The sequence below is a fragment of the Hevea brasiliensis genome, chromosome 4, assembly GCF_030052815.1.
Source record: "Hevea brasiliensis isolate MT/VB/25A 57/8 chromosome 4, ASM3005281v1, whole genome shotgun sequence".
NCBI classification, from domain to species: Eukaryota; Viridiplantae; Streptophyta; class Magnoliopsida; order Malpighiales; family Euphorbiaceae; genus Hevea; species Hevea brasiliensis.
This window is the reverse complement of record NC_079496.1, coordinates 112,762,441-113,050,798: the sequence shown is the minus strand read 5'-3', so window position 1 is coordinate 113,050,798 and position 288,358 is coordinate 112,762,441. Positions and strand designations below refer to the sequence as shown.

At 33.2% G+C, this 288,358-nt stretch overlaps 22 protein-coding genes, 2 long non-coding RNA genes and 1 pseudogene across 34 annotated transcripts; 14 read left to right on the top strand and 11 right to left on the bottom strand.

Annotated features, from left to right (window-relative positions):
* Positions 1-5,323: 5,323 nt before the first annotated feature.
* On the top strand, positions 5,324-6,474 carry LOC110633995 (protein OXIDATIVE STRESS 3). Its single transcript, XM_021782858.2, has 2 exons — positions 5,324-5,844; positions 5,943-6,474. Exons 1-2 carry the CDS (start codon positions 5,549-5,551, stop codon positions 6,205-6,207), a joined length of 561 nt encoding a protein of 186 aa, XP_021638550.2. The 5' UTR covers positions 5,324-5,548; the 3' UTR covers positions 6,208-6,474.
* A 1,264-nt stretch (positions 6,475-7,738) lies between these two features.
* Positions 7,739-16,046, bottom strand: LOC110656010 (arginine--tRNA ligase, chloroplastic/mitochondrial). 2 transcript variants are annotated; one of them, XM_021812519.2, is made up of 18 exons: positions 15,824-16,046; positions 15,560-15,630; positions 15,310-15,449; positions 15,077-15,152; positions 14,805-14,906; positions 14,426-14,641; positions 14,106-14,186; positions 13,268-13,351; positions 13,039-13,143; positions 12,325-12,503; positions 11,701-11,785; positions 11,273-11,459; positions 11,024-11,093; positions 9,367-9,436; positions 9,012-9,101; positions 8,357-8,425; positions 8,138-8,236; positions 7,739-7,967 (listed from the first exon to the last, which is right to left on the bottom strand). In XM_021812519.2, exons 1-18 carry the CDS (start codon positions 15,924-15,926, stop codon positions 7,857-7,859), a joined length of 1,938 nt encoding a protein of 645 aa, XP_021668211.2. In that variant the 5' UTR covers positions 15,927-16,046; the 3' UTR covers positions 7,739-7,856. The 2 variants fall into 2 exon arrangements, with proteins under 2 accessions (XP_021668211.2, XP_021668212.2); XM_021812520.2 differs by having other exon boundaries at positions 15,560-15,688; positions 15,824-15,960.
* Positions 16,047-17,103: 1,057 nt separating this feature from the next.
* Positions 17,104-17,583, top strand: LOC110656009 (uncharacterized). The gene has a single exon (XM_021812517.2). The coding sequence runs from the start codon at positions 17,227-17,229 to the stop codon at positions 17,455-17,457; it is 231 nt and encodes a 76-aa protein (XP_021668209.2). The 5' UTR covers positions 17,104-17,226; the 3' UTR covers positions 17,458-17,583.
* Positions 17,584-19,763: 2,180 nt separating this feature from the next.
* LOC110656008 (glucan endo-1,3-beta-glucosidase 13) lies at positions 19,764-23,576 on the top strand. The gene is made up of 4 exons (XM_058146003.1): positions 19,764-20,084; positions 21,515-22,789; positions 23,010-23,040; positions 23,135-23,576. Exons 1-4 carry the CDS (start codon positions 20,030-20,032, stop codon positions 23,268-23,270), a joined length of 1,497 nt encoding a protein of 498 aa, XP_058001986.1. The 5' UTR covers positions 19,764-20,029; the 3' UTR covers positions 23,271-23,576.
* A 1,937-nt stretch (positions 23,577-25,513) lies between these two features.
* On the bottom strand, positions 25,514-27,854 carry LOC110646543 (profilin-1-like). The gene is made up of 3 exons (XM_021800016.2): positions 27,579-27,854; positions 26,232-26,369; positions 25,514-25,950 (listed from the first exon to the last, which is right to left on the bottom strand). The coding sequence occupies exons 1-3, from the start codon at positions 27,699-27,701 to the stop codon at positions 25,816-25,818; spliced, it is 396 nt and encodes a 131-aa protein (XP_021655708.1). The 5' UTR covers positions 27,702-27,854; the 3' UTR covers positions 25,514-25,815.
* A 2,231-nt stretch (positions 27,855-30,085) lies between these two features.
* On the bottom strand, positions 30,086-31,422 carry LOC110646546 (profilin-2). Its single transcript, XM_021800021.2, has 3 exons — positions 31,201-31,422; positions 30,743-30,880; positions 30,086-30,463 (listed from the first exon to the last, which is right to left on the bottom strand). Exons 1-3 carry the CDS (start codon positions 31,327-31,329, stop codon positions 30,329-30,331), a joined length of 402 nt encoding a protein of 133 aa, XP_021655713.1. The 5' UTR covers positions 31,330-31,422; the 3' UTR covers positions 30,086-30,328.
* A 728-nt stretch (positions 31,423-32,150) lies between these two features.
* Positions 32,151-35,854, bottom strand: LOC110646538 (derlin-1). The gene is made up of 7 exons (XM_021800011.2): positions 35,621-35,854; positions 34,728-34,863; positions 33,925-33,998; positions 33,719-33,812; positions 33,251-33,379; positions 32,953-33,113; positions 32,151-32,545 (listed from the first exon to the last, which is right to left on the bottom strand). Exons 1-7 carry the CDS (start codon positions 35,635-35,637, stop codon positions 32,428-32,430), a joined length of 729 nt encoding a protein of 242 aa, XP_021655703.2. The 5' UTR covers positions 35,638-35,854; the 3' UTR covers positions 32,151-32,427.
* A 19,921-nt stretch (positions 35,855-55,775) lies between these two features.
* LOC110646545 (uncharacterized) lies at positions 55,776-58,486 on the top strand. The gene is made up of 2 exons (XM_021800020.2): positions 55,776-56,543; positions 57,384-58,486. Exons 1-2 carry the CDS (start codon positions 55,951-55,953, stop codon positions 58,051-58,053), a joined length of 1,263 nt encoding a protein of 420 aa, XP_021655712.2. The 5' UTR covers positions 55,776-55,950; the 3' UTR covers positions 58,054-58,486.
* A 31,500-nt stretch (positions 58,487-89,986) lies between these two features.
* LOC110646540 (acid phosphatase 1-like) lies at positions 89,987-92,693 on the top strand (annotated as a pseudogene).
* A 306-nt stretch (positions 92,694-92,999) lies between these two features.
* On the bottom strand, positions 93,000-94,485 carry LOC110646539 (leucine-rich repeat extensin-like protein 4). Its single transcript, XM_021800012.2, has one exon. It carries the CDS (start codon positions 94,330-94,332, stop codon positions 93,109-93,111), a length of 1,224 nt encoding a protein of 407 aa, XP_021655704.2. The 5' UTR covers positions 94,333-94,485; the 3' UTR covers positions 93,000-93,108.
* Positions 94,486-102,095: 7,610 nt separating this feature from the next.
* Positions 102,096-108,277, bottom strand: LOC110646542 (NAC domain-containing protein 75). 3 transcript variants are annotated; one of them, XM_021800015.2, is made up of 7 exons: positions 108,123-108,277; positions 106,680-106,903; positions 106,196-106,373; positions 105,326-105,888; positions 104,410-104,697; positions 103,744-103,854; positions 102,096-102,773 (listed from the first exon to the last, which is right to left on the bottom strand). In XM_021800015.2, exons 2-7 carry the CDS (start codon positions 106,800-106,802, stop codon positions 102,684-102,686), a joined length of 1,353 nt encoding a protein of 450 aa, XP_021655707.2. In that variant the 5' UTR covers positions 106,803-106,903; positions 108,123-108,277; the 3' UTR covers positions 102,096-102,683. The 3 variants fall into 3 exon arrangements, with proteins under 3 accessions (XP_021655707.2, XP_058001985.1, XP_021655706.2); XM_058146002.1 differs by lacking the exon at positions 108,123-108,277 and adding an exon at positions 107,361-108,099; XM_021800014.2 differs by lacking the exon at positions 108,123-108,277 and having other exon boundaries at positions 106,680-108,099.
* Positions 108,278-113,440: 5,163 nt separating this feature from the next.
* LOC110646544 (mitochondrial-processing peptidase subunit alpha) lies at positions 113,441-119,158 on the bottom strand. 4 transcript variants are annotated; one of them, XM_021800017.2, is made up of 13 exons: positions 118,905-119,152; positions 117,951-118,193; positions 117,519-117,815; positions 117,257-117,424; positions 116,953-117,120; positions 116,773-116,859; positions 116,557-116,623; positions 115,777-115,874; positions 114,902-114,974; positions 114,721-114,791; positions 114,544-114,593; positions 113,717-113,829; positions 113,441-113,629 (listed from the first exon to the last, which is right to left on the bottom strand). In XM_021800017.2, exons 1-13 carry the CDS (start codon positions 118,941-118,943, stop codon positions 113,577-113,579), a joined length of 1,527 nt encoding a protein of 508 aa, XP_021655709.2. In that variant the 5' UTR covers positions 118,944-119,152; the 3' UTR covers positions 113,441-113,576. The 4 variants fall into 4 exon arrangements, 3 of the variants coding, with proteins under 3 accessions (XP_021655709.2, XP_058001983.1, XP_021655711.2); XR_002493165.2 differs by lacking the exons at positions 113,441-113,629; positions 113,717-113,829 and having other exon boundaries at positions 114,545-114,593; positions 114,721-114,817; positions 118,905-119,157; XM_058146000.1 differs by lacking the exons at positions 113,441-113,629; positions 113,717-113,829 and having other exon boundaries at positions 114,545-114,593; positions 114,752-114,817; positions 118,905-119,158.
* Positions 119,159-120,416: 1,258 nt separating this feature from the next.
* Positions 120,417-123,049, top strand: LOC110646548 (nudix hydrolase 8). Its single transcript, XM_021800024.2, has 8 exons — positions 120,417-121,014; positions 121,417-121,482; positions 121,638-121,775; positions 121,869-121,943; positions 122,053-122,103; positions 122,183-122,217; positions 122,313-122,421; positions 122,501-123,049. Exons 1-8 carry the CDS (start codon positions 120,661-120,663, stop codon positions 122,684-122,686), a joined length of 1,014 nt encoding a protein of 337 aa, XP_021655716.2. The 5' UTR covers positions 120,417-120,660; the 3' UTR covers positions 122,687-123,049.
* Positions 123,050-124,979: 1,930 nt separating this feature from the next.
* Positions 124,980-130,488, top strand: LOC110646547 (ATP-dependent 6-phosphofructokinase 3). The gene is made up of 13 exons (XM_021800022.2): positions 124,980-125,626; positions 126,325-126,371; positions 126,501-126,540; positions 126,931-126,993; positions 127,079-127,216; positions 127,487-127,645; positions 127,740-127,793; positions 128,105-128,173; positions 128,303-128,432; positions 129,176-129,438; positions 129,560-129,608; positions 129,701-129,855; positions 130,008-130,488. The coding sequence occupies exons 1-13, from the start codon at positions 125,363-125,365 to the stop codon at positions 130,230-130,232; spliced, it is 1,656 nt and encodes a 551-aa protein (XP_021655714.2). The 5' UTR covers positions 124,980-125,362; the 3' UTR covers positions 130,233-130,488.
* A 1,153-nt stretch (positions 130,489-131,641) lies between these two features.
* Positions 131,642-133,353, top strand: LOC110646550 (AP-4 complex subunit sigma). Its single transcript, XM_058145999.1, has 4 exons — positions 131,642-131,913; positions 132,301-132,387; positions 132,911-132,980; positions 133,068-133,353. Exons 1-4 carry the CDS (start codon positions 131,773-131,775, stop codon positions 133,199-133,201), a joined length of 432 nt encoding a protein of 143 aa, XP_058001982.1. The 5' UTR covers positions 131,642-131,772; the 3' UTR covers positions 133,202-133,353.
* Positions 133,354-133,746: 393 nt separating this feature from the next.
* On the bottom strand, positions 133,747-137,884 carry LOC110646549 (glutathione hydrolase 3). 2 transcript variants are annotated; one of them, XM_021800026.2, is made up of 7 exons: positions 137,710-137,884; positions 136,016-136,353; positions 135,341-135,859; positions 134,985-135,220; positions 134,607-134,871; positions 134,354-134,491; positions 133,747-134,249 (listed from the first exon to the last, which is right to left on the bottom strand). In XM_021800026.2, the coding sequence occupies exons 1-7, from the start codon at positions 137,825-137,827 to the stop codon at positions 133,983-133,985; spliced, it is 1,881 nt and encodes a 626-aa protein (XP_021655718.2). In that variant the 5' UTR covers positions 137,828-137,884; the 3' UTR covers positions 133,747-133,982. The 2 variants fall into 2 exon arrangements, with proteins under 2 accessions (XP_021655718.2, XP_058001981.1); XM_058145998.1 differs by lacking the exon at positions 137,710-137,884 and adding an exon at positions 136,920-137,687.
* Positions 137,885-152,165: 14,281 nt separating this feature from the next.
* On the top strand, positions 152,166-153,015 carry LOC131179330 (uncharacterized). The gene is made up of 2 exons (XR_009148355.1): positions 152,166-152,216; positions 152,795-153,015. It is a non-coding gene; the product is annotated as an uncharacterized LOC131179330 (long non-coding RNA).
* Positions 153,016-158,238: 5,223 nt separating this feature from the next.
* On the top strand, positions 158,239-248,649 carry LOC131179329 (uncharacterized). Its single transcript, XR_009148354.1, has 4 exons — positions 158,239-158,535; positions 158,638-158,795; positions 247,801-247,858; positions 248,429-248,649. It is a non-coding gene; the product is annotated as an uncharacterized LOC131179329 (long non-coding RNA).
* LOC110646541 (uncharacterized) lies at positions 162,379-175,664 on the bottom strand. The gene is made up of 22 exons (XM_021800013.2): positions 174,587-175,664; positions 173,755-173,870; positions 171,845-172,053; positions 170,321-170,440; positions 170,029-170,157; positions 169,814-169,939; positions 169,368-169,423; positions 169,183-169,282; positions 168,942-169,059; positions 168,531-168,740; positions 167,828-168,158; positions 167,525-167,618; positions 167,085-167,193; positions 166,488-166,759; positions 166,264-166,391; positions 165,902-166,136; positions 164,680-164,868; positions 164,247-164,536; positions 163,984-164,167; positions 163,628-163,870; positions 162,899-162,984; positions 162,379-162,772 (listed from the first exon to the last, which is right to left on the bottom strand). Exons 1-22 carry the CDS (start codon positions 175,414-175,416, stop codon positions 162,625-162,627), a joined length of 4,323 nt encoding a protein of 1,440 aa, XP_021655705.2. The 5' UTR covers positions 175,417-175,664; the 3' UTR covers positions 162,379-162,624.
* On the top strand, positions 202,668-204,351 carry LOC110633136 (zinc finger CCCH domain-containing protein 20). The gene has a single exon (XM_021781631.2). It carries the CDS (start codon positions 202,719-202,721, stop codon positions 203,880-203,882), a length of 1,164 nt encoding a protein of 387 aa, XP_021637323.2. The 5' UTR covers positions 202,668-202,718; the 3' UTR covers positions 203,883-204,351.
* Positions 231,427-232,954, top strand: LOC110633131 (transcription factor MYB36). The gene is made up of 3 exons (XM_021781609.2): positions 231,427-231,686; positions 231,907-232,036; positions 232,170-232,954. The coding sequence occupies exons 1-3, from the start codon at positions 231,551-231,553 to the stop codon at positions 232,807-232,809; spliced, it is 906 nt and encodes a 301-aa protein (XP_021637301.2). The 5' UTR covers positions 231,427-231,550; the 3' UTR covers positions 232,810-232,954.
* Positions 236,094-241,089, top strand: LOC110633132 (meiotic nuclear division protein 1 homolog). 2 transcript variants are annotated; one of them, XM_021781611.2, is made up of 10 exons: positions 236,094-236,944; positions 237,931-238,011; positions 239,089-239,205; positions 239,381-239,419; positions 239,497-239,604; positions 239,683-239,745; positions 239,822-239,873; positions 240,016-240,060; positions 240,181-240,260; positions 240,806-241,089. In XM_021781611.2, the coding sequence occupies exons 1-10, from the start codon at positions 236,942-236,944 to the stop codon at positions 240,893-240,895; spliced, it is 678 nt and encodes a 225-aa protein (XP_021637303.1). In that variant the 5' UTR covers positions 236,094-236,941; the 3' UTR covers positions 240,896-241,089. The 2 variants fall into 2 exon arrangements, with proteins under 2 accessions (XP_021637303.1, XP_021637302.1); XM_021781610.2 differs by lacking the exon at positions 236,094-236,944 and having other exon boundaries at positions 237,925-238,011.
* Positions 242,026-245,862, bottom strand: LOC110633137 (vacuolar protein sorting-associated protein 32 homolog 2). 3 transcript variants are annotated; one of them, XM_021781632.2, is made up of 8 exons: positions 245,706-245,862; positions 245,405-245,513; positions 244,867-244,966; positions 243,825-243,910; positions 243,620-243,711; positions 243,149-243,263; positions 242,831-243,026; positions 242,026-242,416 (listed from the first exon to the last, which is right to left on the bottom strand). In XM_021781632.2, exons 2-7 carry the CDS (start codon positions 245,474-245,476, stop codon positions 242,835-242,837), a joined length of 657 nt encoding a protein of 218 aa, XP_021637324.1. In that variant the 5' UTR covers positions 245,477-245,513; positions 245,706-245,862; the 3' UTR covers positions 242,026-242,416; positions 242,831-242,834. The 3 variants fall into 3 exon arrangements, with proteins under 3 accessions (XP_021637324.1, XP_021637325.1, XP_021637326.1); XM_021781633.2 differs by having other exon boundaries at positions 245,405-245,554; positions 245,706-245,856; XM_021781634.2 differs by having other exon boundaries at positions 245,405-245,518; positions 245,706-245,844.
* Positions 248,650-260,529: 11,880 nt separating the features above from the next.
* On the top strand, positions 260,530-265,059 carry LOC110633144 (IAA-amino acid hydrolase ILR1-like 4). Its single transcript, XM_021781643.2, has 5 exons — positions 260,530-261,240; positions 261,407-261,532; positions 263,388-263,702; positions 264,170-264,298; positions 264,440-265,059. Exons 1-5 carry the CDS (start codon positions 260,713-260,715, stop codon positions 264,845-264,847), a joined length of 1,506 nt encoding a protein of 501 aa, XP_021637335.2. The 5' UTR covers positions 260,530-260,712; the 3' UTR covers positions 264,848-265,059.
* Positions 265,060-268,699: 3,640 nt separating this feature from the next.
* On the bottom strand, positions 268,700-269,835 carry LOC110633127 (40S ribosomal protein S30). The gene is made up of 3 exons (XM_021781604.2): positions 269,677-269,835; positions 269,444-269,581; positions 268,700-268,955 (listed from the first exon to the last, which is right to left on the bottom strand). Exons 1-3 carry the CDS (start codon positions 269,678-269,680, stop codon positions 268,909-268,911), a joined length of 189 nt encoding a protein of 62 aa, XP_021637296.1. The 5' UTR covers positions 269,681-269,835; the 3' UTR covers positions 268,700-268,908.
* Positions 269,836-288,358: the final 18,523 nt, after the last annotated feature.

The window sequence follows — 288,358 nt, the reverse complement described above, 5'->3', positions numbered from 1 at the left end:
AATATGTTCACAACTTCAAAGAAATAAATTATTATAGTCCTAACCAAGATTAGAACACTACTAACATATGCGAAGTTCTAGATTATAAATCAAGGAAATAAAATATAGCTAAGTTGCTACTGGTAAACCTGCAAAAAAGGAAGTATGTTATTCACAAAAAAGATTCACCTGTCACATGAGGAAAAATAATTGAATAGGATGAGCGTTCGACTCATAGAAGATATTGATTTTAAATACAATTTCTATAACTATCTAAGCCTGATACATTCCTATGTATGAAATATAACATACACACATATTTTCAAACATTTCAAACAACATTCACACAAAAGATAATTTTGAGCATTCACACACCCATGTGTCACATCAATGTGTGTGTATATATATATATATATATATATATATATATATATATATATATAAACTGATTCCCTATACAGCTCTCTTAATTCTAACTTCTGCCAACGAGATCAACTCGAGGCGTACGTTCTCTAATAATCCAAATGCAGGGGTCAGCGAGATCAACTCAAAACCATACTCACCCCGATTTATCCATATATAAGGATCGGGTCCCAGCGAATCAAACTCCAACCGTGACTACTCGTCCTACCCATATCCATAATCACACTACACGCATGCCGATACACGCATACAACTTCAAATTACCTTAAGACAACATCCACAATAATTTCATCAAATAAAATGTAATACAAGATATACCTAGTATTTAACTACATAAATATATTTATAAATGAATGCATGAGCATACCTTGAATATATAAAAATATTGAAATTATAAATAAAATTAATATCTACTCACAAATCCATCAGATATCACTGCAGCGGTTAGGAGAAAGAAGAAGGTTGATTCTGATTTCTTAAATAATTATATTAATGAATTCATCAATATCAACACAAAATAAGAGTTTAAAGAGTCAAAGACGTCATAATTTATGCCGAAAATCCGATAGAGTTTTTCCTATACCTAGGACCTACCCAACCTATAAAGCAACTCAAACACACTTTTAAAACTAAAGGACTCAAGCCTACATCTCAACAACATCATAGGGCTCCTCCTAGGCCCGCCAAATCAAACAATTCTCAAGTAACTATATAATTTAGCTACAAGGCTTAAAACTAGCATTTTTCAAAAATCATACAAACCAACTTCAAAAATTCTATAAACAAACTCCACAGTCCTTAATGATGCTATTAAACTATTGCAAAAAGAATTATAATTTTCTACCTACCCACGAATATTTTATAAATTTTTATCTTAAACTCGGCACTAGGTAAAAAAAGCAATTTGGAGTTCGAGTTTACCTATACCAATTCTGATACGTGGAATGCGCCCAAGGCGTCAGAAAATGATGAAAAACACTATAATATTGATCCACTTTGGAAGTGAGTCAGATAGCTCGCCTATCTGGCCCGAATTTACAGTTTCGATCGCTGATGAAATTTTCGCGAATCAAGAATACCCATGTAAAGCTTACAATACCTGAAGTTAGAATATAATTTTTATTTAATTAAACATACTCGTTAAATACTCAAAAAAACAATGCAAAGCTCGTGGGACCCACTGAAATTTCAGTATCGAAAAAATTTGAAATTTATATCGCAAAGCTCTCGCTGAGTAGAGCGTGCTGGTGGTCTCGGAATCTCCGTGGGGTTCACGGTTTGAGAGAAATCTAGGCTAAAAGTTGAAATAAACTAAAACTTCCAAGGCTTAATTTGCACAAATCGCCCAATAAAAATTGATTTTCTAGGTGTCTATAAAATGCTCTCAAAGAGTAGGACCCAAAGGAGACTAGACTCAGTCCAATTAGTGGCCGGATTTAGTCTGGAAAGGTGAAAAGTCGCTCGGCAAAAGGGAGGGGAGTTTGGGTGTTTTTCCGGTCACTGGAGGGGGCGCACCGCTTGGGGAAGGTCACTGAAGGTGCGCTGGCGTGGGAGGAGCTAGGGGAGGTGGCTAGTCGACCATGGGGAAAGGAGGAGAGAGAGGAAAAGAAGAGAGAAGGGAAGGGGAAAGGTGATGCACGGGAGAAGAGCAGAGGAAAAAAAAGAGACTGTTCTGATTCAATCGGTCCGATTCGATTCGACTAGTTCGATTCAAAGAATTCAAAAATTGAATTTTATTCATCCTTATGACTCAAAATGAAATCCAAAAATTTCAAAAAAATTACAGAAAACTCAAAAAATTTTATAGAGTCCAAATATATTTTTAAATTTGTCACATAAATTTTAAATTAATTTTTAAAAATCAATAAAATTAATTATCTCAAAAAATAAAAACTCAATTTTAAAATCTCAAAAAATTCTAATTAATTACCATAATATTTAATAAATTAAAATATTATAATTTTACACATAAAATAATTATTTAAGAATTCAGGTGTTACACTTACCCACATTGTTATCTCCACCCAATGTCAACGATCCCCTCTCAGCACCTGTTATAGATTCAAACTCATGACCTTAACCCTAATACCAATTATTAGATCAAGCACTTATCATCGTACCAAAGTTTAAACTTTTATTAAAGACGCAATTTTAATTTTTTATAATATTTTTTAAATATCTCATAATCATAAAGAGTAGAATATTATAATATTTACATCGATCTATATTGAGCCTATGGGCTCATATCTTCCACTAGCACTATAGGCGTTACTTTTTATTTCAATTGAATTATAAAATAAAATTTTTAAATTGAATCATAATTAAAGTTTATAAAAAAAATATTTAAAATTTAAGGCATATAAAAATAATAAAAACTAAAAGAGTTAAATAGACAATTTTGGTGGGAAGTCGTTGACACGCGTCAAATAGTGAATGAGTACAAAATAGAATCAGTAATTGGAATTAACTAGAATTAGGATATTTACAAAGTTAGAAAAGGAAGATAATTTGAAAACAAAAAATTGCATGGCTCAAATTTCGTGTGGCAGTTGTCCAATTAGAATTGGACTTTTGACTTCGGCGTTGCTTTTCAAGTTGGAATTGTTGACCAACTTTTAGTTGAAGTTGGTTTCCTTTTAAGCCGTGATTGGTTCTCTATCAAAGGAAAATTGTTGCTGCTTGTGGAGTAGTGTCGCAATATTCCATTGTGGGAGTGTGTTGGGGGAGAAAATTTAAAATACAATCATTTTATGGATACTAATTTTATTATAGCTACTGATTATGTGAATTTTATTATAATTAATAATTAAAATTTATTTATTTTTAAATTTATTTTTTTTATTTTATTTTTTTATTTTTTCTCAATAATTAAAAAAATTAAAAATCGAACTATGGATATTTTTAGATCAAATCAAATTAAAAATGTTAAATAAATTAAATCGAATTAAATTAAATTATTTTAATTCAATTTTATTTAATTAATTGATTTTAAAATTTCCAAGATTCTTTTATTTTATTGTGGTTTCTCTCAAGCCAAATAAGAAGAAATTTACTCATTTATCTTCAAAATTAATTCATTTCATTTTCTTTTATTTCATTCTCCCTCACATCTATAAGATTACATGAAGGAAACATAAAAATTGGAAGGAAAAATCAGCAAAAACCCCAAATCAAATAACTGCCACAATACATTCCCAACAAAGCAACAAAGATGATGCGGCAATGAAACGAAGCCATAACATAAACTCAAATCCTAGCATAAACCCACGCCCAACTGATGAAACGTAGACACAACACAACACCGCAAGAGGATTGCATACACTGCTAGACAAATGGAGAAAAGAAAGGAAGAAGAAGAAGAAGAAGAAGAAATAGTTGAGGCTGAGGCAAGTCACACACACATATGTATATAAAGAGAGGGATACAACGCAAATAAAAAAAGAAAAGAAAGAGAGGAGAAGAGAGCACAATCACAATCACAACTTGAAATGGGTTTTAGATTTGGGGACAAAAATGAGAGGATGATAGTATTGAAATTTAAAATAAAAAGGAATTAGGGATTAAGGAAATGGGTTTTAGATAATTAAATTATTTAAGCCTTTAGGAGGTAGACTTGGGTTCTAAATAATATAAAAGATAAAGAAGCAATCGGTTTCTATCAGTTTAGTTTTTTTTTAATTTTATTTTGAATTTTTAATTTAAAAACTTGAATCAATCGAAAGTTGAAATTCACTAAAATTTCAAGTTAAACTAAACCGATTAATTGAAAAAATAAAACTAAATCAGTTCATTCAATCTTACTCTTACAATTGCACGCCATTATTTCTGTCAAAAACAATTATTGATGGCAGAGATGAACTCTATTTCTTTCGAGTTTCACATTATATGAGAGTGAGTATAGACTCCCGTGTCCTCAATTATTCCTCGGAATGATGGGGTAGGAGATAAAAGTTGGTTACAGGCAGGTGTAATGGGTCCCAGTGTCAGGATTCTATGGGTAGCAAGGTATTAATGATAAAAAGGATAAGAAATTATGTAATGACCTAAAAGCATAGGTAAGGTAAGGGTAAGAGTAAGGGCAAGGGCCAACCTGCAAAAGCATGTGGTGCACCTCTATTGCCCTAATTCTATCATGGCAAGTTTCCAAGTCAACCTCCTTATCCTCATATCCTATCTTACCAACCAAAATATTTTATTTTATTTTGTAATCAATGAAGAAATCTATATCGGATCTTCACATTTTTCACAATGATTAAGACATAAGAAATACTTTCCCATGCACCCACAATCCTGTAAACTTGGGAATGCCACATAAATATTCTCATATATTGAGACAGAATTTTTAAACTATGATTTATCATAAATTTAAATCATAAAATGTATAATAAAATTAATTTATTAAATATATAAATTTTTTATATTTATATTTTAAATATATAATAAATTAAATTTAGATAAAAATTTTATTATTAAAATAAATGAAACTTTTCATTATATTTTTATTTGTAATATTTAAATATTTTTTTAATTTTATTCTTTATTTTTATTAAATATAATAAATATTTATATAAAAAATAATTAAATAAGATCAAGAATGATTTAATTGATTATTGATTTAATCCATTATTAAATGAGATAGTTGTAAGCTTATCATGAAGATTATGGTAAATATAGATTCTTTCTTAACATAGATATCTTTCACTATTTGGATGCCTAGAAACCAGAAAACATTAAAATTTGCCACTGCTTTAAGAGGCAAAGGAGGCAAAGACAGTGACCTAATAATTAAGTTTCTCCCATACAAAAAAAGGGTGGTGACTCAGATTTGGATTTCTTCAAATTTTAGAACTTATCCACTTCCTTGTGCTATGGGCAAGCTATTAAATATACACCATTAGAAGATGATGATGACAAATCACAAGATAAAGAAATATATTTTTTAAAAAAATTAAAAATTCAAGGAAAATAATCAATACCCTTTTCTTCTACAAGATAATATTTGCCATTATATTATTCATAGCATGTATATATATGCCTCCTAAGAAAAAACCACATAGCTAGATAAGAAGTCTTCAGCAACATCATCTTCTATATATTCTCTTCTTCTTCTTCTTCTTCTCTCTTTCCTGTGCTCGTGATCATCAGAATGGCTGAAGCAGCTGCAAAGCAAAATTTTTTGGATGTGACTTTGCAGAAGATAAACCCTAATGGAGAACTGCAGCAAGATCCTAGCTGGGTAGCCATGAAAGGTGGTTTTGGTGCTTGTGAGTATGATGAATCATCCATGGAAGATTCAACAAACTCAGCGGCTTCTTCTTCTTCTTCAATAGATTTATTAGAAGATGCATCTTCTGCAGCATCATCATCATCATCATCATCGACATCACATGCGAATGGACCTCTATATGAATTATCAGAGCTCATGGCCCAACTTCCCATCAAGTAAGCATAAAATAATAAAGAAAGGTTATTGTTCTTTTAATGAAAATAGTAATAATAATTTAGCAAAAGCCTCTAATAATGAATTTAAATTTTTGCAGGAGAGGCCTTTCAAAGTTTTATGAAGGGAAATCTCAGTCTTATACATCTCTAGCAAGTGTGAGGAGCATAGAAGATCTTGCAAAGAAAGTGACTGCAACTCCATACAGATCTAAAATGAAGTCTTGCAAGAGCTATGCTGGGGTTTTAGATAGCCACAAGTGCTACAGTCCCAAGGCTACCATATCAAAAAGGGCTTCACCATATCAAAAACGATCTTTTTCATCTTCTTTAGGTAAGAGAGGTTCTTTACTGGGCAATTGTTAGGGCCTCACCCATTCTAGAGATGTGCAAAAGCCATATATATATGACAACTTGCGGGGTTTACATTGCAAGCTTGTCTTTTTGGTATTTACATATGTAAGGAAGAGGAAATATTTAATTACAATTAATACACAGCAAAATTAAAGCTAAGCATTTTGTAGTTCTAAGCAGTCGATTTGTACATATAAAGCATGAAGGTTGATGCAGGAGGATTTATCAACTTTAATGTATTAATTCATTAATTAATTGTCAATCTACCATCTTCCAGTATCCAGAGGACTTTATCACCGAATGATTAGCCGATTATCTATGTATATGAATTTGAGTTATTATAAAAATAATAATAATAATTATTATTATTATTATTATTATTATTATTATTATTATTATTATATGTTATTATGTTAAACATTTTTTTTAATCCTTGAAATTACCAATTATTGTGGCTGATGCGATTCTTTTTGTTGGGTATTTGCTTGGTGCTTATGCTAGCTTGTGCATTTCGAATCTGTGTTCTGTGTGTGATATACAATGCATCTCGATCGATTGTGTTTTAATCAGAATATGCTCAATACGATATCTATGTGAGAAGAACAATTCTAGATTTGTCATAAGATCACAACACACAACTTTTGTATTAATTTGGTTCAATACATAAACCAAATTTAGTGTATTTATAAATTTTTTTTTTATATATATATTTTAACTTGTTATTATCTTTTCAGTTCTTAAAGTAAGATTCAGTGATTGCAATTCTCATGGTAATCCTCCAATTTATAGTGATGATTTGGTATAACTGCACTTTGGATGATATAATAAAAATCACGAACCACAAACAAGTTAAATTCAAAATTTTTTTTTTTAAAAAAAAAGAAGGGGGCTTCTAATCACAAACCAAATTTCCCAAATCAGAATTTAAACTCGAAATCAAAAAACCCAAAATCAATAGATTAAACTAAATCAACCTGAGATGATAACATTGGTTTCAATTTCAAAGCGTGCAACACTGCTAAGGGCCTCCTATCAGACTCGGTCGATTCATATGCTTCAATCTACACGGTAAGAGCAGAAGCTTTGAGATTTGAAAATAAGAATCACGAGAGAAGCTGCGGCATCAAAACAAATAAATGGGGACCAGAAGGAATCATAATATGGGGGGCCTATTGTGATTTTTCTTTTTCTTTTAATTGTCTTAACGCTCTTTTGTGGAGGAAATTGAATTTTATAACAAAATAATTAAAATATATAACTATATAAAATACATATAATTTATTGCATTATAATTATTGATTTAATTATTACAATTATTGGGCCTATCAATTATTGTGTCTTATTTCTAAAAAAAATATTATCTTAAATAATAATTACAAAAAAATAATAAAAATAATAATAATTTAACTCATGAATGAGCTCAAGAGTTTAATTATCGAGTTAACTAGCTAAATACGAGTCAAGCTTAAGCCAAGCTCAAATCTAATAAAATCTAAAAGAGCAGAACTTAAGTTTGACTGACGAAATTGATAAACGAGTTAAATAATGTTGATGAAACCCAGCTATGATAAAATCTTTCCAACGAGTTATATGTTCTGTATGCAATTTTCAAGGTGTCTGAGAAAAATACAGAGAGAACCCTTTATCTTGAGTTTGTATTGTCATATCTTGTAAACAGGTACAATTCCAAGAAGGAAAAAGCACTTCCTCATGACCACGGCTGTTGCTTCACACAGCAAGAGTCTACTCGTTTCCTCGGCTGACCCAACAACCTACTCAATTTTCAAATATCAGAAAGTTAGATATTTAGGTTCGTAAGCATCTTAGTCCGTTAAATCCACAAATTGGTGTAACATATTCTTTAGTATTGTTGTCAGTTCACTGAGAGAAAAACAAATAGAAAGGAGAACTCCTGATTCATGACATATTGTCTGGATCATACCTGACAATTGGAATAAAATTTGGTGAAGTATTCAGATAAATTATAGAGATATTCACACAACACGTTTGGCAGGAGATTGGTGCAGGCCTCCTCAACAGTCTGAAAAAGTGAGAGACAAACATATCTATCATAAGTCAACTTGCAAAGTATTACTTTAAATTGCAAGCAAGCCAAGGTCTAGAAGCAAGATAAAGTGCATTTCTTTAAACATTTTTGTACCTCAGCAAACTGTAGTAAATGAAGCCCCAGTGCACGCTCATCAGGATGAGCCAAAACCAAAACTCCAGTCTGCATCAGAAGAATAGACATGAGAAGCAAAAAAAAAAAAATAAAATAAAAAATATCAAACTTTGCTACTTGAGATGTTAACTGCCATTACTTTAGACAATAATTCAAATTCTTAAAATCCACAAGCATTAAAAAACTGGGTAAGTATTCCCAGACACCTCAATACTAGGTTTAGATGGGACAAAAAAAGGATGCAACTGATATTCAAAGCTATAACATCCATCTTAAAAGAAAAGCCATATAAACATAATATTTGCCACAGGTTTTCCATGAAATTTTGCTTAAACTTTTAGATTAAAGATACAGAGTTGGGGGAGTATATTATATCACCAGCAGAACAAACTAGAAAAGCAGCATGCCTATGAAAATTCACACGATCATGGTCAAACCAATATCATCATAGTAAAAATGGATTATCAGCACAGTTTAAATTCTAATTTAAATCAAGTCTCACGATGTAAAAAACCGACTCCAAGTGGTATTAATGCAGTCAAGTTAGAAAAAGAAGCCTTTTTTGGGGTAACATGAACTTTGAAACATGAAAATTTCAATGATATCTGCAGCTTCAAGTAGGAAGAGAACTCACTTTCTTCAATTCCTCTATGTCTTTACCAGATTTCCTGATGATTGAACAGATCCGAGCATGTGCATATAGCAAATAAACAGCAGTATTTCCCTGTTCAAAAGTTGCCGAAGATAAGAAAATAATAGCAGCACTGGTAAGACTGGTGGTACTCACTATCAATGATTACTCTAAGAGAGGAAAGTAGACAAGAGAACCTTTTAACAACCAGTCAATAGCACATATTATGCAAGTACAAACATAATGTATGATAGTGGTAAAACATAAGCTCAGTAAATTAGAAAATTCTCTTGAACAAGTTTAGCTTCTAGAAATTCAGGTGATCTACACTCTGCTAAACAGCAAATCAGATATCTACCTTATCATTAAGCATCTGATCATAGTTGAATGTATAATTGGTCAATCTATTGTTCTTCAAGTCAGCATACCTGAGAAAACAGAAAAATGTAAGTGTATCAAAAGTAGAGTTCACATATAAATAAAGAAACAAGTTTATATCCATAAGCATTGTTGCAAGAAGAAATAAGTATGTAGTAACCCAATGCAAACAAGCAGCAAAGTATCCCACCATTCACATAAGTGAAAAAATAAATCTTACTCACAGAATGGGAGGACAGATAATGCAGCAATGAAACAAACATATCACCTTATTCTCAGATTTGGCTACTTAAGGTCTTTCTTCTGTAGGAATCTCATCCAATTTGATAACATTTGATAGGTCAAGTTACAAAAGATTTAGGATTAAGAAAAATTTGAGTGCTAAAGAACTTTTAAGTACAAGTAATGCAGAATGGGAAGATGAAGATCCTAATACAATTTAGGAATTATATTCCAAGTAAAATTAGGAGTTTAGTATTTCTAGTAATTAGGAATTCTATTATTATTATTATTATTATTATTATTATTATTATTATTATTATTATTATTATTATTATTATTTAGGAAAGTATTTTAATTATTTAGGAATTTTGCGGATTTGGGTTTCCTAGTTAGGATTTGATTTGTATCTTCCTAATTAGGTTCAATCCTACAGCTAGTAGGATTACTAGTACTATATATAGGACCTAGGGTTTCTATTGTTATTAGCTTAGATTTTGTTATGACAATTTTATCTATAAATTATGGTTGTTCTAGAAAACAGAGATATGACTGTCATTTCATCTTATTGCAATTAAATGAGATAATTTAAGTAGCCTTCTATGAAGTTTTAAGAATTTAAGGTTTTCTTCCTAAATCTAAGTAGCCTGCCACTAGTTAGAATTTTCCCAAATTTTACTACCATGTCGTGATACAGCAAAGAAGAGACCACAAGTACATACTCACCCTAGTTATTTTTTAGTCTATATGTGCTCCTCCAGGTCCTAATTATCCAGGATGTAAAAGTAAAACTCATACAATTAACCATCCAAAATAGCCCTTAAAAATGTCTCCCTATCACGATCTTCATTAATCTAAGTAGCCTGCCACTAGTTAGAATTTTCCCAAATTTTACTACCATGACTTGATGCTTAGAATTTTCCCAAATTTTACTACCATGACTTGATGCAGCAAAGAAGAGATTGCAAGTACGAAAAATGTCTCCCTATCATGGTCTTAACAGGGTAGCAAGATCTGAGAACAACTTGGGAAGTTCCCTTAAGTTTTTGGCATGCAATGGTTGTTCCAAGTTCCAAAATTCATACCTACAACTTTGGGGCTACAACCTCAAGGCTTCTATAATTGCACCAAATGACGCCCCTATGCAAAACAACCTTAAGGTTTATATGCTAAATTGCCAAAAATTTCCTACAACTTAATTCAAACTCCAAACTTCAGTATTTCTCAACAAACTTTATGCCACAAACTGTAAAATTCCAAATTTCTTCACTCCCTAGGCCACCACAAGCAAATGTTGACAGAGTACTCAATCCTAGAACAAAAGACACCATCAAATGAATTGGTGATGATTATGAGTACAACAATTTAAATGGCTAAAAGGAAAAGTTCATACTAATATAGAACTATAGATATCTTACTTGATAGCACCATAACCAATTGCCTCAGCAGTTTGCTCAAGCTCCTCTTCAGTCCACTCTTCAGCCTTGCCTGTCCAGGATATAGAGTAATAATTACTTGCACCAGAACTATGTTAAAACAATCTAAGCGTGAAACAAGGTAACCCAGATTCTACATATTTGTACAAATACAAGGATGATAAAGATGTAAGGATTACTAAGTAATGTATCTATTAACACATAAATCATAGATCATTCCGGTTGTCATACCACGCTCAACAAGTGCTGCTTTGCTACGAGTCTTTGCTTCATCTAGCAAATCAACTAACCGAACCACTTCAGTAGCTCGAGTTCTAAAACGCTTGCCATCATCTCCAAGAACAAGGCCAAATCCAACATGGCTAGCTTTAGGAAACATACAATCACCAGCTGGAAGCCAACCCGCACGTTTGGCAGCCTGAATTAGAAAACCATATTGTCAGACCTTCAACAGTTCAACCTTCAATTACAAATTAAGAATAGCACTATCCCATGAATTTAAAGCATAGAATGCATGGAAATAAATAACAACTTGGGCATTTTTGCATAAAAAATGACTTGCATATCGTATAAAGAAAGTAAACTTAGAAATTAACAAGTGCATATTCATTTATAAGGCTCCAATCAAGACCACACAATATAAAGTAACAGCTACTTACTTTGAATACCATATCAAAGTGCTGCTGCTGACCAACATCAGTAACATATATAATCCACTCAGCTTTATCTTCATTAAGGCGATACCTATAGATGGCAAGCAACATGAAACATTTTCAATTTTCACCTCCAAACCCAACCTTTTTCTTCCTTAACAACACACCACCACATGCATACAAGCATATGCCATCAAATGAGCATTAACAAACTCTATAGGTGTTGACAGCCTTATGCCAAAAAAAAAAAAAATTTAAAAAGCCTCCAAATATATTGCACTAACAGTGGACCAGCAAAAACAAACAGAGACTAAGATTGGTAAATAGATCTGGAGGTTCTTTGAACTATCAAGTATCAACACAATTAATAAAAAAAAATTAGGGGAAAAAAAAAGAAATTCATAATAATCTTGCATTTTGGACCAGATAGAATCTAAAAAACTATTTAATTAACTATCTCCAACTATCAATTCAAGACAGAATAAACTTTAAAATTTTTTCACTTAAAAACAAAAATAATATGGTACAAGTATATGAGCCAGGTTGAACCCAAAAAAAAAAAAACTTAAGATAATAAGATCAAGCCATCTAAAACTCCAGATTTTATTCAAAGTGGGAAAATAAACTCACCAAAGGGCAGCTAGATCAGTAGAAGCATAGTTGTAACCACCATCACTCTTCACAACAATAAGAGGTATATTAATTCCTTCAATAAAGATCACGCGAGCACCTTCACTTTCTTGAACTAATCCTTTATTGCTTAATCCCTCTATAAGCCCAGGAATGAATGGATTGTAAAAGCTTTCTCCCTGTGAACAAGGAATAACATAAAGATATTCATGTGAATTTGCTTTTCATTTTTCAGTTATTAATTGTGTAATTGAAACAAATAAAAGATTGTTGTTGCCTTGTTGGTTGATGGATTTAATAAGATAAGGAACCCATTTAGCCTATCATGCGATGTAAGGTTACTTGAAATGCCCCACCAAAAGAGACGAAGAAGAACAAGCAATTTAAAACCATTCTCATCAGTTAACCATTATCAAATATTCAGATATAACTTCACTTAAGACATTCTCAATCTACTCCAGCAAAACATCCATGCAAAATATCATCTTATTATGACCATGCCCAAAAAATTAAAGGAATAAACCATAACAAATGGCATAATAGCATCAAAGTTCATAAAAAAAAATGTAGTATGCAAAAGGGACAGCACATTACCAATTCTCCAATCAGCCCAAGCCATATCTCATTCACAGAATTTCACATGCAGCTTTCTTAAACAGTTTTTATTATGGCATTCACAGTATCAATATTGTATAGAAAAAGATGAATATCTACCTTTTCCTCAAGATGAACTCCAAGGCGTTGATAGACCTTATCGAACTCCTTCCTGCTGATGTCACAGATCTGCGCCCATGCTTGGCGGTACTTGGGTTCTCCACCCTGCATAAAAAAAAAATTTCATAGTCAATCCCATCCCTAAAAAGTTTAATAAGTCCTAAATTACCAAGATATTGTGTGACAAATCAACCTATGTGTCTTTCAAGTTAGAAGGCAAGTAATTTACCTGGAGGCAAACAACTGCTTTCTGTGCCCTCTCCTTAAATGCAGAATCAGTGTCAAACCTCTGTTTTGATGCCTTATAGAATGCCTGAATAATGCATCACTCACGTCATATTAGAATCACATAACCAATGTATAAGAAAATTTATCATGGCATCTGTCCTTTTTCTGAAAACCACATCATCCAATATTCAAGCGTCAAACATTCATATACCAGAAGAGAAAAAAAAAAAAAAAGGAGAGAGAGAGATAGAGAGACCATATTGACTTCATAATGTCCCTTATACCATCCAGTTTATCATAGATTAGACATGTTATCTCAATAATGATATTGCACGAGAGGCTGTACTTGATACAAAGGACAAGATGGCACAATTTATTAGTTTCTAGAATTAGTGTACATTTGGAACAAAACAAGCAGTGCTCTTGTCCTGTCCTTACTTAAATCTTTGAATACTCATGAAGCAGTAGACAAGTTGCATTCTTGCGACAAAATCACACTAAAATTATTCCAATAACATGCTTAACCACATAAGGTTTTGTCATTTTATATTTATCTTTTTTGGATTTGAAAATAAAATATTAAAAAATAAAAGTTAAATAATAGATTTTTAAAAAATTGTAAAAAATAAAATATTACTTGAAATTAAAATAAAAAAATGTGAAATAAAAATTTTATTTTTTTACTTGTAAATAAAGTTTGAAAAAAAATCTAATTAGTAATATTAAAGCATAGTGGTACTTGGTGATAGCTTTTTAAAAATTAAAACACAAAAATATGAGAAATTTCCATTTCAACAATTTCATTTTCATAATTTAAAAAATTAAACAGCTTTACACACCTGTAGATCTCCAATGGCTCTTTCATTAACATCTTCAAAGTTTGGGAACTTTTCGAAGAGGAATTCAATCAACATACCAAACTGAAAAGCAAATTACAGCGTACTTAATAACAGAGGCCTCATCATGCCAAATTTTTATAAAACATATATCCAATATTCTATAGAGCCCATGGACACTGTATGATAGAAGATAAATGTCAATCATACCAGAAGTCTATAAAAAAGCAAGAGAAATGGAACAAAGAGGAAGCAAATATTAAGCTCTCATAAAAAATGGTAGTGATTAAGAGGGTTATAAACATTCTCAGAAAGTACAGCACCTGTGTCCCCCAATCACCAACATGATTTCGTCGAAGCACATCAACCTTTGAGAATTCAAGCATTCGGGCTAGTGTGTCACCAATAATAGTGGACCTTAAATGGCCAACATGCATTTCTTTTGCAATATTGGGTGAGGAAAAGTCAACCACAGCCCTTTTGATCGAAAACTTGGGCGCCCAAGTATCAATACCATCAACTAGCATATTTTGAATTTTCTGCAGCCACAACAATCTAACATAAGGAATCTTACACAAATCTCCTAAGTGCAATACAAAAATCATGGTATGGTAAGACAAAAATCAGTGCTAAAAGATTTTAAAGAAAAATAATCACACAAGAAATTCATAAGATAAATAGAAACAGTGAATAGGCAAACACCTCAGCCAACCAGGTCTTTGACAAAACAACATTAACAAAACCAGGTCCTGCCACAGAGCAAGATTCTATCATTTCAGAAGGAGGAAGATTTTTCATTATTGCCTGCCAAAGACATATTAAAGATAAGAGAAATGCTTTCCACCAATTATTCAATGCCATCAATGGAGGAAAAAGGGAAGGGAAAAAAAAGGGAGAGATAAAAGGTAAAAAGAAAAGGAAGAAACCTAATTCATGCACAATGAAGTGAGTTCTGACATGAAAATTATCAATACCTGTCCAACTGCTGGAGGGCCCTTAAAATCAGTATTTTTTCCTTTTATTTTCGACCAAAGGCTCATGGCATTATTACTGCACCAAATAAACAATTATACATTCATCACAACATTAGCAATAAACAGGAAATTGAAATCGAATACAGTCCTTCCACCAGCAGAGATAATACCACACACACACACACACACACACACACACACACACACATATATAATTTCAGCTTGCCTATTACCATTGATAATCGCCGAATTTGGCAGTGCAGGCAGCAACCAAAGGCTCAACATCGTGCTTACTAGGGACAGTCTCTCTAAGAGATGCTTCAAACAATTTCGCCAACTGTTTCTTTAAATTGCCACTGTTCTCCTCACTCGTCTTCAACACAAACATTCAAATTAGCTCTTATAAAAACAAAAACTTGTTTCTTATAAGCATGTGTATAAAATCACAAAAATACACATTAAAAACTACTTAAATAAACTCACATTCGCCATGGTCGATATCGACAGCGTCTTTGTAGCTAAAACAAGTCTTCTTGATGTCGCTCTTAACAAGTCTGTCTTGTTTCAGAGCAAAATGATAGCATAAAAACCAAAAAAACCAAATCCAAATTCCTAAAATAAACGAAACTCTAGTCAAATTTCCACTATTACAAACAAAATTAAGTTTCTTTTAACCCAAAATCTAATTCAGAACCAGAGGTAGAAGGAGAAGAAACTGAAAGAGAGAGAGAAAAGAAAGAGGCTTACCAGAGGCGAAGAGAGGAGAGGAGTGGAAATGAGAGAGGCGGTTGAAGGAGAGGACTGGAGGAGACACCGGCGCAAGCAGAAGGGTTAAGGAGGACCCTATCATGCCTTTTTCTTTTATATATTTGCCCTCGCTGACACTGTTTCTGCTCTACGTGCTCCCGCTACTGGCTTTAGCAAATTAGGGATTTTCTTATGGTTATTTGCTTTGGCCAATGAGAAGCCGACGAGTCAGCTTACTGAGAGCTCTGTAAACCCTTAAAAATGCTTGTGTTCAATGTAAACTTTATTCTTCATTTTCCCCGTTCATATCAGCTTGGTTTTCAAGCAAAACTTTTTTTTCGTGCTCCAATTCTTAGGGGTTAATTTGAAATAATAAAATAAAATTTTTTTTAAATTAAAAAATTAAATTTTTTATTATTAAAAAATTAATTAAATTAAATTCTTGTAAAATTTTACACCTTAAATAAAATTAAAAAATAAATAAATACCTTACACGATAATAAAAGAAATAGAATCAAACAATAAGTATTAGATCATTAGAATTATTTTTAAAATTATAAAATAAAAGTAACATAATTTAAATATTATAAAAATTATTTTTAAAATTATAAATTTAAATTTAATTAAAATTAATTATAGTAAAAAATAAATATAAGATTAAATAAATAGATAATAAATGAATGCTTTATTTATTTTTGAAACATAATTGTTTGTAAAAACTATTTTTTTAAAAATAATTTATTTTTATTTTTTTAATTATAATAATTAAAAATAAAAAACTTGAAGTATATTTAGAATGTTGATTTTCTTTTTGATTTATAATATTATAAAAATGTTTAGATTATAAATTTTTACTTTTTACTATTTTATTATTAAATATAATAAAATGATATATTATTACCATTAATCACCAGTGCCCAGCACCAATCATCGATAATTAATGGTGGTTTATATCATAAATTTTTAAATTATCTCAAAAAATTTTACATTTTCTAAAAAATCTTCATCCCCAATAAATATAATACTTTAAAAATTCATCACTTACCTATGAAAGCTTCAACTCAGACCGGCTGTTAAAGTTATTAAAAAAAAAATTATTTGTCGCCGAATCAAACTAGCTGGGAAGAAAACGGGATGGGCTTGGCAGTGAGATCAGAACCACGTGTAGGGTGGAAGACACGAGAACCAAATATCATAGCGTCACTGAACTCACAGTCACAAGCGCCGAACTGGACGGTAACCCCTATATTAAAGTAAACATTTTCCCTTGCTTGTTCTTATCCAATTCCTATGGGCCACCCAATCACAAAACGCCACGCCCGCAGTTTCCCTCTCCCCTCTGCTACATAAACCCTCAAACCACCTACAATTTGAGAGCATTCAGAAGCCGAGAATCAGGGAAAATGAAGAATACAGTGAAGAGCTCCAAAACGAATGCTAATTCCAAGTCCGATGTCAGGAAAGATAGGAAATCTGCCACTGGCATGAGTGGATCGCCTAAGAAAGGAGGTCACGGCGGCAAGTTTACTTGGGCCGGCGATGGGTATTCCCAGGCTGAGATCGGGCTCCATGGGGAAGCTGTCGATGTGAAGGACCCTAACTTTGAAGATTCAGAAGAGACTGAGACTGTCTGATTGCGATGATGGTGATTGTCATTATTATCATGATCTTTAATCTTTTTGGTTTTCATGATATGTAAATATTGCTGATGTAAGGTGATCCTCTTTCAAAATAAATTTGTTTTGGAATTTCTTTTTAAATTTGCAGATGCTTTGATTGTGTTGGCTGTGATTTCCTGGTTTGATCCTGATCTCTGGGGCTGGGATAGCGGTAAGCTTATCGTGCAAAATACTGAATCTTAGAGATGAAAATGAGTGGGCTAAGAGAAGCGTATGAGCAATACTTGCCTTATAAATTGAGTACTTCGTTTCAGGGTGCATATCAAGATTGAGAGATCGAACTTTGCATTGTTACTGTGCATTTCTCTCTATAAATTTGTTCAATTTTGATTCTCAAGTTCTTTATGTTAAACTCAAGATAGCTTCAAATTTTTAATATCCTTCCCATTGCGTAGCCGCTGGTCCCGCGTAAATTTGATAGTAAACAGACTCCTTTTCTCAAATTGCTATCAATTCTACTCCAAGAAAAGAGATGCTAAATTGAGCAATGTATGATGAACTATGCAATCTGGAAAATCGACAATACTTTCAGGAGATCAAGAAATTGAAGCAAAATGAACATTCTCAATAGAATTTTACATTTGATCTCAGTCGAAAAGATCAAGAAAGAGGATAAAAAGAAAGCAAGGTCTCCTTGAAAAAGTTTTTTGAGATTAAGAACTTCAAAGCAAAGATCAAGAACGTGAATAAAAACAAAAGAACAATTTTTCCTCTTCAAAGAACTTGAACCCACTGGAGCTTCAGATTTCCCATGGAGCTCCTCGTGGTTGCACAACAGAGAGGCTTTTTCTTTTGGGATGTCAGATCCAAAAGAAATGGCCTTTGCCTATTGAGTCCAGAAGATTGGCACAAGCCCAGTCTCGTATTGGCCTATTTTCGGCTTTTGCCACAGTAGGAGTGTGATAGTGATGTTAAATCAAATGTACTAGTTTTGATGAAAATTTCATTTTGTGAACTTATGGATCGGCCAGGAGAGTGTTGTGATGTATATTTGTCCGTGTTCACTGTCATCTCTAGATGAGTCTTTTTAAAAAATTAGTTTTTAGTTCATAAGGTTAAAAGGGCTAAAATGAGAGTAAGTAGGTTCAGAAGTAGTAAGGAAAGGATTATGAGCCATTTGAATGGAAAATGGGCTATAAGATTCTAATTTTCTGTTCCTTCTTGTTGAACTCCGCGTCAAATTTTCATTGCTGAATTAAGGATCTTAAATCTGCAGATAACTAGTATTACCATATGATAACTTCTGATATCATTTGGAGGAAATACATATATTTAATTAGATTTTAAAAATTAATTTAAAAAAAGAAATTTATCAAATTTTATTTATAGTTTTATCCTAAATTAATATGTGAGGTTTCTATTTTTGTTGTGTGTTTATTTGTATTTTGTCATAATTTGGTTATACTTATTTTTATTAATTGTTTTGAATTTAATCTATCACACCTTTAAAATATTATTAAAACCTATTACACACATAAATTTTATATTTTATAATAATTAAATATAATTTTAATTTATAAGTTCATTATAATGTGTTAATAAATTAATGGGTAAGTTCAACAGAGGATAACTAATTGTAAAAATAAATTATTAAACATTGAATGTAGTGATAAGATTTATTATACTAGAGAGAGTTCGAATTTAATTCTTAATAAGGGATTGTTGAAAAGAGCAATTATAAATTTAAAAGGGATTTGGTAAACCGTAAAATCAACATAAGTATATCATGTAACAAAAATGTGTAAGGATGAGTCAATTTCTCAAGGTTGCCTAAACAATCAAAGGGGAGCTTCTTCACTCCTTCTCCACCAAAAGAAATGACCACCAACACCATCGATTATCTTCTACTTTGGCCATCTCCACCTTCAATCATCATCTCTCTTTTAACCTTTTCAATCATTGATGCCACCCATTTTTTTTTTTTTTTGTCTCCATATATGGCCAAAGCCAAAGCTCGAAGCCCTAGAATATCAACTTTCCTCTTCATTGACAACAGAACTTATAAATCACCTTCAATTTTTGTGAAATTCTCTTGAAATGGACATCTTCCTTATGAGTCTACAAACATGACATAGCTACATAGCTACTACTCTATTTTCTCATCCTTGTCGATGACAAGCTCAGTCTAAATTGTATTTTAATTATTAAAAAATAAAATATTAAGAATGTAATGAATTCCAACAATGGAGCATGGAGTGGACCGTTTATTAATAGTAGTGTGCGGTAAAAATTGGTGCGGAACAGACCGTGCCAAATCAAGACACCTATGTTTCATAAAAATATTATGTCTCGAGTCCAGTCCGATCACAGTCTCTCTCTGACACATTACAGTGAGCGTACACTAAAGCCCAGACCAATAAGCTAAGACCTCTCTTTGTCTCTCTCGAATTCCGAGAGAAGCTTTTGGCGAGAGAGGAGATACGTCACACTGTAGATTCCAATAACGTTATACTCGCAGGTAAAAGAGTAAAGTAGAAACAGAACCTTTTGCATTGTCGTTGGATTGGAAGCTCCGTTTTGGACAACAATGGCGACAGTATTCAAGCTTATCTTTGCTGTGTCAATGTTGTTTACACTTTTGGGTATGTTTTATTCTAAATCATCCCTCCATAAGCTTCTTCTTTTTGCTCTATTTGTACTCTTTTTTTGCATTCAATGTCTGGGTTGTTCTTCTTTTTCTCTGTTTTGGCTGGGATTCAGCCTCTTGTTTCGAAGATATATGTATTATTTGCTGCTTTTTTTTCGAGATTCTTTGTTTTCTTTTTCCCATATGATTTTGAAGATTCAATATTTGGTTGAAGATTCAATATTTGGCCTTTGGCATTGTGTTTATAACAAATCTATGTGTGCTTTCTTTGGACTAATTTATCTATCTTTGCAGCCTAAAATCATCACTCATGGTTCTCTCATCTTCTTTCACCTTTTGCTTTGCTTGTTCTTATTCTATTTCTCTGCCTATAGTTTATGCTACTTGAAATTTACAGCTAACAGCTTCAGAAATGCTTCTGTTTAACTTAGAACTGGCCCCATTGTCATCAATAATTATTCATCTCGACCTATTATAATTGTGATGCTCTAATTCTAATCTACAGAAAAGTTGTCCATTTCTTCTCTCTCCAGGCTGGAATAGGACGTTATACTTTTCTTCATTCAAATTGTAGCAAAGATCGGTATTTTAAGAAACTAATGCTAATAAAAAACAAGCCCATAATCCCTTGACAAGATTTCAGTGATAGTAGTTGCTTTCTCTATAATTTCTGTAACGTAGGTTTTCAGCATTTAAGTTCGTGGACAGCTAGATTGCAGTATTTATGATTGTGGTGAATAATGTAATGATATGATTAGCTGCCATGACTAACATTCAAGAAATTATGTATGCCATTAGTTAGAATTATATGCTTCATAAATATTTAGAAATTGTCTTTGCTTTGAAATTAAAACTCATATATATGGTATAGGAGTTTCTAAGCCTTTTTAAATTGGTTTTGATTCAGTTTTGTGTTTGAGAATAGCAATATAGTGATGATCTTCAGAACATCTTTTGCACTTGAATGATAAAGCTTGCTGAAAGCATTAATTGGTTAACTTCATCTTGCCCTATTTTTCACATAGCTAGTAAGTTAATCTCATTAGAGAATAGAGATTGATCAATGTGAACAACATCCGAGCTTTGTATTGAGAACAAATTGATTTTGTTTGCTTGTTCTTACATTCAAATCATGAAACCATTTGTTGATGGCTGTATGGATCAATGGAAAGGGAAAGCAATTGGTCTGAATTGGTCCTATTTGTAGCTAGAAATGTTAGTTTGAGTTTAAGTGGGTGCTTGGATAACTAATTTTAGTAGCTGTGGTCATTTTGTGGGAATTGATCCCTTCTGTCGTTGTAGACTTGCAGTGTGGTTAAATGTTTATTTTTAGCCAGACTCTTTGTTTTGTACTTCATAGTTGTTTTGTTTTGAATGCTTCTACTACTTAATACGGATCCAGAATTCATCAGTTTTCTATTGCAGTATTTTGCAGAGGAAGCATAGTAGGAGTTTGCTATGGAAGAAATGCTGATGACCTTCCTACACCTGATAAAGTAGCAGAGCTTGTTCAACAACATAATATCAAATATTTGAGGATTTATGATTCAAATATTCAGGTTCTAAAGGCCTTTGCAAACACTGGAGTAGAACTCATGGTTGGAATTCCAAATTCAGACTTATTGGCATTGTCCCAATTTCAGTCCAATGCTGATTCGTGGTTGAAGAACAGCATTCTTCCTTACTATCCTGCCACAAAGATCACATACATAACTGTCGGAGCTGAAGTCACAGAAAGCCCCAATAATGCCTCTGCCCAAGTTGTACCTGCCATGCATAATGTCCTAACAGCCTTGAAGAAGGTTGGTTTGCATAGAAGGATTAAAGTTTCAAGCACCCATTCACTTGGAGTTTTGTCTCGTTCATACCCACCGTCTGCTGGGGCTTTTAATAGCAGCCATGCCTTTTTTCTGAAGCCCATGTTGGAATTCCTTGCTGAAAACCAGTCTCCTTTTATGATTAATATTTATCCTTACTATGCTTATAGAGATTCTCCAAACAATGTATCTTTGGATTATGCTCTATTTGAGTCATCCTCAGAAGTGATAGATCCAAACACCGGTTTGCTGTATACAAACATGTTTGATGCTCAGATTGATGCCCTCTATTTCGCCCTGATGGCTCTGAATTTCAGAACAATTAATGTTATGGTCACTGAGACAGGTTGGCCATCCAAAGGGTCTCCAAAGGAGAAAGCTGCTACTCCTGATAATGCCCAGACTTATAACACCAATTTGATTCGTCATGTCATCAATAACTCTGGTACTCCTGCAAAGCCCGGAGAAGAGTTGGATGTTTATATCTTCTCATTGTTCAATGAGAACAGGAAGCCAGGTTTGGAATCTGAGCGGAACTGGGGTTTATTTTATCCAGACCAGACAAGTGTTTACAATTTGGATTTTAAAGGAAGAGGCGTTGTTGATGTTCCCAAAAATTCCACTTTTACTGGTTTCAATGGAACAACATGGTGCATTGCTTCAAGTAATGTTTCTCAACTTGACTTGCAGAGTGCCTTAGATTGGGCATGTGGTCCTGGAAATGTGGATTGTTCTGCCATTCAGCCTAGCCAGCCTTGTTTTGAGCCAGATACTCTAATTTCACATGCATCCTATGCATTCAACAGTTATTACCAGCAAAATGGGGCTAGTGATGTTGCTTGCAGTTTTGGTGGGGCGGGAGTTAAAGTTGACAAAGATCCAAGTATGTATGCATTTGTGCAACTTTTTCTATTTGGTTAGAATCCCATATCTTAGTGCGGGTTTTCTCTTCACATGTGTGCATGAGTTATTGCCCAAACTGGTAAAATACTTCTGAAAAATTGTGGGAATAAGGCAAACGCAAAATAATTCATAAGTGAAAGGAGACTTTAGGGTGTTGTTTTTCTCTCAGTTTTCAAACTAACTTGTATTTGTTTGTGCAGGCTATGATAACTGCTTGTATATGACCACTGGGTAAGTTGAATGATTGGGACATCCAGCATTTCAATTTGCAGGTTACTGCCATTAATATTCACTATGCTAAACATGTTTTGCATGTATCATACAGGACCAACAAAACTGCAGCAAGTAACACAACAGCAATGGCTTCAACTTCTTCGTCCTCTCCCTCGCAGATTGAAGTTTTTGTATGGGCTTCCCGTTTCCTTCTTATGACTTTCCTTGGACTGCTGAACATTGCATGATATGGAAGCATGGTAAAGTCTGCCAAAATGGGACCATATCCATGCTTTTTTGGTTACATATAAATGAAAATTTTCCCTTGGATTGAGCAAGTAAGCATGCGCAACTAGCATGGAAACATATACTTGCTATTAGTTCTGTATAATATTTTAGTGGGTATTAGGAGATGGCATGGTGTCAGTTTTCAGCTTTTTAATTTCGTGTGCTATTGCAATTGCTAGCATAAATGTACATTTGTTTTAAGATATCACGTAAGACTATGCATATTTTATCCTGCTGAATATGTACAAATATTTAACTTTTCTTTATTTATCGTTGGTGAGACTCATGTTTTTTCACTGAAGAAGCATACTCCAGAATCACCTAATAATAGACAATTGGCAAATTGCCTTTATCATCACCGCACTGGCATCCATAACATTCTCTATCTCAGACCAAAACAATCACCATTTCATCTCCAGAAAACAGTGCTTTCAAAAGCTGATTCCAGTCCAGTGCAGGTTAACTTTCTAAGCACACGAGATCTAGCTATTAGATATTTTCATATCTTCTCTTTATGAATGCACCAAGTGAACTTAATAATTAATCTTTTCAAACCATTGTATTGAAAATCAAAAACTCATTTTGTTCAATGAAACTCTTCACGAGAAATCTTAAAATAAGTAACGAATTTGAAAAACAAAATGATAATCGATTGTTTTTTAAGTTGATCCCAACGAATGTGTTGAAGCACTCAGTTCTCTGGGCAAGGGAATTTTCATTTCTGCTTTCTCATTTCAAGGTAGTTTAAGGTGATCTCTAATCTAATAGTGAGGCTATGTGGAGATTATTCTCTGAAATAGTCCCGAATGTAGATATGATTTACTCCTAATCTAGTTAGAAGAGAACAGTTTTTGGACGGTCTAGCCTCCATGATTGCTAACAGTTACTAAAGTGTGCATGTTATATTCCCTGGAGATTATATTCAGATGTGCTGGTTTCTCTTCTCTGCAAGGATAAATTATCTCTTGCACCCTTGACTGACTATGTTGTGTCTGTTTCTGCAGCCTATGATGTTTGTCCTTGACTATTGTCCACTGGCAAGCAAAGCATTTCGATTCCTGGATCAATACACTGATATTTGGCATGATTAATTGGCTACCACTATATCTATAATTATTTTTATCATGATAATTAACATTTATAAAATAAATGCAATTAAAATAAAAAAAATAAATAAAATAACTTTTTCATTTTAAATGCATAATTAATTATACATAACTCCTATATCATTATTTTTATTCTAAATTATAAGTAATAAAGAAGAAATTTATAAAAAATTTTATAATAATAATGATAATAATAATAATAGTTCTAGAAATAGTGACATAATTTTGGCATAAGTTATCATCTTCCAAGATTCCACTCTTTAATATTATAAAAAAAAAAGACCACAAGAAATATAAATAAATTTTGAAATTGAAACCAATAAATTTTTAATAAAAATAATAATAAATATAATAAATCAAAGAAAAATTTATAAGTAAAATATGAAAAAAGAATGATCGATATGTAAAATGTCCAACTATATATATGCAAAGAAATAAAAAAAAATTTTAAATTAAAAATTAATTTTATCATTAAAGAAAAAAAAAAGTTTCCATTTTAAATGGCCAAAGTTCGCCGTTTGAAGTTAATTTATAATCTACATTTGGTCATTCAATACTATAACATATTAATTATTATTTTAAATAATTCTGACAATAATTACATATAATTATTGCTCATAATTAAAAAAATATTAAATAATAAAAATACTTAAAATATAAATGAAAAGAAAATTAAATACCTGACATAAAAAATAATAATTATTACTTATAAAAAATATAATCTATATATGGTAGCACCAAAAACATAAGTACTACAACTAACTCTCTCTCTCTCTCTCTCTCTCTCTATATATATATATATATATATATATATACATTACAATCTATCAGCATAAATAATTAAACATCACAACAGTAATTTCTATTCTTTACGCAGACAGTTCTATCAATAAGAAACATTTTCATGCAGTGTGATGTAATAGTTGGTGCTAATGATGACATGCAAGATTAATCCAAATGAACCAATTAGGGTAATTTAGTTGACCACCACATTATTCTCAAGAACAAATGGAGAAAAATATGACGTTCGAATCCCATCCTCCTAAAAGAACAATGTTGTGAGTGATTTATTTATTAAATTAGGCACAGAGTCAGAATTACTTCCAAATTTACGCCAATCAAATTACCATCCATCAGATGAAATCCACTGTAATTCATACAAAGTACTTCACTCGAAAATCATCCAATACCATGATCAAACTAGTACAATAACAATGCGATGAGCATATCCATTTACTTTAACAAGCACCAAACCTTTTCCTCTGAAACAGTGTTCCCCTTGACTTTCAATATTTCATAATATTATTTCTCTGCATTCAACCATTCCAACAGCAGGTAGGCAAATGCAAGCTTGTATGGAAGCCAAGAAAATTGCAATAAATAGCAGGACAAATAGAAATTAAAGACCCTGATCCATGAGATAATCACCGAGCCTTTCAACAATCATGTTGCACTGCCCTGGAGTCATTGGCTCATCATAGATACCAATTATTAGGGCCTGATTTGTCTTCTTAACAGTAACACCACCAGGTCCCTGAAATTGAAATGATAAAGGCTCAGAAGACAACAAGAACAAGAAAAACTTGACATAAGCAATAGAATTTCAAAATGTAACAAACGGCAAACAATGTAAATGCATCATGCACATACTGAATGTTCAAACTTCAAATTAAAATTTAACATAGAATATGAAGCGTTATTGGTGTTATCACATAAGGTGATCTTTGTACACTTACATCAAAGATTGTATTTTAAGCAAGTTTAGATGAAAATGTAGGTCAAAGTGAAACCAAATATTAAAAATGAGTACATCACCTTCTTCCCCCGAATGACAGCTCCTGCCTCTCCTTGGATCACCATGTATTTTGTGCCACCCAGGTGCAAACCAGTTGGAGCTAGTGTTCCAGGTTCGTCAAAGTCACTCATAATGGCAGTGATTTCTTCAGACTTGAACTGAATCAAACATCAAAATAAAAGAAATGATCATGAGTTAATCAATAAAAGGTCCTACATACATAACATTCAAAGATGTTATTAGGTGTTGCATCCGCACCCAAACAAAAGCTTTTGTGTTGGGAGGGATGGAAGGGCAGAGGCCTTAGGTATCCCCTCCAATCAAGAACTGGGGCCACCCAATCACTAGCCAGTATGCTTTTCTCTCGTGCCTTTCTTCGTTCATGGTTTGATATTTCATCGTTAGCATTAGACCTTGCATTCAGTCCCACCCGAATAAGATAAGTAAAATAGCACGCCTTCTCTCTCATGGATTTCCTTTCCTTCCACTTCCCAGGAACCAAATGAAGCACAAAATCAAAAAAAGTTGTGAGCCGAATTCCTCATTCTTTTTAGCATATACCTTTAAACTTTGAAAAGGTTCTCTCATTTATTTATCTACTCTTTTTCTTTTCACTAACTCTATTATTCTATATATAGTGAAAAAAAAAAGACAGGAAGATCCTCACTAGCTGGTCACTCCGATCATTTCGTTTGGTTTTATTATCATTTGAAGATGGGACACTGGGATGATCAGAGGGCACCCTGATCTATTGAGGGATAGGCCATAGCAGTTTGTACAACCGCCATAGGCCTTCTGTAACAATGAACTACATTGCTTAAGATATAAAGCGAAGGTTCTCAGCTCAATTGATAGAAGATAAAGAGCAGAACACCATATTCCTATCAACCTAACCCAAGTATCAAACATACCCATCAATCAATTCAACTAGACACGCTTACAATCATAAAACGAACCATATCAGACCGCCCAATTCCTAATTAGCCCACATGGGTATGATAATCATTCAATAATCCCCAAATAAAGTAAATCAAGTCACCACAAAATCATCAAATCAGATCATAGAGGCACCAACTTCAAGCCCCCAAATAAATTAAAGAAAGAACCCAATTCAATTGGGAAAAAAGTTAAGAATAACCAATTTCCTTCCAGTATATCCCATCAGCTACTTAATAAAGACGGAGAAGAAGAATAATGATAAGAAAAACTAATAATTTTTTTTTAAAAAAAAAAGAAGGAAACAAGAAAAAAATAGGTCAGATCACATCTAAGCACCAACTCTAACCCAAGAATCAACTTCCATGGATCCAAAGAACACATGGATTATTTTTAGACAAGAACGAAGAACAAGTGAGGTATAGAAAGACCTGAGGGAAGTTGGAGCTCTGGGCCCAGACGCTGCCGTCTTGGCCGATGATGGCTGCAGCAGTGAGATGATTGCCCTCGATTTCGCACATAAGATGCTCATCTACATATGTTTGCCACGACATCTTCTTCTGCTTCTTCTTCAAATTCAGAGATTTGATGAAGCTTTTTTCTAGTTTCTGCGCTGTGCAATGTGAGTATGGGATGCGCTTAGCTGAGTGTGTTCTTATCTGCGAAGCCAGCAGACTGACATCGCGTTAAAACGACGAGACGCGGTCGACAAACGGTGTTGTCTTTAGGGTGCGTTTGGTACGGACGTAACGGAATGTGTGTGCAATTTTATAGTATTAATATTAAAGTAATATTTAAGCAATAATGAAGTTTAACCCAATGATATTAAAATTATTTTAGATAATTTTAAATTTTAAATTTTAGTTTTAATTAAAATTAATTATATAAAAAATAATATTTAAGTGAATAAAGAATTATGATTGAAATTTAAAAAAAATAATTTAAATATATTTAGTATAAAATTAAAGCAATAGAATTACAATTATATAATAATTAAATTAAATTATATAAAAATAAATATTTTATTAAAATTATTATTATTTTAATAATAATTTATTTCTATCGTTAATTTTTATATGTGTATAGTAATATAATATAATATAAGCTGATGTGTATAATTAAATAAAAAAAATTAAAAATATTAATAAGTAGATTTTTTTATCGAGAGATAGACACATATACAATTCAGTAATAAAAAAATAATTATTAAAATTATAATAATTTTAATAAAATCTTTATTCTTATATACACATTATTTAAAACAGATATGAGATCTCGAAAGACCAATATCTGAGCACGTCTGACTCACTACGAACCTCAATCAGAGCCATACCGAGACACTCAGTTGAATCAATTGTTTGAAACTATCCCAAGTCTATTTTATTTATAAGGTTAAGAGTTTAAATTATGAAATTATTATTATTAAAAATAAGAAAAAATTATTGAATATCACCCCATTTTGAATATGAAAATGCTGTGTAATTAAATAAAAATAAATAAATAAAAATAATTCCAGCATTTCATGGAGAATATTAGGCTAGAGATTTGATGGGCTTGTGGCCCCCAACTGAAAAGATTAAGAGATCTGTCGGCCCTCGATGATTAAAGAATGTTTGATTAGTGTGCCCTAGAAAATTCAAATTAAATTTGATAAAGATATTAATTCAATTTAATTAATAAATTTAAAAAATTTTTAATTTCAGTTACATTTTATGATTATTTTTAAATGGTAACTGAATTAATTAAAATAATTAATTTTTTAATTAATATTTTAATTTTAATTTAATTAATGATTATTTGCATTATTAATAATTTTAAAATTAATATCAATAATATATAAATATATTTTTCTATTAAATCAGTTAAACAAAATAATTGATTATATTATTTAATAAATTTAAATTCAATTTTATTAATATTTTGAAGTATAAAAAAATTTAATTAAATAAAATTTTAATTCTTTTGATTAGTTCTAATTTTGGTGGTGACCATTTTCAATTATGGAAAGCTGCTGAAATTAGTCTGCCTTTTTAATAATTCATATCTGAATTATTAATTTCTTTTTTCCTATGAAAACAATGGAACTTAGAAAGCAACAACCATATGCTCTGTCATCTTGTTTTAGAACCTTTTCCCATATTTATTGCTTTTATTTTGTTTTGAAAATAATAATAATAATAATAATAATAATAATAATAATTATTATTATTATTATTATTATTATTATTATTATTATTATTATTATTTATGGCAAAGAATTATGATTTTATTCTGATAAATAATGAGAGGAGCTTGCACTAGAAGTAAAATGGCGGCTTGGTTAAACTGGAGCCCATATTCATTTAAAGGGCAAACGCACTTTCAATTCTCTACCATCACTTCTGATCCTGAAACTGAAAGACCAACTCTTTCCCAACACATTGAATGAAACCTATGAATTGAAGGTTAGGTTAGGTTCATCAATCCAATCCACAACCAATAATTCAATATTTATATATACATATTCATTACATTTAATATTATTGAGGTCCTTGTGATTTTTTACATATTTTATTTTATATACATTTGCATTTAGAAGGGATATAAGAATATAGATATTCTGGGAATATTTGTATAAAACAGTAAGAATTATCATATTCATTTAGTTTGATGGTTAAAAATACAGGTGTTAAGTTCAAATTTCCATCCTTTTAATTCACACCGCTGCTATTGCTCTCTCAATAGTTTATTTTAAAATAATTTAATTCCTAAAATTTTGTTTTATTTGTGAAATAATTCATGCATTTAAGTTTCACATTTAAGTAATTATTTATTTTATAATTAAATAATTATATAAAATTATTTTGCATAATTATAACGCCAAATGATTAAGATATGTTCAAAACATTTCACACCCAATTGCAATAGGAGAAAGATAAGATGTGGATAAACCGCAGAATACACATTAAATCAAGATTTTTTTTTTCTTATCGAGGTAATGCAACTCAAAACAGGCGAACATCAAACAACCAACTTAGTTCTCACATGGTTATTGTCTGCAACACTTTCACAGCCAATTCAAGGCTTTCAACAGAAGAAGGTGCAAACTTGGAACCAGAGATCAAAAACAAATAGAAAAAAGAAACAAAAACAGTACTTGTAACCCCACAAAAGAAATGTGATAAATTGTGATAGACTAGGCCTACAGCCCCTGATCAACGAGGTAATCCCCCAACCTCTCCACGACCATGTTGCACTGTCCTGGAGTCACAGGTTCCTCATAGATGCCAAAAACAAGAGCTTGACCAGTCTTCTTTATGGTGATCCCTCCTGATCCCTGCCAAAACAAAAACAGACAAGTTTCTGATTAATTGCATGGCACAGATGTAATCACTTCAGCAACATAGAGCATGCCCAAAGTTTAAAAAAGCTTTGGTAAAAATAAATTTTGATCCATGATAAACCCAGGAAGCAGACAAAGGGCATGTAAGAAACCATATTATGAAATAAAATGAATCAAAGTCCAACAACGATAAGGTTGAGTGTGTGTGTGTGTGTGTGTGTGTGTGTGTGTATATATATATATATATATATATATATATATAATGCTCATCACCTTCTTTCCACGGATAACAGCTCCAGCCTCTCCCTGGATAACCATGTACTTTGTGCCCCCAAGGTGTAGACCTGTAGGGGCAAGGTGACCTGGCTCCTCAAAATCTTTCATGATGTCAGTGATCTCCTGGGGCTTGAACTGCAATTAAGCAACCAAAACAAACACAGATAAGCAGTCCCTCAAAGTCAGATACACATGGCGATAAAAATTTCCTTTCCCCTGTCACTGAAATCAACCAAGCTACCATCTAATAACAGAAAATTGAAGTTTTTGGGATCTAAGATCAGCTTCTTAACGAATTTCACACTAATTTTGAAGAAATCACACGCTCTACTCCTACAAGGAATCAACATGCAACCACCGTGATTCAACTCACAAAACATATCAAAAGCCATAAAAATCGACGCACATTCAAATACAATCAACGAGATCAAACACGTGAAAAAGAATGGAATAACCTGAGGGAAAGAGGAGCTCTGAGCCCATACGCTACCATCGTGGCCAACAATGGAAGCGGCGGTGAGATGCTGGCCTTGGCCGTCGATGTCGCACATCAAGTGTTCGTCTACGTAAGTTTGCCACGACATTTTATCCTCCGTTTTGTATTAGCTTGATCGTGAAGCAGTAGCAGTGGGTCGGTGGGTCGGTGAATACAGGTGTGGGTCTGTGGATTAGCTAAGCTTCCATATTGTCTAAGTGTTCATTAATAAACAAATTAAAAAAAAAAAAAAAAAGGTAATGGGCGATGAATGCGGAGAGAGCGCTTTGAAAAGTGAACGATCGGATCTTGTCCGTTGATGATTTCTGGACCGTCCGTTTTTCTTGCTCTTCCCTTTCTTCAATCTTCACCTTTCACATTCCCGTTACTTTCGGCTGCTTTTTTCCACGTTTTGGTATTACGTAGTCTTCTACCTTCTTTGCCCTTGAGCTTTTACCAAATCACGCTGCTTTCTCTTCCTTCAACACGACATCGTTCCTTTGTAATTGTCGTTTTTTTTTTTTTTAAGAAATCCATTTTACATCCCTATAACTAATACAATATAAATTTCATTTATTTTTAATTAATTTCTTTTTTTGAGGTGTTTTTAATTAATTTCAAGGCAAAAGATATTTTAATGAAAATTAAAAATTAGAGTTTTATCTTTTTTTAAATTGTAAATTGAAATTTTAATTTTTAGAATTTAATTAAAATTTTAAAAATAACTTTAAACTATTTTTTATTTTTTATAAATTTTTTTAATTATTTTTAAATAAAAATATTTTCTATTATTCACCGCTAAATGCACTTTTTATATTTTTATTTATGTTTGATAAAATAAAAATAAAAAAATAAAATTTATTTTCACCAGTAAAGTCTAACCTAATGGTGAAAATAACTAGGTACAAATAAAGTAAATTAAAAACAAAATAACCATAAAGAAGTAGAACTACTTTCATTGCCGTCAACTGTATTTTTCTCCTTTCCCTTCGGTTATACAGCAATTCAAAAATCCTTGAGAACATAAGATCTGTGAAGTTGTTGAAGAAAGAGAAAAAGCCAATTAAGCAGTCAGAAGCTCCTTATGAATCCCCATATGACTCACTTAAAACACTTTGCTCTGTGTTAGTTGCTTCATCTGAAGAATTGACGAGTTAGCTGCGGAAGATAATGTTATGATCCAGAAACAGGCAATAGAGGAGCATAACTAATCACTCAGTCGGTATGATCTCCCTCTAAAAGCTACACCAGTAGTTCTTTCAGGTTGCACTCGATTGTTTGTTGGGGCAGGAGCACCTATTCTCCACCTTGCGACCAGTTTATGCCTACAGCAGTTGAGGAAATTGGAGGAACAAGAAAATAAAATGAAATATATCATAGTCAAGTATCAATCAAAGAATTAAACTATTGGTTAATGATAATGCCCTGGGAAGATCTTATCATAGCCCTAGTTTTAACCTTTGAACGATTACTGCTGCAAATATGCCAATGCCATTATGTGCTCAGGAAGAGAACTGCACATTTTAGACAAGGTTATGTTTCTCTGTGGATGAATGAGAATGCTTAATCAGAACTCAACATATAAACTCACAACTGAGCAGGAAAGCTTATCAAGAGTGGGACATGATAGAAGATATCTGTAATGATGACTGCACATTGAACACATGCAAATTTCTATTGCAAACAGCTAATATACTTCTCCCAAGAGAGGAACCAAGTAATGAAAGGATACACCCATCTTGGAGTATTCAATAAGGTCTTTCCAGTTGCAAGTGGATGCAACACAGTCAAAAAGTAATACAGATGCCCTGCAATGATCCCCAGCAGATCTGGCATAAGCGGGGAACCAAAAATGACATCTAAAGCGAGCATTGCCCATGGTAGATAAAATGCCTGATAACACAAGCAGGAGAGCCAAGAAGGGGGTATATAAGCCACATGTTAGATATGAAATTCCTAACCCAAAATCTCTTGCAAAGCAAATGAAATCACCCCACAAAAATTTGTGACTGAATACATCTTGAGCATACCTTAAGAGTCATAAGGCCATATATGTTGATCTGGGCATTTGGGAATTCTCTACTCCAGACATAGACAAGCATGAACACAAGTGATATCCCCAAGAAAGGGGTCCAAAATATAGGGATGGCAGCTAGTACCTAAAATCCAGAAGGGAGAATACCACCAATCAGATGAAAAGATGGTTTTCACGCATTCAAACAACAAAAGTACATTTAAAAACTGCATCTTCATATGGGGAGGAATTATCTAGGCTACCGCTCACAGTGGTCCAAAAAGCTTCAAAATGTGAATTTGCACCATGAAAGAAAATCCAAAGCAGGGAAGGAGGGAAAAGGAACAGTAAGACAAGATCAATTCATTCTTCAGCTTACTTGAGGTTAGGCCCACCCCAATTTAAGTTTACAATGCAACAATTGAAAAAAACACTTTCATCCGCCAGAAAAGAATCTGAATGAATAAAGAACATAACTACATACTAGCATCGAAAAGGCTCCAAAGATCATCATCCACAAGAAATCTGCTGTATGCCTATCAAACGGTCCTTTCTCAAGTTGAACACCATATCTTGCTCTGCAAAATTGCAGAATACATATATATTATATATATCAGCTCAATTCTTACTCTAAAAACATGTAGGAGTTGCACAATGATATCAAACCATATCTATGCATCAACAACTTACATCATTAAAAGGCGAATTCCAAAGTTGATAGAAAATTTTCCAAGGAAAAAGAAGTTTGTAATAAGCCTCCACACCTACAAATGCATACAAAATTGCAAACGAGCTCCATGGACTAAGTTCGAACAGAAAATAAGTGTTCAACAACAACATTAGATGTCATTAGTGAAAGCAGCAAACAGAACTTTGGAAGCAAATTATTCTTCAACATGTGCTTCTGTGTGTGTGTGTGTGTGTGTGTGTGTGAGAGAGAGAGAGAGAGAGAGAGAGAGAGAGAGGTGAAAATGCTAGAGGGAAAGAGTTCCATTTAGCAGAATTTGCAAGACTTGATGCTCCCAATCTTTTTGGTATAGTTTTTTATTTTGATTCAATTCAATGACACTGTTAAAACTTGAAACCCTTGATTTATGATCTAGAAACAACAGTGTATATAAGCAGCAACTATCCAAGTGATTGACGTTAATTCTGGCTCAACCCATCTTGGGAGTTGCAGCTTTCAAACAGCATTTCCCGCTTACAATTACCACCACATGTAAGATAAATTAAATTACATCTCATTTTATTGACTCCCAACTTATCAACTGTATCTATGATCTACTGGAAAGTCTAGCAAGCAGGCACAAGGAAAGAAATCATTGGCACGCCTGTAGCAACTACGACAATTATTACATCTATACTTAAAATAGTGAGCATTGTAAATTGCAATTATCACCATAAATTTTCACAACAAATATGGCTCTCATGATAATAAGAACTGAAGTCCTTAATTATGAATCAGAATCATCAATAAATAATTGAATCTGTACCTGAAAGCGTGAGAATACAAGTTTATATATCAATGCTATATGCACCACATCAAATACTCCAAGCTGATAGGCTGCAGTGAAAAGCAGGCACAAAGTCCCATATGCCTTGCTTACAGGTGGAAGAGAGTGATAGTAACTGAACAAAATGGACAGCAAAAGTTGTAACGATCATGAATCAAAAAAATATATGGTTTTTACACATATAGAACACCTAAAAAATAGGAATAACCAGTTTAAAGATGCTTTAGCATTAGTACTGTTGCTACTATTATCCAGCAAACAAGAATTAAAGATTAAAAGAACAAAATAAGACACCATTTAGAAAACACCTCAATGTCGTTCACAATTTGAAGTCACATTACCATATGCATTCAGAATGTCATCGGAAGGTTTCACCATGAGTTGTTCTGCAACGACATTTCATTCCATCTTTTGCTTTTTCTTTCCTTTCCCATAAATTAAAGGTTATTAACGGATACCCATACAAAATTATCATTTTCCCAATCCATTGTTGTACTGCTTTGCATTTGATTCAATCTAAAGGAAGATCACGAAGAAGCAAGTAACCTCAAACATCTGAAGCCAATTTGCGTAATTGCTTGAATCACTTAAGCAACTAGTTCTGATACCGATAATCTTGCTTCTATGCCAGAAGTCCAAATTTGCCTTATATTGGTAAAACAAAACTGAAAAAACTTGGCTAGGATTAAGTTCACCAGAATCCCAAACAGTGCGAACACAAACACAAAGCAACAGAATAAATTGAATCACTTTAAAAAGGAAATAAGAAGAACGTTAAAATTAAGAAACGAAGGAAAATCAGCAAATCTACATTCAGTAGAAAAACGAAGGAAAAGTTTAAAAGAAAAATATATACGGAAAAGGTTACTTACTCAGCAGGTGAAGACATTGTAGACTCGGAAAGCTAAATTGAGATGGAGAAAATCTCAGTGGGTAAATGTCTCTTCAATTTGGACTTTAAATTTCGAAAACGATAGTTGTGATTTGTGAAAATTCAAAGCCGTTTTTACTCGAATATTGTGAAAACTATGAAGCGATTGCTAAGATCCAGAAGTTTCCTCTTCCTAAACCCATTCCTACCTTCCTTTCGCACTTGGTCTCTGACTCTTTGTGGCGCTTCGTTCAATTTGGGCCGCCACCAGCAACGGAAAAAACTGTCCATCGGACCCAATTTCTGGTGTTTTGGGGTCTTCTGTCGGTGTGAATGGACCGCAGCCCATTAGTGCGATCATTTCTAAAAATAATAATAATGATAAATCGATATTTATTATTTTTTTATTTATTTAACTCTTCCCGGGATGGTAATTGTTATGGAATCGATTCGATTAACCTCAAACCCAATCAATTTTTTCCAACTTCAATATTGTGTGAGTCGAAAATGAGAAGAACTTCTCTTCTCTCGAATCCTTGTAACCCGTCACGTAATAATATATTATTATTATTATTATAAAATTTTTTTTATTCCTATATATTTATATATTCAAATATTATAATTTTTAGAAAAAATATAGGTAAAAAGACTTTTGAACCGCTAGATAATTACTTTTAGAATTAAATAAGTATTTATCAATTTAGTCGATCCATTTAAGCACCTGACAATTACTATAAGAGTCAAATCAGCTTGAATTAAATTAGTTGATTTATTCAAACTCCATGACAATTACTATTAGAGTTAAATAAGCTTTGGTCAACTTAGTTGATCTATTTAAATCTCTGACAATTACTTAGAGTTAAAACGTTGAAAATTTGGGTCAATGAGATTTAGTATCTATCATGTAATTTACATGTGATGGACAGACATTTAATTGATGTCTACTTTTATTACATAACCTAAGAGCTAAACTCTCCACTAGCACTTTCATCTTTCTCTGCGATTTAATTCCATTAATAGAAAATAAATTATTGAAAATACGAGTGTTGTGCACTGTTAATGTCATTAGCATGTCTAGTGTTAAATTCAGTGTTTTTAAGTATGCCCCATGATAGATGCAGAATATAAGTTTCAGGCGCTGCAAGACCTAGTGGCACTATGCATATTGGAATCACGTTTAACAGAGCACACACAAGATCAAGTGAAGGCTTGTAAAAGTGAACTTTCGATTCATATGGACTTATATATATCAATTAAATTGATAAAAGCTTATTTGACTCTATAAGTAATTATCAGAGGTTTAAAAGGATAAACTATATTAACGAGAGTTTATTTGACTTTAAGAGTAATTATGGATTAACTAAACTGACAATGACTTATTTGACTTTAAGAGTAATTGTCAATAGCTAAAAAAAACTTTTTTGCCAAAAACATAAATATACTATTAAAATTATGTTTAAAACTTATATTTTTAACCCATAATTTATTTTTTAATAAATAAATTTATGTTATATAATAATAAATTAAAAATAAAAAAAAAAGTTTCCATGGGAAAACTCGCTTCATTCGATCTTCAATAGAGAAATTTTCACCCTAACTTTGAACTCTTGTAGGACAGAGACAAGGAAGTGATTCCCACCTTAACCTGCCCTATTACCATTTCTATACTAAAACTCAATTCAAAATGTTATAATTATAGAAACGAATGTAATATTCTTAAACTAAATCTCATTATGATATCTCTATATTTGTTATAGTATAAATTTATTTTTTAAAATTATATAATATAATTTTAAATAAAAAAATAAAATTTTATCAAATGAAAAATAATTTTGAAAATAGTTGAATCAAGCTTATTTTAAATTTTTTATTTAAATTGAACCTAATTAAATCAAATTAAACAAATCAAATTAGAGTTATGAGCTCATTATCAGATTTAGTATGGAATCCTTATTATAATATTTCACTTCGAATCCTTGTAGTTTCAAATTAAAAATTAAGCAACAAGTGACATACATAAAAACACATAAATTTTGGGGGGCAAAATTCCACTATAGATGTACAGTAGCCTTCAATTAGAGGTTGATTTTGTGGTTGTGACTTAAAAGAAAGGGTGATTTAGGGCTTGTTTGGTACTGATGTTCAAGCTGGTGTTAAGAAAAAAAAAAAATATATATATATATATATATATATATATATATATATATATATATATATATATATATTAAAATATACTAATTTGAGAGTATTAAAAAATAATTTCAAATTAAATTTAATAAATTTTAATAATGGGAATACTAAAATAATAAAAATAGTTTTTCAAATCATTTTTTTATAATAATTAAAATGATTTTTTTTTCTTAAAAATAGTTTTGACTCTCTAACTTTGATGCTAAATAGACATTTAGTCTTTTTAAATGAGTGTTTGGTTCAACTCTTTGATATAACTAATAGTTAATAGACAAAATAATTGAACCAAGCTGTTTAATATTTCTTTTTAAAAGGCAATGATAGTGATAGAACACTCATCAGCTATCTTTTCTATTAACTTTACAATATGAGTTATTTATGAACTGTAATACTTTTTCTTTTATCTCTAAAAAATAATAACATTATAAGAATATTAAAAAGTATGCTATTTGAATAACTCTTAAGTAATATATATATATATATATATATATATATATATATATATATAATAATAATAATAATAATAAAAGATGAAGTAATTTATTTAATATTATTAGAATTTATTCTTTCTATTTTTAATTTATCACTCTAATTTCACTTTTTCTGTAAAAATTATTTATTTATTTATTTATTAGTTATTAAATTACATTTTTAGATTATTTTTATTTATATATTTTAATAATAAAATAAATTAATAATTATATATTTATTTTAATAATAAAATAAATTATAAAATATATACTTACTAATCATTTCATATATCAATAATAATACCTATACATAATTTATTAAATACTTAATATAAATAAATTATAATTAAATATTAATTATTAATTAACAATAACAATTATTAACTATTAGTTATTAAATACACTAAACAGGCTCTCAGACTATTGAAATTTTGTTGGACTGCTTTTGAGGGCTGCCTATTTCCATGTAGAGCCTTCTCCATCATCCACATGCTATGGTGGTGAAACGGCGCAGTTGATCTCTACTACTTTTATTCTTCGCTTGCTTCTCTGCTATGCACATGCAATGAAAGAAAAACAGCGGCGTTTTATCCTTAGCTTGCTCCATGGAAAAATGTAGATAATTTCTTAAAATTCACATTTATTTCAAAAGAAAAGTGATTAAAAAAAATTAAATTTATACAATATGGATGATGAGAGGACAAGTAAATTTATACAATATGCTGTAATTGAGGACCAAAATAGTGATGATATGGCGTGGTTATGGTGATCCAAAATCACAATTATCATCCTTGAATCTTGTTTAACACAACCCATTTGGCTTAATTTGGTTGTGATAAGTGGCAGATGATTAGAGGCATAATTGGGTCCACATCCACTAGATCACCCAATACCATACCCAAATGGATCAGTGTCGGCCAACTCCACTGTGGTATCATTCTGGCATAGTGGCCTTTGCTAATCTCGGGATCCGATCCTTTCACTCACCCACATCAATGTCCTGTTGCTGCTGTCTATTGGGGTGGTCCATGCATGCAAATCTGGTCACGGGATAAAGCCACATTTAATGATTGTCGAAGTTTCCGCTATGAAGGCCTGTAAAGATTTCAAATTATTTTTTTTAATATAAATATTATTTTAAATATAATTAAAAAAATTATTTAAAAAATTATTTTATTTTTTTATATTTAAAATTTATTAAATTTAATTTTAAATTATTTTTTAATACTTTTCAAATAGTATATCTAAAAAAATATTTTTCTTAATAGTAATTTTAATATTAACATTAAATAGATTTTAAATATAATTTTTAAAAAAATTATTATATTATTTTAATATTTTTATAATTAAAATTTATTAAATTTAATTTAAAATTATTTTTTAATACTCTTTACATAGTACATTTAAAAAAATATTTTTTTAATAATAATTTTAACAATAATATTAAATAGGCCCTAAATAATAGGATCATCAGATACATCTATTTTACATATAATGCTAGTTAAATATTACATTATACTATTTAATTTTTTGAGTATTTTTTTAATTTTTTAATAAAATTTATTAAATTTTAATTTAATTTCATAAAAATTCTTGTGATTATAAATTAAAAATTTTTAAATTAACATGTTAATTTATTAATTATTTTATTAAATAAAAATATTTAATTAATAATTATTGATAGAGAAAAAATAAAGAGATATTTGATGGCAAATTACTTATATGGATTGCTGATATAGAAAAAACATAAAAAGAACAAGGATTTGATAGTGAGGTCATAGTTGAAAGCCTCTTATACATTCTCATTTATTTTTTGTTAAAAAATTTATAAAATAAGATAATTTTATTTATAAAATAGTTGACAGTTTAGTATATTAATTTAAATATTTTTAATTTTTAATTATAATAATTTTTATTAAGTTAAATTAAAGTATAGTAAATTTTATAAAAAAAATTAAAATTTAATAATTTTTATAAAAATATTTAAAAAAAAGTAATTATATACAATAATTACTCCATAATGATCATGTGAAGTAAATTCTCGATCTAAATGAAAAATATAATTTACCATAATAAGTTAATTGAAATAAAATAATTTACGGTAAGTAAAATAGCAAATCTGATAGGGTCCATTTCACTGGATATATTAAGAGAAATGACGGCTAGTAGACGTCATATTTATGTGAAATATTAAATATATCAAAATTTGTTAAAATTAATTTGGAAGAGTTAATTGTCAATTTAATTAACTTAATCTATTTGGTTAGTGTATGTTTAATTTTAAATCAATTGATCTGGTCCATCATTTCTGCATTCATCATGGCTTTTTTAATCCATTGATTTTTTTTAATTAACTCTACTTGAAATTGAAATTGGAATTTATAATCTAAAAATAATTTCAAAAATTAAATAATTTAATTTTCTAATTATATTTTTATTAAAATTAAAAATTATTCCATTTAATATTGCTATTCAATAAGAAAATTTTATTATTTAATCTCTGAGTTTGATCGATATTATGATTTAATCTTTATATTTTAAAAGTTAAATGATTTAATTTTTTATTTATATTTCTCTTTAATTAAAATTAATTATTATTAAATAAAAGAATTCTTTTTATTTTATAAAAATAATTCAAGTAAAATTTTAATAAAAATAAAGTTAATAAAAAATAAATTCTAATAATTTTCACAATTATTAAATATAAAGATTAGATTAAATTATTTAATTTTAAAAATATAAAAATTAAATTATAATATTAATTAAAATTTATAGATTGAATAATAAATTTTTTAATTAAATAATTTTTATTTTTTTATTTAAATTAATAATAATATTTTAAAAAAATAAATATGAAAACATATGTAAATAATTAAATTATTTAATTTTAAAAATATAACAGTTAAATCACAAAAAAATAAATAAATAAAGCGAAGTTGGTTGTCCAATTTTATCCTTCATTAAAATTTGATTGCCTTGTCCTTGAAGCCCATTAAATGCTGCACTTGGTATCCAAAATCCGTACGCTTGACGCTGCTTATTTTCAGGATACAGACGCATTCAATTGCATCAGAATCTGTCTCCTCAAGGATAGGTTGTCAGGTGTGTATTTAATTAGTCGAATTGAATTAAAATTTAATAATTTTAAAATAATAACGAAATTAAATTAAAATTAAAAAATATACTTAATTATAATTAAAAATATTCATCAATTATTGATTATAATAAATTAATTGAAAATTTATAAGATATTTTGTTAATTAATAAAAATATATTTATACTATTTTTTTTATAAAGTAATAAATATAATATATTTTTTTTTGTGATAGAATAATTATAAACGAAATATTAGTAATAAAATATTAAAATTAATATAAATTTGATTATTTTATTACCAAACTAAGTGTGGCGGATATTTTATTAAAATAATAAATAAATAAAAATAATTTTTTTATTAAAATAATTGAATTTTATTGATTTAATATGATTATTTAATTATAATTAAATATTGTACGTTCCCTACCAATGGAAGGAACATATTTTTTTTTTTTGGGAAAAGTTAATATTATTTGATTGATTTAATGTAATTTCTTATATAATTTCTTATCTACAGGTTTCTACAAATAAATCATTGAATGTTATTTTTCACTTTTAAATTAAGAGAAATTAAGTTTATATTTCTCTTTAATTTGACTTAATTCTATAATTAAAGAAATATCATTTTCTCGATATTATAAAAAAACTATAGTTTGTGATGATGCTTTGAAATATTTAATTTGATCAATTATTGTAATTATACAAGGATAATGATATTAATATATGATATTTATAATAAAATTTATTTTATTTTAATTTCAAATAAATTGAAGGAAAAAAGTGCACTGTAATGTTAAAAAAGAGAGAGAGAGCTATCTATTGCTATATAAATAATAACAGGTCGATTATTTATGTGTATTCAATTTGATCGAACCTTAATAGAATAGATTATTATAGAAATGATAATGGGTCGATTATTTATGTGTACTCGATTTGATAGAACCTTAATAAAATAGATTTAAGCAATATATAATTAAGTCTGAAATATATTCAAATTTAAAAAATAATGTATGTAACGGGTTTTGATTAGATTTTGCTAATTAAGTATTTATTACTCGAACTTATCTATAAATAATTAATTAATTGTAAACTAAATTTTTTTATAATAATATATATAATTTTTTATATATTATATTTTAAAATAAATATAATTTAAATATTTTATAAATTTATTAAAATTTTAAAATATAAATTATTAATGAAAAATATTTCTATGTAAATTATTAATTAAAATATATAAAAACAAATAAATTTAAATATTTTTTAAATAATTATAATTTAATTTGAAATAAATTTAAATAATTAAAAATAAATTTTAATTAAATTTAAAATACATTTAAATATTAAAAATATTAATTAAATTTAAATAAAATAAATTTTATAAATAACTTATCCATTATCACCTCAGCTATAATACCCATTAGGCCATTGTGAATAAAATTAACGGTGTGGGTGAATTTTTTATTTTTTATTTTATTATTATTGTAATTAAAGCAAGTTGTTACTTTATTCTTTAAAACAGTGAAAAACAAAATCCAAAAATATCGTGCATGGTACGAATGAGTCACTGCCATTCTGTAGCCAACGTTGATGTTAAGCTTTAACTAACATTTTTTTGTTTACATATAAAATAATTAATAAAATTAATGTATAATAAATGTCACGACCCAACCTATGGGCCGGACCGGCACTAGGACCTGGGCCAGCCTAAAGCCCCCGAGGCCCGTAGTAAGCCTTAACTATTCATTTACCCAACTCTAAGGCCCATTTGGGCCCAATATCAAGAAAACAAACGGACAGAGTCCGGCCATAAAATGGACTTACCAACGGGGAGTTTTCGACTCACCCGACCTGTAAACGCAATAAATAGTCAATTGGGGAGCTCAGCTCACCCTCCACATACTCATCAACATAATAATAAATGGGAGCTCAGCTCCCTCATCCAATCCATCAAACATGCATAGCATATTAAGTTTACAGGTCCCAAAATAGTAATTTAGTTTACAGACCCAAATCAAATAAACATTTCTAACACATGCTGAAATTCTAAGATTTAACAAGTTTATACAAACAGTAATAATTGACCTGCGAGGGAGAAAGCAGGTTAACCTCATAAAATATCCTCCTGTGGCTCAGAAAATTTTGAACAGGAGTGAGCGTTCGACTCAGAGAGTAAAATATCAATTTTAACCATAATCCCTATAACTATCTAAAACTAATGCACCCTGTAGAGTGAAATGCAACATCAACAACATTTTCACATCATAACATCAAAAAGGTAATTTGGAGCACTCACGCACTCGTAGCATCAATCATAACATATGGGAGCCGATCCTATCTGACTCTCTTAAATCCAACTCGTGCCGTGAAGAACTCAAGCCGGACTTTCACTTAATAAACCAAATCGAGGGTCCCAAATGAAGAACTCAAGCCGTGACTACCCCTCGAAGGATCGGGTCCCAATGAAGAACTCAAGCCGTGACTACCCGCCTATCCATAGTCCACACCACATCACACGCACGCCAACGCACGCACACTGCTCCAAATTACCACAACAACATCATGGCACTTTAACATTTATCAATGCATCATAAATCGTGCCTAGAGTTTAACTACATAAATATATGCATATAAGTGATGCATGGGCATGTTGAACATATAATAATATCGAAATTACAATTAAAATTAATATTTTACTCTCCGACTTGACGGCAATCACTGTGGCGGCTGGGCGGAGGAAGAAGGTCCGCTCACACGACAATTATATTACAATTATTTAATACAAATGACCCAATACAAATCAAGAAAAGACCCAATACGCCCTAAGTCGTACGAAAATCCGCAGACTCTCCCGTACCTAGGACCTACCCAACCTGCAAAAGGGCTCAAAACACACTTCTATATCCACAATCCATATATCCACAACTCAATCACATCACACAGCCCCTCCTGGGCCCATCAAATCAATCATTCATCACAATATGTAAAATTTTAATTTAGTCCTTATAATTGATCATTTTTGCAAAACCGCTCAAATAAGCTCTAAAAATTATAAAACTCGCTCATGGTCCTTAGAAATATTACTAAGCTATTGCAAAAAGAATCGTAATTTTCTAAGCTACCACGAATATTTTATGGATTTTTAATCCTATTTAAGCACTAGAAAATTACGGAAAAGCAAGGTTCGGGTTTACCTTTGCCGATTTTGACTTCGGGAACGCGCTCGGGATGCCTGACAATGGTGGGGTAGCCAAAACCTCGATCCAATTCGGAGACTTTTCGGTGGTAGTCTGTTCGCCGGAAATTCACGAATCTGACAACCGCCGAATTTCCGAATTGAGGATACCTACACGAAGCCCAATAATAATATATAAAAAATCAAGGGTGTTACATTCTTCCCCCCTTACAGAAAATTCGTCCTCGAATTTTACACAAGGCAGAATAAAATACATGATTACACATTGAACAGATAAGGGTACTTGCTACGCATGTCCCGTTCTGACTCCCAGGTGCACTCTTCCACTGATTGGCTCCTCCACAAAACCTTAACCATAGGGATCTGTTTTGATCTTAGCTGTCTCACTTGGTAGTCCACTATGGCTACAGGTTGCTCCTCAAATCTCAAGTTCTCCTTTAGTTCTATTACATCCGACTGTAGTACATGAGAAGGGTCGGGAATGTATTTCCTGAGCATGAGATGTGAAACACGGGATGAACGTGAGAAAGGTTGAGTGGTAGCTCCAACCGGCAGGCAACTGCTCCAACTCTATCCGTAACCTCAAAAGGTCCAATATACCGAGGTGCCAACTTGCCCTTCTTTCCAAATCTCATGACTCCCTTCATTGGAGAAACCTTCAGAAATACATAGTCGCCCACTGCAAACTCCACATCCCTTCGTGCGGGTGCATAACTCTTACGCCTCTTGAAAGTTTTGGTCGTTCCTCTCGATTAAAGGAACTACCTCGAAGTGTCTTGCACTAGGTCTACATCATGCACATTCGCTTCCCCATTTCTGTCCAACACAGGAGACCTACACTTTCTTCCATATAATGCCTCATAGGGTGCCATCCCTATCTTTGGAGTGATAATCGTTGTTGTAGGCAAACTCCACCAAAGCTAGTTGCTCATCCTGGTGACCTCCAAAATCCAAGACACTCATGCGAAGCATGTCTTCGATGTTTGGATTGTCCTTTCGAATTTGTCCGTGCATGCGAGGGTGGAAAGCCATCATCGAAGTTCAACTGTGTGCCAAGTGCCTCCTGCAACTTTCTCCAAAACCGAGAAGTGAATGGGGCCCTCTCGAGATATTATGGAAGCCGAAACTCCATGCAATCTGACTATTTCTCGAATGTAGAGCCGGGCATACTGTGCCACAGAGTAGGTAGTCTTTACAGGTAAGAAGTGAGCTGATTTGGTCAGACGGTCTATAATTACCCATATCGAGTCATATCCTCGCGTGGTACGAGGCAACCCAGTCACAAAATCCATAGTGATCATTTCCCACTTCCATTCTGGGATAGGGAGCTCTTGCAGCTTCCCTGTTGGTCTCTGGTGTTCAAACTTCACCTTCTGACAAGTCAAGCACTTGGACACAAAGTCTGCTATGTCTCTCTTCATACCATTCCACCAGTAGCTATCTTTCACATCATGGTACATCTTGGTGGAACCTGGGTGGACACTGTACAGTGTGTAGTGTGCCTCTCGCATGATTTCATTCCTGAGGTTATCCACATCGAGCACACATATCCTAGAACCTTGCACTAGGGCGCCATCATTGGCAAATCCAAACTCACCACCTTCACCTTGCTGTACTCTCTCTATAATCTTCATCAATTGTTGATCTCTGTGCTGAGAAACTCTAACTCTGTCCCTCAAGTCTGGCCTCACTGAAAAGTGAGCCAACAATACCCCCTCATCTGAAAGATCTAGGATTAAACCTTGATCCATCAACTCATGTACCTCCTGAATAAATGGTCTCTTCTCTACTGAAATGTGCGCTAAACTGCCAGAAGATTTTCTGCTCAAGGCATCTGCCACAACATTGGCCTTTCCAGGGTGATACTGGATGGTGCAATCATAGTCTTTCAGAAGCTCCTTCCATCTCCTCTGTCTCAAGTTCAAATCCCTCTGTTGGAAGATGTACTTCAAGCTCTTGTGGTCGGTGTATATCTCGCACACTTCACCATACAGATAGTGTCTCCAGATCTTTAGTGCAAAGATTACAGCCGCCATTTCCAAATCATGGGTGGAATAGTTCTGCTCATGCCTCTTCAGCTGCCTTGAAGCATAAGCCACTACTTTTCCATTCCGCATCAAAACACACCCTAGGCCAACTCTGAAGGCGTCCACAAGACACGGTGTATCCTTCACCGCTCATAGGTAGTGTTAACACAGGGGCAGTGGTTAGACACTCCTTATCCTCATCATTATAACTGACTCTATCGAGCTCTCTTCCTGTCATTTGCATCTTATCCACTTCCCTTTTCCTATTTTTGGTATTGTTGGTATCTTTTCAACCTGCTGTACTTATTCCTTAATTTTAGTCCTATCTCATCCTTACACCTTTTCCTTCAAAGATGTCTATCCCATCATCAACTTTAACTTTCTTTTTATTTCTTAGTCTTATCTTGATTACTAGTTCCATTACTTCGGGGATTCTAACCTTACGATTTTCTCCTACCAGCACATTCTTCACCTTTTGTAACACTTATAATTAACCATAGAAAATTCATTTTTGTAACCCCTTTCCCAACTTAACTATCGAACATTATCATTCCCTACCAGCCTTAGTAGGAAATTGCTCATCTGGATGGATAGGAGCTCCAGAAACTATAAGTTCCATCTGAACTAACACGGCTGTGGGAAATGTGTGTCATGCCTTAATTCTAAATAAGATACTTCACGTGTTTATTCTCCTTAATATAATCATATATACTGCCCATAGCTTTCTAAACTTCAACCTCAAATTACCCATCAGCAACAATTTCATCTATTGAAACTCATTCATAAATAGTACTTCATCTAGCTCATAGTTTAAAACAGTCGCAAGCCTTAGTAGCTAACTCAATTTAACTCCTGTCATTACTCTGATCGTCCTTTCATACTTAACACTAGGTATGCACTTACTGTCATTCTCATATCAGGAAATTGTATATAAATTGGTGCCTATCAAAATCTCAAATAACTAGGTCTCCTTGCCTCAGTCTCTGCTCCTTATATAACGCTCTGGAATCAAAAACACGAGCTAAACTTGAAAAGAAAGAAAAATATCCTCTATATTCAACTACGCCCGATTGTCCATATAATAATGTTTAACCTATGTTTCTTAGTTTTTCTCTTCAAATTTCATCATCTCCTAGCATAATTGTCCTTTACCTATAAGATATCATTTGTATGAACCCTTTATCGTACCATTGTCCTTCCTGACATAATATTTTATAATTTATTAATTTTACTTATACTCGACCTATGATTCATATCTATTATAGTTTATGGGGCTCATATTCATCGTTCTACCCCTACTATTGTCCTGTCGTTATTGCTTCACTACAAAGTGATTCTGTTGATCACACTAAAAAAGTTTGCCTGACATTCATAACGAACCTCTAACTACCTTCTCACTATCTCAAAAGTCTAACCTAAAACCTATGTGTCATTATCTATCATTCTTTTCCTCTCATCATACCTATTTGATCCCTTAGACTGACTTTTATTCAACTTACTGCTTACTAACTTCTCTTTCTCTACCTATTTAGGTAGTCCGTAATACCATCGCACACCTTCTAACATTTACTCATTATTATTGTATTCCATACCTCCATCACTTTTCTCACTAATGTGGTCCCATTTTGGATTTTCCATCCTTATCATTCTCCTTGCCAAGAATAACACTTAGTCTATCCTATATCTTAACTTTGTTCCTTTTATTATGCGCTCTTTAGGTTGTCCTTTCATTTATTTCCTTTGTCTTACCCAAAATAGAACTTGACTATTCTATCCCTGGTTCCATTCTTCTTCCTAACATAACAAATTGCATTTGCTAACTATATCTTACAGAGTCTATAACGCGTTATCATATGTCTGTGATACTCAGATTTGGTCCTTTGACCACTCTAGCTAGTACTCCCACTGGCACTTAGATTATATTGCATTGTAATCAATTATCCCAATTTTCATTCTACACTTTCTCTATCTACTGGCCTTCTGTGATTTATCTTCGCTAATTTATTACTCTTGACACTATTATAATTAGATTATACTACTGTTTGAACAATATGAAGTCAGAAAGGAACTCAGGAAATTGCAGTCATACATTTATCGTATGATTTCTATTCTTATCCTTTAGCTTACATAATACCCTTACTACCTCGAGAACTGATTCTGCAGTAATTTTATTTATTATTATTTTTATTATTATTATTATTATTTTCCATGTTTACTCAATTCCAAAACTTAAGATTTCGGGCACCCAAATCCGTCATCCAATTCAAAGGATTTACATCCATCGTGATCTGATTATATATGATTCCTATAATGGAACTTGTATCCTCTCCAGGATACCTGAGCCAACTACTCTCTACCACACTCTACAGTCCCATCTGGGGCACTATTTTGTGGGTCACCATTATTAGTAATAACTTTCGGTCCCTTCTGAAAAGATAGGACTAAATCCTAACTTGCTGCAACAAAGGTACTACATTTACCACCTTGCCCAAAACCATGTCAATCTAATGTCTCTCTTATCATATCATAGCTCTGTAAATCATATATTCATAGTTTCGACCTTCTCTAGGTAGTAGGGTTGTACTTTATTCCATACTGATATACACAAGGTATACTATTCTCACTAAGCTCTAAGCAAAATGTTTGTCATACTGCAAAAACCATCCAAAATTCCATACCGAAGACTAGATGGTCTCACTCTATAGGTGTCACCTTTACTTTGCAACTCTTCAGAACTCTAGCTCATGCTAGGGTAACTGGGTCACTGACTCTAGTTACCACCCAACTGTGACCTTCGATATTCTAGCTATAGATCCCTAACCAGGAGTTCCCAACTCCTTTGCAGATATAGAACTCTGTTCTGGCATTACTGTACCAAAACAGAGACTGCCTGCAACATCCTCATCATAAGCACTACAGGGAAGTACGCAGCTCTACACAATAATCTCATGTCGGCATCGTAACTGCAGCTACAGAGCGCATACATCGAGAACATTGTATAGTTACTACGATACGTCCCGATTGCATCAGGTCTCCTAATTTCTTATCTCTCCGAATCTTCTATTATCACAAACTTATTCTCGACAGTGGTCATCTACCGATGACCGCCAAGAGTGGTATCCTCATCCTTATCTAGGCAACTGCATTTCTTTAAAACTCACTTTTATGTACTCGTGCCTTACACGAAATGGGCACACCATTTAAACCCATACTGACAAAAATATAACATTTCTTGGAGTACGTATCCTCATGATAGACCTCACATGTCTACTAACTCTATTTCACATTTCTGTGTACTCTACGAAAATCAAGACACTAACTGAGGTAATCTTATATTTCCCGAGGTATAACGTAGAATCTAGAAACAAAGAATTACAGGAAAAGACGAAACAGAATCCTATACTCCGCATGTGACTCCTAGTAGACTCTTTCCAACACTTAGATAATTTTTCCCTATGAATCTGGAGCCTAAGCTCTGATACCACATTTGTCACGACCCAACCTATGGGCCGGACCAAGACTAGGACACAGGCCAGCCTAAAGCCCCCGAGGCCCGTAGTAAGCCTTAACTATTCATTTACCCAACTCTAAGGCCCATTTGGGCCCAATATCAAGAAAACAAACGGACAGAGTCCGGCCATAAAATGGACTTACCAACGGGGAGTTTTCGACTCACCCGACCTGTAAACGCAATATATAGTCAATTGGGGAGCTCAGCTCACCCTCCACATACTCATCAACATAATAATAAATGGGAGCTCAGCTCCCTCATCCAATCCATCAACATGCATAGCATATTAAGTTTACAGGTCCCAAAATAATAATTTAGTTTACAGACCCAAATCAAATAAACATTTCTAACACATGCGGAAATTCTAAGATTTAACAAGTTTATACAAACAGTAATAATTGACCTGCGAGGGAGAAAGCAGGTTAACCTCAAAAAATATCCTCCTGTGGCCTGTAAAAATTTTTGAACAGGAGTGAGCGTTCGACTCAGAGAGTAAAATATCAATTTTAACCATAATCCCTATAACTATCTAAAACTAATGCACCCTGTAGAGTGAAATGCAACATCAACAACATTTTCACATCATAACATCAAAAAGGTAATTTGGAGCACTCACGCACCCTGTAGCATCAATCATAACATATGGGAGCTGATCCTATCTGACTCTCTTAAATCCAACACAGTGCGGTGAAGAACTCAAGCCGGACTTTCGCTTAATAAACCAAATCGAGGGTCCCAGCGAAGAACTCAAGCCGTGACTACCCCTCGAAGGATCGGGTCCCAGCGAAGAACTCAAGCCGTGACTACCCGTCCTATCCATAGTCCACACCACATCACACGCACGCCAACGCACGCACACTGCTCCAAATTACCACAACAACATCATGGCACTTTAACATTTATCAATGCATCATAAATCGTGCCTAGAGTTTAACTACATAAATATATGCATATAAGTGATGCATGGGCATGTTGAACATATAATAATATCGAAATTACAATTAAAATTAATATTTTACTCACAGACTTGACGGCAATCACTGTGGCGGCTGGGCGGAGGAAGAAGGCTGTCCCGGCTCACCTGACAATTATATTACAATTATTTAATACAAATGACCCAATACAAATCAAGAAAAGACCCAATACGTCCTAAGTCGTGCCGAAAATCCCAGACTCTCCCCGCACTAGGACCTACCCAACCTGCAAAAGGGCTCAAAACACACTTCTATATCCACAATCCATATATCCACAACTCAATCACATCACACAGCCCCTCCTGGGCCCATCAAATCAATCATTCATCACAATATGTAAAATTTTAATTTAGTCCTTATAATTGATCATTTTTGCAAAAACTGCTCAAATAAGCTCTAAAAATTATAAAACTCTGCCCCGCGGTCCTTAGAAATATTACTAAGCTATTGCAAAAAGAATCGTAATTTTCTAAGCTACCACGAATATTTTATGGATTTTTAATCCTATTTAAGCACTAGAAAATTATGAAAAAGCAAGGTTCGGGTTTACCTTTGCCGATTCTGACTTCGGGAACGCGCTCGGGATGCCTGACAATGGTGGGATAGCCAAAACCTCGATCCAATTCGGAGACTTTTCCGGTAGCTGGTCTGTCTGGCCGGAAATTCACAGATCCGGACAACTGTCGAATTTCCGCGAATTGAAATACCTACACGAAGCCCAATAATAATATATAAAAAATCAAGGGTGTTACAATAAATAATATATATAATATTATATATAATAATATTATAAATTAATATAAAAATATTATTAAAAACTTTAAATTATATAGTTTATACTTACCACCGAATGTTTACTGATAATTTTATTAACAGTATTTTTTAATTTCTTTAACAGTACATTGTATTAGATAGGAGTATATAAAAAAATTCGATAAATTGATTAGCTCAATAAATTTAAATAAATTTATATTTAAATTAATAATTTTATATATTTAAATATTAATTATAATTTGAAAATAATTATAAATCTAATTTTCAATTTAAATTTTTAGTTGACATAATAAAAATTAAATTCAAATCGAATATATATATATATATATATATATATATATATATATATATATATATATATATATATATATATAAGAAAAATTTGTAAATAATTTTTTTTTATTAAACAATATATATTAAATTAATATTTTATTTTTTAATTAATATATAATGATATATATATGAGAAAGATTTAACAATAATTAAATTATAAAAATTAAAAAAATATTAAAATAAATAAAAATATCCAAACTACTTATTAATATATATAATTTTATACTTTAATTTATTAGTTTAAATTTAAATATTATTAAAATTAACTTTTCTTCAAATTAATTTAATAAAATATATTAAATTCACCCAAACCAAGCCATGTAATAATGTTAGACAAACTCTTGGCTAAAGCTGAAATCTTTAATTAGTCAATTTGAGCTCTTTGAAAGGATTACCCATGTCCTACCCCACCATTAAGCATGGACAAGACCCTTGCAAGTTAATTCACATGGCTTGCATATGCATAGAGAAACAAGCCAACACAAAAGGGATTAGTGTCAATAAGTACATGCATTGAAGTGATCTTCACTTTAATTGTGTTGGTTAAGCAATTAATTAACCAGGCTGTTAAGCTAATTAATCAACTCCCCGAGAAATTGGCATAATGAGTTTTCAACTGTGCATGAATGAATAGACAATTTGGTTTGGTTGCGTAGTAATGAAACAAGCATCATGCTTTGGATTGGAAATTAGTAATGCAGTGGAGAGAAGGGTACACTCACAGCCTTGTTCCCATGCTCCCGTCACAGATAAATGTACACGTTGGCCCACCCCTTTATTGTAATTCTCTTTTATATATATATATATAATTTTTTATTAATTTGGTGTTTATACACCTTGAAAGTGTTGGCATTGAAAGGATTTATAGCGATTGGATAAGATTTAAACAAGAAGCAAAAAGGACTTGTCCAAATGAAAGTGAATGGTGAAATTATGGATTTTGACACGTTAACAATCATTTTAGCATGAGCAATAAACTAGCAATTACTTGATGCATGGTTAAAATAAACGAGTATTTCGTAAATAATTTCAAAAGAAATATTGAGAGTTTAAATTTTATTTACGATAATTTTCATTGATTAATGATAATATTGAATATATTTTTTTTAAATTTACGATCAAGGGTATTCTTGAATTAGTTTTAAAGTATTGAAGTTTAGTCTTCTTTTTAAGCAATTTAAGGATACATTATTTTACATTAACTTAATGTATTCAGTATAAATAATTTTGAACCTTCTAATATAATCGAATACTGATTGATGAAGAAATAGAGTTTCCATTCTTATAAAATAGACTAATTCTATTGTGTAAGGGTGGATACCCTTAATGATAGCAAACTAGTTATGAAATTCCATCATAGAGCAACAATAAAAATGATTAAGAATTAATATATGAGACTCTCCTTCCTTAGAATTGTCTTCAATATTATTATTAGCTATCTAAGCATCAATTAAGGGGGACAAAAGTTGGCACTTTTACTATTGGCAAAAGCCTTTTTCTCTTATATTCCCTTTTCCCCAAAACCTAGGTAAAGTGTAATTACCAACTGAAAAAGAAAATTTACCAACCCATAATTGTCTTTAGTCTTTACCAAGTTATTGATGATTGAATTAGCTTTCAATGCCATCACCATTCACCCCACTCTCGTCAATATTTTCTATTGACCCATTATCATTACATTACCTAGCTATTTCAAAGGTTTTGACTTGATTTAAACAAGTTCAAACTCCATGGAGTTGGATTAGTGGCTTAATTATAAAGTTGCCTTCGTCACTCTAATGTCATATATATCTTTAAGTTTCTTTTTTCTATATTTAATTCATAATGAATTAAAATATAAATATATTGAGAAAAATTTATTATTTGATCATTGAATTTTATCATATATTACACTTTAATACTTAAATTTTGAAAAATTAATTATTTAGTTTTCGAATTTTATCTTATATTATGCTTTATTTCTTGAAATTTGAGAAATTAATTATTAATTTATAATATTTACACTATATTACACTTTAAATTGTGTAATTTTAAAATATAGAATAATTTAGCCATTCTATCAATAAATGAAATTGTTATAAATATTAAAATTTCAAGAACTAAATTATTCTGTATATTAAAATTAAAGGATTACATAATTTATTCTCAAAATTTAGAGACTACAGTGTGATATAGTATAAAATTTAGATATTAAATAATTAATTTCTTAAAATTTAAAGATTAAATTGTAATATAAAGCAAAAATCATAAATTAAATTATAAATTTTCTATATATAAAATTTTATATGTAAAATATATAGATTGAATTACATGCCCTATATTTTCATTCATTATCGACTTTCAACAATAAATTTTCTTTTTTAAAAAAAAAAACCAAAATTTACAATTTTTTAAGTTTCAAACTTTATATATATATATATATATATATATATATATATATATTAATTTGAAAATAAAAAAAATTATTTATAAATAGTAATACACTATTTATAATAAAATTTATTTTTAAATATAAAATATCATAATAAAATTATTTTCTCATATCACTAATAATTACAACTTGGCTAGGTCCGCTATTGCATATTTTTATTGATAGGAGATTTTCATCGCAATTACAAATTGAAAAATAATTTTAAACTATAAAATAATAACAAAGAATAGAAGCATAGTATAATTGAATTATATTAGAGATAATTAAATTTATATTATCATTGTGGAATTTGGAGGGTTTATACAATATAATTGACATTGATTTCAAATTGAAGTTTTAAATTATGATTTATTTCAAATTAATATTTAAAATATATTATTAAGAAAATATAATTATAGATACTTATATATTAATTTTATGATATTAAAAGGTATAAAAAATTTAAAAAAATTTCAAATTATTTTTTTTTAACTTTACAACACTAAATATTCTCTTAATTCCAATATAAACGGATTCTTTCCTATTTCTGCAGCACATATTTCTTTTTTTTTATAAATAAAGAAAAGTTAATATTTTATTTATAATTTTTCTTTAATATATATAATAAAACATATATATTTTGTGAAACGAAGATAATTATGTATTCACAATAAAATTAACACAAGGGGTGGCGCCGTCGAAAAGTGCCGTCCAGAACGGCGATTGGCGGTTTTGGGGGGGCTGTCAGCCAGCGAATGCCACGTCAACCAATCCTGGTTTTTGATATTTGGTATATTTTGTTGGAGAATTTTCACCCAAATCAAACTCCAGCTCGGCCGAAAGACAACGTGGTGACAGCCCAAACCCAGCTGGGTTGGCCCCACTGTGCCCACCTTACCCATGACTACGAGATAACGCCCGCTCCAATTTATCGTATCCATTCTTTTTCCTATTTCTCACTTTACTTCTTTGAAAAATCACTACACTACATCAACGGACATTGCATTATTGTTATTATTTTTTTTTAAATATCGATAAGTTATCCTATTATATCGAAAGACAATATCTTCTTTTTCTCATGGTGTCTTTTTGCCGCGAAAAAGAAGTGAGAAATTTTTCCAAAACGAGAAAACAGAGACTAGGAGCTTATAATAATAGACTAGAGAGAGAGGGAGAGAGAGAGAGAGAGAAACGTTAGAACAGGTGAGCCGACTTCCATTTCAGTCCGCCAACGTTGATGTTTCCGAAGCTCTCTTATGCAGTGACGTACATTTCGAGCTAAACCTCCCTTTCACCATTATAACTCCAAGCTCAAGAAACCTCTTTCCCAAGTAAAACCTAGTTCTCACAATGGATCCATGTCCATTTGTTCGTCTAATCGTCGAATCTCTCGCTCTAAAACTCCCTTTGGCCACCAAACCAGCCGGTTCTGGTGTCCACCCATCAACGACACCTTGTTTCTGTAAATTACGCATCAAGAATTTCCCTTCCCAAACCGCCCTCGTCCCTCTCTGTTCTACTGCTAATGACTATCCTCCTGAAACCTCCACCTCCGCCAACGGCTTCCACCTTGATGCTAACACTATTCGCCGTCTCTCTGGTAAGCCAATCACACTCCGTGTGGAAGTGTTCACTGGCCGGATGGGACGCACCTGCGGGGTCAACGGCGGGAAGTTACTGGGTCAGGTCCAGGTCAGTGTGGATTTGAGGAATGTTCAATCCAACCCAAGAGTGTTTCAAAATGGATGGTTAAAGCTGGGGAACCAGCCAGATAAACCAGCGGCGCGACTCCATCTAGTAGTCCGGGCTGAACCAGACCCACGATTTGTTTTTCAGTTTGATGGCGAACCTGAGTGTAGCCCTGTGGTTTTTCAGATACAAGGGAATATTCGTCAACCCGTTTTCAGTTGCAAGTTCAGTGCAGACAGGAACTCAAGAACCCGGTAATTTAATTTCTTATCTTTTTGTTGTCTGGTGCATTTTAATGGGTATAAAAAGCAGGAGTGCTAATATGCGCTAGGGTAATGATAATTTGATTAATTAATGAATAAAGTGAATAAAGGTTTGTCTCACTCTGGACCTATTGGGATTTGCGATAACTATATAAGGATTTGGGTTCTTGTTAAAGTTGGCATGTGGGTTGTCAATTTCTTTATCACCTGCTCACTCACCACATGCCTGGTCTGCTAAGTTGGGCACCACCACCTTATCTGTTTTGTAATTTAGCTAAAAAAAATAATAATCTTATAATAGATGGAAGCTGAGAGCCAGCTTAATATTCGTTAAATTAAATTTTTATGTTAAAATATATGTGAAATTACTATATATATATATTATATGAATTTATATATAAATATTTAATTTGATGATTGATAAATTTATTTTTATGTGAGCTTGGACTATTTATAGTTCAATTCAATAAAATTAATTGAATTATTGAATTTAAGTGCACTGATTCAATATTATTTTCACAGAATAAACTGGCGCAAAATATATACAAACCAACCATGACAGATCACAGAATTGCATTATTAGATTTCAGAAATGCCTTCTGATAAACAAATCTCTCAGACAATAACTCATGAATCTTAAAAAATTAAATTTAGATCCTTTTGCATGTACTAGTGGTCTGGTCAAAGAGACAATCGCAAATCTCCTCAAATGTCGAACACAACTACTTGGGACTCCCTCCCATGTGCAAATATTTGGTCTGAATTTCGCATCTTTAGTTTGATTATGATAGTTTAAGTCATTAATGTTCTGATTTTTATTTTATATCTCAGATCTCTTCCATCAGATTTCACTGTCGTCCACAATAACAGGGGATGGAGGAGAACCTTTTCTGGCGAGAAAGAGCATGGAGGAAGGGAGCGAAAGGGATGGATGATTATGATATATGATCTCTCTGGTTCCCCAGTTGCTGTTGCCTCTATGATCACACCGTTTGTCCCATCTCCAGGCACAGACCGTGTTTCTCGATCAAACCCTGGTGCATGGCTAATTCTCCGCCCTCATGGCTTCTCTGTCAGCAATTGGAAACCATGGGGTCGCCTAGAGGCATGGAGAGAGAGAGGTCCTGTTGATGGCCTTGGTTATAAGTTTGAACTCGTAACTGACAATGGTGGCCCTAGCAGAGGCATCCCTATTGCTGAAGCCACAATGAATATGAAAAAAGGTGGCCAATTTTGCATTGATAGTAGGATAATAAGGGATTCTGGATTGAGATCAAGATCACCCGTCAAAGGTTTTGTGATGGGTTCAACCGTGGAAGGAGAAGGAAAGATCAGCAAACCTGTGGTACAAGTAGGGGTACAGCATGTCACTTGCATGGCTGATGCTGCCCTATTTATAGCTCTTTCAGCTGCTATTGATCTGAGCATGGACGCTTGTCGCCTCTTCTCTCACAAGCTTAGAAAGGAGCTTTGCCATGACGAGCAAGATTCCTTCTCTTAGAGCTTTTATATCCTCTGCAGTGATAACCAAACTGTTGGTTTGAGCAAACAAAGACTAAAATTTGCCTATTCTTTCATTTCCTGAAGAAATTCTATAAAATTTTCTCATGGTAGGAGCGTGGATCTGATCTGATCTTATCTGGTTTTTGGAAGTAGGCAGTTGGAATTCACAATTTCTTGTCGGTTTTGATCGGTTTTTGTCGCATACATACATTGTATTTGTGGTAGAGGAGGGGTTCTATTTATTACATAACTACACCCAACAGATTGAAACTGTACAGAGACGAGAGAAAAAGGCAATTGTTTGTTCATATTTCTTCCTCTTCTCTCCTTTTTTCGGTGTACCATATATTTTCTTTGTATAATAACAGAGTTTTCGGATTGTTAAACACTATTATATCTGTCGTTATATATGCATACTTATCAGGCTTCAATGGGATTTAAATTAAATAATTTTATATTTTTGAAGATAATTTTAATTTTATACTTATCCTCCTCCGATCTCTATTACGATTTACGAATCGCCTCTTTCCCCATCTGGTGGGAGGCAAATGAAAAAGTGTCTTATCAACAATCCTGTTCTTACTAGCTTTTCCTCTAATGGCAGCCTTTCAATCATCTGAATGACTGTATCCCCACTGTTGACACTATATTTTGGCTGATTCCCGAAATCAATAGACTTTGAAATCGATCCCCAACACCAAGTTTCCATGTTGCTCACTTCAGTACCGATCCCTCTTCAAAGAGACCAAACCAATGCCAAGTCTCCATGCCGCTCACTTCAGTACCGATCTCTCAAACCAATTATCAAGTCTCCTGGCCAGTCAATCACATTTCCGATCTTCCTTTTAAAATTTTGTGGATAATCGTTTGATAAAATTAAGGTTTCAATCCGGTTTAATGATGCTTACGATCTTAATTGTTCAAGTTAGGGTTCCAATTTTAATAATCTTAAGTTCCGTTCGGTGTTTGTTCTCAGCCGATCTCATGTGTACAATGTTTTTCCGACCTCCTATACTTAGATTAATAGTCACTTTTAAGTTTGATGTTCTAATTGGTTCAAACAGTCATGTTGTCCCAAAATAGTCCAAGAGGGGGGTGAATTGGACTTTAACAATTTTTCGGCCCTTGCTTATAGCCTAATGAAAAATTGTGGCTTTGTTCAACTATGTGATTCTTCTATATAAAAAGAAAGTAATATGTGCTTCAACAATGTGTTTCTAATGTTGCAATTCAATTTTTAATCAATGTATATGGCATTCTCTAACAAAGCATTCATCAACTAATTTTCTCAAGTCACTCAATATGTCCACAAATTTATCAACTCAATCTATTTAACCAACATTCACTATCATGTATATGTGAAAAGAAATTTAAATTGCATAAAGGTAAAGAGGTAAGGTTAGAGAAATCAAACACAAGGATTTTATAGTGGTTCGGCTTAACTAGCCTACATCCACTCTCTCAAAGAACCCTCTTTGAGTCTTCTCTCCACTATTTGCTCTTTTGAAGGCAAGAGACCAAAAGCCCTTTACAATTTCTCAACACCAAGCTTTCACACCAAGGTAGCTTGAAACCTTCACAAGTGCTATCACAAGCACTAACTCTCTCAAGCTTCAATAGGTAAATGCAATTCAATATTTCAACACTCACTCTTACTCAATACAAATCAAACTATAAAGAAGAGATGAGTTGATTTGCCAATGGAAGCTCAAAATCTTTAAAGCTCTTGAATGAAAGCAATAAATGGAAAATCAATGTTGGAGATCAAATGTAAGCTTTCATTAAATGTAAATGGAGTGAAGAAGGTGTATTTATAGTCCCAAATCATTTTAGACCGTTTGAAACCCTTTTGGAACGTTATACACACTGCCCAAGACAAAATACCCGTTATTTTGTCCTTTTGTGCGAAGTTGAGCAGCTCGCAGTTAGCAAACTGGTTAGCAAACTAATGTTTTTAGTAAACATATTAGCAAACCGAAAATATTAGCAAACCAGTTAGGAAACTAAGTCAACAGCTGCATGTCTCAACTTGCAATGTAAAATGATTTAGACCTTTAAAAAATGTTTCAATAGTTGTGTTCAAGGTCATGATGAGAAAAAGTAATCAGAAAACAAATTTTCATTTTTGAGCTTCATATGACTAAATTCTCATCTTATTCTTTTTCACAAAAAGACCTAAGACTCTAACACTATGCTTTTCATACCTTTGCTATGAGTCTTGATTTCCATAGTCTTTTTCTTGGAATGCCTTTGAGTATCTTTTCTTCTTAGATGCAACTTCAAAGGTTCTTTATGCATAAGTCAAAGAATCTACACATCACTTTGAGGTTAGGTTAGATAGATTCTCTTTGAGTTTTGTTATCATCAAAATCAATGCTCATTTTGAGCTACACGGGGTCAACAATCTCCCCCTTTTTGATGATGACAAAACTCAACTGAATCAATCAGTCAAAAATAAAAGTGTGTGAGAATATATGTGAGTATGTAAATCCAAGTATAGTATACCGAAAATGCTCCCCCTAAATATATGCACATAATATCCAAGAAATCCATTTTCTGTTCATAAGCTCCCCCTGAAATTATGCTATAAAATATATTCACACTTCACAAGTATTAATTATAAATATAAACATATATCCAGCAACACAAGTATCATCACATATATATATCACCACATTTCCACACAAGTATATATATCAACATATATTCACTATCACCACATTTCCACACAAGTATATATATCAACACATGTTCACATATCCATCATAACCATTCTCCCCCTTTTTGTCATCAATCAAAAAGGAAACAGGAGAAAGTACCCAAAAAGAATCATGTGAGCCAAAATGTAAATGCAGTAAGATAGACAGTAGCAAACTAAAAACCAATATCAGTAAACATCCTAGTAAACTAAATATGCAATCAGTAAACTAAAAATCCAGATGAGATGCTATTTAAGTCTTTTACTCCTGCGAGTGGATTTTGTAGGCACCATTTTCTTCCTAGGCAGTTTAATAACAGGGGCCGGAGGTGGTTGGTCAGCCACTTGATCATCTGGCTCGGCCTCATCATCTTCAGAAGGTGGTGCAAGAGCAGCTGCCAAGGTCTGATAGGGATTGGACATGGTGGACTTGTACCTTTTCTTACCTCTCTTGGCTGCAGGGACAGCAGCTGCAGATAGCTGAGTTTGAGCACTAGCTTGGTGGTCTTTAAGGGAAGGTTCCTGGTACTGTGTAGGAACAGCAGCAGTCTCAACTAGTGGAGCAGGAGGAGGTTCAACAATGGGTTCAGATTCTAGAACCTTTTCACCTTCCTTGGGTAACTCACTTTCAGCTTCTACAACCTTGGGATCATCAAGTGCAGTGGGTACATCAGCTGTAGGATCAATCTCAGGTGCATCATGGTCAGGAGCATGCTCATCATGGGTATCTACCACAGGTTCAAGTTCAGCTTCAGCAACTTGACCACTTTCAGGAGGCTCTTCAACCTTGCTGCTTTCTCCCTTATCAGTAGAAACCTGAGTAGCAGCCTCAACTTTAGTTGGAGCTGCGATTTCCTTGGCCTGCTGAAGGTCCATTATCAACTTCTTTAACTCCTCATTTTGAGTGAGTAGGTGACTCACTTTATAGTCAACAACATCCACAAATTTTCTGAGAATATCAAGAGATTGAGTTGTTGAGCTAAAATGTTCATTAACAGTAGCTCTTAGCCCTTGAATTTCAGTCAAAACTTCATTAGCAGAACCAGAATCAACTTTAGCAGAGGAGGAACCACCCTTTTCAAATCTGGTCTTTCTCCCATCAGTGTCTGAATGTATTTCTCTAAGCACTATCAAGTCAGCCCTAGAGCTTTCCTTAGTGACATTCACCTCTAGCTCTTTAAACACAGCAGTCAACAAGTGTGCATAGGGCAGTTTGCCAATTCCATAGGCTTTGCACATGTTTTTGAAAATTAAGTAGGCTAAATTCAACCTAACTTTACTCACAATGTGCCACATAATACACATGTCCAAGTGACTCAGATAGCCATAACTGCCAGATTTCGGACAGAACACATAGTTTACCATACTGTGAATAATTTTGATATGCTGGAGGGCTTTGGTACTGGTGGATTTCTCATTTTTGGCAGTGCTAGCAGGAAATACCTCATTCTCAAACTCAACCAGATTAAAACCTGCTACTCTAGCAACATCCTTATGTGTGGAAATTCTATTTCCATCATTGGGCAAATTTAAAGCCGTGGCTATCAATTCAACAGAGACACTATATGTATTTGTATTCAAAATGACTTCAAATCGATCCTCATCATCAACAGTGCGCAAGGTTCTATAAAATTCTTGTACAAGCCTAGGGTAATATTCATTTGCGCATTCACAGACACCCAACAACCTTGAAATTCAAAAAGCTCTTTAAAGTGAAAGTTTACCTGATTAAAGTTCTCCCATTTGATGAATTTGCAATCCAACAGTGCTTTATCCACTGAACCCGAAAGCTTTGCGATACCCATTTTCTTTTGAGCATCCGTCCCTTGCTTCTGTACCGCCTTTTTCTTTTCTGTTGTGGATTTAGGTGTTTCGACACCTTTGGACGAGTGAGAAGACTCACTAACCGATTTAGATTTCGGCACATTTTGCTTACGTTTCATTTTCTTTCGTAATGCCGCGACAGGAGCATTGTCGGATGCGGACGAGGAAGATGAAGCAGCAGCAACAACAGGGGATTTTCATTTTGTACGAGCCATTGAGACAAAATGAAATCGGGTAATGGTATTTCGGTGAGAGAAGAGAGGAAGAGAAAAAAGAAATTGAGATTTTCGGTGAGTTAGGGTATGCTTCGCCTGAAAGAGGTATCGGGTATGGTTTTTGGGAGGTGACGGCAATCGATACAGAGGAGAGAGAGAACGCGTGAGGTTTCGTGTGGCAGAGGATTTAAGTCCTCTTGAGTCCCGCGCTTTTCAGTGTCACTGTACTTTCAACTGAACCAGGTTTCTTACTCTTTATTTTATTATATATTTCAAACAAGTTTATCTGTCCCTATATGCACATATAAACATTTTTATATGACTGACACAGCACTGAGAATGCAATATCAAAAAAAAGATAAATGCATTGCTGAACATGCAGAAAAATTTCAAGAACAATCACCTTTCTGTTTGAAATTTGAACAGTACAAGATATAGCAAACTAATTTTCGTCACACAATATTAGCATACAACCTAGTAAACTAATTTTGCGAGTACACAAACAAGTTAGCTAATATGCTTTAAGGATTTTTCAGCAAGCTAATATCACAGCAGATCAATTACACATTTAATAAAATGTAGATACATGAAGTTATTATGACTTAGATTTTAAGCAAGTGATTCACACATACCAATTTCCCTTCTAATTCTACAAAAGGTTTCTTCATTAAGAGGCTTTGTAAAAATGTCAGCAAGTTGATTTTCAGAGGCAACAAACTCTATTTTGATATTTCCATTTTGAACATGATCTCTAATAAAATGATGTCTAATCTCAATATGTTTAGTTCTTGAATGTTGGACTGGATTTTTGACCAAGTTTATGGCACTTGTGTTGTCACACTTAATTGGAACAAGATTATATTTTAAACCAAAATCTTCCAATTGTTGTTTCATCCATAGAATTTGAGCAACACAACTACCAGCAGCTATATATTCTGCCTCAGCTGTAGATAAAGCTATCAAGTTTGTTTCTTCGTACAAGAAACTAGTGCAAGACCAAGAAATTGACAAGTACCTGAAGTACTTTTTCTATCCAGTCTACTTCCAGCAAAATCAGAGTCACTATAGCCAACAAGATTAAATGATTCACATTTTGGATACCATAAACCAATTGATTGTGAGCCAATGAGATATCTAAAAATTCTTTTAACTGCACTTAGATGGGATTCTTTTGGACATGATTGAAATCTTGCACACAAGCAAACACTAAAGTGTATATCTGGCCTAGATGCAGTAAGATACAAAAGAGAGCCAATCATACCTCTATAAAGCTTGGTATCTACTTCTTTACCTTTTTCATCACTGTCCATTTTAATTGTTGAACTCATAGGAGTGCCCATGCTCTTCAAATTTTCCATCTTAAATTTCTTTAGCATATCCTTGATGTACTTTGATTGATTTATGAAGATGCCATCTTTCATTTGTTTAATTTGAAGTCCAAGGAAGAATGTGAGCTCACCCATCATGCTCATTTCAAATTCATTCTGCATAATCTTAGAAAATTTCTTGCAAAGAGATTCGTTAGTAGCACCAAAAATTATATCATCAACATAAATTTGCACAATGAGCATATCATTATGATGCTTCTTAACAAAAAGTGTTGTATCCACTTTGCCTCTTTGAAAATCATTCTGTAAGAGAAATTTACTAAGCCTTTCATACCATGCTCTAGGAGCTTGCTTTAAACCATATAAAGCTTTAGTAAGTTTATAAACATGATTTGGATGCTCATGATTTTCAAAGCCTGGAGGTTGTGCAACATACACTTCCTCATCAATATAACCATTTAAAAATGCACTCTTGACATCCATTTGATAAAGCATAAAATCCTTGTAACATGCAAAGGCACACAACATTCTAATAGCTTCAATCCTAGCAACCGGAGCAAAGGTTTCATCAAAATCAATCCCTTCCTCTTGGTTGTAGCCTTGAGCCACTAGTCTAGCTTTGTTTCTAACAACATTGCCTTTTTCATCCATTTTGTTTCTAAAAACCCATTTAGTACCAATAATTGAATGATCTTTTGGTCTAGGCACTAAATTCCAAACTTTATTTCTCTCAAATTGATTTAGTTCTTCTTGCATGGCAAGAATCCAACTTTCATCATTTTGAGCATCTTCAAAACATTTAGGTTCAATTTGTGAAACAAAAGCAACATTACCAAAATATCTTCTCAATTGTGCTCTAGTCATCATCCTCTGAGATGGATCATCAATAATATCTTCTTGAGGATGGTTTCTATGGAATCTCCATTCTTTAGGTAAATCTTCATGTTGGGGCTCATTTACTTGTAGTTCTTCCAAATTTGGCAATTCTTCATTAATTTGATCTTCATTGGCATCATGGACATCTATTGTAGTTTCTCCTTGAGTTTCCTCATCTTTGTCATCAACTTGTTCCATTTCTTGACTTGATATTATATTTTCTTTTTCAAAAATCTGCTCATCATTATCATCACAAGCATTTTTCTTTCTAATAGAAGGGTTAGTCTCATCAAACAATACATGAATAGTTTCCTCAATAACCAAAGTTTTTCTATTGAACACTCTATAGGCTTTACTCTTTGTTGAATACCCAAGAAAGATTCCTTCATCGGATTTAGCATCAAATTTCTTTAAATTATCCTTCTTGTTATTTAAAATATAGCACTTACAACCAAATGCTTTGAAATATGAGATATTTGGTTTTCTTCCTTTCCAAAGCTCATAAGGGGTCTTTTTCAAAATTGGTCTAATCAAAACTCTATTTAACACATAACAAGATGTATTAACAGCTTCAGCCCAAAAGTACTTTGGCAAGTTATTTTCACTCAACATAGTTCTAGTCATTTCTTGCAAAGTCCTATTTTTCCTTTCTACTACCCCATTTTGTTGTGGTGTCCTAGGAACTGAAAAATTATGATTAATTCCATGTTTATCACAATATTTCTCAAATAAATGATTTTCAAATTCAGTTCCATGATCGCTTCTAATAGATGATATGCAAAAGCCTTTTTCATTTTGAACCATTTTACTAAATGAAATGAATTTTTCAAAAGTTTCATCTTTATGAGCAAGGAAAAGTGTCCATGTATATCTTGAATAGTCATCAACAATAACTAAAGCATATGACTTTCCACCAAGAATAGTAGGAGTTACGGGTCCAAATAAATCAAGATGAAGCAATTCTAATGGCCTAGTGGTAGACACAATATTCTTAGACTTAAAAGATGCTCTAGTATGCTTTCCTAGTGCACATGCTCTACATTGAAATTCATTTTCATACTTAATCTTAGGAAGACCATTAACAAGTTCTTTCTTAGACAGTTTTGAGAGTGTATGCATGCTTGCATGACCCAGTCTTCTATGCCATAAATAACTAGAGTTATCAAGAGATACCAGACATGTACCATGATTAGTTTCAAAATTATTCATGTCAAGCAAGTAAACATTATTTGATCTATTGGCAATGAACAATGTGTCATTATCTAAACTATTGATTGTACATAGAGACGAAGTAAACTTTACCTCAAAGCCTTTATCACACAGTTGGCTTACACTTAGCAAGTTGTATTTCAAACCTTCAACAAGCGATACATCTTCAATACAAGGTTTGGTGCCAATTGTGCCATTTCCAATTATTTTTCCTTTCCCTTTGTCTCCAAATTTTACATATCCTCCATCTTTCATTGCAATTTTTGAAAACTTGTCTTTTTCACCAGTCATGTGCTTTGAACAACCACTATCTATGTACCATTTATCACTTTCCTTCATCCCTTTGCAACAAACCTGAAATTTAATCATTTAACTTTAGGTACCCAAGCAATTTTGGGTCCTTGGGGGTTAGTGACCTTAGGTAAGGTTCCCTTTGGTACCCATACCTTCTTTATCTTAAGATAACCTTTCCTAAATGCACAAGAGCTAATCATATGACCTCTTTTATTGCAATAATAACATGTAACATTAGGCAAGGAAGATGTAGATGCTTTAATGAAATGATTCTTATATTTGTCATAGTTCATGTAACCATCAAAACCAATTCCATATTTTTCACTCGAAATTCTTTGGTTTCCAAGAAGTACATCTAGAGTTTCTTTTCCTTTTGTAAATTTTGCCAAATCATTTGTCAAAGACTCTACTTTAGTTTCAAGAACTTTATTTTTCTCAATGAGCATTTCACAAGTATCTTTTGAGATTTTCAACTCTAGATCTAGTTCTTTAAACATGGCAATTTGTCCTTTGTAAAATTCATTTTCTTTATACACATTGGACATGGCAATATTTTGTGATCTCAATGATTCAATCTCTAAATTCATTTTAGTGCACTTTCTCTTGTAATTTCTATACTCATCATATACTCTAGCAAAAGCAAGTTTAAGTTCTTCTACATTAGGAGATTCATAAGAATTTACCTCATTGTCGCTTTCTTCTTCTTTTTGTGAGCTCTCAACTTTCTCCTCACATGCCATCAAACAAAGAAGAGCAGCCTCTTTGTCACTTGATTCATCATTTGAAGACTCTTCACTGTTGCTCCATACTACTTTCATAGCTTTCTTGCTCCTATCTTCTTTTCCTTTCTTCTTTTTGAGCAATGGACATTTGGGCTTGATATGTCCAGGTTTGTGACACTCATAACATACAATTTCTTCTTTTGAATCTCTGAAGTGCTTATCCTTGGGAGTGTACTTTTTCAAGAATTTCTTGTATTTGCTTCCTCCTTTCTTGAAAGCTCTTTTAAATTTTCTTGCAAGCATAGCCATTTCATCATCATCTTCACTTGAAGCACTTGAGTTGTCACTTGAGTCAACTTTGAATGCAACTCCTTTCTTCTTATCTTCATCCTTGTTTGATTTGAGAGCAATGCTTTTCTTCTTCTTTTGCTCATTTTCAACTTCATCTTTCTTGTATACCATCTCATGTGCAATGAGAGAACCAATGAGTTCATCATAGGTGAATGTTTTGAAATCTTTGGTATCTTGGATAACTGTTGTCTTTGCTTCCCAAGACTTTGGAAGTGATCTAAGAATTTTCTTCACAAGTTCAGCTTCCTCAAATTTTTTACCCAATGCTTTGAGAAGATTTACAAGATCAGTAAACCTTGTACTCATATCCGCAATTGATTCTCCTGGCCTCATTTCAAACAACTCATAATCTCGAATCAGAAGGTTTGCTTTGGACTCTTTAACAACATCAGTTCCTTCATAAGTCACTTCAAGCTTATCCCAAATTTGCTTAGCAGATTGACATCCTGAAACACGATTGTATTCATTAAGGTCAAGTGAGCAATGCAAAATATTAATAGCTTTAGCATTTATAGAGATTTTCTTCCAATCATTGTCATCATATTCATCTTCATGTTTTGGAACTTTTGTAGTTCCAGTACCATTCTTTTGAGGAACATGTGGACCATTTTTAATAATTCTCCATGCATCAATATCTACAGATTGTATGAAATTTCTCATTCTTACTTTCCAAAATGAATAATTAGTGCCATTGAAAAGTGGTGGTCTAGTGATTGAGTAGCCTTCAACTAAAGGTGCAGGTATACCGGCAGTATTACTAGATGAACTAGCCATTATGGATCACTCTAAGGTTGTAATACCCTAAGCAAGAGAGTCAGGCTCTGATACCAATTTGTTGTCCCAAAATAGTCCAAGAGGGGGGTGAATTGGACTTTAACAATTTTTCGGCCCTTGCTTATAGCCTAATGAAAAATTGTGGCTTTGTTCAACTATGTGATTCTTCTATATAAAAAGAAAGTAATATGTGCTTCAACAATGTGTTTCTAATGTTGCAATTCAATTTTTAATCAATGTATATGGCATTCTCTAACAAAGCATTCATCAACTAATTTTCTCAAGTCACTCAATATGTCCACAAATTTATCAACTCAATCTATTTAACCAACATTCACTATCATGTATATGTGAAAAGAAATTTAAATTGCATAAAGGTAAAGAGGTAAGGTTAGAGAAATCAAACACAAGGATTTTATAGTGGTTCGGCTTAACTAGCCTACATCCACTCTCTCAAAGAACCCTCTTTGAGTCTTCTCTCCACTATTTGCTCTTTTGAAGGCAAGAGACCAAAAGCCCTTTACAATTTCTCAACACCAAGCTTTCACACCAAGGTAGCTTGAAACCTTCACAAGTGCTATCACAAGCACTAACTCTCTCAAGCTTCAATAGGTGCTTGTACAACCTCTCTTAAATGCAATTCAATATTTCAACACTCACTCTTACTCAATACAAATCAAACTATAAAGAAGAGATGAGTTGATTTGCCAATGGAAGCTCAAAATCTTTAAAGCTCTTGAATGAAAGCAATAAATGGAAAATCAATGTTGGAGATCAAATGTAAGCTTTCATTAAATGTAAATGGAGTGAAGAAGGTGTATTTATAGTCCCAAATCATTTTAGACCGTTTGAAACCCTTTTGGAACGTTATACACACTGCCCAAGACAAAATACCCGTTATTTTGTCCTTTTGTGCGAAGTTGAGCAGCTCGCAGTTAGCAAACTGGTTAGCAAACTAATGTTTTTAGTAAACATATTAGCAAACCGAAAATATTAGCAAACCAGTTAGGAAACTAAGTCAACAGCTGCATGTCTCAACTTGCAATGTAAAATGATTTAGACCTTTAAAAAATGTTTCAATAGTTGTGTTCAAGGTCATGATGAGAAAAAGTAATCAGAAAACAAATTTTCATTTTTGAGCTTCATATGACTAAATTCTCATCTTATTCTTTTTCACAAAAAGACCTAAGACTCTAACACTATGCTTTTCATACCTTTGCTATGAGTCTTGATTTCCATAGTCTTTTTCTTGGAATGCCTTTGAGTATCTTTTCTTCTTAGATGCAACTTTAAAGGTTCTTTATGCATAAGTCAAAGAATCTACACATCACTTTGAGGTTAGGTTAGATAGATTCTCTTTGAGTTTTGTTATCATCAAAATCAATGCTCATTTTGAGCTACATGGGGTCAACAAGTCAGACGCTTATACAATTTAGATACTTTCTGATCTCATCCAGTCATTGAACAAAAGAGAGAATTTCATTTCATTTCAAAATAAAATACAAGTCATTCGGCTGGAGGATCACCCCCAGCCTGTTCTACATTTCGCTCACCCTCTCTATCTCCCTCAGCTTCCTCCTCACTCTCCTCTTCGTCTTGGGGAGCCAGGTCCACCATCCAAGAAAAGTCCTCTTCAGGATAACGCCTCTTAAGCTCGGCCAAGAGATCCCCGTGGGCGTTCACATAAGCACCGGCCTCACTCGTCACTGCCTCTTCTTCTTTTGCTCTAAGTTCTTCAGTGAGGCGAGTGACATCAGCAGCTCGGAGCGCCAGAGCTTGTTCAAGAGCATGAGCTTGCTCGGCCAGTTTATCCTTATAGAACTTCATCCTTCCCTCAATTTCAGCTATGTAGCCTTGGGCGGATGAAAGTTGGGCTCGGGCGGAAGCTGCCTCCTGGCCCGCCTTCTGGATCTCCTGCCTCAAATGATGAGCCTTTTCCTAGATGATATGCTAGTTCACCAAACTCTCCACACTCAGGCTCATAGTCTCGGCCAGGAGATCATCAATGTTGCCTTGGGTCAGCCTATGCCGATCCTCCTGGAGGCATATAGAAGCTCCCAGAACCTTTGCCAAGCCCGAGTTCTCTCGTATCGATCGGTTCTTCTCCAAAGAATGAATGAGGACCTGGGCGCTGCGGGAAAGGGTCCTCGTAGGAGGTTGGGAAGGACCCCTTTCCGCGCTCGAAGCAACTGGTGGAGGTGGCGGTTCTTCTTGTCGAGGAGGAGATCGGACTACCTCTATCTTAGGGACCGGCTGTCCCGAGGGTCGGGACGAGCCTCCCGGCGCTTCTCCCGGATCATGCCTTGGCGTCTGTGAGGCCTCGGCGCGCTTCATTTCTCGCACTTTCCTAGAGACCTCTCTCTTTCGCTTTCGCCTCTCTTTGAAAGCCTCGCCGCTCGCCATACCTGCACAAAGAAAAAGTCAGTGAGTTCGCTAAAGCCCAGAGATCAGAGATATAGAAAGTACCGAGGCCGAGGTCAGAGAGCTGAAGCCCGCGTTCTTCACCGGTAACCAACTGCATCATCCAATGATGCAGTTCGGCCATCACTGCATCTAAACAGGAGAACTTCTGATTGGCCGCCTGATCCTTCAACTCCAATACCATTGTGCCCTCTTCCCTACTCAGGGCGATGTGTTCGAAAGTGAGGGGCCCAGATGCAGCCAGCTACGTGGGAAACCCTCAAAACCGTTCGGAATCTTGCTCCTCAGAAAAAAGAAGTGATTCTTCCAATTCTTCAGTGAGGAGGGCAGATCGGTAAAGAGCCCGCAATGCGATTTCGCCTGAAAGAACCAGTACTCATCGTCCTTTCGACGAGTTAGCCTATGTTGCTCGGCGAACACCTTCGCTGTAGGACTGAGTCCCTTAGCTCGGCAGAGGCCTCTGAAGGCTACCAGGATCCGCCATGAGTTCGGGTGTACTTGGGCTATACATACTTGGTCGAATTTCAGAACGTCATTGAAGAAGTCATCAAGAGGAAATCGCAACCCGGCTTTTAATTGCTCTTCATATATCATGATCATATCATTTTCTTCGAAGAAATGATCGGCTCGGAGATCGCCATGGCATATGATAAGCTCGTATGAGTTGGTCCGAAGGTTGTATTCTTGGCTAATTATCTGCAGATCAGTTTCTTGAAGGATTGATGGCAGCTCGTCCACAGGAAGGCTTTCTCTCCCTGAGGAATGCGTTCGTCTTGAGGGTGCCGCTTGACCACGGGCTGAAACGGAGGTCGTAGGAGGTTCAGATCGCCCGCTTAGTCCGACCACTTCAACTTCATCTGACGACCATGAGACATGAACGGAAGGGGGGCTCGTCGCTCTCTGACCCTCGGCGCCGCTCATTTTCAAAGAAAAGAGAAAATTTAACTAAAAGAAAGATCAAAACCCTTACCGGAGTGTGATCGGTGTCGGAAGAACTTGAAAAATGAGAGAATTCTGGAATCACTCGCGAGATGCTGAAAATGACATAAGGGAGCAACTGGCTGACCCATCCCCTATTTATACCCGTCTGAGCATTTAATGCTCACAGTGTCCCAAGCGGAGCATCGGTTAGCGGGATTCGCCAGCTTTTCTGACACGTTGCAAGAATATTCCAGAAACTCCATAAGTAAATAAGGGGAGATCGGCTGGTTAAAGATCAGCAGATTAAGGTAGATGTATAGAATTACAGATCGGCTAAAGGCTATTTAGTTAGGAATCGGATTGGATAAACACATTAGAAATCGGAAAATAACCAATGCAATAATAATAAAATGATAATTGTCAAAATAAAATTTCATTTCCAAAAGGTCAGATTACATCATTTGGGCGATTTCAAGAGATCGGATTACATTAAAGGTTAGATTACATCATTTGGGCGATCTCAAGAGATCGGATTACATTTAAGGTCAGATTACATCATTTGGGCGATCTCTAGAGATCGGATTACATTAAAGGTCAGATTACATCATTTGGGCGATCTCTAGAGATTGGCGTTACATCCTACCTAGTAAAGACCTATGTCAAAGCCTAGTCTTGTGGCTGAATCAAAAGATGTGTTTGATCAGGAAACCAGCCATCGACATCGGATAGATGTACAGCTCAGATGGGGTGACTATGACTCTCATGGTGATAGGAGAGGTCATCGTCAATGTTATCGCTCGGAACCGAGCCGCGGTCGGGACAGCCGATGTGGTGAAGAGCTAAGTGAACTTCGAAGGGCAGTCACCAATGATAAGAGGGAAATTAGCAGTCTTCTCGCCTGAAATCGGTTCGCCGATTATATCGGTCGACCGACTCGAGATCGACATGATCGATACTCTCGATCTGGATCGGTAAATTAGTCCAGTTCTCTCACTGTCATCAGAGGTGGTCATCGTGACTTTCTGGTCACCGGGGTCATAAATTTTCAGTTGATAAACAAAGTGAACAGTCGAAAAAAGATCAAAAGCAGCTACCATGGCCGGATTGTTGCCGGAGCGGCTAGAACAGGAAAAGTGAGAAGCGAAAAGAGGAGAAAATGAAATGCGGAAGGATGTCTCGATGAAGGTATATATATAGAGAAGGTCTGAGCATTTATTGCTAGCGGAAAACGAAGCGGATGCCTCGGTAACCGAAGGAATAAATGCTTTGATTGAATCAGCCCGGATTGAGGAGAAGATTCTGGAATGGGAGAGATCGAGAGAGGGGCCCGGCATGAGAGATTGGAAAAGGATCGTATTAGAAAGATCGGAAGGGATGGGAGGTAGGAAAGCAAAGAGAGAATAAGACAACTTCCAATAACTGTCGTCATAATCAGAGTCGAAGTAGTTAAAGTAGTGCAAACGAGATCAAGTCCCCACCGCACGCCTCATTTGCAGAACCGCCCACATTGCTGACAGGTGCCAGGATATGTCATGACAGTCCTGTACATCTCGATCTCCACCGTTGATCTTACTTGTAAGGACAAGCCCAGAGCCCTTGGATCAAAGAGAAGACGACAAGACCGGTGCCTTTTATTTCTGGCCCTCAGATCTCCCTTGATAAGGAAATTTTGAGTCGTTGGATTCGAAAAAAGAAAGGACAAATATTCTGAATAGAATCTCAGCCATTCATTTTGATTCTCTTTGATTCTCAAGCATCAGATCATGTCCTTTAAAATCCAAACCTTCCATCTCCCTCAAAGAAAATCCTGACCCTTCATTGGGAGCACCCGTTCCCTATAAATATCTGTATGAAAACTGTTGAAGGGGACGGAGAACAAAAGAGGTGGTGATTATAGTGGAAAGGCTCTGAAACTTGATTCAGTCTTGCTACTCTGCTATTTTTAAGCTTTCAAAATAGAAAAACTTCAGAAACCAGTTTTCTAAAGTATTTCCATTGAAGGAGTGTTGAATACTGAGACTCTTCATTTTCAGTTTGTTCATTACTCTGTGATACCATCTCTCCATTTCAGTTTTGTCTTCATCATCCTTATATCAACTTTTTTTAAAGCTCCATCTCATTCCAACCCAGTTACTGTTACTTCGGTTCGATTGCATTTTGACCTGGTATCCTTTATTTCAAGGCAAGCATTAGTCTCCAGGCTATTAGCGAGCAGCTCTACCATATTTGTGACTTTGTAGTTAGCTCGATAGATTCAACTCCCCACAGGTGAGCGTCTGAACCGTTGTTTTATCAAGCTTTTTTATTTGTTTTCATGTTAAAGAGTTCCACGAGGGTGGTTATTCTCTTGAGTTTACCTTCATTTCATCAGTTCATGTTATTTATTTGTTCTTAGCCTTATTATCTTTCAACTATAGGTGTTTTGGTTACTGGTAACGTATAGGTAGTTTAATAAAGGTTGATAGCCGTATTTTAATATGAGAGTTTCTTTAAAATAATAAAAGTTTGGATAATAAATCGGAGGAAAAGTCATGGAGTCGAACCACTAAACTAGCTCAGAAGATAAGTTGGTATAGTGGGAAATCGAAGTAAGATCAGATCCCAAACTAGTAAATGAAAGAGATCGAATATTGCCTGTCAAAAGGTACTGGTAAGGCGATCACATAGGAGATCGATAAAATTTAGTCAGGTATCCCTTCCCTAGTTATAAAGTATCAATGGGTTAAGAGAAGCCTTGTTCGGGTTCTCAGCGCCCTCGGATGCCAAAGCCCATAGTCTAAGGTTCTTACGATATACGATCGTAATTAAATTTTAAGACGTCGGGGGAGAATTCTTACCCAACCCTCATTCAAACAAAAAAGGAAATCGGAGGAGAGTTCTTATCCGAGATCCTTCATTAAAATTCTAAAATTGCATATTTAAAGAGATCGGAGGAGAGTTCTTATCCAATTCTCAATCAAAAATTTTAATAAATACTTAAAGAGATCGGAGGAGAGTTCTTATCCGACTCTCAATCCAAATTTTTAATAAATACTTAAAGGAATCGGAAGAGAGTTCTTATCTGATTTTCAATCAAAATTTCAATAAGTATTAAAGACATCGGAGGAGAGTTCTTATTTGGTCCTCAATCAAAATTTTAATAATTATTTAAAGAGATCGGAGGAGAGTTCTTATCCGGTTCTCAATCAAAATTTTAATAATTATTTTTTTAATTATTTAAAGAGATCGGAGGAGAGTTCTTATCCGGTCCTCAATCAAAATTTTAATAATTATTTAAAGAGATCGGAGGAGAGTTCTTATCTGAGATTCCCCATCCAAATTTTAAACAGATTATCCCTTGAGATCGGGAGAAGCTTTTACCCGGATTCTCTCAAATCCAAACTAAAATGGCACAATATGCAAAGTAACCCTCTAAACAAAAACTGCTACGCAACACCACCCACTAAGGGTCGTCTCATTTACTTATGTATCTGGGTAACCCGAACTAGTGAAAAATCAAATATTCCCTTTTATCTAAGGGATTAACATCATCATTTTGACCCCCTAACTATTGATTTTAATTTGTAAAGAGCATAATGTTGAATCTGTTTGCCCTCATAGAGGGACAAGACGGGGTGCCTAACACCTTCCCCGCCCGTATATGGACCCCGAACCTAGAATCTTTATTTTCGAAGTGGTTTCATTTTAATTTATTTTCACAAATGATTTTCTTTAATTTCCCTCAAAATTAAAGTGGCGACTCCTCACTCTTTCCCACTTCGGTGAGTGTTCATCCAGGCGATCACAAAATACCTTGCGACACCCACCTTGCCTTCCAATCCCCCATTTCACTTTTTTTTAGCTTCCTTTCTACCACCATTTCACATTTCATCATCTGAAAGACTGTGTCACGACCCAATTTATGAGCCGGACTAACATTAGGACCTGAACCAGCCTAAAGCCCCCGAAACCCGTAGTAAGTATAACCATTCCTTAACCCAATCCAATCTTGAGGCCCATATTAAGCCCAATTTCAAAAAAACAATCGAACAGAATCCTGCCATAACATGAACCATACAACGGGGAGTTTTTGACTCGCCCGACCTATAAGCATAATATATAATAATTTGGGAGCTCAGCTCACCTTCAACATACTCATAATGTCATAAAATCAAATGGGAGCTCAGCTCCCTCATCCAATCTAATCATACATGCATCTAATAATTTTACAGATCCAACACGATATTATATTACAGACCCAATTCAAATAAAATACTTCTAACACATGCGGAGTCTAGAATTTAGTAAAATTATACAAGCCTAATAGATATTAATAGATTGCTTGCGAAGGAGAGACGCAGGTTAAAGATCAACAAAAAATCTTTTGTATTCTGGAAAAATAAGGTAAACAGAAGTGAGCGTTAGACTCAGGGAGTAAAATATTGATTTTAAGCACAATTTCTATAGCTATCTAAAGCTAATGCATCCTAAAGAGTGGAATGCAACACCTTCATAATTTTCATACAAATCACATCATAACAGCAAAAAGGTAATTTGGAGCACTCACACACCCAATAATATTCAAACAGTACATATATGGGAGCTGATCCTCTATACAGCTCTCTTAATCCAACCTCTGCTAGCGAGTACATCTCAAACCGGACTTTCACTTAATAAACCAAATGCGGGGACCAGCGAGATCATCTCGAGCTGTGCCTACCCTGACTTATTCATAAAAGGATCGGGTCCCAGTGAGTCAAGCTCCAGTCGTGTCTACCCGTCCTGTCTATATCCAACACCACACACCACATGCACGCCAACACACGCACACTGCTCCAAATTATCATAAAATAACATCCATGGTACTTCATCAATTAAGAATGCAATATAAAACATGAATAGTATTTAACTACATAAATATATATTTATAAGTTTATAAGTGATGCATGAGCATGCATGAACATATAATAATATTGAAATTATAATTAAAATCAATATTTTACTCACATACGTGAACCGAAGTCACTGACCTCGCGGCGGCTGGGCGGAGGAGGAAGGCTGTCCCGACTCACCTGACAATTTCATTATAATTATTTAATATAATTGACTCAACAAAAACTTAAAAAAAAAAAATAAAGACACCCTAAGTCCTGTCGAAAATCCGGCAGAGTCTCCCCTATACCTAGGACCTACCCAACCTACAAAAGGGTTCAAAATACATTTCTATATCCACAAGTCACATAACCACAACTCAATCACATCACATGGCCCCTCCTGGGCCCATCCAAACAGTCAACAACCATAATTTTAAAAATTACCATTTAGTCCCTACAACTAACCCTTTTGCAAAAACTACCCAAATGAGCTCTAAAAATTCTAAAATTTTGCCATGTGGTCCTTAGCAATATTATTAAACTAATGCAAAAGGAATTATAATATTCTAATCTACCACGAATATTTTATAGATTTTTAATCAAAATCAAGCCTGGATAATTAAGAAAAATGAGGGTTCGGGTTTACCTATGCCCATTCTGACCCTTGGGACATGCTCGGGACGTCTGAAAACGGTGGGGGTAGCCTATAATCTCGACTCGATTCTGAAGCTTTTCCAATAGCTTACCTGCCGGGCCCGAAATTGCAGACCTGAGCAACTGTCGAATTTCAGTAAAATGAGCATACCTACGTGAAGCCCACAATACGGGGGTTAGTACATAATTTTTACTGAATTTATTAAGCTCATTTAATGCCCAAAAAAATACTGCGAAGTTCCATGGGACCCACCGAAAAACGGTATCTAAAAATTTTGAAATGGGTATTGTCGCGAAGCTCTTGTCGAGGGGAGCACTCCGATACTCTCAAATTTTTCGTGGGATTCACAGTTTGTGAGAAATCTAGCCCAAAAATTGAAATTGGCTAAAATTTTCTGGACAAAAATTGGATAAACCGTTGAATATAATTTTGTGTTTTTATTGTTTATGGAAAGCTCTGGAGGTATAGATGGGTTTTAGGACAATACCCGGTCCAATCGGTGGTCGGATCAATCGGAATCGGCATAAGAAGCTGAAGTGTCACCCGCACACTAGGGAGTTTTTGGCGCAGTTTTTCGACGGCCTTGAGCGTCGGCTGGCAGCGGAGAGGCGTCCAGGCGGGGCGCCGGTGGCCGGGGAAGCGCTAGGCAGCTGTGGGGTGGCAATGGGATGAGAGAGGAGATAAAAAATGGAGAGAGAAGAGGGAACGTTGGGCGTGCGAGGAAGAAAAGAAAAGGAAGAGGGCCGGTCCGATTTGATCAATTCAACTCGATTCGATGGGTTCAACTTGATCGATCCGATTCAGGATACTTGAAATTGAATTTTTACTCTGCTTTGAAACAAAAAATGAGGCCAAAAAATTTTGAAAAAATTCCTGAAAACTCAGAAAAATTTGTAGAGTCTAAATATATTTTTAGTTTTGCCATGTGGTATTTAAATTAATTCATAAAAATTAACAAAGTTTATTGATTTTGAAAAATCAAACCCGATTTCTAAAATTCAAAAAATTTCAAATAATTTTCCAAAATTTTTAATAAAATAAAATACTAATATTTATCCATAAAATAATAAATTTAAAAATTAGGGGTGTTACATACTGAATCCCCACAAATCGCAAATCTCGCAGCAGTGACGAGAATCTCTATTGCGACAATTAGAGACTGAAAACCAACAATGCCGAATACTTAGGAGTGATTTTTTTTTTTGTTTTTGAGAGGGCTAACATTATATATAAAATTAGTTTCAAAAATGATTAACTATATTCATTATTTACATATTTCAAAGAAGGTCAGTATTGTATATTGTTACTAGCCTGTAACACCCCTAATTTTTAAATTAATTATTTTATGAGTAGATATTAATATTTTATTTTATTTGAATTTTGGAAAATTATTTGAAATTTTTTAGATTTTAGAAATGGGGTTCTATTTTTCGAAAATATAAAACTTTGATGATTTTTAAAAATTAATTTAAAGATCACGTGATAAAACTAAAAATATATTTGGACTCTACGAATTTTTCTGAGTTTTTTAGAATTTTTTTGAAATTTTTAGGCCTCGTTTTTTTATCCCAGGGCAGAGTAAAAATTCAATTTCGGGTATCTTGAATCAAATCGGCCTAATCGAACAAGATTGGATAGGATCGATCGAATCGGACCGGCCCATTTTTTTTTCTTCTTCTCTTTCACACGTCCCCAACACCCTCCCTCTCTCTCTCATTTTCTCTCTCCTCCCTCAGCCTCTCGCCGCCCCACCGCTGCCCCAGCCTTCCCAGCTCGCCGGCGCACTACCTCAGCCCTTCCCCCTCGCCGGCAGCCGCCTGTAGTATCGGAAAAACACGCCGAAAGGCACTTATGCGTGCAGCGCGCCGTTTCATCGTCCTGGCCAAAATCCAACTACTAATTGGATCGGATTTTGTACCAAAACCCATCTACATCTCGAGAGCTTTTCATAGACACCAAGAACACCAAAATCCATCGAGCGGTTTGTCCAATTTTTTCCTGAGAAGTTTTAGCCCATTTTGACTTTTGGGCTAGATTTCTCAAAAACCGTAAACCCCACAAAAAATTCGAGAGTACCGGAGTGCTCTACTCGTCGAGAGCTTCGTGGCAATACCCATTTCAAATTTTTTCGACACTGTTTTTCGGTTGGTCTCACGAGACTTCATAATATTTTTTTGAGTATTAAATGAGCTTAGAAATTATATAAAAATTATGTACTAACCCCCGTGTTGTGGGTTTCGTGTAGGTACTTTCAATTCGCGAAAATTCAATAGTTGCTTGGGTCTGTAATTTCGGGCCAGGCAGACAGGCAACCAAAAAAGTCTCTGAATTGAGTCGAGGTTATAGGCTACCCCACAATTTTCAGATGTCCCGGACGCGTCTCCAGGGTCAAAATTTCATTAGGTAAACCCGAACCCTCATTTTTTTAATTATCTAGTGCTTGATTTCAATTAAAAATCTATAAAATATTCGTGGTAGGTTATAAAAATATAATTCCTTTTGCATTGGCTCTATAATATTGTTAAGGACCACGGGGCAAAGTTTTAGAATTTTTAGAGCTCATTTGAGTAGTTTTTGCAAAAGAGGTAACTGTAGGGACTAAAGTGTAATTTTCTAAATTATGGTTGTTGACTGTTTGGATGGGCCCAGGAGGGGCCATGTGATGTGATTGAGTTGTGGATGTGTGGCTTGTGAATATAGAAGTGCATTTTGAACCCTTTTTCAGGTTGGGTAGATCCTAGGTATAGGGGAGACTCTGCCGGATTTTCGGCATGACCTAGGGTGTCTTTGATCTTTTCCAAGCTTGTACCGAGTCAATATATTAAATAATTGCTATGGAATTTATCAGGTGAGCTGGGACAGCCTTCCTCCTCCCCCCAACAGCCGTAGTGACCTCGGTTAAGTCTGTGAGTAAAATATTAATTTTAATTATAATTTCGATAGTATTATATGTTCAAGCATGCCCATGCATCACTTATAAATATGTATCTATGTAGTTAAATACTAGGCACATTTTATATTACATTCATAATTGATGAAGTGCCATGAATATTGTTTGTGGTAATTTAGAGCAGTGTGCGGGCGTTGGCGTGCGTGTGGTATGGTATTGGATATGGACAGGACGGGTAGACACGGCTTGAGAGATACTCGCTGGGACCTGGTCCTTTATGGGTAAGTCGGGGTAGACACGGCTTGAGAGATACTCACTGGGACCCCACATTTGGTTTATTAAGCGAAAGTCCAGTTTGAGAGACACTCGCTGATATAGGTTGGTTTAAGAGTGCTGTATAGGGGATCAGCTCCCATATATGTACTGTTTGAACAGTGTTGGGTGTGTGAGTGCTCCAAATTACCTTTTTGCTGCTATGATGTGGTTTGTATGAAAATTAATGATGATGTTGCATTTCCATTCCTTAGGATGCATTAGCTTTAGTTAGCTATAGAAATTGTAGTTAAAATTAGTATTTTACTCTCTGAGTCGAACGCTCACTCCTGTTCATCTATTTTTCCAGGTTACAGGAGGATTATTTGTTGTGGCTAACCTGCTCTTCTTCTTCGCTGGTCCACTAATAGTATTTAATGTATTTTATCCAATTGAGTTAAATTTTAGACTCCACATGTGTTAGAAGTACTTATTTTTATTTTGGGCCTGTGTTATAAAAGTTATGTTTGACCTGTAAAATTATTAACTGTATGTATGGCTGGATTGGATGAGGGAGCTGAGCTCCCATTGGATTTTAATATTATGAGCATGTGGAGGGTGAGCTGAGCTCCCTAATTTATTTTATATTGTGTTTACAGGTTAGGCGAGTTAAAAACTTCCCGTTGAATGGTCCATTTTATGGCCGGACTCTGTCTGGTTGAATTCTTGAAATTGGGCCCAAATGGGCCTTAGGATTAGGTTGAGGAATAGTTAGGCTTACTACGGGCCTCGGGGGCTTTAGGCTGGCCCAGGTCCTAGTGCCAGTCCGGCCCATAGGTTGGGTCGTGACAAATGTGGTATTAGAGCTTAGGCTCCAGATTCATAGGGAATATATATCTAAAGTGTTGGAAAGAGTCTAATAGGAGTCACATGCAGAAAATAGAGTCCTCATTCGTCCTTGCATTGTCATTTTTGCTTCTAGTTTCTGCTTTATATAATTGTGTATAAATATGAGTCTATAGATCTGTGTAACATACCGTTTTGAATTTTTGTGGGCTAATGCTGTTGAATTTCAGGAAAATGTGTAGAAGCAGAAGAGTTGCCACTGCACCAGAATGGGATATACCAGACGAGGTGTCAGCACAGGATGAGGCGCCTGCCCTAAGGAGGCGGGGCAGGAAACCTAGAGCTACTCAAGTAGAAGAGCAGCTGCCACCAGTTCAGGAACAGTCTTTTATGGCCCAGGGTCCCATGGACCCAATGGCAGCTACACTAGCCGGATTGCAAAGAACCATCGATATGATGGCATAATATATGGTCCACCCTCCCCAACAGTAGTAGCGCACCGCACCAAGAGGGGAACCTTATAAACAAATAATTAATTTTAAAAAGTTGGTGCCTGGTACTTATGATGTGTCAAATGATGCATATCAGTTTTTAGACTCGTGCAAACAGGCAGGGATGGAGTTGCAGTTGACTGACAGGAGATTGGTAGAGTGTGTATAGCATGTATTGGGGCCAGTGCCAAGACAGTGGATGACAGACTACGTACTACCTCGTATTGAGGGATTATCATGGACTCAGTTTGTGGAACTGTTCATCAACAGGTTTGTGCTAGAAAGCTTCAGAGATTAAAAGTAGTGGGCCTTTGAGGCCTTAAGGCAGAATGGCAAATCCGTAGATGAATATGCTACAGAATTTTTGGAACTGAGTAGATATGCCCCCACAGTAGTGGCTATAGAAAGTATGAAGGTAAAGAGGTTTCTAAAGGGGCTAGACAGAAGGTATGCAAACCTGGCCATGATGTCTAATCAGTCTTTTGATATAGTAGTTGATCGAGCCCGACAAATTGAGATTAGCTATACAGGAGATGACAATGAAAGGGCAAAGAAGAATAAAGCAGAAGGTTCTTCAGGTGTTCCCTACATGAGTACCACGGATAGCGGAGGCCAAAGTCACTACAGAGGTAGGGGTAGAAACAACAAGAATGGTGGTTTTAAACACAAATCTTGAGAATTCATACCAAGGTATGGATCCAGCAGTGGTCACAGTTCTGGTTACAGCAGTTCTGGGTCTGGTTCAGGATCCTCCTTGGCACCTTGCACGCAATGTGGAAGAGAACATTTAGGACCTTGTATGATGGGTTCAGGAGTATGTTTCTGGTGTGGCTAGCAGGGTCACTTTGCTAGAGAATGTCCAGTGTTCAGCAAGCTACAGATGGGGTCACAGGGTTCTGTTGCAACTGTTCCTCGTCAATTGTATCCTAGTGCTTCCAGTATGGCAGGCAGTCAGTTCAGTGGCCAACAGGGCCGAGGATAAGGAGGACATGGATTTGGAGGCAGGTCAGGGGGTAGAAGTCAATTTCAGGGTTCTGCAATGCAGGGTAGGGGTTAAGCTTGGGTTTTCACCTTGACCCACCAGGATGCTCAGGCTTCCAATGTAGTTGTTGCAGGTATTCTTCTAGTCTGTTCCTATGAGGTTCATGTTTTGATAGATCCGGGTGCTACACACTCATTTGTCTCCCCTGTTTTTGCCATGAGATTGGGTAGGAACCCTACAACTTTAGAATGCCCCTTGTCTGTAGCTACCCCACTTAGTGATAACATAGATGTGGATATGATTTTTTCGGGTAACCCAATGGTAGTGGATGGAAGAATCCTCCCAGCAGACTTGGTTCCTTTACCGGTAATAGATTTTGATGTAATTTTGGAAATAGATTGGCTGGCAACTCATTATTCCACTTTTTACACTGCAGGAACTGTAACATCCTCACTTTAGCTAGTCCGTACAGTCTACTGTTCCGGCGAACAATGTCGGCCTGGGCAGCTAGAATGTTTGAAATTATAATTAGACTAGAGTGGGGAGTTATAAAGAAACCAAATAATGCTCATAAAAATCAAGGAAAATTTTTAGGAATGAAATGCACTAAGGTTAAACGAGCCGAAACCCCAGTGATGAGTAACCTGAAGGGGAAGTGACGGTGAAGGCCGTTAACAACCCTAGACCCGTGGAAAACTTCCTGAAATAATTTTTGGGGCCTCAGGGAAGGATTATTGGGGTTCCAATGACAATAAAATGTTAAGAAAACACAAGGAAAATTTAATCAATCGGTACCCACAATTTTGGCTCGTTAAGCCAAACAGAGGGCATTTTGGTCATTTCGTCTTCAGAGATGATTTTTTACCAACTTTTCCATTTATGTAAATAAATTATATGACATAAAATATGAACAAATATTGATGAAAAATTATTTAAAAATGAATAGGAAAAGAAAGAAAAGAAAAATGGAAGTAAATTAGCTTTATTACATAAGCATTATGTAAGCATGAGGTAATAAAAATTTTTAGCCAATCAAAAATCAATAAATACATTCATAATACATAAAAAAGAGGAAAAAGAAAGTCAAAATTTGGAAACAACTATCTGCTCTCCTTCTTTCCTTCTTTGCCGCACCATAGCTCCACCATGGTCGAGCTTACCAAAGCTTGATTTCTTTGGTTTTTACCCAACTAAAGCCTAAGTTCCCAACACAAAAACTTACTCTTTCATCTTGGTGAATATTTTGTGAGCAAAAAGAAGTGTAAAAAAAGAACTCTTGCAAGGTTGAAATTCACTCCATTAGAGGTTAGTGACTAAACTTGATTTTTATCTTTCAATTCATGTTGAAGGAGTGGTATTTGATGCAAATTTACAAGAAAATTGAGTAAACATCATGTGTATGTCTTGCTTAAAATTCCAGCAGCCTCGAACTTAGTTGAGTTTTGAAGATTTCTTAGAATTAAAATGATATTGTGGCTGCCCTTAACACTAATATATTGATTAGGAAGGTGAAGCGCAAGTAATGCAACAATCTAGAATGGTGGAGCTAGGGTTTAGTACCCAAATTGAGACTTTGTTCATGTATTTGGTGAAAGAGAGTTTTAATAGTCAATTACTGACCATTGGGCTGTGTATGAATAAGAAACGAAGTGGTTTGTTTAGTGGGAATTGAAATTAGTGTGGCTGCCCTTGGTGACCTATAGGACATGGCATGAGTCTAGCAGGTTTGGGCAGCAATAACTGGAGTTGTAGAGGTTCAATTGGTGCAAGGCCAATTGGACATGAAACTAGACACATAATGGCACAACTTTGGTGAAGAAACCATGCCCATAAAACCAAACCAAGTTGACCTAAAGATTGCCCTAATCCGGGTGACCTGCATTCTGTATGGGCAAAATGAACAAATGAACAATATTTATTCATTTGGTCATAACTCAGTGTAGAAAGGTCCAATTGACCTGAAATTTTACCAGCAAATAGTTGAGACATATAACTACAACTTTCATGAAGAAACCTAACCCAAATTTTGACCATAACATGTTCAAAAGGTGACCTGCAGTCACTGCACAAAACACTGTAGATTTGGTCAGTCCAGAAAATCTGGGAAGTTGGCAATCCGGCCAGTCATGGTATTTAGGCCATAACTTGAGCTAAAAAACTCCAAATGGAGTGATTCAAAAAAAAAATATAACTATACACAATAAGGAACAACTTTCATGTTGACAACTTTTCCAAATTCCCACTGCAAAAATGACTAATGGAACAGTAAACACAAAGCTTGAAATCTGAAAATTTTGAACAATTAACATTAAGCTTGGAAATAGTATTGGCAACCAATACCAATAATTTTAGAATGTAAAATGTGGCATGTTGGGAATATTATAACCAAAGTACCTATTGTCCATGCAAAAGTCAACATTTTTGTTGACTAATAAAATGAATAGTAACACATACACTTGAATTTCAAGAATTATATAATTTAAGAGTGTAGCATGCCCTAGTACACCTAGCAAGATTAGTTTGGATAGGTTGGCATGCCAATAGAGTTCTGTTAGCAGTACTGCATATGGCTTCATGCCATTCTGTGTTTTATGGCCTCACGTGCCATTCTGTGATAAAATAGCCTTTGGCTATGTTTATGGAGTTATTATACTTGAATTTTATCCCTGATAATTATTATAGCTTATTAGCTGTTCTGTTGCACACCGGGAGACACAATGTGACCGATGGTATGATGGTCCGAGGTACTTAGCACCCAGTGCCAGTTTACCCATTTATCCAGTCCAGTTGACTAGTAGGGGTTACTCGGGCAATGATAATGAATCTTACAAAATTTTAATTGAATAATACTGCAATAAATGCCAGAAATTAAGTCTACCTAAAATGTAAACATACTGTAGACCCTTATTTCGTGATGAGTATGTGCATTGAGGCCGTGGGAAACCCGATGATGAAAAATTATATGACTGTAAGATGTAATTGGAGGCATGGAGCTGAATTATTAATTCTGTGACATGATCTTGAAAAAATAAAAATAATAATAAACTTTTGGAGAAATTAATTTAATTAAATTTAAATAAAATTTTATTTTGTATAAATTTAATATGGGTAGTTCTTAAATGGATCTAATTAAGTTTAATTGGGCTCCATGGGCCTAAGAAAGCCTAGTTAGGAATTTTAAATGGGACCTATTTAATTATTTTCTAAAAATTAAAATAACAAAATATCTCTCTCCTCCTTGGCCCCACTCTCTTCCTCACTCCCTATTGGTGTCACCCTCTTTCCCTCTCTTTCTATTGGTTGGAACACCTCACCCATATTCCAGTCTCATCCAAATTCATCAATCCTAGTCATTTAAGTTATCTGAACTTTATCACACTAGGACTCCAAACCCTACCACACCTCTTCCTCACTCCCTATTGGTGCCTTCCATTTTTTCCTGTCTTCTTATTGGTTGAAACACCTCATCCATATCCCAGTCTTATTCGAATTCTGCAATCGTAGTTGTTTAAGTCATCTAAACATTATCACACTAGGACTCCAAACCCTACCACACCTCTTCCTCACTCCTTATTGGTGCCTTCCATTTTTTCCTGTCTTCCTATTGGTTGAAATACCTCACCCATATCCCAGTCTTATTCGAATTCTACAATCGTAGTTGTTTAAGTCATCTAAACTTTATCACCCTAAGACTCCAAACTCTATCACACCTCTCTCCTAAAACGCTATAAATACCCTACTAGAGAAGGGAAGAAGGGGATGATGGGAGGAAAGAGGAAGAGAAAATTCAGAGCTATAAGAAATTTAGAGATATTTAAGACTCTTTGAGTTCTTCCATATTATTTTTTTTTCTTCAAAAAGATTTTCATACAAGATTTTTGGAAGGTCAGTTTTTATTATTTTCTTTTCAAGATCTATGCCACACAATATTTTAATTCTATGCTCTTTGTCTTCAATTTATTTTATATGTTCATATAGATCATGTAATCATGTTTAATTTGAGGGGATACACAACTCTGCACATGTTTAGTTTCTGTCTCTCGTACTTTTATTATTTTTCTTTATTTTCTTTATTTTTTATTACAAACAAAATTGGTAAGTAGCCCTAAGGTAAGTACCAAAGAGGGCATTTGCGCGGAGCTTATATGGAGCTAAACGGGAGTAAGCCAGGGATATCATTGCCATACTAGAAGAGAAGACCCTTTTTTAAGGGTAGCTTGCCCCAATGGCAACTGCATTTACCAACAGGTAAGTAACTCTAAACTTATCGAATAACCATTGGCATGAAATTGTAGTAATAATAGAACTTTTATTTGGTAAATTAAAATTAACCTTATTTTTAATTTAACTGACTTTTGCATGTAATTAATTTAAATAAATACTTTGTAAATTAAAATTAATCTTGTTTGTAAATTAAACTAACATTGGCATGTAAATAAATTTAATTTAATATTTGGTAATTGTAAAATAAATTTGCATGTTAAAAATCTTTATTAGGTTGTGATTGTATTACACATGTACATAATTAACTTAGTTCAATTATCTTTAGGGTAACTTGGTGAAAATTAATTAATTAGATTAAATAGAAACATAGGGTTATTTGAAATTGAATTTGTTTGTAAATTAAATTCTCAATAATAAATTAATTTTAGTCATCTGGTAAATATCATTTAAATAATTAGCAACCCCATAGATAGAAATTACTTGTGCATGAAAATTGTGTGTAAACAACAACCCTTGTGTGAATTACTTGCATGTGTAGGATTACAATTGCATTTTTTTAGGATAAAGTTTAATAAAGGAATAATAAACAAGACTTCTAGAAACATTAGTAGAGGACTGGCACTCGAATCAACGAGGTTAGACCAGGCGTAAGGGGTGCCTAACACCTTCCCCTTACGTACCCACTATCCCGAACCTAGACATTGGGCTATGGTAATGACGGTTGTGGAAACTCTGCAAGGAGTAAGTTGCCATCCATGACCCTCGAAAGAAACATCAATATGTCCGGTTATTACCCGTGGCGACTCCTGTCTATCTATGCCTTCGTGGCATAAATCCTTAGTACCGTGGTAGTGTTATGGGAAGACGGTACTTACCAGTGGTTTGATTCTATTAGGATTGTATGAAGTGCATGTCTAGGAAATGCTGTCTAAGGAGGTGGTATTTAAGTGAGACCATTGTGACTCCACCATCTTTCCTGGGCATTACCTAGTGCATTTTATATAATTCCAATGGATGATATTTCGCCTCACGCCCCCACCCCCACACATACATTCTGCATATTTATGTTATTTTAGTTATTTTATTTTATATTGTCACCACTAAGCAGAATTGCTTAGCGCGTCGCTTTTGCTACGCGTAGGTACTGGAGACATAGCTGGGGAGTCCAGCAGACCTCATACTGGGTGAGCTTTCAGATCTGCACACAGAGTCCAGAGTCACTTCACATTTGCAGTGCATTGGTAGGACATTAGGCTATTTTTGGTCTTTTGTATTTGTAAACTTTTGTTATGTATATTTTAAACTCATGTAATTATGCTTTTGATGTAATTATTTATAAACCATGTTCAGTAATAATTTGAGTTTTTCTTATGAAATTGAGTATGATATGAATGACTTGAATTTTTGAAATATTGATGTCATTTGAGAAAATGTGGAAAGATGTTAGTGGTTGACTGAGACTGAAATTTTGATTATATTGGAAGTGTTTTTAACAGATTCAGAAGAACTGTTTTTCCAATTTACAGCCGGCACTCTGCCAAATTTTCTATAAAAGTTGCAAAAAACTCAGATTAATAAAAAATTGTGAATAAATGAATTAAAAAGGGTAAATTGTAATAGAAATATGAATTGTGCTCCGGCGCACTGTGTGGCATAACTTGCTCGGCTACACTGTAGACGGGTAAGGGGTGTCACAGGAACAAAAAGTTATATTTCCACATACCTGGTGTGGAAGAGTTTAGCTTTGATGGTGGCAGGAGCATGGCTCCATATAATTTGGCGTCAGCAATTAGTGCTAGAAAAATGTTGAGGCATAGATGTCAAGGGTATTTGGCATTGGTGAGAGATACATCTGTAGAAGGTGTTAAGATGAAAAATGTTCTTGTTGTCAGAGAATTCATGAATGTCTTCCCTGAGGAGCTTCCAGGGTTGCCACCCGGAAGGGAAATAGAGTTCTGCATTGAAGTTGTGCCAAGTACAAATCCCATATGTTCAAGCATGCCCATGCATCATTTATAAATATGTATCTATGTAGTTAAACACTAGGCACTTTTTCTATTGCATTCATAATTGATGAAGTGCCATGGATATTGTTTGTGGTAATTTGGAGCAGTGTGCATGCATTGGAGTGCGTGTGGTATGGTATTGGATATGGACAGGACGAGTAGACACGGCTTGAGAGACACTCGCTGGGACCCCGCATTTGGTCTATTAAGCGAAAGTTCGGCTTGAGAGACACTCGCTGGCAGAGGTTGGTTTAAGAGAGCTGTATAGGGGATTAGCTCCCATATATGTACTGTTTGAACAGTGCTGGGTGTGTGAGTGCTCCAAATTACCTTTTTGCTGCCATGATGTGGTTTGTATGAAAATTAATGATGATTTTGCATTTCCATTCCTTAGGATGCATTAGCTTTAGTTAGCTATAGAAATTGTGATTAAAATTAGTATTTTGCTCTCTTAGTCGAATGCTCACTCCTGTTCATCTATTTTTCCAGGCTACAGGAGGATTATTTATTTTGGCTAACCTGCTCTTCTTCTTCGTAGGTCCATTAATAGTATTTAATGTATTTTGTCCAATTGAGTTAAAATTTAGACTCCGCATGTGTTAGAAGTACTTATTTTTATTTTGGGCCTGTATTATAAAAGTTATGTTGGACCTATAAAATTATTAACTGTATGTATGGCTAGATTGGATGAGGGAGCTGAGCTCCCATTGGATTTTTGATATTATGAGCATGTGGAGGGTGAGCTGAGCTCTCCAATTTATTTTATATTGTGTTTACAGGTCAGGCGAGTCAAAAACTCCCCGTTGAATGGTTTATTTTATGCCTGGACTCTGTCCGATTGAATTCTTGAAATTGGGCCTAAATGGGCCTTAGGATTGGATTGAGGAATAGTTAGGCTTACTACGGGTCTCGGGGGCTTTAGGCTGGCTCAAGTCCTAGTGCCGGTCCAGCCCATAGGTTGGGTCATGACATAGCCATTCAAAATCTAATCAAATAGTTAAAGCTCAGTGAAAATTGTCAACATAGTAGTAAAAAGGTTAAAGTTCAGTTAGAAGATCAAAATGAAGAAGTTATGACCGAAAAGTAGTCCAGGTATCACATGGCTCGGACCAACCAAACTGGGCTATTGAATACTCGACTTGGTTAGTCCGAGCAAATACAAGCAAGACATATTAGTGATAAGAATTCGAATAAGCCGAACATTAACTTGAGTATCGATAGTTCCAATTAACAATCAAGGTAGATTCAAAAATTTTGAAGCAGCAATTGAGTATCCAAAATTCTCACAGATAACTATAATGGCTTTTTAGCTCATGGTTTATAAATATGAGAATTAGGTATTATTTAGTATATTTATTTTGTCAAAATTACTATTGAAACTTTTCATTATTCAACTTTCTATTCTCTACTAAATCTCTAATTTAAGCGTCGAAATAGCTAACTAATAGGTCGCCAACCTCACTCTTTACACTTTTTTTTTTGTGTTACAAGCTGATTTGACATTCTAGCTTCGGAAACTCATATATTGAAAAAAAAACATAAAAAAATATAGTTAGGCTATAAAATTTTTTAAAGGTGTTTTATAAAAAATTATTAAATATATAATGAAAAATAAATAATTCTAATATTTTATTCTATTTATTACCATAATAAAATGATATAAATTATTTTTTGAAAATATCAATAATTAAAAAATAATTATATATATTTCTAAGAATGTGTACAAGAATTTGAGGGGTTGGGGCCAAGGCTGACCTTTTTCCCCCTCTCCACTCTACTAGACTAGCATTCCTTTTAGATGCGAGCACTATGTTAAGCATTACACCTCCGGTGACCGCTGCCTCTCCGACTGTGAGGTTATAGCTTCCCATTTACTTACATTCGTTAAGACTATGAAATGCAGGCGATGGGAAAGAGGCTTGGGTCTTCGATATTGAAGAGACTGCTCTCCGATCTCCCCTACTGTGCGCTTCAGTGATTCGGGTACGTGAAAGAATTCTAACTGTTGATCTATGCCGAATTTGATTAGATGATTTGTCGTGCTCTGGAATTAGACCAGTTGAAATTAGACACCTAGAAGGCTTGTGTGTGTGAGAAGCAGTATAATTCTAGGAGCTATTCAGCTAGCTCTCATGCACCAATCAACCTCCTATAATTTTAGGATTTTGGTAGAACAATTTACTCTTTAGATTATTGATAGATAGTAACATCTTTTCACAAAAGTTGGAATCTTTTCTCAGTTTCCTCCCGTGACTGCCCAGTGCTTCAGTGTCTAGAAACTTATCTAGCTAGCAGTTGCTGTTTTGCAATCTGCCAATCGCCCCAACCTGTCACTAGCATTGGACCCCATTATTAAGACACAGCAATCTTCATTTTGGCACATACTTGCATAGATTTTAATTTGGTTAATGTCCAATGTCACTTCTAATATGATCCATTAAACGATTTTTCAGTAATTTTACCAGGAAAAGAAACGCCCTTATGACTATTCGTTTGCTGCACTTGTCATAAAAAAAAATGCTTAGAGATTCATAATCATAATGTCAGACGAAAACAATCATTGTGAGCTAGCCTAGCATGTCATGGATTTGGCTTGACAGGCTCTTTTCCTATTAACATTCTTGAAAAGGGATGCTATGTTAGTTGCATTTTTTGGATTTGGGTGTATGACAATTGGATCGTACCTCTATGATTATAATTGCTTTTGGGATTCCCTGTTGCGATTTGGCCTCTAACGCTTTGTCTTCAAGTCAATTGCTTCCTGCTGGCGTAACTGTTTATGTGCATGACAACCTAACTTTAGCAATATTTGTTCATGAGTTCTGTTGTGTAACGTTTGTTTTATTAATATAAAGCACTCATGTCTTTTATGAACTTCCAAGCGAGACGATTATGCTTGAAGAGAAATTAGGTGAACATTTTTCAACTTGCTGCCGCACAATATATCCATCAATCTTGGCAAAATACTTGAGAACTTGACATAGGCTGCCGAACCATAAATGCAAGGCAAGAACCTTTTCCTGTTTTTCTAGATAAAATTAATTTCAAAGCTGTCTCGATTGATATAAATGCATATACCCTTTTTTGGTTGATCCAAGTTACACATAGTATCTTGTTTTGCATATAGATCAGAGCCCTTTGGCCTTCGATGAAGCATCTCTCGACAAATGGGTTGATTTAGCTGAAGCACCTGCTTTACCAGCAAGTATGAATTTGTGCAAGGAAACAAGGCAGTCGGGATTTACAATTATTTTATTAGCTGGGCGGGGTGAATATCAAAGGAATTGAATGTCACAGGGATAATCTTCTATTTGCAGGACACAGCAATTGGGAAATTTGAGTTATGTGATGTAACGTGAATTATTGTGATAAATCTCACACCATTATTTGAAGATAAAGACATGTGAGAGAAGTCATTTTCACTTAGCTGTAACATCGAAGCTTTTTTCAATGTACCTATTCCATCTTTATACAATATACATATTTGTTAAAGTACGTTGTAAGTTGAACATTGGGGTAAAGATCAAAGTATGGTGTATGATACAGGGAAGCTCCGGATCATGGCAAGTCTGCTACTCTTTACAAATGTCAGAAAAGATTGGAGTTGATAAATGAAGGCTATAGAATACATGGGGACTCTGGAGATCAGTGGAGTGAATTATTGGGGTTTGCATTGGCAGAGAAATCCTTTAAACTCCCAAATCCAATGTATTACATTCTGTATAAAAACAGAGCAATTCTGTAATTTGTTGATACTGTTGTTTATTCTTTGCTTAATATTCAACTTCCACGGCATTGTTGTTCCACTACTACACTACAGTGACATTGTTGTAACTTTGCGCTTGACGATAATTTTCTATCAAATTGGGGGTGCCCAGCAAGGCTCATATTGTGTGCACAGAACAGAATCACCTGATAAAACAATCACATTTCTACTCTTTACCATTAACAATAAACTATAACCACTTTTAGAACCACTTTTAGCTAGTCATATTTTGTTCATTAAGGTATTTCAATATAGACGTATTACAAGAAGAATCACAACCAATTCAATTTCTGGGTATTCTAATCCATCAAAGATTGATTTATAACTCATAGATGTACCGCATCAATGAAGAAATAAATTATGGAGTTCTGAATCATAATTGCTATTAATTAATGAGGCAACCATCACCAACCTGTTGTACAATAATGGTAATTTTTAACCAATCTCTCCCTCTTTCATGGTGATGATGGGCCTAGATTAGCATCTATTGTGACTCCAAGTGACCCACAAACAAGAGGTTGTGCAGCAGGTATTCTGAGACAACTCAGTCCTCCTGGAATAGCCGAGCACTCTGGTTGAGGTCTTTGCATAATTCTTCCAGGAATACAGTTCAAAGAGAAATCAAAACCCACATTTCTACTGAACAACTTGGTACATTCTTGGCTAAACCCAGAAAAGAAGTTATAAGCAACAGTTAAATTCATGAGGCTTCTCAGAGAACAAACCAGGTCAGGCAGTTCCCCAGAGAGCTTGTTGTGTGCCAAATTGAGAACTTCAATCTCACTGAGACAAGATATTGTGTCTGGCAAATGGCCCATCAGTGAATTGTGGCTTACATCCAAGACTTCCATATCTGTGAAGAGCCCAACTCCCTCGGGAATGCAGCCTGTTAACTGATTATTGAGGAACAAAATCTCCTTCAATTTAGAACTCATTAGACCAAAGCTAGCTGGAATGCTTCCAGTGAACTTGTTATTAGCCAAGTTTATCACAGAAGCAGGAGAGTTACCCAAATTTTGAGGAATTTGACCAGAAAATTGATTATTGTTGAGGAAAATTGCATCTAGTCTCTTGTCGAAAAGATCTTCAGGAATGGATCCTGAAAAGCTGTTGAACCTAAGGTCTAAGTAAATGAGATTAGGAATGTACAAAGTAACTGCAGGGAAAGGACCTGAAAAGTGGTTGTTACTCAGGTCTAACTCCTGGAGAGAAGTCAGGTCTTTGAAAGTATCTGGAATTGTGCCTGAAAACCTGTTGCTGTTGAGATGAAGAAGAGACATATCTGTAAGGACAGAGAGTTCTTTAACAAGATTCCCTTGGAGACTTGCATGGTTGAGATCTATGCCTGCAACAACTGGACCAGGGGGGGCAGCCAATCCATCACCTCGAGGAACTGCACAAAAAACTCCTTTGTAAGAGCACACATCAGTGCCAACCCAAGTGTCCAAAATCTTTAATGGGTCATCCGTGATTGCTGATTTCCATGATTGTAGAGCAGTATAAGCACTGTTGAGGTTTGAATATGAAGACCCGGATGGTGGTGGGTCGTTGATTCCACCACCAATCCACACGCCACCACCTGCATTGCCTATGCCAACACCAACACCCACACCAATCGCTGCTCCTCTTGGCATTGCCTGGAAGAGGAGGAGAAAAGCTAGAAGCCAGCTCTTCTCCATTATTTTCAGCTGAGGCTATGGAGATGTTTATTTGATGGGTTTGCTTGAAATGTTGTCTAAAAGAGGACACAGAATTGAAGAGAGAAATTGGTGTGGGGTTAATTGGTTCGGATTTGGTCCTCAATGTCCTTTTTTTTTTTCTCTGGTGTCTATTTACCTGTTTGGGTTTGATTATTAAATTTGTCTGTTAGTGTTGGACGCTTGAAAGAATTCATGGTGGAAGAACTAGCAGGTGAGTTTCTGATTAATTATTACCTACAGTGAACCTTGGGATTAAACACTTTTTTTTTTTTTTCCTTTTAACTGCAAATGCAATTGCTTTAACAAAGCTCAGAGGGCAACTTACGCAACATGGGCCCTAAAAACAGAAGCACAAAGAAAACAGGACGTCCAAAGTTCACCTCATTACAAAACCAACCAATACATTAAGGCTCTAGCCCAAAACCCCTGTTCAGAAAATCCTAGACATGAATTAGAAGATCAGCTTTCTACTTCGTGAGGAAGTTTTATACTTCATGAACTCTTATCTCGTCCATTCAATTAATAAGTGGATTAAATTAGTGGTCTGGAGCTGATCCCAAGTAAACGTTATTGGAAAGGTCAAGAGTTCGAATTCTGGAGTTGATTATTATTGAGAGGGTTTTACTTGAATACCGTTCTCAACTTAAACTTAAAAGTAAGATCAATTTTTCAATAATCACTTGATTACATGTTTACTCTCATAGAACAATGACATCGCAACTGATTAAGACTAAATACTACAAAAAGTCATTGAAAATTATTACAGAGCATGAATATTTTCAAAGTAGAAATTGAAAGTGCAATTATAGAAGAAAACTATTTCAAGGTTAGTTTTCTTTGTCATCCCTTAAAACAAAACATTAATTCAATGACTCATAATGGGATGATTTGAATATCACCTTTTCATTGAATATTAAGACGCAAACTCTTCCGAACTTTTCGCGGCAGTGAAGTTCATTGCTGTGTAGTTAAACAAATGGAGGGGTTGAATCGCATGGTTTGGCAGCACCATCAATACCACCATTGGGTTGGTGCAATTTGTGGCCGACTGCTGCACTGGGGGACCCACATGGGTTGGCTGAACTCTGGACCACTTCGGCTTCAGTGTTAAATATAAACCTAACATCGTCCTAGGCGGAACTGTCCTACTAGGCTGGCCCGTTTGAATTGGCTTTGTCAGGGATTTGAGGGCCCATCTAATTGGGCTCGACTCATATTAATTTTTCTGGATACCCAATTGAAATTTAGTGGTAGAATTTGAGCTGGATACAACAGTTTGGTTGGCCTATCAGCTGAAAGAAAGTTTTGGCCTTAAAGAAGTTGATAGTTCGTGTACCTGAACCAACTAGTTTTGCATGGAAGTTTAGTTGAACTTACTAGTTATGCTTGATCATCTTACAGGCCTGTGGCATTGAACACCTTGTAATTCCCTCGAGAGATTATCTCTTTTCTCCTTCTTTTACAGGCCCATGGCATTGACCACCTTGAGCTTCCTACTGCACATTCGGATTTGTTTCCGAATTAAGTGTAGTTGAAAAAAAATCAAACACCTAAAAAAGGTGAATTACAAATATTTTATCAAAGAGGAGTGATTTTGATTACTGTAAACAAGACAATGAGCTAGATGCGATTTAAAAACGTGACTAACTATAGTCGCTAAGCATACATACATCTGTCTGATTAAAAGTTGATAAACTTTACTGATCGCTATTTTGCTTGGGACGAGACATTTTGTTTGGGGCTACAATGAGTAGCGAATAACTCATAGTAGGGCATATCAAAATGTCCTATTCCAAGCAAAATTGGTCAGTACTTTGCTTGGGGATGGGACATTTTGTTGAGCATTACTGTGAGTAGCGAATAACTCATAGCAGCGTCTAGTTCCATTTCAAGCAATAAAATTCATCGACTTTTGATTAGATATACGTGTACATGTCAACGATCAGTATGCTTTTAAATTGCGTCTAGCTCTTTAACTTGTACACATTAATCAAAATCACTTAAAAGTCACCTTTGTAAGTCCTATTTGAAAAAAAGCTCTGCACATTTTGGATGCAATTCTGATTTCTGATAGCTAAAGCAGATCTAGAAGGATACCGTAGTGCATGTGATGAGAATGCCATTGGCGAAGAACTGGCAGTCGTCCCTAAAATAACTTCCAGGCCCATGATGGCTAAGGTGCCCTGTCTCCTTGCTTCCATGAAAGTTTCTGGTATATGTGGATCTGTTACGGGCGGGTCAGATGATTGACGCACGTGCATGCTGAGGCCCTGAAACATCCAGGAAATGTTGTGAGGTTGTCTTCATGTAAATTAAAGCTTCATGAAATGGAGATAAAGTGGATCAATTGATACCAATGTAAATCGATGTGTTACACACATGAGAATTTTCATAGTGAATGGGCCGAGTCTCTTACGGTCTGTTGAATCCAGACTATTAAATTTTCTGTTTATCATCCAATAGTTGAAAAATGCAAATTAGGTCCAAGCTGAAAATTTCAGTCCAATTTGCCAATTTTTCTTTCAACTGATGTGAAATTAAATTCTAATAGGATCTATGAGTTTGAATTTATGGCAAATTTTTTACCAAATGAGTAAAATTGAATTTCTGGTACGAATTAAGCTTGTAATAATATTGTAATATGACATTCTTAATCATACTAATTATGTAGCAAATCTAACTAATCTTCCTTCATTTTTTATGTGCAAGGTGTAAGGAAGTCTTGAATTTGATTATTTTTATTTATCTATTCTAGAAAAATGTATTCATAAAAAATATTTTTTCAAAACATTTATTTCCAAGAATTTTTTTTTCAATTAATATTTCCTTCAGCTTTTTATCTTTAGATTTAAGGATATTATTAGAATAAAAAAGCTTATCACATTTGACTATTGTATTATGTCAAGATTAATGAAATATGATGTCCAAAGTAGATAGAAAGACGAAATTAATTTATAAATATATAATAATTTAATTTTAAAAATATAGGAATAATTATTAATTATGCTAAATTATAAAAATAAAATTACAATTTATTATTTTTTATTTTGGGTATTGAAGGCATTATTGTTACATTGTTGATAGCCTTAGCTACCCACATGTTTGTTTTGGTTTAGGGTTAGAAATATTTATAATCGAAAGCTTTATATAACAAATAGTTATATAAGTTCTTAAAGTGCTTCCATTTAAACTATTTTTTAAATTTTGATTTAGTTTGTTTAAAATTATTTTAAATTTAATAAAAATAATTTCCTCTTCTGCATATAGATTGAAGTGATTTCCTTTAATTTTATATTTTTATTTATGCTATTTTTTTATACTTATTCTGCTTGTGTTAATTACATTAATATTTTTCAATTATACTAGTTATGATGATTTTCTTTCTTAATTATGTTAATAATTTTAACTTTCTTTATTAATTTGTGTTAATTTTATTGATTTTTTTATTATATTAATTAGAAGAATAAAATGAAAATCCAAAAAAAAAAAGAAAAAAAATTACAAATTAGGAAATGATTATTATTTTTTATGTTTTTCTATTATTATTTATTAAATATTAGCATAATATTAACAAAATATCTGTGAGCATACTTATCATTATATTTACTATATCATGTATATATTTTTTTTATCATATACAATTTTTTTTTTATTTTCAATTACACTGTAAAGATATTATATTATTGCATTCTTATAAACGACTGTTTAGATGAAAATAATTAATAATAATTTAAGAAATGAAAATGTAGTTTAATTTTAATAGATATATAATTATTCAAAATTTTAATATAAATTTAAATTATATTTAACATAATTAATTAAGAAGTTTATCATTAACAAAAATTTATAGTATAATTTCAAAAATAAATATTAAATTATATTGTTAAGATAAATAAATAATCTGCATCTAAACAAAATAACTAGTTTAATTAGAAATTGAGAAGTAATTTTTTTTAAAAAAAAAAAACCCATTTATTAAAGGGAGCTAGTGGTGTGAATACGAACCCACAAATAATTTCATTTTATTTTATTTTATTTTATTTTTAAATTTAAATAATCTCATTATTTGTATTTAAAGGTATAAAGCATCTGTTAATTTGAAAATAATCTGATTAATGTTTCTTCTGAGTTAAATATATTAAATTTAGATTTATTTATTTCAAAATTATTTATTTTTATAATGAAAAATCATAAGATAAAGCAAAAATAAAAAAAAGCATAAAGCATCTTAGTGTGTTGTGCCTGGTACTGTCATGGTACACTTATCCAACCTTATCTGTACGTAACAAGGTTTTTAAATCCAGTTTGTTTTCTTATAAAAATAATAAAATAACTCATATAAAATCAGATTTTTTTTTATTTAAATTTAATTTATCATAAATTAAATATAAAAGATATACGATAAAAATTACTTATTAAATATAAATTTTATATATTTATGTCTGAATTAAATTTAGATAAAAATTTTTTTATTTATCATAAAATTTTCAATTTGATATGTCATTGTTTTATTAGTCATAATCTCATTTTAAAATTATTTATTTTTAGATATTTTATAATGCACACATTTTTTTTCAATTGAAAAATAAGGATACCTGGAAATTAAATTTTTCTGGAGCTCTATCTTGAGAATTCCTATATTATTACACCACTGGGTAATGTTAATTTGATTTTTGTAATGATTATACTAAGGATATTGATTAAGGACTAATTAAATAAAATTTAATAATTACTTTTAAATTCATTCTTTCATATAAATGTACAAAAATGTGTGGGTCTGTATAAGTAAACATGTAATTTTATAATTATTTTATATATATTTTTTAAAATATAGCCATATTTATATATTTATTTAAATATTATTTATTTATCATTTTATGTGAGTGTTGATATAAAATCATTGTGATATTATATAATTTTTAATTTTCCTTAAAGAAACTGGTTGGAAAAATCCTAATTAAAATTAGTTGTTGCTACGAACCTTCCTAACCTAACCAACTTTAACATTGCCACCAGTTTTCGTATCTTGTTTCTGTCGCGACCAATCGTATTACATGTTTGGTATAACCATGCAAAATTGGAGGACAACTCCGGCTTAATTAATAGATATAAACTCTGACTTAATATAAAAATGAATTTAATAATTATCAAATTAAATATTTATTTTAAAATAAATTAAAATATATATAATGAATATACAAAATTAAATAGTCTAACTTATAATCATTCCTAATTAATTTACACTTTTAAAATAAAAAAATTAATGCAACTTCCTTACTATCTATTAACCTGTGGCCATATATTCATGAAAATTATATGAATAGAGAACTCTTTTCTTGTGAATTGAAAAGGTAATAATGAAAGAAGACAAACAAGTCCCTAATTAGCTTGAGTGTAAATTTAGCATTTGGTAAGTTTCTCAGTAGAAAGCAAGTAGACAGGTAGCTTCAAAAACTAGTACAAAAGCGAGTAATGAATACAATGTATGGAAGCAAAAATGGTCATTTTCTGAGTAGGAAGGTATAGAGTTTGGGTTCACTATCACAAACTATTAGCCTCTCATTCTAAATCCACAGGTGAACAAAAAAAGGCCTTGAAATGGATAAAGTTAGAAAAATGAAATCTGAACGAAGTAGTGAAGTACATATGGAAGGTGCAATAGATGGCTCTATATTCAGATCGAAAGAAGCAGCTAGCAGTAGTGAACTACACATGAAGAGGTGGGCTACTGTGTCTCTAGAAAGCAGCTGAGGCTGAGCCCTCAGTGAAAGAATCCCAAAAAGATGGTATGACCATGTTGTGATATTCCTCATTGCACTACACAATTCTTGCTGCAACTTCTTTATGGGACCAAATCTCCGCAAACCCAGAATCCCCCATAGAATTGCTGGCTAGCTAATACCATCTCCCTTTAAAAGCACCCAAAATCTTCCATAAAGAGGAAAGAATTGAATATCACCTTTTTAGGTTGAACAAGACATTTCATTCCCCCCTTTTTTGTGTATATTGCATGTGGAAACAGACCCATCTCCCATCTCCACTCCATTAAATTATATGGATTATTCCTTAAATAATTAATTCTTTAATATTAATGTCCATATTTATATAATTCTAAGAATTTATCTAGTGATCAATATAATGAAATAGTAACATGGAATCTGCAAACTTTAATATATGTTATCGTAGGAAGTATGTCATGCTTAGCAAATTGTACTAATGATAAACTTAAAGAAAAAAAAAAAAAAAGAAAGAAATTTGCATTAATAAGGTGTGAGGGGTCATTTCAAAATTAAAGCTTATTCTTGTCTCCTCATTCGTTGTTCCATCTTTATTCCTTTCAGAAACTACGGTGAAATTGCCTAGGCTACATGTTGATTTTAACTTTATTTCATGCACGTCCCCATGAAACAAAAGATACATATGCACGTTACTCTCTCTCATTCTCATGGGATAAGCACATTTTTTACTCCATAACACTGCACAAAAGCTCGAATATGGAATAGAATAAAGCAGCAAAAGAAGTTTCCCAAGTAACTAAAAACAAAAGAGAATCACTTAAAATATGATTACTGTTACTACCATATAAAATATTCTGTATTTTCAATTATTTATACCTCAGCCAACCCCACCCTAAACTGCCTTTCACCTTCCCTTCTCCCTTGTTTCATCTCTCTAACTAAATATTAATTAATAATTATAGTTACTTACAAATAAATTTGCCTTTTTTTTTTATTTGACAATTTAAACTCGAAATTTTATAATTTTAAAAATAACTCCATAATAATGAGTTAAAACTCGAAAAAAACAAATCTCTTTAATGAAAAATTAACCATGATGTGAATTTAGATAGCTTTTCCCCATTTGCCACCATACCATAGTATAATTAACAAGAGTTCATTGAGCTAGAAATGACATAGGTGGGGAAGACAGATCAAACTAGAAATTGTTTTTAACCATCTAAAGTATATTTACTTTCTATTATATCAAATCCAATTTCCAATTGCAATTGCAGGCATATCTTTTTCATTACTTGTTTATAACGAAGGTTCATGCATGCATCATTAATGATCAGCAAAAGGAAGCATCTTTACCATTAACTTGATTAAAATTCACTGTACGTATGTAATTATAGCTAAAGAGGATGGGAAATAAAGTAGAAATTAGCAGAAACAAAAGATAATAATGAAAATAAACGTGTCCAAAGCTCGATGGATAACAAAAAACAAGATGACATTCCTATTGTATTTCTAAAGAAAATAGAATAGAAATGAAGCTCATTTCCAAGATCGAATTATAGCAAAGAAAAGCAAAATTTCTTTTCAAGTGTGCTTAAATTATAAGTGATGCAAGCATCTCATGGCCATGTTCTCCATATATCAATTAATGCATAGATAGGTAAGCATATAAGTGAACAAAAGTTATCATCCTTGCACAAAATCTTGCCGTCTTCTATAGAGTGGCTGATGATATATATATAATGATGTACATATGCAGTTGTATACACACACACACATCCATGATCTCCTTTGATCTTGCAATTTAGGAAAGCCAGTGGATCAATAAATTAAAAGTATCTAAAGCGAGGCACGTTGTACGTAGTGCGCTGTTGCAAACTTCTATAAATCCATGCAAAGATTCATATATAGATTAAACAATAACAGCAAAGAAGAATTGATGTCCTGCCCCCTTCAAAATTTCCCTTGAATATCAAAACCAGTATAAAAAGCAAGGCAACAATGAGATAAACAATTCTGTATAGCACATTTTCGTTTCCAAAAAGAGAAATCACATAAATTCCTATTCGTATATTTTACTACAAATGACTAAACATAAGAAATTAACAAAGTTTTTTCTTTCCTGCAATTTGCACAAACTACATGGTATTTTTCTTTTCAAAGAACAACAAAAGAACTTATCCAGATGTCTTAAAATAATAAAATAATAAAAATATAGCCATAAAGATGATATTGTAATCATAATGGTGATGATTTTCATGCACTAAGATTTTGCTTTGGTCCTTGGTTCTTCTTCTACTGTCAGTAGAGAGCAGCCTTTCTTGGTTTCTTTTTCTTTGGTTTTCTTTCTTTCTTTCTTTTTCCTTTTGTTCTTTCTTCTTTCTTTCCAACATGGACTGTTGTACGGTTAGTTCAGTTGAAAGCCATTGGAACCTTTGGCAGGTCCCCCCAAGAAAAAAGAAGGAAAAAGAGCAAACCATATAGATGGTTTCTTGGCCTCTTCTTGAGAAAAACTTATGGTAGGCTTCAAGTACTATTGATGATGATAATGATGTTGTCTGTAGGGTTTATGTTTATTCTCTATTATTTTTGCTCCTACCCATGATGATCCTGGCTGTCAGAGTCTGGCCAGAAGGAGGAGTACTTCAACCATTCAGCCTCTTGTGGGTTTGCAATGGATGACTCCTGCAACAAGGAAAAGTGCAAATCATGTGAAAAATAGGGTTAGGGTTTCAACATGTAATTTTCACTTAAGAACAACAAACCAATGAAGTTGCGTCTTTTGTCCTTTTGATTTCCTCCACAATCAGACTGTCTGAAACTGTGTTTTCCTTGGGAGGACACGCATGATAAAAGTTTTCATGCTGCTATCATCTACTTTTCAGGAATAAAATAACATAAATTTGGAAACTTCTTTTTTTATTTAATTGATTTTCTATCCAATTAATTTTGCATAACTTCATTTATTATGAAGAAAAAAAACGGGTTTATGGCATTATAGCATCTAATTCAGACAATACCTGTGGAATTAAAGCTCCAACTTTGGTTTTACTATTTTTAATGTTACGGAAATAAAGAGGAAAAAATAAAGAGAAAGATTCCAATTGTTTAAGTTCAAAGATTGATGGCTTGTGATTTCACATTGTGCTTTGCTAAATTCTTGGGGTACCTTTTCTATGATCTATATATCAAACTTAGGCCCTAACGAGGAGAAATGCTTACAATCTGCCTCGTATGAACAATTAAAAATAAATAAAGAAAACTTAAAGTATGCATGCAAATAAGCAACCTAATTACAGCCTAATTTGTTTTCATTTTCAATATGCATTCTATTTTGTAATTTTTCAACATCATGCCTTCTTTTTCCATTGAGCTAACAAAATGATACTCACAAGATCTATACATGATAGGTCTATATTTCTTTACTGATAGTGTATAAATCATAATAAAAACTCCAAATTAGACATGGAAATGGAAAATAAAAATAAAAGAGAAAAAAAGAAAAGAAAAGTTTTCGAGTTTGTATCTTTAGTTTCTTTCTTTTCTTCTTTTTAATCTTTCCTCACCTTTTCTAATCTTTCTTTTCTTGGCTTCTTATTTGGAATTATGACAAACAAGGGCTCATGGATTTCAGGGTCAAAAAGTTCATGCTTACTTCTTTAATATCAGTCGAGGTGCAACCCATAATGAGTTCTTCTAGACCAGATGTAGACCTTCCTCCCAGTTTATGATGCTGCTGCTGCTGTTGCTGTTGTTGGTGCTGATGCTGCTTGTATTCATTCGTTCAAAAGATACCAACAAAAAAATAAAAAAATAAATAAATCTCAATCATTATGTCTTTAAAAGTGAAATGATAATTCATTTTTTCTAATTTAGCTGAGTCGTTAACTACTGAAAAAAAAAAAAGCAACACTAAGTCACAAGGAACGAGCCAAGACTCAGTTGAAGTTGGTTGAAACTCTGCGTTTCACCGAAACTTCCATATAAATGAATAAATAACTGAAAATGCAACTTTATTATGGCACGGAGAGAGAGAAAGAGAGGGGGAGGGGGAGGGGGAGGGGGAGGGGGGTGGGTGGGGTGTCGGTAGTAGCTGGCTTCTCCCTATCATCAGGCTACCAACTTCCTAACCTTCCTGCAAGGTCAAACTCTTCTGACTTGTGGAAAATTCTACAGTGCATTTTTTTTCTCTATATTCTTAATAAACAGCCACCATGATCAGCAGGTCACTGTCACCCATCCTTTACGAAGAGCATCCAACTAATGTTATATCATATACCTGCATGAATATTGGAAGAAGGATTACATGTGTTAGCCTTACCTGGATTTCGTTTTGAAGCATTAATCTGGAGACATGATAGGGATCCTCTTCAAGAATGATGGATGCGTGATGGAGGGGTGGCGGAGAGATGATAGCGGAGATGGGATGTGAAGGCCTGCTGATTTGGAAGGCTGTGGTAGCAATCTGATGGTGTACATGGTGGTGTTGCGGCTGTTGTTGATGATGATCATGGGCCATATGATGCGGCCTTTGATGGTGCTCTCGAATCTCATCACATGTGCCCGACACTGGGGCTTCCCTTGCCGTTGAAGCCTCTCCTATCACCACCTGAAAGTGGACACACCTCCATGAAGAAGTAGTTTGCTAGCCAGTCAATTTCGGACTCTTTTAGCTCTTTTTCAAGTCTTGTGTAGTTTTGGGTCTGCTTTTACGCAGGGCCTTAGTCCATGGTCATCTATGTAATCTGTCTCTTTCTCTTTTTTATCTTAATAAACTTCCATTGCTTATAAAAAAAAAAGAGAAAAAAGTCTCGTGTAGTTTCTATCAGTGTTGAATATTGGTTTCCGTATTTTAATGTTAAACAAAGTTTAATTAGTTATCTGACAAAGATAATCAAGTGAGGTCCATAGAGTATTTCATGCTGAATTTGCAAGCAATGAACATGACTAAAGTTGTTAAGAAACTTTTTTAGTTCCACCCTTTAATTTTATCTTTTGTCATATATGACTGATTTGATGATTTTGAAAGTGAAAATCTTGAATAATATTATTTAACTGGAGAAAGATTATTATGTTCATCCCAATTTGTCATCAAGTGAACAAATTAAATGTTGTGTGTATATAGCTTTGGTATGGATTTATTTTCTTGTTCAATGATTGTTGGATAAGTGAGTTAAATTAGACTGAAGAAGAAGAAGAAGATGCATGGGAATGGAATAGATGAATGAAAATATTACCTCATCAAAGCTTTTCCCGAATGGGGGAAACCCAAAATGATCAGATTTTAACTGTTGGATATCCATGGCACAGTAAGTTGATAGTGCAGCAGCAACCCCAGCTCCAGTTATTTCATCTCTCTGTGGAATTATTTCTTTTGAAGAGCAGCTCCCACTACCACTGTCTCTTCTGCTATTGGGATCACTGCTTCCTTCACCAGTAGTAGCAGTCCTATCAGTCCAATTGCATTGCCTTGGCTGTGTTTGATAAAAGATCTTTGAAACCACAAGTTCTCCTTCTTTCTCTTCCTCATGCTGACCAAGGTGGTATTGGTGCATGACCCAATTTGTCTTTTCCGGTTTTCGATTTTTCCCAAAATTTGTATAGAGGACTAGGATCTTCTTGCACCCTTTTTGTTTGCCATTCACCATAACTGGCCTTGTCTTGCCCGTTTTATGCCACCTTGTCTCTCCTCCTTGCAAATCACATTCGGTTTGAATTTTTCTTCTCTTTCTTGTTCCAGTTGTGTAAGCCTTGGATGGTCTATGGAAGAAATGCCTGCTCAAGCCATCTCTTGTAACTCCTGTAAGAAAAAATGTGAATCAATACTTACCAAAATCAAAGTTAGGTTCACTTAGGTGTAACGAACTGTGACACAAAATATTATTCATCAAAAGTCATAACAAAACCCCGAAAATACATCATTGGTGAATGAGTTTCAGCTTTTTCTTTTTCTTTTTTATTTTTTTAAAGAAAACTCAGAATGTGAAACACTAAAACCTAACAAGATTGAATAATCATAGAAGCAATTATCCATGAGAGAGAAAGAGAAGGAGATGAACAATTTGCTGAATATATATTTATATATATTATATATTGATATATTTGACCTGGAAGTTTCTCAGGATGGGTATAACAAATCCCATCTTCTCCTTCAATAGTTGGGATGAACTCATCTATCAAAGGATGAGACTTCATGTCTTTGGCTTCTACCTTTGCTTCAAGGTGTTCTATCAGTTCCTGGTCTGTTGGATCAAATTTCACTCCTGCTGGTAGACCTAACCAATCCTGCAAACTCCATTCAGCTCCAAGTTAAAATGAAAACTAAAGTTAATAAAAATAAATAAATAAATCCACTCCCAAAAAACAAAGAAAAGATGGAGGGGGAGAGACAGCCAGAGAGGAGAAAGCAACGCTTTAGTTTAACTGAATTTGGTTTTGCTCAAAAGATATTACTACTGAGACCTAAAAATTAAAAGAAAGAAAGAAAGAATAAAACATCAAGCATAATTGTTATTTTTTGCTTTGAAATATTCTTCTTTTTTTCAAAATCTATTTGAAACTAAGAATATTATGAGGGATTATTTTCCGTACCGGCTTTCCTTCAAGCTTGTGTCCACAACCCGGGCACTGCTTGGATCCACACAGCTGATGCTCTTCAAGCTTTGCATCAATGAGATCAGAGCTGCTGATGGATCCCAAATTACTCTTACTCATCGCTGCAGCTGATGCTATCTTCTTTCTCGCGAACTCTTGAAATCTTCTATGAAATTATCAACTTTATAGAGTAGCCCCCAACTCATATCCCCGTTGGCTATCTATATATACCAGAAATCATGAATTTGAGATCTGATGACATGTGAACTAAGAGAGGACACAGCAGATTGATATGGGTATATTTGATTAGGCCTTTGATGACTTGAAACCAAAATATGCATGAAATATATGGTTTTTTGGGTGTTTTTTGAGACGGGTATCAAAGAAAGAAAGCTTCAAACACTTTAGAGATTATTCAAACAAGAAAACAAGAAATCAAATACAAAGAACCATGGATATGTATAAATATGTAATTTACACATGTACAAAGCTAAGCTCAACCAACAAAATCAAGCAACACCCAGATGAGAAATAGGACCAAAACTGCTAAAAAAAACATACACAGTAAAGAAAGAAAGAAAGAAAGAAAAAACTTGTGCAAGGGGTAGAAGAGAGAAGCTAGAACAAGGAGCAGGAAAAGAGGAAACTGTCACAGTAGGATTGAGCTATAAAACCTACTTTAACCATGGAAAACACCAGAAATCTCTCTCTCCAGTCTCTAACTTTAACTGAAGCCAGGGAGAAAAAGGAAAAGCTACCCTCAAGCCTAGACACCCACCTTTAAGCCTTTGCTAATTTAAGTAGCGCATATAAGCGGCTCATGTGAGAGAAAGGGAAAGATAGAGAGAGAAAGAGAGAGCAGGATAGGGATTAAAAAAAAAACAGTTGGTTTTCCTGAAGCATAAGGCTTTTCTCTCACAGAAACACACCCACACCCACACACCTCCTTTGTTTTGAGAGTCTTGACTACTAAAGCAAAAGGCAACAAACGGCCTTCATAGCTGTTACTTAAGGCACGCATTCAAAAGCAGCATATATCAAGAAGAAACCCCATTCTCGAAATAGTTATTTATTAAATTTAATAAAAAAAACAACAAATTAGTATTCTGATAGTAATTAAAAAGGATATACAAATATATATAAATTAATAAAAGCTGAGAACTCGATTTCTGGATGAAAAACTTTATCCAGTTTATATATATACGTGGCTATAAACTTTGAGTAAGAGAGACGGTATTGTGTAAGTGAAAGTTAAATTCTTGTTAATTTTCTTGGCATAACAGAGATGATAGTTAAAACAGTAACAAAGGTAAAATTTTTTTGGGAGAGAAAGGGAAGGAGATTATATTATGGAGAGAAATAGAAATAATATAGCTATAGGAAGAGAGCTGCTAGAGCGAGAAGAAGGAAAAAAATAACGAAAAGAGGGCAGGAACTCACATGGGTTTTGAGTTGGAGTGCTGATCATGATTCTTTTGGCCATGAATGTTGCAGAAAGAGAGAGGAGAATTACGGGTTGCTTGATTTGCAAGTCAAATGAGCAGTGTACTTGATGGACCACCACCACCGCCAGCTTCTTATTACAACTATATATTATAAAATTATATAAGATAGGGTTATATATTAAGGAAAAAAAAATCTACTAAACTTCAAGTAGAAGCAGACGTACCCATGTCTGTAAATAAATATATGGGTCGGAAACAGGATGTAGGATCTTCTTTCTTGTATATACTATTATAATATTTTTGTACATTAAAATTAAATTCTTTTTTATTGATCTTTAAAGTTTATTTTTACATTAATCTAGTGCATAATTTTAAAATATTTTCTAACATAGTTCAATTTTAATTAATAAAGAATCAACTCACTATAAAATTGTGATTTTTGTATAGAATTTTTCTTACTCGGGCCTCGTACACCATAAATCTAAGATAAAAAAAATATACTATAGAAATCACCTACTAAATACTTGGTTTCCACATGTTATATCTTCTTGATGAATCAATCTAAACAAAAATTTCCCTTTTCCATATATATATATATATATATATATATTCTAAGGAAAATCTAAACTTTATTTTTTTTAACAAAAGTAAGATAGACCATTAAAACAATAATAATTTTAATGAAATTCTTATTTCTATATATTTTACAAACTCACGCAGACATGAGCTTCATTTGTTTTATAGGAAATATTATTTCAATATTAAAACTCAATCAAAAAGTAATTAAATTTATTACTAAAAATTAAGTAAAAAAAATTAAAGACATTAATGGGTTACTAGTTTCCGTGATTAATAAGTTTAAATGGGTAAAAAAAATCAATCATAACTGAGAAAAATACTTTTTAATCTTGAAATTTTTCTAAATTTAAAGAGATTTTTTCATGATCAAGAAAATGATCTATCTATAGTATTTTTATTTTTCATGATTGCAAAAAATAATTTTTTTTTTATAATATTTTTCTTTAAAATAATAAACAGAGTGCATTAAAACTTGGAAGGGCTTAAAAACCCATTAATTTGAAGGTGGTCCAATTTAGAAGTCTTTGTGTATCCCTAAAGTATCTTGGATCGGATGATGGTGTTAGCTTTCACGATTATAACGTTCTTTTGGGGCAGTAAAGGGTAAATGATGGTGGGACCAGAGAAACGTTTTAATGGCTATGATTGCTCTTTTATCTTATGATTTTTTTTTTACCATTTTTCTTTTGTTTCTGCATTAATTTTTTCCCTTATTTTCTTTATGGTAAAAAAAAAAAAAAAGAATATATTCCATATTATAGGTAAGGCCAAAAAAACATTGTGCAAGTTGTGAACAACCTTTGAATGATAATTAGGCTTCTCTTTTTGTCCAGAGGAATGAGAGGATATGAGATAAGGTGAGATTATCCAATTGGTTGACCTTTAACTAATAATCTTTAAAAAAAAAAAAAATTCTTGTTTAGCCAGACTCAATTTAGCATGAATCCAATTTCTAAATATGTAAAAATTATATATTTAATAAGTGAATTTTATTATATATTTTGTATCTTAAATTTATAATGGACCGAGTTTAAGCAAAAAAAAAAAAAAAAATCCTAAAACCTCATCACCATATTTTTATTCTAAGAACACACTACTATTATACTGCTCTTCTTTTTATTATTTTATGCTCTTGATTTAGGGCCAATCACATAATTGAATTTAAAGTTTCTTTGATTTTAGTTTTAATCTCAATTTAGATCTAATTAAGTCTGATTTTGATTAAATTTAATTATTAATTTTCCTTTATTTTCTTTAAAAAAAGAAGAAATTCAATTTTAATTTAAAATCGAACTAAATTGAACCTATCAATTTTAAATCAATTCAAATTCAACTACAATCAATCCATTAATCGATTTCAATTTTAAATTAAATCGATTTGATTTCAAACCTCTATCTTGATTCCATCCTTGTGCTTTTAATTATTTTGCATTTATTTCATTTTTCAAGATTTTATATATGCATAAGTACAATTTGGTTGTCTCTCCCTATGAAGAAAATAAAGAAAATGAGGGAATTGAGGAATAATATATGGTGAGTAAAAAATTCAGCATATGCACACAACATGTTTGATATATTCCTTAATTAACACTTTGAGAGTGCAATTGGAAGCATCTTTTGAGGAAGAAAGACTAATAATATAGTTCATGGATCAGAATATCTCTCACATAGAGAACAATTTGCCCTTTTTTTTCTTAGAATTTATTAAATAAATTAATTATTGGGAGATTGCAAAAAGGTCTTCAATAATTAACCCTTTTCAATTGCTTCAGAAACTTGCTGCTCCATATACTTATCTGCTAATTAAACTAGTCCCAATCAATTTTGTGATCACTAGATTTATAATTGATCAAATTACAAGAGAAATTGATAAGGAAATTACATGATATAATATATAGCTTGGGGTAGCATTTCCCATTTTAAGGTTTCATTTCTTAGTCCAGGTTGTTTTCAGTTATCTCTTTTTTCCTTTGCAGTCACTGTTAAACTACATTATTATCAATAATTTTTAAGATATTGTTTAGTATTTTGACTTATATTTCTTATTTATATTATTCGATAATATAATATTTATACTAGCATTTAGAGGTTGATGAGTGATTCATGAAAAGTTACTCTTTCTAACTTTTAAAGATTGAGGGAGCGTTTTGTCTAGAATTAATAAAATGATGTCATTATTTTTACATTTAACAATTAATCTAACAGTTATTTTTACCGAACGCTTCTATTTTAAATTATTATATAAATAACTATTAGCTAACAGCTAGTAAAATAGTTGACAGTTACTAAAATAGTTAACAGCTACTAAAATAACTAATATTGTCGAACATGGCTTATAATTTACTTAATCAATATACATTACTTTTTGAGTTGGGAAAGGAATATAACCCTAGAGGTTTCAATTTCTAATGTTTTAGATATGATTAGACCTTTTGGAACAGGAGATTGAGGAAGTGGAAACTCAAACCTTGCTTATGAAGTAAATAATATGTATTTAACCATTACACCAAACTAAACTATTCACATATGACAAATACTAAAGTTTTTGTTCCAATAGCAATAAATGTCATTTAAATTGCATCCACACACACACATGAATGTTGTTGTACAAAGCTAAGCGTTAAATGAAAGTTTCTTTCACATCTCATATGACAACATTTAACTTATGTTTGGTGGATTAAATTGATACCCCATATCTTGCAAGGACGTGTTGTATGTATAAGAGTAATTTCTAAACTTTAGCCACTAATTTCCTTACTTGACAAGCATAATGACACCATCGGACCATCCTAGCTATATATATTGTTTGAATGAGAAATTTTTTTTTTTTTTTTTGAAAACAAGGTGAAATTTTCTCATCGATTATGCTATTTCATTTTCATGTGTGAAGACAGGCCACCCCATGTTAATTTTATGGGCGAAATCAACTTTTGAACTGTTGTGTTTGAAAGCCTCGTTTGAAAGAGCAAAATAAGGCCAACGTACCTTAGCTTGGTGGGGATGAGGTATCGAGGTTTATAACTTTTATCAACAATATACAGTAAAATAAAAATAAATATCATATTGAAAAAAATGAGTTTAATTCAATGGTACATTTTTTCATTTTCGGACAAGAAGTATACCAATCGGAGAAGAAGTAAACATTGGTATAGCTTATTCATGGTGTAGATGATGAAAATTCATTTGATTTTCATTTGAGCAAGAGAAAGTAGTTTTCAAAATGGAGGTGGTGTCAATTAAAGAAGAGATTAGAGTATGATTTTGCTTATCCCATGTAAAAGTAAGCAAGTTGAGCTTCTTTTTAATCAAGGAAAAAATCATGAATTTCGAACCCATCAATCAGCAGATTGGAACTTACAAATCTTGCAGCCACGCGAACTCTCTCCATGCGGGCATTTTGCCAATTGGGACTTGCAGCTAATCAAATGGGTAGCACAAAAAGGTGAACGAGGAAAATTAAGGACATTTGTAACGAATGCAGCTAACCAACTTCAATTGTTTAGGAGAGGGGGCAATTGGACCATGCATGTCATGCGAGTTGGGTATGACTCTTAATGCTGGGCTTTTTCCATGTCAGGAAGTATGCTGTTAGGTCTACCTAATACTGGATTGGAACTTAGAAATCTTGCAGCCACGCGAACTCTCTCCATGCGTGCATTTTGCCAATTGGGACTTCCAGCTTGTAACGAATGCAGCTAACCAACTTCAATTGTTTAGGACAGAGGGCAATTGGACCGTGGATGCCATGCGAGTTGAGCATGACTCTTAATGCTGGGGCTTATTCCATCTCAGGAAGTATGCTGTTAGGTCTAGCTAATAATGGATTGGAACTTAGAAATCTTGCAGCCACGCGAACTCTCTCCATGCGTGCATTTTGCCAATTGGGACTTCCAGCTAATCAAATGGGTAGCACAAAAAGGTGAACAAGGAAAATTAAGGACATTTGTAATGAATGCAGCTAACCAACTTCAATTGTTTAGGAGAGAGGGCAATTGGACCATGGATGTCATGTGAGTTGGGTATGACTCTTAATGCTAGGGCTTATTCCATATCAGGAAGTATGCTGTTAGGTCTAGCTAATACTGGCCTATGGCCGTTGCTTATGTTCTACCCTATTAGGTGTTTTGACCCACATCATTCACACCCAAATGAAAAACAACTTCACATTATTCAATTCATCGCTTCTAATCTCTTAGCAATGAGAGAAAAATCAAATGGAGCAACCATTTCTTGTCTCCTTAGGTGAGAAAATGCGAACTACTATACCAAACAAAGCCTATTAGCATTTCGCCCTTTTACTAAGCACATAAATCAAAATCAACGACTCATGTAAGAGAAAAAAGCTACATGACGGTGAGAAATTTATCTTCACAAGAGAATTCATATTCTAGGCAACATTAGAAAAGGGCAACAAGAGCATGCTTTTTTTATTGAAGAAGTGTTAAATGGCGAGATGAGAAATTTTCCCTCTCTTTTTCCAATCATCAAAATCATTCATTAAGTGACAGAACAAGGGGCAGCAGCACCATCAAATGGCAAGTTGAACACATATTAACAAGCATCATAAGCTATCACTAGAGCTTGCATTTTGGGCTAGTGATTAACCCTTTATGAGGTTTCAATTGGCTTTAGCCACCACAAAAGAATATGATTATCATTTTCAGTGACCGTTAAACACAAACACCACTGAATAAGGAAGCAAAACTCGTTGTGCCAGACAAACTGCCACCATCATATCAGGCATAGCAAAATGCTGCTTTCCAAGGATCACCAATTTATTAACGTAAAAAAGCTTCAAGTTTAGCTGATACACATTAATATAGACAACTGATCAAGTGTCCACCCAGGTCAGCAAAAAAAAAAAAAAAAATCATTTCGCCTTGAACTTGCTGCTGACTGAATCATAGGTTGGGACATTGACAACTGCAGAATATTAGTGAAAGCAAATGTGAATCATCAAAAGTACAGCCAAGAAAGAGATATGAAGAATTCTTACTAACTAGGAAATACCATCTCCATATGATGCCATTGTTAGAGGGGAAGAAATTAGCCTTTGCGCAATTTTCGTAATATCTTGCAATGTAACTGAATCTACAATCTTCAAGAAATGCTCCAAAGGTTTCCTACATCACAAACATTTTTATTAAAGAAAAGATCACGCAACAAGATGAAAAACCAAAAAAAGGCAAACATGCAAGCAAGAATAAGCAGTGATAAGATAACCAAAATTGTTAATCAAGCCAAGGCCCAGTGGAAAATTAATCAGTTTTCCAGATCATCCACAAAAGAGGGGAAAGGGTTGATAGATGATAGCTGTTAGCAAAGACATCATAAACTGCAATGTAAACATTGAAAGACCAAGATAGTGAAGCTCACGCAACAGGAAAATACCACAGGAGGTTAGAACTCTCTCTTAGGAAACTCAAAAGAGCTAATTGGCTCACAATGTTACAAGGAAAAAGAAAAAACTTTCTTTTGTTCTTTCTTTCATTCTTATTTTTAGTATCATATGAAATAAATCATTCATTACAAGATCAGAATCAGTAACATAGCCATTCATGAATTGAACTTCAAAGCAACGCCTCAATATTCAACCTTTGCATTGTCCACATTCAGCATGGCGAAGCAGGGAAAGAGCATGTCCATAGAAAACTTGGTTAGCAAAGAATAATTTGGACTATAGCATAGATTCTAGGATAAATGAGAAGCCAATGACTGCAAGCAACAAGATACAAGATAAATGCAGAGAAATAGACAGAGGAAGTGATGTGTAGCCAATTTATCAAAAGATGTGCTTAAGTCACCATCAATGCAGATGGTCAAGACTCGGGCCATACCTCTCGCCATATGTCAAAATCTGTCTACCTATATCTTCTGAAGCAATCATCTGCAAAAGACACCTTAAACATAAGCAACTAAGACTCAAGGAAACCTTGATGCACAATAATAATCCCACACCACTACTGCTCAGATGTATACTTGATACCAATAAATGAAAGAAAACAATAACGTACTCTAGATTCCAAATTCATCAAAATAGCAGACCTTGTTGACTGTTTTGCACGAGCTAGCTGCACTGGGTCAACTGCAGGAAGCAAGAAGTGAAAGGCACTTAAGTGACGGGCCCCCATCCACCGCATCAAACTTTTGCACAACAGAAACAATACTTGTATAGATAAAGGAGCAGAATCATACCTGCACCCGGTGAAGCAACTGCAATTAGCTCATTAGCTGCTAAATCTATAGCTTTTGATGCAAAATCAGAACCCTGCATCCACAAGCATAAGCATATTTAAAATGGGCACTTACACATATTAGACATTTAACACATTTAGCCATGCATTTTGTTCTCTTAGGCAGTGAACTTGCCTTTCTCATCTTAAAGCACAAAGTTCACCAACTACCCCTCCCAACAAAAAAAAAAAAAAAAAAAAAAAAGAAAGAACAACATTTTCTTCCAATTCAGAAGGCATAACAAAACCCAAGCCCTAGATTATGCTAGACGTTCCTCCTGTGCCCTAGCAAAAGTTAATCAACTTAAATATGTATTCAAATCAATATACCGTCTAATACACACATATTCCTGATGGTGTGAAGGTTCAAGGCATAGGCTTCAATTCCAATCACACTATCACTCACCACATGAACTTTGGAAGAAACAGGCAAATTAGCAGACAATAGGGACATCAGAAAGGTCCCCAACAAAAACACACAAAAGCAACCAATCTGAGAATTCTAACTTTTAAATAAGCCTTTATGATTGTTGCATCTCCCCAGTCTTCCTTTACTGAACTATATCATCTCTATTGATGCCCATCCCTTGAGTTTCTAATATCATTACACAGCAATTTCTTCATTCAGTCCAAACTCCAAATTGGTTTCTCAGTCATGAAACTTTAATAATGACTGATTGCTACATTTGATTTAGCAAAACCTAGAGTTTAGAAAACTGATGATTTGTAGATTTCACAAACTATAATAGCTACAAAGTACAGAGAGATTTTGGGGAAAAGAACTAGAGAAATTTCCAAAACATAAGCATGTTTTGAGGGTTCTAGGGAGCATCTTACGGTGGTAGCTTGGATACCAAATATGCCAGTACGATCATAAATGTTGCTGAATGCTGTAAAGGATTGAATTTGTGGATATTCATTCAGGACTCGAAGATCTGCAGACACCAAACATATAAAAATATGAAAAATTTAAAAACTTGGGGGTACAAAATAGAAGAATAAAACAATATAACCAATGAGGAAAATGGTATATTCCATTAACATAAATACAAAACAAGTTTATCTAAATCCTACAAATTTACTAATAATGCAGTATGGGAAGATAGAATTTAGGAATTATTCTCATCGTAAAATTAGGAAATTTAAGAGTTCTATTATTTAGAAATTTTATTCTTATTAGGTCTATTATTTAGGAATTTTATTTTCTAGTTTATTTTGGCTTAATTTAGTATTTCTAATTAAAACTGAATTAGAGTACTAAAATCCTAATGTGATTCAGATTCCTAATTCTATAAATAAGATCTAGGGTTTCTATTGTTATTAGATAAGCTCTGTTATGACAATTTTATGAGATCAATAATATTTTGAGAATTAGTTCTCTCTTCAAGGATTGGTCCTTGATATCTCCTTCTTCTTGGTTCTTTCCCTTTGTTCTACATCAAATGGTCAATAAAATTCAGGTGTTATATTCTATCCCAGAAAGGGGGGAAAAGAAGGAAAAAAGAAGGACAAAAGGATAAAGAGGTGGTAGCATAATGTAGATATGTTCCTGCATTTGAGAAAGCTAAGGTCACAGTCACAGCTCATCAAATATTAATCACACTAAGAGAAACTTACATAGCCTTGAGTACATTCCTTTCCCAGGGCCACCAGTTGAGAAGGATCCGCCTCCACCCATTAGCATCTGCATTATAATTTGTCTTACAATTTATTGTTGCCTTCAACTCAGGATTTGAATATGACAAATGGACACAAAGTCACAGTACAGATAGAATAGAAGCAACCCAGCAACAATGGAATCCAGAATTAATACAGTAAACAAATTTTGTATACCTGAAGAACAGTCAAGGTCATGGCATCATGGTCATCATGCCAGCCATGAGGAAATTCGAATGCAAGAGCAAAATGGGTTCTTTGGTCCTTCAATGGGAAGTCAACGTTAATAATTCCTCAATGGATGGATAAGGTATGTAAGAAGGTTTCTATGAAACATCTTGAATTCTTGATACATACCCCTGAATCTGCTTGACAGCGAAAATCACCTCCTGTGTAAACAGATTTTGGCACTACAGTATTACTAGCTTCAGGTAGATCAGATAAAAGGGGCTCTGCAATGCACACCAGTTCCTCGTGTTCAACACCAGAAGCCACAAGTACCATCCGGCGAGCAGTAAAATTTTCCTGAATTTCTCAAAGAAAACATCAACTGAGATTATTACAGAACACTTACAGAAAAAGACAATCATTACATTCTTAGAATACATAATCAATACAAGAAACAAAGTTCACATTAAGCATAGACTTTCTTAAAACTTACGGCAACAAATTCCTCCAAGATTGTACCGTTCAATCTATTTATTGCAGATTCAGGTGCCAAAAGAGGATTAGCCAATGGACCAGAAAAACCAGCAGAATGAATTGCTTCCAAAAGCAATCCTTGAGGATTGTTAGAGGCTTCACTAATCTCAGCTTTGACCTTCTGAAGCTGCAAGAGATAAAATATCATTTCTATAAGCTTTTCATATCCACAATTGCAACTAAAGTTTCTGCACATGGATTGCAAAATGATAAAGATTTACTTGTTCATTGACCTCCCAATCAAGGAAGACAGGATTTCTCACACAATCAATAAGCAACTCCACCATCTCTGGAACATAGGTCTTTAGAGCATCATAGGTGTATCCCATCTGCTCCCGAGATGCCGAGGCTTGCACATTGCCCCCAATTGCCTCAACTTCACGCACAATACGCAAGTGGCTGCGGTTTCTTGTGCTTTTGAATGCCATCCGCTCCAGTAAATGTGTGACCCCTAATGAGGCTGGAGACTCATATACTGAACCACAGTTAACATACAACCCTATTGATGCTGCAGGATTCTGGCATGCAACACAATCAAAATTCAAAACAACTTCCTTAATATAACAAAGAAGCAACAAGAACAACAATCACTATATTCAAGAAATATGTCTAAAAATAGAGAACATGAAAAAAAAAATTGCATGCATACAAACCGGTGATGTTTCAGAGCCAACTTTCACGCCATTTGGGAGAGTCGTAATCTTGGTTTTTCCAGGTTCAACATAATCAGGCAATGTGGGTGGAAGTTCAACTCCTGGAAGGGGGAAGTCCAGAGGAGGCAAAGAATTGGACTTGTCACCAGTCAGCCAGCTGAAGAGACCACCCAAAGAGGATGATTGCAAGGAAGCAGCACTTGAACTTGTAAATCTTGAAGGTAACCTACTGATTCTATGGCCCTACTCACACACGCAGTTCATAATCAGAAAATAGCTCATTTTATACTCTATCAAAATTATGATATACAGTGAAATAAAACAAAAGCACTTTGCCACCTAAAGAAAATCTAAAAGAGAAAATTTGTACAAATTATATCAATATGTACATTGAAGCCCCCATCCTATTATAAGGCCTATCTTCTACATACAAAAGTTGTAGCAGACTTCTTTATTTCACCAAGAAAACTAACAGCAAGCAACTCTTAATCGAGAATCAAACAATCCCTAGTAACAGCAAGATCTTTTCAATCCACAAAACCGAAATTCAAGTGAATCCATCTCTTATGCTGCCAAACACATATGAATCCTTTAGAATAACCATTTCCAATTCTAGGAAGACAAAAGCTAAGCTCAAACCAACCAAATTAACATTTTCATCCTTAAGCTCAGTTAAACACAAAAGCTCCCATTAGAAACCCAGACCCCTTTTCTTTCCACATCCTTTTCTCACATTTTCAACAACCAAACAGAACGCTTCCATATTAACAAAAAGCCACTGAATAAATTATAAACAGATTTATTAGTTAAGCAATCACGAAGCCACAGATTAAACAAGAACCAATTATGCCAAGCAGCGAATAAAGTACCAATTGTTCGAGAACAGGATAAAAGAGATTGAATCAAGAAGACAGAGATTAAAATTAAGGGTTTGAGAGCTAAGATGGTACCAACCTTGAGAACCCCAAGGCGTGAAGCTGCAGTTCTGTACATGGCTGATCGATGGTCTGAGACCCTATATTGTACGGACGGACGCCCTGGTTTTACACCGAGATGGCGAGATGAGAAGTCTCACGGTGTTTCACTCTCAATGCTCTCCCCACTGACGCTTGTGGCGGACGCCAAAGAAGAATCGAGACCGTCAAGTTGATTGGTTCTCAGCCGTACGATTATTGGATCAGTAATCAGTCCTTGTAATGGATTATTGGTTCCATAAGAATTTTACATTTTTATTAATGATTTGTTTGTTTTGAGGGAAATACATGTGAAGGAAAAGACATCCTCCTACCAAGATAAACTTGCTTATATTCTCATATAAATTTAAAAAGAAATAAAGTTAATATACTTTTAACACTAAAACTATGTGCTAAAGGTATAAATGTAAATGTATACTTTATAAATTTATTTCTCTTGTGTTTTAATTAAAGTAACTAGACAACAAAAGGGTAAATAATTTTTTCCCTCTTTCTATTAATTAATTTTCTTTCATTTCCTTTACATAACTAAAGAACCAAACAAAGCCTAATCCTAGAGGAATCTAATGGTAGACCGGCCCAAAGCCAATTTAGAGCTGAAATCGGATTGATCAAATTTAGATAGTTGAACGATTTATGATTTTAAATTAACTCAAAATTATCAATCGGTCTATCCTCTAATGAACAGTGATTTTATTGGATCATAATTGAATAATCCATTTGTAACATTAAAAGAAAAATAAAAATTTGAAATAATTTCAACTCATTAAAATCAAAACTAAATCAAAATTGTAAAAATAAAAATTATTTGGAATCAATTTCTTGCGATTTGATTCGGAGCTTTTGATTTGATATACATAATAAATGAGCGGTCTCCAAAGGCATGAGATTTCAAGTTTGTGCTCCAATTGGATCCAACTGTATTAAAAAAAAAAAGTAAAAGAAATATCTATTTTTCACAATCTAAATTATTAGAATCACAATATTTTCAAATAATTTTTTTTATAAATAAAATAAATATTTTTTTTATAAAATAATACTTTAAAATATCTCAAAAATTATAAATTCTTGATTCAAGGGAAAGCTTATTTAAATTTGATATATTATGTACTTAAAATATAAATATATAGACCTCACCATATATAAAATGTGTTGAATCCAGATTATATATATACATATATTTAAAGGCAGCTCGTGATACAACTGCAGTTCAGTTCGTGATACAACTAGGTGCATGGGAGGCTATCTAACATTAGTATCGGAATATATTGATTCTGATTGAAGTCCTGAGAAAATGGCCAATATTCCCTTGTAAAATCCACAAGTTATATGATGATGCAATGCAGAGCGAGGAGAATGTTCTCATCCTCTCTAGAATGGAATATGTACTGTTACCAGCCGCTAGTGGAAGTCACAGTTGCCTCTTCCACCCTATCCCAGTGAATGGTTATAAATGTTCTATTGAAGAACAAAGTATAATCAGTCCATATATACTCTTGTTTTGCTTTGATGGATATATATATGGAAAAGCCTTCAACTGCCATCGATGTCTTAATTAATTCTATTTCAATTTGTCATACAAGATGAACAAGAGATGAAGATGCTATTCCCTCAATATTCATCTTTTCTCTTCTCTTCTGGCAAAAGCCATATGGCGATGGCTATAAATATAGTACAAAGGGAAGCCCAGGAGTACCAGATTTTCATCTTTAGCTTCTTGCAAATTAAGGACGGTGATGATGGCTGCAAGAAGCTATATAATGCCAGAAGCAATGGCCAGAGCAGTGCCTAGAATTTCATGGACTACTAAAAAAGTTTGCAAAATACAAGGCTTTTTGAAGGATACTACACTTCTAAAATCATCGACAGATGATGACCTTGGAGGTGGCCATGGCCATCTGCTGATCAAGAATAATACAAGAATCCATGTTATGTCTTCAGATATTTCATCACCAAGTTTTGCAGTGGAGTTTCTTGATGCATGGGATGATGAATATGGTGGGATCGTTATCGATCCTAGCAGTTTACCCTCTAGTGCTAATGCTTTTGCATCTGCCCTCCGAGCTTCTTTGACGAACTGGAAGATGAAGGTAAGATATAGATGCACCATTTGCAGCACATCGATCTGCCCATGGACGCTTTTTCACACATGCATACGTACCCACAGGAATATTGTATTATTACTACTCAGTCATGTGCTTGCATATGGTATTATTTTGTTTGATATCTGTTCTTCTGTCTTCTTGCATGGTAGGCCAAATTTACTTGATATTAACACTTGTCTTTTTGCTTCCCTATTTGGCGTCCCAAGAAATAGGGTACTGTTTTTTTTTTCTTTTTTTCTCATTTTGCGTACTCTGTTATTCTTCACATGCCTGAAAACGATTCCAATATCATTAAGCTCCAATATCATTAAGCTAAAGTTTATCGGTGATTCTCAAGTTGTTTATGTAGAATATACTCAATTAATCAAAATTTATGCATAAACGCAGGGGAAGAAGGGAATATGGCTGAAGATACTATCGGAACAAGCTGACCTCATTCCAATAGCAATTCAGGTAACAATCAAACTGAAGAAGAATTGCATAGTGTGAAAATGCCATAACCAAGAAGAACATTTTATTACTCTTGTCTGTATTCTAAATTTTGATCATAGACAACATATATCTCAACATCCAAGTCTCCTCAGTTTCTATGTTCCATGGAATTTCAGGAGGGTTTTAACTATCATCATGCAGAACCAGGCTACGCTATGCTCACATATTGGATTCCTGATGGCCCTTGCATGCTTCCTGCTAGCCCTTCTCATCAGATTGGCGTGGGAGGATTTGTGATCAATGAAAAAAGAGAGGTCCTAATATTTTATTTCTTTTTTTTTTTAAGTTTTTTATATAAATTTTTATAACCCAATTTGATTTTACAATTTCAACAACGTTTTATAAAGGTTCTTGTGGTGAAAGAAAAATGTCCCTGTAGCTGCTCTGGCGTTTGGAAGATGCCTACTGGATATATTAACAAGGTGAAGTAATTAGCTTTATGGTTCAATCTTACACTCTTCTGTTGAAGTTAATTCTACCATAAACGCAATAACAACGGATGGTTAAGTTAATTCTCTTAATTCATGACAGTCTGAAGATATATTCTCAGGAGCCATAAGAGAAGTAAAAGAAGAAACCGGCGTAAGAAAAATACTGTCATATGTAATTCCTGTGTTACTATATATTATCATCATTGCATCATCTCAAATTTGTTTCTCAGGTTGACACAATTTTCCTGAAGTTGGTTGCTTTCAGGTATTTGTTTCTTTACTTCATTTTCCTGAAACTATGTTTAATTCTGAAAGAAGAACATATTAACTAATTAGGCCCCAACAACTCTGCTTTTGCAGACACGCTCACCTTGTGGCATTTGAGAAATCAGATTTACTCTTTGTGTGCATGCTGAAGCCATTGTCCTGTGAAATAACAGTTGATGAGAAAGAACTCCAAGCTGCTAAGGTAATTAATTAATCCACTAATTGTCTCTATAATATTTCTGTTGGCTGATTGGGATGGTTTTATATTATGTTTGATTCAGTGGATGCCGATAGATGAGTATATTGGACAGCCATTTTACGAAGAAGACCAAATGTCAAGGAGGGTGATCGAAGCTTCCATTGCAGCGTATGAAGGTCATTATAATGGGTTTGCTGCCCGCCAGTTGACCTCAAAACTTGATGGGAAATTGTCCTATTTATATTACGATTGTTCAAGCAGCTTTTAAGGCACCAGGCGGTTGTGCTTATTTAATACTAGTACTAAAACTGATTATGAATATTAATGAAGGAAAACCGAGTCAATAATGTGGTGCTTAGGGGGGAGGGTGGACAATTCTTGGGCATCCAGAAGGGGGACCACGTACACATGGCAGACAGAAGAGGGTTAATTCTAGAAAGGAACAAAGGGTCCTACCTAATAAACTCCACTAAAGTCCATATAAATTGCCCCATTTTTCATGAATCTCGTGCTTTTTCTTCTTTCTTCTGGCTCTTTACGTTATAAAATTTGTCGCCAGTAATTATTTGACGTCAAGCAATCCATGTGATGTGAACGCTTTCTTTAAAGATTATTATGACGTTCCTCGCTTTAATCACTTTCTTATGTTACCTTGGAATTTTCTACTGCATTTAATTTCCTTGTTTTGGCAGTCACAGCAATTCAGCGAAAAGATAATGGGGAAGTAAAATGAGTCTTGATAATAGTTAGTTCATATATATATATATATATATATATATAATCAATTAAAATCATGTAGTATATATGAATATAATTGAAATAATAAATATATAAATTTAATATAAATATTTAATTTAAAAATTATATTTAATGAATTGTAAATTATAATTCTCCATACAAACGGTGTACAATTGTAAATTAAATAAATTTTAATAGGGCATAATTACACCGTTAGAAAACCCGAAGAGAAAATATTATGTTTATGTGCATGGCAGAGTGTGAGCGTTTGGGTGTAGTGTGAGTGATCCTTATAAGTGATCAAGATTATAAAAGCTCGATGAAAACTCGGTTCAACTTGATTCATTTTTTTAATGAGTTAAATTCGAGTTTAATTTTTAATTTTATTTAATAAATAAAATTAAATTTAAATTCATTAATAATCATTTTATTAAGGTATGTAAAGTAAATTTATTGAATAAATTCTTAAATGAATTCATTAAATTAGCCCGTGATCTAATTCATTCACAAGCTAATTATTTTAGCATGTTATTTTAAAATTTTGAATCATTTATGTTAATTATTGCAAATAAATTAATTTTATTTTTTATTATTCTAAAATAATATTACTAACTATTATTGAAAATTATAATATAATTACAATATGGTTATAAAATTGAAAGTATAATTAAATAGAGTTATTTTTTTTAATTAATCGCATCACTAACTACAATTTATTGAGTCTATTGTTAAATAAGTTTTAAAAATAATTAATAAAACTATATATATTTTTTAATAATTTAACTAATTTAGTTTGATGAGTTAACTTGAGTTTACGAGTTAAATATAAGTTGAGAGCTAAATACAAGTTGAGCTTGCAAGCTAAACAAACAGATTAAATATAAGTTTGACTCAAATATAATAAAATTTAATAGAAAAATTAAATAATAAAATTAATGTACATATATAATGATTTTATTATAAATATTAATTATGATAAATCTTATATGAGTTTTAGTATAACTAACGGTTATAATAATATCATTATATGTAAGTATGTTTGTGTGATCATTTAAATAGGAAAATTAAGAAATATCTATAAATTTTTATGATATTATATTTTAAATAAATAAAATATTTATATAAATTATTAATTAAAATCATATAAAAATTAAATAAATTCTGACAATATTTAAATAATGATAATTAAGTTTGGATGAATATGATTATAAATTTTAATTAAAATTTAAGTGAATTTAAATATTAAAATAATTAATAAATTTATATTTAAATAAAATAAATTTCAAGACCTCATTTATCATGTCTCTCTGTCTTTCTAGAATCATGGGTTCCCTTTTGACAATTCTGGTGGTTCTAGGACATTAACTTTGAAATTTTGATGGTCAAATTCGATTTCTGGCATTTCAACGAGTCCTTGTGCACCACAACCGGAAAACCATATTTTCCTCATTTTGACCACATATTAATATATAATTTTATTTTAAAATTATTTAAAACAATTAATATATTATTAATATTTTATTTTTACTTATTTTCATTTATATTTCTTATTTTTAATATGTTATGTTCTTTATTTTTTTATTTTAAGTGACCCGACCCATTTCCAGCGGGTCAAATCCAACAACGACAACCCGGGGCGGTTCATTCCCTGGTTGTTTCACCGGTAAAACTAAAAAACAGTTACATTTTCGGTTAATGCCCATCAAAGTCTTCGCGCCCCGAGACTCTCGGAGCAAACGTCAACGGACAAAGCAATCCCTCCTATCCAACAATTTACCTTTTCTTCCTTCCATTTGCTCAAATATTAATTTAATTTTAAATTAAATTAAATTAAAATATCAGGAGTAGGATCTGGAATTACTAAATTTAACTTTCCTTCTCCTTTTCTCTCACTTTCTCTCTCCCTAGAAAATTTTCTAAGTTTAATCGGCCAAGCCAAAACCACTGCTAAAAGTGAAACCAAGTAATGGCCACCTGTTTTTTTGGATGCTTGCATTAATATATACATTTCAATACCATCAATCAGAAGCCAAAACGCAAACTTGCAGTGCCTTCTCTTGTTCCTCATCATCTTCTTCTTCTTCTGTATTTTTATTTTATTTTTGCTTTTTGTGGTCTTTTGTTTCCATTTGGTCAACAGTTGCTCCTATAATTATGGGTGTCCCCGCATTCGTATATTCAAGCTCTTGCGTTTCTCTTTCAGTGCATGGATTCCATTTTCTCTCCTAATTCCTCGTCAATCTCCTGGTTCACTTCTCCTTATCTTCATACTTCTAAATCGGGGATTTCCACTTCCCGGAATCTCTCTTCTTCCATCAGTTTTAGTGCTTCCTCTTCTGCTTCAGCTTCCGCTTTCTCCACCATCGGATTCTCCAGAGCCGCTATGTCTAACCCCAAGATCGTCAACGGTGATTATGGTTACGTTCTTGAAGATGTTCCTCACTTGACAGATTACCTTCCTGATCTTCCTGTACGTTCTTTTTTTTTCTTAATAGAAAGTATGTGATCGTATGGGAAAATGTCAACGTATTTTGTACGTTTGTCGTAGCTGATTGCTTGATTTTTTTGCTGTTTGGTTTCTTATAAAGAGGGGGCATGGGAAGGGAAAATGAAAGCTTGGATTTTTTTTCCGGCTTCCTGAATTTTTAACGAGCTTGACTCAGTTTATTTTGATCTAAATGTAGTAGTCGGATTTTTTCTTTGTATGATTGCTGCGTTTCATCGGCCACCAAACGGGGTAAAGAAGATATAATGTTTTTGGATCCATTTAAAACTGTTGCTTTCTTTGTCTTTTTATTTTTTGAAAAAATATAATATAAAATGGATTTGCTAGTATGTGAAATTAATACCTTTTTATTTATTTATTTATATTTATTGTTTTGAAGTTCTATGAAATTCATACCTGAGTTATATAGAATTGGAGTTTTCAATTTGTTACTCTTTAATAAATTTTTTATCATTGTTATTGAGTTTCTCTCTGCGCAAATTGGGGGGAGCAGCAAAAATTTACACCACAAGACCACATTTAATTCTGATCATCTGCGATTGATGGATTGCGAATTGACTTGATGCTGTTCCTCTGTTTGTTTCATTTACCTGACTAATTGAGTTCTGATTCTAAATTTAAACTATGGCTTAAATTTGTTATTGTTTCTGGTTTTGCTGTAGACTTATTCCAATCCGCTACAAGACAATCCTGCATACTCGGTTGTTAAGTAAGTTGAATCACCTTGCCTCACATTTTGTCTCTTGCTGTTTATGCAACCTCTATTGGCATATCATTTCAAGTAATTTTATTAAGCATTGAATTCTTGTTCACCATAGTGGTTCTCTTTTTTTTCCAGGCAGTACTTTGTCCATGTGGATGACACTGTTCCTCAAAAGGTCAGCTATCCCTTAACTTTCATGGATAAAGTTATGCTGTGTGCATGTTCTACACCCATTATTCTCTATTGAATGACATTACATAGAGAAATTGTACTATAGATGCACAGTTCATTACGAAGAATGAATGTGTTTTTTGCTCAAAGTAGTTGTGTGAATGAGGGTTCTTTTAAGTAATGTTAGTGACAGCTCATTTGAATCCAGTTGTGGTTTGTTTCATAGCAATACTTGTGGGTGGACTAGCAGAGATAGCAGCTGGAAGCACCTTAAAAGCCACAAGCTTCTTGAATTAGAGATAGTGGAATGTATGGGGCCATAGGAGATGTGCTAGAAAGCTAGATTACTAGAATGTTATCCTTTTGTTGTAATTGTTCTTCCCTCCTTTTTTAGGTTGTTGTTCACAAGGATAGTCCAAGAGGGATACATTTCCGACGTGCTGGACCACGCCAAAAGGTATGTTTTTGTGTGCCTTATACATAATGTGGAGTGATGAAAAACTACATTCATCTCCATGAGACATTTGTTGGATATTTCTCAGGTTTATTTTGACTCAGATGAAGTTCATGCTTGCATTGTAACATGTGGGGGTCTCTGCCCTGGACTCAACACAGTAATTAGGGAAATAGTATGTGGCTTGTACCATATGTATGGCGTGAAGAGAGTGCTGGGAATAGATGTAAGTAATTACATGACCTCTAATCCAATATTTGTTGAGCTACACTCTAGATTTGCTTGTGTCTTCTCTCTTTCTCCGTTCTTATGGTTTTGCACTGTCAAGTGAGAGTTTTTAGTTTTGGGTTTCTAGTTTATTTTTTTCCCTTTTCTTTTTTGTTGTTTCCAAATTGTTTGGGGCAAAATAACATCTTAATGCCATTACTAGTTTAACTTTTTTTTTTTTTTTTGGCTTACCCAATGGCATTATTTTGACATGTTAATGGATCTGTAGGGAGGATACAGGGGTTTTTATGCACGAAATACAATTTCCCTGACACCTAAAGTTGTAAATGATATTCATAAACGTGGTGGGACCATCCTTGGGACATCACGAGGTGGCCACGATACTTCAAAGATAGTTGATAGCATTCAGGATCGAGGAATTAATCAGGTTTGTTGTATTTGTTCGTCTAATTTTTCATAATTCAGGAGTCATGTACCTGCTCGATTAATAGATGCTTACTTGTAGTTTTCTTGCAACTCAGGTTTACATAATTGGAGGGGATGGAACTCAGAAAGGAGCATCAGTGATATTTGAGGTAATTAATTTTTATGTTCCTTGGTAGGGTCTTGCTGCTCACGATTTTTAGATGCATCAGAAGAATAGAAACCTCGGGATAAAAACCAAGTAATTAAGAAGGATACAAACTACACTAAGAAAGAAAAACTAAACATGCTTATATTAAGCATAAAAGAGGTTAATGAGGCAAGGGAATACATGCAACCGATTGTTAATTCCTTGGTTGAAACTAGAATGCGTTGTATCTTTCATGCTTTTTTTTTTTCCCTGTTTTCTTTTCTCTTCCTACTTCTTTTTTGTTGTAAAGTTTTTAGTATATGGATATTGCAGGAAATTAGAAGAAGAGGGCTCAAAGTTGCAGTTGCTGGAATTCCTAAAACCATTGATAATGACATTCCGGTATGTCTATTGGACTAGCCAAAGTGTTCTGAGTTAAACAGTGCACCTTATATAACAAGCTATAATGCATCACAGTTATATCAAATATGATAAGAGCTTAAAAAGTTGTTTATACTTTATACATAACAGGTCATTGACAAGTCCTTTGGCTTTGACACTGCTGTTGAGGAAGCTCAACGTGCTATTAATGCAGCACATGTCGAATCTGAGAGTATGGAGAATGGTATTGGTCTTGTGAAGTTAATGGGTCGCTATAGTGGTAAGCTCCTATATGTTTTTTTATCTGCAATTTTACTTGGCACTAAAAGTAGGTTCCATAGTGAACATTTATCAGATTGCATAGAAATGTCAAACGTTGCCTCATTCATACAAATTGACTGGTTAATGCATTTAATCATAGGTCTTCTCACCACCTTGAAATCTAGAAAATTTGATTCTCAGTGCCTGCAGCCATGTTATTTTTGTTGAAAGTTCTGTGTGAAAAATTGCTAATATATAATGCTTTGATTTATTTGGGCATGTGATATCTGGACAATTTTGTCAAAAATTTTTTTATACTGATATTAGCATTTGGACTTGATCAATGAAGCTTTTTCTTGGTTTAGATGTTATGAAGGTGAATCTTATTAAATAGGAATATATTTGCACTTGATCAAGTTCCATGGATTGTTCTAAAAATTTAATTTGGTTACTAACCTTCATCTTGTAGTTGTAAGAGCAGATTATCAATTCAGATTGCAGTATTGGCTTAATTTTATTTGACATAGGTTGAGTTAGCATTAAATATAGCAACTCTGGTTCTTAAATGAGTGTTCCTTGTCACTATGTTAAGAAGCTGTCTTTTTTTGGACTTTAGATGCCTGATCTTGCAGATGGACCTTCCTTTTTGTTATTTTTGTTAATGATTATGTTCTAGCTTTTTCCCAACTCTTTATATAATTGAAACTGGGTTTTTAGGTATTTTATTTTGAGTGTGGGAATCTGATTGGTTATGTGGTGCAGGATTTATTGCCATGCACGCTACTCTTGCAAGCCGAGATGTGGATTGTTGCTTGATTCCAGAGTCACCCTTTTATCTAGAAGGGGAAGGTGGGCTTTTCGAATACATAGAGAAACGACTCAAAGAAGATGGTCACATGGTTATTGTGATAGCTGAAGGTGCTGGACAGGAGTTGCTTTCTGAGACCATGCAATCAAACCAGCAGGACGCTTCAGGAAACAAGCTTCTCCGAGATATTGGGTTGTGGATATCACACAGGATCAAGGTATTGATTCTAAATTTCTAATTCAAACTCTCCTGCATTGATGTCAAGTATTATCACAAGGAAATGTCGCAAATGAAACACTTCTTTTGGCATATTAATTTGTTTGTCTTTGCCTTTGCAGGAACATTTTTCAAAGCAGAAGAAGATGACCATAAACCTCAAATATATAGGTTGAAACAACATCTCAACTGAAGAACTTATTTTGCAAAAGCTTTTTTTGACATGGATAATTAACGATCAATTTTCACCTCCTTTCTGGCAGATCCTACATATATGATTCGTGCTATTCCAAGCAATGCATCTGACAATGTGTACTGCACACTTCTTGCTCAAAGTGCTGTTCATGGAGCAATGGCAGGATACACTGGCTTTACAAGTGGTCTTGTCAATGGAAGACAAACTTACATACCCTTCTATGTGAGTTAATCCCTATCACATTAATCAATGGAACCTATCCACCATGTTCTTGTTGTGTCTTGTTTTAGGCCTAGAAGAATCCGTGTAGATTAGAATTATGGAATTTTTTGAAGTTTTATAGTGGTGGTGATATCCTTTTTGCTGTTCCGCAGCGAATCACTGAGAAGCAGAACAAGGTAGTTATAACAGATAGGATGTGGGCTAGGCTTCTTTCTTCAACAAATCAGCCTAGTTTTTGGAGTGCTAAAGATGTCATTGAAGACAAGAAAGAGGACATTGCCAAAGTCAAGAAAGGGGAAGAACCAAAAAACCAGTTGACGGATGATGGGAATTGTGCAGATGACCTTGTGGCAGAGAAAGAGGTCAGCTGCAAGTGATTGAGATTGAAACCATAGTACTCTATAAAATTGTTACTATTATTGCATAGCCTACAGTGATCTGCTACCACTGTTTTCCTACCACGTATCTTGTTATGTTAGATTAGTGATGATATTCAGAGAGTGAGTTCCACCCATAGTTTTATTTCAGTGGACTAGGAAGTGGTATTTCTTTGCTGAAGAACAAGCTCATGTGCTGAACTGTTTTGTATGTTGAAACTGTTAAATTATATCAAAATTGTTTTTTGAAACTTTATTTAGTTTGCAACCCTGTATGGATTTTTTATTGAATTCCTAATATGGCTTGAAATGAGAAGCGAAACAGCAGTGTGGCTGGAGGTGTAAATAATGTGTAGAAGTTCAAACAATGCTACAGTTCATTTTCTTCTTTGATGGATAGTGAACTGCAGTAACAGTGAGCTTTAAATTGTGGGGGTACGGATTTGAATTCATGAATATGATCGATTGATTCTGGGTTTCTTTAGATAAAAGTTTTGTAATTTTTACACAGAGAAACCAATGCAATAGAGAAATGTGGATTCTTTGCTGCCATGTCTCTGACAAAAGAGGTACATATCAGTATGAAAAACAAGGAAGTCATGGCTTGGATTCCTTGTGCTCTCATCAAAAGAAGATGTCCAAAAAGGAAAAAAAAAAAAAAAAGTTAAATAGAGTTTTCTTTATCAACCTGTTGCTGACCTCCACTTCCACATTCCTCCATAACAATTTTTTGAAGATCTAAAGTGCAACCTCACCACCACTTTGGTTCTCATCCATAGTAAACATGAAGTTACTCGTCTGATTGGCGTGCCGTCTAAGAAAAATAGTTCAACAGAGCTGACCTGAAATTTGAGTTCTCTTTTCATGCAACCAAGAAAACAGGAAGATTTTAGTCTTGCAGGATATCATGGTTTTATTATTAAATTTTTAAAATAATTACATATATATATATATATATATATATATATTTTAATTATTTTGCTATGATACATTAACTTCCATATTAATTTTAATCTTAACCAAGCAGTAAATAAGAAAAGGTAATTTACAATTTAATTGATGATATAGTTAAAATTATAAATTTTTTATTTTTAAGAAAAACTAAATGAATGCTTATATTTATTTTTATTAACAGAATAATTATTTTTAAAATTTATTATTAATTATAAATTAAAATGATTAACTTAAATTTGATAGTTAAATTATTACAAATATTAAAATTATGAAGGTTAAATTGTTATAAAAAAATAAAATAAAATAAAACATCTTAAATTATTACAATTTTAACTTGAATTTTGATTAAAAAATTATTTTATTAAAAAAATCTCGAAATTTTAATTATTTAATTATTATATTTTTTTAAATAAAGGATTAAGACTAACTTGTAAATTGCGAATAAGAAAGGAGGGTAAGGACTAAACCGTAATCTCGTAATTGATGAAGCAATTCCAAGGCCTGGTTCCTCAATCCTCATTAGAACAACAGTCCTCTGCTCGGTTGAGGTCGTTGAAGAAGAAGAAGAAGAAGAAGAAGAAGAAGAATGGGGATCAGATTCATATTAATGGTGAACAAGCAAGGGCAGACGCGTCTAGCTCAATACTACGAGTGGCTCACCCTTGAAGAACGCCGTGCTCTCGAAGGCGAAATCGTCCGCAAATGCCTTGCCCGCACCGAGCAACAGGTTTTCTCTCTCTCCCTAATCACATTCGATTTAGTTGCATATTTTCTTTATAACTCAATCAATAATGCCCAGATCTTCTTTTCCTCTGATCTTAATACCTCATCCTCCTCTGATTTTGCCTCCGTTTTCCTTCCTTTATATAATTTTTAACACTATTTAATAGATGCTAAATTCCGCTGCAAATCGCTTTTAATCCGACATCAAATTCTATTTAAAAGGAATAGTTGAAAATTTCTTTGCATTCCCAGCGTAATTTAGGTTACAAATAAATAAAAGAATTCCTGGTAATGTAGGGATTTTGATTTTTCTTAGGGTATATAACTTTTAAAACCTTTCTTGAAAAGCTTTCTTGTCAGTAATGTTATTGTTTTGGATATTCAATAACAGTGTTCTTTCGTTGAGCATCGCAATTACAAAATTGTTTACAGGCGCTACGCATCATTATTTTTCCTGGTTGGTGTTGACAACGATGAAGTAAGTCCCTTTTTTTTTCAAATTTGTTGATTGGTGTTTTGCTTTAGGATTATTGTGCTTGCTGAACCAGGAAAGTGGCTTGAATTATTCGCATTGAGAAGTTCTAATTGTGCTTAGTGTTCTTGCTTCCTTTTATCTATAAATCTATATTTATGTATAACATTATAGTGATTACTGTGGAAATTGAGATTCCGCCTCGCCTCTAAAGGGCCTAACACACACTGCTTAGTAGCATGAAAGCTTCAATCTTTTAAGCAATAATATTGATGGTGATCATATATTCAATAGGAGTTGACTTGAGATTCTTCTTGATATATTATGCATTGCTTTGGAGAAAGTTTAGGAGTGTGTCGGTCTTGGAGGAAATGGATGACATGGGTTATAAAAGAGCACTTTGGAATTCTTTCTGTTTTCTACATTTATTGATTTAGTCATGCTGGGTGCTTGAAATTTGCTTGTCCAAACTTAACCTATAGTTCATTTTAATGTATTTCTTAATATTCTCTCTGCTTGCGTTTTGCAGAATGAGCTTGCAATATTGGAATTCATACATCTCTTAGTTGAAACCATGGACCGCCATTTTGGGAATGTGTTAAGCCTTCTCAGGCAATCTTGTGTTACTGAAAGTTCCTTCTCATCATTAGTTACCGTCGGTTCATAATTTATTTCTTTTATCCAGTGTGAGCTAGACATCATGTTCCATTTAGAAAAGGCACATTTCATGCTGGAGGAGATGGTCATGAATGGTTGTGTTGTTGAGACGAGCAAGTCTAATATCCTGGCACCAGTACAGCTGATGGACAAAACATCATGAAAAGGTTGCTTAGGCACTATCATTTTGCTCTGGGATTTGGGATGGGTTTTTGCATTTTTATTAATGTTATTTCCATTTGTACAATAAGCTCATAAATGCATAAAAATTCTTCCCTTGCTAAATGAAAAACTCAATGTTGCTTCGTGATGATATATACAGTAAGGCCCTCTGCATATTCAAATTCTCTTTTAACTCGATGAGATAGCCATCCTTTTTGGTGATTTTATGGCATGCTTAGTGTAGCAAAGGCATAACCTAATTGATAGTCATGCATCTCATTTTAAGAGAAGATAATTAGTTTAAATTCCTTAGGTTCCTTCCCCTTTCTATTTGACAAAGGAACATCTGCTTTGTGCCATGCCAATAACTTGTGTTCAGAGAATGATGATCTCTGATGACCAAACATGTATACAAAGACTCCATTTGTTTCAATCCTATATATATATATATATATACAATCTGGATTTTTTTATTATTATTTAAATTTTGGATTAAGCCTTGACCTATGACTTTCACCATTATAGCTATGCAGAAATTCTCCTACAGGCAGTACAAAATTCGTGTATTAAACAAGCACTTCTTCACACTGAATTTTGTGTGCTAAGAGGTAACTTGATTTACATACAATCATCATATCATGATTTCACGAGTCTTGTTTTATATACAAATTGATTAATACTCTGCAAACAATATCGTTCCACACACTAGCTTGTACCCTTGTACATTCTATCAATGGCACTCACCTTACCTAGGTTATTCCCATCACAAAAGCAATTACAGATCAAATGGCTGCAGGTCTCCCATCCTTTCTAGGATCACTTACCGCAGTAAGTGTCCCATGGAATATTTTAGAACCTTTTCCATTCTTCCGCCCCATGGCAATGGGGTTTTGGAGGGTTTGAACAACAAGCTGGACTATAGCTCCCAATGCCTTAGCCTCCAATTGGTGTCCCTTCTCTTCCAAGAAGAGCTTTGTTTCCTCAGCAACCTCTATGTGATCACCATCGATCACGGTGAAGTTCTCATACTGCACAATGTTAGGTATTAACTGCACAAAATCAAGGATGAATCAATTCTCCCTTCAAATATTAGATGCACATAATGCTTTCAAAAATAAGAAAAAAAAAAGGCATAAATTTGGAAGTTAGAAACCTTGTGGTAGACCCTTGGACTCTGAACTGCAGTTAAAGGTTCCATTCCCAAGACAAAATGGTTAATAAAAACTTGTGTTACTGCTGGAATGATGTCCATTCCTCCACTGCCTCCCAAGACTCCTACCAGCTGATCATCCTGCCAAGTTTACAGAGTAAAATGTTAAATTCAAAGGGGATAAAACCATTGCTTTTGAGTTGGAAGAAACTCTAACTTGGAAACAGAAAATAAACTGACTGTGTCACAAGTATACCTTAGTAACAATAATGGGGGTCATGGAAGATAGGGGTCTCTTGTTGGATTCAATAAAATTTGCAGGAGCAGGAGGAAGCATGTCAAACCTTATCTCTGTGGGTGCTGAGAAGTCACCCATCTCATCATTTAGCACAATACCAGTAGAAGGAGAGAGAACTCCTGCTCCGAAATTATAATTTACAGTGGTTGTCATAGATACTGCATTTCTCTCGGCATCAACAATGCAGAAATGGCTAGTTCCATGATCTCTAAGCTGACTCCACCTGCCAATTTTGAACTAGAAGCTTTAGAACTATCACTAATCAATAAAGATCCCAATAATGATATTGGCAGAAAGATTAGTTTTTTTCCATTCAATTACAATGTAGAAAAATACCTGTTCATATAATATTCTGGAAGAAAAGTAGTATTATCTAATATCATTTTCCGAATTTGCTCAGCATAGGATGGAGAAAGCATTTCAGAGACGTATTTGTGAATGTCTACAAACTTAGGGTCTCCCAAATTCATTCGGACAGCAAACATGTGTTTTAATGCTTCAATCAAGCGATGTACCCCAAGATTCCCCTTTGCAGCATCTGAAGTTCCATAGCTATCAAAGATGTTCAAGACCTGTTTCATATCAGAGTTTAGATGAACTTGACCTACATGCTTAAGAAGTTCCACAATCCATTGTCCAAAAGTCAGCATACAAGGTAAAAAATTTGTAAGGAAAGGGAGAATATCACCGACCAGAGACAATCCAACTGTTCCACTTGAAGGAGGTGGCATTCCATACACAGTGTAGCCCATCACATTTGCAGCCATTGCATCCATTATATCTACCTTGTAATTTTTTAAATCCTCCATTGTTAATATCCCACCAGCTTTTCTTACATCCTTCACCAACTGCTCACCAACAGTGCCATTGTAAAAGGTTTGTGGCCCCTGTTCTGCTATTGCCTCCAGGCTCCTGGCTAGCTTCACATTGTAGCATCTATCACCAGCTTGTAACAACTTCCCATTTGGTGCAAACACTTGCTTCAACCCAGAGTCATTCAAAATTTTTCCTGCATTGTGAACTATTGCTAATCCGAGATAAGGTGCAACAATAAAACCATCTTTCGCAAGTTTTATGGCAGGTTGGAATAAATTCCTCCAAGCCAAACGTCCATGCTGTAACCAAGCTTCATGAAGACCAGCAATCTCACCAGGAACTCCAATTGACAATGGACCTGAATACTTGTCTTGAATGTTGTTTGCATACATATTCTGGTTTGGACAATTACATTAAAAGAGCCATTAGATAAAGCAAAATTTTCCAATTTTCTACATTTGATCTAGTCACTAGTGAGTCCCCTAAGCAACCAACCCAAGAAATGTCAAAACTTGTACTGTATATTTCAGCTGAAAGGGAGAACAATGAACCTTTGAAGCAGCTAAGGGAGCAGTTTCCCTCATGTCAAAAGCTTGAGTTTTCAAAGCCAGTGAAGACCTAACAATCATGAAAGCTCCACCTCCTATTCCACTGGACATTGGATTAACAACTCCAACACATAATGCTGTTGCCACTGCAGCATCAACAGCGTGCCCTCCTTGTCTAAGCATTGATGCTCCGATGTCAGAACATCGGCCATCATCAGCAGCCACAACTCCTTGATCCGACTCCACAATTTCACCATCATTAACTCTAATCCTCTCATTGAAATTTTTTCCTTCTCGTAATACCCAGGTAGTTAAATTGCCTCCAAATATTAGGCCTACAGCTAAAGTTGGAACAGTAATCTTAGCATTAAAATGAATCCTCTCGCATGACCATAAGAAAATCATATTCTACCAGTCTAATAAAAATGGGTTGAATGATTGTGAAGCATTATGATACAACACTAGGTATGATCACCAACCTTTTAGCTTAGGAGAGATCTACATAGCATACTGAACAATAAAAATGATTTTAAAATTCTTCCATATCAAAAGATTTATAATTTTTTAATATTAATTATTATTTCCTCATTACCACATAGGAATTCCAGGTATTATCCTTGAGGCTGGAATTGGATTTCATAAAAAATTCATAAGGGGGAAAAAACAAAAATGAAAAAGCTTTAGTACTTTGTGTGTGTAACCCATACACTGGCTTCTAGAGGCTGCAAAACAGTCCACAATCACAGTAAGAGTTCTCGCTCTGAGGATTAATTCCAGAGCAGAACAAGAAAAAGAGGTTATCTTTTCATAGAAAATCTAACAATTTAAAATTTACCCAGATTCTGAAATTACGAGAAAGAGAAAATCTGAAAGCAAACATGAAGAGAGGAGAAGAATAGAAACAGACATGAGATGGTGAAGAAACAAAGAAGGAAGCAAAGAGCCTTGATCCTCCAAGACTTGTCCCTATAATTAGCAGTTTGATTACTGGCCAAAAGTGGGAATTTTAGCATCTCTCCCCCCATGGCCATGATTCCTCTTGCTTGTGTGTGGCTCTCGGAAAATAGGCCGGAGAATTATGAATGATATTTGGTGGAGGAGGGCGAAACTAAGCTAACGTCTTTGCTCATATTGACATTGTTCGTATTTGTGGGTCCCAATCGAAAGTGAAATCTTTTATTTTTTTTATTTCATTTAATGTCAATTGAATCCATAAAGCATTATGATACAACACTAGGTATGATCACCAACCTTTTAGCTTAGGAGAGATCTACATAGCATACTGAACAATAAAAATGATTTTAAAATTCTTCCATATCAAAGATTTATAATTTTTTAATATTAATATGAAATCAATGCTTAATTATTATTTCCTCATTACCATATAGGAATTCCAGGCATTATCCTTGAGGCTGGAATTGGATTTCATAAAAAATTCAGAAAGGGAAAAAAACAAAAATGAAAAAGCATTAGTACTTTGTGTGTGCAACCCATACACTGGCTTCTAGAGGCTGCAAAACAGTCCACAATCACAGTAAGAGTTCTCGCTAAGAGGATCAATTCCAGAGCAGAACAAGAAAAAGAGGTTATCTTTTCATAGAAAATCTAACAATTTAAAACTTACCCAGATTCTGAAATTATGAGAAAGAGAAAAATCTAAAAGCAAACATGAAGAGAGGAGAAGAATAGAAACTGACTTGAGATGGTGAAGAAACAAAGAAAAAAGCAAAGAGCCTTGATCCTCCAAGACTTATCCCTATAATTAGCAGCTTGATTACTGGCCAAAAGTGGGAATTGTAGCATCTCTCCCCCCATGATTCTTCTTGCTCGTGTGTGCCTCTCAGAAAATAGGCCAGAGAATTATGAATGAGATTTGGTGGGGGAGGACGAAACTAAACTCATTGTTCATATATGTGGGCCCCAATCGAAAGTGAAATCTTTTTTTTTTTATTTCATTTAATGTCAATTGAATCCATATTTAAAAATTTAGAAAATATTTTAATGTCAATGAACTAAAATTAATTTTGTAGATTTTTAATAAAAAAAAATTTAAAGTTTAAGTTTAATTTAATTTATTTTAATTTTTTATTTAATTTAATTTAAAAGTTTTAATTTAAACTTAATTTAATTTAAAAATAAAAAAATAAATTTTTTAATTTTTAAGTTTAAATTAAGAAATTAAGAATTTAATTTCAAAATTGAGAAATTAAATTTTTTAATTTTTTATTTAAATTAAAAATTTTAGTTTATAAATTAAAAATTATAAATTTAAATTTAAGTTTTTAAATTAAATTAAATAAAAAATTAAAAATAAATTAAATTAAACTTTCACAATAATAATAAATTAAATTTTAAATTTTAAATTTAAATTTAAGTTTTTAAATTGAATATTGCCACGTACATCTCCCTTCTCTTTCTTTTATTATTTTCATTTTTTTAATAGTGAATATCTAAAATCTTCTTTAAAATTGTAATATTGCAAATTTAAATTTTACTTGAAATCACTTATATTCCAGAAATTATCTAAACCTTAAGAATCACTTCCTAATTCATAAATAGTATTTAGAAATTTTTTAATTTACCATTAAATGATTTTTCTGCTTAATATTAAATTTACCATCTGTTTCATAAAAATAAATTTATTTTTTTATCTTAAATTTATAAATAAAATTCTCTTTTAAAATAATAATTTATTTATTTTTATTAATATAAACCTATTTAATATATATTAAAAATAAAATTTATTAATTTTAAAAATAATTTAATAATATTAATTATTTAATTTTAATATAGCAATGTAAGTGAATTGTATATTAAAAAATATTAAATAAAATTTATTGCTTTAACTATATTAATTATAATTTTTAAATTATATAAAAATATAAATAAATCTATCTTTATGACCGGATATAATATATTTATTTATTTATTTATTTATCTGTCTAAAGTAGACAATTTTTTTTAAGTGTTACTATGTGAATATATTTTTTATTAGTATTATCACGTCATACTTAATATATAAAAATTGTCATGCTTTATAATTATAATAAAGTAATTATTATCTATTATGTTAAGTATTTAATTTTTTATTTTTTTTTCATTATCTTTTTTTTATTATTATTATTCAATTTTTATAATTAAATGATTGAAAATATTAGATATATTTTTAGGAGAAAATATTAGATATACTTAATTAATATTTATTTAATTGTTACATATTTTTTATAAATTTATTATTTAATGTTTCTTCATTTTTAATACTTTATTTTTATTATAAAAAATTTTAAGAATTGTAAAAAAAAAAAAATTAATAACATAGTTTAAAATTATATTATGAAAAGTAGTTATATGAAATATTTAAATGTTTTTATCTCTCTTTTTATATATTTAATAAATTTTAATTTTTATTATTTTTTTATATATTTTATAATACAATTAATAAATACTTTGTTTACGCTTATTATTGTTTAGAAAATTTTACAAATTATATATGCCAAATGGAAATTTATTTAATTTTATTAGTTTTTATCTTTTGTTAATTTGTATTACTTTAAGTTATGATTAAGTTATTAATTTTTAAATTGTGTATATATAAGTTATAAATTATTTAATAATTACCTTTTTAATGTATAATAAATAATTATTACTACTAGATAATTTTGTTAAAACAAATAAGGTATAATAAATTAACATATATTTATTCCATATATCTATAATTTTGTATAGTACATACATATATTTTTTTTCTTTTGAACTACCTTTATGTTCTTTAGATTATTAATATTATTTTTTTAGAATAATACTACTATTATTAAATAAATAAAATATTTGAATATATTATTTTTTTTAATATATTAAGAGGATATAAAAAATTAATATTTTAAATTAATAAAAATAATAATATAATTTAACCAACCTTAAATTATTCCATATCTTTAATTAACATTTCTATTACATATTGCTATATTTATTTATTATTTTTATTATAAAATCTTCATTGAAAAATTCACAAGATAAAATTTTAGTCTACATTAAAGTAATAAAAATAAAATAAAAAATAATTAACAATAAATTTAAAATATTATTTTTTTTGTATATATTATAATTAAGAAAAACATAAATTAAAAATATTCATACATTTTCTTTGGAAGATGTAATCTAACCCATTATCATCGACTAACAAAATTTTCTCCTCATCTCTAAGTGAATTAAAATGCCATAAATAATTATCAATCAATATATTAAATGTGTTGAAAAATCATTTAGAATTTATTAATTTATTTGTAAATCTAATGCACATTCTTAAAATGGGTTTTATTATTATTAATATTTTCTTGCGGGAAAATGGATTAAGTTTTGGTTATTACAGTCAACCACGTTACTTAGCAGCTGAAAGTACACGCAAATAACAAAATTAATACAACATTTGAATTACAACGTTACTCTTCAATATTTTTATGTTTTTATTTCTCAGTTATCATATATTTAGGTAAATGTCATTGTCTCTCCAAAGGAAATGAGCAAATATGGCAAATGCAACATTTAAACTTTGAGAAATGTAAATAATTGAGTGTATTTTATAGTTATTTTATTATAAAAAATAAAATAATTTAATAAAATTTTGTAATTCATCTCATATAACTTATACTACTAAAAATTAATATTTTTTCTGTAAAATAATTAATTATAAAAAATTTATTAACTTAAAAGAATAAAATTTCTTCATATATATATATAAATTACATGCAAAAAATTTAATATAACAGTGAATAAATTCATTCTCATATGACTTTGAATTCTCTATATACACTCTCTAAATTTTATTAAAAAATTATTAAATTAATATTATATATGCTTTTTGCAACACCCTCACTGTATACATTTCGTACATTCTACTATTTCGGTAACCAGTGTCAGTCCGGACAGCTAGAATGTCTGAAAAAAAATATTTAGACTAAAGTGAGGAATCATAATTAACACAAATATTAGTAAGAAAAATTTAGAAAAAATTTTAGAAATAAAATACAACCAAGTTAAGTGAGCCGGTGCCCTAGCGATGGGTAATCCAGTGGAAAGTTGCGGTCCTCGCAACTAGGAGCCCTAGACCCGAGAGAAAATCTATAAAATAATTTTTGGGACTCCAGGGAAGAGTCATTGAGGTTTCTATGGCATTAGAATGCCAAGAAAATGCTTAGAAAAATTTTTCAATCGGTACAGATAATTTTAGTCTGTTAAGCCAAATGGAGGGCATTTTGGTCATTTCGCCTTCAGAGACGATTTTTGGCCGACTTGTCCAGTTAAGTGAATAATTATTATAACATCAAATATAAATAAATATTGCTAAAAATTAAATTGAAAATGAGTAGAAAAGAAAAGGAAAGAAAAATAAAAGAAATTAGGAATTATGACATCACATGATGTTATTAACATACCCCCACCCAATCACCATTTGACAAACTAATAAAAAGAGATAAAAATGAACTTAAAATGAGATAAAAAAAAAAAAAACCAAAGAAACCAGCAGTTTCTTCTTCATACGAGCTAAACCAAGAGAGAGAGAGAGAGAGAGAAAAAAAAAGATCTCCATGAAAGCTCTTGCTCAAGCTTAATTTTCCCTAAGCTTTCCACCCCAAAACCCTAAACTTCCTTCACAAAAAATTATCCCTAAACCTTGAGGAAGCTTTAAGTAGTAGAAAATTGAAGAGAGATTGAAGTTTTAACAAGCCAAAAAAGTGGTCAAAAGAGGTTAGTGTCCAATCTCTTAGCACTTTTCCTTGATTCATGCTTAATACCATGAGATAAGTAGAAAATATAAGAAAAAAAATAAAAATTATGTGTATCCATCCCTATAAATTTCAGCAGCCTAAGGGTGATTAGGGTTTCATGAATTTACTTGAAGTAAAGTGTTTATGAGCTGCCCATAGCATGAGATGAGTGCTTGAACATGATTGTGTAAGTGAAATGCAAGTATAGTGCATGAATGAACTTGAGAAGTTGGACATTTGAATAACATTAGGGTTTGCTTATGTAATGGTATGCTAACCTTGTAATGGTCAATTAGTGACCATTTGAATGTGTGTGAGAAGGAATTGAAGTGAGTAAGGATGTTGGATTTGAGTTTAGGTGAGCTACCTTGGCTGACCTGCAGGACAGAGTATGAATCCAGCAGGTTTGGGCAGTTATAAATGGATTTGTAGAGGTTCAATTGGTGCAAGGCCAATTGGACATGAAACTAGACATATAATGGCACAACTTTGGTGAAGAAACCCTGCCCAGAAAACCAAACTAAGTTGACCAAAAAATTGCCCTAATTCGGGTGACATGCATTCTGCCTGGGCAAAATGAATAAATGAACAGTATTTATTCATTTGGTCATAACTCAGTGTAGAAAGGTCCAATTGACCTGAAATTTTACCAGAAGAAATTTGAGACAAAGATCTACAACTTTCATGAAGAACACAAATCCAAATTCTGACCATAACCTAGTCAAATTGCCAACCAAACTTAGATTACCAAATCTGGTAGAACCAGTTTTGCCCAGAATTTTGGATTCTGTCAAATCCGGCCAGTTATGATGTTTAGGCCATAACTTGAGCTACAAAACTCTAAATGGAGTGATTTAAAAAAAGAAATGTAACTAGACACAATAAGGAACAACTTTCATAAGATAATTTTGCCAAATTCCTACTGTACGAATGACCAATGGAACAGTAAACATGAGGCTTGAAATCTGAAAATTATAAATAACTAACACTAAGCTTTGAAATGGAATTGGCAACTAATGCCAACAACTTTAGAATGCAAAATGTGGTTTGTTGATGATATTTGAACCAATATACCTATTATCTATGAAAAAGTCAATATTTTAGTTGACTAATAAAATGAATAGTAACCTTACACATAAAGTACAAATATTCAAGAAATGGCTTTATAATATGCCCTAGTAGGCCTAATGTGATTGATTTGGATAGGTTGGTATACCAATAGGGTTCTAATAGTAGTACTACGCATGATGTATGGCTTCATTGCCATTCTGTGATGATAGCCTATGGCTATACTGATTATGATATTATACTTGGCTTTATGCCTTATTGCTTTTTATGGCTTATTAGCCATTCTGTTTGCACACCGGGAGACACATTGTGATCGATAGTGTGACGACCTGAGGTACCTGGTACCCAGTGCTAGTTTACCCATTTATCCAGTCCGGTCAATTTGTATAAGTTACTTGGGAATGGAAAAGTATAATTGCAATTGAATTGATTATTAAAGAAATTAAGGAATTTAAAAATCAAGATATAGATCAAGAATGATTACAATAAAATACAAAGAAGCTCAAAATCATCAAGAAAATAATTAACAAAATGCATGAAGAAGTTAATATCATAAAATGTAATTAGCCCTCAACTAAACAATAAGTTAGTAATTATTTTTTTTATGAACATAATAACTAGGAAATTATTATTTTTATTTGCATATTATATTTTCTTGTATTATTGGCACCACTAAACTTTATACTTAGCGCGTCGCTTTTGCAACACGTAGGTACTGAAGATTTGGACAGAGGGCCCAGTAGACCACAGATTGGGTAAGGCCGTTCACAGTTCTGTATAGTGTCCGTGTCACCTTACAGACTACAGTGCATTGGTAGGACACTAGGTCCCATTTTGTATTTTTTTGATTTTCGTAAGCTTTGTAATTAAACTCTTATTTTATCATGTATAATTGAAACCTATGTAATATAATTTTGTATTAATGTAAGTATTTGTAACTTTGTGTTTATAAATAACATATGAGAATTTATTTATGATTTGAGCCTGATGATGATGTGAAATGAATGAATGATAAATAGAGGAATTGTTAAGAAATTGTTGTAAATTGATGTGATACAAATGGAGTTTGAGAATGATTGGAAATTATTGGAAGTGTTTTTCACAGGTTCTAAAGAACTGTTTTCTTCATTTTTTGCCGGCACTCTGCCGGATTTTCTATAAAATTTTCGGAGCCGCAAATTAATTTATAATTTCAATAAACAATCTAAATGAGATCAATTTCATAAATATCACTTAATAACTATAATAAATAAATTAAGAACTGATAAATATCAATGAGATAAATTATGGTATTCATGTACACTGTGTGGCATATCTTGCTCGACTACACTGTAGACGGGTAAGTGGTGTCACATTTAGTGGTATCAGAGCACGGTTTAGGCGTTTCTAGGTTTAGGCGTTTCTGGGTCTAAATAGAGTCCATACCATGCATTGCATTTGTAAGAGTCGAGGTAACACTAATGCAGATCTGTTTGTCTTTCTTATTTTGATTAGGATATGGACTCCACGTCACAGAGAGCACTAGATGAGGAAGTAGAGAGTCGTGCTCCACCTGCAGCTGAGACTGGGGGCCAGGGAGAACCTGCTCCACTAGCACCAAAATGCCTGCACAGCCTCTGCTGGCTATGTTTCAGCAAATGGCTGAATTCTTCAGACAGATGGCTGAGGTTATGCCACCACCACCACTTCCACAGTGGAAATTCCATCTGGAAAAACTGAGAAAATTTGGGGCTGTGGACTTCATTGGTAAGAAAGAAGATGACTCGGTGGCGGCTGAGAATTGGCTAGATCGTACTATAAGAGTATTGAAGCAACTACATTGCACCCCAGAGCAGAACTTGGAGGGTGTTGTGTCCCTACTTCAAGATGATGCCTATCAGTGGTGGGACACTATATCTAGTGAGGTCCAGCCAGAGTTAATAACTTGGGATTTCTTCCTTGTTGAATTTAAGAAGAAGTATGTGGGAAGTGTGTACCTAGAAGACAGGAGGAGAGAATTCATTAACCTGAGGCAGAGACAACTATCAGTAGCGGAGTATGAGAAGGAGTTTGTTAGACTAAGCCGCTACGGAAGAGAGATAGTCCCCACAGAAGCAGAGAGGTGCAGAAGGTTTGAAGAGGGGCTAAATGACAACATCAAAATAATAATCACTACCTTGGGGATTATGAACTTCACAAAATTAGTTGAAGCCGCACTGAAAGTGGAAAGGGTCAGAGTAAGTGAATAGAATAGGATAGATAGGCAGCGTAAGAGGGAATTTGGACCAAGGCAGTCAAGTATACCGACTGGTAGTAAGAAGTTTAAAGGTTCTGGTTCACAAGATCAGACACAGGGCCAGAGATGCCAGATTGGAATATTTATAGCTAGCTCCCTGGGCGCAATAACAAGGGGATCAACCCCAATGCCTGAATGTATGCACTGTGGTAGGAGACACAGAGAGGAGTGTCGATTGTTAATTGGAGAGTGTTTCAAGTGTGGGGCTACGAATCATTTCACAAGAGATTGCCTTCAGAGAAGTGGTTTAATAGCTCCGGTACAAGTTGATAGACCTGCCCCTACAGCTCAAAGGGGTAAAAGATCGGGTAGAGCAGAAATGGCTGACATTTCATAAAAGATTGTTTCTGAGACATTTGAAAGGCCCGAAGTCAGGGTGGCACCACAGGTATATGCTATGGAAGCTCAGGAAGAGCCAAACCTAGACATTGATGAGGCGATACAAGGAAGTGAAGAAACAAGGAGGTAGCAACTCCACGATCACTTAAGTCAGGTAAATTTCGAGGATGAAATTTAAATTAGAGGGGAAGAGTTGTAACACCCTCACTGTATCCATTCCGTACATTCTACTGTTCCGGTGACCGGTGTCAGTCCGGACAGCTAGAATATCTGAAAAAAATATTTAGACTAAAGTAAGGAACCATAATTAACACAAATGTTAATAAGAAAAATTTGAAAAAAATTTTAGAAATAAAATACAACCAAGTTAAGTGAGCCGGTACCCTAGCGATGGATAATCCAGTAGGAACGCAACTAGGAGCCCTAGACCCGGGAGAAAATTTATAAAATAATTTTTGGGACTCCAGGGAAGAGTCATTGAGGTTTCTATGGCATTAGAATGCCAAGAAAATGCTTAGAAAAATTTTTCAATCGGTACAGATAATTTTAATCTGTTAAGCCAAACGGAGGGCATTTTGGTCATTTCGCCTTCAGAGACGATTTTTAGCCGACTTGTCCAGTTAAGTAAATAATTATTATGACATCAAATATAAATAAATATTGCTAAAAATTAAATTAAAAATGAGTAGAAAAGAAAAGAAAAGAAAAATGAAAGAAATTAGGAATTATGACATCATATGATGTCATTAACATACCCCCACCCAATCACCATTTGACAAACTAATAAAAAGAGATAAAAATGAACTTAAAATGAGATAAAAAAAAAAACAAAAGAAACCAGCAGTTTCTTCTTCATATGGGCTAAACCGAGAGAGAGAGAGAGAGAGAGAGAGAGAGAGAGAGAGAGAGAGAGAGAGAGAGAAAGATCTCTATGAAAGCTCTTGCTCAAGCTTAATTTTCCCTAAGCTTTTCACCCCAAAACCCTAAACTTCCTTCACAAAAAATTATCCCTAAACCTTGAGGAAGCTTTAAGTAGTAGAAAATTGAAGAGAGATTGAAGTTTTAACAAGCCAAGAAAGTGGTCAAAAGAGGTCAGTGTCCAATCTCTTAGCACTTTTACTTGATTCATGCTTAATGCCATGAGATAAGTAGAAAATATAAGAAAAAAAAAATAAAAATTATGTGCATCCATCCCTATAAATATCAGCAGCCTAGGGGTGATTAGGGTTTGATGAATTTACTTGAAGTAAAGTGTTTATGAGCTGCCCATAGCATGAGATGAGTGCTTGAACATGATTGTGTAAGTGAAATGCAAGTATAGTGCATGAATGAACTTGAGAAGTTGGACATTTGAATAACATTAGGGTTTGCTCATGTAATTGTATGCTAACCTTGTAATGGTCAATTAGTGACCATTTGAATGTGTGTGAGAAGGAATTGAAGTGAGTAAGGATGTTGGATTTGAGTTTAGGTGAGCTGCCTTGGCTGACCTGCAGGACTGAGTATGAGTCCAGCAGGTTTGGACAGTTATAAATAGAGTTGTAGAGGTTCAATTGGTGCAAGGTCAATTGGACATGAAACTAGACACATAATGGCACAACTTTGGTGAAGAAACCCTGCCAAGAAAACCAAACCAAGTTGACCAAAAAATTGCCCTAATCCAGGTGACATACATTCTGCCTGGGCAAAATGACCAAATAAACAGTATTTATTCATTTGGTCATAACTCAGTGTAGAAAGGTCCAATTGACTTGAAATTTTACCAGAAGAAATCTGAGACATAGATCTACAACTTTCATGAAGAACACAAATCCAAATTCTAACAATAACCTAGTCAAATTGCCAATCAAACTTAGATTACTAAATCTGGCAGAACCAGTTTTACCCAAAATTTTAGATTCTGTCCAATCCGGCCAGTTATGGTGTTTAGGTCATAACTTGAGCTAAAAAACTTCAAATGGAGTGATTCAAAAAAAGAAATATAACTAGACACAATAAGGAAAAACTTTCATGAAGATAATTTTGTCAAATTCCTACTGTACAAATGACCAATGGAACAGTAAACATGAGGCTTGAAATCTGAAAATTATGAATAACTAACACTAAGCTTTGAAATGGAATTGGTAACTAATGCTAACAACTTTAGAATGCAAAATGTGGTATGTTGATGATATTTGAACCAATATACCTATTATTTATGAAAAAGTCAACATTTTAGTTGACTAATGAAATGAATAGTAACCTTACACATAAAGTACAAATATTCAAGAAATGAATTTGTAATATGCCCTAGTAGGCCTAATGTGATTGGTTTGGATAGGTTGGCATGCCAATAGGGTTCTGATAGCAGTACAGCGCATGATGTATGGCTTCATTTCCATTCTGTGATGATAGCCTGTGGCTATAATGATTATGATGTTATACTTGGCTTTATGTCTTATTACTTTTTATGGCTTATTAGTCATTCTGTTTGCACACCGGGAGACACATTGTGACCGATGGTGTGACGGCTCGAGGTACCTGGTACCCAGTGCTAGTTTACACATTTATCCAGTCCGGTCAATTTGTATAAGTTACTTGGGCATGGAAAAGGATAATTGCAATTGAATTGATTATTAAAGAAATTAAGGAATTTAAAAATCAAGATATAGATCAAGAATGATTACAATAAAATACAAAGAAGCTCAAAATCATCAAGAAAATAATTAACAAAATGCATGAAGAAGTTAATATCATAAAATGTAATTAGCCCTCAACTAAACAATAAGTTAGTAATTATTTTTTTTATGAACATAATAACTAGGAAATTATTATTTTTATTTGCATATTATATTTTCTTGTATTATTGGCACCACTAAACTTTATGCTTAGCACGTCGCTTTTGCAACGCGTAGGTACTGAAGATTTGGATAGAAGGCCTAGTAGACCATAAATTGGATAAGGCCGTTCACAGTTCTGTATAGTGTCCGTGTCATCTCACAGACTACAGTGCATTGGTAGGACACTAGGTCTCATTTTGTATTTTTTTTATTTTTATAAGCTTTGTAATTAAACTCTTATTTTATCATGTATAATTGAAACATATGTAATATAATTTTGTATTAATGTAAGTATTTGTAACTTTATATTTATAAATAACATATGAGAATTTATTTATAATTTGAGCCTGATGATGATGTGAAATGAATGAATAACAAATAGAGGAATTGTTAAGAAATTGTTGTAAATTGATGTGATACAAATGGAGTTTGAGAATGATTAAAAATTATTGGAAGTGTTTTTCACAGGTTCTGAAGAACTGTTTTCTCCATTTTTAGCCGGCACTCTGCCGGATTTTTCATAAAATTTTCGGAGCCGCAAATTAATTTATAATTTCAATAAACGATCTAAATGAGATCAATTTCATAAATATCACTTAATAACTATAATAAATAAATTAAGAACTGATAAATATCAATGAGGTAAATTATAGTATTTCGGTACACTGTGTAGCATATCTTGCTCGACTACACTGTAGAAGGGTAAGGGGTGTCACACTTTGTATGAAAGGAAATTTTATTATTTTCATTAAGTTAATAAATTTTTTATAATTAATTATATTACAAAAACAAAAAAGATTATTTTACCAAAACCTCATAAAATAAGTTGTAAATTTATATTAAATTATCTTAATTTTAGTAGCAAAATGAAACCAAGTAACTAAAGATATGAATACAACATTTAAGTCCAAATTTCTTCTAATATTTCACCCATAATTTAAATTTTTTTTATTATCTAAAAAGAAATTTTAAAAAATATAAACTATTTTTTTAATTGGATTACGTCAATTAGAAAATAATTTTCAAAACATGAATTTATTAAATTTTTTAATATAATTATATGAATAAAAAATATCAATCTTTTAAACTTTTATTAATATTTTTTTAAGATTATAAAAAATATTTGTTTACATTATATATAATACTATTGGTGATTAAAAAAAAAATGACATCACTTCTAATTGGAACCCACCAGCCAAAAAAGAGTTCTCTTTTTTATTGACCGTGCGCTGCCTCGAAAGCAATTTTTTAAACAACGGAATATTGTTTAATTTGTGTTCAATTTATCTCATTTTTTATTTTTGAATTAAATTAGTTTTAAAATTTACATTAAAATTTAAATTGTCTCAAAATTGTTATGCATGAAATCCACAACCTTTTACATGCGAGTGAGTTATTTTTTTTATTTTAATTTATATTTTTAATTTGTAATGAATTTTAATTTTAATTTTAATTTTAAGTAATTAGATAAAATATAAAAATAGTGTTTTTTATATTTATAATTTTAATTATAATTACAATTATTTTGTTTTTCTAATTTTAGTTAATTATAATTAATTTTAAATTTTTTAATTTTTATTTTGAATTAACAATATGAAAGTATGAAAATATTATTTATTATTTAATTTTAAGTAATTATATGAAAATAATATTTTTTATATTTTAGTTAATTAACACTTATTATAATTTTTTTGAATTTTAATTAGTTATATGAAAAAATAAATATAATATTTTTATGTTTTTTAATTTAATTATTTATAAATGTAACAAATTTGGTTTTCAATTTCAATTTTAATTTTATAAATTTATTTAATTATATGAGAGTATAAAAATAGTATTTTTTATTTTTAATTGCAATTAATTATTTTTAAAATAATATTTTATTATTAAAAATAAAAATTATTAAATATTTATTTAATTTGATACATTTATCTCGCTTTTATATGGCTGATCCATTTGAGCTTTAATAAAAATTTTAAGAACTAATTTAGCTAAAAAATAAAAAAATAAGCTAAATTAAACCCTCTAATAAATACAAGGAGGTAAATTGGACATTATTCCTTTAAACAATCTTATCCATTCACATCAATTAAATAAAGGAAACTTGAGTTCCTTTGCATTCCACGAAAATAGTTGCTAGGTGCCTTTATATCTCCAACCCAAGCATTTCAGCGTTATAGTTTCTGCAGTCTCTCGCACTACATGTTAAATGTAACATCCCACGTGGAAGGGAAGATTTCGGTTGAGAGCGATCTTTTAAGAGGACATGTGTCGTTAATGACTTTGTCCAAATGGAAAGAAGAAATGAATCGAATCCATCACCTACATCGGAAAGGGAGGTGAAAGTAAAGGGTTTTATAAGGTGACAAATCTCTAATTTAGATAGCGCATTTTTGGACCTCAAAAAAGAGATTCAAAAGATAAAGTCATGAAGTATAGTACGCTAATGCATACAACACTATCTAATTTCAAGAAGAGTGTAACACCCCAAATTTTATTATTTATGAGTATTTTTGATATTTTAATTTTATTTAAATTTTAGGAATTTTTTTTAGATTTTTCGGATTTTAAAAATCGGGTTCGATTTTCCGAAAATATAAACTTTGATGATTTTTAAAAATTAATTTAAAGACCATGTGGCAAAACTAAAAATATATTTGGAGTCTACGTATTTTTCTGAGTTTTACGGAATTTTTTCGAAATTTTTGGACCTCGTTTTCGGTCCCGAGGCAGAGTAAAAATTCAAAATTTTGTATTTCGAATCGAACCGGCCGAATCGAACCGGACCGGATCGGACCGGTCGAATCGAACCGGCTCCCTTTCCTTTTTCTTCTCCCGCGCGCGTCGTCCCTCTCTTTTCTCTTTCTTTTCTCTCTCCTCCTCCCTGCGCTGCGTCGCTCCAGTTTCCGACCAAATCCGGCCGATCCGGCCACCGATTGGACCGGGTCTTGTGTCTAAAATCATCTACTCGGCGAGAGCTTTCCATAGACACCAAGAACGCCGAAATCCATCGAGCGGTTTGTCCGATTTTTGCTCGGGAAGATTTTAGCCCATTTCGACTTTTGGGCTAGATTTCTCGAAAATCGTGAATCCCACGAGGAAACCGAGGCCACCAACACGCTCCATTCGTCGAGAGCTTCGCAACGACATAAATTTCGAATTTTTTCGACACCGTTTTTCGATGGGTCCCACGGAACTTCGCAGTGTAATTTCGAGCATTAAATGAGCTTAGAAAATTCTGAAAAATTTATGTGCTAACCCCCGTGTTATGGGCTTCGTGTAGGTATCCTCGATTCGCGGAAATTCGACAGTTGACCGGGTCTGCAAATTTCGGGCCAGACAGACCCGTGACCGGAAAAGTCTCCGAATTGGGCCGAGGTTTTGGCTAGCCCCCCATTGTCAGACGTCCCGAGCGTCCTCAAGTCGGAATCGCAAAGGTAAACCCGAACCTAGTTTTTACGTAATTTTCTAGTGCTTAAATAGGATTAAAAATCCATAAAATAATCGGGGTAGCTTAGAAAATTACGATTCTTTTTGCAATAGCTTAGTAATATTGCTAAGGACCGCGGGGCAAAGTTTTATAATTTTTAGAGCTTGTTTGGGCAGTTTTTGCAAAAATGATCAATAATAAGGACTAAATTGAAATTTTGCGTATTGTGATGGATGAATGATTTGATGGGCCCAGGTGGGGCTGTGTGATATGATTGAACTGTTGATGTATGGATTGTGAGCATAGAAGTGCGTTTTTAGCCCTTTTGCAGGTTGGGTAGGTCCTAGGTATAGGGGAGACTCACTGCGGATTTTACACGACTTAGGACGTAATTGGTCTTTTCTTTATTTGTATTGAGTCGATTGTATTAAATAAATGTAATATGATTGTCGTGAGCCGACAGCCTTCTTCCTCCGCCCAGCCGCCACAGTAATTTGTCGTCAAGTCTGTGAGTAAAATATTAATTTTAATTATAATTTCGATATTATTATATGTTCAGCATGCCCATGCATCACTTGTATGCATATATTTATGTAGTTAAACTCTAGGCACGATTTATGTTGCATTCATAACTGTTGATGTACCATGGATGTTATTGTGGTAATTTGGAGCAGTGTGCGTGCGTTGGCGTGCGTGTGATGTGGTGTGGACTATGGATAGGACGGGGTAGTCACGGCTTGAGTAATTCGCTGGGACCCGTTCCTTCGAGGGGTAGTCACGGCTTGAGTAATTCGCTGGGACCCTCGATTTGGTTATTAAGTGGAAGTTCGAGCTTGAGTAATTCGCTGGCACCAGGTTGGATTTAAGAGAGCTGTATAGGGGATCAGCTCCCATATGTTATGATTGATACTACAGGGTGTGTGAGTGCTCCAAATTACCTTTTTGATGTTATGATGTGAAAATGTTGTGTATGTTGCATTTCACTCTACAGGTTGCATTAGTTTCAGATAGTTATAGAGATTATAGTTAAGATTGATATTTTACTCTCTGAGTCGAACGCTCACTCCTGTTCAAAAATTTTTACAGGCCACAGGAGGATATTTTGTTCTGGGTTAACCTGCCTTTTTACCTCGCAGGTTGTTTATCAATATTGTGTAATTTTAATTACTCCTAGAATTTCCGCATGTGTTAGCAGTAATTATTTGAAATTGGTCTGTAATATTATATTCATGTTGGACCTGTAAACTTAATATTTTAAGTCTGTTTTGATGGATTGGATGAGGGAGCTGAGCTCCCATTTATTATTATACTTATTAGTATTTGGAGGGTGAGCTGAGCTCCCCAATGGATGGTTAATTATGTTTACAGTCGGGTGAGTCGAAAACTCCCGTTGGAAAGTCCATTTTATGGCCGGACTCTGTCCGTTTGTTTTCTTGAATTTGGGCCCAATGGGCCTTAGAGTTGGGTTAATGAACAGTTAGGCTTACTACGGGCCTCGGGGGCTTTAGGCTGGCCCAGGTCCTAGTGCCGGTCCGGCCCATAGGTTGGGTCGTGACAAATGTGGTATCAGAGCTTAGGCTCCAGATTCATAGGGAAAAATTATCTAAGTGTTGGGAAGAGTCTACTAGGAGTCACATGCGGAGTATAGGATTACATTTCGTCTTTTCTGTAATTCTTTGTTTCTAGATTCTACGTTATACCTCGGGAAATATAAGATTACCTCAGTTAGTGTCTTGATTTTCGTGGAGTACACAGAAATGTGAAATAGAGTTAGTAGACATGTGAGATCTATCATGAGGATACGTACTCCAAGAAATGTTATATTTTTGTCAGTATGGGTTTAAATGGTGTGCCCATTTCCTGTAAGACACGAGTACATAAAAGTGAGTCTTAAAAGTACAGTTGCCCTAGATAAGGATGAGGATACCACTACTGGCAGTCATCAGTAGATGACCCAGTCAGAATAAGTTTGTGATAATAGAAGATTCAGGAGAGATAAGAAATTAGGAGACCTAGTCTGTCAGGACGTATCGTAGTAACTATACAATGTTCTCGATGTCTGCTCTGTAAGCTGCAGATTACAGTACCGACATGAGATTATTGTGTAGAGCTGCGTGCATCCCCGTGGTGCTCCATAATGAGGGTGTTTGAGATGGCTTGCTTTGGTACAGCTTATGCGAGCAGAGTTCTATATTTGCAGAGGAGTTGGGAACTCTTGGCTAAGAGTCTAGAGTTAGAATATTGAAAGGTCACAGTTGGGTGATAACTAGAGTCAGTGACTCAGTTACCCCAGCATGAGCTAGAGTTACATCAAGAGTTGCCATCAGACCAGAGGTTTCGGACTAGTTGCAAAGTAAAGGTGACACTTATAGAGTGAGAATAGTATATCTTGTGTGTATCAGTATGGAATAAAGTATAACTCTACTACCTAGAGAAGGTCGAAACTATGAATTGATGATTTATAGAGCTATGATATGATAAAAGAGTCATTAACTTGACATGGTTCTGGCAAGGTGGTAGATGTAGTACCTTTGTTGCAGCAAGTTAGGATATAGTCCTATCTTTTCAGAATGGATCGAAGGTTATTACTGATAATGATGACTTATGGAATAGTGTCCCAGATGGGACTGTAGAGTGTGGTAGAGAGTAGTTGGCTCGGGTATCCTGGAGAGGATACAAGTTCCATTATAGGAATCATATATAATCAGATCACGATGGATGTAAATCCTTTGAATTGGATGACGGGTTTGGGTGCTCGAAATCTTAAGTTTTGGAATTGAGTAAACATGGAAAATAATAATAATAATAAAAATAATAATAAATAAAATTATTGCAGAATCAGTTCTCGAGGTAGTTAGCGGTTCGTTATGAATGTCAGACAAACATTTTTAGTGTGATCAACAGAATCACTTTGTAGTGAAGCAATAACGACAGGACAATAGTAGGGGTAGAACGAAAAGTGACAAGTCTGGATGGTTATAAATCACTAGAAAGTTCAAGGATCAAATTAATGACCCTAGATAAGGGTGGAATTAGTGTTGGAAGAATTTATTAGTGAGAGAAATCTTTCAGGAATCAACAAAAGTTAAGGGCACAATAAAAACGATGATAGATATGAATCATAGGTCGAGTATAAGTAAAGTTAATAAATTATAAAATATTATGTCAAGAAGGAAAATGGTACGGTAAAGGGTTCATGCAGATGATACCTTATAGGTAGAGCATAATTGTGCTAGGAGATGATGAAATTTGGAGAGAAAGACCAAGAAACTTAGGTGAAACGTTATAATACGACAATCGGATGTAGTTGAATATAAGAGGATATTTTCTTTCTTTTCAAGTTTAGCTTGTGCTTTTGGTTCTAGAAGGTTATATAAGGAACAGAAACTGAGTCAAGGAGACCTAGTTATTGAGAGTTTAGTAGGCACAAATTCATACATAATTTCCTGATATGAGAATGACAGTAAGTGCATACCTAGTATTAAGTATGAAAGGACGAACAGAGTAATGACAGGAGTTAAATTGAGTTAGCTACTAAGGCTTGCAACTGTTTTAAACTATGAGCTGGAGGAAGTACTATTTATGGTTGAGATTCAATAGATGAAATTGTTGCTGATGGGTAATTTGAGGTTGAAGTTTAGAAAGCTATGAGCAGTATATATGATTATATTAAGGAGAATGAACACGTGAAGTATCTTGTTTGGAATTAAGGCATGACACATATTTCCTACAGTCGTGTTAGTTCAGATGGAACTTATAGTTTATGGGGCTCATATTCATCCAGGATAAGCAATTTCCTACTAAGGCTGATAGGGAATGATAATGTTCTGATAGTTAAGTTGGAAAAAAGGGGATACAAGAAAAAAAAAAAAAAATTTCTATGGGTAATTATAAGTGTTACATAAGGTGAAGAATGTGCTGGTAGGAGCAAATCATAGGGTTAGAATTCTTGAAGTAATGAAACTAGTATTCAAGATAAGACTAAGAAATAAAAAGAAAGTTAAAGTTGATGATGGGATAGACATCTTTGAAGGAAAAGGTGTAAGGATGAGATAGGACTAAAATTAAGGAATAAGTACAGCAGGTTGAAATGATACCAACAATACCAAAAATAGGAAAAGGGAAGTGGATAAAATGCAAAGGACAGGAAGAGAGCTCGATAGAGTCAGTTATAATGATGAGGATAAGGAGTGTCTAACCACTGCCCCTGTGTTAACACGACCTATGAGCGGTGAAGGATACACCGTGTACTGTGACGCCTCCAGAGTTGGCCTAGGGTATGTTTTGATGCGGAATGGAAAAGTAGTGGCTTATGCTTCAAGGCAGCTGAAGAGGCATGAGCAGAACTATCCCACCCATGATTTGGAAATGGCGGCTGTAGTCTTTGCACTAAAAATCTGGAGACACTACCTGTATGGTGAAGTGTGCGAGATATACACCGACCATAAGAGTTTGAAGTACATCTTCCAACAGAGGGATTTAAACTTGAGACAGAGGAGATGGATGGAGCTTCTGGAAGACTATGATTGCCCCATCCAGTACCACCCTGGGAAGGCCAATGTAGTAGCAGATGCTTTAAGCAGAAAATCTTCTGGCAGTTTGGCGCACATTTCAGCAGAGAAAAGACTGTTGATTCAGGAGGTACATGAGTTGATGTATCAAGGTTTAATCATAGATCTTTCAGATTAGGGTATTGTTGGCTCACTTTTGGTGAGGCCGGACTTGAGGGACAGAGTTAGGGTTTTCGGCCACAGAGACCAACAATTGATGAAGATTATAGAAAGAGTACAGCAAGGTGAAGGTGGTGAGTTTGGATTTGCCAATGATGGGGCCCTAGTGCAAGGTTCTAGGATATGTGTGCCCGATGTGGACAACCTCAGGAATGAAATCATGCAAGAGGCACACTATACAATCATGCAAGATCCACCTGAGTTCCACCAAGATGTACCATGATGTGAAAGATAGCTCTTGGTGGAATGGCATGAAGAGAGACATAGCAGACTTTGTGTCCAAGTGCTTGACTTGTCGGAAGGTGAAGTTTGAACACGAGACCGTCGGGGAAAGTCGCAAGAGCTCCCTATCCCGAGAATGGAAGTGGGAAATGATTACTATGGATTTTGTGGTTGGGTTGCCTCGTACCACGCGAGGATATGACTCGATATGGGTAATTGTAGACCGCTTGACCAAATCAGCTCACTTCTTACCTCAGAAGACTACATACTACGTAGCACGGTATGCGGCTCTACATTCGAGAAATAGTCGATTGCATGGAGTTCCGGCCCATAATATCCGACAGAGGGCCCGATTCACTTCGGTTTTGGAGAAAGTTGCAGGAGGCACTTAGCACCTGATTGAACTTGATGCGGCTTTTCACCCTCGCATGACGGACTGATGCGAAAGGACAATCCAAACACTGGAAGACATGCTTCGCATGAGTGTCTTGGATTTTGGAGGTCAATGGGATGGCACCCTATGAGGCATTATATGGAAGAAAGTGTAGGTCTCCTCCGTGTTGGACAGAAATGGGGAAGCGAAAGTGCATGATGTAGACCTAGTGCGGTACACTTGAGGTAGTTCCTTTAATCGAGAACGGCGAGGGCGGCTTTCGATGGCGAGAAGAGTTATGCGGACCCAGACGGAGGATGTGGAGTTTGCAGTGGGCGACTATGTATTCCTAAAGGTTTCTCCAATGAAGGGAGTCATGAGATTTGGAAAGAAGGGCAAGTTGGCACCTCGGTATATCGGACCTTTTGAGGTTCTTGATAGAGTGGAAGCGATTGCCTACGGTTGGAGCTACCACCCAACATTTCTCACCTTCATCCGTGTTTCACATCTCCATGCTCAGAAATACATTCTGATCCTTCTCATGTCTTTATGATAGGATGTGATAGAGCTAAAGAGAACTTGACATTTGAGGAGCGACTGAGCCATAGTGGACTACCAAGTGAGACAGTGAGATCCAAACAGATCCCTATGGTTAAGGTTTTGTGGAGGAGTCAGTCACTGGAAGAGTGCACCTTGGAGTAAGAGAGGGACATGCGTAGCAAGTACCCTTACTTGTTCAATGCATAATCATGTGTTTTATTATGCCTTGTGTAAAAATTCGAGGACGAATTTTCTGTAAGGGGGGAAGAATGTAACACCCCAAATTTTATTATTTATGAGTATTTTTGATATTTTAATTTTATTTAAATTTTAGGAATTTTTGAGATTTTTCGATTTTAAAATCGTTCGATTTTCCAAAATATAAACTTTGATGATTTTTAAAAATTAATTTAAAGACCACGTGGCAAAACTAAAAATATATTTGGAGTCTACGTATTTTTCTGAGTTTTACGGAATTTTTTCGGAATTTTTGGACCTCGTTTTCGGTCCCGAGGCAGAGTAAAAATTCAAAATTTTGTATTTCGAATCGAATCGGCCGAATCGAACCGGACCGGATCGGACCGGTCGAATCGAACCGGCTCCCTTTCCTTTTTCTTCTCCCGGCGTCGTCCCTCTCTTTTCTCTTTCTTTTCTCTCCTCCTCCCTGCGCGCGTCGCTCCAATTTCTCCGGCCAAATCCGGCCGATCCGGCCACCGATTGGACCGGGTCTTGTGTCTAAAATCATCTACTCGGCGAGAGCTTTCCATAGACACCAAGAACGCCGAAATCCATCGAGCGGTTTGTCCGATTTTTGCTCGGGAAGATTTTAGCCCATTTCGACTTTTGGGCTAGATTTCTCGAAAATCGTGAATCCCACGAGGAAACCGAGGCCACCAGCACGCTCCATTCGTCGAGAGCTTCGCAACGACATAAATTTCGAATTTTTCCGACACCGTTTTTCGGTGGGTCCCACGGAACTTCGCAGTGTAATTTCGAGCATTAAATGAGCTTAGAAAATTTTGAAAAATTTATGTGCTAACCCCCGTGTTATGGGCTTCGTGTAGGTATCCTCGATTCGCGGAAATTCGACAGTTGACCGGGTCTGCAAATTTCGGGCCAGACAGACCCGTGACCGGAAAAGTCTCCGAATTGGGCCGAGGTTTTGGCTAGCCCCCCATTGTCAGACGTCCCGAGCGCGTCCCCGAAGTCGGAATCGGCAAAGGTAAACCCGAACCTAGTTTTTACGTAATTTTCTAGTGCTTAAATAGGATTAAAAATCCATAAAATATTCGTGGTAGCTTAGAAAATTACGATTCTTTTTGCAATAGCTTAGTAATATTGCTAAGGACCGCGGGCAAAGTTTTATAATTTTTAGAGCTTGTTTGGGCAGTTTTTGCAAAAATGATCAATAATAAGGACTAAATTGAAATTTTGCGTATTGTGATGGATGAATGATTTGATGGGCCCAGGTGGGGCTGTGTGATATGATTGAACTGTTGATGTATGGATTGTGAGCATAGAAGTGCGTTTTTAGCCCTTTTGCAGGTTGGGTAGGTCCTAGGTATAGGGGAGACTCTGCCGGATTTTCGGCACGACTTAGGACGTAATTGGTCGTTTTCTTTATTTGTATTGAGTCGATTGTATTAAATAAATGTAATATGATTGTCGTGAGCGACAGCCTTCTTCCTCCGCCACCGCCACAAGAATTTGTCGTCAAGTCTGTGAGTAAAATATTAATTTTAATTATAATTTCGATATTATTATATGTTCAAAGATGCCCATGCATCACTTATATGCATATATTTATGTAGTTAAACTCTAGGCACGATTTATGTTGCATTCATAACTGTTGATGTACCATGGATGTTGTTGTGGTAATTTGGAGCAGTGTGCGTGCGTTGGCGTGCGTGTGATGTGGTGTGGAATATTGAATGGACTGGGTAGTCTCGGCTTGTGTAATTGTTGGGACTGTTCCTTCGAGGGGTAGTCACGGCTTGAGTAATTATTTGGGACCCTCGATTTGGTTATTAAGTGGAAGTTCGAGCTTGAGTAATTACCGGCACCAAAGTTGGATTTAAGAGAGTGTATAGGGGATCGGCTCCCATATGTTATGATTGATACTACAGGTGTGTGAGTGCTCCAAATTACCTTTTGATGTTATGATGTGAAAATGTTGTGTATGTTGCATTTCACTCTACAGTTGCATTAGTTTGAGATAGTTATAGAGATTATAGTTAAGATTGATATTTTACTCTCGAGTGAACGCTCACTCTGTTCAAAAATTTTACAGCCACGGGGAGGATATTTTGTTCAGGTTAACTCGCCTTTTTACCTCGCAGGTTGTTTATCAATATTGTGTAATTTTAATTACTCCTAGAATTTCCGCATGTGTTAGCAGTAATTATTTGAAATTGGTCTGTAATATTATATTCATGTTGGACCTGTAAACTTAATATTTTAAGTCTGTTTTGATGGATTGGATGAGGGAGCTGAGCTCCCATTTATTATTATGTTGATGAGTATGTGGAGGGTGAGCTGAGCTCCCCAATGGATGGTTTATTATGTTTACAGGTCGGGTGAGTCGAAAACTCCCCGTTGGAAAGTCCATTTTATGGCCGGACTCTGTCCGTTTGTTTTCTTGAATTTGGGCCCAATGGGCCTTAGAGTTGGGTTAATGAACAGTTAGGCTTACTACGGGCCTCGAGGGCTTTAGGCTGGCCCAGGTCCTAGTGCCGGTCCGGCCCATAGGTTGGGTCGTGACAAAGAGCTTTACATTAAGTTTTCTGATAATTTACAATTATCATCCCTAAATTTTAAGGAGTATTTTATGTTAATCCCTCAACTTTAATTTGTTATCATCGAAAATTTATTAAGTTTTAATTTTAGTATTACAAAAGTCCCGCTTTAACAATTTTACCTCCAACAGATTAATAGCTCACTAAAAGTTAAAATCACCTAAATACCCTCTCCTTGGACCCCTCACTAACTTTATTTTTTAATGTATATTCTCCTTTTTTTTCTTCTTTGTCATAGGCCCACTCCTCATCGTTGACCACCTAAGCTTCAACAAGACCCTCAATGCACCTTAGTTCACGTCGATGATCTAAGAGACTCCGTTAATAGCAGAACGCGATGACAAGACCGCCGGTTTTTGCTAGGAGAGAGAAATGAAAAGCTTTGAGATTTCTTGCCCTAATACTGTCCACCAGTCCATCTCCATACAAGCCTAGAGCCGTTGAAAAAGTGAAAGATCAAAACTCCAAGGAGAGAGAATCTAATAGTTAAAGTCACTTGGCAGTTGATTCACGACCCGTAAACCTAACCTGACCAAATCTTCGTTTTTTAGTATATTATAATTAAAATAATATAAATTTACCTAAATAATTAGTAATATAAATAATTTAATAAATTAAATTTTAATTTTTTAAATTAACCTTTCAATACTTTATATATCTTAAGTTTTTATTAGTATTTTTAAATTTATATAAAAATATTCAAATTTTAAATATTTTTATTTATAATATTTTTAATTAATAAATAATTACTCTTAATATTTATAGAATACTAAATATATACATTAAAATATAAAAGAATGAGGGTGTTACGAGGATGAAATTTAGCTAATTTTAGCATTTTGTAAAATCCTAAACCTACTGTAACAAGCGAAATAGGTAAGAGGAAATTTTGATAACAAATTGAAGTGACTAATATGAAAAAGCCCTTATGTGCAAGTTTTCCTTAAGTTCTCATACCCTCCAACATCAGTGGCTAATGAATAATAATTTTTATCATGCCAGCTTTTTGATCATTTACTTAAAGTCTCCTGTTATATATTCATCTATCTTCTTATATCGCATCTAAAAAATCTATATTTTTGTTAACGAAGCTTTTGATTTTAGTCTGGACAAACACTTCAAATATAACAACATTTATCTTAACCTTCTAATCATTTTTAATTAACGCCATTGAATTAAAAGAATTCTTTGCATTATATATTCTTTTTCCAACTCAACACAGACAAGTGAATAATATTTATTTTAATTTCTTATCGTCATTATTTTTGTTTTTTTTTATTAATGATGAGCATATTTTATGTCTAAATCATCTACTTCTTCCTTTGAGCTAAACACCATCCCCACCATTGCGTCACAATTTTTCACTTGATATATTATTTCCCTAATTCAACTAATTTTCTATAATTTTCATACTCTTTTCTCAATATTGAAGGTATTTCTTCACCTCCATTGAGAGAATTAGCTTCCAAATCTTATAAAAATTTAAAAATAATACCATGTCAATAATTTCAGTTTATTCAATTTTACTAGAAAATAAAAAAAATTTGCTAGTGAAAATGTTAAAAAAAAAAAATGAACTAGATATAACTGCACCCCAAAAGCTAGTTCAAGTGGAGAGATTTAACATGCCCCTTATGTTCAGGCATGAACATCTGAGCGTGAAGTTTGTAAACAAACAAATTTGGCTTTGATACCACGTAGGGAAAATGGACCGAACCTAACAACACTCTGAAAGTTAGCTCAAGAGAAGAAAGTTTGCCTAAATCCTATATTCATAGAGAACAAGCGAAAATTATTGTATGGAGGAATATGCTTGGAGTGTATGATGAACATCTGAAAGATACACTTTTCAATAAGCAACCTCAGACATGTCAACAAATCATTAATACACGGTCTGGAATAAAATTATTCATGTTCAATGTAATTTTCATTAAACCTATACCATAAATTTGTGAGGTGTTCAATGGACTACCCAAAAACAACTGGATACATTGACAAAGAGCACATAGATTCTATCAGAAGTCGGGAAACCCGCTTTCAATAAATTGCACAAATAATGATTTTCCACATAAATAAGGATTCCATTCCAGTATCTTCTATGCTTTACTTAATCGACTACCAAAATATTTTTTCCTTCTTTTTTTTGTCTTTTGGGGTTTCAAAAGCTGGGTAAGCACACACAAATTCTAGGAAAGGAATATACAAGAATGGTATAGAAAGAAGTAAGCTTGGCATATACCTATTTAGTGGATGCCTTCATGATTGCCAGAACACTTCTGGGTCATTACTATATAAAGATTGATCTTGAATTTCTTGGTTAGCTACGTGGCAATCGATGAGTCGTGCTTGGATAATTTTACATAGCAACAATCCAGAAGGAAGCATCCACCATTCACTTTCATCCCTGCACCATGCCACATACATGCACAACTCAAATGGTGGTAACTACCTATAGTAGCCATACCCAGCACTAAAACTAGCTAGAAATTATACATTACGAAACTGCATCTACAGTAACAAAACTACTCACATGCTAAAATTCCAGGACTGAAAGCTCAAATGCTTTTTACTTGAGCGGATCATATAATGGACAAATCCACATACAAAGGCAGTTGCCTGTTACAAAAGAGAAATGTGACAGAATTTTTCAGAAAATGAAACACACATGGCTGTTCACCATTCTATAAAAAAGACATTTGAAAAGGGGAAAAACCAAAAGAATATATAATAAAAAGCAAATAAATCTGCATAAATAAACATATAGAAACACTTGTTTCCAAAATTCATTTATACTAGTCATATTTGGAAAGAGGAGCACCCAATGCATCACAGTATTCTTCTTTGTTACCATTATTCTTTGTAAATGTGACCGTGTGTGTGTGAGCTTCTGCTAATAATAAGCACATAATGTAGATACACAAAAAATATATGCTAGGAATAAGCAACCCCTTCCCCCCCCCCAAGCCCCTTCTTATGCCACTAATCACTCAGAATTTCACTAAAATAACCTTTCTGAAGAATCTACATATTTTGATACAAGAAGATATGTTGATAGATTTCAAGAAGAAGAACAAGTGGAGGGTTTCCATAACTACTTATCAATTTGTGATAAATTTCCAAAAAGATTGTGTTTTCACATTGAAATTATTGCAAGTAAAACAGATTCGCATTTTGTCCATCTTTTGTCTCCGCGCTTTCATCGATTTCAAGTTAAGCACAATATATCGAGTATTCAAGAAATGACCTGAGAACAACTTACAACATTGATCAAGGATGTTATGTTCCACAGAGCATATACACGTGCCAGACCAGCTGATCGCCTAGGTCCATGACTAAACAAGGCACTGATTCCAGTTGGAAATGGAAACAGTATGCCAAGAGGAAGGATAAATAAAACTAATAGGAAATTGAGCAATGAAATAGAATACATCTGTAGCAAAGTTAGCAGTACTAAGCTAATATCTGCTAGTAAAAGTATAGAGATGAACAGACCAACAAGATCCTGCAGAAACAACAGAGCAAGAGAGAGTCAAAAGAACATCATAGACATTCATGTGAAATCAAAAAGAAATCGGCAAGCACATGCCAAGATTACAGTACAAGCATTTGAATTACCTGATGACCAACAGGTTTAGAATTATAAAGGATGAAACCAAAAGGATAACATATTGTCCTCCTTAATTTTAGTGTTCGTAAATTCTTCGAATGCAAAATGCCTCCAGAAATTCCTGTGTGTGTCATTATCTGTTCATTTGCTTTCTGGTACTCCAGTCGACCCTCTCTATGCAATCTAGGCAAACTGTAAATTACAGATGGAGAAAATATAAGCTAAAATGAATACAGATATGGCACCAAAAGAATCAAAAAGAAAGTTTTACCATGACTGTTTCCCAGGTAACAGAGATCCATCTTGACCTTCAATTGATGGGGCAACACTCTCATTCTCAGTTGCACATACCACAAGCCCAAACTGGCAATATCCAGAAGACGTAGGTTGAAACCATGCAAGATCAACATGTACACTGTATGCACTTAAAGCAGGATTTGCAAGTGTTTCAAGCCAGCCAATAACATGACCAAAAGTAATCTTTAAGCGTCCACATCGAACCAAGCGTAATTGCGCATTTAGTCCAGCCACTAATCGATACCAAATGGTTGGAGGAACAGACTGGAAAACAGTAAAAAACAAAGTCAGGTGCAGTCATTCCAACAGAAAAAGACAAGAAAAAAGAATATTAATGTGCATGTTTTGGGAGAAGGGGTAACTTATGAATTTGATAAACTATTAGCAAAATACAACAAATAGCAAACCTGGCTCATGAGGCTGGTGAGAATATTGTCACTGTTAAGGGAGAAAGGAGCCATATAACTTCCATCTCCTCCAAAAACTAAAGACATGGGAAACCTTTGATGAAGACGAGGAGGGAGATCAGCTCTCTTTTCATCTCCGCCAAGGAAAAAATCCACATATGCGAGCATTAGATCAGAAGTTGCAGCCACCTGAAGCATAAAATATTACACATTAATGCAAAAGCTATTGCTGATAATATTAGGTAAATATTAGGCGACTATCAAGGCGCAGATTGAGCTTTTCTCTTCCTCTCTATCTTTAAACCCACCATCCTAATATGCTCCAGAATTAGTGCAGGGACAAAGAAAATCTAAGCTGATTAATCATATATGCTGTACCCCAATCATCTGATGCCAAGGTCACCAACAAAGTCTAACCCAAAAATATAGTTGGATCATGTATTTAGGCAAAACACAAAAACTTCGCAATTAAACATTTGGAGTGTTGCAATCACACATTTACCAACAAATTAAACTTTAAAAGGAATCATAATTGGTGCACTGGAACTCCGCTAAAAATACAGTTGAAAGTTACTGTGCTTCTAAATACTGCCGGGCCTTTGTCGGTCATTAATGGTGCAGCGCAACTCACACATCCACACATTATTTTGGAACTGTCATACTTTTCCCAATGTTCAGAAATTCTGTATGTGCCACAATCAGCATTCATTTTTTTAAGCAGTGTCATGTAATGTATGATTATTTTCTTTGGTTGACTGGTTTTTAAATTTATAGTTCATTTTCCCATTCTCCACCATTTGTGCAAGGAATGCCCCTTGATAAATACCCTACATAACTCAAAACCACATATAGACACAATCTAGTAGTCAAAAACCAACAACCAAAGCCAACAAGTTCCAAAAGAGAGACGGATTTTCATGATTTATGAATTAATCTATTTGGAAGGGATTACCATACAGTAGTTGTTCTTAACAGCTTAATCCCATTTCTTAAAGTTCCAAAATTTTAAAGCAACATCACCTTTGAGAAGCTTGACCCTCTAAAAATCTTGGAATTGCTAATCTAAAGAAGGGAAGAAAAGACACATGAGATGAACAATCTATTATTTTACACAAGACCAGACAAGTCCCAGAAGAAGTTGTGTTTACAGATGTTGAAGGACCTAGCAGAGAAAAGAAAGGAATTTTCAAAATCACATTCAGAACATATCTATAAAACAGACCTTAAGCCCTTCATAGAGAGCACGTGAGCGACAAGAGCGTAAGCAAGCATGATTGTATTCTGATCGAACAAAATCACGAAGTTGTTGTAATTTCTTTTTGCGACACTGCTGTAGCCAGGAACATGCAAGAGGACATGCAAGAACAGAAAGAATGCTGTAGACAGATCCTTCCCACCACTGATAAGCAGCCAACCGATTAACCTCATCCACAAATCTATTGAATGCATCCTCATATCTGCCGTGAAGATGTCATATTTTAAAAACCCATACAAACATCAGTTTCAATATAAGCCTATGAGAAAAATTAATACACTAGAACTTCTCATATACCCATGAATACACTAGACAGTCAGAAAGCTTACACAATTTCAATCACTTGTTCAGGAGGAGAGTGAGGTAGATGCCAAGGCTCGCTGAAAGTATTTGGACCCATAAAATACATCCTATGCACATGACCCTGGGATTCTTCAACTCTATTTGTTTCTAATACCTAAAAGACAACAGGATCATCACCTCAGATCAAAAACTAAAGACTGGCAGTGAGATTTTCATCTGACAAAAGCAAACAGCGAAGTGATAAACTAACCTCATTCAGTGACTCGAGGAATGGAAAGGAGTGATCTATTCGAGATTCACGTTGAGGCGGCACAAGAGCGGGTAATTCATCCCCAGCAACATATTTCATCCGTGCAACACTAAGCACTAAAGCTAACAGGATAAGAAGACCCAAGAGAATAAAACTGAACCACCATGGACCACCAAAAGTGTATACCAACTCTTCAAGAGCTGTATAACAGTTTGGCATGTGATATCTGTCAGATACACACTTGTATGGACAAGGTCTTTCAGTGACACCACCTGTTGAAAAAATTGGAATAATATTTGAGAGGGACATGTGCGCGCGCGCGCACACACACACACACACACACACACACACAGACACAGGTGAAAACTGCTAAATATGTGATAAAACTTTCAACATTTGGCGAAAGCAAAATTCAATCAATACATACTTCAAGACTCTAGGAAGCAACCTTTTAGGAAATTGTATATGTCTGTATGAGTGATTTTCAAACACACACACACACACAGAGAAAGCAGGAGGGAGGCATGAAACAGAATGCAGAAAAATCAGTCTGCTTTAGCGTACAGAAGCACCTAATATTAAATTTTTGAAAAATACCTCGAACAGCAAGATATATACCACGACTTGGAAGCTCATGCAATGGGCATTTGTGACAAAGTGCTTTATCAGATCCACTAACATTCTTGAAAGTCCCAACCGGACATTCCTGCAGTGCAATTTGAAGCAGTAAACCAAAAGGCATCTTTGACAAGTCCATTAGCAAGGAAACATTATAAATGGAATCAATAATCAGTAAGAATCCTGACTGACTATTTTATAAATTTGCTATGAATTTTCAATTCAGAGATGTACAAATACATACCCTTGCTCATGAAAACTTTTCAAGGCAAATGGGGCCCTCAATATAGGGCAACCAAAGTGAGATATTAAATATAACCAGTTAGCGGTTCTATACATTATGCAGGCATAAGGCCATTAGATGTTCAAATTATTCAAATGAGACGCGTGATATTGATACGATGAATTTGAACAATTACCTCACAAAAGATACCATAAAGCCCTTTTGGGCAGGCCTTTCCAGTAACAGTCCCATTTCCACCAGCACGGCCCCGACCTCTACCAAATCCTCCCCTGCCATTAGGGAACAAGAAGCTTAAAATTCAGCTGATTTCAAAATAACCATCCATGAGCATTTTTATAACAAGTGTGTGTGTGTGTGTGTGTGTGTGTCTATATATATACATATAGATCAGGACAAACAAAACATTCATTAAAGTGTGAATGCAAGAAGATAAAATAATCAGAACTGCTGTATGGTAAATACACTGCCAAACACAAACCAAGTCTGAATGCTTCCATTTGCAGTCGCAATTGGCAGATACTCATCTCTAACTGGAACATCTGACCAATGAAAGTGAACCCTTCCCCCACCTCCACCACCAGCCCCATCAGCACTGCCATGCCCTCCAACAGTTGAGATGGTAGAAGAATTACTGAGTGCCATTGTATGAATAAATAAAAGAATGGTTCCACCAGAACCACCCCCAGGACGTACATCTGAAATCATCCTAGAATTCTTTTTCTTGATGTTTTCTCCAAAGCTTTCTCCATCAGCTCTAAGTGCACCATAAACAGACAAACTAGACAGTGCATGCTCCACAGAACCCATCACTGCTCAAGAGAACATAAAACATTGATCCATAGATCCACAATGAGGGAAAGTAATAAAAACAAAAGCTCAGAACAGTAAGGGAAAATAAGGAACATTAAATTTAAATGATATCCAAAATCTGACAAATGAAAATTGCATCACATGCAAGCTAAAAGAACATACACAGCTAAGAAAACTATATAATAGAGCATTGGAGGAAGAATAAAGAACATGCACATAGTAGACTCGTAACAACTGTTGTCAAAGGTGAGGATGCTAGCTATCATTTCCACAAAAGTAGACCTCTTGAGTTCATGCAATGTTTGTCAGCTTCAAAATAAAATGCGTTAAAACAAGTAACAAAGTTACCAGCTCATCATAAGCAAACTTACCTATTATACCACCACCTGCAATTGCCCCTGATAGAGTACCATTTCCGCTACCACTACCTAGTTCACAAGGCAATCCAGCATCCCCATATGCCACACCACCCTCTACATAAGTGCCATTGTAATATCCATCACCACCTTTGCCACCATGCCCAGCACCCCCACCAAAACCATTGTCAGAGACTTTTCCTTTGCCCAACCCACCTGCACAGCCTACATAAAGTTCAGATCAAGCTTCAGTAAAATAAAATTTACACCTAGAACGCACCATTTATCCTACTCAAATATGAGATTGTAGAGTGAGGGAAAAAAAGTTCTATGAGAACATTTCCCTTTTCATTGCTTCAGTTGCATGTCAGCAAGCCACACTTCTAATGCCAAACCTTTATAATAGAAAAGAAGTAGATGCTATACCAAGACCAGATGCACTAATTGCCCCAGAAGACTGGACAACTACATTTCGAACCCAGTGAAAATGAACAACAGATCCTGTTATCATGCCTTCAACAATAACATCTTCAACTCGACAGATCTGCAGTAGCAAGACAAGACAACCATTTATAAGAAACACAAAAAGAGTCTATCATGCTACAGTTAACCATCCAATAATCTGACCAAGATAAGTCCTTAGTGCTCAATCTGGCAAAAGGAATACCTGAAGAGTGAACGACAGTGAAGAGTTCACGTTACAATCTTCAGGAGGATGAATTAGCTCCATGGGGCAGTCTTGAAGATCACAGTAGAGCTGTGGGGCCCTATCATGAGTTAAAAATAAATATCATACCAAATAAACAGTGGCAGGGTTTCATGTTTCACTATTATCAGCAATATATGACTTACATATCATTATCACTAGCATTCTCCAAGGGACCTCGAAGAACAGAACCGGGTCCAACCTTCATGTTGTGAAGAGAAGATTAATGGCATGAGAAAAAGGATAGTCTGAATTTAAAAGTTGAATCAAATTCTGTATCTGTATCCAACCTAAAATATTACGGAAAAACAAATCATATCATCACTATCTCTAGCTAGTTAATAACTTTAGTTGATAATTTTTAACTAAACGGTGCTTTAATCAAGCTAAAGAATTTCACAATATGAAGAGCATGGGCTACAAATGAAAACTATGTGAAATAAATTAACCCTTGGCTGGTTCATACCCAGGATCAAAGTTCCAGGTAATCATCAACTACATAAGCTAATTGCAAAGATAAACTGATATTTTACAATTATCAGCAATTTTCCCATTAGACTTTACCAAAGCACAAGAGTATCTTTCAGCTTACATTTATACTGAAGAATAACGATAAAATCAAGCGTTGTGATTCAATCATATCTCCCGGTCCAGACAAATTCAAAAAGCCTTGCCCATGAACTCCCAAATTTGCATTAGAATGTATCACAGAGGATTCCTGACGAAAGATGAATGATCATTAGTCCAGATAGGAAACAAAAAAATCAAGGTTTTTGGTTAATAAGGAAGATTTTGAAGGTGGAGTACCTTGAGAACAACTAAATTGCTAGCCTCAAGCAAAGATGTTGCTACAATTGCATCACCACCTCCATCTATAAGCATTTTGGAATTCCACATCAAATGTATTTTGACAGACATTCGAAGAGCTCCATATATCTAATTCATTGAAAGTAGTAAATATTAGTATTACCAGCAGAAAATAGCAACAATTTACATTGAGCATCTCATTGACCGAGAAAACCGGTACAGCAACAGAAACTAAATCAAGAGAAGTATGTCAACAGAAAAGAAAGACGGAAAAAAAGTGCTTGTCACTTGCCTTAACAACAGAGTCGCTCATTAGAAGTTCTTCTGCCATCAACTCAAACGCTGATGAGGCATAATGTGCAAGGCCAAAGCTCAAAACTGCACCACTTGATAAACTTATTTGGCCTTGAACCTATAAATAACATCAGCATATCAATATGAGCTGGAAAAAGGATGAAAGGAATATAAGTGAAACTTTAATAGCAGGATAGAGATAATGTTAAGAATTAAAATGCAATTCAAATCAGGCAGTAATAATCATGTAGAAGGAATAGATAATAGATGTCCAGGACACTTGAGACCTCCAAATTCAAAAGCAGCTATTAAGGCAGTTGAAAATTGGGTGACTTGTAAAGCAAAACAAGGCACAGAGATATGGTCAATATTATGCATAAACATGCTAAAGCATAAAAAAAAAATACTTAAAACAACAACTGTAATGCAGATCCCACAAAAATGTCTCACATCACCTGTCATTTTATTATGTGTATGCATGCTCATGTTAAACTCACCACCAATCTCACACATTGCTCTCCCCTGTGAAGAGCTCTCTAACAACTACTTCCCTCAAGGTTTATGTATTATAATCCCAAACCGAACAATTTCACCTGATGTTTATACATACCAAGTTTTGAAACCTTTTCTTCAATTTACAGACACTAGTCCTCTTAAATCTCAAAAGTTATATCTGTTGACCACAATGGTTCTCTCTCTCTCTCTCTCTCTCTCTCTCTCTCTCTCTCTCTCTCTCTCTCTTGTTTTGGTAAGTGATACACAGTTAATAGACCAAAACAGGGAAAGCAACCCTTGTGATGAGTTAGCCAAATTTTGCTATGCAGAGAATGGTATTCATTCAAGTTTGTTCGCAGACAAAATTAACCATATAGCTGCTTTCTTTATTCACATGCATTACTTATCAGAAAACAGTATTTACTGGCAAACTATGCATAAGACTTGCAACAGTATATTGCTATAACTAAGGGCAATAAGGGGTGTTGAAAATAAATAAAGGGTCTTTGGGGTTGAAATTGTAAAAAAGGAATAGTATGAGAAGTTAGTAGAGTTAGCTGGGAATTAATTAGAAAGTGGCAGGAACAAATAGCAGCTATTGTGACTAGAGAAACTATCCCAGAATATTATCAATGAAATTCTCATTCTTCTCTCCCTAAACTCTTTCCTTTCTCTTCTGTTCTCTCTTCTTCTATTCCTTTCCCTTTCTCTCTATATTTCCTCTCCAGTTACTATTCTTTCTATGATGAAGAATCTGGTTGCATAACATATATAAGCAAGTGTTTGCAGCTGTATCACTCGAACCATGAATAACTAGTTATCCTTACCAATTTAGACAAGAAAAACAAATGATGTGGACCAATCACCACTGCATATCAAAGTAATCAAAGGTCCTAATAATCATGTCCAGGAAGCACAGAAAACAATCATCATACAGAAAGGCAGCACAACAACAAAAACCAACCATCACTGGGAAAAAAAATATATATATTCAAGGCAAGGGCATAAGAAATTAGTTGTCAATAACCTGAACCCTGCTCCAAAACAATGGAACGGAAGCCTTGGCATGATTCTGAATATAAACATTTGTCCAAAGTGGCTGTTTAGGAAACTCCAACAAAAGTGTGTCAGTGCTGGTGGACATGTCATTATTGCTAACAATAAGACTCCGAGGAACAGCATCATAATATGTCCCTGCAGCACCCGAGTTTCCAGTACAACCAAAACTCCTTCCCCCTGCAAACAAGACAGCAAAGCTCAAGATGGCATGACATTGCAACATAAAATCAAATAATTGCTCCAGGAACAGTGTCAAGACTCCTTTGCAAGTGACAACAAGAGAAGGACAAGGACAATATCCTTAAACTTGCTACCAGTAGTTGTACCCTCATAGTTGTTTCTATCAAGCTTCATAAAAACTGGGCAACAAAATGAGTAGCATTATTTTCTGCAACAGTATTTTAAAACTAATACCAGCATAAAATCAGCAACACAACAACAACTAAGCCTTAATCCCAAACTAATTGGGGTTAGTTATATGTATCATTTTTTGCCATTCAGTTTTGTTTGAGACCAGTTCCGCACTAGCATAAGATCAAAAGGAAAAAAATATCATCAAAATTTGAAGAGATTATTAGCTAAAAACATAAGATTGTGAATAACTGTTTTAGCCATTATTAGAACTAAGGACATTCCAGGAAACTATGTTAAAGAATATATTATAATTATGATTTAAAATCCTAGTGAGATTTTGAGAGACTTTTTCTTAATTTGAGTGGGAGAAATATTCCTAATAAAATGGAGGAATATTTCATATATTGAGTAGAACTCTTATTTTAGTGTTATTCCAAAATTGTGTGAGACTCCTAATCAGATTAGGATTGAGCGAATTAACACTATAAATAAGAAAATGGTAAAAAGGTTATTTTGCTTTGTCCAAAGGGAGTGACTTTGTCCATGAAGAAGGGTTGTCGCCCATTGTAGAGAGGGACTTTGCTAATTACTGAGGATTTCGCTCTGCCCATTGATGAGGGGTACTCGCCCATTGCAGTGAAGAGAGGCTTCAGCCTAAGGTGAAAAAGGATATAGAATTCAAGAGAAAGGGATTCTTGTCAATTGGTAAGAGGACTCTTGCCCATATAATTGAAGATACCACAAAGACACCCTTTATGGTGTAACAGTCAAAGTAATAAATATATTAAATTATGTCTAGAGGAGAATGAGAGGACTAACTAATATATTTACCATGAGCAATTATGTAGAGTGAGTTATTTTGGGTGTAATTGGGTTGATGGTTAGTATAGTTTTGAACATGTAATGATGATTTATTATTAATGATAGTGAAAAATGATTATGTTGAGAGGGTGAACTACGTAAATATTGGCATTTTATGTGTTTGCTTTATTTTTTTATAGTTTACACGCTTTCACGATGTACAACAGAATAGAAATTTTCCGAACACATAGCAGGAGCACTTTTCTGGACAAATAAAATCAGCTTACATAGATTTTTTTTTTTCTTAAGATACTTCAAATTATAATTTCAAAAGGAAGACTAGAAGCCATCTATCCTCCTCTTCCCTATTCCTAATCTAAAGGGATAATATCTAACGAGAAATTGGACAAATACAGAATGCTCGAAAGATCAAGCCAAGGTCACATGGTATAGTTTTCCACGTGCCACAAGTTCAAATTACAGAAAGAACCATTTTCAACAGATAGACAGATGCTTTATTTTCATCCACAATGAGCACAAAAACAAATCAAATAAATGTTATCACTAAAATATTATATTTAATAAAAAAATTCTTCATACAATCACAATTTCCACATAAGCACCAAGAAAGCCCAATATGTCATAGGTTCTGCTGACTACAACAAGGATAATGAAAATGATGATAATTATAAAATAAAGATGAAGACATAGACTGAGTCATACCATGAACAAAGAAGTCTGTATCATCATGCCTGCTAAAAACATTAATAGCAACTCTCCCACCACCACCACCAGCAAATCCATTACCCCCCGAAGCACTTAGCTTACCAGTTCCAGTCCTGCTCCTCACAGAAGAATATTATTAGTTGGGAGGATTTTTAAGCCACTTATAGATAACAGTTCACAATAAATTCAATTACCAGAACCTTATCAAGGTGATAAAAGCAGAAAAAGATGTAACCAACCGATATAGCTGACAGGTTCATCAACACCTCCTATATCACACTCCACCTATTTAATGCAGAATTCCAGGATTAAGAGAGAGCACCTCCTATGCTTCATAGTTCATCAACAAGGTATTTTACCTCTTATCACAGCTTATCTCAAATCTTAACATCTGTTTTCATGCCAAATTACAGTCCATTTATTTACTTTTGCATACACCATATCCTTATCAATAAGGTATGCAATGGAAAATTAAGAAACTATACCCTGATCACAACCATCTTGGAAACATAACTAAGGGTATCATAAGTCATACCGCCGGTAATTGTGCCAAAGATGTACAAATTACATGCAAGGAAAAGAAAAATACTACCGGTAAATACTTGAGTAAAATGATATAAAGCGGGATTAGCTTCTCCAACTTCATTTACCGATAAAACAAAGAGGGGAAAAAAAACAATGTACTTGCAAAATATTTCACAGTAATCCAATTTGTAAAACACAATTTTTCTCCAAGTGCAAAACAAACACATAAGCAATGCAATCCAACAACAAGAACGCCAATCCCATCTAATTGAATTTAGATTAAAAAAAAAAAAAAAGGACTTACATTCTGTGAGCCTTGATATTAATGCTACCACCGGACCCGCCACCACCCTTGACGCCACCATCACCACCATCCGCCAACAAACTCCCTCCAACGTCAATCGAGCTGATCACGTCAAAGCCAATCCTCCCACCCCCTTCCCCACCGTAATTATCTTCCTTACTCGTGGTCCCTCCTTTGCTACCATAACTCCACGGGTCATGCAAATTCGACCAAGAATACGCATCCCCTCCCCAAACATCGTCCGGCAATTTCGTATTATCCGAAACACAACTCGCTCCTCTCCCCCCATGGCCTCCGCCCGCCCCCTGCACCCCCGATGGTGTCCCACTGGTCTGAGCCGGAGGATCACCTGCCAAACCAGTCACATTTATCACCGAACCCTCACCTAAGCTCACATTATAAGCAGTCACCGCAACAGTTCCCGCTATTATCGTAGCGTTTTGGCCTAAGCTGAAATCCTTAGTCATATTAATCAGAATGGAACAGCCTCCAAAAGGACAGCTCAAAACGACACCAGGAAGTATATCTAAGGTGCCGTTTCCTTCTATATATACATCATCAGTAAAATTCAAGCTCCATTCCAGCTTACAAACAGTATCAAGAGAGCCAATTCCTCCGAGATCCCCCTGGCAAGACACCGACGGAGGGTGAGGTGGAGGGGCAGGCGGTGGGGGCGACGGAGGAGTATAATCTCCATGAAAGGAAACGATATCAGAGGTGATGATCGAAAATTCATCGTTAGTATCAGTAAAAGTTAAACAAGGGTTTATGGGTATGAAAACATAGAAAAGAAAGAAAAAAACAAGAGATGATAAAGTAGTAGGAACCATTTCAGCATTGAAATGATGGTCATTACATGGATATAAACCCTAAAAAGAAAAACAAGAGATTTCAGAGAATTGAATTGAAAATTGGAATTCCTGGAATGGTTACTGAGAGTGAAAACTGTTGGAAGCCGCTTAAGGAATCTTTGTCTCTATGGCACTAAAGAGACAGATAGAAGTGTGAAGAGGAAGGAGAAACGGACGGACAGGCAAAGGTACATGTGTCCAGTTTTTACGTCTTTTTCCGTTTCCTTTTCTTTACGGTTTTTTTCCTCAGCTTTCAAGACACTTTGCTCGTCGTCGTCGTTCAATAATTTTTAATTTTAATTTAATTACAATTTTATTTGATTAATTAAAATTGAAAAAAGTGAAACACCGGACATTCCATTACACACCAATTGATTTTGCATTTGAGAGTTTAAAATTATTTTTTTAAAATAAAAATATTATTTTAAATATTATTAAAAAAATTATCTTAAAAAATTATTTTATTATTATAATATTTTTATAATTAAGTGTTTATTTAGTATTGGGTTTAAAAAGTTTAAATTGTTTTTTTAATAAAAATATGATTTTAAATATTATTAAAAAATAATTTAAAAAAAATTATTTTATTATTTTAATATTTTTATAATTAAAATTTATTAAATTTAATTTTAAATTATTTTTTAATATTCTCTGATTATTATATTTAAAAAAATAATTTTTTTAACAATAATATAAAATAGTCTCTAAAATTTATTAATTATAATTTTAAATTATTTTTTAATATTTTTAATTAATATATTTAAAAAATTTTATTTTCTCAATTTTAACCGTACCACTAAATAGGTTTTAAATAATTTTATCATTAAATTAAGACCATATTTATTAATTAATTAAAATTAAAATTTATAATTATTAATTTATCGCATTAAGATTTTCTTTAATAATAATTTTTATGATAGTGATTAATATTTTGAATTTAATTAAAATATTATTATTTATATTTATATCGTTTGGTAGTACCATATTATTTATATTATCCGTCTTAATGTTGAAAAAATATTTTAATTAAGGTTAATAAGATAATATTATTATTTTTATATTTTATATTAAATAATTATTTTTTACTAAATATTTTTATTTTAAATTATTATATAAATAATTAATAATCACTAAAATAATTTATATTATTAAATAAGATTTTATTATAATTTTTATTGATAAAATTAATTAAGATTTAAAAATACAATTTTAATGAATTAAATAAAATTGTAACAAATGTATGAAATTTAAAAAAATAAATTTGAAAAAATAATATATAGAGATGTTGGAAAAATTCAGCCAATGAAACAAAATTGAAAGGTGGATTTGTTGTGGGTGACAAAAAATATAATTAAATTGGGAACTTGAATATATATATATATATATATATATATATATATATATATATATATATATATATATATATATATATATATATATATATAATGATGATGAATTTTGAATTAAAACAACGCTATCTACAGATTGCAATCAGCTACAATGACAAGTCTCGGAAGATGAAGATTAAGATGAGATCAACTCCGTAATAGATTATCAAATATAGGAAATTTCCCATTACCAGGAATGCTACCAATGATGACATGCATGAATAAGTTTCTTTTTCTTTGTCTTTTTACTTTTTTAATCAAATTTAAGATATCAATTTTCTATTAGACGGTCACGGTTTGCTGTTTTTTTTTTTTTTCCTCATATTCTCAAAATAATTATAAATAAATAAATAAACACTAATGCTTGTAATCAACTTCAAAATTTATTTAATTATATTCTAATAATTTCTTTCTTACATAAAAATTTATTAATCTTTAAATGTTTTATTATTTATTTTTAATAATTAATTTTTTTTTCATTAAAATTTATTAATATTAAATATTATATTATCTATTTCTAATAATAAATTTTCAGATAAAATTTAATTGATTAGTTTTTAAATATTATATTTTTTTTGTTTCTAATTCATTAAGGATAATTTTATTTAGATAAAAAGTTTTAAATATTATTTTTTTAATTTATCACTAAAAGTTTTCCTTTTTATGAACAAAATATTTTTAATAATTAATTAAATTATATATGAATAAATGAAAAAAAGGTATTAAGTATATATAAATTATAAAAAGTTTAAAAAAATGATTTTCTTAAAAAAAAACATATAATACACATACATATTGTATTATTTTTGTAGGTATTAAAATAAATAAATTATATATTTTTTCAATCTAATTTATATAAAGGTTTTAATCAAATATTTTTCTTAATTATTAAACTATAAAATGTTAGTAATTAATGTTATAATAATAATAATAATAATAATAATAATAATAATAATAATAATAATAAATTTTGAAATCTTAAAAGTATTTTTAATATCAATTACCAATCAAAATAAATAACATATTTCTATTATATGATAATTTATATTTGTATCATAAAATGATTTTTTAAAATTAAATTTTATTTAATAAAAATTATTTAAAAATTTTATCATTAAATAATTTTTATTTTAAAACAAAATTTTAAATTTCAATATAACAAATTTTGGTGTAGTCAACACATGTTTGATGAATAATAAGGACAAGTATTGCTAAATTGGCTCAGGGTGTTCAGGTCGTCACTACTCAATTCGAATTTTTATTCTCCCTTTTCTTTTATAATTACAATATAAATTTTTTCTTTAATTTTTTTTTATCATTTAACTTATTATATAATTAAAAAAATAATTTTTTTAAATTTTATAAATAAATAAAATTAGTAATATCAACTCTCATATAAATTTTAAATTAATTAATTTAAATATATATTTATTTTTATGTTACATATACATATATTATTAAAATAGTGTTTACTTTTCTCATTGTGCAACCAAATTCTTATTTTCAATATCTCTTTAATTAAAGTCTATTTTTATTTTTATTTTTTTAAATAATAAAATTTAAAATTTAAATTTATGTAATAATTGAAATAATTATATTTATTATAAAAATTTGAGTATTATTTTTTATTCTATATTATTATTAGTACCAATAAAATATTCTAGCATTAGCAGAAAAAAAGACACAAAAGCAAGAATTTTTAAAAGAATGCCATCTCGTGGGCCGATGGTTTTGATGCTAATAGCTTCGTGAGCTGACCCATTGGGCTAAGAAAGAACTGATCCATATATATGAACTCCTCAACTTTGCCCCAGCCCAGTCTAATTTTTCACGCCGTCCAACTATTAATATTTATGTTGCACTTGCACCAAATTGTTGGATAACAAACCATTACCATTCCAGCGCGTGCAGGCTGATTGATAGGGGTGAGTATTCGGTTCAAATCGAATCGAATTAAATTATAAAAATTGAATTATAAATTTTAAAAATTAAATTAAATTGAAATAAATAAAAAATTCAATCGAATCGAACCGTTCTATTTCGGTTCGGTTCAAATTGATTAGTTTTATTTTTGATTAAATTTTTAATTTAGACTTAATTTTCAAGTTATTTCATCTGATTTTGACCTTAATTTAAACCTAATAACTATTAATCAATGAAATTAAATAACTTTTATATATACAATTACATATAATTCATAAATTCCTCATAAAAATAAATCAAATTTAAAATCAATAAAATTATTCAGTTTGATTCGGTTTAACTAATTTTTTTCTCTCCAAAACCGAATCCAATCGAAATAACCTAAATTTTTATAATATAAAACCGAATCAAATTGAATTATTTTAAAAATTGAATCGAATTACCAAATTAAAGTGATTTTAGCTTGATTTATTCAATTTGAATCGAATAATGCTCTCCCTACATATAGATTAGTGTGGTTTAGTGAAATTTTTATGGTTTTATCAAGCAGCCTATTCTGCCCTTGTATTTTAGATATGTGTATTTACATAATTGAAAGAAGAAAAAAAATTAATTCTACACCGACTCAATATTTTCTTAAGTTTCCTCCTATAGCGGTAATGTAAGTGTGTGTATAGACTTATATAGGTATTATAATTTTATTAAATAATATATTTATATTTAAAAATTATTAAATATACTTAGTGTATATATATATATTTTTTTATTTATAAAATAATATGTATACATTCATTTATAAAATAGGGAATTTCATATTTTTATTTTTAGATTATAATTATTTTTTATGAGTATAGGGAATATTATTCTTTAATTCATTAAATATATTCTATAATATACTGTTATATTTAAAAGGAAGAAGAAAAAATTTTTTAAGTATTGAAAAAGTTAAAATTTGTCCCATTGGTGATTGGTTAATGAAAAGTTGTTTTATTCATTTCAAAGTGTTTATAATAATCATTACGTGTGAAAGCTTTTCTTCCACTAAAGAGATTCGAAATCTTTGCAAAGAAGAAAGACAACTTCAAAAGGTTCAAACGCTATTCACCAAATTATGGATGGAATTGTTTAACTCAAGTGGCATGGAACACATTATTATTATTATTATTATTATTATTATTATTATTATTATTATTATTATTATAGAGTTAAATGACAATAAAGTCCTGAAATTTTCTCAAATTATCTACTTAAATTAATTATCTGTGTACGGTTTTTCTCTCTAACTGTGGGCTGCATTTGGGTCCCAATTCCGACAATAATTATGCTTCTAAGTTAAACAAATGACAGAGGTTGGTGCATAGTTGCGGGCAAATTCACATTGGCTTAACCCTGGTGTGGGAGAATGGATACTGAAGGGTGTTTTTGTAAATTGAAATGCGAGAATTTGTGGATATGGTGGATTTCTTGCATGGTAAGGTGGTGGCTAATAATTAATTGGAAAAATATCACATAAGTCCCTCTACTTTCATTTGAGTGCCAAATAAGTCTAAAATTAAATTCTTTCAAATGTAGGTCAGTAGTCCCTTTTCTAAAATCCTTTATCTTAAAACTATAATAATGCAATTGACTTATTAAAGTAACAATGGATATATAAATTATTTTATATATTTGACCAATCAAAATTTAAGAAATTATATTTTATAATAAGACCTTATAATATATTTTTATAGTAATATTGATTATTATTTTAATAATATATTATTATTATGGCCCCCAAAAGTTTTGAAAATAAAATTTTATCTCTAGTTTTAATATATTTAAAAAAAAAACTATTCCCTTTAAATGTATTTTTTTGTAAATTACTATTTATCCCTTCATTTTTCTAGTTTTATGCAGATTTTTATCACGATCTAACCTATAGGCCGGACCGGACTAGGACCTGGGCCAGCCTAAAGCTCCCGAGACCCGTAGTAAGCCTAACTATTTCTCAACCCAACTCTAAGACCCATTTGGACCCAATTTCAAGAATTCAACCGGACAGAATCCGAACATAAAATAGATTATTTAAAGAGGAGTTTTTGACTCGCCCTACCTGTAAACACAATATATAATAAATTTGGGAGCTCAGCTCACCCTCCTAATAATCAAATATCAATAAAAATAAATGGGAGCTCAACTCCCTCATCCAGTCCAACATATATACTTTTAATAAGTTTACAGGTCTAACATGATAAATATATTATAGACCCAAATCAAATAAATATTTTTAACACATGTGGAATTTTAAGAGTTAACAGAATTATACAAATATTACAGACATTAATAAACGACCTGCGAGGGAGAGAGGCAGGTTAGAACTCAACAAGAAATCTCCTATAGCCTGAAAAAATAGATGAACATGAGTGAGCGTTCGACTCAGAGAGTAAAATATTAATTTTAACCATAATCTCTATAGCTATCTAAAACTAATGCACCATGTGAAGTGAAATGCAACACCATCATAAATTTCATATAAATCACATCAAAACGCAATTTGGAGCACTCACACACCCAATACTGTCAAACAATACATATATGAGAGCTGATCCTCTATACAGCCCTCTTAATTAATTGTTGGTCTCTATACTGAGAAACTCTGACTCTATCTCGCAGGTCTAGTCTCACTGAAAAATGGGCCAACAATACCCCCTCATCTGAAAGATCTAAGATCAGACCTTGATCCATCAACTCATGTACTTCCTGAATCAATGGTCTCTTATTCGCTAATATGTGCGCCAAGCTGCCAGAAGAATTTATGCTCAAAGCATCTGCTACTACATTGGCCTTCCCAGGGTAGTGCTGGATGGTACAATCATAATCCTTCAGAAGCTCCATCCATCTCCTCTGTTTCAAATTTAAATCCCTCTGTTAGAAGATGTACTTCAAACTCTTGTGGTTGATGTATATCTCGCACACTTCACCATACAAGTAGTGTCTCCAGATCTTTAGTGTAAAGACTATAGCCGCCATTTCCAAATCATGGGTGGGGTAGTTCTGCTCATACCTCTTTAGCTGCCTTGAAGCATACGCCACTATATTTCCATTCTGTATCAAAACATACCCTATGCCAACTCTAGAGGCATCACAGTATACGGTATATCCTTCACCACTCATTGGTAATGTCAACACAAGGGCGGTAGTTAGACACTCCTTAAGCTTCTGGAAACTCTCCTCACAATCATCTGTCCAAATGAATGGAATATTCTTCCGAGTTAACTTAGTTAAGGGAGCTGATATCCTGGAAAAAACCTGTACAAAACGCCTATAGTAGCCAGCTAGGCCCAAAAAACTTCGCACCTCAGTAACTGTTGTAGGCCTAAGCTAATCAGTTACAGCCTCAATTTTCTTGGGATCCACTTGAATGCCTTCACTAGAAACCACGTGTCCCAAGAATGAGATGCTTTCTAGCCAAAATTCACATTTTGAAAATTTGGCATATAGTTGGTGCTCCCTCAAAATCTGCAACACCATCCTCAAATGCCACACGTGTTATTCCTCGGTTCGACAGTATACCAAAATGTCATCTATGAATACGATGATAAAACGGTCCAGGAATGGCCTGAACACCCTGTTCATCAAGTCTAGAAAGGTTGCTGGTGCAATAATGAGTCTAAAAGACATCACCAAGAACTCATAATGACCATATCTTGTCCTGAATGCTGTTTTGGACACATCCTCATTCTTGATTCTCAACTGATGATAACCTGACCGTAGGTCTATTTTGGAAAAGAATCTGGCCCCTTGGAGCTGATCAAACAAATCATCGATCCGAGGAAGTGGATATTTGTTCTTTACAGTTACCTTGTTCAGCTGTCTATAATCAATACACAACCTCAATGACCCATCTTTCTTTCTCACAAATAGAACAGGAGTGCCCCAAAGTAAAGTGCTCGGACGTATGAAACCCTTGTCCAAAAGCTCCTGTAGTTGCTCCTTTAGCTCTTTCAATTCTGCTGGTGCCATCTTATAAGGCGACATTGATATGGAGTTTGTACCAGGTACAACATCAATGCAGAACTCTATTTCTCTTCCTGGTGGCAACCTGGAAGCTCCTCAGGGAAGACATCCATGAATTCTCTGACAACAATAACACTTTCCATGTTGACACCTTCTACAGATGTATCTCTCATCAATGCCAAATACCTTTGACATCCACGCCTCAATATTTTTTTAGCACTAATTGCTAACACCAAATTACATGGAGCCACACTCCTATCACCATCAAAGCTAAACTCTTCCATACCATGTATGTGAAAATATACCTTTTTGTTCCTGCAGTCTAATGTGGCATAATGAGTTGCCAATCAATCCATTCCCAAAATTACATCGAAATCCATTACTGGTAGAGGAACCAAGTCTGCTGGGAGGATCTTTCCATCCACTTCTACTAGGCTACCCGGAAAAACCATATCTACATCTATGTTGTCACTAAGCGGGGCAGCTACAAATAAAGGGCATTCTAAAGTTGTAAGGTTCCTACCCAATCTCATGGCAAACACTAAGAAGACAAATGAGTGCGTAGCACCCGGATCTATCAAAACACAAGCCTCATAGGAACAGACTAGAAGAATACCTGCCACAACTGCATTGGAAGCCTGAGCATCCTGGTGGATTAGGGTGAAAACCCGTGCTTGACCCCTACCTTGCGTTGCAAAACCCTGATACTGACTTCTACCTCCTTATCTACCTCCAAATCTACGTCCTCCTTATCCTCGGCCCTGTTGGCCACTAAACTAACTACCTGCCATGCTGGAAGCACCAGGATACAGCTGACGAAGAACATTTGTAATAGAACCCTGTGACCCCATCTGTGACTCGCTGAACACGAGGCATTCTCTAGCAAAGTGACCTTGTTAGCTAAACATGAAACATACTCCTGAACCCATCATACAAGGTCTTGAATGTCCTCTTCCACATTGTGCTCAAGGTGCAAGAGAGGATCCTGAACCAGACTCAGAACTACTGTATCCCGAACTGTGACCACTGCTGGATCCATACCCTAGTCTAAATCCTCGATATTTGTGTTTAAAACCATTCTTCTTATTCCTATTTCTTTCTCTGTAATTACTTTGGCCTCTGCTATCCGTAGTACCCATATGGGGAATACCTGAAGAACCCTCTGCTCTATTTTTCTTTGCCCTTCCTCTGTCATCTCCTGTATAGCTAATCTCAATCTGTCTGGCTCAATCAACTGCCATATCAAAAGACTGATTAGACATCATGGCCAGGTTTGCATACCTCCTGTCCAGCCCCTTTAGGAATCTTTTCACCTTCATACTTTCTGTAACCACTGCTGTAGGGGTATATCTGCTCAGTTCCAGAAATTCTATAGCATATTCATTTACAGACTTGCCATTCTGCCTTCGGGCCTCAAAGGCCCACTCCTTTTGATCTCTGAAACTTTCTGACACAAACTTGTTGATAAACAGTTCTACAAACTGGGTCCATGACAAACCTTCCATCTGAGGTAATATGTATTCATTCATCCATTGTTTAGGCATAGGCCCCATGACATGCTGCACATACTCTACAAGTCTCCTATCAGTCAACTGCAACTTCGTCTCTGCCTGTCTGCAGGAATCCAAAAATCAATAAGCATCATCTGACACATCATAAGTACTCGGCACTAATTTCTTGAAATTAATTATTTTTTTATAAGGTTCCCCTCTTGGTGCAGTGGATTGCTGCTGTTGGGGAGGGTGGACCATATACTGTGCCATCATATTGATGGTTCTCTGCAAACTAGCTAGAGTAGCTGCCATTGGGTCCATGGGACCCGGCGCCAAAAAAGAGTGATCCTGAACTGGTGATAGCTGCTTTTCTACTTGAGCAGCTCTAGGCCTCCTACCTCACCTCCTCGGGGCAGGCGCCTTATCCTGTGCCTACACCTCATCAGGTACATCTAGTTCTGGTACAGTGGCAGCTCTCATGCTTCTACGCATTTTTCAAAAATTCAGTAGCATTAGCCCACAAAATTTCAAAACGGCATATTACACAACTCTATAGACTCATATTTACACACAATTATATAAAGCAAAAATTAGAAGCAAAGATGATAATGCAAGACGAATGTGGACCCTATTTTCCACATGTGACTCCTATTAGACTATTCCCAACACTTTAGACAAATATTCCCTATGAATCTGGGGCCTAAGCTTTAATACCACATTTGCCACGACCCAACCTATGGGTCGGACTGGCACTTGGACCTGAGCCAGCTTAAAGCTCCCGAGACCCGTAGCAAACCTAACTATTCCTCAACCTAACTCTAAGGCCCATTTGGGCCTAATTTCAAGAATTCAACCGGACAGAGTCCGACCATAAAATGGACCATTTAAAGAGGAGTTTTTTACTCGTCCGACCTGTAAACACAATATATAATAAATTTGGGAGCTCAGCTCACCCTCCTCATAATCAAATGTCAATAAAAATAAATGGGAGCTCGACTCCCTCATCCAGTCTAACATACATGCTTTTAATAAGTTTACAGGTCCAACATAGCAAATATATTACAGACCCAAATCAAATAAATATTTCTAACACATGCAGAATTTTAGGAGTTAACAGAATTATACAAACATTACAGACATTAATAGACAATCTGTGAGGGAGAGAGGCAGGTTAGAACTCAACAAGAAATATCCTGTAGCCTAGAAAAATAGATGAACAGGAGTGAGCGTTCGACTCAGAGAGTAAAATATCAATTTTAACCATAATCTCTATAACTATCTAAAACTAATGCACCCTGTGAAGTGAAATACAACACCATTATAAATTTTATACAACTCACATCAAAAGGCAATTTGGAGCACTCACACACCCAATGCTGTCAAACAATACATATATAGGAACTGATCCCCTATACAGACCTCTTAATCCAACATCTGCCAGTGAAGATCTCAAGCCGGACTTTCGCTTAATAAACCAAATATGGGGTCCCAGCGAAGAACTCAAGTCGTGTCTACCCCAAAGGATCGGGTCTCAGTGAAGATCTCAAGCCATGTCTACCTGTCCTGTCCATATCCAGTACCATATCACACGCACGCCAACGCACGCACACTACTCTAAATTACCACAAACAACACCCATGGCAATTCATCAATTAAGAATGCAATATAAACGTTCTTAGTGTTTAACTACATAGATATATACATATAAGTGATGTATGAGCATGCTTGAACATATAATAATATCGAAATTATAATTAAAATTAATATTTTACTCACAGACTTAACCGCAATCACTGTGGCGGTTGGGCGGAGGAGGAAGGCTGTCCCGGCTCACCTGACAATTTTATTATAATTATTTAATATATTTTACTCAATACAAATTGAGAAAAGACCAAAAATGTTCTAAATCGTGCCAAAAATCTGGCAGAGTCTCCCCTATACCTAGGACATATCCAACCTGTAAAAAGGCTTAAAAATGCACTTCTGTATCCACAAACTATACACCCACAACTCAATCACATCACACAGCCCCTCCTGGGCCCATCCAAACAGTCATCAATCATAATATGTAAAATTACAGTTTAGTCCTTATAATTGACCCTTTTTGCAAAAACTACCCAAATAAACTCTAAAAATTCTAAAACATTGCCCCGCGGTCCTTAGCAATATTACTAAGCTAATGCAAAAAGAATCATAATTTTCTGAGCTACCACGAATATTTTATGAACTTTTAATCAAATTCAAGCACTAGACAATTGAGAAAAAGCAAGGTTCGGGTTTACCTATGCCGATTCCGACCTCAAGAACGCGCTCGAGACATCTGATAACAGTGGGGTAGCCAAAATCTCGACTCAATTCCAAGACTTTTTGGTTAGCCTGTCTGGCTGGCTGGAAATTTGTAGACCCGGGCAACCGTTGAATTTCCGCGAATTTAAGGTACCTACACGAAGCCCACAACACGGGGGTTAGTACAAAATTTTTACGAAATTTTCTAAGCTCATTTAGTGCTCAAAAAAATACTATGAAGTTTCGTAGGACTCATCGAAAAACAGTGTCAAAAAATTTTGAAATTTATATTGCCGCGAAGCTCTCGACGAGTCGAGCATTCTGATACTCTCGATTTTCTCGTGGAGTTCACGGTTTGCGAGAAATCTAGCCCAAATGTCAAAATGAGCTAAAACTTCTCGGACAAAAATTGGGCAAACCACTCTCGAAGTGTAGATGAGTTTCGACACAAGACCCGGCCCAAACGGTGGCCGGATAGGCCGGATTTTGGCTGAGAAGCAGAAACGGCATGTATGCGCAGGGAGAGCTTCGCGCGTGGTTTTCGAGCGCCTGGAGTGTCGGCCGGCAGAGAGGAATGGTTAGGGTGGCCTGCCGGCGAGGTGAGGAGGTTGGGGTGGAGGCGGTGCGGCGTGGGGAAGAGGGAGGAGAGAGAAAATCGGAGAGAGAGAAAGAGGGACGGGAACGCGCAGGGAAGAAAGAAAAAGAAGAAATCCAGTCGATTCGATCGGTCCAATCCGATCTGGTTTGATTCCGGATACAAAATTTTAAATTTTTACCTTGCCTTGGGATTGAAAACGATGCCCAAAAATTCTTAAAATAATTTTAAAAAATTCAGAAAAATTCGTAGAGTCCAAATATATTTTTTAGTTTTGTTACATGGTCTTTAAATTAATTTTTAAAAATCATCAAAGTTTTATATTTCGAAAAATCGAACCTAATTTTTAAAATCTGAAAAATTTTAAATAATTTTTTAAAATTTAAATAAAATAAAATATTAATATTTACTCACAAAATAATAAATTTAAAATTTTAGAATGTCACAATTTTATTCAAATTATTTATATATTACTTAATTTTAATTTTTTAATATTTAATATTTTATTTTTATTCATATGTTGTTAATAAAATTTTATTTAATTTTTTTAATATTTATTTTTGACACTCTAAAAATAAATTTCTAGAAAACATCCTTACAATATATAATATATTTTAAAGAGTATAAAGGTGATTCTCGTTTCTTTTTCCTTATTTGAATAAAGAGGGCAATTGTTCCCTCTTTCCCATGCTTATGATGTGATATGTGGGACTCTAACAGCCGATTTAGCTCCAAATTGTGAATTTCATTTGATTTGAATTTCATTTACTAATTTTGTACTCCAACCAAACCCCACAACCTATAACTTTCCTCACTTTATACATAGACGAATTTCATCTCAGCCAACGAGAGTTGAATGGAATGGTTAAATTGAGTTTGCCTAAAATAAATATAATATTTAAAAAAAATTATTTAAAAATATTTTTAATTATTTAATTATAATATTAAATTAATATTACACATTTATATTATATATTTAAATATTTTTATATTTTAATAAAATTATTAAAACTTTACATTTATATTATATATTTAAATATTTTTATATTTTAATAAAATTATTAAATTTTTTTTTAAATTACTTAATTTTTTATCGATTTAGAAAATATTTTTTATTAACCTATATTTTTAAGTAGAAAAAAAAATAAGCCATATACTTTCAAGAGCTAAATTAGTCCAAAATTAAGTTTTACGTCAAATAAACTCTTATATTTTTTTAATTAAGGTCAAATAAGTTCACATATAATAATATATTATTTTTAAAATAACAAAATATTAAAAATAATAATTTTAATATTAAATAATTTTGTTCACCGTGTTTTAAATTTCTTTTTTAATTTTATTTTAATTAAATTAATAAATAATTTTTAGTATTTAAAATTTAAAAAAATAATATTTTATTAAGTACATACTTATTTAATCTTATTAAAATATACATAGATTTATTTAATTTTTTTCCATTTTAAATATTCAAACACTAAAAAAATATATAAAAAAAATATTTTCTTATACAAAATAAACGAAAGCTTAAACATTATTTATTTCTCATAATTATCTTTAAAATATTACTATCAAAACATCACTCATATTACATTATCTTAATAAAATCAATAAATTAACATAATTTAGGATAGAAAATGCCTATCTCTAAAGAATATTGATCACCAAACCAACATTATACTATATTCCATTAAGATATTTGAAGGTGGAAGACATTCATGACATCATTATCACTTCGCTTCTGTTCAATTTCAATTTAATGCATACGCTATGGCCAATATTATAATTTAAATATTATTAAATAGTTTATATTAAAAATAGTAATTACCAACATCCCTACACTATCAAATTAATGTCTATTGTAATATTATTATTAAAAATATTTTGATTTCATTTTTTATGAAAATAAATCATCTTAAAAAAAATAATATCATTTGATTGTAATATTGAAAATTAAAAAATATGTCATTTGGTCACATTAATTATTAATAATCGACTTTTTATATATGAAAAGATTATATAATTAAATTATCATTTATTCATAAAAATAAAAATATGAATAATATTATTATTTTAATAATCATCATAAATTAAATTAGAAAAAAAAATCCTTATTAAGTGTGCAATATATTAAAAGAAAAAAACATTTTATTTATATGTTGAAAAAAATAATTAATTAAGTTTTAATTTGATCTAAAAAATTATAAAAAAAAATAAATTTAAATTTTAATAAAAATAAAATAAATTGAAAAAATAAGGGAAAAAATGGAAATTAGGCCATAAAATAAGGAAAGTGGGGCTTGGTTGGGTCAAAATGGAAAGCCACTTTACCCAAAAGAATGAAGACTTCGACTTATGCAGGACCGAGAAAATATTTTTTTTTCTAATTGTAAAAAAATTAAAAAATATATATTTTTATGAAATAAATAAATGTTTAATTATAAATTTCTTTTTAAAAAAATATCAAATTAAATTTAACTATGATTGATTTTTTTTTTTCATAACTCTAATCGATTTAATTCAATAATTAAATATATATCGCTTATTTAATAGCAGGAATAAAATTAAAAATTAATTTTTGAGAATTAAAAATAAATATTAAAAAAAGTAAATGAAATCTTAATAAAAATATATGATTAAAATAAAAAATTAAAATATTAAAAAAATTAAATTAAATAATAGAAAAATATAAATGCAAATAAAAATATTAAAACGGTGAATGGTAACTTTAAAAAAAAATACATTAAATTTTATGAGCAACTTTTTAAAATTTAGAAATTTTAGGGGCAAACGGTAATTTTTAAAAGAATATTAAAATCTATGGATAATATTATAATTTTGAAGGCTTTTAGGGACTATTCAGATTGGATAATCCATTCCTGCAGTGCCCAACTAAAAAAAAAAAAAGAGAGTAGAGAAGCCATTATTTTTAAAAGGATAGATATTGTCATGCAAACAGGAGGAGTTGGGCATAGAACTATCATTGTCCATTACATCCATGCCAAGTGCCCCACTATTTTGTAAGTCCTTAAATAGACATGAGATGACACCAAATATAATATTATATTATAGAAAATAAAATATATAGAAGAATAGACATGAAATGATACCAAATATAATATTATATTATAGAAAATAAAATATATAGAAGAAAACTATAGCTAGCTTTCATTTTCATATGAACGTGTCAATAGATCTTCAAAATCCCATTAATGTTGACAACCTCTATAGTAAAATGTTACTTTCATGGCGGTAATTTCAAGCTCACCCATTAAGATAGCCACCACCCACAATTCCAAAATTCAATTGGATCAATGAAATAAAATTAGGCATTTCACTGGTGACAAACCCAAGAAGATTATCATCATCTGCTAGTCTCAGGTAGTTGTATCATTTTTCCATGCCTTCACTTTCAATCAAGTCAATTTTAAACCCTCCACCTTAGACTTGGACTTGAGGGCTTTATTTTGAAATGTCTTGCTCATGAATCATGACAATACCCCTCCACTTATTTCAATCTCTTCCAGTTCCCTAAACCTTTTCAGGGTTTGGATTATTAATTAAAAATTGTTATTAATAGAAAATTATTTTTTAAATGTATTAATTAAAAAAAAAGTTAAAATTAAACTTAATATGTTTTAATTGTAAAAATTTTAAATAATTAAATCATTTTTCAATGATATTTAAAATTAATATTCTTTTTAAAAAGTATTTTATAGCCTCTCAATTTCAATTTTATATAAAACCTTAATAGATAATTTATATTATTATTATTTTTTTAATTTAGTTATGTGATGTTTTATATTCGGATTAAACGTGATACCCAAGTAAAATCTTTTTTACAAAGAGAATTCTAAAATTTAAATTTTTGATCTTATAAATAAAGTTGACTTAGAATTAATTTTACGCTACTAATTCAACCAGTACTATTAATTTTAGTGGGTTAGTCAATTCAAGACCAAATAGAAAGTTCCACATTTTTCCATGTTATTGCCTTGCATTACAGGCCAGGGAAAGTCACAGTTCTCAACTAATTTACAGTTTACACCATAAATTAATTTATGTTTGGAATAAATATAAGATGTGATGGCATTTTTTCAAATAATATTATTTATTTATTTATTTTTACTAGTTTAGTCAATTCATGATGAAATGGAATGTTTCCACATTTTTCCATGTTCTTGCCTTGCATTATATGCAAGGGAAAGTGTGCAGTTCTCACATGTATACATTGAAGATTGCTTTTACATTATATTTCTTAAATAATCTCATATTATTGGACTCAAAAAATATAATTTAATTAATTACATATTCAATTTTTAAAATTTTTATAATCAACTTTAAATATTAAATCAGAAAATAATAAATTTATTAATTGATAATATTATATTTAAAATAAATTAATTACAAATTTTAAATGGGAGTATATTTTTTACGTTTTATTTTACTTTTTATTTATAATTGTTTTAATTATTTGAGATATTAATGTAAGTTTATACTAATAATTATTTTTTAACATTTTATATATTTTTATTGCATTTTAAAGATATATATTTTAATAATTTATATGATATTAAATTTATATTTATTATAGTATAATTGATTAATATTATTTATAAATATAAATATATTAATAATTTAAATACTAAAAAATAAAATAAAATTAATAAATCCAGTGCAAAACCACTAACATTTAGCTAGTAATGCTGTAACTCTAACCATTGGATACTCAAGAACCTTAAAGAAGAAGAATGCTAAAGGAAAGGAACAAATTAAATGGCATAAATCATGAAAAAAAAAATAAAAACAACAAGCTAGCTGATTAAAAATAAACAAATAAAGCAACAAGCCAGCTGCTCTTATTATGAAAGTACCCAATGGGTTTTTTTTTTTTTTTTTTTTTTTAAATAAGTATCCAATGTTTATATTCAAACAAGAATTCTTATGGGTTATGGCAATGGTGTCAAATATGAAACACATATGCCTCATGCTCAATCATACTCCTATATTTATTGGGAAGTTTAATTTAATTTTTTTTTTTAATTTAATCTATAAATTTTAATTTAACTCAAAAATTTAGAAAATCATAAAGCTAAGTTTCTTAATTTTCAAACTTCAATTAAGAAATTAAATTTTTTATTTTTTTATTTGAATCAAGAAATTAAGAAATTTAGCCCATAAATTTTAATTCGTGGGCTAAATTGAACTTAAATTGAAAATTTTGAACTAAAGTTAAAAATGAACTGAATTGAATTTTTCTAACAAGTATATAAGCTAAATTGAATATTTTTCCTGCAATCTATATTATATATAAGTGAATGAAAAGAGGAGAAGAAAATTAATTTTACTCAAATTACCCTTCATTATTAAAATGAATTATAATTATATTTTTATTATTTAAATTAATTTTAAAGTTTATATGAATTTAAAATTCTTAAAAATTTTAAATTCATATAAAATTAAAATTCTTAATTTTACTTCTATTTAACTTCAATTAAATATAAAATTTTATAAGAAGTAATTATATTTTTATTTTTTAAATTAATTTTAAAGTATATATAAATTTAAAATTTAAAATTTTAATTATACTTAACTTCAATTAAATATAAAATTTTATAAAAAATAATTAACTAAAATAAGAAATTAATAAATAAAAAATATTATTAATCTATTTATTATTTATACAAATACACAAAAACGTATTTATAGCGACAGTTAAATCTTCGTCGCTAATAATGCATATTAAAGCATATAACTAATCATATAAATTCGTCGTTAATACTATTTAGTGACAAAAAGATATGTTGCTAAAAATTGTAGCAATCAATATCTTTAAACATTATCGTCACTAATCTTTTAGTGACAGAAAATTTGTAGCTAAATGCTTTATTAGGCTAATTCTCCAATATAATATAATGTCACTAATAACTTTTAGTGATGAAATATTTATTATTAAATACTTAATAATTTTATTTTTTAATATTACAATAATTAATACAAATTAAAATTTTAGATTATTATAATATAATAATTCTACTTATACTAAAAATATATTATAATTGTCAACCAAACAAAAAATATTATTAACTTTCCAACTAATAAAAATATTCTTATAAATATTAATAATTTAAATTTATATTTTTTATAAATTTTATTTTTTAAAAATAATTATACAAAATTTTTTTATAATTTTTAATTTAAAATTAGAAACTTAAACCCCACACACACACACACATATATATATATATATATATATATATTCAATTTTTATTTAAAATATGCATGATTAAATTTATATTTAATCAATAATATATTTATAACATATATAATATAATTTGCAATTTAAAAAATAAAAATACTTATTAAATATGTTAAATAATTAATATATTAAATAGATTTTAAATTTTTTATATTAAATAATATAATAATATAAAATTTCAAGATATTACTATAATGTAAGAAAAATTTTATAATAATAATAATACAATAAACTAACAAAAAATAATTTCAAAAATTATTTTATTTTCTAATTTAATAAATAATTTTCTTTCACATAGTATACATGAAATTTCATGATGTAAGTTAAGATTATCTTAAATTATGAGAAATTAAAATAAGATATGCAAATCAAACTTTTTTTAAAAAATTAAAAAAATATAAAATTTAAATGAATTAAATTTAATGGATTAATTCATATTTATTATTAATTTATTTTAATTTTTAAATAGTTTCACTTATTTATATTTTAAAACTTATTATTATATATATATATATATTTTATTATATTACATTTAAATTTATAATTAAGTTAATATTATAATAATATAACACATAACTTTCGTATAAATATAATCAAATAAAAAAATAATTTTTAATTTAATAAATATTTTTATTTGTATAATTAATTAAAATAACATTAAAATTAATATTTTCAATTTAAATAATTATATATAGTATTTATAATATTACGATAATATCATATAATATATAAAAAATTATTTTAAAATTATATAAAAAAAATCAAGTTACGAATTTTCTAACGAGTATAGTAAAAAACTAGTATATTGAAGTGCCGGCCTAATTGTCATTTTTCAACTTTTTTTTTTTTTTTAATTCACTCCCACTCTTAAAATTTATTATGACTCATTATATTTTTATTTTAATTAATAAATTTGGTTTGTTTATCATAATTAACACATAAAATATCAACATTACTTTTACTTTCTGTTTTTAATTTTGCATTCATTTTCTGTATATATCTCTCTCTCTTTTAATCCCTCCAATGTTATTTTTTATTTTTAATAATATTATTTGAATATAAAAAAAAAATACTTATCATTATTACATTTTTCATTTATCCTTATATTCAACAGGACAAATTTATATCTGTAAATATAAAAATAAATATTTAGGTTGACAAACAATTTATATATCCTGTACTCCCAATTAATTAATTAATTAATTTGTCTTAGGTCGTTTCGGTATTGAATTTTAAAAGTAAAAAAGGTTTTTTTTTTAAGTATTATTTAAATATATTATTATAAATTATTAAAAATTTATTTATAACTAAAACCTATTATATTAATTTTAACATTTTCTTATTAATATGATTGATATTTCTTAATATCAATTCAAATAATATTGTAATATTAAATTAATGATATGTATTTATATTATATAGGTGTAAATATTTTAATAAAATTAATAAAATTTAGAAAATGATTTTTCTTTTTATTATTTTTCTTAAATATAACTTATTTTTCTTTTTAATTATGAAATATTAAAAATATAAAAAAATATTTTTTAAGAAAATATTTTCTACGAAATAAGTGAAAATAAAAAAAATTAACTCATGACAACTTTTAATTAATTAAAAATAATTTAAAAAATAAAATTTCAACATATTTAAATAGATTAATAATGTTTAACATAGAAAATTTTACTTAAAAGATTAAATCAAATAATTAAGGATAATTATGATAAATATTAAAACGAAAAACTGAGGCATCATATTTAAAATTAATCTTTTTCCTTTTTGAAAAAAAAAAAAAAGAAAAGGTAGGTAAAATAGAAGGAGAGAGACAATAATAAAGAGATTATTTAGAAGATTTTATTAAATATAAAATCAACACTTTGAATAAGTCTTTTCTACATTTGATTGTATACATTCGTATCATAAAATTAATTATTTTCTTTGGTTTTCATAGTTTTTCTTAGCTTTTTCATTTAGTTCCTTAGTCTTTTCTCAGTCTCCAGCAATAGAGTTTTGGTTTCTTGCATGTTGCAGTGGTCCTTCTTTGCAGGTTGATTGAAGTTTTTAAGAGTTATTTAGCTGGCAATTTCGAAGGTTTAGTATTAGGTCCGTCTCGATTTCCTTCAAGCGAGTAAGAAAGGATTGTGTTTGTCAGGCCAATTTCTCGGTTAGTGCGACACTGGTTCTTGCCACTATTTTTTCGGTGTTTGCTGTAAATCTTTTCCGTTTCTTTAGCTTTGAAGGCACTGAGCAAGATGATTTTGGTTTTGAGTGAGATTTTTTAAGCATTCTTGTTCTGTTGATGAATTGTTTTCTCTTAGTGTCCATTAGCGAGTTGTTGTCGGAAAAAAATACGACGACGGTTGCTGATGAAGATTTAGGGCTTGTTTGGTTTAACTGTTGAATATAATTAATAGCTGATAACTGATAGCTGATGATAGCTGTTTTATGTTAAATATTTAGTAAAATTATATTTAGCTGTTGCTGTTAATATGTGAAATGACTAATAAAAGTATATATCATATAATTTATTTTATTATTTAAATAAATATAAAATTATAAATTTATTACATTATATTATTTATTTTATTATTGAAGTAAATATATAATTATTAAATTAATATATTATATTATTTAAATAAATATATAATTATTAATTTTTTATATTATATTATTTATTTTATTATTAAAATAAGAAAATAATTATTTTTTAAGATAATTAAATAATTTTAAAAATATAAATAAAATAATAAAATAATTATTATTGTTAATAGAAAATTTTATAATTAATTTTAAGTTTTTAGATATAAATAAATATTTTATATTTTATGTTATTAATAAAAAATATTTTATCAAAATTAAAATACATTAATTAAAATGTTAAAATTACAAATAAAAATATTAGTAATATTAATTTTCACGTTAGATAAAAAAGGATAATATAGTCAAAATAAAAAATAAAACCAAATCAGTTATCAGCTGATGAGAAACGGCTCTAAAAATAGAGCTGATATAAATTGCAGTTGATGGGTATTGTATCAGTTACCCATCAGCTATTAACTCTATTTTTTTAAGCTTACTAAACACTATAATTTACTTATTTAGATGTCTATCAGCTATCAGCTGCACCCAACAGATAAACCAAACACCCCCTTAGAAGATGAGTTTTCAGGTCATGCCCGATTCATTCATAGGATTCCTATCTATGCAGCTTGAGCTTGAGTCGAAATGTACTCGACAAAGTTAATCATTTATGTGTTTTATTTCATACGATGAAGTATATTTAAAAAAAAATTAATTTTTTTTGAAACGTAATCCATTAATACTTTAATTTAAGGAATAGAAAATAATTAATTTAAGTCTTTAACTATTACATGAGTTATGGATGTGCGTATGTATTGATTTATAAATATTATTAAAGCAGCTTCTCTCAATCAATAAGAGTATTGATACTGTAAATTTTGTGTTACTATATATACATGTGTCTTAACTTTCAATAAAAAAAGCAAAAACTCACTGAAAGGTGAGATGAGTATCTTGATGTGGCTTAATGATTGAGGTCTATGAGTTAACGAATGTATTTATTGAGACTGAACCTTCAGATAAAGCAAAAAAAGAATTAATTTTTTTTATACGTAATCCATTAAATAAATTTTTTAACAGTAAATTTAATAATAATATTAAATAGGTCCTTAGAAGATGAGTTTTCGGGTCATACCCGGTTCATTCATATCCATGCAGCTTGAGCTTGAGTTGAAGAGTACTTGGCACAGTTGATCATTTGCGTGCTTGGGCGTTAATAACTTTTTTTCATCTAATAAAATATATTTAAAAAAAGAATTAATTTTTTTTATACGTAATCCATTAATTCTAATTAAAAAAATAAAAGAAAATTAAGACGAACAAAAAAAATAAAAGAAAATTAAAAAAAAAGAGGGTTAAAATCACGGGAATATCGAACTGAAAAAAAAATTGCAGATTTGGGCACGTGTCAAGGGAAAGGCCCAAGATAGTGAGTGAAGAAAGCATGCTAGAGGGTAGTAAACGACAAGGCCACGCTTACAGGCAATAAGGGAAAGAATAGGGACACGTAGATATGTCCGTACAAGGTCGCATTCATAACATGGATCTTTTTCCTCGTACAGTGTGCTGATTATGTTTTGTTGGTTAGTGGCTGTGAAGCCATGTGTCCCCTAGGTTTAGGACATGTATCTTTGGCGCCCTCCCTTCACATGACTCCAACGACCTTATCTTCTGTTCCCAAATTGCAAACACCCATATCTTAAATGATAACAATAATAATACATGATAATATTTGTATAGAATCAATACCATTTTATTCAATTTTACAAAGTCTAATCTGATCATTAGTAAAAAAAAAAAACCACAAAGGAAAACACCATTGCTTTGGATTTAAAATGAAAAATTATTGTCTAATTTTATTTATTATAATTTTAAATATAAATATATAAAATTTACATATTTAAATAAGTAAATCTATGGTGACTGGTGCCGTCTGCCTTGGGCATGCACTTTTTTATATTCTACCCATAAGTGACTTTGGCTAATTAAATCAAGATCCAGGCCATGGAATTTGTTGCATCGTTCTTATGGTCTGAGTCACGAAGACGAGACGGAGACGGAAAGAGGAGACGGAGACGGAGACAGTCGAGGGAAATTCTTAAATTTACATATTTAGTGAAAAAAAAAAGATATTTATATTTTAGTTAAAATTTTAAATTATATGTATTATCGAAACTTAATTACTTATAGTAATTGTATTAAAAAGATTAAATTAAATTTAAGGAAGTTAGTAATAAATTATAATATATTATATAAAAAATATTTAAATATAAATTTTTAATTAATTTATTTATTTATTAATTTATTAATAAAATAACACTTTAAAAACTACATTATAATTTTCGTAAACTTTTTTAGTTTAATTTAATATTTTACTATAAATATGACAACTAATTAAAATTTAAATATAATACAAAAAATTTAATATTTTAATTACAATTATAAATATTTTAAAATTTTTATTTAATACATTTAATTATTAATAAAAATATATGGGCAATGAATGTACTTTTTTTTTTAATAAGTCGATTTCAATTTTCTTTAAACCGTCTATTTAGCTTGTTTTGAAACAATTGTTAAAAAGGAAATGATTTTATCGATTTTATAAATTTTATTGACTCTACGACGATTTTGTAAAATTTGCATTTTGTTTTATTATTGATAAAATTTTTTAATATGTTAATTAAAAATTTTAAAATTAATCTAAAATTAAATTTAATATATTTTATTTATATATTTAAATAAATAAAATATTTTTTATTTTAAATGATAATGTAAGTTTGTTGGTTATCACGCTATTGACGATGTGTCTATGCGAAACATGTGAGCGCACGTTAGACGAAGGCAATGACACATTTATAAAATGAGCAGGATGTTGCCATTCACTTTACGTGCCGCAGTGAAGGGACTCGCAAGGTCTAGAACGAGCCAAGTGTAGAGCTGAGTATGCTTAGAGCGCACAAAGAGACAAGTGGACAACGATTCAGTTGTCGAATTTTTTATTTAATAAATTAAGTAATAATTAATGAGTTATATTAATATTTTAATTATAAAATAATTAAAAATAAAAAAGAATATTAAAATTTTTTTTTATCTCTTTTTTTTTTGCTGGCAAAGGTGGCAGAACTTTTGATGCAGTCTTCTCCTGCTGTGCACATGGCCTAGCTCATTTATAAACCCTAGATCAACCTCCACCTGTATGCCAAATCATGCATATAGTACACGTGATAATTCATTGAAATTATAATGCTTTTCTTTGTACTGCCTTACCAAGGGAACATGTGGATAAACAAAATAAATAATAATTCATTGAAATTATAATAAAATTATTTAAATTTTAAGAAAATAAAAAATAATTTTTTATTTTTAATAATATAAAAATAACAAATTTTAATAATATGTACACTTTCTGATAAAGGGGAGAACAGCGTGGCAGGCAGGGTGCAAATTAGGAACAATTGATCACAAATATGGGTTGATTTCTAGCAAGGGAATATTGCCATAGCTGAAAATTTATTTGCAATTTTGGAATATTACTATATTTTCGAAAATGACATGTACAGCAATCTACCATAAACAAAATAAATAAATAACACAGAGAGCAAATTTTGCTTGATACTCAGAAGATTTGATGATGACAGTTGTTTCATTCCTCAACCACGAATCCAAGGGATTTGCAAAGTCTTAAAAATAAAATTTTAAATAATGAAAAAAAAATAGAAGAGAGTAATGATTGTAAAGAGAAATAATTTTTTTATTTTATTTTTAAATTATGAAAAAAAAAATATTAAGAGGAAAGTTATTTTTTTAATAATAAAAATGATAATTTTATCTTAAATATTTAAAAAGATCTTAAAAAATATAAAAATATTTTTATAATTTTAAATATTTTTCTCTATTTTTTTTAAATTTAGAGAAAATATAAAAGTGAAATATAATATTTATTTTCCTTTTAAAATTTTCATTCCTCTTTATTTTAAAATTACTAATTTATTTATATTATTTATTATTTTACTAAGACAGTAAGAGTATTATAAAATATTTTTTAAAAAATTATGATATATCAGAAAATGGATAAGAATTTTTCATCTCAGCAGTCAGTCAAGGGACTGAATTTATTGTTTCCTTGTGAGGCAATCAGAACATTTATTTGTGTGGTCCAAATTTAAAGGTTTGGAAATAAAAATAAAGAGTTTCACAGTAAGAAGGACTTTAGAAAAACACTGTCATTTATAATAAAAATAATTACTGAAATTCAAATAAATTAACCAATAAAAATAATTAAAATTAAAAATTAATGAAATTCTTGTAAAAATTTAATTTACTATAAATTTAATGTATAAAAATATAAAATTTATATATTTAATAAATAAATTATATTTTTTATATTAAATTTATAAGAAACTGAATTTAAATAAATAAAATTATTAAGTATATGCCATCTCAATCACACAGATATGCAATCTACTTTTTAAGATTTATGGAATGGCTTGGGTTTAATTTACTCCAAATTTATAAAATGTACAATTTGATCATTTTCTCTCTTTATCACTCAACTCTTTTTTTTTTATCCATCAATTTATATGCTTTCCTTATCAGAAAATTACAAAAATAGTAAAAAAAAATTGAAAATTAAAATAAAACATGACATTCCACCATTTCTCAAATTGGTGGAATATAGGTTTGATAAAAGATTTACATAATCTTAAATCCAATTATTAATTAATCAACTCCCATCATCAATTGGGCCTTGGTATATTACAATTGGCATCAAAATAATTATGAGTTGGAAAATTGGGTAAATCTCATGGTTTAATGAGGAAATAAGGTTATCTCTTAATTTTAATTTATTTTTAGAAATAATTTTAAATTTTTTTAATGAGTTCTAATAAATTTTTATATGAAAAAATTACCATTTTATCACCTATATTAAAAAAAATATACCGACTATTTTAACTATCATTTGAATATATCACAAAATGATTAATGCCATCACGATGATCTGCTTCCTATAAAAATGAATGATTTATCATTTATTAAAAAGTGTTGAAAATACATTTATAGCCATAACACTATATCTTAAAAGAAATTTTTTTGTTTAATACGGAAATCTACTGTTATAAGTTAGAGGGTTTTTTTTTTTAAATAAAATAAAAATTTATAAATTTTTAATAATAAATAAAAATTAAATGATAAAATATTAACATGAAAACCTATCATAAAAATACTAATGTCATTATAATGTTCTGCTTCCTATAAAAGTAGAGTATTTATAAATATCATACTATAATTTCAAAAGATTTTTGTAATATGAAAATTTATTATTATAAGTTAAAGATTTTTTTAATTAAAATTAAATTTTAAAATTTTTTATTAGTAAATTAAAATTAAAAGATAAAAATAAAATATAAAATAAAATTTAAAAATATTATAAAAATTACATGAAAAATTAGCTATCTATGACTAGAATATGAGGTAGAATAATTGAGAAAATGGCAAATCACAATAGTTCAATCTTAGCTTGGCAATTGGACTCAATATAAAAGCAATAACACATCATCAGCGTAGGTTGCCGCAAGAATGCTACAAATTTAAGAATTTGTTATTTGGTACTCGCTGAAAAATACTATCAATTTATTTCTTACTCTCAATTTTATTTTAAAATTAAAAATAAAAATTTCAATAAATCTATCCATCTTCTATATTATAAAGTAGATGATTTTTTTTTTTAAATTTTGTTATATGACATTTTTTAATAATCACTTTATTTCAACATCATTTAGCGAATTAAAAGTATTGCAATAAATTTATAAATAATCATTAAATATTTTTTTAATGCGTTATGCTTAATGAATAATTGTCACACACTCCAATCCCACCGTTATATATCAATCAATGTGCATATTTTTTTTTAGACCTCATTTTATTATAAAATTAAAACCTAACGAATTTAACGATGTATTAATATGAATAATTAGGTAAATTGCTTTTTACTTATATATTTTATTATTATTAAAATTGTCATCTCCATATTTTAAAAAATAAATAAAACATTTCAAAATTTTAATTATGTTATATGCTTTAATTTGTTTTATATTTTTATTTATTCAGCTACTTATACTTTAAAAAGTAAATTATTATTAACTCCTTGTAGTTCATTAAAATTAATTATTTAATATCTAATTCTTTAAATTCAATTAAAATATTTTTATATTAAAAAAATTAAATTTTTTAGTCCTTCCACTAAATTTAATTAACTTATCTCAACGTTGATCAGAGATTGGGTAACACTTACATCAAAATATTTATTTATATATTAATCAATTTAATTAAAGAAATATTATAATTAATTTTATATTAAAATTTAATAATTATGGCTATCGTCTTTATCTTTGCTTATCTCACCCTCCACCGCCTTTGGAACTCTAGGGGCGTAGATTTTAAAAAATTTCCGTAGCCACAATCAATGTGCAGACTCGTTTTTACAGCATCATTTAACGTCCGCCACGTTGCAATTGATCCAGTACCATAACACGTGTACCAATGTCATTTCGCTTTGTAATTCTCCAGGCCAAATGCGTGGTGACTCTGAAACTTCCCAATATTTTAACCGCAGTAGTAATATAGCTCCTTGGAATTTAACCTAACCAGGGTTAGGCTTTAACCCAACAATAGTTATGCAAAGCAGTTTATAAAGCGAGGCAAACTGTACCGGTGATTCTCCATACAAAATCCCAAAGCGACAATATCTTTCCTTCCAAAAGATGATGCTCGGAGAACGACACCGTCCCAATCCGTCGGTACACGTCCCGCCGTGGGCCCTCCTCGACGATACAAATCCTGAGGCTTATCCTTCGTCACCGCTGAGCTCCCACTCAGGCAATGCTGTTACGGCCTCTGACTACAACCCGTACAATATCCAAGAAGTGGTGGCTGCGCTGCAGCGTTATCTGCCGTCGAACGAACCGGACTTGGACCCTGACTACGAGTTATCTGGTCTGGAGCCGGACTCTCCGGTGGACGCCTACTCTTGCGATCATTTTCGGATGTTCGAGTTCAAGGTGAGGCGGTGTGCACGTGGCAGGTCACATGACTGGACCGAGTGCCCTTACGCTCATCCAGGTGAGAAAGCTAGGAGAAGGGACCCGAGAAAGTATCATTACTCTGGTACAGCTTGCCCTGATTTTCGCAAAGGGAGTTGCAAGAAAGGTGATGCGTGTGAGTTCGCCCATGGTGTGTTTGAGTGCTGGTTGCACCCTGCGCGTTACAGAACTCAGCCGTGCAAGGATGGTCCAAACTGTAGGAGGAGGGTCTGCTTTTTTGCTCACACGGCGGAGCAACTCAGGGTTCTGCCTCAGCAGAGCCCTAGGAGTGTCAACTCCATCGACTCTTACGATGGATCGCCCCTGAGACAGGCTATAGAAGCTTCTTGCGGCAAAAGTCTTCCCTTTTTGGCTAGCCCCGGATCGATTTCACCTCCTGCCACGCCGCCGGTTGATTCCCCTCCTATGTCGCCGATGACTCAATCCTTAAGTCGGTCCCTTGGGTCTAATTCGATCAATGAAATGGTGGCTTCACTAAGGAATTTACAGCTTGGCAAGGGGAAGTCCTTGCCTTCTTCTTGGAATGTGCAGGTTGGTGGATCCGGGTTTGGATCTCCAAGAGGGTCAATGATCCGACCCGTATTCTGTAGCCTGCCATCCACTCCAACGGGCGGTCCAACCCGTTCAGGACTGGGTCACCGTGATATTTGGGAAAATGATTGCGAGGAGGAGCCTGCGATGGAGAGAGTGGAATCAGGGAGGGACCTGCGTGCAAAGATGTTTGAGAAGTTGAAGAAGGAGAACTCGTTGGGTCGGGTTGGCCCGTATGCAGGCCAATCTACTAATGGTCCGGATGTTGGGTGGGTCTCGGAGCTCTTGCAGTGAAGGGAGCCCGAGCCAAGTTGCTTTTGAAAATTGTTAATTATTTTTGGTGAAGTCTACCCCTCACTGTGAATAGTATTTAAAGAATTGAGAGAGGGAAGATGGGAATTTGGCATCTGGTAGCAAGAAATTTGTGTATATTTAAAAAAAAAAAATCATTAATAAGTAGAATTAAATCTGTGGGTGAAGAGCTACGAATCTCTTTTTTGGGGAATTTTCTGAGAAAGTCCAGAATTCTGACAGCAATTGAAGTAGAAGTTGGAGGAGAAATTGTATAATGAAGAAGAAGATGGATTATTCCCTTTTCTCTATTCGGTTTTAATGGTTGAGTAGTGTCTCTGTTAGTATTAAAATTATGAAAATATGGAAGCTGCAGATCTTATTATTGTAAAAAAAAAATTGAAGATTACAGCCATGTAATTGCCTCGGCTATTTTGCTGTATTGAATTTGCTTAGTATTTGTTCACCTGAATTTATTTATTAAAATAATTGAATAAATATATTATATATCTATATTAAAAAAATGAGAGATGGGAGATGATAAACATTAGAGTGAGATCCTCCCCTGTTGAGGGTAAGATTGAAGATAGTCAACATTTACATGTCTGTGTTTGAAGGGACAGAAAAGAGAGGGTTAGGTTTAGTAACGGAGGCATTGAGGAGGATGCCAGGAGTGTTTTTTTTTCCTCTTTGAATGTTGATGACATGTTACTTTCGCTACGAGGACCTGTCATCTTGCTTGCCAAGATTTTCTTTTTTTTTTTATTAATTATTTTATAGTATTTCGAGTTGACGGTGAAATTAATAATTTGCTTTTTTATGTTTTAAAATTAAATAATTTAGTTTTTCGTTTTTTAATAAGCTAATATTTTTATTTAATTTATGGATAGTAAAAATAATTAAGATATAATATAAACATATAGTTTGAGGAAAGTTTAGTTGTGTTAAATTTATAAAGGTGTTCGACAAATTATTTTTTAATTTATTTTTAACATAAAATAATATAAATAATTAAATTATTTTATATATTAAAATATTATAACTTAATAATTTTTATTCATTATTTTATTTTATATTTTTTTTATGTAGGAGAATATTCCCAATACTCCTTTTTCTAAGGGTAATTACATAATTTATTAAATAGTTTATATTTTAATTTAATATTGACTCAATTATATAGTAAATTCATAATATAATTTAATTATGACATTATACTAAAGTTGAAAAAAAGTATTAGGCAAATTATATTTTAATTTATTTGCAATATAAATTTTATAAATGATAAAATTATTTTATATACTAAAATAAATAATTATTTTATTCACGTTTTAAGCTTACATATTTTCACTTCACACGGAATTTTTTGTGAAAATCTTATCTATTTTAAATTAATGCTATTAAAAGTAAAATTTTTAATTATATAGTGGTGAATTATATATTTATAAGAAAATATAAAAAATAATTTGGGGATAAATTAAATTTTATTTAATTAATTTACTTTTCATATTTTACAATTTATTAAGTTGATCGACGTCATAAGGATGAAAATGAATTATTAAGTAAATATATTTTATTATTATAATTATTATAGTTTAAAATTTTAATTTTTAGTATTGACAATAAAAAAATTGAAAAACTTTACTACTATAAGAAAATTTTAATAATTATTTACTTGAGAAATATATTAATTATTTGAATATTAATAATTTTAAAAAATAAATTAATAATATATTATTTTTTTTTTTAAATGTAAAGAATTTCTTTGAGGTTCTAGTTAGTTCTTGGGGGAGAAAATATCTCTGACAAAGAAAGGAAAGGTGGGGATGGATGAATCGCTTGGTTTTCAACTTTTCTTTTTCGCTTATTTAACCCCTTCCTACACGCAACATCGTCCAAGTCTTCCATTGGGCTTTGTTAGAATAATACTTCATGTCCCTTTTACATCATGTCTATCCCACGCCTCCACCGTCTGATTTTCTTTTAATCTGCGGTTTTACAAAGGTGGTGAGACGTAATCCTGATAGACACAGCCCTCGATTGAGAGTTACTGATATTGATGACTCGTTAATTTTATTAATTATTTAGTTTGAGTGCAGTTAGTTGGAGTATTTATCAAGGGGATTTTTTTAAATAAATAAATAAAAATTCTCAAAGTCGTAGATAATGAAACCTTGAATTTGTTTTTATTTTCTCATTCAAGTGCCGGTTGCCGGTAGAGATGTGTGGGTCCAGATCAACCCAGGAATTCAATTGTTATGAAAAACTCATATGTCATTTATTTTATTTATATTTTAGCCGTGAATTTATTTTGAAATAAATATCAAATAAATCCTTATATTTTAAGTTAAAAGTTGAATAAATCGAAAATTAAGTTTTATAAAATATTTTAGTCAAATAATAATAATAATAATAATAATAATAATAATAATAATAATACAAAGAGAATAGCATGTAGCAAATATAAGATTCACTATGAGTTTAATAATTGTTATATTAAATATTTATATTTAAATTTATATATTTATTATTCTTTAAATAATTTTATATAAATTTTAATATAAAAATTTAATTTAACGGTTATAAAACTTATTCTCAAATGAGATCATATATTAAATGCACCTAAAAAAATAATATGTTAATTATAGAAAATTTCAAGAATGAATTAATAGTTAGAGTACAATTATAATATGTTGGAATTTATATGAAAATTAATTTAATAATTATTATATTAAATATTTATATTTAAATTTATGTATTTAATATATATATATTTCACTTAATTTTATATAATTTTGATATATAATTTTTTATTAATTATTAATTTAATTTTTATTTATATAAAAATATATAATTTCAAATATTAATAATAAAAAAAATTTATATTTTACACACCTTATTCACGATCTCATTGTATTAATTATTAATTTTTTTGTTAATTATTAATTCAATGACCAGTCACGTGAACATTTCTTTAATAATAAAAGGAAAAAAATGTATATATACATTCAAGAAAGCTATTGTCTACAATTATGACGAGGTTCAAATGTCAGTATATGATTTGAATTGAATGGAATTGTTTTCCTTTTCAATTAATTGTTGGACTTCAGAATTCTCCGTCTCATTCAAAATTGTATATAAAAAGTGTATATATATATATATATAAGTTTGAATATTTATTATTTTAATTTAATATAAATATTTAATTTAAAATTTATTAAATTTATTTTCACATATCATTCAAAATGAATTCAATAGTATATAACATCGGTAGTCCAATTTGATATCGGTTCGATCTCAATTGAATTTTAAACTCTTAATTTTCTCTTTTTATTAATTTTTAAATTCAACTGAATTTGAAAATCATCCTTGAAACTATATGTCTTGCATTCGAATTTCAATAAAGCCAATTATAAAGAAATAATAGTGATAATAGAAGAGTGTAGATAGGAGATGGAGGATATAAGCAAATGGTCCCCAATTGTTGAAAATTCAGACATTATTAGGGGGGAGATTTGCATTGGGAAAAGGAAATAAACGAAAATTCAGTGCATTATTGAAACCATGGAGGGGGGCGGACGTGGAATTGGAGGTCCGCCTTAGCCCCTTCGAACCCGCCATTTAAAGCGATGTTATCCTTTCAACCAACGAACTGCCCAAGCTATAACGCTGCATGTGCTTTGTCTAAATCTCTATTATTTAATTTTATTAATAAATTTTTTATTCTATTAAAATTTATTTTCATTTTTCTTTAATATTGTTTAATCATTAAAACATAAACATATATACAAGTATAATTTTTATACATTAAAATAGAATATTTAATGAATGAATTTATAAAGGATTTGAAATTCTAAATTATATATTTATTTAAATAAATCTTAGTTGATTATTTTAAATTATGAATTTTATTTAATTAAATTTTTTTATAGCGCAATTTTTATTAATTCGGTAATTTTTTACTTGGAAAAAAAGACATCACATTACAACAATAACAACAACTAAATCATAATTTTAAATTAGTGGAGATTGATTATATGAATTTTTTTTATTATTATTATTTAGTTATGTTAGACACTAAATTTCCTCAAATATCCAAACCTTAATTAATAAAGTTTGTAATATTACTACATTAATTAAAAAATATATTTTAAATGAAATTTTCATCTAATTTTTTTAATTGATGTTGATAATGTTACTGTTTCTATTAATAATTTTAAATAAAGCTTTCACCTATATTAAGAGGTAAATAATGTGAATTGCAAAAGATTAAGGACTTATAGATGCATTTTCAATAATTTAAACCCTTCATAATAAAAATTATAACAACTCTTCGTATATTTAAAACAGCAATTAAGGTATTTTAGTAATTTTTATATTTATTATATCATATGATACCATTAAACCAAATAAAAAAAAAGTTATTAAATCATTATTTATCATATCATATTTCTAAACATGTTAACAATAAAAACAATGCAATACAATATAATACGATATAATATATTAATAAATTATATTGTATTTAATCCAAACAAATGATAAAAGCAGGAATACGTCACTTATTATTTTGTAAATGAAGATGCACATGCTTTCCCTACTTCTCTTTATGAATATTTCCTTTGTCCTTGTGATTCCTTCACCTGTTAACTTATTAACTATCATACTTAAATATTTATTTTTCTGCATTATATATGATCAAATTATTCATAATAAATACACAAAATTACTATAATACATGTGAATTTATAAATAAATTTTATGTAATTTATTTTTTCAAATAAACTCTTAATTTTTTTTAATAAAGTATAAAATGAAAAAGCAACTTTTTTTAATTAAAAATAGTCATTGATGGGTGTTAATTAATTTTGATGGTCGTCTATCATAGTGAAAGGTTTAAATACTAATTAACAATGAAAATTTTCATTGCAATTACTGATGTAAATCAGTAAATGTAACTTTTTCCCTCTTGTTATTATTATTATTTTTATAAGATAGACATAAGAAAGAGGGCCATGGCCATCATTTACTCGAAGCATTTGAAGGAGAAAACAAGATACTAAGACAAAAAGCCCCTAGAGTCCCATCTTTTGACAAGATGTGCTAATAAATTATATCACATTAAGTGAAGGCCATTTGATAGACAAAATGTTAGGACTTTGGAGTCCCTTCTTTGACTAAATCTCACTTTTTTATCATAAAAGATATGAACAATATCTTAAAAAAAATCTCAACAATATAAAGCTAATTAAGCTCTCTTAATCTATTGAAAAATAAGTCAAAATTGAGATATTCGCACTCAAGAAATTACTCTCAAGTTTGGAATCTCACTGATATAAAGTTATGTTTTCATTTTTTGTTTTGTTAGTCTATTTATTAAGTATTTATCTCACATTTATTATGTATAATATTTTATTTATCTATTTTTATTTATCATTTAAGATATTTATATGATAATTAAGAAAATAATTAAATTATAATTAAATATTTATTAATTTAATTAAATTATACTTTATCTAACTTAAAGAGAGGTGGGAAGTGATAAGTTTTAAAAAATTATATAAATAATTATTATGTTCAGTATAGACAAAGATAAAATTGATAAAAATTAATTAATAGTCCTTATCATGCTCAAAACAATAAATAATTTTAGATAAAATAACTTTTAAAAAATGACAAGTAAAAATAGACCGTGGTAGTAATATTTTAATTTTAATACTTCTTTCACCTACTTTTTATTTATCATATTTGGATATTATGTGGTGATTAAGAAAATAATTAAATAGTTTCATTTATATAAAAGTGAATAATAAATTAATTAAATTATATTTTATTTCACTTAATTATTTATTGTATAAATATTTATTATATTTAATAAAAATAAAAAGATAAAATTAAAAAAAAATAATACTCTTGATCTTTTAATATCATAAATAATTTTAAATAAAAAAATTTAAATGTGATACATAAAAGTAAAAATAGAAGAAGTATTTTTTTACTAAAATTTTGGAAAGAAAAAGGGCCCACCTTTAATGAAATCGAGCTTCGAGACAAAAAAAAAGAAAAGAAAGTAACAATACAAATTATTGTAAATGAAAAGCTAGGTGTGGTGGTGAGAAAGGAAATGGGTTTATATAGTCTGCTTGCTCTCCCAACATAATGAGGTTACCGTGGACTTGAGCCACCATCTATGCAAGTTTTTGGTCCATTATGTCGCTATCATGTTTTAATTAGCCCAACTCTCTTTACCTTTTCTTTCCTAAGATAGATCGTTTCTCACCAGAAATTGTTAGACATAGACTTAGTCAAGGCATGTTTAAAGTTAAATTCAAATCAAATCCAATCAAATTAAATTTAAATAAAATTAAATTAAAAATAAGATAAAAAATAATCAAAATTAAATTTATTGAAATTCATTTAATTTAGTAAAATCAAATCACATTTTTTTTTATCTTATAAACATTAAATTTGATTAAAACTGAAATCAAATTACAACTAAAGAAATCACAGATGCTGGTTCTGATCCTCTAAACTTTGAATCAGAACTGCTAATTTAAGCCCCAAATTAGTGGAAAATCTACACTTAGTCAAATCTAATTAGATTCAAAATGTTTTTTTCATTTATGAAATTGTCAAAACTCACTCAATAGTGTGATTAGCTGCCACCATTTACGCAAAGACCAGTAGACCACCAATGCTAATAAGCCACTTATTTTGTTAATTATTTTTTATATTTAAAAAAATTTCGTAAAACAAATAATAATTAGTAAATTGCAGAACAAAGATCCCTTTTTTAAATAATTTTCATAATAAAAATGACAAATATTATAATAAATAAAAAAAATAAAATTTAGAGTATTTTCACTTCCTGCATATTGAAATATTAAAAAAAAAAAAAAACTAAATTGTACTGATTGATTAATTATAAAAGCGAAAGGAGACCAAGTCCATGATACGGTTGAACTTGGGCTTTGATGACAGTGGAATGGGCAATGCAGTGGCTTATCCCCCGCCAAGTTTATACATCATTCATTCACCGGTAACCCGTCAAAGTTCAATGTGAAAGGCCCAAGGCTGAGAAATAGGTTAGGCGAGTGATTCAATGAGAGCAATTCAGAATTCTAAAAAATCACATACGTGTGATTCAAAAGTTTACCTCAATGATCATTCCCCATTGATATTATCTTCTATTTATTTTATAAAAAATAATAATTTATATATAAAAGTATTTTTTATTAGATCCCATTTATTTTATAAAAAATACTTTCTGTATGTTTTAGTAATTGAGACACTCATAAAAATAAGTTAACAGAAAATATTTTCTTAATTAAAGAGAAAACTAAGTCATTTTTAATGAAAATAACATTCTCTTTTTTAAAGAAGGAGTTATTTTCTAATTTATAGACTTTGATAATCTTATTAAAATATGAAAACACTCATATATATTAAGAGAGAGAGAGTATAAACACATACTTTTAGTTTAATATTACAATCAAATAACAAAAAATATTTTTATAAAAAATAATTTTTTAAAAAAATATTTTCTATATATAAATTATTTTTCATGTAATAAATAGAGCATTGCAATATTAAATTAGTAATATATGTTTATATCATGCATGTATAAGTATTTTCACATTTTAATAATATTGTCAAAATTCAAATAAAAACTTTCTTTAAAAATGACTTAATTTTTTATTTGATCATATTTTTCTTTAACCAATTTTTTAAATATTCTAAATTATTTTTTACAAAACAACATAGAAAATAACATATATACATATAGTAGCCTCTCACATTCAATCTTGTAGTTGGGATCCCTTCCAATAACCCCATCATCCCGCAGAAAAGAAATGGATATGTAATGAGTTTTGATACTTCTTCTCTTATTGACGTATAAAGTAAAGATTTCATATTCAATCGTGGGGTTAACTCATTAAACTATTAAGAGATTAAAATAATTAACGATTTTACAGTACCATACTCGAAGATCGAGTTAGAGTTGGGTGATGTAATTAGCAATTAATGATAATGTAATTTTTTTTTTCCTTTGTCGAATGCATCGTTCTGATTCTATGGTTGATGGGTTCATATCTTCATCGTCTTAAAGATAGGGTTATCATCAACCATGCTTAAATTAGTTAAACCATAGAATCTGCCCTTGTAAACATAATTTATTATTTAATTTTAATAATTAATTTATTTGATTAAAAAAAAATCAAAGTTGGTAGTTATTCGAACTCCCAACTATTATTAATTTAAAAACTGTAAAATGGAGCTAAATTAATTTTTATCTAAATCTTTCAATTGTATAAGATTTTTTTTTTTCATTAAAGATAGATTCTATTAAATGTAACAGAAGAATAAATCATCCATGGCGCTTTATAATCGTGGATCCTGACCAACAGCTCTACATCTAGCTCAAAAGAAAGAACAACCTCATAGCCCACACAACCGAAACCGCAGCTCGAGCCCATCGAAATGCACCGATGAGCTCCAACCCAGGCCATGCATGGCTGATTAGTCTGTTCAAAGCCAAGAAATATTCCCCTAAACCAAGTCGTCCACTCCCATATCATGAGCAGGCTTATCTAGGAACCATTTATCAATGACTCTTAGGAAACCAAGGACCATGGAGAGGCCGTAAAACAAGGGACGCCATGGCAGAGCTCTCGGCTTCTTTTTCTCATATAGCTATTGAGATATTGGGGTATTGGAGATCATCGACAAGTGCTAGAGTATCCCTTGAGTTACTTGTCCTCAGTCAAAAACCTTTGAACCAAACATGCAAAAAACACACAATCCACGCAGATCAATGAAAAGGAACCCCCTTCATTCAACAGACAAGATCTGCGAATAGTAATCAAAGCATCAAAATGCGCATCAACACCCCAACCTAAATGTAGAAAAACACACATATATGTATTGGGAAGAAAGTTTTCCCTTATCCGGAAGAGATAGAAAAAGACCTCCAAAAAACAGAGAAGACAAACTCTTATAGCTAATTATTAGATACATCATAAGAATTAAAAAATAATAATCTATTAAATATAATAAAATAATTTCTCCTTATTTATAGAAATGTGAAATTTATGTTTTATAAAGAAAGAATGCATATGCACCGAATATATTTAATAATCTCTCAACTCCTATAAATTATAAACCAGGAAAAAAAGAGAGGAGCATTTCTCTCTCTAAGAATCTAGAGAGAGGTATTGTAAGGAGATGTTAGAATATTTGATTAAATGTAATCCTTTCTCTGTATATTCATTTTTAAGAAATAATATCCAATTTCCAGGTTTTTTACTCAAAACAACTTTGCATATGTTATCAACAATTCATTTTACCCCTTTCTATTTTTCTTGCATTAATACTGTGTCTACGATTTATGGACGTGTCACATAATTGAGTGAAAGCTGCGTAGCAATAGCTGTTTGCTTTGGATAAAAGAAAGTCTAATCTAGGTGTTGACTACTTTATCTGAGGGTAAGAAAGCCATAGGCTACGAGTGGGTATACAAAGTGAAATACAAGCCTAATGGAGAAGTTGACAAATTTAAGCTCATTTGATGGATGAGAGAGAATCAGATTAAAGGGTTGGATTTTAAAGATAGGTTCTTTTCTGTGGCAAACCATTAAAACTGAGCTTCAACAAATAGCATGTAATTGAATTATCTTTATAATATAGGATTCAAAATTTTTTGGTGAGATAGTATGTAAACTTTTCTTTATCTTTTTTCATGTAAATATATATTACAATTTTGAATTGATTCAACACAGAGACTTTGTACAATTTTAAAGTAGAAATTCCGGCAGGGTGTAGGAATCAACCAAAGCAAGAGTAGAAAGACCGAAGCAAAAGCAATTAGGCAAAGCCAAGTGCCCCAAGGTCAAGTAGAAAACGCGTTAGGAAAAGGAAAGAAAGAAAGAAAGAAAAAAAGACAAAAAACTAGCGCATGCAACGCCAACGCGGTTCAATTAAAACCTACAAAAAAAAAGGGTACTTAACAGTCCACAGTTACATGCACATGTAGGAAAATCTGCCAATTTTGGGCTATAGCTTGACACAATTTCCACGGTATCTCCGTCTACTGCTTCCTTAAACACTCGCATTCGCTTTGAATATCTCTCTCTATTTTTCTATACGTCAATGTGTTAATTTTTATTTATTTGTTTTTAACAAAATGAATATATAAATAGATTGATAATGAAATCAACAAGAAAATATTGCTAATTAAAAATAACTTATTATTTTTTCTTTATCTTTTAAAAAACGGAGAGATCTTGGCTTAAGTATTCTTTCTATTATTGCACTTGTATGCAAATAATAAAGTAAAACACCAAATAATTTCATGATAAAAAAAAGAAACAAACAAATCCTTTCTCATAGAAGGGGAGATAACAAATTTTCTTAAAAAATGAGACAAAACTCAAATCTATCAATAAGAATAGACTGAGGCTAAATATATATATGTTTTAAAAGTATACAAATTTGAAGATTATTGAAAAAAAATGCGAAAAAAAAGGGAGAAGGATAACCATCAATAGCCACCTTAAAAAGCTCACAGTGAAAAAAAAAAAGACAGAGAGAAAAGAGATTTTTGAGAGAAGAGATCTATGGGACAAACATAGGCATGTTTCAAAAAAAAAAAAAATCTAAAAAATAGGAAAAACATAAAAAAAAATAAAGGTAAAATGAATTGGGAAAGAGTAATTATTGGTGAAAATACTTATCAACCATCATCCAAAAACTTCACACAAAAAAAATTAAAAGAAAAAATTTAAAGAAGGAGGTAGCTAAGATTTTTTCACGCATCTTTGCTTTGCTTAATGCTTTCATTTTTAATCCCATATAACTCTAATAATTTTATCATATTCATGCTAATTAAACATACATGAATTAATTTATTAGTTAGTAGTTTAAAATTTTATTTAATTTCATTAGTTACAATATATGAGTAAAAAATGTATTTTTTAAAATCAATTCATCTGTCAAATATTTTTATTTTAATAATTTAATTTTTTGATTTTATTATGTAGCATTTATCATATATGGTAGACAGTGAAATTAAATTATAAATTTTCTAGGTAAAAAAAAATCTATTTTTTTGGAAATGAAGCAATCAAAATAAATTAGACTGATTAATTATTATATGTAATTTGTAACGCCCTCATTGTAGGTGGTCCGTACATTCTACTGTTACGACGACTAATGTTTGTCTGGACACTTAGGATGTCTGAAACTACACTTAAATTATAGTGAGCAGACATAAAATGATAGAATACATGGTAAGAAAATACAAGAAAAATTAAGAAAAAATAAAAGAAAGGAAATGCAACTAGGTTAAACGAGCTAGAACCGTAGCGATGGGTGACCACACTGGGAAGTCACTGTGTAGACAGTTGACGGCTCCAAGACAGTGGGAAACCCCGAGAAATAATTTTCGGGATTTAATTAAAGGTCTATTGAGATACAGATGACATTAAAAATGTCAAAGAAAATTTAGTGAATCGGTACAGATGAAAACGAAAAATAAAGGAATCATAGAATCAGGAATTTAATCGGTATTACCGAAAAATTTGAAATGCAATCCGAAGAGGGGCATTTTGGTCATTTGACATCTAGAGTTGACTTTTAACCTAAATGTCCATTAAAAATAAGTGGTATTAAAATTTGAAAACCCTATAAAAATAATAAATCATATGTGTAGTGTAATTAAAAAAAGTATGGGGGAATAATTGCAAATATGAAAACTTGATTATTATAATAATTTATTAATCATTAGTGGGGGTATAAATAAGCATAAGTGGACAGAATTTTCCACTGACTATTCCATCTTCTTCAACCTTCCTCTCCATGGCCGAATTCACCTTCCCAAATTCCTCCATGGATTCTTCACATGCAAAGCTCCCAATCTCTTCATTCTTATCATGAAATCAAAGGCTTCCTTCATGAAAAGTAATCCTCACACCATAAGAAGACTATAGGCAGCAAAAGAAAGAATGAATTTTGAAGTTTTACAAGGTTGGAAAATTCTTGAGAAAAGGTTAGTGCTTAATCTCTTCACCTTTCTTCTTTAATTTTTTATTTAAGGTTGAAATGAGTTGTTATGAAGTGAAAATTGAAGGAATTGATGAGGAATGGTGAATCTCCAATTCCGCAACCATGAAAAATTTGGGGATTTGATTTATTTTTATATGAAAATAGTGATTAGTAATGTTAATTAAGGTAATTAAAAGAATTATGATATAATTGTATGTGGGTGTTTGAGGTTTGATCATGAATTAGGGTTTTGAATTGATTATGGGAGACTTGTGCAATTGTTGAACTTTGGCAGCCCCTATTTTCTTGAGAGTTTGATGAATTCTTAATTAGGATGATGGTTATTGATGTTAGTTGATGCATCTAAATGCAATGGAAATGATAGGTATGTGTTATGCACAAATTGGAGGAAACATGAATTAGGGTTGATGACAATTATGGAGATTTTGTATAGTTATTGAACTTGGTAATTTAAATTTGTTTGATGAAACTTGTGTAATTGTTTCGCTTTAACAGCCTTGAAAATTATGGAAGTGTGCTTAATTTATTGAGATTGGTGATGTTGATGGATAGGTAATTGAAGTTACATGTGATAGGAATTTTATTGAATGTGAATTATTGACTTTGATAGTTTGACTTAGGGTTCTGAATTACTCAATTGAGACTTGATTGAGGTTGCTGAAAATTAATTGGGTTGAGATTGATTGATGATATTAGAAGTGCCATGAATGCCACAATTGTAGTTTGGGAGATGGAGAAATGAAATTGGAAGCGTAATTTTATGCAGGTTGAGTAATTTGTTGAAAATAGTATGCATTTTAGGCCATAAGTGAAATTGTGCAATCCTAATTGGCATGAGGCCAATTATAGGTAAAACTAGACCTAAAATGGACCAATTTTCATGTAGAAACCATGTCTAAAATCTGCCTAAAAAGTGATCAAAAGTTTACCCTAATTCGGATTACCAATTAGTGAACCTAGAAAATGACCAAAATGAACAGTATTCATTCATTTGGTCATATCTCACTGTAGACAGGTCCAAATGATTTGAAATTTATACCATTGAAAAACTTAGACATAGGGCTATAACTTTTGCGAAGACATCAAAACTCAGAAATGCTATTAACTAAGTCAAATTACTTGCACAAGTTGGGACACCAAAATTATCCAAAACCAAAACTGCCCAAATTTGCTAAACATAGGCTACTTGACCAGTTTTGGCAAAGAGGCCATAACATAGTCCATAGAAATCCAAATGCCCTGAAGCCAATGCCAAAATTTCAATAAGAAATAGACCTACAAGATTGGTATTTTAACCAGAACCCAAAAATCAAGAGAAATAGGTCAATTGGCTAGGTCAAGTTAGTGCATAACTTCTAGAAATGAGCATAAGTAACCATTGACTCTAGCATAGTATTTTAAGCATATCTTCCACTAGAAATCTTCAATTGAAATGAGCCATAGCATTCTGGAAACCTAAGAAATAGATCTTCAACTTTATTTTAGACATCTTCCTTAACTTATGAATGAAAGAAGCTTAAATATTGGGTCAACGCTACTAACCTAATTGAAATCCCGTTGCTACAAGATACTTGAGTCCAGTTCAATAATGTGGCTATAATTAATTCTACAAGACTTAAAAAAATTACAACTAGAAATTCTGAGTGATCATAAGACAAAGGCAACAAATCCTATGGAGAACACTAGGCCTAAATATTACTATAAGCTGTCCAAATAAATTGGTTAAATTCAATACCAAAACTGCCTAGATAAGGAACCAGAATTTGCAACTGAACCAGTTATGGTTATTTGACCATAACTCGAGTTATACAAATCCAAATGACATGATTCAAAAAGAAAAAATAAAGACAAGACATAGAAGAACAACTTTCATGAAGGAAGTGAGCCAAACAGTGGCCATAAATTGCTCAATTTGATATGCAAAAACAAGACAGTAAAGCTGAACTTAAAGAAAGGTTCTTGGAATAAATTATTGACTTATCCCTAATAAGTCACTACATGCTAAATTACATGAAATAGGTAAGTGGGACCCACTTTTCCACTACAAGGTGACATGAAATCAGTTGATACTGTCACAAGGTGTTTTGCGGTCGCCTAGACGAACACTCACCGAAGTGGGAAAGAGTGAGGAGTCGCCACTTTAATTTTGAGGGAAATTAAAGAAAACCATTTACACACACAAAAAAAAGATAAATTAAAAGAAACCACTTCGAAAACAGAGATTCTAAGTTCGGGGTCCATGTACGGGCGAGAAAGGTGTTAGGCACCCCACCTCGTCCCTCTATTGGGTAAACAGATTTAATTTTATGCTCTTTCATGAATTAAAGGGTAGTTAGGGGGCTGAGATAATAGTGATGTTAATCCCTTAGGTAAAAGGGAATATTTAATTTTTCACTGTTTCGGGTTACCCAGATACATAAGTACATGAGACGACCCTTAGTGAGTTGGTGTTGTGTAGCGGTTTTGGTTTAGATAATTACTTTGTGTATTGTGTTATTTTAGTTTGGATTTGAGAAAATCCGGGTAAAAACCTCTCCCGATCTCTAGGGGTAATCTGTTTAAAGTTTGAGTGAGGAATTTCGGATAAGAACTCTCCTCCGATCTCCACATATTTATAAAAAAGATTTGGTTGAGAATCGGATAAGAACTCTCCTCCGATCTCCATATATTTATTAAAATTTTGATTGAAAATCAGATAAGAACTCTCCTCCGATCTCTTTAAATATTTATTAAAATTTTGATTGAGAATCGGATAAGAACTCTCCTCCGATCTCTTTAATTATTTATTAAAATTTTGATTGAGAATCGGATAAGAACTCTCCTTCGATCTCTTTAACTATTTATTAAAATTTTGATTGAGAATCGGATAAGAACTCTCTTTCGATCTCTTTAACTATTTATTAAAATTTTGATTGAGAATTGGATAAGAACTCTCCTCAGATCTCATATAAATATGTGGATAAGAACTCTCTTCAGATCTCAAATTTTTTTTATAAATATGTGGAGATCGGAGGAGAGATCTTATCCGAGATTCCTCACTCAAACTTTAAACAGATTACCCCTAGAGATCGGGAGAGGTTTTTACTCGGATTCTCTCAAATCCAAACTAAAATAACACAATACGCAAAGTAATTCTCTAAACCAAAACCGCTATGTAACACCAACTCACTAAGGGTCGTCTCATGTACTTATATATCTGGGTAACCCGAAACAATGAAAAATTAAATATTCCCTTTTACCTAAGGGATTAACATCATTATTATCCCAGCCCCCTAACTACCCTTTAATTCATAAAAGAGCATAAAAGTAAATATGTTTACCCCATAGAGGGACGAGGCGGGGTGCCTAACACCTTTCCCGCCCGTACATGGACCCTGAACCTAGAATCTCTGTTTTCGAAGTGGTTTCTTTTAATTTATCTTTTTTTTTTGTGTGTAAATGATTTTCTTTAATTTCCCTCAAAATTAAAGTGGTGACTCCTCACTCTTTTCCACTTCGGTGAGTGTTCGTCCAGGCGACCGCAAAACACCTTGCTACAGCTTGGCGACTCCGCTGGGGACCCGGACCTTAACCCCGATTCAGAGGTCCAAAAGCAGATTTAATTCTATGCTCGTATAAACTAAAACTGTAGTTAGGTGGGTTTACTATAGATTAAGTGGTGTTGTTCTTTCGGAGTAGTCTAAAGATAGGCTCAACTTTAGCAGTGAGGTTGGAAATAAATTTCGAAATGTAGTTCAGTTTTCCCAGGAAACTGCGCACCTCCCTCTCTGTTTTTGGGGATGGCATTTCTTGAATGGCTCAAACTTTGTCTAGATCTACTTCCATTCTTTCTCACTCACTATGAATCCTAACAACTTCCCAGATCTAGCTCCGAACACGCATTTGGCTAGGTTCAATTTCAACTGATATTTTATGAGCCTCTCGAATACTTTCCTCAGCACCTGTACATGGCTTTCTCCCTCCTTGGATTTGATGATCATATCATCCATGTACACCTCCATTTCTTTGTGCATCATATCATGGAATAACGTGACCATAGCACGTTGGTAGGTAGCGCCAGCATTCTTTAAGCCAAATGGCATGACCCGATAATAGAATACCCCCCACTGAGTGATAAAAGCAGTTTTCTCCTTATCTTGTTCATCCATGGGGATTTGATTGTACCCGGACGCCCCATCGATACATGAACATCTGCCCAATCCTGCAGCATTGTCTATTAGCACGTCTATGTGTGGGAGAGGGAAATCATCTTTTAAGCTTGCTTTATTAAGATTCCTGTAATCAACATACACCCTGACTCTCCTGTCCTTCTTCATTACCGGGACAACATTAGCTATCCATTGGGGATATTTGACTACTTCCAGAAACCCAGCATCATACTGCCATTTGACTTCATCCCTAACTTTGAGTAGCGTGTCAGGGTTCATTCTTCTTAGCTTCTGCTTTACTGGGATCATCCCGGGAATTAGGGGAATTTTGTGCGTTGCTATGTGAGGGTCTAAGCCGGTCATATTGTCATAGCTCCATGAAAATGCATCCAGGAATTCTTTGAGTAAACTGACCATATCTTCTGATTCTCCACTCCCCACAATCTTAAATTCCCTTTTTATTTCTTCTGTGCCTAAATTTATGGTGTGCGTTTCGTCCCCACAAGGCACTAGGGAAGGTTCTTCTCTTTCATCCCTTTCTTCTACGAGTTCCTCCTCAGAATCACTTGAAGTAATGGCAGTTATGTGGATTTCAAAATTAACCAGAGGAATTTCTGAGTCTATTGAATTATTAGGTGTTAATTGATGAATGGTCCTGAAGAAACGAAAGTGGAATATATTATAAGAATGGATTTCAAGAAAAAGGAAAAGAGAATTAGATGTAAAATGCGCTATTAATTCATTAATATTTGTATCATAAGAAAAGGGTCCATTTACAGTATTACACTCGTCACCATGGACGAAATGATCAAGTGTAGATAACCAAAGGTACTTTACTCGAAATTGAGTATAGGAACGTCCTCTACTGTCCAGTTGTCCAGTTCTTGCCCTTCAGCCATTGGCGAGATCAGGGCTTCATACAAGGAATCGAGATGTATGACATCAACGGAGGGTTCTAAAGGAGACTCTTTGCTTTCATCGCCAGGTTCTATCATGTTCACACCATTGCTTGCACCATGATTGGGCAATGGGTTTGATGTGACATTGGGAAGAGAGCCATTCCCTTCAATCTTCAACCACCCATTTCTAATCAGGGCTTGCACCCTTCCCCTAAGGGCCCCGCAGTTGTTAGTTGAATGCCCTTGTGCCCCTCCGTGATACTCGCATCGGGCACTAGCATCATATCACCTGGGGTATGGTGGTTGGATTGGGTCAAGGGGGATTGGTACTATTTGATTTATACCGACGAGGTATCAGTATATTTTGCTGAGTGGAAGGGGAAGAGGTGGATCAGGATTTCTTTGCGGTCTAGGGTTGTTTCGGGATGGTTTTGACTGAATAGGTTGAGGAGGTGGTTGAGGTTGGTAAGCTGTTTAGGGTGGATACTGTGGGCGTGGGTGAGAATAATTTCGAAAAGGGGGTGGAATGTTGGCAACTGTTAGGCCATGAGGGAGAAGTTATGGCCGGTGATTATTCTGAGGGAACGGAGATTGGTTTTGTCTGGTGATGGAGTGCACATCACCTTCTTTCTTTTTACCAAAGCTGGCAGTCTTCTTCGCAGGATTCTCAGTCAACTCCTGCAACCGTCCTAACTTGAGGTTAGCTTCTATTCTCTCGCCAGCTTGAATGATGTCTGAGAAGCTATTGGAGGTGATTCCAATCATCAGATTGAAATAGGGAGCTTTTAACGTTTCAATGAACAAGGAGCAGAGTTCATTGTCAGTAACCGGAGGATACACCTCTGCTGCCTTTTCTCTCCACCTATGGGCATACTCTTTAAAACTTTCCCTGTCTCTCTGCACTAGATTTTGGAGGTCTCTCCTTGTAGGGGCGACGTCACAGTTGAATTTATACTGTTTTAAGAAGGCGTCGGCCAAATCCTTCCAAGAGCGCAGCTTGCTCCTGTCTAACTGAATGCAACATCTCAGGGCTGCCCCGAAGAGACTCTCGTGAAAGAAGTGGACTAAGAGTCTATCATCTTCTGTCAGGGCAGACATTTTGGCAATGTAAGTAGCTAGATGAATGCGGGGATCTGAATTCCCGGTGTGTTTGTCGAAGTCCTGGACTTTGAACTTGGGTGGCACCACCACATCTGGTACCAATCTCAGTGATACCACATCAACTGAACCATAAATGTTTAGGTCCTCTATTGCCCTTAATCTCTCTTCCAGGGCGAACAGCTTCTCATTTTCTCTGGCTCTGCTCTCTCCTCCTGGATGAGCTATTCCCACAGCTGGGAAATAAGGGGCAGGGGGAACCGGGGGGATTGAAGTGTGTGTCTCGGCATTTGGGGCAGCCGGGTAATAGGAGAAGGGTAGGTCATTATTCAAGGGGGTTGGATTAACAGTGATCGTCGGATCCGGGATAGGCGGCTAGAAAGTGAAGGAGGTTGAAGCATGATGAGAATCAACCATTGTAGGAGGTGGGGGAGGTAGTGGTAAGTTGGGCTCCGATGCAGGCTTATTTTGGGACATCTCCCTCATTAATCTCATGAGCTCTGAGACTTGGTCTTTCAACTCGGACACTTGTCCTTGTAGGTTCTGGACTTGCTCCTGGTCTTCCATTATCTTCTTTGTTCGTGATATTGTTAAGTACACTCGTCTTGATTGAACTGCGTGTCTAGTCAGGCTTGCTTTGCTTGAAGCAATGTTGATTTTCTGTAGGGGAGAAAAAAAAGGTTCTGTGTAGAAAACTTATTAGCAGGATAAATTCAGGTAATTTTGAATTACACTGTTGGCGGGGTGATACCTACACAGGCGGGGTGATACCTACACATTTATCAAAGTAGGAAAATGTGTGGATACTCCTAACAGTATAATCTAAAATTATCCTTAAAGGTAAAAATGTAAGAAAACACAAATAAAGTAGGGTGAGAGTAAGTATGTCCCTTTTGTCCTAAAATAGGGAGAATCCTAGTACCAGGTAGGTGCTACTTAATTGAACAGTTCTATATTATGAGGTGGTTTGCTACGGCTTCCAGCTATTGTGATGGTTTAGCTCAAGGTCTAAATTTCTAAAAGCTACAGGTTTCCAAATTGCCCCTACTGTAAATAGTAGAGCCCCACTCTATCACTATGATACTAACGGGAGAGTTCCACGGGTATCACAGTAAATAGAATGAGTTTCAATCTGAGCAGAAGAATTCACGGATACTAACAAGAAAAACTCACGGGTACTGCTACATGACTTCCTCCTATTTTCCTAAAAGGATATGAAAGCCCGGGTATAGGGTTGAAGTGTGTGAGGATATTGTGTGAGTGTTCAGTGTGTGAAGGGACACCTTTACCTCTTCCCAATACGGGGGAGTTTTTTCTTTCTTTTTAGACGAAGAGTGCTGTAGGAAATAAGACAATCGAGATAAGCAAAATGGTTAGCAAAAATAACAATAATCAATAGGTTAAGGTTTTCGAATTTTGTAAATTAAACCCACCTAACTACAGTTTTAGTTTATACGAGCATAGAATTAAATCTGCTTTTGGACCTTTGAACTGGGGTTAAGGTCCGGGTCCCCAGCGGAGTCGCCAAGCTATCGCAAGGTGTTTTGCGGTCGCCTGGACGAACACTCACCGAAGTGGGAAAGAGTGAGGAGTCGCCACTTTAATTTTGAGAGAAATTAAAGAAAATCATTTACACAAAAAAAAAAAGATAAATTAAAAGAAACCACTTCGAAAACAGAGATTCTATGTTCGGGGTCCATGTACCAGCGGAAAAGGTGTTAGGCACCCCGCCTCGTCCCTCTATGGGGTAAACAGATTTAATTTTATGCTCTTTCATGAATTAAAGGGTAGTTAGGGGGCTGGGATAATAATGATGTTAATCCCTTAGGTAAAGGGGAATATTTAATTTTTCACTGTTTCGGGTTACCCAGATACATAAGTACATGAGACGACCCTTAGTGAATTGGTGTTGCGTAGCGGTTTTGGTTTAGAGAATTACTTTGCGTATTGTGTTATTTTAGTTTGGATTTGAGAGAATCCGAGTAAAAACCTCTCCCGATCTCTAGGGGTAATGTGTTTAAAGTTTGAGTGAGGAATCTCGGATAAGAACTCTCCTCCGATCTCCACATATTTATAAAAAAAATTTTGGTTGAAAATCGGATAAGAACTCTCCTCCTATCTCCGTATATTTATTAAAATTTTGATTGAGAATCGGATAAGAACTCTCCTCCGATCTCTTTAAGTATTTATAAAAATTTTGATTGAGAATCGGATAAGAACTCTCCTTCGATCTCCTGTTTTTGTTTGAATGAGGATCGAGTAAGGACTCTCCCCCGACCTCTTAAAATTTAGTTACGATCGTATATTGTAAGAACCTTAGACTAAGGGTTCTGGCATCCGAAGATGCTGGGAACCCGAACACGGCTTCTCTTAACCCGTTGATACCTTATAACTAGGGAGGGGATACCAGACTGAATTTTACCGATCTCTTTTGTGATTGCCTTACCAGTACCTTTTGACAGGCAATATTCGATCTCTTTCATTTACTAGTCTGGGATCCGATCTTTCCTCGATCCCCCACTATACCAAGTTATCTCCTGAGCTAGTTTAGTGGTTCGACTTCATAACTTTCCCTCCAATTTATTATCCAAACTTTTATTATCTTAAAGAAACTCTCGTGTTAAGATACAGCTACCAACATTTTATCAAACTACCTATTCATTATCCGTAACCAGAACACCTACATTTGAAGGTAACAAAGGCTAAGAACAAATAAATAACTTGAATTGATGAACAAAAGGTAAACTAAAGAGAATAACCACCTACGTGGGGCTCTTTAACATAACATAAACTTGACGAAAATTACGAGCATGAAAACAGAGAAAAATAACAAAAAAATGAGTACTTGATAAAGTAAAGGTCTAAACGCTCACCTGTAGGGAGTTGAATCTATTGAACTAACTATGGAATCACAAATATAGTAGAGCTGCATGCTAATAGTCTGGGGACTAATGCTTGCCTTGAAATAAAGAATACCAAGTTAAAATGTAGTCGAACCGAATTAACAGTAATCGGGTTGGAATGAGATTGAGCTTGGAAAATAAAAAGTAGATATAAAGATGATGAAGATAAAACTGAAACTGAGAGATGGTATCGCAGAGTAATGAACAAACTGAAAATAAAGAGTTTCAGTGCCCAACACTCCTTCAATGGAAACACTTTAGAAAACTGGTTTCTGAAGTTTCCTTATTTTGAAAGCTTAAAAATAGCAGAGTAGCAAGACTGAATCAATTTTCAGAGCCTTTCCACTATAATCACCACCCCTTTTTTGTTCTCCCCCCTTTCAACAGTATTGCATACAGGTTTTTATAGGGAATGGGTGCTCCCAATGAAGGGTCAGGATTTCCTCTGAGGGAGATGGAAGGTTTGGATTTTAAAGGACATGATCTGATGCCTGAGAATTGAAGAGAATCAAAATGGACGGCTGAGATCCTATTCAGAATATTTGTCCTTTCTCTTTTCTAATCCAACGGTTCAAAATCTTCTTGTCAAGGGAGATCCGAGGGCCGGGAATAAAAGACGCCGGTCTTGTCGTCTTCTCTCTGATCCAAGGGCTCCGGGCTTGTCCTTACAAGTAAGATCAACGGTGGAGATCGAGATGTATACGACTGTCATGACATGTCCTGGCACTTGTCAGCAATGTGGGCGATTCTGCAAATGAGGCGTGCGGTGAAGATTTGATCTCGTCTGCAACGTTTTAACTACCTCGGCTCTGATTATAACGATAGTTATTGGAAGTTATCTCATCCTCTCTTGGCTTTCCGATCTCCCATTCCTTCCGATCTTTCTATTATGACCCTTTTTCGATCTCTAGCAACGGGTCCTTCTCCCGATCTCTCCCATTCCAGAACCTTCCTCTCTATCCGAACTGCTTCAGTCAAAGCATTTAATCCTTCGATTACAGATGCATCCGCTTCGATTTCCGCTAGTAATAAATGCTCAGACCCCCCCCCCCCCCCATATATATGCCTCAACGGGGAATTTCTTCTATATTTCATTCCTTCCTCTTTCCATTTCTCTCTTCTTCTGTTCTAGTTTTTCCGGTAACATTATAGCCATGGTGACTGCTTTTGATCTTTTTCTGACTATTCTCTTTGCTCCCCGACTAAAAATTTATGACCCCGGTGATCGAAAAATCATGATAACCACTTCTGATGACAGTGAGAGAACCGGACTAATTTACCGCTCAAGATCGAAAACATCGATCGCACTGATCTCAAGTCGATCTACCGATATAATCGGTGAATCGATTTCGGGAGAGAAGACTACTAATTTCCCTCTTAACATCAATGACTGCCTCTTGAAGTTCATTTGGCTCCTCACTACATCGGGCGTCCCGACTGCAGCTCGGTTCTAGTTGATGACATCGACGATGACTCCTCATCATCATGAGAGTCATAGTCACCCCCTCTGAGCTGTACATCTATCCAATGCCTATGGCCGGCTTTCTGATCAGACATTTTTTTATTCAGCCACGAGACTAGGCTTTGACATAGGTCCCTGCTAGGTAGGACGTAGTGCCGATCTCTAGAGATCGCCCAAATGATGTAATCCGACCTTTAAAGGTTCTTAATGATGTAATCCGATCTCTTGAGATCGCCCAAATGATGTAATCTGACCTTTAAATGATGTAATCCGATCTCTTAAGATCACCCAAATGATGTAATCTGCTCTTTTGGAAATGAAATTTTATTTTGACAATTATCATTTTACTATTATTGCATTGGTTATTTTTCGATCTTTAATGTGCATATCCAATCTGATTCCAAACTGAATAGCCCTTAGTCGATCTGTAATTATGAACATCTACCTTAATTCACCGATCTTTAACCAGCTGATCTCCCCTTATTTATTTATGGAGTTTCTGGAATGTTCTTGCGACGTGTCAGAAAAGCTGGCGAATTTCACTAACCGATGCGCCGCTTGGGACACTGCGAGCATTGAATGCTCAGACGAGTATAAATAGGGGAAGGGTCAGTCAGTTACTCTTTTATGTTATTTTCAGCACTTCGCGAGTGGTTCCAAAATTCTCTCATTTCTTCAAGTTCTTCCGGCACCGATCACACTCCAGTAAGGACTTTAATCCTTTTTTTACTTAAACCTTTTTATTTCTTTGAAAATGAGTGGCGTCAAGGGTCAGAGAGCGGCGAGCCCCCCTTCTATCCATGTCTCGTGGTCGTCAGATGAAGTTGAAGTGGTCAGACCAGGTGGGCGATCTGAACCTCCTATGACCTCTGTTTCAGCCTGTGGTCAAGTGGCACCCTCAAGACGAACGCATTCCTCAGGGAGAGAAAACCTTCCCGTGGATGAGCTGCCGTCAATCCTCTAAGAAATCGATCTGCAGTCGATTAGCCAAGAATACAACCTTCGAACCGACTCATACGAGCTTATCAGATGTCATGGCGATCTCCGAGCCGATCACTTCTTTGAAGAAAATGATGTGATCATGATATATGAAGAGCAATTAAAAGTCGGGCTATGGTTTCCTCTTGATAACTTTTTCAAGGATGTTCTGAAATTCTACCAAGTATGTATAGCCCAAGTACATCCGAACTCATGGCGAATTCTAGTGGCTTTCAGATGCTTATGCCGAGCCAAGAAGCTCGAGCCACAACAAAGGTTTTTACCGAGCTGCATAGACTTACTCGTCAAAAGGATGACGAGTATTTGTTTTTCCAAGCCAAACCGCACTGTGGGCTTTTTACCGATCTCCCCTCTTCATTGAAAAATTGGAAGAATCGCTTCTTTATTCTGAGGAGTAAGATTTCAAACGGTTTTGAGGGTTTCCCACGTAGCTAGCTGCATCTAGGCCCATCAATTTTGAAGCCTGTCACCCTGAGTAGGGAAGAGGGTGCAATGGTAATGGAGCTAAAGGATCAGGCAGCCACTCAGAAGTTCTCCTGTTTAGATGCGATGATGGCCGAACTGCACTATTGGATGATGCAGCTGGTTACCAGCGAAGAACGCGGGCTTCAGCTTTCTGACCTTGGCCTTGGTACTTTCTACATCTCTGATCTCTGGGCCTTAGCAAACTCACTGACTTTTCTTTGTGCAGGTATGGCGGGCAGCGAGGCTTCCAAAGAAAGCCAAAAGCGTAAGAGGGAGGTCTCCAAGAAAGTGCGGGAGATGAAGCACACCGAGGCCTCACAGACGCCAAGGTATGATTCAGGAGAGGCGCGGGGAGGCTCGTCCCAACCCTCGGGACCATTGATCCCTGAAATAGAAGTAGTCTGGTCTCTTCCTCTACAAGAAGAACCACTACCTCCACCTGCTCCTTCGAATGTGAAAGGTGGTCCTTCCCAACACACTACGAGGACCCTTTCCTGCGGCGCCTAGGTCCTCATTCATTCCTTGGAGAAGAACTGATCTGTACGGGAGAATCCGGGCTTGGCAAAGGTTCTGGGAGCTTCCATATGCCTTCAGGAGGATCGGCACAGGCTGACCCAAGGCAACATCGATGATCTCCTGGCCTAGACAATGAGCTTGAGTGTGGAGAGCTTGGTGAACCAGCATATCAGATAAAAGGCTTATCATTTGAGACAGGAGATCTAGAAGGTGGGCCAGGATACAGCTTCCGCCCGAGCCCAACTTTCATCCGCCCAGGACTATATAGCTGAAATTGAGGGGCGGATGAAATTTTATGAGGATAAATTGGCTGAGCAGGCTCATGATCTTGAAGAAGCTCGGGTGCTCCGAGCTGCTGATGTCGCTCACCTCACTGAAGAACTTAGAGCGAAAGAAGAAGAGGCAGTGATGAGGGAGGCCGATGCTTATGTGAACGCCCATGGGGATCTTTTGGCCGAGCTCAGGAGGCGTTATCTTGAGGAGCAATTTTCTTGGATGGTGGACCTGGCTCCCCAAGATGAAGAGGAGAGCGAGGAGGAAGCTGAGGGAGATAGAGAGGGTGAGCAAAATGTAAAATAGGCTGGGGGTGATCCTCCAGCCGAATGATTTGTATTTTTTACTTTGAAATGAAATGAAATTCTCTCTTTTGTTCAATGACTTGATGAGATTGGAAAGTATCTAAGTTGTACAAGCGCCTGATTATTTGAACATGTTAGAATATCAAACTTGAAAGCGATTATTAATCTATGTATGAGAGGTCGGAAAAACATTGTAAGCACGAGATCGGCTTAAGCCGAGAACAAACACCGAACGGCACTTAAGATTATTAAAATTGGAAACCTGATTTGAACACTTAAGATCGGAAGCACCATTAAGTCGGATTGAAACCTTAACTTTATTAAACGATTATCCACAATATCTATAAAAGGGAGATCGGAACTAAAACTGGATGGGACGAAGACCTAATGTTGGTTTGATTTCCTCTGACGAGAGATCGGAGACAAGACCGAATGGCATGGAGGCTTGATATTGGCTTGAGAGATCGGGAATGAATCGTATGACATGGAGACTCGATATTAATGTGATCTCCTTGGGAGATCGGAAGTGTGATTGAACAGCGTGGGGACTTGATATTGGTGTGACCTTCTTTGTTGAGAGATAGGAAAATATTCGACTAGATGCGGGATCGGCTTATTTCCTATTCAGGTTACTTGTAACCGAGGAATGTCAGTTGAGGGTCGATTTTTCAAAGTTCATTGATTTCGGTGATTGGCCAAAATATGGTGTCAACAGATACATAAAATGTAAATTACCTAAATGGTTTGGTAAATACATAAGTCATATGAAAAATACACTTGAAACCTGTGTTTCCATCATATATGAAATAACAATACTATGAATATGTATAGTACATGACATAAAATAATGAGAGTGATAAATACATAAGTTATCTGAATATGTACTTGGGACTCATGTTCCCATTATAAATGACATGAATATGTAATTAGGACCTATGTTCCCATTATAATGACATGAAAATGGTTTCAGAGCAAAGTAGGGACGGTGATGTGTAACGCCTATAATTCCTGGGAACTCTCACGCGTGAATTGTAGGGAAACGTAGCTCTCCACCCAGGGGCTTGCAGGGACGGCGATACATAATGCCTGCAAGTGCTCTGATAGGTACCCTTATTTGCCACCAAAGATAATCAATTATGGTACCAGATGCCATTGTGCCTGACATGACAGATGCCATTGTGCATAATTGTATTTCTGGCTTTATGCCTGTCCACTGACCTTATGCCTGACAGACAGTTGTATACAGGATATTATATGCCTGCTCACTGGCCTTGTACCTGACAGACAGTTGTATACAAGATATTATATGCCTGCTCGCTGGCCTAGTGCCTGACATGACAGTTATATACATGATAGAATATTCCCGTATATCCAGTCTTTATAGACTGTTATAGGTTACTTGGGCATAAATACACTGATATGACATGAAAGATACTGATGTGATTTTAAAGACTCTGACATAAGTTTAAAAAGACAGAGAATTAAATAAATACACAGAAAATATACTGTTAATTAATTTATTTAAAAAGTACAGTAAAATATGCCAGTGACCTAGAATTGCAAAAGTTTATACAAAATTATTATTTATAATTATTTAGTTGAATTTCTTTAAGTTTATGCACCACTAAGCTATTAGCTTAGTGCGTTGGTTTTTCCATCGCGTAGATATTGGAGACCAGACCCACTAGACATAGCAGCAGCTGCTACAGTATTGTGTTGATTACAGTTGTCCAGATCTGCTACAGTCCAGAGCTCACCTCAGTAGTGTTTATTTTGGTAGGGCCCACTGTAATTAGGGTTTTGCATTTTGGTTCATGTATAATGAAATGTGTATAAATTCTGAACATTGTAAATAAATGTAATTTATATTTTGGGATTGTAAATAAGTTTGAGAATTTTTGTATATAATTTTCATATGTATGAAATGAGTTTCATTTCTTGAAATGATATGATATGATTAAATGAATGTATGATGATATACAAGAATATGGAAATATGAGACAGATATGAAATAGTTTTTAACAAATAGCTAGTGAAACTCGCCAAATGCTAATAAAATAGAAGAGGTTCTGCCTGAGTTTTCACAGAAATAAATTGTGATAAAAAAAAAAAAAAATATATATATATATATATATTTACCATATGTTTTCTATTAAGTTTAAAATTAACAAAGGACATGACAAGATAAGATAGGGTGCTCCGGCACTAAATGTGGTACACCTTGCTCAGTTACACTATAGACGGGTGAGAGGTGTCACATAATTTCTTCATTATAATATTTTTTTATATAACTTTAATTAAAATTTAAATTCAAACACTCAAAGTGCTGAAAAGATTGAGTACCATTTCGTTAATGGATATTATTCCAAATTTTAAAGAAAAGTTGGTCGAAGTCAAGCTTTTTAAAGTCCATCGTTCATCTTTAAAAACCATAAAGCATACCCACTGGTTTGCTTCATAGAAAAAGAACAAAGGAAAATAATAATTTGCCTCTGTTCTCTCTGGGCTGAAGTAGTATTGGGTTATCTGTTAATTAAGTTGCCATGGGAAGAGCTCCATGTTGTGACAAAGCTAACGTGAAGAAAGGGCCTTGGTCTCCTGAGGAAGATGCCACCCTCAAGAACTATCTTCAGAAACATGGCACTGGTGGCAATTGGATTTCCTTGCCTCGCAAAGCAGGTCTCTTTCTCTCTCTCTCTCTCTCTCTCTCTCTCTCTCTTTTCTCATCTTTCCTCGTTTATGGGTTTCTTCATCTTGTTTTCAAAATTACATGAAAGGAAGTTTTAGAGAGAAAAAGCTGTATATAATTTTTTCTTTTAATATATATATATATATATATTTGTCCAAATCTATCTTCATGTTTCACATTGATAGCTTGAAGATTAATTTATTCTTTTAGGCCTTAAACGATGTGGCAAGAGTTGTCGTTTGAGATGGTTGAATTATCTGAGACCAGACATCAAGCATGGAGGTTTTACTGAAGAAGAAGATAACATTATTTGCGCCCTCTATAGTAGCATTGGAAGTAGGCAAGTTTATATATATATAAATTCATTTTCAATTTAATGTGAATTCTGATGGTATCGATCTTATATATTGTGGATTTATTAATTATAATGCATACAATTAATTATTGTTTTATTTCTCTCTTGGATTAATTAGGTGGTCTGTCATAGCTTCCAGGCTTCCAGGAAGAACAGACAACGATTTGAAGAATTACTGGAACACCAAATTAAAGAAAAAGATGTTGGGAGGAAAGATTACTGATGCCAAGAGAAGCAGCAACATCAATAGCAGTAGCGATATAACCATTAACAACTCCAGTGATCCTTCGGAGCAATTTTCAGTCTCCATACCAGAAACTGAAACCTACAATAATCCTGGAAATTATTCACCCTGCTTCAGTGCAAATTGTGACACCTTGCCACCCCTCATGAAGATGGAGATGAGTTTCCAGCAATATTATCGTGATCTACAAGGGCTAATTTTGGACCAGACCCAATTCCCTCATTCAACTTTTATGAAAGTTCCTGATTTGGGCACATATAGATATAACAGTTACAACTGCTCCTCCTCCTCCTCATCATCATCATCTCCTCATCAAGAAGCGTCAAGCCTAGTACCTCTGGACCACAACCGTCCCTTATTATTATGCTCTGGCAATGGTTTAAGCCTAGAAAAAGAGGAAGGGATTCTTGCACAAGACTATGGATTTGGGTTCCCTTATGAGCCACTTACTGACCTTGGCTTCCAAGGAAAATGTTTCGCTGGTGAAGTTGCTCAATCTTTAGGTAATAATTAATGTATCACCTTCTCACCCCTGGCTAATCAGCTGGCTAGCTAACTATTAATAATTAAAAATTTAGGGAGAAAGAAGGATGATATTTGTATATTGTACTCTTTCAATCCATTATATAAAAAGTATTTTAAAATTTTTATAATTAAAATATATTAAATTTAATTTAAAATAGTTTTAATTAATATATTTGTAGTGATAATTTTTTAATAATGAATCAAATAATAAAATAGAATGGAGGGTCAGTGGGGCCTCGCTTGTTTGAAATTAAGTTTTGTTTTAATTGAATAGAGTGAAACGTGAAGGGAATATGGAGTCATCAAAGTTTGTTTGCTTGTGACTAGTCAGTGGTCACCAAAGTTGCATTGGCTATTCGATTCAAATATGAAGAAAATGTCCCCTTCTCACAGTAACCTTTCTTGATTCTCTTTGTTTTTTCTTACAAACTGATCTTTAATAGTCATCACTATATCATTGACTTGGTGTACATTAAAGGATAACCATACTCATTTCCAGTTAGATGCTCCGTTCCTGATAATTTTTTGTCTAAATCTCAAGGATGACCCTTTTTTAAAAAAAAAGAAATAATTCTTATAATGCATGGTCACTCTTTATACAGTTGGTATAGAAGTCCCTACAGTCACATTGTTCAATTACCTGCATAACATGGCTAATCAGTGATACATTTGGTGACATTTTCTTGAATGGTTTCAATCCATAACCAACTGACGCTATGCTTTCAGAAAAATTATTCATAACAATAATCTTTAAAAAAGGTCTCATGAATATGCAAAGGAAATCAGATCCGTGTTCATCCTCGATCAACCATTCTTCAAAAATTATGAAGGCATGCTTTTAACTCAAAACTCAACTTATGAATGACGTACTTACTTTATATTCATAAAATCTAAGCCAGTTGATTCAATTCTTCACATACAATTGCCTTCTCATCTTTATGAGATCAACAATTACCAACTGCATAATAAAAATTAAAAAAAAAATTATGTGGTTGAACGCTTTTTTCAAATAGATTCTAAAATTAAATTTGTAACAAAAATACAACTTCCATATGTGAAGGATGTAACATTCACTGTCCGTGAACCATCAGGGCTGTTTAGTATGCCTCTGTTTGAAAAAAAAATAACTCTAATACTTGGATTGTCTTCTGTTCTTCTAGAACATTAATGATTTGTTTGGGAATTGAATCTTTGAACCTTCTTTTTATCCAGAAGTTGATTCTTTCCTATATTTTTTTCATTTACCTAATAATTATTATGATGGTTTCCATAACTGTTACAGCACCGGAGATTTTGCCATGGCTAATCATTTCATTTATCTGATCCATCTTGTTTTGATGCATTTGGTGACAGGCATGGATTTGGTAGCTTAAGCAGGTAGATTAGGGCTAATTATTAGTTACATCGAGAGCACTAAAAAATAGTGCTCTCTCTCACAAAAAAGTGAGTCATTCCTATAATATAGAGAATGGGTCCCATGTGATTGTGAGAGATGCTGCATGTGCACCGGGTGTACCTAATAATTTCTCGTAGATTAGACCTTCCCTCATAAAACTCAAGTCCTTGAGATATCTGCGCTTGAGTTTCAACACGTTAAATGGGTAATTAATGTATCTTATAGCAGTTACAAAGTAAAAAATATCAACTTCAAAAGCTAACTCAAGTAGAGTAAATTTATTCAAATCTTATATTCAGCACAATTATCGTATCCCAAATTAATATGAGATAATACATTTTCATCACGCAACTGAAATCTATAGACAAACACAGTAGTTAATGACTCAACATCAAAACAGGCTAGACTCTGATACCATATAAAAAAAATAAAACTAGTCTAATTCAATTCTAAAAACTAATTCAAGGAGAGAAATTTACTCAAATCTTATATTCAATATAATTACCCTTTTTTTTAGGTACATGATTAATTTGTCCATAGACTCATTTTATGTTGAAAAAAAATAATTTATAAATGAATACCATAAATCATGACTCTAATCTCAAAAAATATTTATTCTTAACACAAAACAAAAAAAAAATTAAATAACTTAAATTGGAAATTTTTTTATTATATTACAAAAATTTCATTTTACTAGCCAATTTTTTTTTTTTCAAAGCTTGAATCACATTAAGATTGAGAACTGGAACAAGACGCATGGCCACCAAAGAAAGATCCCAGAATTACAAATTACAAGCTCATGGCCCAAAAGCCTAAAGCGTCTAGCTCAAGCAAATTAGCTAAGCTCCAAAGAAGCTAGGCCCAATGACAATGCAGAACCCTAGAGCTAGAACCAGAAGGCGAAATGCAGTGTCGTCGACAACTAGCAAGAACGCTGTTCTCATCATCCCTGACCCAGGCCGAGAGCCATCGGCAACCACCAATAAGAAGATAGGTAACTCCACAAGCCATGCGTGGCTCAAAAGAAGTCACCTTTACGAGCTAATAATTGGTACGCCCTGGTGGTTACGAAGAGCAGGAATCTACGCAAGTGAACTCGGGGAGAGAAGAAAACAGAACTCTGGCTTTTCAATCTTGTATAGCCTTAGGAGAAGTCGGCAACCAAAGGCCGGCGTTAAGTTCCTTGAGTTACCCTTCTTCACCATCGGTCCCCATAGTCCATTCTACACATAAGCACAAACTAACCTCACACAGATACAACAAAAAAGCCTCCCTCACTCAGCAGCTCTAGATTTGTGAGACCCAAATCTCAAAAGAAATATTTACACCTCAGCTAGGGGCGGAGAGGGAAGAAATACACTCTCCTGGGCTAGGGAAGAGTTTCCCCTGCTCGGAAGGGGCAGGGGAAACCTACAAGAGGCAGACTTCGACTCGGACCAAGGGAGAAAACTCAGACAAGGTTGAGAGAAAAAAATCTCCCTCTACTTAGCTCAACTTTATTAGCCAATTGGGTTACAGAGAAAGTTGAGAGAAAAAAATATCTCTCTAGTTAGCTCAATTTTATTAGCCAATTGGGTTAAATAGAAAATTTATCTAATATAATTTTCTAATATCATTAGCATCGATCTGCTAGCCAATTGCACAAACGTTGTGATTTTATTCCTCGAGTGGACAAAAATTCCTGTAAATTATAAAGTGTAGTTTATATATATATATATATATATATATATATATATATATGTATGGGTTGAATAATCAACATAGATAAATTACTATTAATGAAGAGAATATTAGTGAAAATAAATAATATATAGTTTATAAAAATTTTCCCAATACCCTAAATAAGTTAAGCTGTCTCCTTAAAAACATAGGCTTAGTTTTGCTAGAGAAAGAAACTCTATGTTTGATTTCTTCCTTAGGAGCTCCGGTCTCCTCTTCCCTTGCCAGCTGCATCAGTACGGTGGGGGGACTTCTAGCTACCAGAAATATGTGGATTTCACCATTTCGTCTATGGGAGAATGAGTTGTAAACAATGTTTTTGGCCTTGGTTTTTGTCTTACAAATTTGGGTCTTAGTGAAAGGGCGCTTACATGAAAGATATAGTGCTAAATATTTTCTGTTACTGAGGCTTTGCTTGGCCATGGGTTGTAGATGGTGAGGGTGTCTTTGAACTGCTGGGTTATGGAGCTTCAATCGCCGATACTGAGGAAGAGAGATCCCAAAGGATTAATTGCTGGCAACCTGTCCTCTGATCGTTGCCTCCCCCTCTAGCTAAAAGAGAATGAGAAGCCACAATGGAGGCTCTAGCAATGTGCTTTAGATTCGTCTCCCTCTCGGTGATGGATGTCAGGTGAGAGGGGCTTTAACCATCCTTTTTCGGATCTCTGGTTTCAAACCCACAACTCATCGCAGCTAGGATTCCTCTAATGGGTCTTCACATGTGGGCTGGGATAGGTTTTATTAGGCTCTATGTGTTATGGCCATGGGCTTCCCTAGGTTGGACTTTAAGGCCCCAGCTGTCATGGCCTTAGGAATTCTCTAGGCTTGAAGCCCCTTGAATTAATGAATTATGATGCACATGGCAAAGGTCCATAGAGTAATTTCGCACGGGGTAAAATTTTCCCGCCCAATATCAACATGCTTTTATCATACCTTGAGGCCTTCTGTGCAATTTTCAACTCCCTTCTTCTTCACTAGCTGCACAGAGGGATAATTGTGGTGCTCGATGGTAGTCAAAACTCCTCTTTCCTTACTATTTCAAGATTCCTTCTCTGCATATCAAATAATGATAGCACTTGCTTTGTTCTTCGATTAACATATATTATTGAATTAGTTGCCTTTTCTTCAATGCAATGTGAAATTTTAGGGTTTTTTTTTTGTGTATTTCTAATGGTATCCCTGAAAATTCCTGTTTAGATTCTTATTACCGTTGTTTTACGATCTCTAAGTTGTGATTTATGAGCCTTAACATGGATTCTCTTTCTCTCGTTTGCTTATTTTTGATCTCTCTACATTGATGTCCTGTTTGGTTTCCGGGAAACCACTGGAAAAGCTTACAGAAGGAGATTATTATTTCAATTTTATGATTTTCTTAAGAATCTCCTTCCAGTTGAACTTAATACGATTTACCACTTGGTTTGACAGATCATACAAACGATGAAAGAAATTTATTTTTCTGTTCTTTTCTCTCCATTTATTAGCAACCAAGCAGTATAGTGGATTCTTTATTGAGTGTAGTTGTGCAGTTTTTGTACCCTTTTGGTCACAAACTGAAGTTGCTTCAAAAAATGTCTTGTCTAATGAGTTGTTAATCTTGTTTGAACTTTCAAATGTGGGCTTAGCTGTAATAAATGGGCAATTATTGGTTCAAATTGAGTATGAGCATGCGTTCCCTGATGATGGGCGCTCCTTACTCCTATAATTTGAGAAGTCATATTTCTTTTTCTACAGTACAAATTGAATATAAAATGGACTATGAAAACAACAGGTAAAAATGGAATTAGTTATTAGTTACACTTTTATTTGGCATTGAGTGATTGTGGCTGGACTAATTAATTATCTACAAACACCATAGCATTGCCCTTTACGTTATTGTGTAAAGATATTTATTTCTGGATTTCTTGTTAGTTCTTTTTGGATAACTGTTATTCCATTATGTTGTTTCTGTATAGTTTATGTGAAATCTATCTCTTGCTTAATTCAATTGTCATGCAGTCTAAGAAGCGGGGTCTTTCACTGGAGGAGAAACGTGAGAAGATTCTTCAGATATTTTACGAGTCACAGAACTTCTTCCTTGTGAGTATGCTGTATTTTTTAAGTCTTCTTAGGAAACTGCATTTATTCGTCATAGTATTCTTTTGTTCATGCTTGTTTACTCACTATACAAGAAAAATGAGTTTGTTTTCCTGGAGGAATATACGATGTGCAAAATTTCCTTCATCCAAATCAATAGAGCCACTATTAACACCACCATCATCATAAAAGGAAAAGAGCCATTATTACCACCACCATGTCGTCAAATTCATGCTTGAAATAAAAAATCATGTCTCGCATCACAAACACAGAAGTTCATGGGCAAAGCATAGTGTATGGGATTAAAATAAGGCACAGAAGTTCATGAGCCTAGCATGGTGTATGTGGTATTAAAATAAGGGAAACCTTATCATTTGTTTGTGATATATGCTAAACACGGTATAAGTTAACCACCTCATAAAGGAATATTTGTAGGATGCATACCTTGTTTTATCAACATTGACAGGAGCCTAAAATTATAAAATTTCATTATTTCTGGGATGAAATGGCTTTCACATGCACCATAACACTATTTTCACCCAATTTACTGGTTTGCCATACAAGGCAAAGAATGAAACACGAACGCTATTTGATCACACTGCTCTGAGCTAGATCATAGTATATCCTCCCTGCTGTTTGCAAATGGTAAGATAGTTTTCTGTTAGTTATCACCCATCTATGATAACTTGATTAAATATTGTTGACAATAGTCTTTAGGAACTTGTGCACATTTTACTGGTAAAATGCAGCTGACCTGTACCTGATCAAAAGTGAATACTGGTTTGGAGGGAGAAAAAAGATTCTATGATATACTAAAGTTTCTTTAATATTGTGTAGAGTTACTTCTTATGGGTTAATTCTTGATGGCTTAGATTACATTGTTCCAATAAGACATCACTGTCATTTAAACCACAAAGGATTAGAAAGTTTTCATCTTTACACCTTCCTTAGTATGAACCTTCATGTTAAGCTTTTCTATTCCTTACATTATGTTAGGATGTTATCATGGTACTTCTTTTCATTTTTTGTAGTTCTAAATTTGGAAAGTGTTTAACTTGCATAGTTTGTAAATAATTTCAGCTCAAGGAGCTTGAGAAGTTGGGTCCCAAGAAAGGTGTAATTAGCCAGTCTGTGAAAGATGTTGTCCAGAGTTTAGTTGATGATGATCTTGTTTCAAAAGACAAAATAGGAACTTCTGTGAGTAAACATTTCCTGGTGGGCGGTAAAATTTGATTTCCATCTGTGCTCTTGAAGTTGCGATGCAGTGAGTGAAATAGTTGTGGTTGCATGTGTGAAGTTAGCAAACAACTGTCGCATTCCCATATAGTGTTTTCTAGACAACCTAAGAGCGCTGATAATTTTAAAATTTCAGGTATACTTCTGGAGTCTTCCTAGTTGTGCTGGAAATCAGGTAAGCTTTTTTTGATAATGTGCTCTTTTTTTGGAATTTCATGACATTTAGTCTTTGGTCTAAATCATTTGTTTCAGTCGAGGAATGTTTATCACAAACTTGAATCCGATCTGCAAAGCGGAAGGAAGCGGCATGCAGAACTTGTTGATCAGTGTGGTGCATTAAAGAAGGGACGTGAGGAATCTGTAAGTATACTGTGATTTTGCTATATTTGTTAGGATGAGTAGTAAGGCTATTTATATCTTACCATAAGCTTTTATTAGGAAGAACGGGAGGATGCATTGGCTGAGCTAAAAGCCATTGAACTAAAGCATAATGAGCTGAAGGTAAATCCTGATCCGTTGTTATGTATCGAGCATTATGAACAAGTTATTCAAGTTTCTAACGGTTCTAACTTATCAGGAGGAGATGGGTCAATATGCAGATAATGATCCTGCTGCCTTTGAAGCAATGAGTTAAGAGATTTTTTTATCTTGATTGTGAAGCTTAGACTATTGTATTTCCTGTTAAAATACCTTTTCATTCTGAGAAGACTAAAGGGCATTAATAATCCTAGATAAAATTCACTAAGCATGAGGCATCAATAACTGTTGCAGAGAAAGCTATTGGAATCGCCCATGCAGCAGCAAACAGATGGACAGGTTTTGCTTTTTTATGCATTATTTGTTTCTGTTTTCTACCATTTTTCTTTGGTTTGTTTCCATAGAATTTTCTCTACTGGATTTTTATAAACCTTGTTTAATATGGCAAAAACACCACAGACAACATCTTTACATTGCGACAATGGTGTTCAAACAACTTCCCTCAGGCTAAAGAGCAGCTTGAAAGCATGTACAAGGAGGTATGGCTGTGAATTTCTTATATCTTCCATATTGCCCATAGTAGTAAAATGTGAAGCACGAATTGATCCCTGCTCCAATCCATGACTTCTATTCACGCCATCTCATCATACGAGTTGTATTAGCTTATAGTTAGCTTGAATACCTATCCATATATTCTTCACAGTTCTGCACTCAAAGTAAGTTTCGCTGCAAATTATGGGGGCTTGTGTATTCAAGCTGATATAGGAACTCATTGCCTAATTCAGTAGCTACCTTCGACTTTGGCTCTATAAGACTATAAATGGATCAATAGATTCTGTATGTTAGGTTATAAGCATATCCGTATGTGCATGTGCTATTTCCTTATTAAAATCCGAACATCTATTAGTACTCACTCCTTTGTTAGACTGGATTGAAGACACTCCTGTGTCCTGTCTCTCTTTTAAAACAGGTGCATGGGCATGTGCATACAGACTTAATTACATTAAGCATGTGACTTCCCTCGCTCACAGGTTTTACAATTTTGCTCTTGCACTTAAATCTTGCTTTTCAAATCCATCTGCAGATAGGAATAACAGATGATTTTGACTATCTGGAGCCTTTACAAGTTCCACTTGGCTCAGTTGGTGATCAGATACTGGAAGGCAATCCTTAGGCGATACAATTTGGCATATTCCTTGTCAGAAATACAGTTTCACAAGTTGTGTGGAAACCAAATATCGACTCCATTACTCCTACTTTGAGTAAAGCCACTTACTGAGTTTGATAATATAATATGCACCTAACATAAGCCGCACCGCTCGCTGATTTGGCTTATGGCGTTGTTCCAGGGGACCCTCTTGAGCATTATTTTGCCCTTGATAGCTTTATCTACTTCTATGGCTACGCCAAGTTCCCTATCCCACCCCCCCCCCCCCCCCCCCCCAAAAAAAAAAAAAAAAAAAAAAACAAAAATTCTCGTGTTGTTTATGTTCCTCCAAAGTCCAAAATACCACAAAAGAAATCCATTCAACCGCACAACTAAAGCTATTTGAAAAAGGGTTTTCCTACCCGAGTATCCTTGAGCATCTGTTTAACAATCTTGAATTTTCACAATTTTACGTTCATACTGATGCTAATCACTGATAAAATCTTATCATAATTAAATATGAATGATTTGCTTTGTTGAATGTAGTTAAAAAGTTTTAACTGCTATCCTAATAGCACTCCTTAGTTGTGATATCCTGCTATAGTTAAATACTATTTAATCAAAGTTAAAAACAAGTAGTCAAATACTTCAAGAAACAACAATGAATTTATCATTTAATACTGTTAAGTTCACGATAAAATAACAACCATAGAAAATCAAAATAAAATAACTACCAAAGAGCTGCTTTTTTTTATTTTTTTAACAAAACCTCTTTGGCCATTATTTCCCTTTCGCGATAATGACTGCGATATCACGTCATCAAGTGAAAGGGCAATATCATACACTAGGATCGATTTAATTGACTAAAATTGATTTTCCTTTTTTTGAAGAAATTGAAATAGAATTGCACAAGGATCAGAAGTTCAACATCCGCGTCTTACATTGACATAGGAGATGCCCCCCTTTTTTTTTTTTTTTCAAGGTTCTATGATTTCTACCATGGCTTTAACTGATAAAAAAAATCATGGTTAAATGAATAAAGAAATCGTTTTCATACAAACTAAATGCACCAGGAATCACACCAGAAGATATTTATATCAGTTTCCAAACACCACAATTAAAAACACCATCCCATCCCATCCCACACCACGCAATCGTTCACAAATCCAACAGCTATTAATATTCTGCCTTGTAAATGAAAATTGTTTACCAAGACAATATTGCATACATTTGTTTGCCTTATATATTGCCTAAAAGAGAACTTACGGATAACAAGGCAACATGATGGAAGTTCAAATCGGCAATAACGTAAACAAAAGGAAAACGCGAGTGTTCACAATGAGAGAGAGAGAGAACTGGACAAAGGACAAAGCTCAAAAACACAGATACACATTTATAAGGGCAGTTTCTTTAGTTTGCGCCATCTTTATATACATTGTCTGCTCAGACCATCAATGCACACAAGATGTGTGAAAGGAGTTGCATAAACTCCACAATACAATATGACCAATCTTTAAATAAGCTCTTCAGCTTTCTAGTAAACAATACCTGCAATTATCCAACCAACAAAATAAAATTTAGATGCACATAAATCAAGCACAATGACATTGGCTTCCTTTGGAATAAAACATTCATAAGAAAATAATTCAATTAAATTGTCAAATAATTATGCATGATTTCTATTTTAAAACAATTTTTTTTAATTAAAAAAATTAAATTCTTCCATTTCAAATATAGAAATTAACTAAAAAGAAATTAATTGAATTCTTACAAAATTATAGTTTCTAAACATAGGGACTATGATTTAGTTACAAGAAACAACATTGAGGAATGTGAACCAATAAGTAAATCCATCACACCGATCTTTTTTTTTTTTTTTTTAATTGGATGGGGTTGGGGGTAGACGCATTAATATATAAAAGAGATAAATTCAAAAATCCAACAAAAAAGAGAAATGAAAACCTGCTCAAAGTGCCATCTCAGCTTGTAAGGCAGCAAGTTCATCTTCCTCAGCCGTGTGCCTTTGAGGAAGAGGACGGGCTGGTTGCCTTCCTGCTGGAACCTGCACTGTAGCAGCTGGAGCTGTGGTCGCAGGCTGAAGAAGTTGTTCCTCCAATTCAGCACCTTCTAATTCTTCAAGTTCTGCCTCCAATTCATCCTGAAAGGTCAAACGATATTTAAATGCTTCCCCAAACATATATTCTGCAAAAATTGGAGTGAATCTTCTTGCAACAATGGTCCACTCTAAAGAAATTTAACATGTTTAAATACAACGCTGACCTCATCAAAATCAGCTGCAGCACCAATGGGAGTGGACAATGCCTCTTGAATTTGTTTCATATTCTCTGTCTGTTCATTGATCTCATCCATGGTCATGTCCACATCATCAATATTTCTGCAAAAAGATAAACCATTTTGACATTACTTATCATACTGCTACTACAACTTCGACAAAAGCCAGAGTTCATGTTTCAAATATATCTCACAGATCCATTCCTCTAATGAGATGAAGTAAAATGAGCAGTTATAGATGTTTCCATGCCAACAATCATTCAGACGGCAACATGAGTGAGACGTGACATCCAAATATTTCATATTGCCAGATTAAACGAGCCCTCTTAAGCACAGAAAACAAGGAAAATGAAGATACTACAACTAACATGAGATGTAAATCTAGAAAGCGATTTTTTTTTTTTGGGAAACAAAGTGAAGATTCTAATGAGATGCTGAATTAAATAAATTGCTACATACGTTGCCTTCTGCATTGCCTTCATTGCAGCTGCTCCAGTTCTCAATGCATCTACAGTTTCTGTAGTGGCTTTTGCACCTTCTAACATTATCATCTACAACATTGATATCCATGGGCCATGAGTTTAATTTTCATCAATTTAGCAAAACTATAAATGAATTGATTATGACAGTTTGAAACCAATAGCAATTTTATGCATAACCTCACCTGATCATGAATGCGAAGTTGGAAATTTCCAAGCTGTTCTATTTGTTGTTCATATAGCCTCTTCCTCTTCAAACATTGAATAGCCGCTGCATGACAATTGTATCAATCGGAACTCAACCAGTAAACAACCTAAATTTTATAATAGCACTTCACATCTTCACAGATTTTGACTTGCCATATTTACCCGCATAAAAAAGTTATCATCTATGTTACTTGAACTGTGGTATGATATCAAATAATGGATGTGGGGTTGAATTTGGCTATGTTAAAAAACTTTAATAGATTTTTCTCACTAATTTAAAGAGTTAAAGTGTCTTTCTCATGTCCAAGTATCATTATCCAACAAATGTAATCTGAGGCAGAATGAAGAGTCAAAGTACCCATTGCCACCGTAAGAAAACCATTTCCATGGGCTTTTTTTTTATTATTATTATTATCCCAGTATAAATGGAATTTATAACATCCAGATAACCATCATCAAACATGAACCCATCAAGATGGATTTTAAAAAGGGATTTTTCCCCCCACACCTTTAGTCTCAGAGAGAGAGAGAGAGAGCAGTTAATGATTGTTGTGAAAATACTCTGCTTACGAGACAATCAAGATATGAAATCAAAACACCTTAGGTGGAACTCCAAGAGTGATATATCTGTTATGAAAGAAAACAGGAATAAAATGTATCCAGCCTGCATTTACTTTACTTAATGTATCTAACACACATATTCTACTAGATAACCAAACATGTAAAGGGCACTATAAAGAAGGTTTTCAAAATCAGAATAATGCCAAGGAGACTGCTTTCCATCTTCACAGTAATAGGTTCCTTGTCCTTTAATAAGAAGACTCTAACAAGTTCAAAAGATACAAAATGAATGCAGTATTGGGTAGCCATCATATCCTACTTTTTACACAGGCATTGTCAAGGGTAAGCTTAATGGCAAACAACACTTTTGATTTCCCACCCAGCGAAATTCCACAATGACATAATCCAAGTTAAAAACTGAATTCGCTAAAGAGTTGCAAGTGGACAGCACAACCATACCTCTTTTATTCCTTGCTCGGGTGAATTCCCTGGCCTTTTCAACTTCTGCAGCAGCCTTCTTAACAAGTACTTTCTCCTTTTTCTCTAGCATTTCAAGCGTCTGTTCAATGCAAAGCATTCACAACTTAGTTAAAACAAAATGGAGATACAAAAAGGAAATCAGGGTCATTAAAAACAGATGCCAACACAGTACATGAAATATAAAGAATGTAAATATCAATATATGATGGAATGAAAAGTTGAAAAGCTTTCATAAACAAGCATCGTCATCAAATGCACAAATGATAAGAAACACCCCGAAAAATGGCGCAATACAAACTTTTCACAGTTTCATTAGGGATCCAACAATTCATCATATCAATTTCTCAAGTCACATCATAATCTATAAAAAATAAAATGTAAAATGGGAAAATAAACCTCCCAATAGAATTAATTAGCTAAAACATAAAACCAGAAAAATGTCCAATTAGTATAAAACAGATGAAGAAGATTATAGAAGAAAAATGTGTAAAAAACAATAATTCAATGGTGATCATACCTCATTTAATTTGTCTAACGTGGTTAGAGCATTTGTTTCCTGCTTAGGTTTTCCAAAGAGCCGGTTAAACATGGTTTACTCCAATCCGCAAATCAAACGCCGATGCGATCTTCTCTATCACAAACCAACGATATCAGATCAAATAAAACCCTATTTCGAAAATGAGACCGATTTAGCGAAGACGATGAACCGAATTTGGGCAATTAAGATACCGTATTCCAGAATTCGGATATAAAGAAAAAAAAGAAAAATAAATAAATTAAAAAGAGATATATTATGATCAAAATTTAAAGGTACAGACCTTTGAAATTGGAGATAAGAGATCTTATTGAGTGATTAGAGAAGAGATCAAGAGAGGGCGTGCTTTGCTCGGGCTTTTTCTTAAGCGTGATGGGCAGGAAAGCTACTTCGCCTTTTCTTAACGCCGTCGAAGTGGTTTTATTTCCACGTGGCACGCACTTAGGTAGGTTTTCCCTCCCCGGGAACGAATGTTTGACAATCGACATAAAAACGTTGTCGTTTTAAAAGAAGGGTGGACAATTATGAGTTCTAGACTATTAGTTTGAAACAAATATTTTAATAAACATATTAATTGCATAATATTAAATTTTAATTTAAAATTAAATTTCACATATCCTAAATATACAAATTTTAAAATAATAAATTAAAAATAATATATTTTTCAAAATGTAGTTTTTTAGCTTTAAATTTCAGTGTCAAGTGAACATTGAATTAACAGATGTTTCTTTGTTAGATACTCGACTCAATAAAATAATTTCCTTTCTAATGTTCTAGAATAATTTATAATTTATTCAAAAAAATTATAATAATTAATAACATCAAATAAGTTTTATAGTATAAACGCCTAATTTAAACATTAAAATTATTATATAAATAAATTTTAATTTAATTTTTAAATTTATTTAAACTTGTTTTAAAATAAATTATATGTAAAAAAAAAAAGTAAATTGAATTTATTAGCTTGTGAATTAGTCCAATATTAATATATTAATTTTATTATATTTATATAATCATGAATAATCACAAAATAATAAAATTATAAATAATATCATTATAAATTTAAAATGTACTTTAAATATATATATAATTTATAGCCATTATAACATAATTAATGTTATTATTATAATCATCAATTTAATTATTATAATTTATTGTGTCAATTATTAAATACATCTTAGATAATCATCAATAATATATATATATATATATATATATATATATATATATATTATTAATTTATAGTTATTTGATTAAACTAAATTCTCTAATTTAATTATTAAATAATAAATTAAATAATTCATCAACAAAAATTAGAACACTCATATATAGGTGCAGTGTTATGGTGAAAGGCGTACCCTATGACCTTAGGCGAAATGCGATGTGATAACCTTTTTAAAGCGAGGCACTGTAACCTTAATTGCCTAAATTATATGTGTGTGTACTTATAATATAAAAATTCATAATTTTAAATAGTTGATTAGTAAAAAAGCACATTAAAAAGAAGGAAAAAAAAAACATTATTTGCATATGTAATATAAGAGAAATTAAAAATAGTGCGTACCTACATTTTCAGCTTATGTACAAGATACAAGTGAGAGTGTGAGACTGTAAAATTAAAATATATAGTATAAGTAACAACACAAATAATAATACAATATGTTAGAAAAAAAAATAGTTCATACATGTATTTTCAACTTATGTATAAAATAAAAATAATGCTATAAATGTAACACCCTGATTTTTATATATTATTATTGGGCTTCGTGTAGGTATCTTCAATTCGCGGAAATTCGACAGTTGTCCGGATCTGTGAATTTCCGTCCAGACAGACCAGCTACCGGAAAAGTCTCCGAATTGGATCGAGGTTTTGGCTAGCCCCCCATTGTCAGACGTCCCGAGCGCGTTCCCGAAGTCGGAATTGGCAAAGGTAAACCCGAACCTTCCTTTTTCGTAATTTTCTAGTGCTTAAATAGGATTAAAAATCCATAAAATATTCGTGGTAGCTTAGAAAATTATGATTCTTTTTGCAATAGCTTAGTAATATTGCTAAGGACCGCGGGGCAAAGTTTTAGAATTTTTAGAGCTTATTTGGGCAGTTTTTGCAAAAATGGTCAATTATAGGGACTAAATTGAAATTTTGCGTATTGTGATGGATGACTGATTTGATGGGCCCAGGAGGGGCTGTGTGATATGATTGAGCTGTGGATATATGGATTGTGAGTATAGAAGTGTGTTTTGAACCCTTTTGCAGGTTGGGTAGGTCCTAGGTATAGGGGAGACTCTGCCGGATTTTCGGCACGACTTAGGACGTATTGATCTTTTTCTTTGTTTGTATTGAGTCAGATTGTATTAAATAATTGTAATATAATTGTCAGGTGAGCCGGGACAGCCTTCTTCCTCCGCCCAGCCGCCACAGTGATTGTCGTCAAGTCTGTGAGTAAAATATTAATTTTAATTGTAATTTCGATATTATTATATGTTCAGCCTGCCCATGCATCACTTATATGCATATATTTATGTAGTTAAACTCTAGGCACGATTTATGATGCATTGATAACTGTTAAAGTGCCATGATGTTGTTGTGGTAATTTGGAGCAGTGTGCGTGCGTTGGCGTGTGTGTGATGTGGTGTGGACTATGGATAGGACGGGTAGTCACGGCTTGAGTTCTTCGCTGGGACCCGATCCTTCGAGGGGTAGTCACGGCTTGAGTTCTTCGCTGGGACCCTCGATTTGGTTTATTAAGCAAAAGTCCGGCTTGAGTTCTTCGGCACCAGTTGGATTTAAGAGAGTCAGATAGGGATCGGCCCCATATGTTATGATTGATGCTACAGGGTGCGTGAGTGCTCCAAATTACCTTTTTGATGTTATAATGTGAAAATGTTGTTGATGTTGCATTTCATTCCACAGGTTGCATTAGTTTTAGATAGTTATAGAGATTATGGTTAAAATTGATATTTTACTTTCTGAGTCGAACGCTCACTCCTGTTCAAAAATTTTTACAGGCCACAGGAGGATATTTTTTTGAGGTTAACCTGCTTTCTCCCTCGCAGGTCAATTATTACTGTTTGTATAAACTTGTTAAATCTTAGAATTTCCGCATGTGTTAGAAATGTTTATTTGATTTGGGTCTGTAAACTAAATTATTATTTTGGGACCTGTAAACTTAATATGCTATGCATGTTTGATGGATTGGATGAGGGAGCTGAGCTCCCATTTATTATTATGTTGATGAGTATGTGGAGGGTGAGCTGAGCTCCCGAATTGACTATATTTTGTGTTTACAGTGGGTGAGTCGAAAACTCCCGTTGGTAAGTCCATTTTATGGCGGACTGTCCGCTTGTTTTCTGAAATTGGGCCCAAATGGGCCTTAGAGATGGCTTAATGAAAAGTAAGGCTTACTACGGCCTCTGGGGCTTTAGGTGGCCTGTGTCCTAGTGCCAGTCCGGCCCATAGGTTGGGTCGTGTCAAATGTGGTATCAGAGCTTAGGCTCCAGATTCATAGGGAAAAATTATCTAAGTGTTGGGAAGAGTCTACTAGGAGTCACATGCGGAGTATAGGATTCTGTTTCGTCTTTTCCTGTAATTCTTTGTTTCTAGATTCTACGTTATACCTCGGGAAATATAAGATTACCTCAGTTAGTGTCTTGATTTTCGTGGAGTACACAGAAATGTTAAATAGAGTTAGTAGACATGTGAGATCTATCATGAGGATACGTACTCCAAGAAATGTTATATTTTTGTCAGTATGGGTTTAAATGGTGTGCCCATTTCGTGTAAGGCACGAGTACATAAAAGTGAGTCTTAAAAGTACAGTTGCCCTAGATAAGGATGAGGATACCACTACTGGCAGTCATCAGTAGATGACCTAGTCAGAATAAGTTTGTGATAATAGAAGATTCAGGAGAGATAAGAAATTAGAAGACCTAGTCTGTCAGGATGTATCGTAGTAACTATACAATGTTCTCGATGTCTGCTCTGTAAGCTGCAGATTACAGTACCGACATGAGATTATTGTGTGGAGCTGCGTGTATCCCCATGGTGCTCCATAATGAGGGTGTTTGAGATGGCTTCTGTTTTGGTACAGTTATGCCAGAGCAGAGTTCTATATTTGCAGAGGAGTTGGGAACTCCTGGCTAAGAGTCTAGAGTTAGAATATTGAAAGGTCACAGTTGGGTGATAACTAGAGTCAGTGACTCAGTTACCCCAGCATAAGCTAGAGTTACATCAAGAGTTGCCATCAGACCAGAGGTTTCGGACTAGTTGCAAAGTAAAGGTGACACTTATAGAGTGAGAATAGTATACCTTGTGTGTATCAGTATGGAATAAAGTACAACTCTACTACCTAGAGAAGGTCGAAACTATGAATTGATGATTTATAGAGCTATGATATGATAAAAGAGTCATTAACTTGACATGGTTCTGGCAAGGTGGTAGATGTAGTACCTTTGTTGCGACAGTTAGGATATAGTCCTATCTTTCGTAATGGATCAAGGTTATTAATGATAATGATGACTTATGGAATAGTGTCCCGGATGGGACCGTAGAGAGTGTGGTAGAGAGTAGTTGGCTCGGGTATCCTAGAGAGGATACAAGTTCCATTATAGGAATCATATATAATCAGATCACGATGGATGTAAATCCTTTGAATTGGATGACGGGTTTGGGTGCCCGAAATCTTAAGTTTTGGAATTGAGTAAACATGGAAAATAATAATAATAATAATAATAAAAATAATAATAAATAAAATTACTGCAGAATCAGTTCTCGAGGTAGTAAGGGTATTATGTAAGCTAAAGGATAAGAATAGAGATCATACAATAAAAGTATGACTGTAATTTGCTGAGTTCCTTTCTAATTTTAAATTATTCAAAACAATAGTATAATCTAATTATAATAGTGTTAAGAGTAATAAATTAGCGAAGATAAATCACAGAAGGCCAATGGATAAAGAAAGTGCAGAATGAAAGTTTGGGCAATTGATTGCAGATGCAATATAATCTAAATGCTAGTGGAAGTACTAGCTAGAGTGGTCAAAGGACCAAATCTGAGTAGCACAGACATATGATAACGCGATAGAGACTCTGAAAGATATAGTTAGCAAGTACAGCTATTATGTTAGGAAGAAGAATGGAACCAGGGATAGAATAGTCAAGTTCTATTTTGGGTAAGACAAAGGAAATAAATGAAAGGACAACCTAAAGAGCGCATAATAAAAGGAACAAAGTTAAGATATAGGATAGGCTAAGTGTTATTCTTGGCAAGGAGAATGACAAGGATGGAAAACCCAAAATGGGACCACATTAGTGAGAAAAGTGATGGAGGTATGGAATACAATAATAATGAGTAAATGTTAGAAGGTGTGCGATGGTATTGCGGACTACCTAAATAGGTAGAGAAAGAGAAGTTAGTAAGCAGTAAGTTGAATAAAAGTCAGTCTAAGGGAGCAAATAGGTATGATGAGAGGAAAAGAATGATAGATAATGACACATAAGTTTTAGGTTAGACTTTTGAGATAGTGAGAAGGTAGTTAGAGGTTCGTTATGAATGTCAGGCAAACATTTTTAGTGTGATCAACAGAATCACTTTGTAGTGAAGCAATAACGACAGGACAATAGTAGGGGTAGAACGAAAAGTGACAAGTCTGGATGGTTATAAATCACTAGAAAGTTCAAGGATCAAATTAATGACCCTAGATAAGGGTGGAATTAGTGTTGGAAGAATTTATTAGTGAGAGAAATCTTTCAGGAATCAACAAAAGTTAAGGGCACAATAAAAACGATGATAGATATGAATCATAGGTCGAGTATAAGTAAAGTTAATAAATTATAAAATATTATGTCAAGAAGGAAAATGGTACGGTAAAGGGTTCATGCAGATGATACCTTATAGGTAGAGCATAATTGTGCTAGGAGATGATGAAATTTGGAGAGAAAGACCAAGAAACTTAAGTGAAACGTTATAATATGACAATCGGGTGTATTTGAATATAAGAGGATATTTTCTTTCTTTTCAAGTTTAGCTTGTGCTTTTGGTTCTAGAAGGTTATATAAGGAACAGAGACTGAGTCAAGGAGACCTAATTATTGGAGAGTTTGGTAGGCACCAATTCATACATAATTTCCTGATATGAGAATGACAGTAAGTGCATACCTAGTATTAAGTATGAAAGGACGAACAGAGTAATGACAGGAGTTAAATTGAGTTAGCTACTAAGGCTTGCAACTGTTTTAAACTATGAGCTGGAGGAAGTACTATTTATGGATGAGATTCAATAGATGAAATTTTTCTATGGGTAATTATAAGTGTTACATAAGGTGAAGAATGTGCTGGTAGGAGTAAATCATAGGGTTAGAATTCTTGAAGTAATGAAACTAGTATTCAAGATAAGACTAAGAAATAAAAAGAAAGTTAAAGATGATGATGGGATAGACATCTTTGAAGGAAAAGGTGTAAGGATGAGATAGGACTAAAATTAAGGAATAAGTACAGCAGGTTGAAAAGATACCAACAATACCAAAAATAGGAAAAGGGAAGTGGATAAGATGAAAAGGACAGGAAGAGAGCTCGATAGAGTCAGTTATAATGATGAGGATAAGGAGTGTCTAACCACTGCCCCTGTGTTAACACTACCTATGAGCGGTGAAGGATACACTGTGTAATGTGACGCCTCCAGAGTTGGCCTAGGGTGTGTTTTGATGCGGAATGGAAAAGTAGTGGCTTATGCTTCAAGGCAGCTGAAGAGGCATGAGCAAAACTATCCCACCCATGATTTGGAAATGGCGGCTGTAGTCTTTGCACTAAAAATCTGGAGACACTACCTGTATGGTGAAGTGTGCGAGATATACACCGACCATAAGAGTTTGAAGTACATCTTCCAACAGAGGGATTTAAACTTGAGACAGAGGAGATGGATGGAGCTTCTGGAAGACTATGATTGCACCATCCAGTACCACCCTGGGAAGGCCAATGTAGTAGCAAATGCTTTAAGCAGCAGTTTGGCGCACATTTTAGCAGAGAAGAGACTGTTGATTCAGGAAGTACATGAGTTGATGGATCAAGGTTTAATCCTAAATCTTTCAGATGAGGGGGTCTTGTTGGCTCATTTTTCAGTGAGGCCAGACTTGCGAGATAGAGTTAGAGTTTCCCAGCATAGAGACCAACAATTGATGAAGATTATAGAAAGAGTACAGCAAGGTGAAGGTGGTGAGTTTAGATTTGCCAATGATGGCGCCTTAGTGCAAGGTTCTAGGATATGTGTGCCTGATGTGGACAACCTCAGGAATGAAATCATGCGAGAGGCACACTACACATCAGACAAGATTCACCTGTGTTCCACCAAGATGTACCATGATGTGAAAGATAGCTATTGGTGGAATGGCATGAAGAGAGACATAGCAGACTTTGTGTCCAAGTGCTTGACTTGTCAGAAGGTGAAGTTTGAACACCAGAGACCGTCAGGGAAGCTGCAAGAGCTCCCTATTCCAGAATGGAAGTGAGAAATGATCACTATGGATTTTGTGACTGGGTTGCCTCGTACCACGCGAGGATATGATTCGATATGGGTAATTGTAAACCGCTTGACCAAATCAGCTCACTTCTTACTCAGAAGACTACATACTGCGGGCACAGTATGCCCGGCTCTACATTCGAGAAATAGTTAGATTGCATGGAGTTCCGGCTTCCATAATATCTGACAGAGGGCCCCAGTTCACTTCTCGGTTTTGCAGAAAGTTACAGGAGGCACTTGGCACACAGTTGAACTTCAGTACGGCTTTCCACCCTCGCATGCACTGACAAAAGGACAATCCAAACACTGGAAGACATGCTTCGCATGAGTGTCTTGGGTTTTGGAGGTCAATGGGATGAGTAGCTAGCTTTGGTGGAGTTTGCCTACAACAACAGTTATCACTCCAGCATAGGGATGGCACCCTATGAGGCACTATATGGAAGAAAGTATAGGTCTCCTCTGTGTTGGACGGAAATGGGAGAAGCGAAGGTGCATGATGTAGACCTAGTGCAGTACACTTCAGAGGTAGTTCCTTTAATCAGGGAACGATTGAAAACAGCTTTCAGTAGGCAAAAGAGTTATGTAGACCCCAGACGGAGGGATGTGGAGTTTGCAGTAGGCGACTATGTATTCCTGAAGGTTTCTCCGATGAAGGGAGTCATGAGATTTGGAAAGAAGGGCAAGTTGGCACCTCGGTATATCGGACCTTTTGAGGTTACTGATAGAGTTGGAGCAGTTGCCTACCGGTTGGAGCTACCACCCAACCTCTCTCATGTTCATCCCGTGTTTCACATCTCCATGCTCAGGAAATACATTCCCGATCCTTCTCATGTACTGCAGCCGGATGTGATAGAGCTAAAAGAGAACTTGACATTTGAGGAGCAGCCTGTAGCCATAGTGGACTACCAAGTGAGACAGCTGAGATCAAAACAGATCCCTATGGTTAAGGTTTTGTGGAGGAGTCAGTCAGTGGAAGAGTGCACCTGGGAGTCAGAACGGGACATGCGTAGCAAGTACCCTTATCTGTTCAATGTGTAATCATGTACTTTATTCTGCCTTGTGTAAAATTCGAGGACGAATTTTCTGTAAGGGGGGGAGAATGTAACACCCTGATTTTTATATATTATTATTGGGCTTCGTGTAGGTATCTTCAATTCGCGGAAATTCGACAGTTGTCCGGATCTGTGAATTTCCGTCGCATGCACTACCACCGGAAAAGTCTCCGAATTGGATCGAGGTTTTGGCTAGCCCCCCATTGTCAGACGTCCCGAGCGCGTTCCCGAAGTCGGAATTGGCAAAGGTAAACCCGAACCTTCCTTTTTCGTAATTTTCTAGTGCTTAAATAGGATTAAAAATCCATAAAATATTCGTGGTAGCTTAGAAAATTATGATTCTTTTTGCAATAGCTTAGTAATATTGCTAAGGACCGCGGGGCAAAGTTTTAGAATTTTTAGAGCTTATTTGGGCAGTTTTTGCAAAAATGGTCAATTATAGGGACTAAATTGAAATTTTGCGTATTGTGATGGATGATCGATTTGATGGGCGGGAGGGGCTGTGTGATATGATTGAGCTGTGGATATATGGATTGTGAGTATAGAAGTGTGTTTTGAACCCTTTGCAGTTGGGTAGGTCCTAGGTATAGGGGAGACTCACGGATTTTCTACGACTTAGACGTATTGGTCTTTTTCTTTGTTTGTATTGAGTCGATTGTATTAAATAATTGTAATATAATTGTCGTGAGCGGATGCCTTCTTCCTCCGCCCACCGCCACGGTGATTGTCCAAGTCCGTGAGTAAAATATTAATTTTAATTGTAATTTCGATATTATTATATGTTCACTGCCCATGCATCACTTATATGCATATATTTATGTAGTTAAACTCTAGGCACGATTTATGATGCATTGATAATCTTAAAGTGCCATGATGTTGTTGTGGTAATTTGGAGCAGCAGTGTGCGTGCGTTGGCGTGTGTGTGATGTGGTGTGGACTATGGATAGGACGGTAGTCACGCTTGAGTTCTTATTGGGACCCGATCCTTCGAGGGGTAGTCACGGCTTGAGTTCTTCGTTGGGACCCTCGATTTGGTTTATTAAGCAAAAGTCCGGCTTGAGTTCTTCGCTGGCACCAGGTTGGATTTAAGAGAGTCAGATAGGGATCGGCCCCATATGTTATGATTGATGCTACAGGTGCGTGAGTGCTCCAAATTACCTTTTGATGTTATAATGTGAAAATGTTGTTGATGTTGCATTTCATTCCACAAAGTTGCATTAGTTTTAGATAGTTATAGAGATTATGGTTAAAATTGATATTTTACTTTCTCGAGTCGAACGCTCACTCTGCTCAAAAATTTTTACAGCCACGGAGGATATTTTTGAGGTTAACTCGCTTTCTCCTCGCAGTCAATTATTACCGCTTGTATAAACTTGTTAAATCTTAGAATTTCCGCATGTTAGAAATGTTTATTTGATTTGGGTGCGTAAACTAAATTATTATTTTGGGACACAGAAACTTAATATGCTATGCATGTTTGATGGATTGGATGAGGGAGCTGAGCTCCCATTTATTATTATGTTGATGAGTATGTGGAGGGTGAGCTGAGCTCCCCAATTGACTATATATTGTGTTTACAGGTCGGGTGAGTCGAAAACTCCCCGTTGGTAAGTCCATTTTATGGCCGGACTCTGTCCGTTTGTTTTCTTGAAATTGGGCCCAAATGGGCCTTAGAGATGGGTTAATGAACAGTTAGGCTTACTACGGGCCTCGGGGGCTTTAGGCTGGCCCAGGTCCTAGTGCCAGTCCGGCCCATAGGTTGGGTCGTGACAATAAAATTATAGATAATAAATATAAAATTAGAAATAAGTCATAAGTCATAGAATAAAACATGTAAATTATAGAACTTCAGACTTTAATAAATAGAAATAAGCTATAAGTCATAATAAACAAAATGCAAAAAGTATATAAAAAACTTATAACTAAAACTACTTATTATTAAGATTTTCAAAATCATCTTTATTTTCAATAGCAGCCATCACAAATTTTTCATTCTCTTCATCATCATCAACTTGTGAAGAGGATACACCTCTTATTGGATGAGGCCTTCGAAATGATAGAGTTTCAACTGGTGTTGATCTTGCAATTGATCTCGACTCATAACGAGATTCAGAAACTCCAGCTGCTTTACCAATATTATCCTAGGTCAACACGTCATCCATAAAAATAAGAGAATCATCATCATCATCATCCCCATTGCCTTTTTCTTAGTCACCAAGCAACCACTCATTACTTTTATTAATATTTGCCAAATTAATAAGTGTTGTGATATCCCCAAAAGTGTGTCGGCATAGCAACGCTCTATTGTACTTTACATATACCAAATTGTCTAAACATTCTTAAAATAGCTGATTTATTTTCTTATTATGAAGCTGTCATTAATTTTACAGTGATAAATAAATTAAACTTCAAACTCAAAAGGTTCAAAATAAAATAACAAAGTAAATATATATATTACTTACATGTTCAAAAATACTCAAATTTCTCTTGCAACCACTTGCACTACATGTGAGACTTAGAACCTTCACAGCAAACCTTTGTAGGTTTGCAATTAAAGAACCATATATTTTTCACCAAGCAGCTATTAAGATATAGAACCAATGATCGTTAAATTCATAATATAAATTAATAAATGAGCAAAATGAAAAATTAATAAGAATTTAAATTAATAACCTAGAGATTTGGTTGTTCTTCCTCTAACAGCAGAAGGAAAATCAAAGGTTCCCGTAGTTGCCTTATATCTCTCAATTTCATCAAGAATCATGTCAACTTTTGCTGAATATTTTTCCATTTTATGAATGTACGAAAGCAATCATATATTGACCTCTTCATCAGACTCAATTCTCATCTTATTTGGATAAAAGAATTCAGGATTCAGAAAGTATCCGGTAGCATGCAAAGGATGATGCAATTGAAGTGACCATCTTGCATCAATAATCTCAAAAATACTTTTGTATTTCTTTTCATTGCCATTGAGTGAGTTGGCAATGGTTCCTATGACTGGTTTTTTTTTTTTTTCATTATCAACTAATTGAAGTACACGAACAAGAGGACCAAAAACCTTAAGAGCATAAACAACATGATTCCAAAAGGCAGGACTCAAAATCGTCCTTTCATATTTTTTGCCTTTCATCTCTTTAGCCCATTTACTAGTTGTCCAGCTTTCTGCAGAAAACATTTTTCTAATGTTGACCTTCTAAAGATGAATCATTCCCAGTGTAATAAAAGCAATAGCAAATCTAGTTTGCCCTGGCCTTAGCAATTTTACTCCATTAGTAAACTTCTGTAACATATTTAGAACTCCTCAAGAGTTGTATATGAAACCATTAAGCTCAATAGTTGGGCGGAATAATTCTTTGAAAACACTTATCTTAAAAATATCCTCCAACAACAAATCTATACAATGAGCTATACATGGAGTCTAGTATATATGAGGAAAATTTGCTTCCAACATTCTTTCTATCATAAACATGTAGAAAATTCATTTTATTGATAATAAAAATAAAATGATATTTTTTTCAGTAATAACAAATATTAAATAAAAATTTTACTTGTTGCAACATTATTCGATACATTATCTGTAACCACTTGAATCACTTTTTCAGGATCAATTTCCTTCAATTCTTTCTCAATCAAACTAGCCAATAATGCCACTGTCTTTGATTCATCACTTGTATCAACTGATTTAATAAATACGCTTCCCTTTGGACTATTAACCAAGAAATTAATCAACGTTCTCCCTTTTCTATCTGTCCATCCATATCACATTAAAGAACATCTATGAGACTCAAGAAGTTCATTTATGATCTGCACTTCATTGTTAAGTAACCGAACTCTAACCTCATGAAAACTTGGAGGTTTCATTTCTCTCCCATAATTTTCAATTGCTCAAATCATTTTTCCGAAGTTATCATAATTCACAGCATTAAAAGCTATTCTCATATCATACATCCATTGTGCTATGGCAACACAAGCACGGTCCCTTAACACCTTCTTAGCTGGACTATTTTCATCAATAGTAGTTAGCCTCATATTTTTTCCCATAACAACCGATTTAGGGGAAAAATAATAGTCAATAGGCCATTTACTGCTTTGTGGTAGTAAAACTTTTAGGTTTTTTGAAGCATTAGTACTAGTACTACTAGCATTAATTATTTGCCTTCGTTTTTCACAAACAATTTCTTGCATCAACTCTTCCTCTTCCTCATTTTCATCAAATCCCAGTACTTCAACATCATCAAATTCAGGTGGTCTTTCCATATTTATAACTGATTTTTGCTCTCTCTTTTTAGTAATGAATTTCTGCATTTGATTCCTTACATCTTCTGGACATTTTGGACACTGAATTACATTTTTGTAACCTCCATAAAAGTGTTGCTTAATTTTATTAACTCTCCCTTTATAAACTTTTATATAGTACATGCATTGAATATCATTGATATTATTTTCATTACCTTGAATTACAAGTGCCCATCATGGGTCCGTTTTTCTACTGCTAATAGAAGATCTAGTTGTATTACCCTTATCACCCATATATAATCTAACAAAAAAAAATTAATAAGAATAAAAAATAAATTAAACAATTAGTTAACAAGAATAAAAAGTAAAGGAATCAAATTATATCCATATAAAATAACCAAATAATTAACAACTAATGTCTAATTAACAAGAAAAAAAAGTAAAACTAATCAAACTAACAACTAATTAAAAAGAATAACAAGTAAAAAGTAAATTAATTAACAACAAATTAACAGTACCCATATAAATTAAACAATTAATTAACAAGAATAAAAAGTAAAATAATCAAATTAACAATAAATTAATAATTCCCATATAAAATAAATAACTAATTAATAAATAATGTCTAATTAACAAGACAAAATGTAAAACTAATCAAATTAACAAGAATAACAATTAAAAAAGTAAACGAATTACCAACGAATTAACAATGCCTATATAAATTAAACAATTAATTAACAAAAACAAAAAGTAAAATAATCAAATTAACAATAAATCAATAATTCCTATATAAAATAAACAACTAATTAACAAGACAAAAAGGAACACTAATCAAATTAACAAGAATAACAACTAAAAAGTAAACTAATTACCAACAAATTAATAATACCTATATTAATTAAATAATTAATTAACAAGAACAAAAAATACAATAATCAAATTAACAATAAATTAATAATTTCTATATAAAATAAACAACTAATTAACAAGACAAAAAGCAATATTAATCAAATTAACAAGAATAACAACTAAAAAGTAAACTACTTACCAATAAATTAATAATACCCATATTAATTAAATAATTAATTAACAAGAATAAAAAGTAAAATAATCAAATTAATAATAAATTAATAATTTCTATATAAAATAAATAACTAATAAGAACTAATATCTTATTAACAAGATAAAATGCAAAACTAATCAAATTAATAAAAATAACAAGTAAAAAATAAATTAATTACTATTAAATTAATAATATCTATATTAAATAATCAACTAATTAACAAATAAAATAATTAATTTAACAATACTCATAAAATTTAAATAATTAATTAATAAAAATAAAAGATAAAATAATTGAATTAATAATAAATAATTAATTAATTAATAATACCAAGAAGAGAGAAGGAGAAAAAAAAAAAAAGGGAAAATTGATGCTGTACCGTGAGCCTTGAGGAAAAAAAAAAAAAAGGAGAGGTAAAGAACAAAGTAAAACAGAGGAAAAGAAAAAGAATATGAGAGAGAGAGAGATAGAGTGTGTTGTGACATAAAGAGGAAGCGAGGAAGTGAACTGCAGCTTCTCTTTGTCTTTAAGTAAGTGGGTTTTAGGGTTTTATTAGTTATTATCTTAAAAACAAAAAGTAAAAATAAAATGTTAATGCTGCGTTAAAAAAGGCGCTGCCTTTTGCCTGTGTCATTTCTCACCTCACCGGCCGGCCTGAGGCATCACCTCTCAGAATGCTAGGCCAGGCCTTCAGTGTGTCATGGATGCCTCACATGGCTAGATATTGTCCGCTTTAAGCCTCAGCCCTCATAGTTTTATTCCTGGGCCGAGCCTTTGCCCAACTCAAAATGCGTCTAACCAAGCAAGGCCACCCCTTTCATATAAACCCAGGAACTCCCCCATACTTGGCCGATGTGGGATTGAGTCACCTCTGTGACACAGTGGAGGCGACAGAGGGGGGTCTCGCCTCACTTACAGCCTCTGTCGGCTTTAATTACACTAATATGTGTAACCTCACATGTTTATATATATATATATATATATATATATATATATATATATATATATATATATATATATTAAATTAATGGATAATAATGCTTTTTCCCTTAATATTACAATTTTTTTAAATATTATTATTTAATATTTAAATTTGTTTCTTTTAAAAAGTTTAGATAAAAAAATTTGCTTAATTTCTTTAAAAATATAATTTTTTTTTTATTTTTAAATTAAAGGTATTGTCAGCTATGCAACGTAATTAAATATAAATTTTCAAATTAAAAAAAATGGGTGTTAGTAACAAGAAGCAGCATAGCGTCCGCTCTACACTATCATCCATATCCTGTAATGGTTATGTGGAAAATGGCTTTTTCTGAGCAAGAATTTGCCATGGAAAACAGACATAAAAGCAGAGAGAGCTTTACTGTGCTCTGTGATCCCCCCACGTGTACCTATTAGCTTATTCTTAAAGACTGACCTTTCTTGGATGTTTCCTTCAAGGGAGTCGTCATCTTTGTCTCTCTCGTTGTCGTTGTTTGCTTGCTCTTTATTCTTCACTTCAACATCGCACGCAACACGATCTCTCGGTGTGTGTGTCTCTCTCTCTCCCTCTCTTTCTCGCCTTTCCAGTTTCTTGAATTTCAACAGATTAATGGGACTCTTCAAACGTTGGATTCTATGCTTTCTAGCTCTCAACTTCTTTGCCCCAATGCCTGTCTCCTCAAAACCTTCTTTAAGCCCTGAAGCACTTGCTCGAATCCCTGTCGATTTTCTTGACCTTGCAAAGAAACCAGAGCTTGCAGATTACATGGTCGGTATTAGGAGGAGAATCCACGAGAACCCAGAACTTGGTTTTGAGGAATTTGAGACCAGTAAGCTTATTAGAGACGAGCTTGATCATTTAGGCATCCATTATAAGCACCCAGTTGCTATTACCGGTGTTGTTGGTTATGTTGGCACCGGTGGGCCTCCTTTCGTTGCCATAAGAGCTGATATGGATGCTCTAGCCATGGAGGTCTTGTTTTATTTTTCTTTTATATATGTTTCTGTTCTTTTTTTTTTCAAATTACTTTCTGCTGCTTGCTCGCTGGTAAGTTCCATGTACAGTTTACTGGATCTTTCCGGATTTAGTTAAAAGAGAATTAGTGATGTGAAGAATCATTATGGAGTTTCAATTGCAGGAGGCAGTGGAATGGGAGCACAGGAGTAAAGTTCCAGGTAAAATGCATGCTTGTGGACACGATGCCCATGTTGCAATGCTTCTTGGTGCTGCTAAGATGCTTCAAGAGCATCGCCACGAATTACAGGTTTAATCTTCCTCAAATTATTTTCTTTCAACGGAATATCCAATTGGGTGGAAATAGAGAGTAGAGGTCACATCCAAAAGCATTGGATAGTTGAATAATTATATATATATACAATGCAAAACATGTGATGGATTGGAATTTTGTGAAATATTTAAAAATCTTGTGTTTGAATTACATAAATATATGATCAGTTTCCATGCTTGTGCATGTTATTTTCTTTGTACCAAATCTTCTCATGGATTATTCATCAATGAGAACTAGTTGTTCTAGCGTGAACTTACTTCAAAATTCCCAATGATTTTTTGTTGTTTAGCCTTTTCGCTTCACAAGAAGCTGGCATTCCCTTGAGGTAGATTTTTGTCTCTTAAAGATATCTAATTCCTTTATTTTGTGTACTGTCACCCTCAATAGTTGTATTGGATCTACATATATTTGTCTTCTTTTAGATATAAATGCTTACTTTTTTGTTTGTAATCTTGGGCTGAAAAGGTTATACCCTTTGGTATTTCTAATCATCTCTTATGATTCCATATATACTTAATTGTCATCATTTTAATTGTCTTTCACCAAGTTCTCTCTTTTCCTTGCAAGACATATTATTTTGACTTGACCTGATGTTGAATAGTCAGGTCCATATGATTAATCAAATCATTTAAATTGATGAAGAATTAGTTTTTCTATAGTTGCAGAGAGTGTGGGATAGATCCAGGATTGTGAAATGCAGAAAGAAATTTAGTGGTCAGTGAAGGGAAGATATAATGCCCCACATTAATTAAGTTTTCTTCCCCTGGCTTCTTTTCCTGTAAATAAGTATCTTAACTAGCAGATATGAAAGTTTGCGATGTTTAATGGCAAGCATGTGTCATACATGTAACATACAGGCTGATGAGGTCTCTAGCTGGAGTCAAGCTTATAGGTTGCCGGTGGCATATTTCTTAACATCTTATCTGCATTAAGGTCTTTGGTGTGGAGCTCTTGTTCTGAAAATAAAGAAATTGGCTTCTTTATGAATATAACATGAATGAGAATTTCATATCGAAGGTTCCTATGGCTTAAAGTTTTCATTCAACCTTTCATGGGGTCATATAACATAGGTAAAAGTGTAAGAGATGTCAGATTCCTACCTGGACTGCATGATAGGAAAGCTATTTGGCCACTAATTATAAGCAACTTTACTGAGATGTCTGGAGACTCTGAACTACTTTGGCAGGTCTGTCTAAAATACCTAGAACACCCAGAATTATTTGTCCTCATGAATCCGACATTAAACTCCCATACTGACTAATTGGTTTCTTTTAGATGCATTCCTCTAGCACATGAAAAGGACATTACACTGGACTGGATCAATGGGTTCTGATGTTCTGAAATTTTAGAAGCATGATTTGTTTCTGCTCAAATATTCACTTATTGCCCATTCCTTCCTTCCTTTTCTCCTTTGATAATGTCAGCTTAGATAAGGAAGAGGTAAGAGAGCCCCATGGATAATGTGGTAAAAAATTCATGACGAAGTGTGATCGCAACAACTAAAATTAATTATCTAAAGGCATGAGGAGAGTAGATGCCTTGTATAGAAGATTTGAAATGAGCTATAAGCATATCATCTTCCAAACATGTTTACCCTTTTTACCTTTTCCATTCCCCCCTCCATTACAGATGTAGCAACTGCAGTCTCTGACTAAAATATTGTACACCATGAGAACATTGTACCCCTTCGCTGTGCATCACTTAGGAAATTCAGTGCTGTAGAACCAGAGTCAGTTTTATGTGTCGTTATCTTTTAGTAATCGGCAGTAATGTAGAATGCCAATTTCTCTTTCAAAATAAAATTCTTGACTAATTCTTGTTGTTTTGATAGGGAACGGTTGCTCTTATTTTCCAACCAGCTGAGGAAGGCCATGGAGGAGCCAAGAGAATGTTGGATGCTGGAGTCCTCAAAGATATTAATGCCATCTTTGGAATACATGTTTCTGGTCATTACCCTATTGGTACAGTTGCCTTAAGAGCTGGTCCCATTTTGGCTGCAAGCGGTTTCTTTGATGCAGTGATAAGTGGAAAGGGAGGACATGCTGCCATTCCACAGAACTCAATTGATCCTATTTTAGCAGCTTCCAATGTGATCGTTAGTCTGCAACATCTCGTTTCACGTGAAGCTGATCCCTTGGATTCACAGGTGCCATCTTTTTCTCACACAGATATGCATGTATGCATGCACATGTTGCCAATTTTAACACCCCTTTCCCTCTTTTTTATGTGGAACCTTTTCTAAGCAAAATTAACTAATGTATCTGAGCAAAGTAATCTCTTTTCATATATAGCCTTTCAGTTGTCTCCAAGTCATTTTTCTGCCCCACCCATTTATAATCTTGATACTGAATGTTTCTTGATGCCAACCTCAACCATTTTTTTAACATATTGGCCTTCATCTCATTCTCTCTCTTTTTTTATCCAATAATTTTTTAACTGAATTTTAAGGTAAATATTCACCATAGCATTGTCTTTGGCTCTTTGCTATCAAATATGGAATGCCTATTGATGACATCTGGCACAGATATGCTTGTGCAATGCCTTTCCATATGATGGCCTATGCTTACTTTGACTGTTCAATAAGCATTGCCAACAAGAAGAATATATATGCAGGTAGTGACAATTGCAAAATTCCAAGGAGGTGGTGCATTCAATGTTATTCCAGATTCTGTTACTATTGGTGGCACATTCAGGGCATTTTCCAAAGAGAGCTTTATCAAACTTAAACAACGAATTGAAGAGGTATCCTTGCTATATGCTACTGCTTAGTGTGCCCTATTTTTGACAATCAGGTTATCTGGGTGTTTGAATGTTCTGTACTGCCGCAGTCATAAAAGGGTATGCAATCATGGATTTTTAATTCTCTTACAACTCAAATGACAGGTTATCACAAAACAGGCTAGCGTTCAAAGGTGCAATGCTACTGTCATATTTAATGAAGATGAGAAACCCTTTTACCCAGTGACTGTAAATAACATAGAGTTGCATGAATTCTTTATAAATGTTGCATCAGACATGCTGGGTGCCCTGAACATTAAAGAAATACCACTATTGATGGGAGCAGAAGACTTCTCCTTTTTTGCAGAGGCAATTCCTGGATACTTCTTCTATGTTGGGATGAAGAATGAATCTCAAGGACCGCTTGAGCCTGGTCATTCACCTCGTTATAAAGTCAATGAAAAGGCACTTCCATATGGGGCAGCACTACATGCATCTTTAGCAACAAGGTATCTTCTGGAAAATCAACTGGAATCCAAGCTATCCAAGGGAAATTTTCATGATGAGCTATAAGTTAGTTCAGCCAAAAAGATAAAAGGGTAGTGATGCCTTGAAGCATAGTCCAATTTTTGGCAGAATATCAGAAACTGTTACACCTGTAAATTTGAATGTTTATATTAATATTTTCATGCTGCAGAGTATTCATTGACTGTGCATTACCATATTGTGTCTTTTTTTTGTTATCCTGTGCTGCTTAGAATAACTTTGAAAATACTTTCATTGAATGAGCTCTCTCTCTCTCTCTCTCTCTCTCTCTCTCTCTCTATTGTCATTATTATTATTATTATTAAGTTTTGAAAGCAAGATATGGGAATTATTGAGTTCACCGGTATGCACGTCTCATATTTAAAATTTAAGAGTTTTTTTTTTTTTAATGAAAATAGTGCACTGGGTGCAATGTGTTCATATTCTGAGGATCCATGGATTGCTTGATTTTAGTTTCTGTTAGTAATTCAAAATTATTAAAAACTTGGTATTGGCAAATCATATCCATGATCAGTTGACTTAATAAAGATGAAAGAGGGAAACTGAAACTATGGAACTGTTTAAATCAAGCAAGTTTCCGGTAATCAAGGTGTTGATGAGGTTATTTTCATGAGGAAATCTGTGCAAAATTAATTCTATTGATTGCCTTTACATGCTTCCAGAACTTGTTCTCCCAAACTAGGAATACTGCTTCCAAAATTGAGGATTCATTCTGTGATCCATTTGTTAGGTAACATGCACAGAATGAACCAAATCACAGCCTTTAATTCAGTATAGGGGATATATATATATATGACTAGTACAGTTTAGTGATTATTAACCATTAGGGAATAGATATTCCTTTAAAACTTCAAAAATATCAAATCATAGGCAGAAAAACGGAATCTCATTTTATTTCAAGAGGAGAGGAGCAGAGAATAGCCTTCAATATCATCATAATGGAGAATAGCCAAAGTGATAGCTGGATTTTGAACCCATTTTCAACCTGGAAAAAGGGTACCCGACAGCGTTTCGATTTAAAGCCACCTTTGAACCCAATTTCATCCCAAAAACTAACCCCCACTCCCCAAAACTCAAACTCAAAGCCACCCTTGAATCCAAGTCCAAACCTCAAGCCTTCTACTGAATCATCATCCATCTTGACACCCATTTCTCCTGTGTCATCAGGAAAACAATCCTGTAATAATCATGGCAGTGGGCTTCGGAAGTTTTTGAACCGTTACTTGACATGTCTCAGACCTATAAATTCAGGGTCCCAGAACAGCAACAAGGTTTATGGGAGTACAAGTAGTAATAAAGTGCACTCAATTAGATCACCCCAAATTTATTCTGATTCTCATGGTGGAATGAGCGCTGAAGATCGTGAGGAGAGCATAAAAGCACTCATTGCCTACTGCAAAAATAATTCAGTATGCTAGGTAATCAATCCTCCGTTGCTTTATTGTTCATAATTTATATTTTTTTGCCCTTTTCAATAGTACTTTAATACAAGAAGGAATTCAATACTGGATCATTGTGCGCTTATTTATTCGATAATTTTTCTAGTATACTTGATAATTTTTCATATGTTAATTGTAGCTGGTGGTGCAGGACTAATTGTCTAAGAGTGATCCTCCCAGGCTGTGATCAGAAATGGTAAAAATAAAAGCCTATGATTCACTTTTTGAGACTCTTGTCGAGAGCTATATTAGAAATAGCTTTGTTTTAAAATTTTAATGATTCGTCTTTGGTTTCTTTTAATTATGCAGGCTATATGCGAATGTGGTATCTCAAATCGCCTCACGTTTTTGGTGTAACAACTTTAAATTAATTTTAATACCTATAATTAATATTTTTAAGCAGGTGTTTAGATCCTTGTGAATTTGCCTGCCTTGTTCTTTCCTTGACGTTCATGTTTATTAACTGATGGGGCTCAGCCACCTTCGCTTGCTAGTTAGTATCGTAAATTTACAATTGAAGTTAGCCACAACTGTTCATGAAAAAAGATAACCCAATTAATAAACGTTGTCATTTGGACATTAAAGGCAGACCTTGTAATCCTAGAATCTTGCAGACTATACATTGCTCGAGGCGGCGGCCTCAGCTTTGCTTGACGAATTAATGGTTGTTGCGGCTTATCCCAGTGACAAATAGTTTCGGTTCCCAAGAAAGAGACGGATTGGAGATGGTTAAATACTTCACATTCAATACATTTTGTATTTTTTTTTCCTTTTTTTTTTTTTCAGTTCTTCCCTGAAGAAGATTTCGAAACCAGAAATCCCAACTCTACAATTTACTCATTTCTTTGCTTTGAAAGAGTAAAATGAAATCTTCCTCCTACGATAAGAAATAAATAAATTCAACCAAAGCCAATTAATTTACGTAGTCACCCTTCTCACATAGAAAGCAGAGAAAACAAGTCCTAAGAAACTAAATTGCAATAAGGTTTAGTTTAGCCTTTATACTTTTTGAAAAAATTCAATTGGGTTCAATTTTAAGTTTTGGATCAAATTAGCACAGAAATTTTTATTTATGTTCAATAAGGCCCATTTTCTGATTGGTTTATAGCGCGTGTTTTCAACAGATAACTGTAATGCATGAGTCAGTTATATATAAATAAAAAAAATACGAGACAGAGAGAGAAACTATAAAGAAACGATGAGAGTTGAAAATTCTAGAACCCTAACTCATTCTTCAATTCGTTGATGTGAGAGAGTTGAAAATGCCAAAACCCAAAATTTACCTTTCCATTGATCATTGTTTGCTAGAGCCATAATTATTTGTGTTTTTCTTTCTTCATTTGAACTAGTGACAGGAATCTTTTTATCGATTACAGGTGATAGCGTGCACTATTAGTTTGGCAGATTCTACACCGTGTTACTGCAAAAGACTAGCCTTTCATTTAGTTTCGTTAATTGCAGGCGCTGTGTGCACTATCCCTTCCAAGACGTGATTCAATTGTTGATTAGCACAAGGTCCACTGTGAAGGGCGAAAATAAAAGGTCACAGTAACTTTGATTTAACATCGATAATCCATTTACTGTTACAGCTGGTATGTCTTAACCCATTCACGTGAAAACCCATTATTGAATGTTTCAACAATCATGTGGTCATCTCATTTTACTTTTCTTTTTCTCTACTCTACCAGTTATTCTATCAATAAAACCCATTAACATAATTAGCCATTGAGACAAATATGTGCTGCTTATTTTGCTTGCAAACGGCATATTATTTTTTATAAAAAAAATTCCTCTCATTATTTTATTCTTCTCTAACTATTTTTATTATTTTTATTATTTTTCATGGGGGCGTTCTTCAGACTCACTAAAACTTGAGAAATGCTGGACGGATTTGGCCATAAAGAAAAACTTCAGTGCAAATTGAGCTAAAAATAATTGGGCTGAAGTGGACTTTTCAAAAAGGTAATGAGAGCTAAATTGAGCCTTATTCCAAACTAAAATAGGACAAACCAATATTGTATGTACTTGTCATGTACAAAATTTTGTATGCACAAGGGCCCATGTTTCCCCACACATTGTGAAGATGCTGATAGAACAAAAACTGCAACAAATATGCAAATGCACCTAAATTTCCACACATGGTCAGCAATTCCACTGGAACAAGTAATCAAATCCTCAAATTATTCTTTTATGATTTGTCTTCGGTTTCTTTTAATCATGCAGGCGATATGCGAATGTGGTAGCTCAAATGCGAATGTGGTTTCATCCATCCCCAGTTGTGCACAAAATTTTGTATGCACAAGGGCACATGCATCCTAAGCACACTTAGCACAATTCTTCACAAGCGATGAATCAACTACTTACCTATAAATATTTTTATTCACACATTGTGAAGAAGCTGTTGGAGCAAAAACTAAACAAATATGCAAATGCATCTAAATTTCCATAAACAGTTCCGCAGTTCCATTTATACCAGAGTATTAACAAGAACCAGCAACATGACAAAATGAAATGTAATAGAATTCAGAAAAGTACATAATCCTAATTAACAAAAAAAAAAAAAAAAAGCATATGCTCCACATAGTTTGAGAGTTAATATCAAAAACTCAACAAAGACAATAGAATGATGTTCCAACACCCAACTGAATATTACTTTTCAGAAGAGTTGGGGCCTCTTTTCTTGCCGAATCCCACAACTGCAAATAAAAAAGAAAGAAACCAAAACTTTAGAACCTAGATATAAATCATTCAAAGCAGAAACTCAATTTTTATATCAAGTTTTATAACTTTGCCCAAGTTTTCCTAGTAGAGAGTCAAACACAAACATAACCCAATTCCAAAAGCCACAATAAAGGGTGCAATAAGGTGTATACATGAATTCAGTACACAAAAATCGTGGATTCTTGGATGAGAGACAACAGTCCAAGTTCTTGTATACCCAGCACTCCTCTAAAAATTGTTGCCTTATTTTTCAATTTAAATAAACTATTGCTACTACGGCTTGCAAGCACTAGTTCCACCACCACCCCAACCCCAAAACAGAGAGAAGCATCGAATAAATAACTAATTTTTCCCCTTCGTAAGAGAGGCAAAAAAATATCATAAACTTATTCTCTACCGATGAAATTTACAATCGAATATCTTAGGATAAAAAACTAATAAAGATGGGCAGAGGAGAGATTACCAGCGGTGACAAAGCGGCGGTTGTATTGCATCCTCTTGTAGGCGCGGCCGCGCGGCCTCTTCTTTTTGTCCTGCTTTGCCACTTTGGGAGTTTGGCCTCTCACCTTACCAGCACGAGCCAAAGACCCGTGTACTTTTCCTGCAAATCAAATATCCACCATTAAAAAACGATGATTGTTAGCTTCAACTACAAAAAAGCCCGACGAACTGGGCAGTGAAGTCCTCGAGATTTACCCATGGCTGCTTCTTGAACTGTTCTTTCTGCTGCTGCGCTGGGGTTGTTGATCTCTCAAGCGATAATAAACAAACGGAACAATCGGGAAATTTAGGGTTAGATTTTTGCAGGCTAATATATATATAGCGACAGAGTGGCGTGGGTGGCCGACTTAGAGATCATGGGTTGGGTAATCGGCCCATTAGGAGTACTAATATAATTGAAAGTCTATTTCTATTATATTTATAAAATATAATTAGATAATTAACTAAAAACTAAAATAAATTAAAAGCTTAATCGTCGTAAGAATTATAAGAATATAAGAATTCCTATTTTATAAATTTTTTGAATTAATTATATAAGATTTTACTTTAACTTGAATTTAAATATTATAATTGTTATATTTTAAATTTTAATTTTAATAGTAATGTTATTGATAGGAGATATCGTAAATTTATAATCTATAGCGAAGATCACTTTTGCTATTTAGTTAAAAAAAAAATCATCCAATAATGAAGCTTTTATTATACTTAATAGATAAATTATATGAGTTGACATCTTATCTAATTATATTAAAATTTAAAAATATTATTAAATAAAAGCCACCTTTTATCTATAATAATATATTAATTAAAAAAGTAAATTTAATTAAATACATAAAAATTTCATTATTTTTGTTTAAAAATTTTAAATTAAATTTTAATTTAATTCAAATTTCTTTATTCAGAAGGTTCTTTGTAAACTTTTTAGTATTGATTCCAAATTTAATAAGTCCTATAAAAATTTATAAACTTTCATAATTATCTGATTTAAAAATTCTCAAACATTTTTTAAAATACATATGTTTTAATTCATATTCTAATTACTAATTTAACATTCTCTTTATATAGAAATGTATTTAAAAAAATAAACAGTCATAATGTTTAAAAACTATATAATCAAAATTACTGAATTAATATTTCTTAATATAAATTAAAAATATTTTGTTTTCCATAAATCAATATACATAAAGTTCTATATTGCAAATTAAGGAGAATAAAGAGAGGAGATGGGCATGATATTTACACAATTTTTATTTTTCTCATAACGATGTTAATGATAGAAAGAAACAAACTAGTAATGGAGGAAGATAGAACAAGATTGGACAAGTTTTATTACTCACACATAATCTGAACTTACAATCACTGCTCCTTTATATAGAGCAAAGCTAACAAACAAATACATAAAAATAGGAACCACTAATGCTGCATCTAAAGACTCGGTATAAGTCACAGACCACTACTTTATTAACAAACTCCTTTAAGCTAGGACAACTGTTAACAAAATAAAGACTATTTCAAAACCACGTGTATACCAAAAATCTCCAACATTCCCTCCTTTAAACTAAAGTTCTTAAACATTTAGTTTAATCTGGATCTTCCAAAGTGCAAACACCAAGTAGCTTTCTGAGTTTCACAAATGATGCCATCTTAAGGGGTTTAGTAAATAGATCAGCAACCTGCTCTTCACTTCTGCAATAGACAATATCAATTACTCCATCTTTTGTAAGATCCCTTAAGAAGTGAAACTTAACATCAATATGCTTGCTTCTGCCATATAGAACTGGATTTTTAGATAGCTTTATTGCTGAATTACTGTCACAATAAATTGTTGTGGCTCCCTGTTGTTTGAACTTCAGATCTTCAAGGATTCGCCTTAGCCAAATAGCTTGACAAGCACATGAAGTTGCAGCTACGAATTCAGCTTCTGTGGTTGACAAAGTGACAATTTGTTGCTTTTTGGATGACCATGAAACAGCTCCAGAACCTAGCATAAACACAAATCCACTTGTGCTTTTCCTATCATCTGGGTCCCCCGCAAAGTCGCTATCAGAAAATCCAAATAACTCTGACTTCTCTCCTTTCTTGTAAAAAATTCCAAAATTAATGGTACCTTGCAAGTACCTGAGAATTCTTTTAGCAGCTAGCAAATGTATCTCTTTCGGATGCTCCATATATCTACTAATAAGGCTGACAGCATGCATTATGTCGGGTCTGGTGGTTGTTAAATACATTAAACTCCCTACAATCTGCTTGTATAAAGTGTTGTCCACCTTTCTTCCATCAGGTTCTTTCACGAGCTTCAAGCCCATTTCCATCGGTGTGCTCACAAAATTGCAATTCTTCATCTGAAACCTGTCTAAGATTTCTTGCGCATATTTCTTTTGAGAAATAAAAATTCCAGTGGTAGAATGTTTCACTTCTATGCCAAGAAAGTAATGCATCAAACCAAGATCGGACATATCAAATTCAACCATCATGGACTCTTTAAACTTTTCAAACATGGTACTATCATTTCCAGTGAATATTAGATCATCAACATATAATAGAACAATAAGCATTCTCCCACCATCTCCAATTTTAAGAAAAAGTGTATGCTCATAGGGACACTTTCGAAACCCCTCTTTCAAAAAATATGCTTCAATGCGACTATACCAAGCACGCGGTGCTTGTTTTAGTCCATAAAGTGCCTTTTTTAATTTATACACTTTATGTTCATTTCCAACCTTAATATATCCAGGAGGTTGTTCAATAAATACCTGCTCCTTTAAATCTCCATGTAAGAAAGCCGATTTCACATCCAACTGGAAAATAGGCCATGAGTTTTGTGCAGCCAATGCAATAACCAACCTGATTGTGTCATGTCTAGCAACAGGAGCAAAAACTTCTTTATAATCAATGCCGAACTCTTGGTTGTAGCCTTTAACAACCAATCGCGCCTTGTGCTTGTCAATCTCACCGTTCTCCTTCAATTTTGTCTTATATACCCATTTCACGCCAATGGTCTTTTGCCCTTTTGGAAGCTCCATCAACTCCCAAGTGTTGTTCCTCTCAATAGCATCAATTTCAACATCCATAGCCTTTCGCCATTTTGATTCTTTTACAGCTCCTTCAAAGGTTACAGGATCACAATCTGCAAATAGAGCAAAATGAGACAATGATTCTTCATTGTTGTTAATTCCTTGTACCTCATAATCCTCCATCCATGCAGGTCTTCTTTTAACCCGTTGAGGCCGTTGATCATTATCAGGTTCAACAGCTGGATGAATTGGTGATTGCTCTCTCCCCATTGGTTGGGCGTTCTCTAAAGGCTGCTGCCTATAGTCTCCATTTACTTCATCAAAGTCAGCTCCCTCTAAAGGCTGCTGCCTATTGTCTCCATTTACTTCATCAAAGTCAGCTCCTATTTGTTGTTTGGTATTGCTTTCATCCCATTTCCAGAGCTTTTCTTCATCAAAAATCACATCACGACTAATTACAATTTTCTTGGTGATAGGATTGTACAATTTGTATGCTTTTGAATGTTCACTAATACCAAGAAAAATCCATTTCTCTCCTATGTCATCAAGCTTTGTTCTTTTCTGATATGGAATACGAGCATAAGCTATGCAGCCAAAGATTCTAAAATAATCAACACTTGGCTTACGTCCATTCCAAGCTTCTTCAGGCGTCATATTTCTAACAGCTAGTGTAGGACTTCTATTCAGTACATGAGTGCTCCAATTAATTGCTTCAGGCCAAAAACTTTTTGGGATGCTGCTTCTTGCCAAAATAGTCCGCACCATATTCAAGATTGTACGATTTTTCCTCTCTGAAATGCCGTTCTGCTGTGGAGTATAGGCTGCTGTTAGCTGCTTTTGAATTCCATGCTCTTCACAAAAATTTATAAATTCTTGTGAGTTGTACTCTCCACCACGATCACTGCGAAGAATTTTTATAGGCTTGCCTGCTTCCTTTTCCACCAGCAATTTGAAATTTTTGAAAACTGAAAAAGTTTCAGATTTGTCCTGCAAAAAATAAACCCACGTTTTCCGACTATAATCATCAATGAACGTTATAAAATAACGTTTACCACCATTTGATGTCGGATTGATGGGCCCACATATATCAGAGTGAACCAGCTCCAATACTTTCTTTGCTCTCCATGATCTTCCCTTTTGAAAGGGGTCTCGATGTTGTTTGCCTATTATACAATCTTCACAAATTTGAGAAGGACTTTGAATTTGTGGAAGACCTTTCACCATATTCTTTTGTTGTAGCATTTTTAGACCACTAAAATTCAGATGTCCGAAGCGAAAGTGCCATAGCCATGCCTCTTCCTTTAATCTTGCTGAGAAACATGATTGAGTGGTATTGTTGAGGTACAGCGGAAACAATCGATTTGTCGTCATATTTACTTGAGCAATTAAGCCAAGTTTTTTATCTTGAATGCGGCAAGTTCCATCTTTGATAATAATCTCATATCCCTTCTCTTGAAGCTGCCCAACACTTAGCAGATTCGCCTTCAAATCTGGAACAAAGAGGACATTATTGATAGTGTGAATGGAGTTGCTTTTGGTAGAGACTTGTACCTTTCCTTTTCCCATGACAGACACGCTGGAATTGTCTCCAAACTTCACGGTATCGTGGAAAAATTCGTCCAATTCTGAAAAAGCTGACTTGCTTCCACACATGTGATTACTGCAGCCCGTATCAAGGTACCACATATTTGAGGAAGTTTCTTCATTAGAATGACACACCATTAAAAGTGATACCTCTTCTTCCTTTGTTTCTGCTTCTTTTGTTTCTGCGAAGTTAGATCTCCCGCCATGATATTTATTTAAATTAGTTCGACACTCAGAACGATAGTGTCCGTACCGATGGCATCGATAGCATTCCACACTTGATTTGTCACGTCCTTTATCTTTTCTTTGAGAATTACTAACTTTGTTCTTCTCATTGCGATGCTGCCCATTTTTTTCTTTCCATCTTCCTTTCTCATAACCAGCTCCTTTTGAGTTCGTTACAGCTTTTAATGCTTGCTCCTCCCTATCTTGCTGAATTATCTTCTGTTCATGAACCAACAAAGAATTTTGCAGCTCATCAATAGAGAGAGTATCAAGATCTTTGGACTCCTCAATTGAGCAAATAACAAAGTTGAACTTTGGCAACATTGATCGAAGAATCTTTTCAACAATAACAACATCCTCAAGCTTTTCCCCATGAATCCGCATTTTGTTTGCAATTGCCATTGTTCGTGAAAAGTACTCTGAAACTGTCTCACCTGACTTCATGCGTAAAGTCTCGAATTCACAGCGGAGGGTTTGAAGTTGTGCCCGCTTCGCCCTTGCATTTCCTTGGTACTTTTTCTTCATGGAGTCCCAAATCTGCTTGGAGGTATCTTTACAGAGAATTGTTTCCAAGATTGAACGATCAATGGCTTGGAATAGATAATTTTTTGCTTTCAAGTCTTTCAACTTCTGTGCATCTAATTCTGTCTTCTGTGCATCTGTCAAACTAGTTCCAGCTGTCACACCCTACCCCTCTGTAAGGCACAATATGATACCGTAGTATACCTAATGAATTACCAACTCCATCTACTGATAACCCATTAAATACACTACAAGGGATTTTAAAAACTTTTCTTACTTCTTTTACAGTGGTGAGCACTATTTACAGGTATTAAAAACTTTTGTGAACTGAAGTGATAGAACCAATACATTTGAATTATTTGGAATTTCTGTAAAAATTTTGGCAGAGTGCCATCTGTATTTTGGATAAAATAGTTCTTCAGAAAACCTGTAAAAAGCACTTCAATAGATTTTCCAAATCTCAACTCCAACATTTCTCAACACACCACATTTCTCAACTCAAATCCACAGTGATTTTTCAAAGACTGAGATAAAAGAAATATAATACAATTTTTACAAGCCAAAATAACTCATACTTATTTTACGACTTCAATGTACAATTTTTATTTACAACTGCTCAAAACCAACAATAATATGTACATACAGTGAACATACATTACATTACAAAATACAAAATATTGGTATACTCATTATACCCGGTAGTCTCTCGCTGGAGGTACTAGCAGCCTAGTCTCACACTGCTCATCTGTCTACTGCGGACAAAGAATAAAGCTATCATTGAGACAATGTCGATGGTGCACAACATTAATCAAATACAATTTAAATCACAATTCATAAGTCATGTAAATAGTGGATACTTAAAACTATAGTTAAATTCAAGACAATAATGTCATAAGAAATTTAACACGATATTACAATAAATCTCAGTAATCAAAACATAGCTAAATTCAAAAGACAGTGAATGTCAATAAGAATTTAAACTCATTTTACAATCTTACAATATGCATCAATAAATCACACACAGCTTTAATCATGTTCCCAAGTTCAATTCATCCCAAAAGCCGATGGCTAATGAGGTATTCAATTCATCCCAAAAGTCAATGACTAATGAGGAATAACATAGCTAGCTAGCAAAAATATGAGTACTCATTCTATTCGTCCTCAACAGGCACACACCTCAACACTTCAGCCAGAGAGGGAATTCAATTCATCCCACTAGACAAGCTAGCGAGGAACACAATCAATGTACATGATAGCTGTGGTTTCAAACCAATTACAGTGCTTTTCAATCAATAAGTATCCATCAAATATCATTCAAACCATTTTTCACAATTTTACAACTTAAAACAATAATATACAAATAGTCATAATTTATTTCAATTGAAAATAATTCAAAAGAAATAGTTGTTGTGCACAAATCTCTGATAACTGTCTCTCGGTCTGGACTCAGTGTTTCTTTTCCTTTTCCTGAGTCTTTGGTAACTGAGAAACACAATTTGAAGTATTTCAGTACTAAATTAAACTGTCTCTAACGATAATGTTCGATAAGTAATTCACTGAAGGCTATTATTTGCTCAATCACCTAATATATCGACCCTCGATGCGTTTTAGGTAAATTAGGTTTTAGTGTCATTAATATGTCACATTCGATAGGGTTTTAGGGTTGGTACGTTTTACCAAACTCATTTCCTTGTTTAGTGCATTTTAATTCAACTTGTTGGATTCCGGGATACTAGTTTGACCTAGCCGGACGACCTAGTTCCCTCGGTTTTCGGGTTTCGGTTAAAACTACAAACTTGTAGATCTATGTCTTATGGAAAGCGGGGCAAAATTTTAGGTCATTCTGAGTTAAGTAGACCAAGTTATGGTCATTATACTATTGCTGGTCAAATTGTATCAAATTAGGTCAATTTGGCCAACTTTGGTTCGGCCAGTTTTTGGATCCGAACTTGTGCAAGCTGTTTGGCTTGCTTATGATCATTTCTGGGCTTTGGTGTCTTCATAAGACTTGTAGGTATTGATCTTAACTATTCATGGTTAAAATTTCAGGTCAATTGGACCTGTTTTGAGTGAGTTATGGCCTAAACACTAACTACTGCCCAATTGGTCAGTTTTTTGATTGCAATTGCACTTAATCCGAATTGGTCATTTTCTTATGTCACCTTGCAAGCAGAATTTTGGTATGTTTTCTCAATGAAAGTTGGCACGTTTTGTGCCTAGTTTCACCTCCAATTGGTCTCATACCAATTGAGGTTACACATTTAAAGTTATTGACTAAAATGCATACTGCCCTTAACTACCTTACTTAAACATACATCAATTACACACTTACATTACTATATGTCCACTTCCCTTACCAATTCTATTTTGGTTCATTACCAAAACCATATTCCACTTTACATTAACATCACTTTGGGCAGATTACAAACATCCTTAATACACCAATTAAAACTCACATTTACAAGGTCTAAGTACAATCACATATACACCTAAACCTTACTAGTTCTTACATACACTTTACACATTCAATCTATATACATATCCATCAACCTTAATGTCAATATTTCTGCCAACACCTTCATGAACACATACATTTATCCAAGAATCCCAAGGCTGCCGAAAAGCTTCCTCAACACCAAAGTGTCCTACAATTCATCAATTTCCATCCAAGTGCAAAAATCACCATATACATATGTTACTAGGATATTAAATCACCATAACCAACATAATTTCTCATCAAATATATGCACAAATATTTCATCAAATACATAACTCCATGGCTGTCCAAAATGAACATCTCAATAACTCTTCAAACTTAAAAATTTTCTTCACAAATCCAACACCCATAACATGTACACAAAGTTTAACAAAACAATCTTCAAAAATACAAACTTACCTTATGGTTGGAACTTGCCAAACCTTGATTAAACTTCTTGATTTTGGTATCAAGCTTTTCCTTATGATGTGTAGACAAACTTTAATGAAGAAATCTAAGTGTTTGGAAGTGAAGTGAATGGGTTAGATGAAGCTTGAAGAAACGGCAATGGTGGTTTCTCCTCTCTTCAATTCGGCTAGGTTTAATGGAATGAAGAAGATGAATATTTCAGCTGTTATAGTGGACTTACATCAGCCTATTTTATGTTTAGTTTAATCATTAGTGGCCCACTCACACAAATAATTCATATTATAAACTTAACTCCCACTTATTCCATATTAAACCCTTAATTTTTGTTATTTACTTTAGGTACCACCAATTTAATTTTTCATTATATTTTCTAAGTGTAATATTATTTATTTTTAATGGACATTTAGTTCAAAAGACAATTCGGGGTGTCAAATGACCATAATGCCCCTGTTCGGGTTGCATTCCCGATTTTTCGGTAACACCGGGTTTTGTCTGTTTTTCGATTTCTCACTTTTCTTTGTACTAATTATTTAATTTTTCTTTGATCTTCCTAATGATATTTATTCTTCTATAAGGGTCTATTTAAGTCCTAAAAATATTTTCCAGGGTTCCCTGCAGTCCAGGGCTAGTCAACGGTCCACGCCGTGACTTCCCGGTGCGGTCACCCATCGCTAGGGTTCTTGGCTCGCTTAACTTGGTTACATTTCTTTGCTATTAATTTTCCTTTGTTTTTCTTGTATTTTCTTTTCTTGTATTTCATTATTTTATGTCTCCTCACTTATATTGAAGTGTAGTTCTAGGCATTCTAGCTGTCCGGACAACACTGGTCACCGGAGCAGCAGAACGCACTACCAAACTTAGGGGTGTTACACCAGCTGCTGATTCTGCGAAACCACTATCAACAACTTGCCAGTATTCTTTTGATCTCAAGAAGTTTTCCATTAGCATGCTCCAATGATCATAATGACCTTCAAAGCGAGGGATAGCTGGTTGAATAAAGTTTTCTGAAGCCATAAGTACTGCTGCAATTTTATTTCTCTTATTTCACTCGCCAAGGGTCTGGCTCTGATACCACTGATAGAAAGAAACAAACTAGTAATGGAGGAAGATAGAACAAGATTGGACAAGTTTTATTACTCACACATAATCTGAACTTACAATCACTGCTCCTTTATATAGAGCAAAGCTAACAAACAAATACATAAAAATAGGAACCACTAATGCTGCATCTAAAGACTCGGTATAAGTCACAGACCACTACTTTATTAACAAACTCCTTTAAGCTAGGACAACTGTTAACAAAATAAAGACTATTTCAAAACCACGTGTATACCAAAAATCTCCAACAGTTAAGTCAATGCGATAATGAAAAATAAAACAAAGATAAATTAAAAGGATTTTATTGTTCATAAATAAAAATATTAAAAGTTTTATATTACAAATTAAAGTTTATAAATATCATTAATGTAAGGGTTAAAATTTAAAGGCAATAAATGAAATTTACATAGAAATTCTATAAAATAATATAATTTATGTATTTGATAATCATGCATGCATCATATTAATATATAATGTATGTAGAACTTAAATTTGATGATTTCATTTTAATTATTGTCATTATATTAGTTATAACATTGTTTTACTTGTCTTGATTATATGTCATTACAATATGAACATATATTTCAATGAAGTTACAATAAAAATATGTAATTAAATTATTTAATATATTAATATGTAAGAAATTTGAATTTATATTCGTACAATAAATAATTATCAAATAAAATGAAATTATCATATTTCAAAAATATTTATTTTACAATTTTATTATAAATATAAAAAATTTAATAACAAAATAACAGATATACAAGTATTTAAACAAAATAATAGATACAAAAATATTTAAAATGCATATGTATATTTTATTGCACTAACTAAATTACAATATTAATTATTGTAAAAATATAATTGTAAGTTAATTAATTTAAATAATAATAATAATAATAATAATTATTATTATTATTATTATTATTATTATTATTATTCTCTAATATTTCAAAGAACTATTCTATAGAAAAATAATATTTTTTATAAGTTAATATATTATATGTAATAACCCAAATTTTTAAAATATAAAATATAAATTTCGTGTGTATATATATATATATATATATATATATATATAGTATTTTACTATTATTTACAAACATTTTTTAAATTATTTAATTATTATTATTATTATTATTATTATTATTATTTTATTTTTATCAATATCATTCATTGTATTTTCTTTATGGTTTAATTTTACATATATAGTATTTTGAGCTTACTTGAAAACATATAAAAGATCAATGACTTATTTGAATTTTTTTTTTTTGTGGAATGAATATAGACAATATGCATATCCAGATTCATTCCCAGCAAAACTAAAAAAAAAACTCAAGGCAACAAAAAATCCCCACCCCCTCCCCATCGTTCTCTCCCTCCTCCCCACCTCTTTTCTTTCCCTTTATCCATTTTTTCCAGCAACCACCCACCACTACTGCCGGCAAGGAGCCTCCTCCACCCTGGGTGATGCCAGCGACCGATCTACTGGCCGGAGCAACGCCGGCAATAGCACAAATGGAGGAATTTCCTTAAAAAACATGTGCGCAGGTGGTCCAACTTCTAGGCTCGATTACAGCTTCATCCAATATCCGATCGAGGTGATTTAGGTGGTGTTGAAAGCTTGTTCCAAGATCTTTCTTTTGATATCAATTTTGCAACAAATGAAAGTCGGATGAGTGAGATATGGATGAGAGAAGTTTTGGATTTTTCAAGTTTTTCGATCCGATCTAGGACAATCCGATTGTTGGATTGACGATCCGAGACCACCTATGGACTTAGGAGGAGGTGAGGAACATTTTTGTGTGACCAATTTCGGCAGATGTCACCGGTGACCGGTGGCCGGCCACCATGCGCGGTTGTTTCGGCGGTGGCTTTGGTGAGCTTTGGTGATGATTCAACTTCAAGAAGTTTTCTCATAAATTTTTGAGACACAAATAAGGTTTGAGTAAGATTATTTTTCTTATTTCTCAGTCCGTGGTACTTAAATGCAGTGTTTTTTTGACAGGAAAAATTAGAAAAAAATTCTAAGAAAAATATATGATAAAAATAAAATGATTTGTAGATATTTTATGGTGTTTGTTGAATTTTTGAGTGCTTGTGGAATATTTTTGAAAATATATATGTGGGTTTTAGTTGGATTTTTAGCATACGGACATATAAGATTATATGAATTTTTGGTATTTAAATTTTGTATGATTGGTTAAAACTTTAGAATGGAGAGTTAAATATGTAAATGTTGAATTGGGTTGAATTAAGAATATGTTAGCAATTGAAAACTTATGGAATTGAGTAATATTATTGAATAAAAATCGATAAAATATTTGGAGGTTATTATAAATTATAATTCCTTTTGCAATAGCTTTATAATATTGTTAAGGATTGCGAGCAAAGTTTTAGAATTTTTAGAGTTTATTTGAGTGATTTTTGCAGAATGACCGTTTTAGGGGCTAAAACATATTTTTCAAGTTTGTGACTATTACCTGGTTTGGAGGGCTTAGGAGGAGTCACACGATGTTGATGAGATATGGGTTGAGATGTGTAATTCTATAAGTGTTATTTAAACCATTTTGTAAGTTGGATAGGTCCTGAGTGTGGGGAAAACTCTGTCGAAATTCCGGCAAGATATTAGGAACTATTTTGATTTTATAGTTTAAATCAATTATTTAATTTTGTCAGTCTTTTGATAAAAATCAGCGTGTATATTTAGGTGATTGGTATCAACCGTCTTCTCTTTTCAGCCGGACAAGCTGCAGTATAGTCGACTAATCCGTGAGTAGATATTGATCTTATTTATAATTTCAATATTAATATATTTTAGGCATGCTCATGCATCACTTATACATATATGTATGTAATTAAATATTAGACATGCCCAGTTTTGTATTTATATTTGATGACATTGCCTTGGTTATTGTGTTATGATAATTTGGAGCTGCGTGTGTGAGTTTGTGTGTATGTGGTATTTATGGATATAGGTAGGATGGGCAGACGTTGCTGAAGCTTGACTCGCTGAGACTCATTTCTTATTATGGATAAGTTGGAATAGGCACGGCTTTGAGTTGATTTCGCTAGCCCCCGCATTTGGATAATAAGAGAGTCCGGTTTTCAGTTGACATTGCTGGCAGAGGTTTGAATTAAGAGAGCTGTGTAGTGAGATCAGCTCCCCATATATGTATGTATAAGTATGGATTTGACACGGGCGTGTGAGTACTATAGATTATCTTTGATGTGATTTGACCTGATCTGTATGGCTTGTATGAATATGATACATTTTATTTCTAATGATGCATTATAATTAGATAGTTATAAAAATTATATGTAAAATCAATATCTTACTCTATGAGTCGAATGCTCTCTCTTGTTTACTCTATTTTTTCAGGATATAGGAGGAGTTTTTTTTCAGAGTAACCTGTTTTATTTCTCGCATATTTATTAGCAGTTATTCATTTGTAATATTATTTTATAAATTTGTAGTTTAGAACTTCGCATGTGTTAGCAATATTATGGATCTTGTTAGAGACAGTATCAAATTAAGTTATTGGTTTTTACTGAACGAAAATTTTTATAATATATAAATAATTTATAAATGGTGGTAATAGGGTTAAGCTGGGTTCTTCTCACTTTAGTAGCTAATAATCATAGGGTTGGGTTGATCGTAATTAAAATGAAATATTATATTTTTTATTTTATTTACATGTTGAGCCTCAGTTTTTTGGCATTGATTATAAATTTGAGAATAGTAAAACTTATTATGAGCCTCTGAAGCTTTATGTCGGCTCAGTTCCTAGTGCAGTTCCGGCTCATGAAATCAGGTCGTGACATTATATAGTTGAATAGGATAAATGTAATATAAATATATGATGGTTATTAAGTAGTTACAATGTGCAATTTGTGATTTTTTATTGTTAAAGATTATTATTTTTCCTTTTAAAAAAATATTATTATTTTATACATATTAAAAAGTATGGAATAAAATATTTATAATCTATAAGTATATAAAAGTATTAATAGAAAATAATTAAAATTATAAAAAGTCTTCATAGACTCTTATATGCATATTTATTTTTTTTTTTTACCCTATATGTATTTGTTTTATTTTTAGTTTTATGCAATTACATTATTATAAATAAAAAAATCTTACAAAAAGAATTGTACTATTGATTTAATTCTACTTACATAATTATTTCCTATTCTATGTAAACAATTATATATATGTATAAAAACAAATCCATATTGAAAAATAAAATAATAAAAAGTCACTTTTTTTCTTAAAAAAATAAAATAAAATTTTGACAAATTTTCCTAACCAAAAGCATTATAATTAAGTTTATTAAAAATTTTTTAATAAAAATAAATTATTTAATGGGTAGTTTTCAAGAAATTTTGAAATAACAAATTTTATTTGTAAATTAAAGTACGGAAAAATGTTTAATTTAATTTCTATATTTTGGAAATTTAATTTCACTTATTTTTAATTTTTTTTATTTAATTCAAAAATTTAAATTTAAATTTAATTTAACTCAAAATTAAAATTTATAAGTTAAATTTCTTATTTTTTGATTTAAATAAAAAATAAAAAACTTTAATTTCTTTATTTTTTTTAATTTTAGCCTAAAAATTAAGAAGCTGAATTCCTTAATTTTCTTGATCTTTTAGTTAAATCAAGTTTAACTTGAACTTCTGAATTAAATTGAATAAAAAATTAAAAACAAACTACATTTAACTTTCCTAACAAGTATAAGGATGTAATTGAGTTTTAAGCTATTAAAATATTAAATTGTCTGTCTAGTTGATTCCTTTTAATTGATAGAGCATGAAATTAGCATGAATGACATTTTAGGTATGATTAATTATAATTTAGTTTAAATTAAAAAAAAAACTATAAAATTTTAATTTATATTCTTTATAGTTTAATTTTTCAATTACTAAAAAAAAATAAAAATAATGTGTAAAAATTAAAAAACATATTTTAGTTATATTTCATGTTGTGTTTAATATTCATACTAAATAAACTTAGTTCCTCATGTTAAGAACATTTAAAAAATCTTTCTTTTTTTTTTTTCTAGTATCACTTAAAATTACAATCCTATTAACCACTATAGTTTTATATGGAGCATTTTATCCTTATTCAAAACTAATGTGGGATATTAACACTGAATTAATTAGTTATTAAGTGATTTTTAATATATATATATATATATATATATATATATATATATATATAATTTTAAAGGTAAATTAGATAAATCAAAATTCAATTCTAATTTTTCTGATTGAATAAATTGGACTGTTTCAGATTCCACTACATAGGAAATTCCTACTTTATTTTTTCACTGATATATTTAATTATAATTTTTTTAGATTTATTTTATTGCAATTCTGCCATTATGCCCGTATTAAGGGCTTGTTTAGATTAACTGTTGAATACAACTGATAGCTGATAGCTGTTACTGTTAGCTGATAGCTGATAACTGATAGCTGATGATAGCTGTTTTATATTAAGTGTTTGGTAAAATTATATTTAGCTGTTGCTGTTAATATGTGAAATGACTAATAAGGGTATATATCATATAATTTATTTTATTATTTAAATAAATATAAAATTATAAATTTATTACATTATATTATTTATTTTATTATTAAATTAAATATATAATTATTAAATTAATATATTATATTATTTAAATAAATATATAATTATTAATCTTTTATATTATATTATTTATTTTATTATTGAAATAAGAAAATAATTATTTTTTTAAGATAATTAAATAATTTTAAAAATATAGATAAAATAATAAAATAATTATTATTATAAATAGAAACATTTATAATTAATTTTAAGATTTTGGATATAAATAAATATTTTATATTTTATGTTATTAATAAAAAATATTTTAACAAAGTTGAAATACATTAATTAAAATATTAAAATTATAAATAAAAAAATAAAAATATTAATAATACTAATTTTCAAGTTAAATAAAAAAGGATAATATGGTCAAAATAAAAAATAAAACTATATCATCTATCAGCTGATGAAAAACAGCTCTAAAAATAGAGCTGATACAAACTGCAGCTGATGGGTATCATATCAGTTGCCCAACAGCTATCAGCTCTATTTGTTTAAGCTTGCCAAACACCACAATTTACCTGTTTGGGTGTCTATCAGCTATCAGCTGAACCCAACAGGTAAACCAAACACCCCCTAAATACACATTTGCCATCTTTACTTTATTACTATTTTATAATTTTTATCATTATATTGGATTGTAACACCCCTAAGTTCGGTAGTGCGTTTTACTGTTCTGGTGACCAGTGTTGTCCGGACAGCTAGAATGCCTAGAACTACACTTCGATATGAGTGAGGAGACATTAAATAATGAAATACAAGAAAAGAAAATACAAGAAAAATAAAGGAAAAATAATAGTAAAGAAATGCAACTAAGTTAAGCGAGCCGAGAACCCTAGCGATGGGTGATCAAGACTGGAAGTCACGGTGTGGACCGTTGACTAGCCCTGGACCGCGGGGAACCCTGGAAAATATTTTTAGGACTCGAATAAATATTTATTGAAGTATAAATATCATTAGAAATATCAAAGAAAAATTAAATAATTAGTACAAAGAAAAGTGAGAAATCGAAAAACGGACAAAACCCGGTGTTACCGAAAAATCGACAATGCAACCCAAACAGGGGTATTGTGGTCATTTGACATCCCGAATTGTCTTTTGACCTAAATTTCCATTAAAAATAAATAATATTACATTTGAAAAATATAATGAAAAATTAATTTAGGGGTACCTAATGTAAATAGCAAAAATGGAGAGTAAATGGTGTAATTATCAATTAAAACATATAATATAGTTTAATTAAGGTGAGTGGACCACTATGGATTAAATTAAATACTCAATGGGCAGGTGTAAATCCACTAACCAATCTTCAAGTCATCTTCTTCAATTTAAAAGTTCCATTGCCGCATGAAAGCTTTCAAACCCTCCCATGGCCACCCACCTTCAAACCATTACAACTCCATGATCAAGCCATCTTTTCCCACACTTGTCTTCATTAAAGTTTATCCCCACATTACAAGGAAGAGTTTGATACCAAAATCAAGAAGTTTAGTGAAGATTTGAGAAGTCTCATCCATAGGTAAGTTTGAGTTTTTGAATATTGCTTTGTTAAAGTTTATAAGCATGTTATGGGTGTTTGATTTATGGAGGAATTTTTGAGTTTTGATGTTGAATGGGAATGTGCACTTTTGGCAGCCATGGAAGCACCTTGAAGGCAGTTTAATTATGCTTGTAAATGGTGAATTAAATGATTGATTAAATGGATATTATGTAGGAAATTATTTAGGTGATGTATACTTAGTATATGTAAAGGTAAAATGAAATTTAAAGCTTGGAAAGTAATGGAATGTAAGTGTACCATTGTGGCAGTTTGCTAACCCTTGAAGAATGCTGGAATTCATGCTTGGTTTATGGAATAATAATGTTAAAATGTGTTGGTTGTTATGGAAGTTTGAGTGTGTGTAAGGTGGTGTGAAGTGGGACATGTAAATGAGCATAAAAAGGTGATTGAATTATTGTAAATTGGATTGAAAAAATTCTGCACTTGTTGGTGTATGTTGAATGTAATTGTAAGCTGCCAAAATGACCTATAATGTATTGTGAATTATGTTTAGGTTGTGGTACAACTAGAATTGGTTTGAATGTTAAGTTTGATGAGTGCTAAAAGTGATGCTTGATGTGTATGCAAGAATTTCAATAAGGCAGTTTGAGTTTTAGGCCTATAACTTTAAGTGTGTGGCTCCAATTGGTATGAGACCAATTGGAGGTGAAACTAGGCACAAAATGTGCCAACTTTCATGAAGGAAGCTTGCCAAAATTCTGTTTGCAAGGTAGCTTGAAAAATGACCAAATCCGGATTAAGTGCAAATGAGACCTGAAAATTGACTATTTGGGCAGCAGTTAGTGTTTAGGCCATAACTCACTCAAAACAGGTCCAATTGACCTGAAATTTTAACCATGAATAGCTAAGACCCATATCTACAAGTTTTATGAAAACACCAAAGCCCAGAAATGACCATAAGTAAGTCAAACAGCTTGCACAAGTTCGGGTCTAAAAACTGGCCGAACCTAAAGTGACCTAAAGTGACATAAAGTGACCAATTTTGGTGTAATTTGACCAGCAATAGTAAAATGACCATAACTTGGTCTACATAACTCAGAATGACCTGAAATTTTGCCCCGCGTGCAATAAGACATAGATCTACAAGTTTGTAGTTTTGACTGAAATCCGAAAACCGAGGGAACTAGGTCGTCCGGCTAGGTCAAACTAATATCCCGGAATCCAGCAAATCGCAAGAAAATGCAGTATACGCGGAAATGAATTTGGTAACATGTACCAACCCTAAAAGACTATCGAATGTGACATACTAATGATATTAAAGCCTAAATTACCTAGAATGTACCAAGGGTCGACATAGTAGGTTGACTAAGCGAATAAATGAATTCAGTGAATTAATTATCAAGTATTATCGTTAGAGACAGTTTAAATGAGTATTAAAACACTTCAAATTGTGTTTCTCAGTTAGCAAAGACTCAGGGAGGGGAAGGAAACACTGAGTCAGAGCCAAGAGACAGTTATCAGAGGTTTGTGCACAATAGCTATTTCTCTTGAATTATTTTCAATTGAAATAAATTACGATTATTTATATGTTATTATTTTAAATTGTGTTTGTGCACAATAAGTATTTCTTTTGAATTTTTCAATTGAAATAAATTACGATTATTTTTATGTTATTGTTTTAAATTGTGTTTGTGCACAATAGCTATTTCTTCTGAATTTTTCAATTGAAATAAATTATGATTATTTCTATGTTATTATTTCAAATTGTGTTTGTGCACAATAGCTATTTCTTCTGAATTTTTCAATTGAAATAAATTATGATTATTTTGTATGTTATTGTTTTAAATTGTGTCCGTGCACAATACTTTTATATTCACTGCTTTTATTAGCAAATTTATTTGGAAAAATGAGTTATGAATAATTTTTTATTGCTTTGTTTTTGGGAATATTATTTGGAACTTATTGTGTTGCCAACTTTGCAAATGGAAATTTTGAGATAAAATGTGATTTATGGTTTGTATGAAATATTGTGATTTGAAATTATTTTGATTCACACTTGGCATGACACTGTTACTATGTTCCTCCTCCATTTATGGGGTGAGTGTGATATATTCCTCTCTCTTTGACTTATCAGTCTGGGGTGAGTGTGATTATGTTCCTCCCTCATTGACTTCCCAGACTGAGGTGAGTGTGGATGAGTACTTATTATTCAGCTAGCTTCCTCCCTCATTGATTTCGATTATTGGGGTGAGTGTGTCTTGTCGTGGTGTACAACACGGCATGTGTGGAAAAATTGTGTCATGGCCTAAATTATGTTATCGATTGTCAACATTGTGTTACTCAGTTATTTGATCAAATTTGTGTTAGATGAATTTTGTAAATTGTGAAAT

Bases quoted from the DNA above. Each gene is read 5' to 3' on its own strand.
- LOC110633995 (XM_021782858.2), top strand. From the start codon at position 5,549: ATGGCTGAAGCAGCTGCAAAGCAAAATTTTTTGGATGTGACTTTGCAG. The intron at 5,845-5,942 runs GTAAGCATAAAA...AAATTTTTGCAG, and splicing joins ATGGCCCAACTTCCCATCAA to GAGAGGCCTTTCAAAGTTTT.
- LOC110656010 (XM_021812519.2), bottom strand. From the start codon at position 15,926: ATGATAGGGTCCTCCTTAACCCTTCTGCTTGCGCCGGTGTCTCCTCCA. The intron at 12,504-13,038 runs GTAGATATTCAT...CCTTGTTCACAG, and splicing joins GAGTTCATCTTGAGGAAAAG to GGAGAAAGCTTTTACAATCC. The intron at 11,094-11,272 runs GTATGACAACCG...TATCCTGGACAG, and splicing joins AGCAGCACTTGTTGAGCGTG to GCAAGGCTGAAGAGTGGACT.
- LOC110656009 (XM_021812517.2), top strand. From the start codon at position 17,227: ATGAAGAATACAGTGAAGAGCTCCAAAACGAATGCTAATTCCAAGTCC.
- LOC110656008 (XM_058146003.1), top strand. From the start codon at position 20,030: ATGGCGACAGTATTCAAGCTTATCTTTGCTGTGTCAATGTTGTTTACA. The intron at 20,085-21,514 runs GTATGTTTTATT...TTTCTATTGCAG, and splicing joins AATGTTGTTTACACTTTTGG to TATTTTGCAGAGGAAGCATA. The intron at 22,790-23,009 runs GTATGTATGCAT...TTGTTTGTGCAG, and splicing joins TAAAGTTGACAAAGATCCAA to GCTATGATAACTGCTTGTAT.
- LOC110646543 (XM_021800016.2), bottom strand. From the start codon at position 27,701: ATGTCGTGGCAAACATATGTAGATGAGCATCTTATGTGCGAAATCGAG. The intron at 26,370-27,578 runs GTCTTTCTATAC...TGTTTGATTCAG, and splicing joins AGAGCTCCAACTTCCCTCAG to TTCAAGTCTGAAGAAATCAC. The intron at 25,951-26,231 runs GTGATGTACTCA...TTTCAATTTCAG, and splicing joins CTGTCATTCGGGGGAAGAAG to GGACCTGGTGGTGTTACTGT.
- LOC110646546 (XM_021800021.2), bottom strand. From the start codon at position 31,329: ATGTCGTGGCAAACTTACGTAGACGAACACTTGATGTGCGACATCGAC. The intron at 30,881-31,200 runs GTTATTCCATTC...GCTTAATTGCAG, and splicing joins AGAGCTCCTCTTTCCCTCAG to TTCAAGCCCCAGGAGATCAC. The intron at 30,464-30,742 runs GTGATGAGCATT...TTGTTTTGGCAG, and splicing joins CTGTTATCCGTGGAAAGAAG to GGATCAGGAGGGATCACCAT.
- LOC110646538 (XM_021800011.2), bottom strand. The intron at 33,999-34,727 runs GTACAGATTCAA...ATGCATTTGTAG, and splicing joins TTGTATTCTCACGCTTTCAG to GTGTGGAGGCTTATTACAAA. The intron at 32,546-32,952 runs GTATCCTTTCAT...CAACTGCTGTAG, and splicing joins TTGAATACTCCAAGATGGGT to GCATAAACTGGTCGCAAGGT.
- LOC110646545 (XM_021800020.2), top strand. From the start codon at position 55,951: ATGGATCCATGTCCATTTGTTCGTCTAATCGTCGAATCTCTCGCTCTA. The intron at 56,544-57,383 runs GTAATTTAATTT...TTTATATCTCAG, and splicing joins GACAGGAACTCAAGAACCCG to ATCTCTTCCATCAGATTTCA.
- LOC110646539 (XM_021800012.2), bottom strand. From the start codon at position 94,332: ATGGAGAAGAGCTGGCTTCTAGCTTTTCTCCTCCTCTTCCAGGCAATG.
- LOC110646542 (XM_021800015.2), bottom strand. From the start codon at position 106,802: ATGAGTAAGAGTAATTTGGGATCCATCAGCAGCTCTGATCTCATTGAT. The intron at 105,889-106,195 runs GTCAAATATATC...TTTTTCTTACAG, and splicing joins CCATCCTGAGAAACTTCCAG to GAGTTACAAGAGATGGCTTG. The intron at 103,855-104,409 runs GTAAGGCTAACA...GAATACAAGCAG, and splicing joins TGCTTCAAAACGAAATCCAG to CATCAGCACCAACAACAGCA.
- LOC110646544 (XM_021800017.2), bottom strand. From the start codon at position 118,943: ATGTACAGAACTGCAGCTTCACGCCTTGGGGTTCTCAAG. The intron at 114,975-115,776 runs GTAAGATGCTCC...TTGTGGATGCAG, and splicing joins TTGGTATCCAAGCTACCACC to GGTTCTGATTTTGCATCAAA. The intron at 114,594-114,720 runs GTACGTTATTGT...TGTCTTTTGCAG, and splicing joins TGATGAATTTGGAATCTAGA to ATGATTGCTTCAGAAGATAT.
- LOC110646548 (XM_021800024.2), top strand. From the start codon at position 120,661: ATGATGGCTGCAAGAAGCTATATAATGCCAGAAGCAATGGCCAGAGCA. The intron at 121,776-121,868 runs GTCCTAATATTT...CGTTTTATAAAG, and splicing joins TGATCAATGAAAAAAGAGAG to GTTCTTGTGGTGAAAGAAAA. The intron at 122,422-122,500 runs GTAATTAATTAA...TGTTTGATTCAG, and splicing joins AAGAACTCCAAGCTGCTAAG to TGGATGCCGATAGATGAGTA.
- LOC110646547 (XM_021800022.2), top strand. From the start codon at position 125,363: ATGGATTCCATTTTCTCTCCTAATTCCTCGTCAATCTCCTGGTTCACT. The intron at 125,627-126,324 runs GTACGTTCTTTT...GTTTTGCTGTAG, and splicing joins ATTACCTTCCTGATCTTCCT to ACTTATTCCAATCCGCTACA. The intron at 127,794-128,104 runs GTAATTAATTTT...TGGATATTGCAG, and splicing joins GAGCATCAGTGATATTTGAG to GAAATTAGAAGAAGAGGGCT.
- LOC110646550 (XM_058145999.1), top strand. From the start codon at position 131,773: ATGGGGATCAGATTCATATTAATGGTGAACAAGCAAGGGCAGACGCGT. The intron at 132,388-132,910 runs GTAAGTCCCTTT...TGCGTTTTGCAG, and splicing joins TTGGTGTTGACAACGATGAA to AATGAGCTTGCAATATTGGA. The intron at 132,981-133,067 runs TAAGCCTTCTCA...CTTTTATCCAGT, and splicing joins CCGCCATTTTGGGAATGTGT to GTGAGCTAGACATCATGTTC.
- LOC110646549 (XM_058145998.1), bottom strand. From the start codon at position 137,043: ATGGCCATGGGGGGAGAGATGCTAAAATTCCCACTTTTGGCCAGTAAT. The intron at 135,221-135,340 runs GTCGGTGATATT...GATATGAAACAG, and splicing joins GAACAGTTGGATTGTCTCTG to GTCTTGAACATCTTTGATAG. The intron at 134,872-134,984 runs GTATTTTTCTAC...CAAAATTGGCAG, and splicing joins CCAGAATATTATATGAACAG to GTGGAGTCAGCTTAGAGATC.
- LOC110646541 (XM_021800013.2), bottom strand. From the start codon at position 175,416: ATGGTTCCTACTACTTTATCATCTCTTGTTTTTTTCTTTCTTTTCTAT. The intron at 166,760-167,084 runs GTATTTTTCAAA...TTTTTTCAACAG, and splicing joins TATATATCTTGCTGTTCGAG to GTGGTGTCACTGAAAGACCT. The intron at 163,871-163,983 runs GTAATTCAAATG...TTGTTTCTGCAG, and splicing joins CTAAACCTGTTGGTCATCAG to GATCTTGTTGGTCTGTTCAT.
- LOC110633136 (XM_021781631.2), top strand. From the start codon at position 202,719: ATGATGCTCGGAGAACGACACCGTCCCAATCCGTCGGTACACGTCCCG.
- LOC110633131 (XM_021781609.2), top strand. From the start codon at position 231,551: ATGGGAAGAGCTCCATGTTGTGACAAAGCTAACGTGAAGAAAGGGCCT. The intron at 231,687-231,906 runs GTCTCTTTCTCT...TTATTCTTTTAG, and splicing joins TTCCTTGCCTCGCAAAGCAG to GCCTTAAACGATGTGGCAAG. The intron at 232,037-232,169 runs GCAAGTTTATAT...TGGATTAATTAG, and splicing joins TATAGTAGCATTGGAAGTAG to GTGGTCTGTCATAGCTTCCA.
- LOC110633132 (XM_021781610.2), top strand. From the start codon at position 237,925: ATGCAGTCTAAGAAGCGGGGTCTTTCACTGGAGGAGAAACGTGAGAAG. The intron at 238,012-239,088 runs GTGAGTATGCTG...AAATAATTTCAG, and splicing joins AGTCACAGAACTTCTTCCTT to CTCAAGGAGCTTGAGAAGTT. The intron at 239,420-239,496 runs GTAAGCTTTTTT...CATTTGTTTCAG, and splicing joins CTAGTTGTGCTGGAAATCAG to TCGAGGAATGTTTATCACAA.
- LOC110633137 (XM_021781632.2), bottom strand. From the start codon at position 245,476: ATGTTTAACCGGCTCTTTGGAAAACCTAAGCAGGAAACAAATGCTCTA. The intron at 243,712-243,824 runs GTGAGGTTATGC...TCAATGTTGTAG, and splicing joins AACTTCGCATTCATGATCAG to ATGATAATGTTAGAAGGTGC. The intron at 243,027-243,148 runs GTCAGCGTTGTA...TTGACCTTTCAG, and splicing joins CTGCAGCTGATTTTGATGAG to GATGAATTGGAGGCAGAACT.
- LOC110633144 (XM_021781643.2), top strand. From the start codon at position 260,713: ATGTTTCCTTCAAGGGAGTCGTCATCTTTGTCTCTCTCGTTGTCGTTG. The intron at 261,533-263,387 runs GTTTAATCTTCC...TTGTTTTGATAG, and splicing joins AGCATCGCCACGAATTACAG to GGAACGGTTGCTCTTATTTT. The intron at 264,299-264,439 runs GTATCCTTGCTA...CTCAAATGACAG, and splicing joins TTAAACAACGAATTGAAGAG to GTTATCACAAAACAGGCTAG.
- LOC110633127 (XM_021781604.2), bottom strand. The intron at 268,956-269,443 runs GTAATCTCTCCT...TTTTATTTGCAG, and splicing joins CCGCCGCTTTGTCACCGCTG to TTGTGGGATTCGGCAAGAAA.